The sequence below is a fragment of the Mesocricetus auratus genome, unplaced genomic scaffold (genome assembly GCF_017639785.1).
Source record: "Mesocricetus auratus isolate SY011 unplaced genomic scaffold, BCM_Maur_2.0 Super-Scaffold_100014, whole genome shotgun sequence".
NCBI lineage: Eukaryota > Metazoa > Chordata > Mammalia > Rodentia > Cricetidae > Mesocricetus > Mesocricetus auratus.
Window position 1 is genome coordinate 25,644,184 of NW_024429197.1, and position 281,517 is coordinate 25,925,700.

A 281,517-nucleotide genomic window follows, 5' to 3' on the forward strand; every position below is an offset into this window, starting at 1 on the left:
GCCGCAGGCAGACACACAGAGAGGCAAGAGAAGATCAAGAGGATTAAGAGAGGAGTAAGGGGCAAGAGAGACAAGAGATAGAGGGGAAAGAAGAGACAGAGAGGAAAAGGAGGCAAGAGACGAGCTGTGCCAGGCGGGCACTTTTAGGGGGTGCTCATGTGGCACAGCTGATGGCAGAGGCACTGTCGCCAGGTGATGATGTAACTGCTTTGGCACGGAGGCAGGTTGCTGCTCTGGCACAATCTAGCACTCCCTAGTTCTGGGATTAAAGGCATGTGCCATTGCCATCTGGATTTTTAAAATTAAAAACAATTATTTTATATTTATGTTTTGTGTACCACATATTATGTCTGGTGCCAACAAGGCCAAAAGGAGGTATTGGATCCCTCGGAACTGGAGTTATAGATGCTTGTGAGCCACCATGTGGTGCTGAGAATTCAACATGGTTCCTTAGAAAACCCTGCTAGCTGGAATTTTTGATTCTTAGCTGGTAAGAAGATCCAACCAGATTCCAGGGTGTGGGGCTCATTTCCGTTCCCACGTTTCCATAATTTTTCTGTCTTTCTATTCTGCCTTTTCCATAGCTCTGGGCATGATGTAAAAATCTGTGATTCTAACATACAGAAGGCTGAAGCAGGAGGATCTCAATGAGTTCTACGTCAGACTAGGTTACACAGTGAGATGTCTACATATCTCAAAACAAAAACAAAACCCAACCCAAACCAAAATGACAACAAACAAATCCCAAACCTCCAAAATGTCCCTGTGAAAGAGCTGTTACCCACACATTGTTGGGCCCTTTCCTGGGAGTGATCCCACATCAGAGGGTTATCTTCTCTTGAAGTAAAAGACTGAACAGGTTGAATACAAACAGCACAAGTTAATCCAATTGCTAAAAAATGGAGAGACCAGAGTCTAGCTTGCTAATCAACTTCTTTACCCTTTAGGGGTGGAGAAGTCATGGATATGGTGTTAAAAACTAGGGACGTTGAACCCAGTGGCTCATGGATGTAATCTCAGCACTTGAGAGATGGTAGCAGAAGGATCAGAAGTTTGAGGCTAGCCTTAGATACACAAGGCCTGTCTCAAAAGAGGCAAAACAAACCAACAACAAAAGAAATGAGGGAGATAGGATAATAAAAGAGAATATATATTCTCTAGGACCAGGTAGAGTTCTTTCCTCTAAAAATAGGTTTTCTAGCCAGGTGATGGCACAGACCTTTAATTCCAGCACTTGGGAGACAGAGGCAGGTGAATTTCTATGAATTCAAGGTTAGCCTGGTGGTATACAGAACAAGTTCCAGGACAGCCAAGGACTACACAGAGAAACCCTGGGATTAATGGCCTGAGCGACCACTGCCTGGTCCCTTCTCCAGCTTTGAGACAGGTTTCTCTGTGTATTCCAAGCAACAAATGTTAGCAGTGAAAGGAACTGAGTCTATGGCCTCACACTTGCTAAGCTAATGCTCTATCACTAGCCCCACCCCCAAACAAACAAACCAAGCCGCACAACAAAACAAAATGGGTACAGTTAGCCTACTTTATAGCTGAGGCCATTAAATGGGTTATAGCTAAGAAGATTCTTTCAAGTAGACAGTGGTAAATGTCATTGTCATGGGTATGCTTTCAAGATTAGTGATGAATGGGACTGTGATAAGTACTTTGTTCACTTTTTTTCCACCCTTTGAGACAGGGTCTCTTACAGAGCTCTCGCTGTCCTGGAACTCACTCTGTAGACCAGGCTAGCCTCATAGAGATCTGCCTACCTCTGATTCGTAAGTGCTAGGATTAAAAGCGTGCTCCCCACCAGGCTCCACTACTTTGCACACTTTAATTCGCATCTGAGAATAAACCCGCAGGGGAGGTACTATAATACTTCTTAGATAAAGGGAAACTGGTTTTGAGAGAATGGGTGACTATGTCTAATTTGAAAATTACAACTCCACCCCAGGAAAAGGTGGCTTATTTCAAGAGATCTCAGACCACTTGGCAGCCCACCCAGCACCAACGCCTCTGTTCCTCTTTCGATTGGCAACTGGTCTACCTCCAGCTCCGATTTCTGCTCCAAGTCTAGCACAGGAAAGATGCTCATGGCTCTAAGATCCCGAACCAAATCCCCAGAAATGTGCCGCCTTTCCTAATCTAGTTTAGGTAGCGACTCCTCTCCACGCTAGTTCATCCATTTGCTTCACCTGCTTGAGTCAAACTCAGCAGCCAGGAAGGCGGACAATCCTGCAAGCACGAATCCGGCCACCTGCTAGTCGTAGCCACCGGGCTAAGCCACGCCTCTTAAAGGTCGGTTGAACTTCTAAGCGGAAATCCAAGACCCTTAGCTGCCCGCCCCTTCCTTCAGGCGGGAACGTCGAACGCCAAGATCACGGAGCGCAGCCAATAGGGGAATGTGGCGGCCGAGTGGCGGGAGGTTCGATTGACACTGCCTGGAGGCTGTTAACGCGCGCTTCGGGAAGAGGAAGGTTAAGGGCCGGATGCCGGAGACGCTCTTTGCCTCTCTTCAGCATCTTCTGAGATTCTCCTCCTCCTAACCTGGACCTTCTACTGGCCCTTCCCAGGTTACTGTGAACGTCCCTGAACTCTTTCCTGGGTCCCTACCTGACCTTCCTCAGATTGAGGTTTGGCATCAGTCCAGCGCTGGTAAATTCCCACCCCTCTCCTAAGGATTCTGGAACCTCGCTTTCGTACTTAAGCCTCTCCCTTTTTTTGTGGCTAGTGATAACCCTCAGGGAAGCAGCCCAGCTAGAGACGTTATTCAAACTCCAATGTCATCTGCCTCCCCTCCCATCCTAGATTTACACCCGGCTCCGCCTAGATTTGCACTTAGGATTTCTTGAGCCTTGCGTTAACTGGCGACTGACATTCCCGGTTTGAACCCACGCTCCAGCCCGATTGCGTCTCTTCCACCCATGACGACTCTTTCGATTTTCTTTTCAACGATATAGCAGCTCCCCTCTATAGCATGCCCTGCTCCTGCATTCTCTGTTGCTGAGGGCTTTTAACTTAGCTGATGGGTACTTGACACCTGACGTGCCTGGGCCCAGGATGGTAAGTGTGACCTTAAGCATACTTAGAGGGCCTTTGCTGCAGGGTCTCTGCAGGTACTCACTTTCTGTTCCCCACAGAGGAGGAGCTTAGCTCCCAGCCAGTTGGCCAGGAGGAAACCAGAAGACAGATCATCTGATGATGAAGACTGGCAGCCTGGGGCAGTAGTAAGTGTTCAAAGGAATAGGGGAAATGTGGATACAGGGCTGTTTGGACAGGAAAAGAGTCTACATCTGGTAACTTATGAAAAGTTACAATGTACCAGACATGGGGTAAGATTAATAAAACTGCTGTTCTTCAGGTAGGTTCACTAGAAACTAACTGCCTCTGTTTTTTTCATGGGAGGAGTATAGTATAAACAAGGAATAGGTTATGTTGGGTCCCAGTACTGCAGAAAGTGGGTGTGGTGGTACACATCTGTATTCTGTGAGCCTCCCTGGACTATATAGTGTATTCAGGCGAGCCTGGGATATGTGAAACTCTTCATTAAAAAAAAAAAAAAAGCAGGGCATTGGTGGCGCATGCCTTTAATCCCAGCACTCTGGAGGCAGAGGCAGGCGGATCTCTGTGAGTTCGAGGCCAGCCTGGTCTACAGAGTGGAATTCCAGGACAGCCTCCAAAACAATACAGAGAAATACTGTCTTGAAAATAAAACAAAACACAAAATTTTTTTTTCCACATGAGAGCATGTAAGGAAAGGATCCCTTAAGGAAGGACTAGAAAACACTTTCTTTTCAAGACAGGATTTCTCTGGAAGCCCTGGCAGCCCTCTGTCTGGCTTTTTTTTTTTTTTTTTTTCTTTTTGAGACAGGAGTTCTCTATTGCGTAGCTTTCTGGCTGACCTTGAACTCATATGTAGACTAGGCTGGCCTTGGATTTAGAGATGCACCCGCTGTTGCCTACTGAGTTCTGGGATTAATGGCATGGGCCACCATACCTGTCCTAGAAGGCACTTCTTGTTAGAAGAGAAGAGTGTTAGCCGGGCGTTGGTGGCAAAACCAAAAAAAAAAAAAAAAAGAAGAGAAGAGTGTTTGGTGACCGTTTCAGATGTGCCTTATAGAGTTATCATTGATTCAGATAGCTTGATGAGCTGATACAAGTGTGCTCTTGCCTGATGGCTTGGGGTTAACTTCTTTATTTGAAGTTGCTATGGGGAGAGTGTATATGCTATGCCATTTAAGCAGAGAGTCAGTTATCTCCTTCCTCTTTGTGGGTTTGGGGTTTGAACTCAGGTCATCAGGCTTGGTGGCAAGTATCCATACTGCTCAGCTGTTTTGAGACAATCCCTCTCCTCTACCTTTTGAGACAGGGTCTCTCATATAGCTCAGCCTGGCCTCAAACTCATGACGTGCCTGGCCTGGGGCTCATTAGCATTGTTGCTCTGCTACCTGTGAGAGAGGAACAACAGCTCCCTCTCACCATTTACAAAAATCTCAGCACTAAACTTGGGGCAGCATTCTCTGCAGGCAAGTAATGAATGGAGCTGTATGTGTATGTGAGTTACTCCTAAAAGCACTGGTTGTTTTTGTTTGTTTGTTTTTTGGGACAGGGTCAAACTTCCTAGTCCAGCCTGGTCTCAGACTCACTAGAGATCCGCCTGCCTCTTCCTCCTGTGTGCTGGGATTAAAGGCGTGTGCCACCAAGTTTCAGTTTTCAGACTTGGTAGATGAGACTAGTAAACATAGTAACCTAGGGTTGCTGTGATAGTCATATATGATAATATATATTAAAAGTTTAGTGTGGGGGCTGGAGAGATGGCTCAGTGGTTAAGAGCACCGACTGCTCCTTCAGAGGACCTGGGTTCAATTCCCAGCACCCACGTGGCAGCTCAAGACTGTCTGTAACTCCAGTTTCAGAGGATCCAATAACCTTACACAGATACACACACGTGCAAAACACCAATGCATGCAAAATAAAAATAAATTAAAAATAAAAAGGAATTTCATTAAAAAAAAAGAGTTTAGTGTGGTGCCTGACAATAAGTACTTTTGTTTTTGTTTTGGGTCTCCTGTAGCCTCAGAGTTGTTATGTAGCCCTAGAACAGACTTGAACTCTCAATCTTCCTTCCTCCATTGTCCAAATTATAGGTGTGTGCCACCATATCTTGCTGGCGCTTTTTTTGCCATGCCCCCTAGTACTGGCTTTTATATTTACTAGATAAAAACTGAACAACTGAGCTGTATTGCTAGCTTGCCTCAACCTACATGTGCTCAGCACCACTCCTGGCTCTAAAAAGTACTCAAGGGCTGATTGCCAGTAGGGTGGTCTCTGGGGTTGTCCAGGTGTTGCAATGTAGCTTTCCCATTTCTCTCCTAGACTCCTAAGAAACAAAAATCCAGTAACGAGACCCAGTGTTTCCTGTCTCCTTTTCGGAAACCTTTGACTCAGTTAATCAACCGACCACCCTGTCTGGATAGCACTCAACATGTAAGTTATAAGTACAACTGGCCTGGTTTTGTGTGTGTGTCTGTGCCTAGTTCCTTTGGTTTTACAGTGGAGTGAACAGCTTGTCCCTAGCTTCTGTGTGATCTGCTGGGAGGTCTGCTTGAGTCTTCTTTTGTTTATAACTGGGTATCAGTTCTAAAGTGACTGAGATTCCTAAATAAATGAGTCAAGGAGGAAGGTTGTAGCGTTGATCAGATACTGTATATGACTTTTTGTTTTGTTTTCTTTTTTTGAGATAGTTGTTTCATGTAGGTCCAGGGTGGTCTTGAACTCTTTCAAAACCTTTATTTACTTATATATGTATGGGTATTTTGCCGGCATGTATGTTTGTGCATCATGTGTGTACCTGGTGACTGCAGAGGCCAGAAGAGGATGTCAGATCCCCTGGAACAGGAGTGACAGACTTTTGTGACCTGCCTAACATGTGGGTGCTGGGAAATGAACCCTAGTCCTCTGGAAAAACAGCCTGTGGTCTAGCCCCAGTCATAAACTTTTTTTTTTTCTTTTTTTTCAAGACAGGGTTTCTCTGTGGCTTTGGAGGCTGTCCTGGAACTATCTCTTGTAGACCAGGCTGGCCTCGAACTCAAAGAGATCTGCCTGCCTCTGCCTCCCGAGTGCTGGGATTAAAGGTGTGTGTGTGTGTGTGTGTGTGTGTGTGTGTGTGTGTGTGTGTGCGCGCGTGCGCGCGCTCCACACACACACACCCCACTGCCCAGCAGAAAATGTTTAATTTCAAGGTGTGCCATAGTTTTGGGATTATCATGAAGTTCCCTCACCTTCCATTGGAGGATGTGCTTTATCAAGGGTCTTTTGTAATCCTTTCGCTCCTGGGTGTTTCCTACTGGTAGTAGATGCAGGTATTTTGTTTTGTAGCAGTCCCTCTAACATAATGCCCTTTAGCAGTGGCTGCCTTCAATTCCATTGATTGACCAAGGCAGACTCTCATTGTGTAGCCCAGGCTGACTTTTTATTTATTTTATTTATTTTTTATTTTTTGGTTTTTCAAGACAGGGTTTCTCTGTATTGTTTTGGAGGCTGTCCTGGAACTCACTCGGTAGACCAGGCTGGCCTCGAACTCACAGAGATCCGCCTGCCTCTGCCTCCAGAGTGCTGGGATTAAAGGCATGTGCCACCAACGCCCGGCCAGGCTGACTTTTTAATTCCTTGTAAAACAAGAAAGAAAAAAATTATATAGTTACATGTACAGCCCATATTACATTTGTCTGGTTACCAGTGAAGGCATGGATATTTTTCTTGGTTTTTCTGTTTCAGACCTGTCCTGGTCTTCTTTAATTAACTTGTCTCTATTCCTAACACACCTAAAACTCACACATGTATATAATTTTCTTTTTTTTTTTAATGGAAAAAGAGTCTCAAAAGGTAAAACTTGGCCGGGCGTTGGTGGCACACGCCTTTAATCCCAGCACTCGGGAGGCAGAGGCAGGCGGATCTCTGTGAGTTCGAGACCAGCCTGGACTACCAAGCGAGTTCCAGGACAGCCTCCAAAGCCACAGAGAAACCCTGTCTCGAAAAACAAAAACAAAAAACAAAAAACAAAACAACAAAACAATAACAACAACAAAAAAAGGTAAAACTTGTCTCGCTCTCACAAAAGCTTTAATGTGGCCCTAGAGATAAAGACTTTAACTTTGGGCATGATGGATTTAAAGAGCCTGCACGCATTTACTTTTACAGGCTGTTGCAAATGTGTATGTGTGTGTAGCCTAGGAGTGTGGGATGGATTAGGGGGGCTTGAGAAATGGCTCAATGGTAAGAGCACTGGCTGCTTTTCCAGAGGTCTGGGTTCAATTCCTAGCACCCAGATGGAAGCTCAAGACTGTCTGTAGCTCTAGTTCACAGACATACATGCAGGTAAAACACCAATGCATATAAAATAAAATTCAAAAAAAGGAATAGATTTGGTGGTCTTTGTCAAAGAGACATTTGATATCTCAAAGTGTGTTGGATTATCAGGGAGAATCTGCAGTTGAAAGGGATTTAAGATTAAGTCCTGAGCCCCGAGGAACGCTGACTTTTTAGGGCATTTAGGCATTTGAGGCAGAGGTGGAAACCCCCACTGGGCTGAGCATGAGATTCCAGAAAAGTGCAGGAGTGGGAGCATATCTGAGAGGAAAGAATGGTTAGCTTTGTTAAGACCAGGATGGAAACTTGTCCATTGGAATTAGAAGCATGCAGACCATGACCCTGTGCAGACTCCTTAGGAGGAGTGGAGGTCAGACTGGAGTGGGAGATCAGAAGGGGAGACATTAAATTCTTTCCAGAAATTTGCCGGTGGAAGGGAGAGGTTAAAGATGGAAGGTGTTTTTGTTGTCCGGGTAGCAGAGGGCTAATCAGGCTGGTGAAAAAGAACTAGCAGGGATGCAACAGCTGAGGTGGAGTTGGGTGTAACTGCTGAAACAGGAAACTGGTGGTTGTGGAGAGTGTGCCGTCCTCCTCCCATCAGAAGGAAAGGACACTAGAGCACTATCCTCCAAGCAAAATAGCCACCATCTTTATTAGATAAGTGGGCATTCTCTCTAAGAAGGAGGGAGATGGGGAGGGTCACTGGACCCTCATCTGGGATTCCAGCCATTTGTATGCGACTCTTCTCTAATTGTGTGTGGTCTGAGGGACCCTAGAGTATCTAGGCTGGGAAAGAGTGAATGAAGAACGTCTCCTTCTATAGCTCCTGGGAAGCCGTCATCCATACTGGGTGAGGACTTTCCAGTGTTGTTGCTCTGGTGTCACTTTTACTCCTGCCAGCAACCTGTCCTCTGTACCCTGTAAGTAACCCAGATAAACTCATTGGTTTCCTAGGGTGAACTTTAGTGGAAATGGTTGGTTGTTAGGGGAGGAAGTAGACATTGTTTCTTGGGGAAGGAATTCTCAATATCTGGTATAAATTATCAGCAACTAGTGGAACGAGCGAATGAGGGCACACTTGTGCCACAGTTTGGTGTTGCTAGACCAGATCCTCGGGTCTAGTCATGCCCAGTCCTGCTACCGCTTCCTGGCTGATGCTTTTGGCTAGGAGTCTTAATAAATATGAACACCCTAGACAGTAACACAGCATGCTAAGCACTGTAGATCCTATGGCTTCTGAGTTCTAGTGTAAATCTTTTTAAAATTTGGAATATGAATTTTTGTTTTCTTAGAACCTAAATGTAGCCTCTTATTCTGATTTATGTATGTATTTAAGTTTCTTTCTTTATTTTTTTTTTCCCCCTGAGATAGGGTTTCTCTGTGGCCTTGGAGGCTGCCCTGGAACTTGCTCTTGTAAACCAGGCTGGCCTTGAATTCAGAGATCTGCCTGCCTCTGCCTCCTGAGTGCTGGGATTAAAGGCATATGCTACCACCACCTGGCTTTAGTGTCAACAATCTTGAAAGTAATTTTTTTAGTTTTAGAATTTAGAAAGTAAATTTTTAGTTTTAGATTAGGTATGAGTACTCTGTCTGCATGGCCCTGCAGGCCAGAAGAGGGCATCAGATCCCATTTTAGATGGTTGTGAACCACCATGTGGTTTCTGGGAATTGAACTCAGGATCTCTGGAAGAGCAGCCAGTGCTCTTCTTTTTTTTTTTTTTTTTTTTTTTTTTTTGGTTTTTTGAGACAGGGTTTCTCTGTATTGTCTTGGAGGCTGTCCTGGAACTCGCTTTGTAGACCAGGCTGGCCTCGAACTCACAGAGATCCGCCTGCCTCTGCCTCCCGAGTGCTGGGATTAAAAGCGTGCACCACCAACGCCCGGCCTAAAGGTAGTTTTTGTTAGCACCTCTTTTTATTGTCTCTGTAAGAGCTGGGGTTATAGGTTAAAGGTATGAGCTACTGCTCCGGACTTGTTAATAATAAGAGCAGATAGAAACTGGTCAGGTAGGGAAGGGACCCCAAAGTAGCAGTTCCATTCCCTGCTGGAGGCCAGAAATGGCACAGAAATCCTGGCTCCTGTTTTCTGAACTCTCCTGCACATCTGCCTAGAGCTGTAGATGACTGTGACTCACAGAGATCTGCCTGCTTCTGTGTCCTCAGTGCTGGGATTTGCACTGCCATGATCAACTTGAGCTTACCCTCTCCTTATGTCCTTTTCATGTTGTTCCCTGTTTTGGACCTTTCCATGGCAGGAAGCACTCCCTGGCTTTGGGCCAATATTCATGGCCATAAATAAAAGGTTAAGTTAAGAGGTCACATGTAGAGGCTGTAGAATCAGAAATGTTCTCCATATGTCATAGCGTGTATGTATTGTGAGAATGGAGGTGTGCATGTGTGTAGACGGAAGTTTCTGTCCTACCTGGTCCCTGTCCCACAGCTGTTTAGTACCAAATAAACACACAGAGGCTTATATAAATTTTAAACTGTTTGGTCGATGGCTCAGGCTTCTATTGGCTAACTCTCTCAATTATTAACCCATTTCTGTTAAACTGTATTACCATGAAGCTGTGGCTTACCCATAATGCTCCAGCATGTTGCTCCTTCAGCAGCTACATGGCGTGGTGTGTGTGTGTGTGTGTGTGTGTGTGTGTGTGTCCGTGTCCGTCCGTCCTCATTGCAACTCACTCTCTGTTCCTCTTCTCTGAAGTCTCCTAGTCTGGTAGCCCTGCCTACACTTCCTGCCTGTCTACTGACCAATCAACATTTACTCATCAACCAATAAGAGAAACATATATTGACAGCATATGGAAGGACATCTTATCAAATGTGCTGTGGTACTCACAGAAGTCAGGACAGCTTCTGGGAATTTGTTCTCACTGTGGATCCTGGGAGCCAACTTAGTTTGTTGTGCACGACAACAAGCACTCCTTCCTTCCTTCCTTCCTTCCTTCCTTCCTTCCTTCCTTCCTTCCTTTCTTCCTTCCTTCCTTGTGAGAGAGAGAGACAGATAGACACAGAGAGAGAATGTGTGAATATGAATGTATGCCGTGTGTATGGGGGTGTTGGATCCCATGAAGCTGGAGTTACAGATAGTTGTAAACCTTCCCAAACTGAACTTGAGTCCTGAAAAAACAGGAAGTACTCTTAACTGTTGAGCTGTTTCTCCAGGCACCTTCTCCCTTTTTGAAACAGCGTCTCATTTAGCCCAGGCTGGTCTCAAAACCTACTGTGTAGCTAAGGATAATCTTGAGCTCCAGATCCTCCTGCCTCTACCTCTCAAATTCTGGATAACAGGTATGAAATACCACACCAGGCTTAATTTTCTTCTTGGGACAAGGTTTTACCTGGGCTGGCTTCAGTCTCAGCATTCTCCTTGATTGTCTCTAAATACTAGGACTATAGGTTTGTATCTCTGTGCTTGCTTGGAATAGCAGCAGCTTGCAGACCTCATAGGGCTCCTAGTGAGAACTAAATCATGATAGGAGGAAACTAGAAGTGGTACATGCCTATAATCTCAATACTCAGGAAGGCGAGGCCAGAGAATTCAAAGTTTGAGGCCAGCTTGGTTGGGGTACATAGACTGTCTTAGCCGTGCCTTCCAGTTATGACATAATGAAAGAGACTTAACTCTTTTAGCCATAATTGTCATTTTTCTGTTTATATTTTACTGATGGCTACTGTTTATATTACTTCTACTCTTTGGGCTATTTAATTTTCAAGGATGATGATATGAATTTATGAAAATAAAATAGTTGGCAGAACTGATACAACAATAAATTTATATGTGGCTGAGGGGTTAACTTGGTGATAGTGACAAAACACGCATACATGTAAAATGAATGAATGAATTAAAAAAAAACCCTGAAGTGGAACATGTTAGACTATTTATTGGTCTGTAATATCTTCAACAGTCCTGAATTTCTGTTTTTCTTTTTAGGAAGCATTTATTCGAAGCATTTTGTCAAAGCCTTTCAAGGTCCCCATTCCAAATTATCAAGGTAAAATGGAGACTTTATTGATTTTCTTTCTTTTTTTTTTTTAAGTTTATTTTGTGATTTGGTTGAGATTGGGTCTCACTGCGTAATCCTGGGTGACCTGGAACTTGCTTTGTAGAGTAAGCTAACTAACTTTGAACTTACAGAGGTCTGCCTGCCTCTGCCTCCTAAGTGTGTATGGTGCTATGCCTGGTAATTTCTGTGTTAGTATATGCTCTGTGTGTGTGTGTGTGTGTGTGTGTGTGTGTGTGTGTGTGTGTGTGTGTGTGTGTGTGGTCAGAGGCATTGGATCCCTGCATGTGTGGCTTGCCTGACATGAGTATTGAGAATCACCCCTAGATTCTTTTTTTTTTAAACAAATGAAACATTCTCTTTTTATTTATTTTTTATTTTTAAGATTTATTACATATACAGTGTTCTGCCTACATACCAGAAGAGGGCACCAGATTGAATTGTAGATGGTTGTGAGCCACCATGTGGTTGCTGGGAATTGAACTCAGGACCTCTGGAAGAGCAGTCTGTGCTCTTAGCCTCTGAGCCATCTCTCCAGCCCCACTCCCAGATTCTTTAGAATAGCCATGCCTGTTCTTGATTGCTTAGACATCTCCAGCATCTGCTTGTTTTGCTGTAGGCTTTTGTTATATAATCCAGACTGGCTCCAGAGTCACAGCAATTCTGTCTCAGGATCCTAATTGATGGGATTACAAGTGTGCATCACCATGCCTAACACATCTTTTCCATTTTTTTATATCAGTTGTGTCAATGTTCCTGAATAAACTAAAAACTTACATGCTAACCTGGGAATCAAAGATGTGAGTCCATGGGTGAATGTGGTTTTTCGAGACAGGGTTTCTCTGTGGCTTTGGAGGCTGTCCTGGAACTAGCTCTTGTGGAAACTCACAGAGATCTGCCTGTCTCTTGCCTCCCAAGTGCTGGGATTAAAGGCGTGCGCCACCAACGCCCGGCTGGGTAGATGTGTTTTGATCCTTCTGAGGCCTATGTGAAGGCTCTGATGCATTTGTGAGAGGCTGCCAAGATTAATTGTCCTTCATCTTCTTGGTGGTGCATGTCAGGGCTCAAAAGCTTTTGGTGGGCCTGGTAGTGAATGAATGATTCTGGCCTTCATTCAGTTCAAGCATGCCCAGTGTTAGTTCCTTTATATGGTTGATTGTGGAGGTCTAGTTTCCTTTGTCTTCTTTAGGAATTGCATTGTGCCTGAACTGGAACTGAACTTTCACATATGAAAGGCTTCTGTTGAGTTTTATACCTTGCTAAAATTTACTTGAGATGAACCTGATGAAGCCCTCCAGAAGTTTGTAGTTGAATGGGAGAAATATAATAGGAAAAAATGCTTGAGGGCTGAAGAGATAATGGTCAAATAGATGCACAAATGGTTTGAAGGAGTTCTGGGAAAGAAGGTCATGGGTATTCCCAAAGGTTACATGAAGGATGGGCATTTAAGTTGAGCATGCTGGAGTACCTGATTATAGACGGTAAGCTCACAGGTTGACTGCTGATTCCCAGGTCCTCTGGGCTCTCGAGCATTGGGCTTGAAAAAGGCTGGTGTTCGTCGTGCCCTCCATGACCCTCTGGAAGAAGGTGCCTTGGTTCTGTATGAGCCTCCCCCACTAAGCGCCCATGACCAACTGAAGCTTGACAAGTATGCACATTGGTATATTTTGAGTAGTTCTACCCCATGATAAGGATTGGATGGTGTTTGGTGTGATCCCCTCCCCCCTTTTGCATTGTCATAGGTTGTCAGAGCTGTTATGACAACTGCACTGTGTCCAGAGCAAGTGGCTTGGAGAGGGTGTGGCTATGCTCAGGTTGTGGGCTCCTCACTACCTTTGCCATGCTCGTTTGCAGCGGCAAGTGGTGAGGGGGGACAGGAGTGTCACCCTTTCTTAATCTTCTGACTCCTAAAGCACTACCTCACTGGTTTATTAATTCCCCGGGGAGAAGGTGTAATCAACCTCCTGGGTCCGCAGGATACTGCTTCCTGATGGTTGACCTTGCCTATGTCTTCTCAGGGAGAAACTCCCTGTGCACGTGGTTGTTGATCCTATTCTCAGTAAGGTGCTGCGGCCTCATCAGAGAGAGGTAAATGAGGGTCAGAGGAAGGGAGTGTGGCTAGGGGCTACGTAGGTGTTCAAGTGGACTAAATGTTATTATTCATCAGGGAGTGAAGTTCCTGTGGGAGTGTGTCACCAGTCGTCGAATCCCTGGAAGCTATGGCTGTATCATGGCTGATGAGATGGGCCTGGGAAAGACACTACAGTGCATCACATTGATGTGGACACTTTTACGCCAGAGCCCAGAGTGCAAGCCAGAAATTGAGAAAGCAGTGGTAGTGTCACCTTCCAGCTTGGTGAAGAACTGGTACAATGAGGTTGGGAAGTGGCTTGGAGGGAGGATCCAACCCCTGGCCATCGACGGAGGCTCTAAGGACGAGATAGACCGAAAACTGGGTATGGAGCGTTAACTAACATGGCGATACTCTTCCACCCAGGCTTTTTACTTGTGTGTTCACTTGTGGCCAGTGTTGATGGTAGTGTGGGACCAAGTGGGAAAAGTGCCATTGAAAAACAGCACAATTCTTTGTAGGCTATGTTAAACAACTATGAGACTGTTTTTCTTTAAGAGCTTCTGATTAGTTCTCTGACACCTTTCTGTTGTAGAAGGATTCATGAACCAGCGTGGAGCAAGAGTGCCTTCTCCTATTCTCATCATTTCCTATGAGACTTTCCGCCTTCACGTTGGAGTCCTTAAAAAAGGAAATGTTGGACTGGTCATATGTGATGAGGTACTTAACTCTTTGTAGTCTGGGTGGTAGAAGATCAGGATGTCAAAGTCTACACTAAGCTAGCCTGGTCTACAGAGTGAGTTCCAGAACAATCTCCAAAGCTACACAGAGAAATCCTGTCTTGAAAAACCAGAAAGAAAAAAAAATTTGAGAGCTGAGCATGGTGGTAAACAGTTTAATTCCAGCAATCAAGATGGATCTTTGAATTTATGGCTTGGTCTGTAGTGAGTTAGTTCTAGGTCAAGACTACATAGTAAGACCCTACCTCAAACAAACAAAACTCTGAGGAGAGTTTAGGTACTGTCGGCCAATTGGTATTTCCCCCCCTCTAAATAGTAATCTTAGACCAAAGAAGGACTCTGGAGATTGGAATGGATTTAGATGTGTAGTGAGACATGGCTCAGTGTTTAAAGGAACTGGTTTTAGAATTATGGAGACCTTTATTCAAATCCTGGCTCTGCCACTTAGTAGTAGTGTGACCTTATACTTGTTACTTAACCATGTCATCTTCTGTTTCTGCAACTGGAAAATACAATGATCATACCTGCCTCTTAGGATTATTATGGGAACTCAGTAAATTGATTGGGGAAGCTCTTATCCCAGTTTTTGGTGTCTCCTAAGCCTTGGTAAAGATAGTTTTTATTCTAGGTTAGGAATATTTGAATGATTAGAAGCACAGAGATAAGAAAGTCTGGTGTGTTATATAGGTATGGTGGAACAAGCCTATAATTCTCGAAACTCAAAAGGTTGAAAAGGAGGGTCAGGCCTAGAAAGATGGCTCATGAACTGTGACTGCTTACTCATCAGCTTGGTATAAGAGTGGCCCTATAGGTGCATGTATTTGAATGGTTTAGTCACCAGGGAATGAACTATTCGAAAGGATTTAGAAGGATTAGAAAGTATGATCTTGTTGAGGAAGTGTGTCACTAGGAGTGGCCTTTGAAGTTTCTAAAGCCTGGGTACATGTATGTATACCATGTGTGCAGGAGGGTTCCCTTGAACTGTTGTGAGCTGCTATGTAGGTGCTGGGTAAAGCACTTGAGTCCGAAAGAGCAGTATGCATGCTTAGCTGCTGAGCCATCTCTCCAGTTCTGTGACAGTTCTCTCCAGACAGACAGAGAGATTGGGGGTGGGAGAAGAGTGTGGGTTTAGGGAGGAGACAGATAAAATTTTACTTTTGTAAGCTATTTCCCAATTGGCCTTTTATCTTTGTGAAAAGTCTCTTATTGATTATCTGGTGAGTTTCCTGATACCCTGATGGGCAGTCCCTCCTAATACAGGTGAAGTACATAGCAGGCTAAGATAGAGTATTTGTGACTATCCTGTGCTCAGGGCTGCCTGGTATCTTTTTGTTGTTGTTTTTATTTTGTGTTTTGTGTTTTCAAGACAGGGCTTTTCTGTGTAGCTTTGGAGCCTGTCCTGGCACTTGCGCTGTAGAGCAGGCTGGTCTTGAACTCATAGAGATCCATCTGCCTATGCCTTCTCAGTGCTGGGATTAAAGGTATGTACCATCAACACTTGGCTAACCTAGTATATATTTTATCACCGTCTAGGGTGACTGTTAGGAGCCTGGTCTAAGTCAAGGAGTTGTATTAGAGAAAGCAAGGTGAAGCTTTTGTTCTCTGGGAACATTTAGATTTATTTATTGTTCCATAGATAGGGTCTCACTCTAGTCCAGGCTGGCATAGAACTTCTGTAGCCCAGGCTAGACTCATATTTGGCAGTCTTGTTGCCTCAGCATCTGAATTCTGGGGTTATAAGCATAGTCTACCATACCTAGTTCAGAAGTTGTTGCTTTCATTTTAATCTGATGATAATGATAGGACTTGTCTGGAGCTTCAGTGACTACTCCAGTAGGAACTGGAGTAGGCTAGCCCATCTAGAGACTCACAGTGCTCATTTATTAGATTTCATCCAAGTGTGTATTATGTACCAGGCCCATGGAATTGTATGAGGTCTTTTTTTCAGCGAGCTTCAGTTTAAAGGAACCCAATTATTGATGTTCATTAAAAGTTAAAATTTTATGTTTAATTCTTCCATAGATGAACCTTAATTTATTTTACATCCAAATAACTCTGAGCAGTATTTTGTGCATGACTGTATTCTGTGCATTGAAAGTATTTTAGAAAGTAAATATGTGGATCTGCTTTAAGAAGTTCATGTCTCGTTGAGATAAAGCCCAATGACTTTAAACTTGACAGTCCTGGGTTTCAGTTACAGCTCTGCTAACTTGTGTAGTGTGATTTTTTTGGGGGGGGGGATGACTGTTTACTTCTCTGAACTAAAATTTCTTCATTTCTAAAATGAAGATAATATTCATTTGTTATATGGATTATGAGGGACTCAGGGAAGAGTCTTCGTTTAATGCCATCATCCAAGGCAGACTGAACAGAACAGTTCTAATTTGTTCATTCTTTTACTGTGGGTGACTATTTATTTTTTATTTTTGGTGGCTTTCCCAGCATGGAAATGAGGAAGTTGTGTTTAGAAAGGCCATTTGCAAACAAGGTGGTGGCGGCACATGCCTATAATCCCAGTACTCGGGAGCCAGAGAGAGGCAGGCAGATCTCTGAGTTTCAGGCCAGCCTGGTTTACAAAGTGTGTTCCAGGACAGCCAGAGCAGTTAATACAGAGAAACTCTGTCTCAAAAAACAAAAAAATAACAGCAAAAAAAAAGAAAGGCCACTTGCCTGGTCTTAGCTGCTTGGTTCTTAGAAAAAGAGTCCTTTTCTATCTTCTTGAAAATAAATGGCTTGAAGAGATGTTGGAGATGGCTGCAGGGAGGACAGGTTAGGGCAAACTGTGAAGGGAAGGAAGCTCTTTGGATAGATTAGCTGTATGGACTGCCTGAAGGTAGAGCACAGCATCATGGCTCACACAAGATATTGAAGCACCTGGCCCTGAAAGCTCTGGGTTGTTTGGACTGGCAGGGAAGGGGAGACTCCTTGAAAACATGGTTCTGTATCATGGCCAAGTGGACTGTGGAAGACTAGTGAGTGATAAGGCTCTGGAAGTTTGGAAATAGATGAATGGGAGGGAACAGAGGGATCCTTGCTTTTGGGGTATAGCATTGGTTTACTTTGTAAGCCCAGTACTTTTCTTCAAGCCAGTATGCAAAGCAGTTTATGCTATGCTGCCTAGTTCCTGCAACCTTAGAATCTGTAACGCTTGTGACTCTTTTCTCTCTGCAGACTTTGTCATTTAATTTTATCATTTAAGAATATTAAATCATCCTAAGTGAGAATTAATTATCTTGCAGGGGCATAGGCTTAAAAACTCTGAGAATCAGACTTACCAGGCCCTGGACAGCTTGAATACCAGTCGTCGGGTGCTCATCTCCGGGACCCCCATCCAAAATGACTTGCTTGAATATTTCAGCTTGGTGCACTTCGTTAATTCAGGCATTTTGGGTAAGGAGCCTTGCCTGCTTTGTCCTTAGAATATAACTCCAGCTGTAGAGAGCAAGAAGATATTGCCAGTGTGGATGCATAGACACTCTTGTTGGAAGACTTCTTTTGTCAGGGAGTAGCCAAGCCCATGCTTGTAATCTCAGCACCTGGGAGATGGAGGCAGGAGGATCAGGAGTTCAAAACCATTTCCAGCTACATGGGGAGTTTGAAGTCAGTCTGGACTGTATTAGACCTTTCCTCAAAAGAGAAAAAGGAGTGGGGAGTCAAAACTGTAGGGTGGCTTTGATTGGGTAGCAACTCTGGAAAGCCCACTTGAGTCCTTTGTGTTCTGCAGAGGCAGTGTTAGCTATGTAGGCGATGGTACACCTTTCGGCTGGAGCTGAAAATATCCCTGTGTGTGCATTAAAATTCTGTGTGATGCCAATGTGGGTGTGTGCATGTGGGTGCCTGTGTATAGGTATCTTTGCTGTCTTCCTTAGTTTCAAATTTTTTCATTCTTTTTATAGTTTTGGTTGTGAGCTTAGCCTTTAACAGCTGAGCCATCTCTCCAGCCCTTTCATATTATTTTAAAATTTATTTTCCAAGTTTTTTTTTATGTGTATGACTGTTTTGCTTGCATTTATGTATGTACACCAACCACCATGTATGTGCTTGGTGCCCTCAGCATCAGATCTCTTGGAATTTGAGGTGTACAGATGGCTGCTAGTCACCATGAGGGTTCTGGGAACTGACCCAGGGTCCTTTGCAAAAGGAGCAAGTGCTTTTAACTGCTGAGGTATCTCTCTATCCCTTTATACTTAGCATTATAATACTACTATTATTATTACCTTTTTTTTTTTGGTTTTTCGAGACAGGGTTTCTTTGTGGCTTTGGAGGCTGTCCTGGAACTCGCTTGATAGTCCAGGCTGGTCTCGAACTTACAGAGATTCGCCTGCCTCTGCCTCCCGAGTGCTGGGATTAAATGCGTGCGCCACCAACGCCCGGCTATTATTACTTTTTAAAAAAATTTTTGAGAAAGGGTTTCTTTGTGTTTCCCTGGCTGTACTGGACCTCACTTTATAGACCAGGCTGGCCTCAAATTCATAGAAATCTGCCTGCTTCTGCCTCAAGAGTGTTGGGATTAAAGGTGTGTGTCACCACTGCTGGGCTCTATACTTAGTAATTTTAATTATAAATGTATGTGTGTGTCTGTGAGGGTTTGTGTACATTAGTTCAGTTGCTCATGGATTTTTTTTTTTTTTTGGTTTTTCGAGACAGGGTTTCTCTGTATTGTTTTGGAAGCTGTCCTGGAACTGGCTTTGTAGACCAGGCTGGCCTCGAACTTGCAGAGATCCGCCTGCCTCTGCCTCCTGAGTGCTGGAACTAAAGGCGTGCACCACCAACGCCCGGCTGCCCATGGATTTTTGAAGAGAGAGTTAGATTCCTTGGAGCTGGAGTTATAGTCAGTTGTGAGCTGCCCTACATGGGTGCTGGGAATGGAATTTGAGTCCTATAAGAATGGTCAGTATAAGTGGGGCGGTGGTGGCGCACACCTTTAATCCCAGCACTCGGGAGGCAGAGGCAGGTGGATCTCTGTGAGTTTGAGGCCAGGCTGGACTGACAGCTTCCAAAACAATAGAGAAATCCTGTCTCCTAAAACCAAAAAACCAAAAAAAAAAAAAAAAAAAAAAAGAATGGTCAGTATATGCTCTTAAACCCTGAGCCATCTCTCTAGCCCCACATTTTATTTAAGTATGGGTTGGGATAAGTATGTGTATGCTGCAGCAGTTTTCAGCCATGCTAGTCTTAGGAATTGAACTCAGGTTGTCAGGCTCTGTAGCAAGTGCCTTACTTGCTGAGCCATCCCTTTTGCTTGTCACCTTAGTTTTTTGAGACAAGGTCTCTCACTGAATCTCTGATTGGCTAGTGACCTCCAGGGATCTGCTGGTCCTCTAGCTTCCCTGTTGCTCTGGTGCTCAGAAAAACCTCTTAGACAGAATATACTGACTGGCCAGCAAAATTATTGCAATAGAGCATTTCTGGAACCATTAGTAGTTCAGCTACTATCATACCAAGCCATCCATCCCATTGGAATTACTGTCTTCTTTTATCCCAGACATCATAGATTAGTGGTGTGTTTGTAATCATGTTTGTGTGTTAATGGGTGCTTTCCAGAGATGGATTTCATGTATGTTTCTCAATTGCTTTCCATCTCCCCATCCCTAACCCCCTTTGGGGTGGGAGGGACAAGGTTTCTCTGTGTAATAGCCTGGCTGTCCTGGAACTCTCTCTGTAGACCAGGCTGACCTCAAACTAAGAGATCTGTTTGCCTCTGCCCTACCTCCTAATTTTCCTGATTTCTAGACTGATAGATATGACTAGTATCTTTAAAAAAACAAAACAAAACAAAAAACCCCAAAACTATATTTAGCCGGACAGTATTGGCTCATGTCTTTAATCCCAGCACTTGGGAGGCAGAGGCAGGCTGATCTCTGTGAGTTTGAGACCAACCTGGTCTACAGATCAAGTTCCAGGACAGCCAGGACTTTCACACAGAAACCCTATCTTGAAAAACAAAAAAACCAAACCAAAACAAACAAACAAACAAACCAAAAAATCAACAAAAAATGCCAACCAACCTAACAAAAAAAAACCCTATTTTTTACTTTGTTTATATGTGCTTTGCATTCGTGTATGTCTATGTATCACATGTGCGCCTGTTGTTTAAGGAACCAGAAGAGGGCATGAGATTCCTTGGGGTTGGAGTTACAGATGGTTGTAAGCCATCCTGTGAATGCTGAGAATTGACCCTGGGGTTCTCTGGAAGAGTGGTCATTGTGATTTGTTTGTTTTCACATTTTTATTGGGACAAGGAAAGGGTCCTCTTCTATAGCAGGAGTGGTCAAAGGTTCTTCAGACATTTAGGTCTTTAGTGGCCAGTGTCCTTAACTACTGAGCTATCTCTTTGTCCTCCATACCTCTAGCATCTTTTATATTTGTTTATTTTTTTGAGACAAGGTCTCATTATGTAGCCCTGGTTGGCCTGGAGTCTCCTATGTTGACTAGGATGGCTTCAAACTAAACAGATCTACCCGCCTCTGCTGGGGTTAAAACTGTGCACCATCATGCCCAACCTATTTTGTATGTGTGTATGAGAGAGAATGTGAATGAATGTATGCTACCGTGTCACACGTGTGGAGGATTTTGGGGGTTGAATCTTGCCTTCTACCCTGTTAAGACGGGATCTTTTTTGTTTCTGCTGCTGTGCTTTCAAGCATCCAGGAGATGCTCTGCCTTCCAGCTCCCCATAGCAGTGCTGGAATTACAGATGGGTGCCATTGCCTCTAGCTTTTTTATGGGTTCTGGGGATGGAATTTGGGTTGACAGTCTTGTGCTGCTAGTGCTTTTACCCACTGAGCCACATCCACAGTTATAATTACCTTATAGTTTATTTACAATTACTGTAAGGCTTTTTGTTTTGTTTTAAAAATTAGGGCAAAACCATCTAACTGTATTTAACCACTCAAATCTTCAGTTTTGCAGTCTGATTCATTAAATGAAAATTGCTTGTATTTTGTTCAGCTTTGTTCTCAGCAGGGAGGGTGATTGGTCACAAGGCAGCACGAAAAATCATTCCGCCTTTACATGCTTTAATATTCCATTCTCTCCTGAGTTTAGGAACTGCCCAGGAGTTCAAGAAGCATTTTGAGTTACCAATTTTGAGGAGTCGAGATGCAGCTGCCAGCGAGGCAGACAGACAGCTAGGGGAGGAACGTCTGCGGGAGCTCATCAGTATTGTGAATAGGTAGTAGCCTCCATTCTGGTCTCCAAATGATTTGTGATCTTCTAAGTTTTTTGGGAGATGCCCAGATCTGTGGGCTTGGTCTATCTGCAGCCTTTAAGGCCTGGTGTTTAAGGAAAGGAGTGGGATCTGTGCCATGAGTTGTCACTGAATAAATAACTAAGTCTTACAGAGTAGGTTCCACTCTGGGGAGTCCTGTGGCCTGGTTTTGTTCTTATCAACCTGCTGGTGCAGTTAGCCTTCAAGACATATCCTTGTTAGTACTTCAGAACCTTCTTGACAGTTGTGTTTAGCCTGAATGTACAGACTCTAATTCTGTGGAGAGCTGAAGAATCTTTGTGTGGCTCCCAGCCCAAGAGGGTCTGTTTCTTTCAGTGGGTTTCGTATGAACCAGGGCCAAGCACATTCTGGATTCCTGTCCTTGGTATGTGGCCTTGATAAATTACAGTATGAATTTCCTGCTCCTCCCAACTGCAAGGCTATGTCTTCCTACCAATTTTAGATGGCAGAGTTACTGTGTTCCATGAAGCTGCTGGTTTTCTGTTTGCCTGTTTGTTCTTTCCTTTCTTCGCTTTTTATGAGGTAGCATCTCACATATCCCAGGCCACCTCCCCGATGCTGGGATTCAGGCATGTGCTAGCATGTCTGACTCAGCAGATACTCAGAAGATGCCTCTATTCTTCCTGGTCTGCCTAGAAACTAAGAGCTTAATGACTCTGGGGGTTATATGACAGCTGGTACCTGGGCAAATGCAGATAGAAGCCTCCCAATAAAGACTTACAGTTTAGGGACTGGAGAGTTGGCTTAGTGGGTAAGAACACATTTTGTTCTTGCAGAGAATTTCTAACACCTACATGGTGGCATCCATAATTCCAGTTCCAGGGGATCTGGTGCCCTCTTCTGACCTTTGAGGGTACTAGTGTGAACATGGTGCATAGACATATATATAAGAATACTCATAAAAATTAGAAAAAAAAGTCCTGAAGTTTGTGACCCACTTTTCCTGACAGAGCTGCAGGGTGAATGCAAGATCATAGTTTTCTTTTGAAGATCAGCCAACAAGCTGAAAGTAAGGCAATTTTGAAGGTCTTTGTTCCCATGATTGAGACCCTAAAACAAGTAAACAAATCTCATTTATGGAATGATGAGTCTGTGCTATATGTCATAAAATGATAGGTTTGACATACTACAAAATAGAACAAGTCTTGGTCATTTAGTTAGGAGCTTTTATTCTAGTATATGGCACATTAGTTTCACTAGCTTCTTGCTTTTATTCATTTTCCCTAGGTGCCTGATACGGAGAACATCAGATATCCTCTCTAAATATCTGCCAGTGAAGATTGAGCAGGTGGTTTGTTGTAGGTACTGAAATTAACTGAAAGGCATGCAGTAAGTGGGTAAAAACTTAGCTTCTGAAGCATGGCTGAATCTCAAGATGTTCTTAGGGTGGTAGTATGTCTGGTCCAGCTTTTTCCGTTGAGCTCCTGCCTTTTTATTTTTCAGACTGACACCCCTTCAAACTGAGTTATATAAGAGATTTCTGAGACAGGCTAAGCCTGAAGAAGAATTGTGTGAAGGCAAGATGAGTGTGTCTTCACTGTCCTCTATCACCTCTCTAAAGAAGCTATGTAACCGTGAGTGTGCCCATGCCCAGTGTCTTGACTGTATGAGTGAGCAAGGGAGAGGAAATTCTTGTGGGTAGGCTGGTGACCTTTGTTAGGGACCTCACGGAGACCACAAGTGTACTAACTCTCCGTAAGACATGACCCCTTCCTTGTCGACTCTTCTCTGTGAACTATGTACCTTTACTTTGGAAACTACATTGTCTTCTGCCCAGTCCATCCTTGGTGCTTGAGATGTGCTGTATTGTGTATGTAAATGCTTGTATATATACATCCTCTTGTATTTTAGGCAGGAGGAAAACACAATACCTCTGGTGTTGATTCTTTTTTTTTGGGAGAATACAGAGTAGTGAGTTATACTGTCCATTCAGACTTCCAGATGGTACTGGCTACACCCTATGGGAACTTGGGAGGGTAGACCCCAAAAGTCTAGTTGTGAGGTGTCAGATTGGATCCAAAGGCTGAGTCCAGAAGTTGAAGCTTTAGAAAAGCAAAGTCCCTAGCATTTTGTTATGGTTTTGTTTGATTTGTTTTCAGATCCAGCTCTAATCTATGACAAGTGTGTGACAGGGGAGGATGGCTTTGAGGGTACTTTGGATATCTTCCCACCTGGTTATACCTCTAAAGCTGTAGAACCACAGCTGTCAGGTGAGCCCTCCCTCTCTGTGCTGAGCTATCCTGTCTGAAAGCAGTATATCAAGTGTAACAATCCTGGGTCATTGGGAAGACCAATTGTAATGACTGATAGTAGTCACTCTTCCCAGGTAAGATGCTTGTCCTTGATTACATTCTGGCCATGACTCGGAGCCGCAGCAGTGACAAAGTTGTGCTGGTGTCTAATTATACTCAAACGTTGGATCTCTTTGAAAAGCTGTGCCGAGCTCGAAGGTAGGAAAGAATCTAACCAGGCTAGCAAAGGGATGTGTCTCCCTCACTGGTACTCTAAGATGACGAGATTTTTCTGATTGTTGGATGTTTATCAAGATGGGGCTATATGAATGACTTTCCTGAGAAGTTCTCTTCCCTGATAGCTGTGATAGCATTAGCTCCATCTCTACAAAAGCTTATGTCTTGGTCCTTAAAGTACTCTCACAGATCTTAATTCCTGCCCTTATTTCTCTGTATTTCTCATTGGGAGGCCTCAGACTATGTGTGCATGAGCAGCCTTAATAAGTCTTAATCTAGCCTTATAGGTAGCCATAGCTTCAAGGAATTCATGCTTCTTGGGTCTTGACCTTTGGATATCCCTTCAGGTACTTGTATGTTCGCCTGGATGGCACAATGTCCATTAAGAAGCGAGCCAAGGTTGTGGAGCGCTTCAATAGTTCATCGGTAAGTACACCAATACATAGGGATTAAGTTGATAGAAGCTATAAAGAGCTGTGTGTCATTGTTTTACTTTTGTTTTTGTGTTCTGGTGGGGGTCATAAGAACAAACTGATCAGTGATGACTTAGAATCTGACTTTATGGGTTGGGAAACTGAATGCTAGGCATACCAACTTGTCCTCAGCAAGTATAGAAGAGTGGGAGACATGTTGGCTGAGCTGAGAATGATCCTAGATTAAGTTTCAAGTGTGTGTACCCCATACCCTCTCCTTTGTTTCTTTCCCAGAGTCCTGATTTTGTCTTCATGCTGAGCAGCAAAGCTGGGGGTTGTGGTCTTAATCTCATTGGTGCTAATCGGCTGGTCATGTTTGATCCTGACTGGAACCCAGCCAATGATGAACAAGCTATGGCCCGAGTCTGGCGTGATGGTCAAAAGAAGACCTGCTATATTTACCGACTGCTGTCTGTAAGGATGATGGTGGATCAGTAGGGGTGGGTCATGAAACAGGACCATCTTAAGTATTTCTTAGTGTCTCTTTTTAGCCCTTCTGCCTCTGGCCACAGTGTGTACTTAACTGAGTCCTTTATTCTGTTCTCCCTCATCCCTCCTCTTTGCTTTCCACCTACTTCCTCCAGATGCTTCTTGTTGTCCCCTTCAGATGCTTGCTCAATTCATAGGGCACTATTTTCTAAATCTTCTAGTGTTCCATGTCCCAAAGGGCCAAGAAGTGGTAAATAACTACAAATCATGCAGACTATTCTAGCTTATTGATGACTTTGGACACAAGCTGCCTTCATTTTTTTCCCTCAATCTAGTAGCTATCCAGTGAGTACCATGCAGCTTTCATGCTTGACTTTATTGCTAATGGTCTCAGTTCTTCATCTAATTCTTCCTTTTTTAAAAAAAAGATTTTATTATGTTATGTATATGAGTGCTCTATTTGCATGTACTCCTTATGTATTCCTTTATCCACTGTAGATAGTTGTGAGCCACCATGTGGGTACTGGGAATTGAGCTCAGGACCTCTGGAAGAGCAGCCAGTGCTTTTAACCACTGAGCCATCCCACTATCCTCATCTAATTATTCTTAAGGCTGTAGTATGTTAAGAGATCCTTTCTTTTTAGGTTTTTTTTTTTTTAAGGTTTATTTATTATGTGTACAGTGTTCTATTTACATGCCTACACTGCAGGCCAGAAAGAAGGCACTAAATCTCATTACAGATGCTTATGAGCCACCATGTGGTTGCTGGGACTTGAACTCAGGACCTCTGGAAGAGCAGCCACTGCTTTTACCCACTGAGCCATCTCTCCAGCCATTGTGTGTGTGGTGGGGGGAGTGGGGTTTCTACTGTGCTAGAACTTGCTCTGTAGACCAGGTTGGCCTGGAACTCAAGAGATCCACTTGCTTCTGCCTCTCAAATGCTGGGATTAAAGACGTGTACCACCACCATCCAGTTTTTTTTTTTTAATACTCTCATATGTTACCGTTCCTAGAATCAGAACCTTTCTAAGAAATCTTCCTGCCTCAGCCTTCTGAACAACTGAACCTGTGTTTTTCTAACCCCTTTATTCCCAGCTTTCATGTCACTCTTGGCTTGTAAACCATTTTTTTTTTTTGAGTTAGCTAAAAAAAATCTACTTTCAATATTTTCTGAACTACTGGGACCCTGAGTATCATGCACAGACTTCTGTCATTGTACAAATTTGTTTGTAAGGGCGTTGGTGGCACACGCCTTTAATCCCAGCACTCTGGAGGCAGAGGCAGACACATCTCTGTGAGTTCGAGGCTAGCCTGGTCTACAAATCGAGTTCCAGGACAGCCTCCAAAACAATACAGAGAAACCCTGTCCCGGAAAAACCAAAAAAACAAACAAAAAAAAACCCATAATGTCAGTAAACAAATTTGTTTGTATGTCTGTCTTTTGAAGTGTTCAGTGATTTAAAGGATAGGAATAATATTTCATTCCTCCTTGCATCCTATTGCTAGTATATAACCTGAAAAATGAGTCAGATGATATTGAATAAATGAGAGTTGGGCCTGGTGTGGAGGGAACTTTGCTACAGATAACCTGTTTTTACCCTAAATGGATTTAGCCCCATCCCTGACACCCTCCACTAGTGCAGAAAATAGCCTGGATGGGCAAAGCAGCAGAATTTCTTGACTCTAGAAGAACTACAAAAATGAATCTCAGCCAAGACAGATATTAGCTCAGGGCTTATACTTTACACTGATTACCCTTTTTCAAGATGGCTTTAACCCCTGGGTTTTTCTACTCCCTCAATATCTACAGGGATAGACTAAATAAGCCTTATATCTCATCCCGTTTCTAGACTGGAACCATAGAGGAGAAGATCTTTCAGCGGCAGAGCCATAAGAAGGCACTGAGCAGCTGTGTGGTTGATGAGGAGCAGGATGTGGAGAGACACTTCTCTCTTGGTGAGCTCAAAGAGCTGTTTACCCTGGACGAAGGCAGCCTCAGTGACACACATGACAGGTAGGTAGAGTGCCTGTTATTATCCTGAGCTACCTGAGCAGCACAGAAATAAGATCTGTAGTGACCCTAACTCTGTCCTCTGACCTCAGGCTGCATTGCCGCCGTTGTGTAAACAGACGCCAGGTCTGGCCACCCCCTGACGGTTCTGACTGCACTTCAGATTTGGCTCAGTGGAACCACAGCACAGATAAACGGGGACTCCAAGATGAGGTACTCCAGGCTGCCTGGGATGCTTCATCTACAGCCATCACCTTCGTCTTCCATCATCGTTCTCATGAGGAGCAGCGGGGTCTCCACTGATAACCAGCTGGTCTGGATGCGGTGGTTAGAGGAGAAGGATACAGGGAAAGTGGGTTCTCTGCCTCATGAAGCTCTGCTCAGTTTTGTTCTCTAGGAGAAAATCATCAAGAAGGGCTGCATGATGTTTGCCCAAAATTTATTTTATAAGAAAAACTTTTTTGGTTTAAAAAAAAAAGAAGAAAGGAATAAAGGCATGAAAGGGACTGAGGCCTGGGAACAGATTGGTAAGCCCAGGAGGGAAGAGGCCTGGTGCTGGACATTCTTATGCTTCTCAAAGCCTGGGTGCCTGCTTGAAGGAGGAGGCAGGTAACCCCAGGGCAGGGGCAGGAGGCTTTCCGCAGTGAAGACAATGATCTATAACCTCCTAGCCTGGGGCTCCCAGGGTACTGAGTAAGTGGCCCAAAGGCTCTAAACTCAGCTGTGGGAATGCCCTTGCTGGGCCTCCAGGACCTCAGTGCAAGGGAAGATGGGGGGGTGGGGAAAGAAACCAAAAAAAAAAAAAAAAACAAAAAACAAAACAAACAAAACCCCAGACAAAGTGGCAGAAGGAGAATGACAGAATCAGTGGTTGGGGATTCTGGGCAGCCCATGCCTCAGCCCCTGCAGGCTGATGGTGCTGAGGATGGGACTGTGAGGTATGGGCCCCATCACATGGTGCTGACATAATCTGCAAAGGCCTGGGATGAGTCCCATGAATCGCTAACCACATGGCAGGTAGCCCGGAGCCGCCGGATTGCTTCCCTTGCTGTGACTGCATCCTGGTCCAGCCAGTTCTGGAAGAGGCGTAGGTGACCAAAGGCTCCACGGCCCCAGCGCTCCAGTCGCTTGGCAAATTCCAGAAGCCCATCTGGCTTGATGCAGTTGGAGCTGGTAGGAATGAGATGTATTAGCTATCTGGGAAGCAATTAGGCTTTGTCTATATCCCTTTCTCCCATCCCTTCTCTCCCCAGTCCCTAGCATACCTGATATCCAGCTGACAGAGGGAAGAGGAAGAATCCTCTGAGAAAACATCTGCCAGGGCCAACAGGCCAGCGTTCCCTGGAGAGAGGGACAGGGAGGGATACTCATTACCTAGACCCAAGAGCAGGGAAACAAGGGTATCTATCCTATCTTAGCTCCATCTTGAGAAAACCCTAGTTCTAGCAGTTCTGAAGACCTAGTACTCAAATACCTGTATTGCAATTACAGCCTTCTTAGTGGAGTAGTCAATACTGTTACCCCAAAAGTTTATAGGTCAAAGACCTGGTTCCTTCCTCCCTCTCTGGGGTCTGGTCCCTACCCAGACGGTTCCCTGGTAGTCGAAGGCCCTTCAGTGTAGAGTTGCCCTTCATGGCAGCAACCATCTCAGGAAGAAATTGGGCTGGGCGCTTCTCAAACAGACGGCAGAAGGAAAAGGTAATCTCTGTCAAGAGAAAGTTTGGGTAAGAAGTAAGGCTGGTACTGTCCCTCTTGCCCCAGGTGGTCGTAGCAAGGTGTGTGAACATTTTATACGGTCCTGAAAAGAATAATCTGCAAAGTCCCAAGCTATGTTGGAACTCAATTCAAGTAAGATACTGAACCTAAATGTTTGCTGCATGGACTTTTTTTAAAATTCAGTTCCTCCTTTCTGTAGCCACTGATCCCTTTGCAGTGGTGGTGATTAGTTAGAAGTGAATACCTGAAGGGGACATGCCACAGTATCACATTTCTCCCCACTATATTTTTGTTGTTGTTTTGTTGAGACAGAGTTTCTCTGTGTAACAGCTCTGGCTGTCCTGGAACTCACTTTGTAGATCAGGCTGACTTCAAACCTACAAGAGATCCTGCCCCTGCCTCCCGAGTACTGGGATTAAAGGCGTTCACAAGCACTGACTCACCCTTTCCCCATTATCTCACTTTTTTTTTTTTTAATTTGAACCCACTCAGGGTGCTACCACCATTTCTGCTGGCTCTTTACAAAACAAAACACAGTAACATACTAAAAATTGGGTAAATGTGCGCATTTGAAGAGGAATTGAATTTGGGACATTAGAAGGAATGTCCTAAGGTGCCATATCCTTGTAGTCAAGGGAGACATAAGACTAGGGAAAGAATAGTAGTTTGCACATTGAGATAGTGTCAGAGTTAGGACACAGGAATGCTCAGGCTCTAGATTAGGATCTTACCTTGAAGGGTCAGATTCTGTAGCAAAAAGAGCACCTCACTCTGGCAATCTGCAAGATTCATGTCGTGGAAGCTCAGCCTTTTCAGAGATTGGTTATATTCTGGGTGGGAGGAAGAAGCCATGGACAATAGGGTTTAGTTTTCCCAGGGAATAATGGTAGGTTCCCTACTTACCCTCCTTTACCATTCCTACCTTTGAGTGTTTGCAACACAAGCCCAAAATCCTGGGGAGAGGCAAAAGTGGCACTGTCCAGCGACAGCTGCTGTAGAGAACCTGAGGCCTTCAAAACAGAGCAGAGCAGTGGGGCTGGCTGAGCTCCTCGTGGAAATCCCATTTCCAGTTGCTCTAGGCAGTTTTCTGCATATGATAGGAAGAGGAAATTCCAATTAGCTGTCTGTATTTAAGAATACATATGTAGGTGGGTGGTAGTGGTGACACATGCCTTTATTCCAGTACTTGGGAGGCAGAGGCAGGAGGATCTCTGAGTTCAAGGCCAGGTCTATAAAGCAAATTTCAGGACAACCAGGGCTACACAAAGAAACTATCTCAAACAAAACAAAAATAACATATGTGTTTTATTTGTGTACTACTACTTGGGGGTCAGAAAAAAAACCGTGGCAGGAGTTAATTCTACGACGAGGGTTTCAGGTCTGATGGCAAGTGCTTTTCCATGTTGAGTCATCTCACTGACCCACTATTTTTTTTTTTTTTTTTTTTTTTTGGTTTTTCGAGGCAAGGTTTCTCTGTATTGTTTTGGAGGCTGTCCTGGAATTCGCTCTGTAGACCAGGCTGGCCTCGAACTCAGAGATGTGTCTGCCTCTGCCTCCTGAGTGCTGGGATTAAAGGCGTGTGCCACCAATGCCTGGCCTGGCCCACTATTTACATGTAGCAGACTCATTAGGGAAATGGTTTATTATCTACACGTCCTGCTTCTACTGTGTGTTAGGCTTTATGATAAGTTCTAGAAATGAACCATTAAATATGAAATCCTGTCTTTGCACTCAAGCAAATAAAAGTATAATGGCTCAGGGGCTAAGTGTTTTCTGTGTAAGTGTGAAAACCTGAGTTTGGATCCACAGAAACTATATAAATGGCAGGTCTGGCAGGGCAGTGGTAGCGTACACCTTTAATCCCAGCACTCAGGGCAGGGGCAAGCAGATTTCTTGAGTTTGAGGCCAGCCTGGTCTACAAAGGTACACAGAGAAACCTGTCTTGGTGAGGAAGCAAGGAAAAACAGGACAATAACAGCAGGGTTAAGTGAACAGGCTATAGTTGGAAGTTCCCTTCCTCTCCCCAGCCAAACACAACTGTACATATCACTGTGTGTGTGCATGCACACCACTTTACCTGGTATTTCCTCATCCCCAATTATGTGGCTAGGGGGCCCAGCATTCTCTGGTACAGCAGGGTTATCCCTCTGGCTTGGGTGGTCAACACGAATAGACAGGACCCGCAGCAGGGGGAGGGCTCGAACAATGGCACGAGTCAACTCCAGGATGGGCAGTGGTGAGAACAGGTCACTGAGATGCAGGGCACGAAGGCGGCATCCAGCCTGGCCTGACAGGGCCCGCAGGCTGTCCAGTAGGCGGAAGATATTAGAGCCCAGGCCTATGGCAAAAGAGATTAAATTACAGGTGAGGTAAATTTAAGCAGAAGTAATATTCAGTGAATGCTCTATTTCTATCGATTACTACCAAGTCTTGAGCTTTGGATCTGATTATCAGATTTTGTTTTATGATAAGGCTTTAGACCTTACATTTCCTATTTCTCCAGGACTGGGGCCATGGGTGTGTACCACCATGCCTGGCTGTGGATCATATATTTTTGACATTTGTATCAATTACTTATCCATTTTCTCCTTTTCCTTGGGTAGCTAGCAAATTGTGACCTGCGGTAGGGGCTTTGTACTCTAGTCATCAGGAAATCTCAAAATAAGATAGGTGTGGTTGTGCTAGTAGTTGGGCACTGATTTTAAGTAATTTCCCAAAGATAAATGGCCTTGAAGAGGGAATTTTGGATAATTGGGTCCTATCTCAGATATCAACTCATGAGTAGGAAGGGTCTCAGGACCCAACTTATGTACTGGGGCCAGCATTGTGGGAAGTCTTGAAAGCTAAACTGTGGAGAGCTTGATGTCATAGGTCATGGATGCACTTGTGAAACAAGTAATGATGGTCCAAACAAGTATATTGTAGGTGGGAATGGAAAAAAAAAGTAGAATGGATGCATATTAGGTCAGCAGGAGAGCATGTGCCTAATGTGCATGAATCCTTGGGTTTGACATACTAGAAAAAACAAAAACAAAACAGCAAACCATTTCCCACAGGATTAATGGGAAGAGTCTAAAAAACCATGGCAGCTTAATAATTTTAGATAACTCCTGAGATACAAGTTCTTTTCCTTGTATTTTAAACTGCTGTTAATTTATTCATCCAACTATTTTTTTTTTTTTTTGGTTTTTCGAGACAGGGTTTCTCTGTGGCTTTTGGAGGCTGTCCTGGAACTCGCTTGGTAGTCCAGGCTGGTCTCGAACTCACAGAGATCCTCCTGCCTCTGCCTCCCAAGTGCTGGGATTAAAGGCATGTGCCACCAACGCCCGACCATCCAACTATTTTTTAACCCTGAGACAGGGTTTCTTTGTGTAACCCTGGCTATCCTGGAACTAGCTATGTAACCCAAGCTGGCCTCAAACTCAGAGATGTACTTGCCTCTGCCTCCCCAAGTGCTGGGATTAAAGGCATGCTCTACCACCATCAGGCTCATCTAACTAAATTTAAACTAGCACTTTTTCTCTCCCCTACACACAAGGAGCACATAGCGTTCTTGCCCATATATTCCTGATAAAAATTTAACAGGAATCAAGGAAGCAAGAGTACAATTAGATACATAAAAGGATGCATACTGAACCTTCTGGCTTCCCAATTCAGATTTTGTTTTTCAAGACAGGGTTTCTGTGTAGCCCTGGCTGTCCACTTAGAGATCTGCATGCCTCTGCCTCCTGGGTGTTGGGATTAAAACTGTGTACCACCATGGCCTGGCTCCCCATTCAGTTTTAAAGAATATAAAGGAAATAGGGAGAAGAAAATGTGAAAATAAATATTCAGTGGCCTGAAGACTGAGTAACAGGATCTAAACTGAAATACATGGTGTATAAAGCATGAAGGGGCAAGCAGGAGTAAACATGAATAAAATTCTATAAAATTAGAATTAGGAGGTATTGTGGTACATGCCTGTAATCCCATATGGGAGACTGAGGCAGGAGGATTGTGAGTTTAAGGACAGTCTAGGCTATGTAGGAAGGCTGTGTGTGTCTCATGTTTTTACAAACTAAGTATGTTGACAATGCTGCCTTTAAACTCCAGATCTTCTTGCCTCCACTTTCTGAGTACCACCATGCTTAACCTGTAGAAGGCTTTGAAGGAACAAAAGGGTCAAACTACATGTTTAAAATCGAGGACTACATCTTGAGAAGAGAAGAAAGTGGAATGGTGATGGAAGCCTGACTTAATGTTTGGGATTTAGAAGAATTTGAAGTTATCTGGCTTGAATACTGGCTCTACAGCTTGCTAAGCAAGGTTATGCTGGGGAAGTCAATTGTTATAGGTTGATGTTAGAAATTAGATTAGGTAGCATTTTGAGAATATTTAATGTCAGATATAGCCCAAGTATATGAATACTAAAATATCTGAGAAACAAGCCTCCATAAAAAAGGAAGTAAGGATTTAGAGTATTGGGAATTAATTAGCTTCTGATAAGGCTGCACCTTTCATTGAGGTGAAAAAAAAGGATGAACTCAGAAGTAGGCTACTTGAAGGAATTCATGTATGACATATTTTCTTTGTGAGGTCATTTACTAAGTAAGGGAGAGTTTGGAAATTGCAGACTAGAATGGGAGTTGATTTTGCAGATATAATGAAGGGTATTAGAAGGCTGATGGTACATCTGTGTGTTTTCTTAGTAGTGCTTAGCAATTTAGGTAGTTTTGGTCAGATTGTACATTTTGCTGACAGTGAAAGTGGACAAGGACAGAAGACTATCTTGTAGGTTGCTGTTCTGTCTTCCGGCCCTTAAAACCTGGGTAGTTGCTTTGATGTGACTGGTATGATACAAATCCAGTACCCTGGCTAGGTCTGGATTGCCCCCTGTATCTAGCTAATGTATCAACTCCCCTAGAAGCCTTTGTTCTAATAGTAAATCCGTATTATGAGGCTTTACTTTTCTCTCCTAACATCAACAGTATGCCAATGTGTTTTGTGTTTGCCTCTTGCCTCTGTAAACACAAAAGACTACATCTCCACCTCCCTGAACATACTTCCCACCCCGGATTAGGCACAGTGCTGTTGAGAGATCCAAAGGCAGACCTGTTCCTTCAGGTGCTCACCATTGTATGAAAGTGTAAGGCTCTCCAATGATACCCAGGAGCTCAGCAGGTGGCACAGTGTCACAGCTGCCTCTGTGGAGAGGGGAACTGTGAACAGCTCCAAGGTGGAAATGCTGCGGAATCGCTGGGATGCCTCCAGTGCTGGGAGCCCCAAACAGCTGGGATCTGATCCATCCAGAGCTCCACAAGCTACTTCCCCAATCTCCATTTCTTCACCATCCTCTTTCTCACCAGCCACAATAAAAACAAAGTCATACAGGTCTTCAGACTCTGCACCAGACCCCTGACGGGTGCGGGCACCCTTCTTCCCTGCTGCTCGCTTGAAACGCTTTAAGGGCTTAGGCTGTGAGGCTGAGCTAGCTGGAGCCCGTTTGGATGATGTGGAAGAGGAGGCAGAGGTGGTGGCAGCTGGAGCAGAGGATGGCTGCTTGGTGCCAGAAGCCTCATAAGAGGTGGCTGGAGGGTACAGCTCCCTCTTAGAGTCTGTCCCACTTACTGCCAGGCTTTCTTGTGTGCTGCGGCGTGTTACACGGGTGGTTGGTACAGCCCTGGGCATCTGCTTGACTTCACTCTTCCTCCGGGTGGCCATTAGTGCTGCAGCACATCGCTCTGCTGCATCCCGCCGAGGCCGGCGTGAGCCTAGCAATAAGGACCCTTCATCTCTGGATGGGGCCCGACCTCGGGAGGCTTCACCACAAAGGCGGCAAGGCAAGCTACCAGAGCCTGGCTGCCAAAAACCAGCACTCATAGTGAGGATAAGAATGAAAAGGGCTGACTCAGGCACAGGCCAGGAGTACAGCGACACTTGGCTAACAGCTCCATGGTGAATGAGCTGATGCAACAGCTGTCGCAGTGACTGCTGAGCAGCCACATCAGAGAACAGCAGATGGCGGAACTTGAGGGTATGCAGAGAACTTGCCAGGGTCTCTAGGACCCTGCGGTTTGGCTCAGCCACTAGCTCAGTTGCTCCTTGCAGCATATTGCAGATGGTGAGCTGTCGAACATGACGGGAGCTGTGCAGGAGAGGTGAGAAGCGTTGATCACAAAGACGCTTATCAGAAGACACATCAATGGTTCCACGTAGAACATGGGAAAAAAAGGCCTCCATAAACTTGGCTCGCCAACAAGTCACACTCTAAAAGCAAAGAAAACACCAGACATTTGTCAAGTGCCCTCTTAGTTTCCTTCTAGTAGCAAACATTTCTGAGTACAGCATCAATCTAGTTAATTACACAAATTCATACTGGTAGCCCCATTATACAAGGGGGCTAGAGACACAAAACAGATAAGGAACATATTGTAGTGTCCCTTGTCTGACAAATGGTAACTTTTGTGCATGTCTGTATATACAGGTACAGAGAGGCCAGAAGTTGTACTTCAGCATTGCTGCTCTTATTGGGTTGAAACTTGACAAGTAGGTTAGACTGCCAAGGCATCAAACTCAAGGGTTCTGTTTCTTCCCCAGCACTGGGATTAAAAGTGTGCACACACCAATGGAGCTGGTGTGGTGGTGAATGCCTTTAATTCCAGCATATAAGAGGTAGAAGCAGGTCTATATAACTACATGATATGTGGAGAAACTGCTCAAAAAAAAAAAAAGTTATGGCTGGGCAGTGGTGGCGTATGCCTTTAATCCAAGCACTCCGGAGGCAGCTGGATCTCTGAGTTCAAGGCCAACCTGGTCTTGATGTGGTTGCTGGGAACTGAACTCAGGACCTCTGGAAGACCATGCAGTGCTCTTGACCTCTGAGCCATCTCTCCAGCCTTTGTTTTGTTTTTTTGAGACAGGGTTTCTCTGTAGCTTTGGAGACTGTCCTGGAACTCACTCTTGTAGACCAGGCTATCCTCGAACTCACAGAGATCCATCCACCTGTCTCTGCTTCCCAGTGCTGGGATTAAAGGTGTAAGCCACCCACACCTGGCTCCCACCCAAGCCTTTCTTAACATGTCCTTTGAAACATCTATCAGGAATGTTCTCCACTGGTAACTCGATTTTCCAAAAGATCTACTCACATCCCCTGAGGCTGCAGCTTGGTAGGGATGCACCAACTATCAAGCCTTAAGATGCTGGCATACCCCATGATGTTTAGTTTCTGCCTGTTCGCTTGTCAACAAGATCAGAAATCTCTGGGTATAGGAATCCCTTCTTAGGTTTATTTTCTCCAAGGCAGGTTATTTGATGCAAGTGGAACTTCATCAGGCTATTTTGATATACTAAAAATTGAAGGGAACAGATTTTCAGTATTTGGTGTATATCAGAATTTCTTATAGAGTTGTTTTCTTCCCCCACTATCCCAAAATGCATGTCAGCTTCCCAGATGTCTACATGTGACATCTGAGATAAGGTTCAGACCTTTTATTTTAAAAACTGTTCCCCCTAATATGGTATGTACTCACTCCTTGAGATGGCCGAGTTGGGGGAGGGATACAGAGGGGGAGCAATGAAAGAGATCTTGATGGAGGGAGCCATTATGGAGTTAGGGAGAAATCAGATACTAAGGAAATTCCCAGAAATCCACAAGGATGACCCCAGTTAAGACACCAAGCAATAGTAGAGAGGGTGCCTGAATTAGCCTTTCCCTTTAATCAGATTAGTGACTACCCTAATTGTCATCATAGAACCTACATTCAGTAACTGATGGAAGCAGATGCAGTGATCCACAGCCAAGCACTGGGCTGAGCTCCTGGAGTTCAGCTGAAGAGAACGAGGATATGAATAAGCGGAGGGGGGGGAGATCAAGACCATGATGGGGAAACCCACAGGGACAGTTGATCCAAGCAAGTGGGAGCTCATGAACTATGGGCTGAATGCTGGGGAACCTGCATGGGACTGAACTAGACCTTCTGAATGTGGGTGACAGTTATGTGTCTGTTGGGTGGTGGTGGTCCTGGCAGTGGGACCAGGACTTATCGTGGCTACATAAATGGGCTTTTGTGGAGCACATTCCCTATGGTGGGATACCTTGTTCAGCTTTGATACAGGGGGGAGGGGCTTGGTCCTTCCTTAACTCGGTATACCAGACTTTGTTGAGTCCCCTCAGAGGAGCGGATGGGGGGCAGGGTAGGATGGGGATGTAAGGAGCCCAGAGAAGGAGATGGAGGGGAACTGGGGCTAGTATATAAAATGAAAAAAAATTTAAATGTTTTAACATAAAAAAAAAAACTGTTCCCCAAATGATTCTAATGTTCACCAGAGGTAGGGAAGGGCTATGTTACTCTGAAAGACACCAACCCTCAGAGTTTGCTTGTTTCTTTTTAATTAGAAGTTTTAGAGTTGGGAAGGGGAGGATCGTGTGCTATGTGTGTAGGTAGGTCAGAGGACAACTTTAGTGGAATCACTTTCAACTTTATGTAGGTTCTGGAGCTCTGCAAGCCCTGGAAAGCTTCTGTTTTGTAGATAGGATCTCATGACCTTGTACTGTCTCTGTCTCCCATGTCTGGAATTCTAGGTATGTGCCACCACGCCTAGCTCAAGGCCTTACAATCCTTTCATAAGGTGTATTAATTAGTCTCCTGGATTCAGTGCAGGGGCTAATTCTCATTGGTACACCTGTTTTTTTGGTGAAGATGTTACATGAATCAAATAAGATGAAGTAAAGATACTTTAAAAGACAAAGCGTTACTGCCACAGCAGCTGATTATTAGTCAGGATGGATACTATAACAAAATGCTTCTCTCTGATCCTTAACAAACCCATCCCAATCTTCCCTACCAGAGAAACAATCAAATCAGGAGGTAGGTCCCTAGTATCCTCAGGTGAAAGTCTGGTCTTTTTGTCCTAGTTTTTGCCTGTAATGGTAGTATTCAGGAATGATTTCATGCTTGAGTCAACCTACATGCCTTGCTCATCTGCAGGACACTGGGGAAGCAGGAAAACTTAGCTGGTAACCAAACCTTTCTTCCCCTTCTTTGGAATGCTAAGCATTGGACCCAAGGCCTTGTGCATATTAGACAACACTATTTTGTTTTGTTTGTTTTTTCAAGACAGGCCTCAAACTCACAGAGATCCACCTGCCTCTGCCTCCCAAGTGCTGGGTTTAAAGTCTGCATCACCACCACCACTCAGCTTAGAGGACATATTTCTAACTTATATGTGTATGGGTATTTTGCTTGTGTGTATATCTGTAACCTTGCACTTACCTGTTTTTAAGAGTCAGGAAGAGCCACCATATGGATGCTAGGAGTTGAATTTTGTCCTCTGAAATATCAGCAAGTGCCCTTGGACAACACTTTAACATTGACCATTCCTCGACCCTATGCTTAGTTTTGAATGGTAGCAAAGGATGTTCTTGAGTCCTTCAGGGTCTCACTAGCACTTTCCCTACACATTAGTTGGCCTACACGCAGCCTTTTGTTTTCAGGACAAGATCTTGCTATATATGTATAGCTCAAGCTTACCTCAATTCTGCCTCAGCATCCTGGGATTATCGGCATGTACCAAGAGATAGATTAACATGCACAATCCTGGAAACTGTTTGTGAAGCTGGGCATGGAGGAATATGGCTTTCATCCCAGACAAGGGAGGCAGAGACAGGCAAATCTCTTGGGTTTCAGGCTAGCCAGAGCTATATAATGAGACCTTGTCTCAAAAGAATAATTTGCAAGTAACTTCAATATGCCTTCAACTTTACAGGTAAATTATAAGGCTATGAAAAATCTATGCAAGATTGAGACATAAGCTATTGTGGCAGTTTCTGCATGAGAGGGCTAAGAAACGTGTAGGTATGATAACTAAAGGCTGGACTTTTTCTGACTTGTTAATGAAAGTTAATACCTCAAGTGGGATGATTATATTAGCAGCATAAGACAACTAGTAGAAGCAGTACTTCACAGTCAAATTGCTTCAAGCTAGGTCTATCATTTACTAACTATAACTTTTGGAAAGGTCTCATTCTACTTATTTCATCATCTATAAGAGCTATACCGAGTCATTATGAAGGTTAAATATATAAAGTTATAATGGTTATCTCAGTAATTTCTCATGAGTTCTTACACAAGGAAAATTTATTTTATTCCATTGCTACCCTTTAGAATATGTGCAAGAAAATCAATGCTGAAAAATACTTGAGGAATCTAGTCCAAGTAACTCCTTTTCTAGACTACAGCACAACAATATAAACGGAATGAAACACCTTTTTTTGTTGTTGTTTGAGACAGAGTTTCTCTATAGCTTTGGATCCTGTACTAGAACTCCCTTTGTATACCAAACTGGCCTCAAACTCAAGAGATCTAACTCCCTCCCTCCTGAGTGCTGGTATTAACAGGCATGCACCACTATTGCCTGGTAAACACCCTCTTGCATGATAGTGGAAATGACACACTGATAATAAGATTACATGGTGGCGCACACCTTTAATCCCAGCACTGGGGAGGCAGAGGCAGGAGGATCTCTGTGAGTTTGAGACCAGCCTGGTCTACAAAGCTAGCTCCAGAACAGCCTCCAAAGTCATAGAGAAACCCTGCCTCTGCCTCCCAAATGCTGGGATTAAAGGTGTATGCCACCACCACTTGGCTCACTGAAGTTTTTTGAAGTCAGGATCTCAGTCTCACAGGGAAGGTTGGCCTTGAAACATACATAGCTAAGTATAATCTTGAATTCCTTTGATAGTTCTACTGCTGGAATTACAGTTCTATTCACGACCACGTATGGCTTTATACAGTGCTGTAGACTGAACCCAGGACTCTGAATATGCTAGACAAGTACTCTAGCAACTAAACTGTATTTCCATTCCCTACTGGTACTTGCTTTATTTCTGTAATGTGTTCAACTCTGTGCTCATTTTATTAGGATGTTTATAATTTTTTTATTCTCTGTATCTTAAATTTTTATTTGTGTGTGTCTGCCCATCCATGGAGGCCAGAAGAGGGCATCAGATCATCTAGAACTTAAGTTACAGGTAAACAACCAGGCATGACAGCTTAATGCTGAACCATCTTTCCAGCTCTTTATTTTTTTGTTTTGCAAATAGTGTTTCAAATGTTGCCTTTCAGTTGATTATTTAAAATTCATTTATGGAGGCTGCAAAGATAATAACTAAAAACAAAAATCTTGGGGCTAGAGAGATGGCTCAGTGGGGTAAGAACACTGGCTGCTCGTCCAGAGGACCTGGGTTCAATTCCCTGCATTCATGGCATCTCACCACTGTCTGCAACTCTAATTCTAAGAGATGGGAATCCGAAGTCCTCTTCTGGCTTCTACAGGTACTGGCACACACATACAGGCACATACTCAGATAAAAATAAATCTTAAAAAACAACAGCTTTAAAATATGTTTATGGTACTGCCATTTTATGTGATTAAGCAAATCTCTCTCCCTATCTGCATTATAGAGTCTTAAACTTGATAGACAAATATTCACTGATCTATACACCCATGCCCCTATTTCCTGTTTTGGTTTTACCGATTTAATAAATGACATTCTATTCTGAGACCACACATCAAACTACTTACTTGTTATTAGGTGTTTTGTCCTTTTGCTCTTTAAAAATTTCATCTTTAATTTACACAGATATTATCTAAACATAATGTAATGGAAACATGCCCTAATTTTTCCAGATGACTAAGCAGCTGATCCTTCATTTCCCTACTACTTTGTTTTCAAAATATCTACTGCATCATACAGATCTCTATATACAACAACACTACATAGTTTTAAGTACTCCTGTTTCATGAGCAGTGTCCTCTGGAACTATCATAGTGCCTAGTACCAAGCAGGAGTCAAGAAATGTTTTCTTTAGTGGTGGTGGGTTTATATTTGTTTGTTTTGTAGTTTTTTGGCAGTGGTGGAGATTAAAACTGGATCTTATTCAGGCTAGGCAAATACTCTTACCACTGAGATACACTTCCAAATTCTCACCAGATATTTTTATAGGTAAGATTAAGACTATTTTTGTGCTAAAGAATGAGTCATAAAAAAAATCTGGATTAGGTATGTAATGAATCAGAACTTCTGTCTAAGTAATTTAGATCATCCGGTCTAAGCTTCCCTATCTTCTGAAATGATTAGGGCCAATAAAACAAATGAAACAATAAGTCTTTAAAAGCTTGAGATGTTGGATAGTTTATACCACTTGCTGGTCAGCCATACTGCAAATGAAATACTGAAAGTATTTCTATTTCTGTTGAAGAGATCCAGTGATTTCTGAGTCAGTGAATAGAATTTTAGGACACAAGGATTCTGTCCAACCCTTCTGAGTTCCCTGTATGCCCTTAACATCCTTATATCAAGTTGTTATGCAGACTATTTGAATACTTAGTAACAAAATGTTTATTACTTCTGAAATTAGCTTGCTTTATTACTAATAATCTTAAAGTTTCACTTTTAGATTAGCAAAAATGTACTTTCTTTTAGATTCAAGTCTATTAATCTGTAGCTCCTGTTTCTTAAATTGTCTCTTTTTCAGAAATAACATCCCATTTTCAAAGGCGACTCAAATAATGTGGCTTTGACTTTTTTCTCCATATCCCAGGGAGAAAGATAGCCTGACTACTGCAGAACCAGGCAAGGTATCTTCTCTCTTGTCCTATACACTCATAAAACAGGGCACACAATAAATACCTTCAATCATTGACTAGCCCTCAGTCCTTTTTATTTTGCCTACATGTATATCTATGTACCATGTGCATGCCTGGTGCTCAATGAGGCCAGAAGAGGGTGCTGGATCTCCTTGAACTGAAGTTACAGATAGTTGTGAGGTGCCAGGTAGGTGATGAGAACTGAACCTGGGTTTTTGCAAAAATGGTCAATGCTCTTGACTGTTGGGCCATCTCTCCATCTGCCCCCATTTAATACTTTTTATACAGCTTCTCCTAAGCCAGAACTTCTGTAGTTACCAAAGATGAGTTGGTTCCTTCTGTTATTATTCTTTTTTTTTTAATTTGCTAGTTTTGACCACTGCACCAACTCAGTCAAAAACTCAAGGACTCTTGGGTCTGCATTCCATTGTGATCATACTCTTTACTGTATACCCTGTAATCATGGTAAACACGTCAATGCTAAATGCCAAGTGACCCAAAATTGTGACAACTCACCTGTGCTCAACTCCCAAATCCAATCTCTGTATTTCAATAGCTCCCAGTTTGTGTCAGTATGCTATACTTTCTTTTACTATTCAAGATTAGTCTAGAGTTCATCCTGGCACCTTAACTTACCTCCAAACTGGAAGGCCTTGTTTTCATCAGCTCATCCCAGAGTCGGCGCCAGATGGCCTGAGTGGAGAGACCTATAGGAAGAACTGTATCAGTTGGCTGCCTGCTGCCCACCATGAATGAATACATCAGTCTTTCATATTGTCTGTCCTCTGGCTTCAGAGGAGCAATACAGCTAGATGAATAGTTAAGAAAACTGACTCTAAGGACAGATCACCTAGATTTGAATATTAATAAACTACTCTAAAGCTATGTGATCATGGGTAAGCTACTTAATTTTTTCCCCTCATCTGTAAAATGTAATTCATATCTATTTCATAGGACTGTTGAAAAGGGATTAAGTGAGTAGATGAATTTCTCTGGATAAAGTACCTAGGACTGCTTGGCCCATCAAGATTACACACTGGCTGGGTGTTGGTGGAGTACGCCTTTAATCCCAGCACTCGGATCTCTGTGAGTTCGAGGCCAGCTTGGTCTACAGAGCAAGTTCCAGGACAGCCTCCAAAACAATACAGAGAAAACCCTGTCTCGAAAAAAAACAAAAACCAAACAAACTAAAAGATTACAAAATATTAGATGTTAATTGACCCAATGAGGAACAGCAGTATGGTAAAATAGAAAAACTAATGTTCAAAAGTTCTAGTTATAGCTTGTTTGTGTCTTAGAGTAGCAGGGATGGTATACATGTGTTATAGGACACTTTAGGAAATAATAAGAAAATACAAGTGAAGGTACTTTTTTTTTGGTGTTTCAAGACAGGGTTTCTTTGTATTGTTTTGGAGGCTGTCCTAGAACTCACCCTGTAGACCAGGCTGGCCTTGTCTACACCTGCCTCTGCCTCCTGAGTGCTAACATTAAAGGCGTGAGTCACCAACGCCCAGCGTGAAGGTACTTTTAAGAAAGATGTATTCTTTGTTTTCATGTGGTGTGGTGTTTTGCCTGTGTGTACATTTTATACCACGTGTCTGACGCCCACAGAGGCCAGAAGAGGATGTGGGATCCCTGGAACTGGAGTTATAGATAGCTGTGTACTGCCATATGGGTGTTGAGACCCAAATTCAGGTTCTTTCCAAGAGTACCAAGTGCTCTTAAACCACTCAGCCTTCTCTCCAGCCATAGGATGGTGCTTTTTTGATTTTTGTTCTTTGAGACTGGGTTTCACTATGTAGCTTTAGCTATGTAGAACAGGCTGGCCTAGAACTCATAGAGATCTACCTGCCTCTGCCTCCTGAGTACTGGGATTAAAGGTATGCACTACCACACCCAGCTAAGGTACTTTTTTTGAGAAGCATGAAGTTCTTCTAGTCAGGTATCAGGTATAAAAGTTACTCGAAGAATATCATGGTGCCAATCCCAGCACTCGGGAGGCAGAGGCAGGCGGCTCTCTGTGAGTTCGAGGCCAGCCTGGTCTACAGAGTGAGTTCCAGGACAGCCTCCAAAACAATACAGAGAAACCCTGTCTCGAAAAACCAAAAAAAAAAAAAAGAATATCATGGTGCCTTGTTCACAACCACTGACTGAGAAAGAGAAAGAAAGACACTTACCTTTTTTGAGGGCAGTTTCCTCAATCCTCTCCAAATAATATATATTGAGCAGAGGTAAGATGCTTTGAAGTATTGGGCCTGGGAGAGCTACAAAAACCAAAAGACAAAGTTTACTATCTTAAGGCAGCTGGAATTCAGGGGAAAGGATGAGTTAAACAAATTGGTCTGCTCTCTGAGGTCAGTATACTTCTGTCCAAGAAGCATTGGGCCCTGAGTATACTCTGAGAAGTACTTTCCTATGAAAACTAAAGTTAACTTTTGTTCTCTAAACTCATTATACCTTAAAAACAAAACCAGTTTTTTCCTGTATTCCACAAGTGGAGGTGGGAGGATCAGGAATTCAAGGCAAGGCCTGACTATGAAAGCCTCCCTATTACAGGCTTTTGGATTACCTTTACTTATTCTTCCCCCTTGGCCTCATTGCAAAAGCAGTGCTAATCTTAAAAAAAAAAAAAGAAAGAAAAGGCTAAATAATTCGTCTAACACACAACTATGAGTCAGAATTTGTCCAACTCTAGATATAAAGTCCTTTAGTTTATTATACTCCCTCTTAGAACTATAGAAGTTGGGAAGAACTGATAATTGTTTTAAGTCAAAATCTTTTTTTTTTTTTTTTGGTTTTTTGAGAAAGGGTTTCTCTGTATTGTTTTGGAGGCTGTCCTGGAACTAGCTCTTATAGACTAGGCTGGTCTCAAACTCACAGAGATCTGTCTGCCTCTGCCTCTTGAGTGCTGGGATTAAAGGCTTGGGCCACCAACGCCCAGCTATCTTAGATATTGGCTATTATTATGTTTATTCTGTCAACAGCATCTCTGTTCTATTAAAAAATTGTCTTTAAGGGGCTGGAGATGGCTCAGAGGTTAAGAGCACTGGCTGCTCTTCCAGAAGTCCTGAGTTCAACTCCCACTAACCACATGGTGGCGCACAACCATCAGTAATGACATCTGTTGCCTTCTACTGGCATGCAGGCATACATCAGGCAGAACACGATATACATAATAAATAAATCTTTTAAAAATTGTCCTTAAATTATGTGTATATGTATGTGTTTATATGCAGATATGTACAAGTGAGTGCAGGCGCCTGCAAAGGCCAAAAGGTGTTGAATCCACACAGGTGCTAGGAACTAAACTCTTGTAGAAAAGGGGTACTTTGTCACCACTGCCACCACTCTCCTGCCCCCCCATTTTGAGACAGGGTTTCTCTGTGTAACAGTCCTGGCTGTCTTGGAACTCACTTTGTAGACCAGGCTGGCCTTGAACTCACACAGATCTACCTGCCTCTGTCTCTTGAGTGCTGGTATTAAAGATGTGCACCACCACTGCCTGGCCAGCACACCCCCTGCCCCCTTAAAGACTGGGTCTCATTCTTGGCTGGCTTGTAACAAGGCAATCCTCTGTCTCCACCTCCTGAGTGCTGGGATTACAGGTGTGAGCCAGCACACAGCTCTTCCTCAGTGTATTTTCTTTACCCGAGGAATAACTGAATCTTAAGATCTAAGAATCTAGTGTACTTTTTGAATCTATTAGGTATTCAATGATATTCATTGTACCTGTTGAATGAGAGAGCATTATTTCCCTGTGCTATTAGATGTGCCACAGCAGGTATGTGAGGTCAGAGGAAAATCTGCAGGAGCCTTTAACTTGTCAGGCTTGACAGCAAGTGTCTTACCTGCTGAATTATCTATCTCACTGGCCCATTCTGTTTGTTTTTAATTTTTTTGTTTTTCACTACACTCTTGTGTTACCTCTATTTACTCCCCCCCTCAGCAATGCTAGTCCACCACCTTCAAGAAGCTTTTCCTGGCTCTTTTGTAGGCTATCCTGCAACTTCCCTCCAAAATGGCACTGCTTGACATGCCTCTTCCTTGGCCCCTCTAGAAGTTCTCTCTGGAGTCAAGCTCTTGCCCGGTGGCTATTTACTTGATGTAGCCCACTAGAGGCTCTCCGGTCTCCTCTCAACCTGGCTGGGCTCAACTGGGAATAATGAAGTAGTGATGAGGACACAGGAAAGACATTCCTTCAGAGCTCCCCCTTTCCTCTCCATCCTGCTCCCCTCTGTTTAGTTATCCCCTCTCAGACACAGGCATCTCATCTCTCCTACCTATACACTCCACTGTTCCTTTCTCAATTTTTTGAGACAGGGTTTCTCTGTGTGGCTTTGGCTATCCTGAACTTACTCTGTAGTCCAGGCTGGCCTCAAATTCATAGAGATCCACCTGCCTCTGCCTCCGAGTGCTGGGATTAAAGGTGTGCGCTGCCACCTAGCTCTATTCTTAGAAATTCTTCTTAGCTTTCTTCTAGCTTATACTTTTTTTTCTTTAAATGCTTCCTCTCTGCAAGCTTTGACCTCCATACCACTAACCTCTTCTAGCCAAGATCAGTATCTCAGAATCTCCAGGCTGGTGTAGGCTTCCACATTTCCAGGACTTCGCTGAGCCTCTGCTCAGCCCCACCGAGGCCCTTCTCCCATTCACCATGGGGTCAACCTGACCTTTTCTGCTCAGCTTGGCACAGGGCCTCACAATCTCCTATACTCACACAGGGCCTGAGAACTTCTTACTCCTCTCTTCTCCCCCACCCCCACCCACAGGAAGGCACTTGGGCCTGCTCCGCAGTGGCAGCCTACTCCAAGCACAAAAGGACTTACCTGACTATAATGTAAGGCCTCAGAAAGTATCTGGAGCCTCAGTCCTTCAAACCAGCGCCTCATGGTTTATTAAAACCTCAACTTCAATTCTCAACTGACCAGGGCCTACCTTCTGGCAAAGATGTCACCAACACCCTGGGGCCTCCTGGTGTAACAACATGCCCTGTACATTCCAAGGCCAGGGGTTACCTCTCTCCTCCCCTACCTTCCATCTGGCCTGACCTGAGATTTCATCCAACTTCAGCCAGACCCTACTCCACCACCATTCTGTCAGGCCCATGGCCTCCCTCTCTTGAAGCCAGGCCTGCCTCAGAGGGCCTTAACTTTCTCTTCAACTCTCTATCACTTTTCACACCACAGACCCTTTCTCCTCCTAAGTTGCCAGGCCGCTGGCCCGCGGTGTACTCCTACAGCAGGGCCTTCTTGCGACCATCTGGTCCGGGCGCTCCAGGCCGCTGGCCTTAGCTGTTGAGTTTGGACCGCCTCGACAGGTCCCAGCCCTTTGGTACCGGCCGCTCGCAGGCCTGAAGCCTCGGTTCCCTCCCATTCGGACCAAGGCCTCTTCCCCATGATGTGTCTTCTCCCGTTTGGGCTTGTCTGTCCGGGATACTCTGGCCCTTGCCCCGCCTGAGGCCTCCTCGGCCCTTCCCGCCGACCGGTCGCTCGAGCCCGTCCCTGCTCGCCGATCCTCTCCCGGCTCCCTCCACTCACTTTCCAGCCTTCTGCATCGCCCCGGCCCCTCCAAGGGGTCTCCGGCGCTCCCTGCTCTGCAGGCGGAGCAGCCGCTCAGTTTAACAGTGTGGTCGAGGGCGTCGGTGCGCTCCCTTCAGCTCTTGGGCCGTCAAACAGGCCACGGCGCCCCCAGCCTTTCGGCCTCTCCCCCAACCCCATTCCCAGGCTCTCCACTCGGCTGTCGCACCCCGCCCATCCGCTGGGCTTCGGGAGTCTCGCTACGCGGGGTGTACCCCGCGGACAGCGGAGGCCCAGGGCCGTCAGTTTGGGTGGCTCCGGGCCTGGCCTCCTGGCCTCAGGCCTGGCCTGCCAATTTCGGCCCCTGCCCCGAGGCAGCCGGGCCATCCCTGCCCGTCGGTTCGATATCCGAGACTCCTCGGTCCAGTCCGCCTCAGCCCGGTGTCAGTTCCGAGCCTTCGGCTCCGGCCGCCAGTCCAGCCCCTGTCGCTAGGGCCCTGCCAGCTCTGCCCCACACCGGGCCTTCTGGCCTCGCCCCCCGCGCCCCCCGCGGCAAGCCGTGGTTCGGGTCCACTTGCTCGTTTGGTCTCAGTCTTCACTCTGTCCAGCCCCGTCAGTCAGGGAATTCATGCTCCGACTCAATAATCTGACTTCCAGTGCCCCGGGCTGGGCCTTGCCCCGGGCCTCTCGGCCTCGCCCCCCGCGCCCCCTAGCCGCTGGGCCGCCCCCGCTCGCTGCTGGAGGTAGCCCCTCACTCCGCGACTTACCCCACACCCCGCTCTCCAGAACCCCCATATGGGCGCTCACTGCCCGCCCGCACAGCTCGAACAGGGCGGGGGGAGCGCTGGGGCCCGAGGCCGAGCTCTTCGCTGGCGCCGCCTCCCGGGACGTGGCCTCCATGGTCGTTGCTGCCGCTACCTCACAGAACCAGCAACTCCGGGCGCGCCAGGCCTCGGGCGCCGCCATCTTGGGGAGGTGCGCGAGCCCGAGAATGGCACACGCAGGCCGCCATCTTGAAGAGGTCAGCTCTTAGGACCGCTCCATAAGTGATATGGGTAAGATCAGTCACTACGCTGTAACAGAACGCCAAGTAAGTTGGCACATACGGCAAGTGTCTTAGGAAATGCTACTTGAAAGTTACTGTAGATCAATATATTTGGGCCTGGAGTGACCAAAAGGAAGTTTCTTGGCAAATCCTTCGCGGGCATCTATGTCAGCTCCCCCTACCACCTGCAGCTAACGAGTAGTACAGGCCAATCTGTGCATGTGTTCGAGACTACGATGAGTATGCCGCACTTCCGGCCAGGTCGCCGGATATCCGTCAAGTGACCCTTACAAGTCCTTCTCGGTCCTGAAGTGGAGTAGGTGAGGTTGTTTCTCCTGGTGTTGAGTCCCGAACAGCTTCCTGACATGGGACTAGAGGACGAACGAAAGATGCTTACCGGATCCGGAGACCCCAAAGAGGTAAGGCTAGGACATCGGCTCTTACGCTCCCCAGCGCCCTGAGCCCCGGGACCTAGCGCATCAAAGCACTTTCCCTGGCCCTTTTAGTCCGTGCTTTCTTTCCTCCGAGGGTTCGCGGGGTTGAGACAGGCAGGCTCTTTCCGTTACTCATCTTCAGAATTCGTTGAGTGACCTCGGACAAATTAATGCATACTCTTTCTCAGGGCCTGGCTTCCCAACCCACGAATGTGAAGGTTTAACTGGAGTTATAATGCTGAACCGATTAAACTTGTGTTAAAAAAAAAAGAACGCTGTGTTTTCAGTCAGTGGGATGTTTCTAGGTTCTGATTTGACAGGTGTGCGAAAGAAATAGACCGGCGTTAGTCTCTAAGCTAGCTTAGGTCAGGAATCACTATTTGTGGAAGTCCCGGGGACCCAAGCCTTATACCACTTTCTGTGAAAAAGTGGCTCAGGAATTGGGGTGTAGCTTCGCGGTAAAACGTTTGCCTACCATCAAGAAGGCCTATGTTTGCTCCCCATCACCACAAACAAAAAGTGGTTTTGGAACAGTGTAAGGATGTGCGGTGCACCCTGGCAGTGGGCAAAGAGACACCGTATTGGTGGTGGTGGCCTTATATCAGTCAGGGGCAGAGCAGATAGTAGCCTTTCGTTCATCCTAGCTTGATGCCTGGCTTGGTGGCCAAAGCTGTTTCATGCCTAGGGCACATTAAAAGGGTGTAGCATTTGGAGGCAGAGACAGGCAGATCTTTGTGAGTTGGAGGCCAGCTTGGTCTACAGGGTGAGTTCTAGGACAGCCAAGAGCTACATAGTGAGAACCTGTTTCCAAGAAAACAAGGAAAAGACACAGTAAGCCATATGTCAGTATTTAACCTGAAAGTGGTGAGTACCAGACAGTGGTGTACACACCTTTAATCCTGGCACTCACTGAGGAGGCAGGGGCAGCAGATCTGAGCTTGAGGCCAGCATGGTCTATGAAGTGAGTCCCAGGACAGCCAAGGCTGCTACAAAGAGAAAGAAAAGAAAAGACTGTGCAGTGTAATTCTGTGGTGAAAGAGGGAGCTCTTTCCCCGGTTGAGTACCAGTATAATAAATATTGACTGCTTACTGTCCTGAGGGCTTTATTTGTACTGAAACTTGGAGTTTTCCCATGAGCTAAATATTTGTTACATTACTTTTTGTCGTTTTTATAGATGAGACAGCAAGCAAGGAAGTTCATTATCTTGTCTAAGGGAAAGACAGACAGACAGACAATGCACCTGGGAATAGAGTGCAAATGTCACAACTAGAGCCAGAGCTCTATCCACAGTACTTTGCAAAAGCGACTCACTTTGCTTCCCCTCCCTCCCTTCCTCCCTTCCTCCCTTCCTCCCTTCCTTCCTTCCTTCTTTCTTTCTGGTTTTTCGAGACAGGGTTTCTCTGTGCTGTTTTGGAGGCTGTCCTGGAATACTCACTTTGTAGACCAGGCTGGCCTCAAACTCACAGAGATCCGCCTGCCTCTGCCTCCCGAGTGCTGGGATTAAAGGCGTGCGCCACCAACGCCCGGCTCGAACTTTTTACTCTTATGCTGAACCTTGAATCCAGCGCCTTAAGTATTCTGAGAAAGTGCTTTACCACTGATCTTTGATGTCAGTTTTGTTTTTAATTTTTTTTGGGGGGGGTTGATTTTTCAATGTAACTTTTTAAAAATTTTTTATTTTTATGAATATGACTTTTGCTTGCAAGTATGTCTGTGCGCCACAAGTGTGCCTGGTCTTGAGGGAGGTCAGAAGAGGGTGTTGGATCCCCTGGCACTGAAATTAGACATGGTTGTAAGGAATCAAACGTGGTTCTTTTGCAGGAACAGTAAGTTCTCTAAGCCACTTGCCATCTCTCCAGCCCGTTAATAAATCATTTAAGGAACTTGATGAAAAACTTGAATTTATATCCTAAATAACAACTTCACACTTAGGAGAAGCCTTGCCAACTGAGAGAGTAAAGAGCTGAGGTTACAGTTGACCCTCCCTCCCTTCTAGGGTACTTCTGTCTTGTTGGGATTTGGGAATCATGATTGTTAGCTTGTCTTATTTCCCTATGTGCCTTTACTTTCTCTTCTCTCTGATGTGGATAGCTGCATATATAGGCAGGCAAATAACTGCCATGCAGCAGATTCAGGACCTATGCTGATGTTCCTATAGGTAATTTTTACAGTTAGGCAAAGAAAGGATACTAATTTGAAGGTACATGGTGGGATAATAAATAATGTAGGGCCTACTGTTTCTAAGGTCTTAGATGAAGTTGTATAGACTTTTATAATTATTTGACCTGCAAGCCAAAGGGCAGTGATTATAATTTTAGTTAAGTTGGCTAAAGAAAAGAATTTAGGTTTGGACATTTTCATTTTCCATATTCAAGTTAAAAGGCTAGAAAAAATGCTGGAGAGATGGTGCAGTAGATAAAACCCCATACTGCTCTTGCAGAGGATCTGAGTTCAGTGCCTAGTACTTTCATCAGGTGGCTTGCAATCAACTTTGATTCGAAGAGATCTGATGTGTCTGGCCTCCACAGACACCTGCATTCATACCAGCCCCTGACGCACATACCCATAGTTTAAAAAAAAATAGTGACAATCTTAAACAAACAAAAAAGTTGGTTTTCCTAAATTTAGTTGAAAATATAAAGACAAAGTTTAGCTATTTCTATCACTATTTACCAGATACTTTAGTTACTGTTTTGAGATAGGGTTTTATGTAGTCCAGGCTGGACTCAAATTTGAGCTCCTAATCCTCTGCCTTTTAAGTGCTGGAATTACAGGAGAGTACTCCTCACCTGTTTAAGACAAGGCAGAGTACTTTTGTTTTGCAGGTTGGTGCACTGCGTGGGTACTTATGCTCTTGAGTGTATGACACCTTGTTTCCCCTTTCAGTGTGGGAATTGGACCAAGGGCTTTGTGCAATGTTAGGAAAGCACTATCATTGAGTTACACCTTAAGACTACCAAAATACTTCTAAGTTTTTTAGGTCTCAGTGGATTATCTGATGGCTTGAGTCTATTATCAGGCAGTGTTTAATAATCACTGTTGCTTCTAAATTGGGGTTACTTTCTTAAGGGCTGATTAATTGTATCCTAATGTACTTCATTAGGCTATATGTACTTCATAAACTGTAGACTGTCCTGAACACTTAGATCTTACTGATGAAAGTGAAGTAGTGTCTGTCTTAAAATAATATGGTGAGGTGTTGTACATGGAGACAGCTATCTTTGAGAGTTTATGGATTGGGCATAGTGGTTTATACTTGTGATCCTAGCACTTGAGAGGCTGAGGCAGGACAATGAAGAGTTCAAGGCCAGCTAGGGCTACAAGCAGGACACTCTTAAAAATTAAAGGCCATTGTCGGGTGGTGGTGGCACATGCCTTTAGTCCCAGCACTCGGGAGGCAGAGGCAGGTGGATGTGAGTTCGAGACCAGTTTGGTCTATAGGAGATAGTTCCAGGACAGCCTCCAAAGCCACAGAGGAACCCTGTCTCAAAAACCAAAATGAATGAATGAATGAAATCAAATAAAGGCCATTGAGATAGTAAAAGTGCCTGTCTCCAAACCTGAGAACCCGTGTTCAATCTCTAGGACCTACACGGTGAAAGGAGAAAACTGATTTTCACAGGTTGTCCACTGCTGGGCATTGGTGGTGCACACCTTTAATCCCAGCACTCAGGAGGCAGAGGCAGGCGGATCTCTGAGTTCGAGGCCAGCCTGGTCTACAGAGTGAGTTCCAGGACAGCCTCCAAAACAATACAGAGAAACCCTGTCTCGAGGAAAAAAAAAAAAAAAAACAAGTTTTCCACTGACTTGTGTTTGCTGTAGCATGTGTGCAGCCACACACAATAAAAGTAATTAAAAAGTAAATTTACCCAGCACTTGGGAGGCAGAGGCAGGCGGATCTCTGTGAGTTCAAGGCCAGCCTGGTCTACAGAGCGAGTTCCAGGACAGCCTCCAAAACAATACAGAGAAACCTTGTCTCGAAAAACAAACAAAAACCAAAAACAAAAAAAAGTAAATTTAAAGAGCAGGAAGAAGAAAGAACGACAGGATAATTTATTGCTTATAGTTCTTGAAAGAAAAGGGCAGGACAATGTGTAGAAGTGGGCAAAAGGAACCAGAGGAGCTGGGCGTGTTGAGCACATGCCTGTGATCCAGGCATTCAGGCTGAAGCAGGAGGACTGCTGCAAGTTCAAGGCCAGGCTAGCTACATAGTGAGACTCTGTCTCAAAAAACAAAAACAAGTTAGGGCTGGAGAAATGGCTCAGTACTTAAGAGCACTTGCTGCCCAAGCATGAGAACTAGAGAATGGGTCCTAGCTCACAGGTAAAAGCTAGGCATTACTCTGGGCGTTGGTGGCGCATACTTTTAATCCCAGCACTCGGGAGGCAGAGGCAGGCGGATCTCTGTGAGTTCGAGGCCAGCCTGGTCTACAAAACGAGTTACAGGACAGCCTCCAAAACAATACAGAGAAACCCTGTCTCGGGAAAAAAAAAAAGCTAGGCATTACACAGTGAGGGGGCCCTTATTAGGGCATTCTGGCTGCTTCCCTAGTAACGTTCAAGAGAATACCCGATGCTCCCCAATGGCCTCCATGCACAGTGATGAATACACCTGCACACAAGTGCATATGCCCCTCCCCCCCCACGTGTATTTTTATAAAAGTTTGGAAGAGAACTGAGTATGGTGATTCACATTTGTAATTTCAATGCTTGGGAAGGTGAGGTAGGACTGATACAGGTATGAAGCCAGTCTGGGCTAGAGTGAGACCTTACCAAGTCAAACAGGGAGTCACAAGGAAGACAAGGCTGAGAGCCTGGTTTCTGTGGGAAGGAATGATGGAGGCAAAACTTGATCAAATGAAGGATTGGATAGTTTGAATAATTTCAGTGAGCTCTTAACTATGATGCTGAATCCCTTGTTGATCTTTTGCCCTGGAGTAGGGGCTATACAAAGTTTGTGTGTGAGACTTGCCTAAGGAAATGACTGGCTATATGGGTTTAGATTGACTGGCACATGATAGGTGTGTCCCAGGCAGACTGCATTTTATCTCTAAAAATTAGCTAGTTTCTGGGGAGAGGCAGGATTTAGCATTGTAATTAGCAAGGACCCTAGGGTGACAAAACATCGTAAAATATGATTAATACAGTCTTTTCTTCATAATTATAGTATCAGTATGATTGGGGAAATGTATGTTACAATTGCTGCTGACACTGATTTTCTTTCCCTTTTGTAGGAAGAAGAAGAGGAAGAATTAGTGGTAAGTGCTGCTTCCGGTTTTGAATTACCTTACTAGAAATAGGAGATTTGAGCTTTATGAAACGCTAGGGCATTTTAAGGAATCTGTGACAACTTGGAAAATGATGGAATAAACCTTTAATACCTCCTATGCCATGGAGTGTTTGGGAGTGGGAACCTAGAAAGCTATATATTTTCTAGGTTTGGAGCTTCTTTGGTCATACCAGGAATCAGACAGCACCTCAAAGGCCTGGACACTCATCTGCTCTTTGTGGTTTAATAAAGAACTCTGGAAGGAAATTTCTTAGTTCTCCATGTTTGCATTTTCTGACTGCAAGTAGGGGGCTAGGCCTAAGAGACGGGGGAAATCGAATCCTAAATGCTGTGTTAATAAGTGATGCCTCCAGTAGATCTACTTCCTGTTTGGCCAGGTGTCCTTGTTTCTCAGGACTGAGCATTTCAGTGCATACTGGCAACCTTAGAAAGCAGAAATTTGAAACTTCTTAGTACTTAACATCAAAAAATTAAGTAGGTGTCCCTGTTCTGCCATTTCTGGTAGCATATGGTTCTACCTGCTGGCCTGCATGTTCAGAGGTAGCACCTTGATTTTTGTGATTATACTGACAGATGTTTCCTGAAGCTTCCTTTTTTCCCTCATTTATTTGTCAGGACCCCCTAACAACAGTGAGAGAGCAATGTGAGCAGTTGGAGAAGTGTGCCAAGGCCCGGGAGCGGCTAGAGCTTTGTGATAAGCGTGTGTCTTCCCGATCACAGACAGAAGAGGATTGTACAGAGGAGCTCTTTGACTTCTTGCATGCACGTGACCACTGTGTAAGTCAGTCTGAAGACAGGAAGGGCAAAGCTAAACAGTGGTCTTCATGCTCCTAGCACTTAACCATTTGGAGTGCTGAGGCATGAGAATTGCTATGAGTTTGAGGCCAGCCTGGTCTATAGAATGAGATACTGCTGGGGGGGGGGGTAACTGATTGGCTAGCCACCTTACTGAGACTATATTCTGTGTTTAGGTAGTAGAGCACTACTTGTCTAGTGAGGCCTGGTTTTGATCACTAGGGTGGTGGAAGGTGTTAACATGATAGAGAAATGTGGGAAAAAGTGGAAATTTCACACTGCTGATAAAGATATTTAGTGACATAGCCAATGTGTAAAATAGTTTGGCAGTTCCTCAGAAGGGCAAGCATAGAGCCAGCTGTGGTAGCACACATCTGTAGTCCGAGCTACTCATGAGTCTAAGGCAGAAAGGTCACTGAGGCTCAGGTGCTTGAGGTGTAAACAGAGAGATCCTTTCTTTTTAGGGAAAGAGTTAAGCATGGATCTAGCATATGGCCACAGATAACACCGAGCAGCAGTTCCAATGCTACATGTATATCCAAGAGAAATAGAAAGGAATTTAAATTTGCAGTAGGGTGGTAGTACATTCCTGCCAAGGGAATTCCAAAAACAGATATGTGTGGTGATTATTTAGTAGAAGCTTACAGGCAATTACATGCAACTTCAAAAAGAAGATGGGGCTAGAGAGATGGCTCAGCGGTTAAGAGTAGCTGCTTTTCTGAAGGACCTGGATTCAATTCCCAGCAACCACATTGCATCTCACAGCTGTCTGTAACTCCAGTTCCAGTGTATATAACCCCCCTCACAGTGACATATGTGCAGGCAAAAACCACAATGCACATAAATGAAAAAGAAGTAGTAGATGAAAAAAATTCAGAGTTGCAGAGAAGAGTTAGGTAACTGAAGGGAGTTAGTAGGTCCAAGTATGGATAAGGATGCTTAAGAATGAGTGTCAAGAAAGAAGCTACTGTTCTAGGGTATGAAGACCTGTGATCGTGACATTAAATCCAAGTGATGTTATTTTCTTTTTCTTGTCTAGGTGGCCCACAAACTCTTTAACAGGTTGAAGTAGCTGCACAGATTCATTCACCTCAGCCTTGTCACAGGGCATCAGAAGTTCCTTGTGGTTTTGAGCCATTTGTTTCTAACGTATCATAAGTTCTGGAGAACCTCAATGATTATGGCAAGTACCTTCTCTTCCATGTACTTGGCAGCAATTCCATCTTAATAAACTGATCTACAGACCTGCTGTTTGTCTTTCCTCTATCACCCCTTACTTTATTTTAGTTTTTAATTTTTTCTGTTCCCTCCCCCAATAAAATTGAACCAACAGTCTTGTGCATGCTAGGCAAGTGCCTTACTACTGGGCTATATAAGTCTTTCTAAATTATATTTGTTGGCCCTCAAAGTTTTGGTTCTCCTGCCTCAGTCTCTTGAATATCAAGAGTATAGGCAGGGCCGGGCATTGGTGGCGCACATCTTTAATCCCAGCACTCGGGAGGCAGAGGCAGGCGATCTCTGTGAGTTCGAGGCCAGCCTGGTCTACCAAGTGAGTTCCAGGACAAGTCCCAAAAACAATACAGGAAACCCTGTCTCAACCAAAAAAAAAAAAAAAAAGAGTATAGGCAGGTGACACAAACTTCCTTTGAGGATCCCCCCCAGTGTTTCAGCATGCTAAGCAAGAACTCTACCACTATGCTGTTTCCTCAGTCCCTACATCAGAATGTTGTTTAATTTGAAATTTTGTACAAGATGTGGTCATACATGCCTATAATCTCAGCAATAGGATGGCTAGAGCAGAAGTTCAAAGCCAACCTAGGATACATGAAGGAACCCAACCCCACACCCCAGAAAAATGTCCTTTTTCAAACATGTATAAGGATAAAATGTAACTAACTTCTGTGACCTAGCAAGTAAATAATCTCTAGTGATAAAATTGTTACACATGTATAAAATTATCACCCATAAAGGTAAAAGTAATTGTTTAATTCCTAGTTTCTCACCTCAAAAGTGTTATGATATAACATGAGAGGGACCTTGGCTGGTTGTAACCAAGGGGCACCACGGTGGGCAAGAGGCAGACATGCCATGCAGAAAGCTCTCGTGAAGAATTTTTGGGTGGGGAGAGGGGGAAGAGAGACATGGGAATGCATAAGGACCTCGTGGGAAGAGGGAGAGAGACATGGGTGGGCAGGGGAGAGGAAGGAAGAAGAAAGAGAACAGACCGGGTTCTGCCATAGTTGTAGCGATGTAGCTGGAGACATTGTCAGGACCCTGAGCAGAGAACTGAGTGAGTACTGGCAAGCGCATGCACATAAGGGTGATGCAGGCTGCAAACTGAACAGTCCCACACTCACCAGGATTGGGGATATTGGAATTGTAACCAAGTCTCAGACACTAATTAGGACTGATTGCAAAGAGTTGTACTGTTGCTCATCCAGAGACATTATCTCGGGCCATGTTTAGTCTCCTAAGTGGTCATTCACTGCCCATTTATGTACCTGATCTACCACTCATGTGACTATGTAAAACCTTTTGGGAGGTCTTCACAGACCACTGTCTTTCACCAATCCAAAAGCTGAGAATGTTATCACATAGCATCTGAAACCCAAAGAGATTTCTCTGTGCTGTTCTAACCTGTCTACCTGTTCTCATCAATTCTTTAAAAGACTCAAATTGTCAAGATTGATCCAAGAAGCTAGACATGGTGGCTCATACTTGTTATCCCAGCCCTTGGAAGGTAATGGTAACAGAGATCAGAAGTTCAGGTCATGCGAAGTTATATAGTACATTTAAGGCTAGTCTGAACTACTCGAAATTCTGCTTTATGCATGTGATATGGTTCAGTGGGCAGCGACTCTTGAGCCCAGGCCTGATGACCTAAGTTCAATTCCCAGATCCCACAGGCATGGTAGAACCCACTCTGGAGAGTTTCCTGGAGCTGATGTCTTTTTTTTTTTTTTTTTTGCGGTTTTCGAGATAGGGTTTCTCTGTATTGTTTTGGAGGCTGTCCTGGAACTTGCTCTGTAGACCAGGCTGGCCTCGAACTCACAGAGATCCACCTGCCTCTGCCTCCCGAGTGCTGGGATTAAAAGCGTGCACCACCAACGCCTGGCTGAGTTTCCTGGATCTGAACACAATACATGTATTGTGGCATGTATGCACCTGTATTCACCTAAAAAATTAACTTTTTTTTTCTGTTTTTTCAAGACAGGGATTCTCTGTGTAGCTTTGTAGACCAGCTGGCCTCGAACTCACAGAGATCCATCCACCTGCCTCTGCCTCCACAGTGCTGGCATTAAAGGTGTGCGCAACCACTGCCCAGCCCTGAATTTTTAAAAAGCAAAACAAGACTGATGCAAGAGGAATCGACATTCAAGGAACTTATTTTTTCTTTTTAAGATCCATCCATACATTTTGAGGACTAGGCTGGCCTCAAACTCAGATCCACCTGGCTTCTGCCTTTGTCTCCCAAGTCCTAGGAGGTGTACACCACCATGCCAGACAAGATTTATTTTTAAACTGTTTTTTGTCTTTGTGTGTATCTTTGTGTGGTATGTGCACATGAATGCAGGTGCCCTCAGAGATGTGTATGTACATCACACATACAAAGGCATTGATGGAGTCTCTCTGGAGCTGAAATTATGCAAGGTTTTTGATCTGTCTGAAGTGGGTGCTGGGGAGTGAACTCCAGTTCTCTGTAGTGAGCAGTTTGCATTCTTAATTGCTAAAACATCTCTGGAGTCTACCCATATTATTTCTCTCTTGGTTTTTCGAGGCAGGGTTTCTCTGTGGTTTTGGAGCCTGTCCTGGCACTTGCTCTTTAGACCAGGCTGGCCTCAAACTCAGAGATCCACCTTCCTCTACCTTCTGAGTGTTGTTTTACTTTTTACTCTTTTGCCTTGTATGGGGGGGACATCACCCAGCCTTCAAATTCATTTGGAGGCTTCTTAATTATGAGTGCCTGGTCTTAGGTTGGCTTGTTTCTAACCACCTTTTCTTACCTTTAACCTGCCTATCTTCTTTTCCCTCTGGGCTTTTATCTTCTGTATAATTTTACTTCTTACTCTGTGACTGGCCCCTGCCACCCTCCTCTCTTTGTTTTCTTCCAGGATAGCCAGGGCTGTTACACAGAGAAACCCTGCCTTGTAAAACAAAAAATGAAAAGAAAAACCACAAATTATTTTAAGTGTGTGTATAGGGGTATGTGGGTCCAGCGCCCATAGAGGCCAGATGAGAGGGTGTCATTCCCTGGAGCTAGAGTTACAGGTAGTTGTAAGCCCCCTATGTGGGTGTTGGGGACTAATAGCACTCCTAACCAATGAGGCATTTCTCCAACCCTATTAGCAAAAGACTTGAAGTACTACTCTTAGCCGGGCAGTGGTGGCACAAACTTTTAATCCCAACACTCAGGAGAAAGAGGCAGGCAAATCTCTGTGAGTTTGAGACCAGCCTGGTCTACAAGAACAAGAGCTAGTTCCAGGACAGCCTCCAAAGCCACAGAGAAACCCTGTCTCGAAAAACAGAAAACAAAACAACAAAAAAACCTACTCTTTCTATTTTGTAATAGGTTTTCTTCGGACCACCAACTTAATACTAGTTAGGAATGCTCAGCTTTAGCTTATGCTTGTTCCACTGGCACTTATAACATGTTTCTCTTTATCTCCGATTTGCCTCTGGGCTTCTTAACCTTTATTTTTGTATGTCCTACTCCATGTTTGTCTTTTTCTCCCTCACTCTCCCCTCCATCCCTGCCCCAGCCTAGATTCCTTCTTTTACTTATCTCTCTGCCCTCCAGCCCCACCTATCCCTCTACTGCCTATCGGTCATTCAGCTTTTTATTGGACCAGTCAGGTGCCTTAGACAAGGTGAAACAGCAACACAGCTTTTCATAATTAAACAAATGCAGCATAAATAACACACCTTTACATACTTGTAATATTTCACAATATAAACAAATGTAATACATCTTTGCCTAGTTAAAATAACATTCCATAGCAATATTTCTTTTGAAAAATTGGGTGATTTTTCATAGATATATAATGTGCTATGGATTATCTTTATTTTATGTACAGATGTGCATGAGGCCAGAGGTTCATACTAGGTTTCTGCCTCAACTGCTCTCTGCTTTCCAGACAAGAGTCTCACTGAACATAGAGCATGCTGACTGGCTAGCCAGCAAGTCCCAAGGACTTCCTCCTCAGCTCTGGAATTTCAAGCACACTACTTTTTATGAGGTGTCGGGATCTGAACCCAGATCTCATGGTTGCATGGTAAGCACTTCACTAACTGAGCCATCTTCCCAGTCCCAAGTGAGACTGGGTCTTAATAAAATAACATAAAACAACAGCTGGGTAGTGCTGGCGCACGCCTTTAATCCCAGCACTTGGGCAGATGCAGGCAAATCTCTGAGTCTAAGGTCAGCTTGGTCTACAGAGTAAGTTTCAAGATGGACAAGGCCACACAATCCTGTCTTGAAAAACCAGATGAATGAATGAATAAATGATACAATAACCAAAATTTATCCGCTTCTAATCCATCACACTTTAACAGACAAGCTTTGGGAGGGTTTTCAATAATTCAGAATATGAAGGGGACTGAATATATAGCTCAGCAATAGAATACACGGCCTTAGATTGTATCCAAAGCACTGTAAAAACAAAAAGATCCTGAAAGTATAAGAGTGGTTGATACAGTTCAACCCTCCCATTTAATTTTTAAAATTTAAAAAATATATGGGGAGGTGGTTGCAGGGGTAGAGGGGTGCCCTGGCCTGCAGGGCACAACAGGTTCAAGCCCAAGGAAACCTGGAATGAATGAGACAAGAGACAAGGGGGAGATGGACAGCAAGACAACATGGCTGATCAAGCTGTTTAATCAAAGTTCTGTACAGGCTTTAATAGGGGAATGTGGCTTTGGCCATGGGGCTAAGGTTGTTAGACAGGAGACGCCGGAGGGGGGTGAGGGAGGAGTGAGGCAGGGGCCTGTTAGGAGCAGGAAGCGGGTGTTTGATAAGAGAGCAGGAGATCTCACCAGGGAATGTAGGTGTTAGCTTTGTTAGGAGGTTGGTTATCTCTGGCTGTGGGCCATCTGTGGGAAGGCACCTGAGTTTTGGAATGTGCCCTGAGGTAAGAAGTAGAGCCAGTGACCTGGTCCCCAACAGAGGGGTGTCAATGACACATGCCATGGTATTCCTGTGAAGGTCAGAGGACAGCTTGGGAGTTGGTTCTTTCCTACCATGTGGGTCCTGGGAATTACACTCAGATTGCTGGGTGTTTTTACACACGGAGCCATTTTACAAGGCCCAAATCCTCACTCTGAGCACTCAGGAGGCTGAGGCAGGAAGACAGAGGCAGGCCTGTCTACACATTGAGTTTTAAACCAGCTGGTTACATAGCTAAACCCTGTTGTAAAATAAATACACAATAATAACTCTCAACATTCTATTGAGGTAAGACATATCTAGAGAAATTGTCCAGAGTTTATAAATAAGCAGATGAAGAACTTGCTATGATTATGTTCATTGTATTGCCAGGGTATACCTCTGGTTTATTTTATATCGACTAGGCCATCTTACATCTTTTTGTTCTTTCAAAAGATGTCTGTGAACGAGTGTTTTCCTTGTATGTACATATATATATGGCATTTGAGTGCCTGGTACCCGAAGATGTCAGAAGGCATCAGATCTCCTAGAACTGGATTACAGATGATTGTGAGCCTGGGAATTAAACCCAGGTCTTCTGCAAGAGCAACAAGTGCTCTTAACCACTGAATCATGTCTCTCTCCAGCCTATATCTTATGTCTTTGTAGGAACTGAAGTGAAACTGTATGGAGCTGATGACAATGTAATTAGACTTATCCATGGTAATACTAATGAATTCTGCCCAGTAAAGATGGAATTGATTTCCACATGAAAAGGCCATTCCAAACATTATAGGTTTTTTGTTGTTGGCTTTGTCAGTATGAGGGATCAAACCTAGGGCCTCAATGCATGCATGCTAGGCAAACATCCCACTGAGCTATACATTACACTTTAATACTCAGGATGTTAAGATTTCTAACTGGGGCTGGAGAGATGGCTCAGAGGTTAAGAGCACTGGCTGCTCTTCTAGAGGACCCAGGTTCAATTCCCAGCACCCACATGGCAGCTCACAACTGTCTGTAACTCCAGTTTCAGGGGATGTGACACCCTCACACAGATATACATGCAGGCAAAACACCAACACCCATTAAAAAAAAAAAAGATTTCTGCAACTAGAAGCAAAATCATTTCAGAGTTTCAGATGCTGTTTCACTATATAGCTCTGCCTGGCCTTGAACTCTGTGCAGATCAGGCTGGTTTCTAACTCAAAGAAATCTACCTGCCTCAGACTCCAGAATGCTGAAATTAAAAACAGAAGTCATAATGCCTCATGTGGGTAGCTAAAATTTTGAAACTCAAATTCTCATTTAAACAAGTCTTTATTTTCAGTACCCTCATTACTTAAGGCATTGCCAGATACACATGTGGCATAGGATGATGAATACAATTTTTGGCATGTGTTTATTTTTATATGAGTTGTTTTGGGCACACATTTTAATCCTAGCACTTCGGAAACATAAGAAGACAGGTATGATTTCCAAGCCAACCTGGTCCACATAGAGAAGAGTTGTAGGCTAGCCAAGACTACATAGTGAGACCCCATCTCAAACAAAACAACAACAAAAACCCCAAAAGGAAGCTGGGCATAGTGACACGCCTTTAATCCCAGCACTTGGGAGGCAGAGGCATGGTGATCTACAAAGCGAGTTCTGGGACAACCAAAGCTACACAGAGAAACCCTGTCTCAAAAAACAACAAAACAGAAAAGAAAAAAATTGTAGGTTGGTGTATGTTCTCCACCTTGTATTTTTTTAAGACAGCCTCATTGAATTGGTGAACGGGAGCTCACTAATTCCATAAGGGTAACTGGCCCACAAGTTCCATATTCTGCTTGATATATTTTTAACATTTAAAAAATTATAACCACGCCGGGCGATGGTGGCGCACACCTTTAATCCCAGCACTTGGGAGGCAGAGGCAGGAGGATCTCTGTGAGATCGAGACCAGCCTGGTCTACAAGAGCTAGTTTCAGGACAGCCTCCAAAGCCACAGAGAAACCCTGTCTCGAAAAACGAATAAATAAATATAACTTAGCTGACTATAAGGTAATATGTACCAGATGGCAATACATTATAAGAATAAAAGTAAGGTTACAGGATAGTTAAAACTTAAGATATAATACATATTAGTCTTTGATTTTTCTGAGACTAAGTCTCCTGTGGCCCAGACTGGCCTACAACTCTTACCTCCACTTACAAACTGCTAGGATTACAGGTGTTTCCAATTATCCATTCCCAGCAGCATTTTATTTAAAAAAAAAAAGAGAGAAAACAAAACAATACTGTTGTCAGATGCCCGCCCCGCCCCTCCCTCCCTCCCAGGCGATCATTTCTAAAAATATGGATCACTCCTTCCTATCCCTTGGATCCTGAGTGGTGGGTGGAGTCAGGTGTGGTTGGGCTTAGTTAGTTTACAAAATCTGAGTCTCTCAGAAGGAATACAAAACTAGGTACCGAGTCTTGAAAAGGATCATGTGAAAGCCAGATCTTGAAACTGAAGCTTCTACGCATTTCCTGCAATTTCGCTTCTGCCTACAGATCCGGCCTAATTTTGCTCTACCTCGGGATCTTTATGCAATTTGAGCCCAGAGGCTTCCCCCGCACACACACCTCGTGAGCATCTTTAGATTTTCTAGCACAGCCACCGCTGCGGGGCTCCCAGCGGGTCTCTGGCGGGCGGTGTTTGCACTTGGCGTGCGGAGGCAGGCGGAACCCTGGGAGAGCCGCAAGCCTAACTCCCTCCCCCTTTTGCCGCTGCTAGTCTAAGCGGCTCTCAGTCCTCCCCGGAACCCGAGAGTACGCAGCTGCGGTTCCGGTCGGAGTTTCTTGGCGTTGCCCACTGAAATGGCTGCGCCCGTCGTAAGGGGCGTTCGGAAACTGCTGAAGCTCGTGGACTTCACGCCGGTCCCGCGGAGACACCGATATAAGAAGAAATGGGTAAGGTCTGGCGGGGGGACGTTAGAGGGACGCTTATCCAGTCCTTGTGTTTTCGGTCGCTCACAGTTGCACTCGGGACATCTATTCCAGGGACCTTAACCTTTTCGAAGCTGTTGTCACACTTCTGTGTGCCCTTTTATTAACCACGTCTCTTCATGTTGCATAAGCAGCCTCCTGACTCCGCCCCTCTATGTTAAGTCATCTACTCTGTCATTCTTTTGGTGACGTCACATCGCCTCATGTTCCTTTTTCTTGCTTACCTTTACCTTACCCTCTCCATCCCTTCTTTCCCCTTTTCTTTCCCCCCTTTTCCCCTTCCCCTCTTGTCCCATGACCACTTCTCCTTTCCTCCTTGAACTTTCAGCCCCCACAACCTCACCCCTAGCAAAAGATCATAACAACTGCCCCTTCCCTCCTGGGTCTCCATCGTCCTGCCGTAAGGAATTCAACCCTGTCCTCACTTTTGAGGTGCCTTTGGGGCCCAGGAAAGAGTTCAACGACCACCTAACCTGTACTACTGGCCTTTCTCCAAATGCAGGCAAAAGGTTCACCAACCCCCCTTTCTCTTGCCTCACTATTACATCTCCTTGCTTACCCCGACGGATTCCCTCCCCACCCCCTCAGCCCCCTTTATCTTCCTCCCCACCCCCACAGGGGGTGTGTTCGTTTGAACCCTTTTCTCCACTCCTGGGAAGGCTGTACAACCAAGAGTTAGCTGGTTCATCCCCTCCGAGCCCTTGTTTTGAACGATTCAGCCTTAAGGGGTCACCCTCTCCTCAACGTAACCTTTGTTGCAACTGGACCGGTTCCCCAAGATCTCAGCGTCCGTGTCCTCCAAGCCCGTGCTTTTGTTACTGTAGTCCGGTGACTTCCCCATCTCTTATTCATCAGCCACCCAGAACCAGCCCAGTAACCTCCCCTCAATTCACTCGCATATCCTTAGAGACTGGCCCTGTAATTTCAACTCCCTGTGTGCCTGGTTCCCAAGGAAATTACTCCATAATTTCACCCCTTCTTACCCATAAGCCCCTGAGAACTGGCCTTACAATTTCACCTCCTCTTGCTCACCGACCGGTGGTCCCCACATCCATTTCTCACTGGTCGTCCGGGAGAAGTTACAATGACCCTCCTCTTTCCTCAGCATCTACCCCACCGGCTGGCAGCCTTTACCATGACCACCCTAAGCCTCCAGACTCTTGTGAACCTAAACTGCAGCTTGATGGATCTCTTGGGAAAAACAGTGGTGGTCCTCCACTTTCTTCTCAGGCAGTCATGCCTTGCTCTCCCATCTTACCCCAAGAGGGCTCTTTTCAGTACTCCCATCTTTGCTCAGAGTCCCAGGTATCTGCCTCTAGGAGTCCTTACTGCATCATCAACCTACCATCTGAGAGTGCTGGTTCTCCTGGCTCATCCCAGCCTCAGTCTTCCCACAAGTCTTGCTTAGAATCCTTTCTATCTTGGCAGACTGGGGGGAACTCTTACCTCTTGCTAACCCCAGGTGATGTAGTTTCCGGTCCTCCCTGCCCCATAGAAGCACCTCTTCCTCAGTGTCCTTATCCTGCCCTGTATTTCCCATCTCCCCAGGGCAACCAGGTTGTAGCTCCACCTCAGTCTCCCGGAAGTTATAATGAACCCCCTCTTCCTACCCCAGCTCCCCCTCAAGTGAAGTCCCCCAAATTCTCAGATTCACAACGCGCTCCCTACAGGTGTCGTTCCCTGGTCAACACACTACACCACACTCCTCATGATCATCCTAAGTCCCATAAGACCAACACCTCTCCTCAGCCTCCCTCCCGGTCCTGTGGCCTCTCTAGTCCCCTTATGGAGCCGTCCATCACAACTACTTCAAATTTCTTACGAAAAGAACTTCCCCCAGAGACTACAGTGGACCCAGGAATCCATAAAACTGTTGCCCCTACTTCCTATCCCCAGTGCCTGCCTTGTAATCTTTTATCGTCCAATAGATGTCCTAAGAACAGTCCCCACGGACCATCTCCAGTATCCCCCTGCAATACCCATACGTATTCTGTGGTTTCATCCCCACTCTCTAGTCCCCTAAATTGCTCTACGCGTCTTTTTCAGTGTCAGCCTGTAGTTCCCTGTGGCACTTACACAGCTCCCAGGGGTTCACCACCACCCAATAGCAAACCTGTGGTACCTCCTTGTTCTACCCACATCTATTCTTTTATCCCTCTGAGGACACCCTTTGACCCCCGATGTTTACCTGTTGTCCCTCGAGCTCGACTTTGCCCCAATACTATTCCCTGTGGCCTTCATACCTATGCTGTGTCCTCTCCAGGCCCACTCACAGAATCCCCTCAGATTCCCTACAGCTCTTCTTTGCCGTCACCCAAGAGCTCCACTTGTAGCACTAATGCCAGCTGTAGTTCAACCATTATTATTAGTAAATGTCATAGTAGTGAGAACCAGAGTATCCTCCAAGAGAAAAGTCAGAGCCAGAACAAGAGTTCCCTTCGTAATCGAAGCAACAGTCCCCAAGACAGGGGTTTCTATCGGAGCAGAAGTTGGAACCGGAGCAGCAGTCCTACCCAAAGGGATACTCAGGAACACAGTGAGTGTATCCACTTGAGCATCAGTGAGGGACAGAGTGAAAAATTTCACCGTAGCAGATCACCAAAGCAGAACAAGAGTCCTCGAGGTGATAAAAGTAAGAACAGGAGCAAGAGTCCTCACCACAGGAAAAGTCATGGTCGGAGCAAGAGTCCCCCCAATAAGAAGAAATGATGACCATAACGGAAACCCAGGTTAGAGCAGAAGTTGCAGGAACAAAACTGTAAGCTATAGCATCTCAGTTGTTGCAACATCAGACCAACTTGTGGACTCCTCATCTGAAGTCTTCAGTTCCTTTTTAATCGGACTCGAGTCCTTCACTGCTAGCCCCATAACAGTCACCCTGGACGTTTCTGCTTTAATTCATATCTTAAGACTTTTGAACTGTCTTGATTCTGCCTTCCTGGGGTCTAGGAAATCTTCTAAAACAACTGAGCTCTATGATTCTGTGCATCATGTTGCCCCTTCACTGCACGGTCTTAGGTAAGTGACTCTCATTGCTCCAGGTGTGAAAGGTATTCATTATTATTGTTGTTTTTGTATCCTGTTGAGCATTACTGTCATAGAGCTCTCATACGCTAGTAGACATGAACAAGTTTCTGAAAACAGGGTTATAAAGAATAAAAGTGTCTGGATGGGCATGGTGACACACACTCTTAATCCCTGTACTGGGGAAGCAGAGGAAGTGGATCTCTGTGAGTTCTAGGCCAGCCTGGTCTATAGAGCCAGTTCTAGAACAGTCAGGGCTGTTACACAGAGAAACCCTGTCTTGAAAAAGCTTAAACCTCAACCCTTCCCAGGGCTTGAGGAAATAGTTTCTTGAAGAGTTTTCTCTTGAGTTACTTAGTCCCCTTTCTACTTTTCAGTGCTAGTTATCAAATCTAGGGGATCATATGTGCTAGGCGAGTACTGTCACACACTGAGCACACATTGAGGTGCATCCCAGCTCAGGCCCTCACCCACTGCCCCTTTTCATTTTTTGAGACTTACATGTTTCTCTCTCTCTCTCTCTCTCTCTCTCTCTCTCTCTCTCTCTCTCTCTCTCTCTCTCTCTCTCTCTCTCTCTCTCTCTGTGTGTGTGTGTGTGTGGGTGTGTGTTTGAGATAGTCTCTTGTATCCCAATTTGTCTTGAACTCTGTGTAGCCAAGAATGATCCTCCCTTCTATCCCCTGAGTTGTAGGATTACTTACAGGAAACTTTTTAAAATGACATCTATGTATTTATTGGTATGAGTATGGGTGTGTGCATGTGTGCACATATATGTTATGTTATACCTGGGGGAGTCAGACAACTTGTGGGAATCAGTTCTTTCCTTTTACCAAATGGTTCCCAAAGATCTAACTCACGTGGTAGTCACACCCATTCTGCCACCTTGCTAAGAGACTCCTGATGTGTAACTCAGTCTGGCCTCAAATTTGCTTTTGTAGCCCCAAGGCTCACTTTGAATTCTGGATCCTCATGCCTCAGCCTGCTGAGTGCTGGGATTACAAGTGTGCACCACTGTGCCTAGCATTGGCTGTCTTTCTTGAAGACCCCTACACAGTTACTATAAGAGGTATTGTGTCCCTTCACATTGCTGTGATATGAAGGCTAACTCTTCAGTCTCCCAATTCCCAATTTCTCCTTTGGTAGGCAGAGGTAGGATGCAAAGGCAGGAGAGAGCACTGAGTGGGTTTGAATTTGTCTCGGGGCTCAGACGTGTTGGTAGATATGTCAACTAGTTTTATATCACCTGACACAAGCTAGAGTCATGTGAAAGGAAGGAATTTCAATTGAGAATGCCTCCATTAGATTTGGCTGTGGGGCTTTTTTTTTTCTTTTTCTTTTTACATACCAACCCAGTTCCCTCTCCCTCCTCTCTCCCCTTTCCTCCCATCCCCACTCACTCCTCATAGGGGGTAAGGGTAAGGCCGTCTCTTAATCAGTCATTGATGGTGGAAGGCCCAGCCTGTTGTGGGTGGTAGTCCTGGGTGCTATAAGAAAGCAGGCTGAGCCGGGCGTTGGTGGCGCACGCCTTTAATCCCAGCACTCGGGAGGCAGAGGCAGGCGGATCTCTGTGAGTTCGAGGCCAGCCTGGTCTACAAAGTGAGTTCCAGAACAGCATCCAAAGCCACAGAGAAACCCTGTCTCGAAAAACCAAAAAAAAAAAAAAAAAAAAAAGAAAGCAGGCTGAGCAAGCCATGAGTAAGCAAGCCGATAAACAGCACCCCTCTGTGCTCTCTGCATTAGTTCCTGTGGTTCTTGCCTTGGCTTCCCTCAATGACGGACTGTCACCTGGAAGTGTAAGCTGAAATAAACCCTCCCCTCCTCAAGTTGCCTTGGTCATGATGTTTCATCACAGCAACAGAAACCCTAGGTAAAACAGTAAAGTCAGGTGATAAGAGAGAGTCAAAACTAGAAAGATTGATCTGCTTGCCTTTTTTGTTTGTTTGTTTTTGTTTTAGGCTACCACAGAACCAGAATTCCCTGCTAGTCGGCTTGCTCTGCAAAATTTTGACATGACCTACAGTGTACAATTTGGGGATCTTTGGCCATCAATTCGTGTTAGTCTTCTCTCAGAACAGAAGTATAGTGCATTGGTCAATAATTTTGATGCTTGGGATAATGTGAGCGCTAAGCTGGAGCACCTGGGTGCCAAGGACTTTGTGAAAGAAGCCATCTCTCCCCAGGAACTGGAGCCTGAGAGTGACCTCTCTCCACCTCCATCCCTGAACTACAGTCCAAACCTTCGATGCTTCACTTTTCCCAGGGGAGATATCAGCCGCTTCCCTCCTGCTAGGTAGGATCTGGAACCATGAGGGTCGTCCTGGCACTCTTTTTGTTCTGTTAACACTCTTATGGAAATACCTGCCCTCTTTTATATTTGAGGTGCAAAGAAGTTAAGGAGTTTATTCGATTTTGATCCTTCAGAGAGTAAGTGGTATAGTTGGTATTTAGACCTAGGTGGTCTGAGCCCCAGAACCAGCACTGGGAACCTGTTCTGACTTACTGTCTCCTATAGAAAACATCTGCCTTTCACAAGAGCAACCCATTGCATCCTTTCCAGTGAAAATGCATCTGCCTCACTGTGTACCCCTGCAGGCCCCTGTGAAAATGAGACAAGAGGAAGTGGGCTTTGGTAGGAAATAGGGGTTGCCTAGGAATGCAAGTGAGTGACAGATCTGAAGAAAGACAGAGCTTCCAGTGTCTTGAGGAGATGCTTATGTGTATGAAATGCAGTAAGAAAAGACTGCACAGTCAAGAACAGGAAGCTGGGCATGGTTGTACCAGCCTATAATACCAGCACTTGTTATCATAAAGCATGAGGCTAGATGGGCTACACAACAAGACTCAGTCTCAAAACAAAACAGAACTGTAGGGGAGGAGGTTCAGGAGTTTGAAGTTGTTACTATCCAAAATAACAAAAAAACTGAGAGTCCTGTCTATAATAGCAGATTCATTTTCTTTTGCTGAATATTGGAATCCAGAGCCTGTCATACTAGGCAAACACTCTACTATTGGGCTACTATAGGTACTCTTATTTCAGATGGAGAGGCCTAGGTACAGAGAAATAACTTACTGAAAGTCACCCAACTAATGAGAAGTGGGCTAGGTTTGAGACCCAGAAAGTCTGGCTGAGGAGTGCAGATTTAGCTGTCCTCTAGGATCGTGGCAAGGAGGAAGTGAAATTTGGCATACTGAAACATCTAACACAGAGCCTATGACAGCATTTGTCAATAACCTCTCACAGCCAGGTGCAGTGGTACACACCTGTGATCACAGCACTTGAGAGGTAGAGGCAAGAAGATCAGGAGTTTAAGATCAAGGCCAGAGCCGGGCGTTGGTGGCGAACGCCTTTAATCCCAGCACTTGGGAGGCAGAGGCAGGCGGATCTCTGTAAGTTCGAGACCAGCCTAGACTACCAAGGGAGTTCCAGGACAGCCTCCAAAGCCACAGAGAAACCCTGTCTCAAAAAACCAAAAAAAAAAAAAAGAAAGGAAGAAGAAGAAAGACTGTCAGTATTTTCGTCTGTTTCACTTAAGATCATTTAGTTACTGCATGTACTGAGATAGATTGGGTGAGCATTGGCAAGCAGTCCCGAGGCATTGGCTGCCCACGGAGTCAAGGAGTAAAAGCTGTGTGATCTAAGTTAAAGTATTGGCATCCTTTACAGGGCTTCTTAGAGAAGAGAGAAAGTGAGCAGTGTGGCAGATTCTGGAGATGGTTTGTCCTTTCACTGCCTCTTACCAACTCCTTCTCCCCTTGGGCTTCCTATGACCCCATCATCCCTTACCCCATTGGGCTTCCTATGAAATCACGTGGGTCTTTCTCTCAGCAGTCCAGGGAGGTTCTGTCAATTTATGAATAGCCTGATAATATCTGTGACATAGCATTGGACTTTTAGCAGATTCCCCAAACTGAACCAGTTTAAGGAGGGCGAGAAGGAAAAGACTTGATGAGGGTAGCTTTTATTAGCTGTTGCTTGTATGTTTGCAGTTCTGTGCCTTTCTCTTATTAATCTTTGTGAAACATGAGGTACAAACAACCCAAGTGTGGTTTGATTTTGAAACTATCCTATGGAAGCCTGAGCCTCTTCGTGAAGACTTGGGGGTGCTGTAACTTGGGGCCTAGGGATTATCATGGCTGGCAGTGGTACTGTGCCATGTCTCATTGCACCCTTCTAGGGTCATTGTCTTGTTAGGTTTCTGTATCTTTGAGTCTGTTCCAAGGCTACCCTTGCTGCCCTCCATCTTAGGAAGGGGAGTGGTTGCTCACCACCAACTAACAGTCCTCATGGTGACAGGTCTATGGGTCAGGAAGTCCTGTGACTTGATCATCCACCCTTTCTACCCACTCTGTCACTGCCTGCCCAGCTTTTTAAACCCCAAACTAGCTAACCAGGTGATTTCCCTAAAACCTTTTGATTACTTCCTGTAGGTTATAGTCCAAAATCCTTAATACGGGGTTTAAGGCTTTTTGTGTTTGTCTTGCTTTTCAACCCCCATCTTGGGCCTTTTTTCCCCTTCTTCCTGCCACTAAGGATTAAACCCAAGGCTTTATCTATTCTACACAGGCATTCTACCATTGAGAATGTAGGCATGTCCCCAGTATGCTTTTAAATATTTTATTTATCTTTTATTTTTATATGTGAGTGTATGTCCCCATTGTGTGCAGGCTCCTGCAGAGCAGAAGTGTGTGCCAGATCCCCTGGAATTGGAGAAGGTTGTGAGATGCCATGTGGGTGCTAGGAGTTGAACTTGGGTTCTCTGGAAGAGCAGCCAGTGCCATTGACTGCTGAGCCATCTCTCCAGCCTTTCCCACTAAGTCCCACTAAGAACTCAGGTTTTGGTTAAAATCTTGCATCAAAGTCGTAAAGTGCCATTACTGACAACTTCAAAGAGTTTGAAGGCATCTAATGAACAATGAGACACAAAGCATCATTACAAATAGGAGAAACTTGCTGGGTGGTGGTGGCGCACGCCTTTAATTCCAGCACTCGGGAGGCAGAGGCAGGCCGATCTCTGTGAGTTCAAGGCCGGGCTGGACCCTGTCTCATAAAAAAAAAAAAAAACAAATAGGAGAAACTCTAACAACATCCAACATTGACATCTTCATCCCTGTCATACTTCCTTGGACTGTCGACTAGTTGGCATGCTTAGTGAACTCGAGTGAAGCTACACTTTTTTTCCTCCTAAAGACGTTGCTAAGTTCTCTTTATCTGTTCAAAGACATAGCCCAAGTTTTCACAGTGTCTTCAGGTGTTTTTTTTTTTTTTTTTTGGTTTTTTCGAGACAGGGTTTCTCTGTGGCTTTGGAGGCTGTCCTGGAACTCGCTTGGTAGTCCAGGCTGGTCTCGAACTCACAGAGATCCGCCTGCCTCTGCCTCCCGAGTGCTGGGATTAAAGGCGTGCCCCACCAACGCCCAGCACAGCCAGTGCTCTTAACCTCTGAGTCATCTCTCCAGCCCTTCATTCTTTTCTCTTTTGCCTAGAATGTTCTTCCCCTTTTACCCAATGAAGGCCTGTGAGTCCTCATCCGGCCCAACTCAGGTAACCCCAGTACATACAATTGATGAGCCCTTCTTTCTGAACCAGTGAAGAACTTTGCGTCTTGATGTGTAGCCCAATAAAATTGAGTTTCTGCTATGTGCCAAGCACTGTGTTGTTTCAAGTCTTGGGAACAAACCAGGCAAAATCATTGTCCTCCCAGAGCTACATTCTAATATGGGAAAATAAACAGGCACACGCATACACAGTTGCACATTTAAAGTGAAGAGCAAGTGCTTTAAAGAAAAATAGTGCAGCTGGAGACAGAAAGTGATGGGAATGATGCTGTCTGTTATTTTAGGTAGACTAGCCAGGGACTGCAGTGGCTCTGAAGAGGTCACTTTGAGGCAATGCCTGATAGAAATGATGGAGCACATCAGGGACAATTAGAAGAAGAGTGTTATGGGCAGAAGGCATAGTGGTTGAAAGGCCTGAGATAGAAGCACGTGTGGCTAGTTTGAAGTCAATTGATCTGATTTCAGAAGGATCACTCAGGAATGGGGATGTAGCTTAGTTACAAGCATCCAGAGAACCCTGAGTTTTATCACATTGCATAAGCCAGGTGTGGTGGCTCAAACCTGTAATTCCACAGTTCATCAGTGGAGCAGGAGGATCTCAAGTTCAATGTCATTCTCAGCTTCATAGCAAGCTTGAGGCCAGCCTGGGATACATGAGACCTTTATCTTATTTCTTAAAAAAAATCACTGTGAATATTATATAGATCAATGAATGAGTAGTAGACACTATATAGATGAATGAATGTCTGAAAAATAATTTTGCTGAGTGGAGCTCACTGACCCTAAAGGGCATGGACTTGATCACCTTGATTCCCAGTAAGTGTGATGGCCTTCTCTCTTCCAGACTTGGCAGCCTAGGACTCATGGATTACTACCTGATGGATGCTGCCTCCTTGCTGCCTGTCCTGGCTCTTGGTCTGCAGCCTGGAGATACTGTGCTTGACCTGTGTGCAGCTCCTGGGGGGAAAACACTGGCATTACTTCAGACTGGCTGTTGCCGTAAGTCGTGGGATGGTATCTTAGGCAGGTTGGGGTCCATCACTTCACTCCAGTCAGGGCACACTGAATGTGATAAGCTTTCTGGTCCCAGGGTTAGAGGGGTAATAATAATTTGCTAAGATTATTGTCAGTTGACTGGCTGGGCAGTGGTGGTGCATGCCTTTAATTCCAGCGTTCGGGGGAGGCAGAGGCAGGTGGATCTCTGTGAGTTCAAGGCCAGGCTGGTCTATAGAGGGAGTTCCAGGACAGGCTCCAAAACCATACAGAAAAACCCTGTCTTGAAAAACAAAAACAGAGTTCCAAGACAGCCAGGACTGTAAAAATGGCTGATCAAGGCTTCTGCAGGCAGATTAAATCAGGGCTCTGATAAATGTATCACTTGACCCTCTCACCCTTTTGCATTTGCTGATTTGTCTCTAAGACAGTCTCATTTCTTTATACTCCTTCCAACACCCTGCTGCCTTTGTTCATGTAACATTTTCTAGGATTCCTCCACCCCACCCCAGCTGTGTCATCTAAATCCTTTCTGTGTCTAAGCCTCGGGTCAACTGTACTACCTCCAGGAAGTCTTCTCTCCTAGCTGCTGCTGGCTTGTCCATAATGGTTCCTTTTCCTGTGCACCCCATGCCATAGCATCACTCAATGGATATGTATCTTCTCCCTGCTCAAGATTATGAATTCCTTTAGTCCTAGCACTCAGGAGGGAGGCAGAGGCAGGTGGATCTATGTGAGTTTGAGGCAAGCCTGGCCTACAGAGCGATTTCCAGGACAGTCAAGGCTGTTACACAGAGAAACCCTGTCTCCAAAAATTAAATAAATAAGTTATGACTTCCTTGGGAACAGGCTGAAGCTTTCTGTGTCTCAGTATCACAGGTGACCGTGGCATTTATAAGTGTTCACTTTAGCCAACTACTGATTGACATCCTGCCTTAAAGTACAAGTCACCTTTTCCCTTAGGCTTGAGAGAGCCACAGGGGATGTGTTCACATCTGACCCAGAGCATAGCCAGGCCTCTCCCGCCTTGGGCCTTTCTGTTAGGTGTGAAACTTCTGTTATTGTGACTCCGAAGCTGGCTTGCACAGTTAGAGTTAGCCTCTAGCCTCTGATAGGCCCATGCATGATTTGCTTTCATCCTTCTGGAAGTTCAACTAGGAAGGTTGAAAAAGAAAAGATGTTGGCACAGGCTTAACAAGTGAGTCCAGAGCAAGAGCGCCATGCTGGGGGCTGTGCCGGTTTGAATGCTGTGAGACCCCATCAGAAGAGAGAGGAAAGAAACAAGCAAAGGAGAAATGCTTCCAAGGTGTTAGCTGCACCTCTTCTTCATCCCAGGTGTAAGGGTTCAGGCATTATGCTGGCCTGCCCCTGTCACCTGGCAGAATGCACTCAGGCAGTACCCTGGTCAGCCTAGGAGCAAAGGACCCCTTTAAAAGAAAGACCTCCACCCTCTTTCTGTCTCCGTGTTTTCCAGCTCTTTCTGCTCTCTCTTTCCCTCTCTCTTTCCACTGTTTCCCTGGGGCAGACAGGACTTCTCCTGGCTCCCTCTTCTGTTCTCTCTCTGTCTCTCTTTACCTCTTTTCTCTTTCCTTTCCCCTTTCCCTCTCCTTTCTGATAAAAGTTCTCACTTAAGCTCTGTCTGCCTGGTCAACCTTGCCTGCCGCAGAATCCGCCAAGGTCCCCCTCAAACTGTATCATAACACCAGGTACTCACCCAAGTCACTGACTTCTTGACCCCAGAACATAAATAGGGTCACAGTATCAGGACAAGCATGAAACTCAGATTTCCTTTGTCAGTCCTCTTGTTTATGCAGGGGAAACTGAGTTCTGGATGGACTGTGAATGTTAACTCTTAGAAGCATTGAACACAGAAGCAGAGCTGGAAACCATCTTTCCTTTCTCACTTTGTGTCCTCCTGAAAATTCCTTCAGAACAGAGTATCTGGTTTTTTTTTTTTTTAAATGTTAAGCAAAACCTCCTCCTAGTAGACACCTGCAGTTCTTCATTACAGATCCCACTTCTCATTTCTCTTTGTTCTGAGGCTGTCAGCTGTCTTTTATCATCAAGCCTTTTGGTTTTTTATTTAAACACAGAATCCCATTTTTAGCCCAGACTTCAAGCTCTTGATTTGATTTCTTCCCCCAGCCTCCAAGGTGCTGGCATTACAGGCAAGTGCCACAGGCCTGCCTTAGCATCAGTCTTACAGGAACATTCTTCATATAATAGTACTAAAAACAACCTGATATTTCTGGTTCTGTTTGTTTTGGGGTTTTGTTTTTTTGTTTGTTTGCTTGGTTGGTTGGTTTTTCGAGACAGGTTTTCTCTGTGTAGCTTTGGAGCCTATCCTGGCACTCTGTAGACCAGGCTAGCCTCTTGCCTCCTGAGTGCTACTGAGATTAAAGGTGTGTGCCAGTAATGCCTGTCTGTTTTTGTTTGTTTGTTTGTGTTCAAGACAGGGTTTCTCTGTATTGCTTTGGAGCCTGGCCTGAAACTCGCTCTGTAGACCAGGATGGCCTCAAACTCACAGAAATCTGCCTGCCTCTTCCTCCTGAGTGCTGGCATTTTTGACATGGGACACCAACTCCCAGCTGCAACCTGGTATTTCTTAAACTCATGTTTCTCAAAAAGGTGGTAGGGCGGGGAGGTAACTCAGCAGTTGTGAACTCTTGTTCCCAGTACCCACATCAGCAGTTCCAAACAGCCTGTAACTCTAGGGGATCTGATTTCCACTTCTGGCCTCCACAGGCATGCAGTGACACAGATTTATATATACGTGAGTAAAAATAAAGAAGAATGTAAGGTAGTAAATTATTACAATAGGAATGTGCCTTGCATACATGAGATGCTTGTCTAAAAAATTTCCAATGTCCAGAAGGTCTAGGGATCAGTGTGGAGTCTCCATAGTTGTCAAGGACTTAAGCTGGGGTGTTTTTGTTTTTTTAGATTTATTTATTTATTATACATGCTTCTGCCTGCATATATGCCTACAGGTCAGAAGAGGGCAACAGATCTCATTACAGAGGGTTGTGAGCCACCTCATGGTTGCTTGGAATTGAACAAAAAGTCTCTGAAAAAGCAGCCAGTGCTCTTGACTGTTGAGACATCTCTTCAGCCCCTAGCTGTTTTTATTTTTGCACCTTTAGTTTAGGTATCCTTTCTTATTTGTTTGTTGTTTTTCGAGACAGGGTTTCTCTCTGTATCCCTGGCTGTCCTAGAACTCTTGCTGTAGACCAGGCTAGCCTCAAACTCAGATCTGTTTGCCTCTGCCTCCCAAGTGCTGGGATTAAAGGCATGTGCCAATACTGCCTGGTTTATAGGTAACATTTTTAGGATTAGAATTATGGTACAAGATAGCTGCTAAAATGTCAGCCAGCCCATTTCAGTTTGAGGCAGAAGGAAATGGTTGTGTTAGCCTTTTATACACATCTTCCCAGAGGTCTCACATTATATTTATGTCTACAGTTCACTAACCAAACCTAGATTTAGTCATACTTAGTTGTAAAAGAAAATTACAAGATGTACTCTGTTGGTGCACATTGCTCTCTGTTGATAAAGTTGGGATTCTGTTATTAAGGGATAAGATGATAATAGTAAATCCTAGGTGAATAACCTATAGTGTCTACTGAAGTCCAAGAGAGAGATATTGTCCTGTTTTTTGTTTGTTTGTTTTTCACCTTGATACAAGCTAGTTATCTGAGAAGAGGAACTCAGCTCAGAAAAGGTCTCCATCAGATTAGCAGTTGTGAATTAATTGTTGATATGGAAGGGCCCAGCCCACTGTGGGTACTACTCCTGAGCAGACGGTCCTGGGTATAGAAGAAAGCAAACTGAGGAGTCAGATAAGCAGCCCCTACGTGGTCTCTGCTTCCATTTCTGCCCCCAGGTTAATGCCTTGACTCCTACCCTGTCTTTTCTCCATGATGGACTATCAACTGTAAGCCGAAATAAACCCTTTCCTCTCCAAGTTGCTTTTGGTCATGGTGTTTTTTATCACAGCAGTGGATACCTAAGACACAAATGTTTCAAAGAGATTGGGTGCTCTACACATATAGTCCCAGCTATTCAGGAAGCTGAAATAGATTTTCTTGAAAAGTTTGAGGACAGTTTGGCAGCATAGCAATAAGCTGTGTCAAAAGCAAACAATAAATTGGCATGGCTAGTGTATGCCTGTAAACCTAGCAGGGAGGCAGGGTGACCACAAGTTCACTGCCAGTCTAGGCTTTAGAATAAGAGGTGGTTAATGGAGAGACCATATTTCTGTTGTTTTTTTTCCTTTTCTTGCTTTTTCTTAATTTAAGTTAGAAACAAGCTTGCTTCACATGTCAATCCCAGCTCCCTCTCCCTCCCTTCCTCCCCCGCCCTCCCCACCAGGCCCCCCAGTCCCCCACCCAATCTCCACTCGGGGCCCCAGGAAGGATGAGGCCCTCCATGGGGGATCTCCAGAGTCTGTCATTTCATTCAGGGCAGGGCCTAGGCCCTCCCCCAAGAGTCCAGGCTGAGAGAGCATCCCTCATTGTGGGATGGGCAGCCGAAATCCTTTTGTATGCCAGGGATAAATACTACCTAAGGCCCCATAGATTACCTAGGCCTCCTCACTGACACCCACATTCAGGGGGTCTGGATCAGTCCCATGCTGTCTGTCTACCCACACATCAGTCTGGGGTCCAAGAGCTCCCCCTTGTTCAGGTCAACTGTTTCTGTGAAACCATATTTCTTTAGGAATACTTTTTATTGTTGTATTTTCAAGACAGGGTTTCTCTGTGTAGCTTTGGAACCTGTCCTGGCACTTGCTCTGTAAACTGGGCTGGCCTCAAACACACTGAGATCTGCCTGCCTCTGTCTCCCAACTGCTAGGATTAAAAGCGTGAGCCACCACTTCCCGGCAGAAATACTGTTTCTTGATCTGCTTTGTTTATTTACTTTTCCTTTTGGTAGATATTTGTCCTCACAACCTTCACTCCAGAGAGACCAATTTGGTGCCACATATATAATATCCCTGTCTCTGGGGTCTGGGTTGATTGTTTATACCTGAGAATTGGCTTCATTTTTCATCGACACCTTTTGTTTGTGTGATATGCCGTTGAGTTGTAGCTTCTGAAGACCCTTTTTATTTCCACACAGGCAATCTAGCTGCCAACGATCTCTCCACTTCCCGAACAGGCAGACTACAGAAGGTCCTTCACAGTTACGTGCCTCAAGATATCAGGGAAGGGAACCAAGTTCGAGTTACCTCATGGGATGGCAGGAGGTGGGGAGAGCTGGAGGGAGACACCTATGACCGAGTAAGTGATTTCTGACCTCCGTGTTCTGGCCTCAGGTCCTAGGGGTAGGATCCAACCCCCTGTGTTTTCAATGTGTGGGGCTGTTTTTGGACCTAGAAAGTTCTCCATGAGTGATTTGGAGAAAGAGCTATTTGCAGAGCTCTCAGTTCAGCTTAGATGACTCGCTACTATTTTCATTAGAGATAGTTGGCAGCAAAAAGAATTTGAACTTAACTGAGTGTGAAAAAAGTTATTAGGCACATTTTATTTCTGAAGTCACTTGGTTGCTTGGAAACCCTCACAAAGATGAGTATGAATGAGAACATTTTATTTATTTCTGAATATTAATATAGCACATAGTGTGAAATTCAGTAGGTATAAAAGGGTATCAGGTGGAAAATAAGCTTTCTTTTTAGACCTATACACAGCCATTTACTCCCTCTTCCTGCAGATAACTATTATTTTTATTTTTCTATAGCCTTTATATAATTTGTATATAAAAATATAAACTTGGGAGTTTTTTCAAAATAGAAATGACAGTGTGATGTTTTCATATTGACATCTATGACTTTTTAATGAATTAAAATATCCTCAGGTTCAGTCCTTTTCAATTCTATGCTTTGTGAAGTAAATTTGCTGTTAATGGTTTCTATTAGTTAAGATTTTGACAACGTTTGAGAAATTCTCTAGAGGTTCCTCCAGTCTTGCCTCCACCGGCAATGAGCATGTTTTCTGTATCCCATTGGTATTGCTACTGTCCAAATGCTGTTATCAGACTTACAGTGTCTCTCACATTCCTCCAGCTGTGTTATTGACTCTCCCCTTTTTATTTTTTGGTTTTTGAGACCAGGCTTTCTCTGTGTAGCTTTGTCTGTCCTGTAACTCGCTCTGTAGACCAAGCTGGCCTACAGAGATCCACCTGCCAAGTGCTGAGATTAAAGGTGTGCACCACCACTACCCCCCAGCTTTGAAACTCTTTTAATATTTTTAAGTTATTTCCTTTTTAAAAATTCTTTTATATCTATTTATTTTTGTGTGTATGAGTGTTTAGCTTTTTAAGTCTATTTTAAAAAATATAATTTATTTATTTTATGTGCATTGGTATGAGTGTGTCAGATTCCCTGGAACTAGAGTTATAGACAGTTTTAAACTGCCATGTGGGTGTTGGGATTTGAACCCAAGTCCTCTGGAAGAACAGTCAGTGTTCTTAACCACTGAGCTACCTCTCCAGCTCCAAGTGTTTAGCCCTCATGTATGTGTATGCCACATGTGTGTTTGTTGCCCTCACAGGTCAGAAGAGGGAGTCAGATTCCCTGGAACTTGAGTTACAGGCAGTTGTGAACCTTCATGTGGATGCTGGGAGTTGAACCTGGGTTCTCTACAAAAGCAACAAGTGCTCTTAACCACTGAGCCCCTAGTTATCTTCTTTTAATTAGCATGCTCTAAAATCACGTATTGAAAATGTGATTTATGGTCCCTATATATTGTATACATGTATAAAATGGACAGTGATGGTACATACCTTTAATCTCAGCATTCAGGAGGCAGAGGCAGGTGAATCTTTGAGTTTGAGGCCAGCCTGGTCTACAGAGTGAGTTCCAGTACAGCCAGGGCAACAAAGATAAAACTTGTCTTGAAAAACAGCAACAACAACACAGATCTGTAGGTTTCATGCCTTATGGGTAAGGGTTAGCACTCTGGATCAGGCTCTTGGTTTGAGGTCCTGGCTTCATGGCTTGCCAGCTGGAAACTTTGTGAGTTAAGCTTTCCTTTGTGCTTTAACTTCTTCAGTGTGGTTCATTGTACTGTCCGTCCCATAGGTGACTGACTAAGAATGCCTTTGCACAGACTATAGTAAGTGTTCAACATTATCTTCATTGTCACATTCCTCATCATTTTCTGTTCACTGACTCTAGTTATGTCTCGTGGAGCGACATAGAATGAATTCCCTCCCATTTTACTTGGCAGTGCTTTGAGCATTTGAAACAGCCTTGGCTGGACGATATCTCCATTAATTTGTTCGTTAACGAAATAGTAGTGTTCAGTTTGCTGTGTGCTAGGGAAGTGTTCGACACTTTAGATTCGAATAAGAATGCTACCTCAGGGCTCAACAGACTACACCATTCTTCCTTATTTTGCATCTGCACAGCAGTTGGGAGAGCGGTTAGTACTTTGCATGCTCCTAGCAGGGCAATCACCCTTCCCTTGCATTCACATGCTCTCTCCCCCCTCCCTCTCTCCTCTCTTCCTTCCTCCCTCCGAAAGTCAAAAAGTTTTTTTTTCAAGTAATTAAATGTCTATCTGAACATAAATCATAAACACACTGGAGGCCGAGATCCAGGTAGCAAACCGTCCTGGCATATGATGTAATCACACATTGGATGCTACCTAGTGTGGAGATGCCTGTGCCATGTCTGATGTTGACAAGCTTTGCCTTTTCCAAATGTTTGATATAACAGTACAGCTTCTATCCCTTATCGACTGGATAAGATCAACAGCTTTCACAGTTGACATTACTAAGCAATATCCAGGATATATTGGTACCAAAGTAAAAATATATTTGTCACTGATTTTCTAGTCTCGATGAAATCACATAGCTCTGTTGTTCATGTGCATGAGGACTCAGGACCCCCACATCCATGAGTGTCCTGTAGTCATTCTGCCGAGTCCAGCCAGCTTTTGGAGATAGCAAGAATTTCCACAACTTTCCTCCCTGTCCCCCCTACCCCACTTTCTTTTTAGATAGGGTTTCAGGAGGCCTAGGCTGACGTCAGACTAGCTGCTTATGTAGGAAAGGATGACCTTGAACTTCCTATCCTGCTGCCTCTACCTCCTATTGCTAAGATTACAAGTGAGTGTTACCACACCCTGTTCATTTTTCTTACTCTGTATGTACTTTATTAGTTCACCAAGGAATATATCAATATTGAAAACTGGGGAGGAGGGAGAGGGTGTTTTGTTTTTTTTTCAAGATACGGTTTTTCTGTGAAGCCATAGGTATCCTGGAACTCACTCTGTAGAGCTTGCTGGCCTAGAACTCAGAGATCCATCTGCCTCTGCCCCCGAGTGCTGGGATTAAAGGCCATGCACCACCAATGCCTGGTTGAAAACTGGGTTATTTGTAATTTACTTCATGTTTCTACTTTGTTAAAAAAAAATCTTTCCAAAGATGATTTTGTTGTTGTTGTTTTGTTTTGTTTTTTCGAGGCAGGGTTTCTCTATGTAGCTTTAGAGCCTGTCCTTGAACTCACTCTGTAGACCAGGCTGGCCTTGAACTCACAGAGATCCACCCGCCTCTGCCTCCCGAGTGCTGGGATTAAAGTGGTGTACCACCACCGCCACCACCACTGACACCACTGTCCAGTCCCCTTCTTCTTTTTCAAACAGTGCTGGGGATTGAGCCTAGGGACTTGTACATCTGACATTGTTTTAAGATAATTTTGAATTCTGATTCTGTTATATAATATCTGTAAATTAAGTACTGTATCATGTATAAATTGGATATTTTCAGTAAATAGCCAAGGAAAGAGCCTTGAAGCACTAAGATTTTTCCCTAGGTTCATATCAGTTATTAAATTACAATTATTTATACCCAGCTTTTGTTTTGAAACAGGGTCTCATGAAACCTAAGCTGGCCTCAGACTCACTGTGTAAACTGAGGCTGGTTGTGGCTCTTGATTCTCCTGCCTTTTTGAGATAATATCTTACTCTGTACCTTTGGCTGGCCTGGAAAACCAGGTTACCTTCAAACTTATAACAATCCTCTTACCTCTGTTTCTTTTTTTTTTTTTTTTTTTTTTTTTTTTGGTTTTTCGAGACAGGGTTTCTCTGTGGCTTTGGAGGCTGTCCTGGAACTCGTTCTGTAGACCAGGCTGGCCTCGAACTCACAGAGATCCGCCTGCCTCTGCCTCCCGAGTGCTGGGATTAAAGGCGTGCGCCACCAACACTTGGCCTTACCTCTGTTTCTTAAGGACTAGAATTACAGGCATGTACCATCATGCCTGGCTTGGTTTGGCTTTTTAACTATGAGTGTTTCTTTCTTTCTTTCTTTTTTCTTTTTTTGGTTTTTTTCAAGACAGGGTTTCTCTGTGTTGTTTTGGAGCCTGTCTGGAACTTGCTCGGTAGACCAGGCTGGACTCGAACTCACAGAGATCCTCCTGCCTCTGCCTCTAGTGCTGGGATTAAAGGTGTGCACCACCAATGCCCGGCTACTATGAGTGTTTCTAAATATGCTATTTTTCTACTTATTATTTCACAGTTCTCTGTCAGGTTAAAATGAGAACCCTTGTCAGGTACTCTGCAATGAAGGAATGGTTAGAGCTAGCATTTCCATTGAACTTGGTTGGCTTGGGGCCTAAATTGCTTTGACTTAAGTCAGAAGAGCCTAGAAGGACCTTTAATGCTTTGTCTTTCAACACTCTGGGTAGGTGTTGGTAGATGTGCCATGTACCACAGACCGCCACTCCCTTCATGAAGAAGAGAACAACATCTTTCAGCGGTCAAGGAAGAAGGAGCGACAGATGTTGCCTATGCTGCAGGTGCAGCTTCTCGCGTGAGTGATATAGATTCTCAGACATTAGAGCCTAGTCTCCTGAGACCATCACAGGGAAGAATCTTTTGCCTGGAAGTGATAGCCTTTATGAGATTGTCCTTTCTAAAATACTAACTACGGGCTGGAGAGATGACTCAGCTATTAAAGGCTAGGTTCACAACCAAAAATAGAGAATAATAACTGCACTCTCTCCATTTACCATCAGTGCCAGTGACTTGCATGTTTTTGAGAAGCAGATGCTGTCAGGTATGGTGGTATATATCTATATCAGCCTGGGCAATATAGTGAGACCCTGTCTCAGAAAAAGAAAGCAGCTGGAGAGATGACTCAGCAGTTTAGAGTACTGTCTGCTCTTGCAAAGCTACACAGTTGGGAAAAAAATTGTGTGTGTGTGTGTGTGTGTGTGTGTGTGTGTGTGTGTGTGTGTGTGCGTAATAGGGAGAGGAGAAAGAGGAAAGTGGGAGGGGCAAGGGTCTGTATGACTGAGGAGAGAATTCAACTGATAGCCAGCATATCGGGGTTTAGTTCACAACCAGACTAGGCTTCAAAGGATCATTCTTTCTATTTATTTGATTTTGTTTGAGACAGAATTTCTTTGTATAACAGTCCTGGCTGTCCTGGAACTCACTCTGTAGACCAGGCTGGCCTCAAACTTACAAGAGATCCACCTGCCTCTGCCTCCGAATGCTGGGATTAAAGATGTGTTCCACCAATGCAGAGTTAGGATCATTTTTTTAGGCTAATTTTTTTTTAATTTTTATTTTATTTATTTAGTGTATAGTCTCTGCCTGCATGCCAGCAGAAGGCACCAGATTTCATTCAAGGTAGCTATGAGGCACCATGTGGTTGCTGGGAATTGAACTCAGGACCTCTGGAAGAACAGTCAGTGTTCTTTTTTTTTTTTTTTTGGTTTTTTTTTTTTTTTCGAGACAGGGTTTCTCTGTGGCTTTGGAGGCTGTCCTGGAACTAGCTCTTGTAGACCAGGCTGGCCTCGAACTCACAGAGATCCGCCTGCCTCTGCCTCCCAAGTGCTGGGATTAAAGGCGTGCGCCACCAACGCCCGGCACAGTCAGTGTTCTTAACCTCTGAGCCATCTCTCCAACCCCTAGGCTAATTTTTTTTTTTTTTTGCTTTTTTTTTGTTTTGTTTTGTTTTTGTTTTTTTAAGACAGGGTTTCTCTGTGGCTTTGGAGGCTGTCCTGGAACTAACTCAGTAGACCAGGCTGGTCTTGAACTCCAGAGGTCCGCCTGCCTCTGCCTCCCGAGTGCTGGGATTAAAGGCATGTGCCACCACCGCCCAGCTAATTTTTAGTATTTTAAATTATGTATATGCATGTGTCTTCATGAAGCTGCTGTCCACATAAGTATAGGTGCCCATGCAGGTCAAGGATCCCCCTGCCCTGGTTTTGGAGTTACAGAAAATTGAGACATGGATGCTGGGTACTGAACTTGGGTGCTCCACAAGAACAGTATGTGCTCTTAACTGCTGAACCTCCAGTCCCATCAAAGGATTCTTCCATGGAGGCTTCCTAGAGCTGGGTGTGGTCTACTCCATCGGGTAGTAGACTGCCCTCTCCCTATGTTCCTAGCCCTCTGCTGCTCACATTCTTCCAAGAAGTATACTAGTTATTGCTTTGTTTTCTTGGTTTCAGGGCCGGACTCCTTGCCACCAAGCCGGGAGGTCACGTTGTCTACTCCACTTGCTCACTGTCACACTTACAGAATGAGTATGTGGTGCAAGGTGCCATTGAGCTTCTGGCCAATCAGTATAGCGTCAAGGTTCAAGTGGAAGACCTGTCTCACTTCCGAAAGCTTTTCATGGACACGTTCTCTTTCTTCCCCTCCTGCCAAGTTGGGGAGCTGGTAATTCCAAACCTCATGGCTAATTTTGGGCCTATGTACTTCTGCAAAATGCATAGGCTGCCATAGTGTCACCATGTCCTGAAGTAGGAAGACAGTGACTCTGTCAGAGGCGTTGAAGCAGACCAGTGGCAGAGATGCATTCCAAGGCCTGTCTCCATCCTGTGTATTTTCTAAAGATGTTGTAAACAGTAAAAAGTAGGACTACTGCCCAGTTGTGGATTATCAGCACGTTTCTAACTCAGACTCTCACTTATATCCTTTAGCCTAAACTAAGGTCCCTGCTAAATTAGGGGTTTAGATAGAATTGGTGAATAAGCCCATAGTTTACGCTGTAAACTTGGGAAAAAACATTTAGTCAATAAAGTTGTTGAAGTGCTATAGAGTTGGGCCTATAGTTGGTGACTTTATGTCAGTCTAAATTCCATTATGGTTCTCTGGGTCAGCTGAAGCTGCCTAGCACACTCTCCCAAGTACCCAACCCAGGCATGCAGCCCTCTCTCACTGGTGAGTTCCATTTAATCAGCTCACAGGCCCACCAGTCTTCCCAGTGTCTCCATATGGCACATGATCTAATTTAAGGAATAAGTAGCTAAAACTGTTGAGCTCGTGGCTGGTAATCCTCTTACACTGAGAGAGGTTTCCTAAGCTGAATGCTTCTGGCCTTCCTTTAGATGTGACTGCAAAAGCTGTTTCTGGTACCACTGTTTTGGTATGTTCTTTTAAATCTTTACATCATAGCAAGTATTCTATGAGTTCCTGTATGACAGCTATGGCACTGTTAGGGATATGGTTGGGACTGTGGGAATGACTGGGTTTCATCATCTTCAAAGTAGCAACTTCCTCCTTCCTTTTACTTTCCAAGTACCTAGCAATCTCCTCATATTTTATTTCAAGTCTCTTGTTTTTATTTCTAGTGTGTGCCAGCTTTGGCCCATCTCCAAATCCTTCAAGAGTTCTTCTAGCATAGCAGGGTTTACTTCACTCAGAGTGTTTTTGGGTGACATTATATAACATGTTGACTTGCATACTAGTGATTTTGTAACATTTTTGAAAGAAGGCAGCCTCTAGTGTCAAGGGATAGTAAACCTTGCTTATGGGCATATGTGCGTGCGCACGCGCACCTGCACACACATACACATACACACGTGTATCTTGTGAATAACTTAAATATTTCTTGGCTCTTCCCACTTTCTTTTTTTAAGATTTATTTATTTATTATGTATACAGTGTCCTGTCTTCATGCCAGAAGAGAGCATCAGATCTCATTACTGATGGTTGTGAGCCACCATGTGGTTGCTGGGAATTGAACTCAGGACCTCGGGAAGAGCAGTCAGTGCTCTTAACCTCTGAGCCATCTTTCCAGTGGACCCCCCCCACACACACACCTTTTTTTTTTTTTTTTTTTTTTTTTTTGGAGACAGGGTTTCTCTGTGTAGCCTTGGCTGTCCTGGAACTTGCTCTGTAGACCAGACTGGCCTGGGACTTAAAAGATCCACCTGCCTCTGCCTCCCCAGTGCTGTGATTAAAGTCATGTGCCACCACCAGCCAGCTTGGGGTTTTTTGTTTTTATTTGTTTGGTTTTTTGAAACTCTTTAATATTTTAATGTTATTTCCTTAAGTTCGCTGGGTGGTGGTGGCACATGACTTTAATCACAGCACTGGGGAGGCAGAGGCAGGCAATCTCTGTATGTTTGAGATCAGCCTGGTCTACAGAGCTAGTTCCAGGACAGCCTCTAAAGCCACAGAGAAACCCTGTCTTGAAAAACCAAAAAAAAAGTTCTTTTAGATTTATTAGCTATCTTTCCACTTTCTTCATCCCTCCTTTATTACCATTCTTTTTGCTTTCTCTGCTAATCCTTATTTGGGTAGTAGAAGTATCTGTTGGGAAGGACATTAGCAAAGGTTAAGGCATCTCCTTTCTTGAGATTTATATTAAGACTGAGGCCCCTGGAAGACCTTCCAGACTTTAAATCAAGTGAAGCTGGTAAGGGGGAACTCCAAAGAACTTGGCCGACGCCCTGAATAGGACCCTTACAGCCTCTGTTCATGGCATATAATCCCTGCCTGCTGTTTACTCTATACCTACATTACTGAAGCTGAGAGACTTCTGCCTGGCTTTCTGCCCATAGGCTCTTGGATATCTGCCTGGTGCTAAGCAGTAAGTATTGAGGAGGAGAGGGTCTACTGACCCTTGAGGACAGACAGATTAGGTAAGAAAACCAGAACTACTATATTAGGTAGGGTTTTCTAAACAAACAGAACCAATAGCATGTATATCTAGATGCACATATATATGCACATATATGTATATGTCATAAAAGGGATTTATTGGGTTGGGTAGAGACTGGGTAGAGTTCACCTATAGCCATTTGCCCACTGAAGAGGCAGAGAACTAGGTTCCCAAGGGTGCCTGAGCAGTCTCAATCCAAGCTGAAGCTTCCTGGAAATTTACTGCTGTTGTCAGTGTTGAGTGGCTGAAGAATCAGTCTGATGTCAGTGGGCAGCAGTAGCAGTAGGTGGTATCACTTGGAGCAGAAAGACTTGCTGGCTGGAGGGTTGCCTTCTCCATACTCACCTTCATCATCCAGGCAGTTTGCCCTTTTGAGGGTCCCACTCATAGTCAGGGTGGATCTTTTCCTTCCTGGCCACTGTCCCCTGGGCCAGTCCTCTCTGGAAACATTCCTGTAGACATACAAGTATATTTCCCCAGTCCAAGGCATCTCTTAACCTGGTCACATTGACATCTCAGACCAACTATCACAACTGCTTTGGAAAACAGTTTGTCTCCTATAATTGAACGTCTACCATCCTCTACCTCAGTTACTACAGATCTAAGGATCAATTCAAGAGAAACTTATCACAAATGCTGGTGTACCTGAAGCCTGGACACAGTCCACGTGTCTCTGAGCAAGAAAGGGGATGAATATTCACACAATGGAACATATGGTGTATAATCTTACTTTGTATTACCTTGCAATCTGTCAGTGTGATATTTAATATATTTAATAATATAGCCACAATCACCAAGAGATATTTGAAAATAATTCTATCCTTAAAAGTTACCATCTGGGCCGGGCGTTGGTGGTGCACACCTTTAATCCCAGCACTTGGGAGGCAGAGGCAGGCGGATCTCTGTGAGTTCGAGACCAGCCTGGTCTACAAGAGCTAGTTCCAGGACAGCCTCCAAAGCCACAGAGAAACCCTGTCTCGAAAAACCAAAAAAAAAAAAAAAAAGTTACCATCTGGCTGAGCGGTGGTGGCACACACCTTTAGTCTCAGCACTCAGGAGGCAGAGGCAGGCAGATCTCTTGAGTTCAAGGCCAGCCTACTCTACAGAGCAAGCTCATCTTTATCTTTGGGGATCACTCGATTTTTGGTATGTCACTTTTGAACAAGTTAAGGGCATTAGGATTATTTAAAGTCTAAAGATCCCCTAGTGACCCTAGGATCTTTACTGTGGGTTTGCAACTGGTCTAACTGGTTAGGTGCTTTTGGCTTAATTTCATGATCAGGATATCCTAAAGCCCTCCTGGGAACTTCTGATTTGAACTTTCCCAAAGCTAGTATTCAACCACAGCAAAACCCTTGATGATGTGTGGTACATGCCTGTAATCCTAGAACTTGATAGGTACAGGCAGAACTATGAGGAGTTCAGGGTCATCCTTAACTCAGTAGATTCTAGTCCTGCCTGGGCTGCATGAGATCCTGTCTCAAAGAACTAAAAACCAACCAAAATAACAGGACTAGAGCTCAGCAGTAGTAGTGCGTGCCTTTAATCCCAGTACTTGGGAGGCGCAGGCAGAGGCAGGTGGATCTCTGTGAGTTTGAGGCTAGCCTGGTCTACAGAGTGAGTTCCAGGACAGCCAGGGCTACACAGAGAAACCTTGTCTCAAAACAAACAAACAAAAAACCCAAAAAAACAAAAACAAAATTATCCAATTAATAAATGGGCAAATCAAAATAAGCAATATAAATGATTAAGAAATACATTTTTAAATGAGCCATCAGGGAATGCAAATTAAAACCATACTAAGTGATATATATATATATAATTTAAAAAATAAAGGAAAAACAGCCGCACATTGGTGGTGCATGCCTTTAATCCCAGCACTCGGGAAGTAGAGGCAGGCGGAAGTTCAAGGCCTGCCTGATCTACATAGTAAGACCCTGTTTTACTACTACCACCAAAACAAAACAAAACAAAACAAAAAGCTATCACTTCCCCTGGAACTAGAGTTACAGACAGTTGTGAGCTGCTGCCACTCGTAAGTGTGAGAATAGAACCCAGGTCCTGTGGAAAAGCTGTCAGTACTATTAACCACTGAACTATTGTTCCAGCCTAGGCTGCCTTTGGATTAGCTATGTGGGATGATCTTTATCCTTTACCTCTCTGGTGCTGAGGGTACAGGTATGCATACCAAGCCTGATTCTCCATGTCTGGATCTTCATGTTTACCCTAACACTTTAAGTTCCTATATCAAGGTCTTTGATCCATTATGGATCAATTTGTGTATAGAATGAGAGAGGGATCTAGTTTCATTCTATGTATGGATATCCATTTTTCCAGCACCATTTTTTGAGGATGCTATCTTTTATGCAATGTATGTTTTTGTAACGCCTTTCTTTAGACTGCCAGCTCTCTAATAAATTAACCCATTTATAGTAATCTACGTTTGCCATGTGGCTCATTACCTCTGCTCAGTACCATATGTCCAACTTGCTCCAAGTCTGACTGGTGAATCTCCTGAGCCTCTGATTCTTTCCTAGCGTTCCTACCTCTTTCCAAAAGCCTCACCTATTCTCTCCTGCCTAGCTATTGGCCATTCAGCTCTTTATTAAACCAATCAGAAGGTGCCTTAGGAAGGTGAGGTTAAACAGGGACATATCTTTACACAGTGTCCAAAAGATTATCCCAACATATTTTTCAAAATCTTTATTCAAAGATTAGGTAGTTGTATCCGGCTTGGTGGCTCACGCCTTTAATCCCAGCATTCAGTGGGCAGAGACAGGTGGATCTTTGTGAGTTTGCATACAGCCCAACCTACATAGCAAGTTTTAGGACAGCCAGGACTGCACAGTGAGCCTCTGTCTCAGAATCAAAATAAGTAAATAATCAGTGACTTTGGCTGCCTGGGTTTATTTCTGGGTCCTAACTCTATGGAAGCAGTGTTTCTGCCTGGCTTAGATGAGAAATCATGAAGCACCACGGGTTGGCAGCTGTCTTGAGATGGCTGAAGGTCGCTGACACATGTGGAAAAAGGCAAAAAACATGCAGATGACTGAGCATCTGCCAGTACCCTGATTGGATGCTATAGCTGATGCTGGGCTTCCTCACTTCAGGTAATTCAGGCTGCCTTTTTTTTTTTTTTTTTTTTTTTTTTTTGGTTTTTTGAGACATGGTTTCTCTGAGTAGCTTTGACTGTCCTAGAACTCACTCTGTACACTAGGCACATACAAACATACAGGCAAAACTTTCATACACATAAAATAAATGTAAATCTTTTGTTTTAATTTACCAATTTCATGGTGCAAGCAAGCACCAGTAATTTCTCATAGACACATTAAAGGCCAGAAGTCACCAATTTAATATACACCCTGTTATGGTTTGAATAGGAAATGTCCCCCACCAAAAGGCTCATATGGTAATGGTTGGGTCCCTAGCTGGTAGCATTATTGAGAATGAGTTCCAGCTTCATCAATGTATTAGTCTATTGATGAGTACATAGCTAATTAGGGTATCGTATGGGCCTAGTTGGAGGAATCCAGGCAAGCATAGATTGAAGTCTCTAAAACTGTCAACCAAAAATAAACAAGAAACTACTGGGATGCAGTCATTTGGACACTGGGGTTCCAACTGTGCATTTACAGTTCTCATTTAATTTGGATTTCTATTTTAACTGGTATTGATAGTTATTGTTATAACTTCCAATAAATAACCTGTTTAAAGATTTTGTCTGTTGTTATTGTTAGTGCTCTTTTTTTTTTTTTTTTTTTTTTTTTGAGACCTGTCTCTTCTATGTAGCCCTATCTGTTCTGGAACTCAGTGTAGACCAGAGTTTGAGGTTGGCCTCAAACTCACAGGGGCCCTCTTGCCTCTGCCTCCTAAGTGCTGAGATTAAAGGTGTGTGCCACCATGCCTACTTTTAATTTTTTTAAAGAGACAGGAATAAACTGTTTGCTTATTATGCATACAGTGTTTACAGTGTTCTGGCGTGCAGGCCAGAAGAGGGTATGAGATCTCATTATAGATGGCTGTGAGCCACCTTGTGGTTGCTGGGAATTGAACTCAGGACCTCTGGAAGAACAGCCAGTGCTCTTAACCTCTGAGCCATCTCTCCAGCCCCTACTTTTAATTTTTATTATTCATTGACTTGCTTAGCCCATGTTAGCTTTGAACTTAGTATGTAGCTAAGGAGGACCTTGCATTTCTAATCTCCTGCCTCAGCCTCCCGGGTACTTCCAAGCACAAACAAGGCCAGCCATATTCAGCTTTGTGTTATGTTTATTGATTTGCATTGTAACATATATTTTATAAAAACACATTTGGCAGATAAAGATGTTTGCTGCTAAACCTCACTTGGTAGGTAGACGCAAGTGGACCTCTAAGAATTGAGGCCAGGCTGCTCTAAATGAGTTGCTTATGGGTGAAGGGGGATGAGACTGGGGAATAATGATGAAAGGATGAATAGATATGAGGACAGGCTCGAGTGGGCCAGTCACTGGTGTACTGGAGACTGGGGAGTGTTACGTATGCTCTCAGTTTTGCACCTGAGAGGGCAAGTAAGGGATGAAAGCAAAACCGTTGCAAGCAATGTACAAGGTGCTGTGCATTCCCTCCTGGCCTGGGTGGTCTCCCAGGAGGCCTTTCTTCTAATTCAAGGCCTGATTGTTCAGGTGAAGAAATACAGGTAGGCAGGGACTCCTACAACTTTCACAAAGTCACTGTCCCTGCAAGCCCCACCCTGCTCTGCCCTCCCTCCTTTTTGGTCTCATTCAGTCATCTCTGTACTGATGCATCAGACTAGGGCACTGCAGTTTTGCTGGACTGGGGAACCTGGGACTGTTTATTAGAGGGCAGGGAAGACCCCACAGTTACATCATTCCCAGCCGTTCTCTTCACAGCCCCGTGGCTGTCCTTGCCGCTCGTTCTTGCTTGGGGCTTCTCGCTGCACCTTAGGAATCACCTTGGTTCCTTCTGGTGTCTTATACTGATTTTCTTTTCCTGTTTGTCCTTTTAGTTTGATAGTGCCTTCTGTCTTCTTGTAATTAAATGTTTTGGGTTTACCAATAACTTTCTGTCTTAAAAAATTGTTTTAGCAAGCTGGGCGTTGGTGGCGCATGCCTTTAATCCCAGTACTCGGGAGGCAGAGGCAGGCCGATCTCTGTGAGTTCGAGGTCAGCCTGGTCTACAGAGCGAGTTCCAGGACAGGCTCTAAAACAATACAGAGAAACCCTGTCTCGAAAAACAAACAAACAAACAAACAAAAAAATGTTTTAGCTGGGGAGAGGTGACACATACCTTTATACCCAGCACTTGGGAAGCAAGAGGCAGGTGATCTCTGAGTTTGAGGCCAGACTGGTCTACAGCATGAGTTCCAGGACAACCAGGGCTACCCAGAGAAATCCTGTCTCAAAAAATAACAACAACAAGCCGGGGGTTGGTGGCGCACGCCTTTAATCTCAGCACTCGGGAGGCCGAGGCAGGCGGATCTCTGTAAGTTCGAGACCAGCCTGGACTACCAAGCAAGTTCCACGACAGCCTCCAAAGCCACAGAGTAACCCTGTCTCGAAAAACCAAAAAAAAAAAAAAAAAAACAACAACAACAAAAGCTTTTGCTTTTTTAATGGAGACAGTAAGTGAACATGTTGCCATCTGGATCCAGGGGCCTTTAAACTAGGCTTTTGTATACTTTACTCCATTTGCTTTTCAGAAAAGGTCTCACCTAGTGGTCAAGGCTGGCCTCCCTGATATCCCCAGTGCTGCCGGTATAGATTGCAGACTGAGGCTACCGTACCTGGGTGAACTGGGTCCTGAAGGAAGAGTGGATTTGTCAGGCAGTATGTATTGTAGAGTGGGGTTTTTGGTTAGAGGGAAAAAAATCAGAAGTGTCAGGAAATAGAGGCTAAGGGGGCAGCCTGCTCAAAAGCAGAGTGTAACAGTAGAACCTAAAGTATTGGCAGAAGTCAAGCTGAGAATTGTGTGAGCTCCTCCCCTCATCTCAGTGTTCGCTCAGCCTGTCAGAACCATCAGATACAGAGACATGCGTGGCATCAGCTCTTAGAACCAGATATGAGCATCTTCTGGAGCACGTGACTTGTCTCTCTTAGATGCCTGTTGTGATAGACATTCCCAATACTTACAGCAGCTGTGGCAGGACCCAGACAGCCCGAAGACATGGCAGCTGAGTTACTGATCAGTGGTGTGATAACAGCACAGTCACTGGGCATGCTCCTCCAAACCCTCTGTTTCGAAAGGAAAGGGCAGGTCCCAGGCCTAGGAAGCCAAGGCAAGGAGCTTCCTGGGACACTGAATCACACTGCAGTTAAGTAGCAGCCAGTCCTGGAACCTGTGGGAGAGCAGGGGGAGAGTCTTGAGTAAGAGATTTATGGTAATTGGATGAACCAGTGCGTGTCTAGACAGCATTTTGAATGTCTCTCTCTCTCTCTTTTTTTTCTTTTTTGGTTTTTTTTTTTTTTTTTTTTTTTGGTTTCATGAGACAGGGTTTCTCTGTATTGTTTTGGAGGCTGTCCTGGAACTAGCTCTTGTAGACCAGGCTGGCCTTGAACTCACAGAGATCCGCCTGCCTCTGCCTCCCGAGTGCTGGGATTAAAGGTGTGTGCCAGCACCGCCCTGCTTCAATGTCTCTTAAGGACTACTCACCTCCCTCCCTCTCTCCTTCCCTGCCTTCCTTCTTTTCTTCCTTCCGTCCTTCCTCCCTTTCTTTCTTTTTAAAGTTTTACCTTGAAAGTAAAATGAAAGGACATGCTTTTTTAAATTTAAACTCAATTTATACCTTTATACATCAATTTATTCATCCTAGGTCAAACTTTAAATTGAAGGAGTTTTCTTCTCCCAATTGTTGGAACTTGTGAGGGTTGTAACTACTTGATGAAAGCTAACAAAGATACAAGATTCCAAACAGTAGATGTGCCCATGGTGCCGCACTTGGAAAACCAAGATTGATTCTGAAATCCCACTCGCCAATTTCAAAAGAAAAGGTTTTCCTGAAGTTCATCTTTCCCAGCATCTGTTTTTCTTAAAAACTTATCAAAGGGGGCTGGTGATACGGATCACTAGGTAATGGTATTTGCGGCCAAACTGGATGATATGAATTTGTTGCTTGGAGAGGAGAGAACAAAGTTGTCCTTTAACCTCCAGATGCATATGGTGGGCCCTGACAGACAAAGTAAACAAATATATGTAAAAACAAAACAACCTCCAAAACAGCGAGGAAATTGAGTTTACATTATACACTCACTCACACACTCACACACACACTTGGGTTTTGTTTTGTTTTTTGTGACAGGGTTTCTTTGTGTAGCACTGGCTGTCCTGAAACTCGCTCTGTAGACCAAGCTGGCCTTGAACTCATAGATCCACCTGCCTCTGCCTCCCAGGTGTTGGGATTAAAGGCATGCACCACCATTGCCCCTCTAGTTTTTTTTTGTTTTTGTTTTTGTTTTGTTTTTTCGAGACAGGGTTTCTCTGTATTGTCTTGGAAGCTGTCCTGGAACTCGCTTTGTAGACCAGGCTGGCCTCGAACTCACAGAGATCCACCTGCCTCTGCCTCCCGAGTACTGGGATTAAAGGCGTGCGCCACCAACGCCCGGCCGAGTTTTTATATTTTTAACAAAAGAATTTAAATTTCTTTTACTAGTATGTTGTCACTTTTCTATTGCTGTGATAAAATACTATGACCAAGATATTTCATTGGGCTTACAGAAAGTTAGAGTCTATGATGGCAGAGCAAAGCAATAGCTAACAGCAGCTAGAAAGGCAGCTGGAAGTACACATCTTGATCCACAGGGCAGAGTGAGCTAACTAGGAGTGGTGAGAGTCTTTTGAAATCTCAGAGCCTGCTCCCAGTGACACACCTCCTCCAGCAAGGCCAGGCCTCCTAACCCTTCCTAAACAGTTCCACCAACTGCAGACCAAGCATTCAAATATATGAGCCCATGGGTGCCGTTCTCATTCAAACCGCACACATGTATTAATTCTCTCTGTCTCTGTCCCTCCCTGCCTTCCAGTCCCTCTTCCCTGTTTCAGCTGAGTGCTAGGATTCAGGCACCATGCCTGTCTCAGTCTAAAGAATATTTCCCCATGGGGCTGGAGAGATGGCTCAGTGACTAAAAAGCATTGGCTGCTCTTCCAAAGGAGTTGGGTTCAATTCCCAGCACCTACATGGCAGCTCATAACTCTCTGTAATCCTAGTTCCAAGGAATCTGGCACCCTCACACAGACATACATGCAAACAAAACACCAACGTACATAGAAATAAATATAAAAAGAAGAGTATTTCCCCCAGATGAGTTCTTCATATAACATTGATTTACATACAACCTACCACAAATGTGAAATACAACGTAAATGTGTACTAATATTCCATTAGGGCTTCTCAAGAATGAAGACATGTGCTTTTTTGCGTATCTGGGTTTCAAAAGCTGGTTTTCCACCCACAAGATATTTCCCACTCCATCTTGGTTAGAAGAGCTGATGGGAAGGCATGTGAGCTGGCTCAACACACTGATGTGTCTAGAACACAGTGAAAATCGTGACGCTTACGATAGAAGTGTTTCTCTAATCCACTGCTGTGTCTCATTTTCACACTATTTTGTGCTATTTAATTGTATGTACCAGGTGGGGTTCTAAGGACTGTAGACATTAACTTATTTAGTTCTAATGGCAAAATGGTTCACTTTTACAGTTGAAACCAGGTATCAAATGGTTAAAAGACTGACTTCACAATTTCAATTAAGTTACAGGAAAGAACAAACATAACTTTTTTTTTTTTACTTGTTTGAGACAGGGTCTTTCCTGGAGCTCTTGGTGTAGACTAAGCCAATCTACTCTACCTCCTGAGTGTTGAGATTACTCTGTCCTGGAGCTCTTGGTGTAGACTAAGCCAATCTACTCTACCTCCTGAGTGTTGAGATTACTCTGTCCTGGAGCTCTTGGTGTAGACTAAGCCAATCTACTCTACCTCCTGAGTGTTGAGATTACTCTGTCCTGGAGCTCTTGGTGTAGACTAAGCCAATCTACTCTACCTCCTGAGTACTGAGATTACTCTGTCCTTAGATATAACGTTTATATAAGCTGGGCATGGTGGCTCACCCTAATTCAACAATTTGGGAGGCTGAGGCTGAAGCAACTTTTTTTTTTTTTTTTTTTGGTTTTTCGAGACAGGGGTTCTCTGTATTGTTTTGGAGGCTGTCCTGGAACTCTCTCTGTAGACCAGGCTGGCCTCAAACTCACAAAGATCTACCTGCCTCTGCCTCCTGAGTGCTGAGATTAAAGGCATGCACCACCAACGCCGGCGAAACCCTTTCTTAAAATTGACAATAAATGCAGGGTATACTTCCCATGCTCATGGATAGGAGCTTTTAATAAGAGTTGTAAAGTCTTGTCTGTATCTGTGGTAGACACAGAGACAGGAGGATTGAGTTTAGAAGAACTATATTTGGGGAAGTTTTAAGTTGTAAGTCACTGGTTAGCTGTGCTCCTCAATTACTCATCTGAGCAATGGGGTTTAGTAGTGTGCTCCCCTTCCTTCCTTGACTGAGTCTCATGTGTAGCTCAGCCTGGTCTTAAACTTCCTATGTAGCCCAGGCTGTTCTAGAACTCGTGGTCCTCTACTCTCAGCCTGGAGAGCATCTTCGGGAGTACAGGTGTGGATTGCCATGTCCAGATAAGCTAGGGTTTTATAGCAAACTTGTTATTGTCTGTGTCTGTGGGTTAGCTGGTGGTTCTGCTATCTCATTTGGGTTTGGTAAGACTCACCAGTGTGTCTGTGGTTCCGCTTGTCTGGTTTGTCCGTGTGAGAGCCTGAGCAGGTATAACTGGACTCTGAGTAGGCTCTGCTGAGCCTTCTCACTCACTGTCAGACTAGATTGGGCTTGCTCTTATGACAGTGCCAGGGTACTCCTACCACTTGGGAGGCATAGGCAGGGGGATCACTAGTTTACATAATGTAGCCTGCCACTGTGTAGTTCAGGGTGATTTTGCACTCTTGCCCCCACCTTCCAGGTGCTGGGATTACAGCCACCACTCCCAGCTTTATTGAAGTCGTTTGCACAGTCACTATAGCACAGGAGTCAAACTCCAAACTCAGAATGGTGGTAGGAGGCCCCAGACAACTGAGTTTAAAGACCTGGCAGTGCCTTATGGATTGTAAGCAACCCACAGATGAAGGAGTTTCTGCAAGTGTGCCTGCTTTACATGTAGGTCTGGAAGTTCCAGGATTAGGGTTTGTGCTACTCTAACAAAATGCCCAAGGTTGGGTTGTTTACAAAGAAAAAGCTCATTCTTACAGTTCTGGAAGTCTAGATCAAGGCATCACTAGATTTGGCGTTCAGGAGGTATTTGTTTTGTTCTGTAGGAGGCATTTTGTTGCTGCCTCAAATGGCGGAGGCGGCAAATGCTGTTTTCCAGGGAAGCAGAGCGCAAGGGCAAAAGTGGTAGCTTCCCTCCTCAGTGTGCCGGAGGCTTCCAGAGTCACGGCACACCTCTTTGTTTATTAGCTCATTCTTTTTGTCCTAGCATTTTTGTATAAAGTTGCTAGTGCAGATGGGGCTGGACAGATGGTTCAGCAGTTAGAGTGCATACTGAGGCCGGGCGGTGGTGGCGCACGCCTTTAATTCCTGCACCCGGGAGGCAGAGGCAGGTGGATTTCTGTGAGTTCCAGGCCAGCCTGGTCTACAAGACTAGTTCCAGGATAACCTCCAAAGCCACAGAGAAACCTTGTCTCAAAAACAAAACAAAACAAAACAAACGAAAGAACTAAAGGCAACTAAAGAATGTTGTCAACAAGAGAAATAGTCTTCCCCTGGGAACTGCACATCAAATGGTTAGTCCTGAAAACATAGATAAGACATAACATTTTGTAGCTAAGCAGGTTGTATTTATGTATTTAGGAATATATATATATATATACACATATATGCATGTAACAACAAAGGAAAAAAGAAGCTATGAATTTGAAAGAGAGCAAGGGGGGATATATGGGAGGGTTTGGAGGAAAGAAAGGAAAGAGAGATTTTATTATTTTTTGTTTGTTTTTTGAGACAGGGTTTCTCTGTATTGTTTTGGAGCCTGTCCTGGAACTCACTCTGTAGCCCCTGGAAAAGCTCACAGAAATGAGACAAGAGCAATTAACTCCCCCAACTCCCAGAACAAAGACAGATTTCAAAACCCTCTGGAATATGTACAGCTGACCTCCCTTTAGGAACTCTCCAATCCCTGGGCAGATGTGCCCCTTCCCACCTCCAAGGGAGTCTAGGAAGGTGTTACCTGACCCTCAGTTAATTAGGGAAGGACTCTGATCTGTTCAGAGAAGCCACCAGGACCCATTGTGTGAAGGTCACCTCTTCCTGGAAGGAATTGAGGGGGTGCAGGACATGCTGTTCTGACTCCCACAGTGGCGTGCTATTGCCTGACCACCTCACAGCTACATCCTGATAACAAGGAAGAGCTCTGGAACCCTCTCCCCGATGAGCTTCACATTAACCTCCCCCAGGCTTCATCCTGCAGCTTGCATGGAGCAATCCTCCTCCACACTGCCTTCTCCCAAACACCCATTGCATCACAATCCTGCTTAAAGGAAAGAGATAGCATTTTATCAGATCCTTAGCACTGGTAAAATGCTGCTGCAATCTCCTTCCTTAACTTGTCTAATGTCATAAAACTCTAATTATGTAGTAATCCCTATTTCACAGTCAAGGGAAAAGAGGCACAAGAGGTTAATGTGATTGGAGTTGTGGTGAGCCGTGGAATTGGGGTTTGAGTCCAGGCAGGCAGTCCTGGGCTTGAGCCTCTCAGACCAGAAAAGCCCTCTCTGCAGGTCTTCATGATGGCTGGCATGCATGATTGGCTGCATGCCAGACTATTCTGGCTCTGCCACATCCACTGGTTTCTTACACAAGTTCTGGAGTGTTCAGAGGTATTGTTATCTTCATTTACAATTAAGGAAAGTAAGGCTCAGAAATATTACATAAGGAGGGATAACTAGGCAGTTTAATTCCAGCGCTCTGTGCCGAATTCCTGACTTTCTAGCTGAAGGCCCAGAATCTAGGACTCTTTGGATTTATATTACATGATCTCTTTTTTTTTTTTTTTTTTTTTTTTTTTTTTTTGGTTTTTTGAGACAGGGTTTCTCTGTGGCTTTGGAGGCTGTCCTGGAACTTGCTTGGTAGTCCAGGCTGGTCTCAAACTCACAGAGATCCGCCTGCCTCTGCCTCCCGAGTGCTGGGATTAAAGGCGTTCGCCACCAACGCCCGGCTATATTACATGATCTCTTAATTGGGTGGGGTTAGTTTGCTTTGGTTTGGGGGTTTTGAAGACAGGGTCCTGCTGTATATCTCAGGCTGAATTCGAGTTTGAAACCCTCTAACCTGCTAAATTCTGGGGAAACAAGGCTGCACCACCATGTCCTGCTTTTCAAGGCTGTTTATCAGGTTTGTTATTTGCTTTGGTTTCCCGGTCTCACAGCAACAACTGTCATTTATTAGCAGGGGGTCAGTGGAAGACTGAATCACAGAATCTGAGAAAGTGAACACTGGGTGAATCAGGAGGGGACCTCTCTGACAGGCCACCCACCAGATCCTCTACCAGGGACTCAATCAACCCAAAGCTTGCTGTTTAGGCCTCCAAATCTACTCTTGGTCCACCCCCATCCTTTTGTAAAGCAAATCCAATTTAATATGTCCCCAGGGAGTTTACTGCTTAGAAAGGGCATCATTATAGCAAACACAAAGGAATACTTTGTAAATGGAGTCCCCAAGGCAGCAGGACAACAAACTTGGCCACAAGGCCTCAGGAGTGACCAGTCTCCTAAACTATATTCTTGTTGGATTTGCAGGCGTGCAACACCATACTCAGTTAAATTACTCTGAAAATAAGAGTAATAATTTAGTTTCTCCTTAAGAAGAAACAGGGACTAGAGAGATAGCTTAGTGCTGCTCTTCCAAAGGACCCAGGTTCAATTCCCAGCACTCACATGGGAGCCCACAGCTGCCTGAAACTCAAGTTCCAGGACACTCCCACCCAGACATACATGAAAGCAAAATGAGGCAGAGACAGGTTTATCTCTTTGAGTTTGAAGCCAGCTTGGTCTACATAAGTGAGTTTAAAAAAGAAAAGAGGCTTAGCCTGTGCCGGGGACAGGGATTTTAATGAGAGAACCCCACAGGCTCCTAACTGTCCACTAATATGGTGGTTAATTATCACCCCTATCAGATTCAGGGGTAAAACTACAAAGGGACTCAGAGTTTCCGTTCAGTTCTAAGGTAACCCTACTCCACAGTACCAGAGGCTGCAGTGCTGCATGAGTAAGACTGGAGTCTGAATCTTAGTCACCAGTGCGACTCAAAAAAGTTGTTTAACCCCTTTTGTCCTCAAGTTACCTCACTAGTAAAGTGAAAATAAAAATGCCTTTGTCACAGGATTTCTAGGGGGACAAATGAGATGCATCACATAATACTGAGAGCTATCTAGCCAGAGTTAGGGTGTATATGCCTCTAATTTATGCCCCCCAGCGATGGGCACTAGGTCCCCAGAGAGGGCCCTGGTTCAGACGAAGTTACTGTTGTTCCCTGGGTGTGAAATCCCGATGGGCCTTGTCTGGGAGAGGATAACCTATGGGGATCATCTGTGCGTAGTGGATGAGGTAAAAGACTCAAGGTTTGACTGAGGGTTAGAAAATGAGAAGCCTTCAGGTAGGCGCCTTAGAACTTCCCGCGCCCAGCAGATGAACCCAGGTGAGATGGACGTCCAGCTATGCACAACCCCAATGACGCTTGGCTTCCCGGGAAAGAAGCTGCTGAGATGTTAGGGAGGTTATTAAAGTCTGCTGCACAGGGTCTGCTCAGGCGGGCCTGTTCTGGGGACTCTGGCTTGATCGCCAGAGTTGAGTTGCGGGGATGCTCAGGGCGGAGACGGGGTAGGGCCCTGGTCCAGGAAACTCAGCAGCCCTGGTGCTTCCGAGGGCGCCCACGTGGAACTCCGCTGCTCCGCCTGCCTTAAAACGCCAGGAAGCCGGGAACGAGCCCAGCAGGCGGCCAGGCTTGACCTTGACCGTTGGCGCTGCCAGCTTTGCTCTTGCTGCCCGGCAACGGCGCGCTCCCCGCGGGCCCGCTGCTGCGCCCGCCCCTCCCTCAGGCGGAATCGCGGGTGATCCAGGCCGGGTTTTGCAGCGGAGCTGCTGGGTCGCGCGTGCTAATTCCTCTCCGGTAGCAGCCGACTGCTGGAGATCATGGTGCTGCACCAAGTGTGGACCGCGCTGTCCGGAGTCTCCGGGGTTGCCCTAGCCTGCTGCTTGTTGGCGGCGGCGGCGGTCTTGCGATGGACCGGACGCCGAGCGGCCGGGAGAGCGGCGGCCAGGGCGCGGCAGAGGCAGCGAGCCGGCCTGGAGACCATGGATAAGGCGGTGCAGCGTTTCCGGCTGCAGGTGACGGCGGGCGCCGGGGCTGGGGTGGGCTAACATGGTGAGCACGGCATGGGCAAGGCAGCACTTACAGCCGCCTGGACGCCAGAAGGCCGACTGGCGGGCAGCTCAGATGTGAGCCTGGGAACAGAACCCCTCCTCGAGCTAACGCATTCGGTACTCTTTCCGCGCCAGGTGCAGCGCGAGGAGAAACGGTAAAGAAAGGGACAGGACAGGTCTTGGAATCTGGGCTCTGTTTTGGTGTAAAGAGGAGCGTTACCTCTCGCCAGAAAAATCCCGATTACCGACTACTAGCATGCTATAAACGCCAGTGAAATTCAGTAGGGTAAACTAGGGTTTAGGACTTTGGAATCATGGAGCGACGACCCAAGACATCGATGGCCTATGTCACCCAGATAGCTTAAAGTTCATGTTTGTTAATTTGTGCATGGGGATCTTACGAGAGGGTGAAAATAGACTGACACCTGCACAGGGAGTTAAGTAGCGAAGCCCCCTAGGATGTAAGTCCTTCATGGTTTCTGACTCTCAGTCTTTCATAGTCAACACCCCACAAACCCGTCTACGAGCATCCTTCTAGTGGCTTCTCCTGCCTTGGACATTTCAGTGTGTCCGTTTGGGAGGTGTGATAAAAGAGTTTGGGGGTAAGGTTAGAAAAGGTTTCTGCAAGAGGGTGCCTTTTTCTCCTGTTGTATGAAACATTGACATCACTTAGAAGCACAAATGTTAAACTCTAGATGTGTCTATGTGCTGAAGGGTGGGGGAGAGTTGCTGTGGGTATTTGTGTGATCTGACAGGTTGAAGAGATCCCAGGTGATGGGGACAATAGGAATCAGGAAGGTGTTTCTGGATCAGTACCAGTGAAAATTGCATTTTGCAGGTGTTCAGTTGCAGCAAGTTATTTTTTTTTATTTTTATTTGTTTCTGGTTTTGAGACAGGGTTTCTCTGTGTAGATTTATAGACCAGGCTGGCCTTGAACTCAGAGATCCACCTGCCTCTGCCTCCTGAGTGCTGGGGTTAAAGGCATGAGTCACCATTGTCTGGCTGCAGCAAATGATTTTTAAGCATGAACTTCAACGCAGTGCTTTGTGGAACTCTAGCTCACAGCAGGGTGGGGACTGGTTTTTGGATGCACAGATGCAGTCTGAATGTGGGCAAAACTTTGCCTGGCTGTAATAGTTTGAATTTACCCCTACCATCACCAAACCTGGAGTATATCTTATGTATTTACTGAAATAAAAGTGTTTCTGGTTCTAGCCTCCACTCCTCAAGCTGTCTGAAAAGCCTACCATCAGTCAGTGTTTGCCCTGTCTCCTCCCAGGCTGGAAGAGACTGAGCCCACACTGGCCACCCGTCTACCTGAGCGCAGTCTTTGCCAGCTCCCACTTTGTTCTCTGGTGGTGCCCTCTCACTGTGCTGGCCGTGATCCTGGACTAGGCCTGGGGAGCCGTTCTGCAGCTTTCAGCACAGCCTGCGGAGCAGGCACAGGGTTCTGCCCACAGTTCTGCCTACAGGAAGGACTGCTCTTAGCCATAAGGAATCCATTTGTCTGGGAGGGCTGGGGGCTGGGTCTCTCTGCATCTCACCTCCCTCATTCCTGATAAAGTAGTTGTCCTTCAGTCTCTTAAGGAACTGAAGAACCTCTTTTCCCCAAAGAATGTTTTAGGGCAGAGGTTTTGACTGTAAAATACAAAATGCTATTTGCATATCTTTTTGGAGCCAAGACTTAGCTTTTTTTCGGGAAGGAAAACTGGCTTTGGAGTTTCAGGGGCTGGAAGCAACAACAATAGACTGTTGAGCCTGGAAGAGATGCTTGCTTTCTTCTTTGTGTTTTAGACAGGGTCTCATGCTCCCCAGACCGGCTTTGAACTCCTGGTTCTCCTGCTTGAGCCTCCCAAGTGCTGGCAAGCACAGGGTGAGCCATTGCACTCACATTCCCAGGTGCTTTTTTTTTTTTTTTTTTTTTTTTGGTTTTACGAGACAGGGTTTCTCTGTATTGCTTTTGGAAGCTGTTGGTCCAGCCCGGCCACGAACTCACAGAGATCCGCCTGCCTCTGCCTCCCGAGTGCTGGGATTAAAGGCGTGCGCCACCAACGCCTGGTCCCAGGTGCTTTTTAGCAAACAGAAAAGACATATCTATATCATGTTCACTGCCCCCCCCATCTTTCTGTCTTGCTGTCCTGGCTGAGTTAGGGACCAGCTCAAGAGACCCATTTCAGCCTTTAGACTATCTGGGACTTCAAGTGTGGGCCACCATACTTACCTAAGAGTTCTTGATGACCATAGCTTTGTAGACCTCATGGGGTGGTTAGGAGGTGGAGTCTGATGTAAAATTAGCTCAGTCTTGGGATCAGGCCCTTTTCTTCTTCACCCCACAGAACCCTTCTACTGGGCACTGGCTTCCTTTGAGAAATGAGAGGTGGCACCGAGGCTGCTTCCAGAGTCCCTTCTAGGGCTTTCTCAGCCCATCCTTGAATAGCAAGGGGCACCTGGGAAGGTAGGATGATGTGTGCCGGGAGGGCCGAAGCAGTTTAGCTCCTCTGGTAGACACTATACAAAGTTAACTCTGTGCCAAGATAGACACAAGCTAGACGGCAAGGAGGACATGAGGACCTCTGAGTCACCGAGGTTCACGCAATGGTTCGCTTTTCCAGACTGGAGCAACCCTAGGGAGAGGTATGTTTCTGGTTACTGTTGATCAATGGAAACTTACCAGCAACCATCTTTCCCTATTTCCCCAGCTGCCCCTGAGTGAGTTCTTAAAAACTGCATGTGTGTTTGTGCCCTGTGTGCATACCTGGTGCCTATAGAGACCAGAGAGGGCATCAGACCCCCTGAAAATGTACTCATAGATGGTTGTGAGACTGAACTCAGGTCCTCTGGAAGAGCAGACAGTACCATTAACTTTTGAGCCATCTGTCCAACCCTTCTCTCCCATTGTTTCTTCACTGCAGACAAGAACCAACAGCAATAGACTGTTGAGACTGGAAGAGATGTCACGGAACTTGATTCCTGCCTAAGGGCCTTTGCGTACGTGTTTTGTTGTGCTGTCTCATGTACTCTCTTGGTAAAAGCTCACTGATCTTACAGTTGACTCCTCCCTTCAACTGGATCCACTGTGCCTTTGTCTCCTGGCCTTTTCCAAGCCTCCCTCGCACTTTTCTTTGAAATGATTCCATTGATAAGTTGAAAGCATGGTTACACTTTTGAGCATATCATCCCCATCTTGGTGAACAAATGAAGGAGACAGCTTAAAATAGAAAAGAGAGATTTAAAAAAATGAGAGAAAAGCAGACAACCCAGGAGTCTGGAATTAGGACAATAGATGATTTAGTGGAGAAACAGTTGGAAGAGGGGCAGTGCTTAAAAGAGGTACGGTAGCTCCCTCTTGAAAAATGTCTCCATACTTGGTGGCCATACAGTTATCCTGCGATTATCAATTCCTGGCCCTTTGTTTCCCATGCAAAACCAAGCTTCCTAATATACACAGACTGACCTCTCTGGGTGCAGACTTTGGTGACTGGGGGAGGGAGGATGTCTCAACTGCCTGGTGCTAGCTGCAGACTTAAAAATAGTTGTTAGCAACTGTGTCATCAACTGCCAACAGGGAAGACATTGCAAAGAATTAAAATGTGTGTGAGAATGGGGCTTGTTTTAGGCTTTCTATTGTTTTGTTTGTTTGTTTTTGTTTTTTGGTTTTACGAGACAGGGTTTCTCTGTATTGTTTTGGAGGCTGTCTGTCCAGACCGGCCTCGAACTCACAGAGATCCGCCTGCCTCGGCCTTTCTATTGTTGTAAGTGTAAAGAGACACTATGGCAACAGAAACTCTTCTGTTTTTGTTTTGAGAGACAGGGTTTCTCTGCATAGCCTTGACTGTCCTGGAACTCATGCTGTAGACCAGGCTGTCCTCGAACTCACAGAGATCCACCAGCCTTTGCCTCCCAAGTGCTGGGATTAAAGGTGTGAGCCACTACCTCCTGGCTTCTCCATGCTATTTTTTGAGACGGAGTCTCTCCTTGGACCTAGAGATCACCAATTCAGCAAGACTGGCTGGCTAGTGAAGTCCAGGGATCTTTCTGTCTCCACCTCCCTTTTTTATTATTTAAATTATGTGTCCGTAGGGGTATATGTAAATGGGTACAGTACCACAGAGGCCAGAGGATCTGGAGTTACAGTCTATGGATGCTGGCAATCAAACTCGGGTCCTCTGCAAGAGCAGTGTATGTTCTTAACATCTGAGCCATCTCTCCAGCCCCCTAGATATGTACGTACATACATACACACATACATACATTTGTATATATTAGAATTGTCTGGTGTATTGGAAAGTGATCATGTATTCAAGTTAATGTTGTATCCTTTAACTAATTTGGGGATGTACTCCTGGCATTAAGAATGTAAGGTTCCCAGATTGGGGGGCAGGGCTGTGTTCTGGGAGTTATGAGGGAGTGATGGTTCAAAGGTCACCTAATAAGATCATGACTGGAAGTTCCATGCTGTGTAGACATTTTAAGGAGAAAGGTTGGGCTTTGCCCTTGTATAGATCTAGCAGGAAGGACCGGTCACAGGGGCAAGGGTAGTAGTTCGGAGAGGGAAGGATGGCGCTGGATGAGGGTCCTGATAGAAGGGAGGAACAGAGCCGGTTTCCAGAGCGATTTAAAGCGCTTGCTGACTGATTGGATGCAGTGGAGAGGAAGAGAAAGGAGTTTACTGGTTACCTGAACATGGGTGGACACTTGCCTGGCTGAGGGTCCTGGGGCACTGCGAGGGGGAAACATACTGAAAGTGTAGGAGATGGTGGTTGCAGAAGGAAGGATAGGACTCTCCCCAGCTGTGGAGCTTGGTGGAGGATCAGGAGGACTGGGAGGGGCAGAACAGATGGGAGCACAGGGAGTGGAGGCCAGGAGGGCAATTACCTGAGGAGGTGGAGGAGGCTGTCTCTCCCCTCGGCACCCCTCGGATCATGGCTAAAATGTCACCTCACCGGGTAGACCTGCCCATCCATCTACAACATCCTCATTCCCACCAAGACCATTTATCTGCCATTCCACCTGGCCACAAGCTGTCTAGCAGTGTCTTGTTTGCTTGCTTAGGTGTTGATTTTCTGAATGCAGGGGCCTGGCCTTCTTGTTTACTTCCGAATGCATGGCCTCTCACAGAGTCCTTTGCACATGTTTGCTGACTGAATGAATGAACAGCAGAGGGAGCAGCAGAGAGATGGTAGCCCGGGGACCCTAGGGTGTAGTATTTCTGCAAGAGAAACTGAAGAGAGTGGCGTGGGGTCTGTACCCCTGAAGACCTCAGTGAGGCACGGAGGAAGGTACAGTTAAGTATCTGGTGGCCTCAGCAGGAACAGGAGCAAAGGATGTGTTGAACAGTGGCCTGGTGACCCAGTGTTCACTAGGTCTAGTACTCCCGAGGAGGACTCAGGAGGGGGGTCTGCAGGTAGAGCTGACCCCAGGGACTGGAACCTTGCTGGCAGGTGGGTGTGTCTTGGAGCCCTCCCTCCTCAGAGAGTGATTCTGTCCCACCCTGCCCGGGTGCCACTCTCCACCACACCCTGTTTTATTCTTTCAATCCCTCACTATCTGCAATTCATATCTGATTATGACTTAGCTTGCTTTCTGTTGCTGTGATAAGCACTACGACCAAAAGTAAGTTGGAGGGTTTATTCCAACTTCCAGGTTATAGTCCATCATTGAGGGAAGCCACGGCAGGAATTCCAGGCAAGAGCTGAAGCAGAGACCACGGGGAGCACTGTGTACTAGTTTGCTTCTCATGGTTTTTTCAGCTGGTTTTCTGAGGATCACTGTCCAAGGGTGGCACTACCTACAGTCATTAATTAAGAAAATATTTCACAGACACATCTCTTCTTTTTAAATTTACTTATTATGTATACAGTGCTCTGCCTGCATGTGTGCCTGCATGCCAGAAGAGGGCACCAGATCTCATTATAGATGCCCTTGGGTTGCTGGGAATTGAACTCAGGACCTCTGGAAGAGTAGCCAGTGATCTTAAGCTCTGAGCCATCTCTCCAGCCTATAATCCAGCCAGTTGTGGCATACATCCCCAGCACTCAGGAGGCAGAGGCAGGTAGACCTCTGCATTCTAGGCTAACCTGGCCTACAAAACAAGTTCCAGGACAGCCAGGGCTACACAGAGAAACCATGTTTTGAAAACCAAAAAAGTAAAATAAAGCCTGTGATCCCATTTCCTTGGGGGTTGAGGTAGGGGAGGAAGATCTTGAAAGTTCAAGGCTAGTTTGGTCAAAAATAACTGAGACCTTTCAAAAAACAAACACAACCAGGTGTGGTGGTCCACATCTTTAATCCTAGCACTTGGGAGAGGCAGGCAGATCTCTGTGTGTTTGAGGCTGTCTTGGTCTACATAGTGAGAAGCTGTCTCAAAACAAAATAAACCCAAAGGATGGGGGTGGGACACTGTGAAATGCTGTCTTCTGGATATGTATGATATGGCTGTTGAACACATACAACAACAACAACACAATAACAACAAACCAAACAAAAATCAAGCAAAAACACCATGAAGAAAGTAGGAACAGGGCTAGTTAGGAATGAGGTGTACAGGTATGCGGAGGAATAAGAGAATGTGCTGGGGATGGGGATGTGCTCACAATGCAGTCTATAATAGTAAGACACTGTCAGAAATAGAAGAAAAGAAAATGAAAAAGTCGGGCGGTGGTGGTGCACACCGTTAGTTCCAGCACTTGGGAGGCAGAGGCAGGTGGATCTCTGTGAGTTTGAGGCCAGCCTGGTCTACAGAGCGAGTTCCAGGACAGACTCCAAAGCTACAGAGAAACACTGTCTAGAAAAACCAAAAAAGAAAATGAAAACTAACCATATAAGTGGGGGTGGGGACCCAAAAAAACACAGTCAGCACTGCATGGCAGGCAATAGGCAGGTGTGTTGGCTACTAGTCTTAATGCTGCAGTAATCAGTCCAGACAACACCTTGTCCCTCATCATTTCCTGTCCAGCAGACTTCCAGAGGCTACATTTGCACTGGCCTGGGATGCCCAGAGCCCACCAAGGTTGGGTATGGTTTCTGGTGTCAGGGCTACAGGTGGTACCTTCTATAGGGATATTAGCAAGTGACAGTGAGCATCAGCTTGATTACTGTGAGGACTGGGCGGCGAAGGTCACATGTGCAAGACTGATGGAGTATGTTACCCACAGAACCCTGACCTGGATTCAGAGGCGCTGCTGGCCCTGCCCCTGCCTCAACTGGTGCAGAAGTTAGGCAGTGGGGAGCTGTCCCCTGAGGCTGTGCTCTTCACATACCTGGGAAAGGTAAGCCCTGGTGAAGCCCTTTCCTTCTCTGCACAGGCTGTGGGGAAAACCTGGCCTGGAGCCGTCCTGCTCTGGGTCATGGTTGATCCTCAGTACCAGGGACTACCAGGGAGGGAAGGAGCCAGAGGGGGTGTGTGGGTTGACACTGAGCATGTTGTCTTAGCTAGAAACCTGGCTCTCAGCCCAGATTTCCCTCTCTCCTGCCTCCACCTCATTGGTCTCCAAGTCTGTTCTGTTCCCTTCAGTCTTTCTGCGCTCTCTCCCGTGTTCTCCATCCGAACTTTAGCCTCAGATCCTCACTCCAGCCGCACAGGCCCTGGGAGGCTGGAGACAGTGAACTCAGGGTCTGCCTTGCTTTGTGGTGGTGCCCTTGCCTTGGATTCTGCTCTCCTGTTTGCCCCTCCCAGGCCATTGGTTCAGTGCTGACCAGCAAGACCTCCCCTGTCCCTGCCCTGCTGGTGCTCCCTCCCCCTGTCTACTCACAGGCCGGCCTCAACTCTTTCCCTCCCCAGACTCTCCATGGGTCCTGTGGACAGGGATTGCTCTTTAAGTTATAAATTATGCGTATTAGTGTGTGTGAGGGGGTATGTGCATGTGGGTGGATGCTTTTGGAGGCCATAAGAGGGCATCAGATCCCATGGAACTTGAGTTACAGGTGAGCTTCCTGACATGGTTGCTGGAACCCAAAACAGGGTCCTCTGGAAGGACACAGCAAGTACTCTTAGCACGAAGCCATCTCCCAAATGTGCCAAATACATTATCTCTCAGTTAAGATGTGCTCAGGGAACATACATAAGAAAAACAGAGTAAGACAAACTGTGCGTTCTGATGAATTCTGAGTGTGATTGTGTCCGTGAGCGTGACCCTCAGTAGGTGAGTATCAGTGTCGGGTTAGGTGTGTGGGCAGGAGAAAGTAGGCCAGTGTCACTGACAGAGACACAGGGACTCAGCCAAGGCCGTCACTCTTCCTTACCAAGGCCTTGAAAGACCCCTGCACGTCCAGTGCACAGCTGAGGCCCCTCCCTTCCTGCCTTGGGTGGCCTGGTGACTGATGTCTGCAGTTTTGAGTGTGGCCGTACAACTTACTCTTTTCTGTAGTTGTCTCCCAGGAGCAGGGAAGATCACTAGGCTCAGTCTAGGGTGTCCCCTTCTGTACCTCTGGAGACCCTAGGCCTGTGGCTTGAGCTTCTAGGTGTCTACTGTCCGTCTATCATTATATTTCAGTCATCTGTGACTTAAGAGTCCCAAGGGAAGAGGAGGCTCTGTTTGGTCTACCTTGAGCCTGGCACGGGGCAGGGGAGGGAGGGCCAGGGTCTGATCGAGTCCAGCTGACTCCCAGCACGACTGACATGGAGGTCTGCTCCATCTGCCTCCTGCCTGTCTCCCTGGGCAGAAATATAGGAGCAGCGGCCAGTGGTCGGCCAGCTCACCCTCTGCTGAGTGCCTCTGAGGACAGCATCCTGCTCCCTGGCCTGGCCTGGCCCCAGTCTCGTTCTCTAAGAGAGCCTGGGTGAAGCTGGGCCACATGGCCCTGGCAGGGTGGGTGCTGGGCTGGAGGCCATCCTCTGAGCTGCTGCCTGTGAGCCACGTTTCTGGTCACCCTTTCCCTTCGTGAAGCACAGGAGGGGGGGCATTTTGCAAAGAGAGGAGCTGGCTTTCCTTGGCCTTATGTGCATTTCCCTTTCCCTAGGCCTGGGAAGTGAACAAAGGGACCAACTGTGTGACCTCCTATCTGACTGACTGTGAGACTCAGCTGGCCCAGGCCCCACGGCAGGGCCTGCTTTATGGCATCCCTGTGAGCCTCAAGGAATGCTTCAGCTACAAGGTATACCCTGCCTGGTGTCAACCCTCCATACGGCCTCTCTCTCTGTATCCAGCCAGCTCTGGGGGCCTTAAAGAATATCTCAGCTCCAGAGACCTGGAGACTTGGACAATGTGCTGGTGGTAGGAATGTCCCTGATGGTGTCTTTTTTTGTTTGTTTTTGTTTTTGTTTCGAGACAGGGTTTCTCTGTATTGTTTTGGAGGCTGTCAGTCCAGCCTGGCCTCAAACACACAGAGATCTGCCTGCCTCTGCCTCCCGAGGGCCGGGATTAAAGGTGTACGCCACCACCGCCCGGCCGATGGTGTCTTCTTTATACCCATCTCTCCCCTAAGGGCCAAGACTCCACGCTGGGCTTGAGTTTGAACGAGGGGGCGCCGTCGGAGTGTGACAGTGTGGTGGTGCAAGTTCTGAAGCTGCAGGGAGCTGTGCCCTTTGTGCACACCAACGTCCCCCAGTCCATGCTAAGGTCGGTCCTCAGGAGGTGGGGGTAGACACAGGACAGGTGTTGACGTGACCTGGCCTGACTTTTTCCTGCTTCCTCCAGTTTTGACTGCAGTAACCCCCTCTTTGGCCAGACTCTGAACCCATGGAAGTCCTCCAAGAGCCCAGGTGGTTCCTCGGGGGGCGAAGGGGCTCTCATTGGATCTGGGGGCTCCCCTCTGGGCTTAGGCACTGATATTGGAGGCAGCATCCGTTTTCCTTCCGCCTTCTGTGGCATCTGTGGCCTCAAGCCTACCGGGAGCCGCCTCAGGTATGGTGGGCACGGGGGCCTTTTGGACTCTCTGACGTATGATCTTGGCTCAGCTTTTATGCTCTCAGGGACCCAAGAGGGACTCACTAGCCCCTATTTGTGAGGATGCGGGAGGCGGGGTGAATGTCACCAGCTATGCTGGGGGAGTAGAGCTGGAGCAAGGGCTTGGGGTGAGTGTAGAGCGGCCACCATTAGATTCCAACGTCTTGTGTTTCTGACCAGCAAGAGTGGCCTGAAGGGCTGTGTCTACGGACAGACGGCAGGTGAGTGAGGTCTGGGGTCTGTGATGCTCGCGGTGCCCTGGAGGGTGTGTGCATGGGGTCATCTTGATCTGCCTCTGCCCCTGTATTGCCTCTGGGGAATCTAATTGCCAGGCCACTGTAGGTCTGAATTCCTACTGCCCTTCCTTGCTCTCACTCTGGAGCCGTAGACCAGTCCTTATTCAGACCCAGAGCTTGTTGGGGGCCAAGTGACACCTCTTCCTTCCACTCCCTTCCCTTCCCTACAGTGCAGCTTTCTGTTGGCCCCATGGCCCGGGATGTGGAGAGCTTGGCATTATGCCTAAGAGCCCTACTGTGTGAGGACCTGTTCCGCTTGGATCCCACTATTCCCCCTTTGCCCTTCAGAGAGGAGGTGAGAGGGGTGGGATGGGGGAGGGGGCGGGAATGGGAGCCGGCAAGGGGAGTGAACTCTAGAACCCAGGAGGTGTGAGCAGGATTGGCTGGAAGCCCTTCTGGAAAACTACTCCCTTGTGGCAGGATAGGCCTGGGGCTGCTGTTACTCCACACGTGGCCACCAGGTGGCGCCCTGCCTGCGTTTGGAACCACTCCAGTTTTAACCTGTGTTGCTAAGGACCGTTAGTTAGGATCAGTAACTCCTGAAAAGGAAACTGTGAATCTGGGTTGAATTTGCTCTTAGGAAAGAGCGGCGTTTCTTACAGTATTCCTGCCCATCTCCTCAGCAAATAGGCTACATGGCAAGTAGCCTGAATGAACTGAGAGCAGTGTGAAGTGTCAGTTTTCCAAATATGACCAAAATAGGCCACTGATCCAACAGGACTGAAAAGCTTTACTACCCGAGGCTAAATGCCTAAGAGGGAAAGGCAGGATGGAGCCCACCTAGGGGGATCTTTCAACCTGGAGTTGGGCTAGGATTGGGTCAGGACCATGATGTAATATTGAGGGGGGGCTTCAGAGTCTTCACGGTGAACTGGTGGAGAAGCGCAGAGGTTCTCTGGGTTTATGTCCAGAGTAGTCCCGGTGGATGGATGCAGACAGAAGAGCAGTGCGTCATGTCAACTATGGGATGCAAACTCCACTTCCCAGCAGTCCAGCATTTCTTCCTCCCATGCAGGCCTCTTAAGGGGCTGAGGGTCCCAGGCAGTAGTAGTTAGGGCGGGTTGGAAGGACTGTGTGAAGTGGGCTTTTCCTCCTTAGCAGACAGGTTCAGACAGCTGTAGCCTGAGCCCCTTCTGAGGGGACGGAGGGGGGCTAGAAGCAGGTGACAGAACTTCAGCTCCGAAGACGGTGTGCATGGTTGGGCTGAGGCTTTGGACGGCCCTCGTCCTCTCTTATTACTACTGGGAGTGCTCACTCCTGCTCTGAGCCGCCATGAAGGCATTTTGTGAAAGGGTCAGAGGTGAAGGGGTTTGGCCTTACTGATGCCCAGTTGCTGATGGTTCAGGGGAAATGTGTTAGAAGGATTCAGCTTGTAACCTTGCGGCTATGGTGGGCTGAGGGGGTCTCTGTCTCTAAGCATTCTGCATGAGTCAGTCTCTTCTGCCTCGCCTCACTTCTAATGTTTACTTCTAGGTCTATACAAGCTCTAGACCCCTGCGGGTGGGATACTACGAAACTGACCATTATACCATGCCTACCCCAGCCATGAGAAGAGCCCTGCTGGAGACCAAGCGGAGTCTTGAGGCTGCTGGACACACGGTATGGTATGGCATCACGTATCCTCTAGGGAAGTCTTCCTGATACCCGTGGCCCTCACAGGCCCCTCCAGTCCCTGCTATTTGGTCATTTAGGGTGAGAATTTTAGCTCTGTGAGACCATATAACGATGGCTAAGGTGGGAATATGGGGACAAGCAGTGGATGGAGGACTTAGCCTGCCTGGGAGGCTTGAGTCCGTGCTTCACAGGCACGAGCAATTCTATACAGCTCTCCCAGGGACTCGAGACTCGAGACTTGCCTGTTATTCTGAGACAGCTTCATGTGTGGCTCCAGACTTCTCACGAGGTCATGGCTCGATAAGGCTGACTCTGTGGCTTTGTGATCTCAAAGTGGCAAGGATCACCCTCAGGGCCACTGAAGTAGCATATGAGTTGTGGGAACTGAAGGCTGTGGTGTCTATGGGCCTTATACCCTTCAATCCCTGCAGCTGGTTCCCTTCTTGCCAAACAACATACCCTACGCTCTGGAGGTCCTGACCACAGGTGGGCTGTTCAGTGACGGTGGCCACACTTTCCTCCAGAACTTGTGAGTGCTGTTGGGCTTCAGGGTGCAGGGTGGAGTCAGAGACATGTGCAGAGGGGCCGGGCTCAGGTTGAGAGCACCGGCTGATCTTCCAGATGATCCAGATTCAATTCCCAGCAACCACATGGCAGCTCACTGCTTGCTGTCTGTAACTCCAGGGGATCTGATGGCCTTTCCTTGCCTCCCCAGGCACCAGGCACATACATAGTGCACAGATACACATGTAGGCAAACACTAACACACATAAAATAATGAAATGAATTAAGAACATGTGTAGCCCCAGGGAGAGCAGCTGGATCCTGTGACCGTCCCCAGGACAGGCCTTCACTGCACATGGGAGATCTGGGCTTCCTGGACAGGAACCTTGCTGTCCTTCTAGCTATGCAAGTTGAACCTGGAGATAATTTACTAGAGCGACTATGGAACGATAATAGTGCAACAGGAGGCTGGGTGATGATTCCATTGCTCGCTCTGAGCCAAGTGTCCTTCGGGATGCAGGTGGGCAGGGATTTCCTTGTTGTTTGTTAAGGAAAGGGGTTGGGTATGGACACAAGCCTTTCCTGAGCCAACTCTTTCTTTTCAGCCCTCAATTTTCCCTTTTCTGAGGTGGGCGTGTGGAGCAGACTCACTTAAGAGGCTTGCCAGAGGGCCGTTCCTCCCAGCTGTTTGCAGAGGCTTGAGAAGTTGCCTCCTGGAGATACAGCTGGGCTGGCCAAGGCAATAAACCCTCTCCTTGGGCTCACTGTAGCTCAGCTTGGTCCCTGCAGCCTCAGACGAGGGGTGGGGCAGGGTCCAGGTACCCCAGTGAGCAGCAGAAACAGAGTGTGCATTGGAAAGAGGCCAAGCAAGGGGCAAGATACCAGGGCCACTAGGGTTGGGTGAGGAAGGAGGTGGACAGGACAACTGAGTCAATGGGATTTGCTGTCATCGGGGAGGAAAATGGGGGAGGGGATGGGAGCACCTTAACTAGGCCTTTTGTCTTCCAGCAAAGGTGACTTTGTGGATCCCTGCTTGGGGGACCTGATCTTGATTCTGAAGCTACCCAGGTGGTTTAAAAGACTGCTGAGCTTCCTGCTGAAGCCTCTGGTGAGAGCTGCAGGCATGCAAGGACACAGCCTCTGGGGCCCCCGTACTGTGATGACTTACGGTCTCTGGCTCTGCCTTCCTCCCCTGGCCTCTGGGTTTGGACAGGGGTGACCTCCTCATCTCTTCTTCCCTGACTGTTCTCTTCCCTGTTCCCTCAGTCTGTAGCAAACCTGTTCATCAAAATGGGTGTGGCCTGGACCCGGGAGGTGGGAGGACATGGAAGAGGTGGCGTAGGGAACCAATCATTGACCTGTGTCTGTTCTGGCGCAGTATCCTCGGCTGGCAGCCTTTCTCGGCAGCATGCAGCCTCGGTGAGAACTTTTCCTATACCCCCATGCCTGCCCCTGTGTTTCCACAACTGGTTTGCTCTGAACCGGGTGGTTTTGAGAGGAAATCTCTGGGGGAAATAGCTCCTAAGGTTGAGGTAGTCCAGGCAGGGGGGTTGACTTAGGGCCATCAGGGGGCCCTGAAGCTGTCCCAGGCAGATCCTGGATCCTCTAGAGGACAAGGGCCTGAGTGCAGAAAAGAGCAGGATGGATAGAAGGAAGCATAGGGAGAAAGACCAGAAAGGAGTTAGCCTGAGCCGGGGTGGTCTGCAGATTGTGGGTACCAGGGAAGCAGGTAAAAGGCTTTTAGGAATCTGAACTGAACTGGCCTGGATCTGGTCCTGCTAGTGGCTGGGTCTTCAAAAGCAGGACGTGAGCCACCCTGTTTCCAGCATGACATCTATGGGCTTACACATCTCACTCTAGGTATTGAAGATCTTTGACAGCCTTACTACCCTCTCTTGTTGTGAGTAATCAGATCTGGTCTAGTGCTGGCTTGGCTATGAGGTCTTTAAACCATCCAGCCGGAGTCCCTTGAGAGCCTGGATTTTTCTGTCTGGACAGCAGGGTCTTGATTTCCCCTCTCAGAGATCCCTGGGGTTGAGTGAGATCTAGAAATGGTGAGAGTAGGGTGTGTGGTGTCTGCTATGGCTGTGGTGGCTGGTGACCTCCCTCTGTCTGCCCAGGTCGGCTGGAGAGCTGTGGGAACTGCAGCATGAGATTGAGGTAAGGTCTGAGCCCTGGGGAGCAGGGGCGGCAGCTGGGGCCCTGTGTCACCTGCCACTCCTTCCTCTCTAGGGATGGTGGCTTGGGCCCTTCTGTGATGCTCATTTACCCAGTGCCTGTCCTGGAGTCTGGGTCAGCATAGGACCCCTGTCCTGAGCCCCTCTTTGTTCCTCTAGAGCTATCCATGTTAGTAAGTGGCTCCACTTGGAAAGAAAGTATTTGGTCCATGGTGGAAACAATTCCATCCAGAGGCAGCACTTCTGGTCTCATGGTGGCTCAGCTCAGATCCATGTGTTAAACTAGAGCCTCCTCAGTGTCCATTGGCCATCCTGGGGTGCCTCGAATTTATCTGAGTGCCTCTTGTCTCTCTCTGTCTCTCTCTGTCTCTCTCTCTCTCTCTCTCTCTCTCTCTCTCTCTCTCTCTCTCTCTCTCTGTGTGTGTGTGTGTGTGTGTGTGTGTGTGTGTGTGTATGTCCCTCCCTTCAGGTCTACCGCAACTCAGTGATTGACCAATGGAAAGCTATGAACTTGGATGTGCTCCTGACTCCCATGCTGGGCCCTGCTCTGGATCTGAATGCACCAGGCAGAGCCACAGGTGAGTTCTACTGCCCCTCCCCCAATGCTCTTATTCCCTGTCCCCTTTCTGAGTTGAGGCCTTGGCACTGTGGTGCAATGGGATAGAAGAGGAAGAGATGTGGGGGACATCCTGTCCACGGAGGAGCATCCTGCTCCTCACTGGGCCTTGCTATCTTGTTGACTAAAGAGATGGAAGGCGTGTGGAGTTCTGGGAGGGGTTGAGTTGTCATTTCTGAACAGTGTTCATGTAGGAGGCCTCCTTGCAGAGCCTGGGGTTTGGGGAGGTGGTGTTTGAATCTAGGTGGTTTTTAGATAAGCCCAGAAAATGGGAACAGTGTTTCAGGTCAGGGAAACTACGTGGAAGAGCAGAGAAAGCTCAGTGAGTCTGTGGCCCCCGTGCTTTTGCCACAGACCTCGGGCCTGTGAGAGGGATTTCTCCTAGCTGCAGAAGCAGAGTGCCTTTTTTTTTATGTGTGGCATGAGGGCTACTTAGGCCCAGAGGGGACAGTTGGCACTGCAGGCGGCAGGGTTGCCGTAGCCACTGTGTTTTGTCCTAGGGGCCATCAGCTACACTGTACTCTACAACTGCCTAGACTTCCCGGCGGGGGTGGTGCCTGTCACCACCGTGACCGCTGAGGACGATGCCCAGATGGAGCACTACAGAGGCTACTTTGGAGATATCTGGGACATTATCCTGAAGAAGGTAACGCCTGCCCACCCCCTAGCTCTCTGCTGCCTAGACCCAGGCGCTGTAGAGGACAGAGGCCTAGCGCGTGCAGGCTTTGCCAGCCTTCCTTAGACTGCTTGTTTCCTGGGCCTGGGGTACGGTCCCGTTTCTCCCATCCTGATGTCTGCATCCCCTGTAGGCCATGAAGAAGAGTGTAGGCCTGCCTGTGGCCGTGCAGTGTGTGGCTCTGCCCTGGCAGGAAGAGATGTGTCTGCGGTTCATGCGGGAAGTGGAACGGCTGATGACCCCCGAAAAGCGGCCGTCCTGAGGTCTCTTACCTGTCCAGTCTGGAGAGACCCAAGGCCTTTGAGCTCTACAGCCCCGTATGTTCAGGATGCCATCAGCTGTGAGGAAATGCCGGGCACAGGGAAGAGGTGTCCGCCTGCCCTCCCTGTACCTCAGCAGAAGCCCTGGACGGACACACACACACACACACAACCACGTCTGGACCTTGCTCCCTTCTCTGGCCCTACTCCCATCCGATCCCCTACTTCATGTGGCAGCCAGCAGGAATGGCCTGTGCCAAGGCTCACTAACAGTGAAGGAACAATGTGTCATGTATTTTCTGGGTGTTTCTGTTAGGGTGCTGGGAACCAGAGCCTGGTGAGAGGGCTAGCCTGAACCTCTAGATCCGGCTGTAATCATGTCACTCTCCTGCTCCAAGACCTCCCTGGTGCCATCACCCACAAGATGGCACATGTTCAGGGGTATGTTCAGATACTTATTACTAATTATGAATGCTCGGTCTTAGCTTCGGCTTGTCTCAGTAGCTCTTTTAATTTAACTTGCTTCTATTCATCTATGTTTTGCCCCTGGGCTTTTACCTTTCTTTCATTCTGATTGTCCTACTTTTCCTGCTTCCTCCATGATGGGCTGACTGCCCCGTCCCCACCGCAGCGTCTCCTTGGTGTCTCTTCTTTCTTCTCCTATCCCTAAATTCCTCCTCCTACTTACTTTTCCCCGCCTAGAAGTCCCACCTATACCTCCTCCCTCACTACTGGCCATTCAGCTTTTTATTAGACCAACCAGGTGCCTTAGGTAGGCAAGGTTAAAAAAAAAAAGCAACACATCTTTACATAGTTAAACAAATATTCCACAACAAATGGGACATCTTCTAGGGTCATCTGTGACAACCTTTCCCATCTGCAAACCATCTACTACTTGTGTGTCCACAAATCTTCGCCCAGTATCGAGGAAGGGGTGTGCCACTCTGGGTACCTGCCAGGGAACTCCTTTAGAGATAGCCATGTAATCAAGTCGTGAGCCTCCCGGCCAAATCTGTCTCCAGTCTGTTTGGTTCGCTTGCCTGTCTTGGCCAGGCTTCCAAACTCGCCTACACATAGGTTGGAATGGTGACCTAGGATACCTTAATTGAGCGAGACCACTCTTGGTCAGGGCTTTGTAAGGGGTTTGTCTACCCTTGTATGCCCAGCACCCACCATGGTGCCTGCGCCTGGTGGATGATCAGTGAAGGCTTGTTGGAGGAATAGCACACTTGTTACAAGGGAATCCATTTTGGCACCTTGTAATTACTTCCTTCTCTGATCCATAACAGGGAATTTTCTATTGGTCCCTGACCTTCTACCCTTATCTAATGCACTTCCTTAACTTTGATTCACAACCACAAGAACAAATATCTCCTAGAGCGGCCTCCAGGTCTAGGGAGCTGCGTGTATCAACTTCCACCAACCCTCAGCCCCTCCACTCCTCTTTCCATTCACCCCGTAAACACATTGAATTCCTCCCACAGTGTCCTCAGGGGAGTCAAACAGAAACAGCCCCGGCTGGAATGGTCTTCCATTCGCCGGGCAGTGGTGGCGCATGCCTTTAATCCCAGCACTGGGGGGGGGGGGCAGAGGCAGGCGGATCTCTGTGAGTTCGAGGCCAGGCTGGACCGATAGCCTCCAAAACAATACAGAGAAACCCTGTCTCGTAAAAACCAAAAAAAAAAAAAAAAAAAAAAAAAAAAAAGAATGGTCTTCCATTCTACCAGCAACTGTGAATTACACAATGTGTCCGAAATGCTATACAGTCCTGGGTATGATGATATCAAGCAAGCACTAGCTACCTGGGCTGTAACGCGTATGTGAGCAGAGAGTTTTTCCTGTGTGAAGTGGCATCCAAGCTGAAAACTGCATTGTCATAGGCGCCAAGGAACCAGTGTTTCAAGAACGGCAGAGCTAACTTAGATGCTACAGATGTAACGGGATGAGGACAGGGGAAGACAGGGATGGAGAACTCCACCTGCCATCACTGAATGATCGCTGAGTGCCTACTGTGTGCCTGGTACTTTGCAAAAGGCTGATGAAGTCCTGACACTTAAGGAACTGTTTCTCTAGGGAGAGAGCATGCAAATAAGTGCATAAATAAAACAATTTCTGCTGATGATAAGTGTGAATAAATAAAAAGAGGTTGGCATGGTAATGGAGGCTTACAGCCCCAGGAAAGATGAAGTAACCAGGTCCGGGTGCCCTGGGGTATTGTGTGTCTTCACATGGCCCTGCAGAGGGACCCAAGGGCACCAGTAGACGCATTTAAAGTGGAGCAGGCTTAGGATAAAAAAAGGCTGGAGCAGGGCAAGCTCTGGGGTTCCTGGAAGATGGTTTGGCATCTGTATCTGAGTAACTTGAGGGCTCAGAGCCAGTGGTGTCACCCACAGGCTTGACTCCTGCTTCTGACTTCTGGTGTTGAGGATTGTCACCACTCCCCTGGTCATAGTGACCAGTAGCCACACTGACTAGCCTATTGGTGGCTATGCCTCTCCCCAAAACAGTCTATACTGAAGCATCAAGAACAGTAGGGTTCCTAAGGCAAGTCCCCTCCATCCTGCTGGCTCTCATAGCTTCCTTCTCTTCCCATCCTCGCCCACAGACCCTTTCTCTACTAGGAGACCCAGAAAATAGGGAGACTGGGTCCCCAGGATCCTAGTTGTCTGCCTCAATGCTTATTTTCTTGTGTCCTCTCCTTTGGGGAATTGTGGGATAGACTTGAGGAGATTGTCCCGTCTCCTAGGTGACCTTGTCCTCCATCTCCACTGAGACAAAAACCTAGTGAGCACATCTGCCTGTGTCCACCCCACTCTGTCCTGAAAAATATTTGCTGAGCACACAATAGAAACCTCAGCGCAGCTGGGCATTGGTGGAGCACGCCTTTAATCCCAGCACTCGGGAGGCAGAGGCAGGTGGATCTCTGTGAGTTCAAGGTCAGCCTGGTCTACAGAGTGAGTTCCAGGATGGCCTCCAAAGCAATACAGAGAAACCCTGTCTCGAAAAACAAAATACAAAAAAACAAAAAAAAAAGAAAGAAACCTCAGCGTATTCCGACAGCGGTTGCAGCTGACTGGTTGGAATGGGCAGATGAAGTACTTGGGCCCTGAGTGTATCACAAACCCTCCTAGGGTGGTCTAGAGAAGTGTAGGGAAAGGAGCATGGAGACAGTCTTGGATCTGCTGTGTGGCTTGGAGCATGTGACAACCCCTCTCAGGGCTTTGGGTTCCCCAGTTTGGAGTCCCTGATTTTGGTAGCACACTCCCTCTGGAAGCCTGCAGCATAGAGGTTGGGGATAGTGTCAGAGGTGTGGAGGTCCTGTGTGCTGAAGATCCGGATGTCCTCTGCTGTCCCCTGCTTGGTGATTGATGGCCCCAGTGGGCAGCTTCTCTGCCTGAGCTGCCGCAGTCTCCGAGACTGTGTATTAATATTAATTGGGACTAATTAGTTGGATAAATCAATCCACCCCAGAGAGCAGCAGTCCCTCCCCGACTGATGAGAAGGAAGTCTGGGCTAATGGGGTTGCCGTGGCGAATCTGCATGATGGAGAGGATTCCTGAGCTGCTGAGGCCCCCATCTGCCGGCAGTGGTGGCCTAGGAACCTTTTCCACCAATGCTGCCTGTGCCGCCAGCTGGACTTCACTGTGATGTGGTTGAGTGTGCGTATGGCTGCATGCTGCCTGCGTGTACCTAGCCACGTGTGAGTGTACTGGACAGCGGTTTTCTCTGACTGAAGGGAAATAAGGGGCTCCTTGGGAGGTGAACAGACTCATGAGGGCCCCTTTGCAGAGTTACAGAAGCAGTAAATGATTGTTCGGGAGGAGACTGAGCAGAGTCCTCTCACACCAAGCAAGCTTTTATGAGTCGTCACATGTGATGGGGTGGGCTCCCCAGTGATGCAGCTGCTTCTGAGTCATCCCTACCCCTGTAAGTGACCCTTCTTCTACAGCCCTGTAGTAACTCCAATAAAAGCTCACTGGTTCACAAAGCTGGACTTCAATGAAATTGTTACTTTAGTTTGCTGTAGGTTGTCTTGTGGGGTGAGCAGATGTGTATGAGTTGTGTGTAGCCAGGAAAAGTCTCTTACACAACGGTGTGTTCTGTGTTATTGCCTGGAGTGTGTACATATATGGCTGAGGTTGGTCTGAACGTTTGCTAAACATGTAAAATGTTGCTAATTGGGAACAGCTGATTCCATGTGGGGTCTGACACCTGGTTGTTGTGCATGCAGGCACTGGGGTAAGCAGCTACCAGCTGGGCGCCCACTGGAGATGTGTGTCTGGTTGGCTGGAGGAGAGGAGGGATTTGGAAGAGGCCATCTATCTCTAGGCTCATGGCTACCAAGTTTCTTGGCTCTTAGCACCTCGTTCTTGCCACAGCAAAGCCATATAGGCCTGCCCCGGAGGGCTTCCTGTCTGGTCATCCTCTAACAGGAATGCCCTGAAGATCTCTGGTATGTATGCAGCTTTATGCCCCAGGAGAGGAGGAAGGTCAAAACCCCAAACAAACTCAATTCAGCTTACCATTGCAAAACTTTACAAGACTCTGGTCCATCTCTGCAGGAGACTTTTCTGGGTCTTTCTTTGTTCTGAACCCCATACTCATTATAAAGACAGAGGGTAAAACACCTGCCATGCAAGTGTAAGAACCTGAGATTGAATCCCCATGTAAAGCTGAGCACAATAACACGTTCTGTAATCCCAGTGCTCCTATGGTAAAATGGGAGATGGAGATACAGGAGAATCCCAGAATCATCTAGGCCAGCTAGCCTGCCTTGTGCAGTGGCAAACCTTTTCTCTCCACCAGGCTGGTCTCAGACTCTTTGGTCTTGGTTCAAGGAATCCTTTTGTCTTCTCAAGTCGCTAGCTGGGACTGCAGGGACATACCACCATGCCTAACTTGAGTCTTTCTCCTTGACATTAGTGATCTTTCCCTGGGGATGAATCCTCTCTGCTTTTGCTGACCCAATAGCTATTATACACAGGTTTCTAGCTCTTTCTGTACAATTAGCACTTGACAGTCAGGTATCCCTGTTGCCAGCTAAGTCTGAACAGTTGTGGTAGCAAGTTATAATAAATGGTGTTCTATAAAGTGACAGTGTAGCCTCTGTGACTTTCTCTGCACTGAAATCCTGATTTAGACACTAGTATTTTAAAGCATTCCTCCGTGCTTTTATTTGCTCATCTCTATGTGGGGGTGAGGTGTTCATCACAGCGTTTTGAAATGTATTTAGTGTGTGAGCGTTTTGCTTGCAAGTATGTCTGTGCGCCACGTGTGTGCTGGTGCCTGCAGAGGTCAGAGGAGGACATCAGCTCTCCTGGAACTGGACAGTTGTGAACCACCATCCTGGTTCTGGGGACCAAACTGGGTCCTCTGCAAGAGCAACAAGTGCTCTTAACCCCTGGTGCCCCTTATTACAGATGTTAACAGTGTACACAACTCCTGCAGAGTGATATTCTCATTTTAAACAGGAAGCTAATGTCCATGACCAGTGGATTTTAGTGGTGAGGGATTTTGCTATGGTTGTTTTGTTTTGTTTGGAAAGAGTCTCATGTAGCCCAGGCTGTACTACTCAGTAAGTAGGTAAAGACAACCTGAACTCCAAATCCTCCTCCACATCCCAACTGCTAAGACCATAGTAGACATATGGCCCCACACCTAGCTCTGGGCCGAGCTTCTTGAGTTTGTTCAGGAGACTTGTTGACAAAGCTTTGCTGACCTCCCATTTACTGGAGTATCTGCCCTGCTAGCTGAAGGACAGTGTCACCAGGCTGCTGTATCAACCCCATGAGCACTCCCTTGCTCTCTCTCCCCACCTTACCATTGCTCCTTCTGGGGTCTTTGATGGAGTTAAAGACTAACTACAATTATACTTTTCCTTGGTTATGGCAGAAAATAAATTACGTATAAAACTTTGGAATCATTAGGATAAAGTGTATAATTGAGTATTTTCTCTGAATTTGCTAAACTGAATATTATAAATATAATTTTTAATCAATAACTATGTTGAAGTTAAAACCTTCCATTTTTATTTAGACAAAAGGAGGAAATTTGTAGAATATTAGCTTAAGATGTGTTACATTTGTTTATACTGTGGAATATTTATTTAATGATGCAAGGATGTGTTGCATTCTTTTATGCTGCATTTGCTTAACTCTGTAAAGCTGTGTTACTTTGCCTGCCTAAAACAAGTGATTGATTTAATAAAGAGTTGAACGGCCAATAGCTAGGCAGGGGAGGGACAGGTGGGGCTTCCAGGCAGAGAGAATAAATAGAAGGAGAAATCTAGGCTTGAGAGAAGTGTGAAGAGCCAGAAAAGGAGGAGAGGATACCAGGGGCCAGCTACTCAGCCACCCAGCCAGTCACGGAGTAAGAAGGAAAGAAAGATATATAGAATAAAGAAATTTAAAGAGTCCAGAGGCAAAATGTAGTTAAAGACAAACAGGATAATTTAAGTTAGAAAAGCTGACTAGAAACAAACCAAGCTAAGGCTTGGTGGTGGACCCCCAAAGAGTAAACAAACAAACAAAAAACAAAAAAACTAACCAAACAAACAAACACAAACAAAACCAACTACAATTAAACAGCTCTGGAGGGAAAGGTATCCTGACCATCAGAAGCCAGGCAGTACCCATAAATGTTACAGCTCTGAAGAGAAAGGTATCCTGGCCATTGGAAGCCAGGCAATAACTGTAAATGTTAAGGTTCTGCTCTGCTGAGGGAGTTTCCTAGCAGAGATGTAGCAATTCTATTCCGCCTTGGCAAGAGTCATTATAGCTCTGCTCTGACAAAAGTTACTTCCCTGCCTGGCTCCACTCCAGCAAAGAAGGTCTTCACCTAAACCTCGGTCAAGAGATTTATTGGGCAGAAGAAATCCAAGAGAGTGGCTGCCTCTGCCAGGGTGGGAAAGGCAGCTTCAAACTGAATAGATACAGGGCTTATATAGGGTTCCTTAGGGGCAGAGTTTTCCAGGGTGAAATTTTCAGAGATTTCTGAACAAGCTCAGAGATTGGCTGGAGTTTGTGCTCATGGATTGGTTGGTTTTGTGCTCAGGGATTGGTTGGTTTTCATGCTGAGCTGGACAAGGGCAGAGTGTGTTTCTTTAGCTCTAATTTCAGGGCCAGGGTGTGTTTCTTTCACTAGCCCTTTTTAACCTTTTGACACTGGTTTCAGGGCCAGTGAATTGTCTCTGGTCTCAGGGTCAGGGTACGTTTCTTTAGCTGCCTCTCTTACCTACACCGCCCCCCAAATTAATTAGAAATGAAACAAACAAAAAACCCCACCTTACTCCCCAGTCTTTCCCGCCTCTCCAACACTTCATTCATCCTGGTGTCATTGGAAGCTGTAATGTGTCATGTAGTATCCCCTTTTGTTCAATCAGCTCCACCCACAAATGTTCATGGCAGTGAATCATTGGTTTAGTCAAGGCCTCTGGTACACCATCATCACTGGAACTCCTCTTGGCTATCCTGCTGTTGCCCTGAGTGGTAGAATCACTTCATGAGCTCCCAGCAAGTCATAGATTGGGTAGATGGGCCAACGCAAGGTCCAGGATATGGGCCTGGGTGGTAGGTGAGTTGGTCAATCCGGGCTGCTGGGACCACCTCCGTCAGGTGAGGGGCAGAGCCAGTGTCCAGGGAGGGTCAGGGCCAGCTATCCCAGGGCCAGTGAAGGGTGGGGCTGGCTCAGCACAGCCCTCAGATTTCAACACGCATGGTTACAATGGTCACCTGTGAGAACATGGGCCATGGACATCAACCCAGACCCTAACAGCAGCAGGATCATAGACCCAGATGTGGCCCTCAGCAGCAGCTTGGGCCCGAATGTCACCATGATCAGTATAGCCCAGGTGGCAGCATGGCCCTTTAACATCAATATAGTCTCAGGTGGCTGACCAGACCTCAGGTACACAACCTCTCACAGCCCTCTGCACAGCCCTCACTAGTAGCAGGAGCCACAGACATCAACTTAGACCTTGGCTGCTGTAGGGTCTGGGACCCAGACATGGCCCTAGGCAGTGACTTGGATCTGGGCATCACCATGGCCCCAGGTGACAGTACAGGCCACTCAGATCAGCATGGCCCTGAGAGCAGCATAGCTCTCAGACACCAATATGGACCTAGGTGGCTGACCAGACCCCAGCATCTGCACGACCTTCAGTGGTTACTGAAGCCGTGGATATCAACACAGACCCTGGCTACTGTACAGCCGCAGACCCAGACATGGTCCTTGGCAGCAGTTCAGGACCACATGTCATCCTGGTCCCAGGTGGCAGCGCAGGTCACTCAGATCAGCATGGCCTCAGCAGCAGCATGGCGCTTGGACACCAACATGGCCACAGGTGGTGGCCCAGACCTCAGGCATCCTTGTGGCTTTTGGTGGCAACATGAGTCATGGATGTCAACACAGATCCTGGCTGCAGTAGGACCATGGGCTTGGACGTGGCCCTTGGGAGCAGCCTGGGCCTGGATGTCACCCAGGCAAGCAGGACCCTCATATCATCCCATTCCTCAACACCCTCGCTTATTCCTTTCTGCCTCTCTCCACAGCACGTGGACCACTCTGCTTCTCCTCCTCTCCCGTTTCTCCACCACAGATTTGCTCATCGCACTGGCATCTACCGACCCAGCGCGACAAGGCCTGTGGATGTCTTCAGCCAGCCTCGGACTGTGAGGACCCAAACTGTCCTGTGGCTCTCTTTCACTTGTCTGGGCTGAGTGGCTGCAATAAACATTTTTGTCATGAGACCGAATTCAAAAGTAATGGACTAATTTGTCTGGTGTGGAAAATGTTAAGACAGCATAGCATCCAGGTTATGGTATGTTTTTTATTCACTGTCTTTACAGGTTTACAGAGAAAATAAAGAGGGGCAAATGTGCCATATGGCAAGTAAGGAATATACACATAGTTAAAGTTGTCGGCAGGAAGGTAAGCTGAGTTTTGACAAAATAGCTTTAATTGTTAAAGAAATTAGTACAATTAAGGAGGAAAAAAAAAAGGAAAAGGAAAAAGCCGGGTGGTGGCGGCGCACGCTTTTAATCCCAGCACTCAGGAGGCAGAGGCAGATAGATCTCTGTGAGTTCAAAACCAGCCTGGTCTACAAGAGCGAGTTCCAGGACAGCCTCCAAAGCGACAGAGAAACCTTGTCTCAAAAACCAAAAAAAAAAAAAAAAAAAAAAAAAGAAAAAGTTTGGACTTTGGACTTTTGAGCAATGTTGGAACTGTGTGGTTGTATTAGGACTTTGGAAGTTAGATAACTTCCTTTGGAGGTCATGTGAGGAATATTAAATTGCTTCTTTCAGGTTTCTTGTGTTTTTTTCCAGGCAGGGTTTCTCTACGTAGCTCTGTCTATCCTGCAACTCACTCTGTAAAACAGGCTGGCCTCAAAACTCACAGAGATCCATCTACCTCTGCTGACCAAGTGCCTGACTTAAAGACATGTGCTACCATACCTGACTTGAGATAATAATGTATAAATAATAAAGTTCACCATTTGAAAGTAACTTGAGTAATTGTGGCTTGATTACTGTTTCCATAATAAAAATATAAGATAAATTCTTAGAGTTTATAGGACATGTGTTTCCATCACGTATTAGTGATTTTTCTTCTTGTTGTGGCAAAACTCCTGACCAAAGCAACTTCAGGAAGGGAGGGTTCTCTTGGCTTGCAGTTTCAAAGGCACACACTCTATCATGGGGGAGGGGGTGGCAGCAGGAGACAGGCAGTCTACATGTGTCATTAGCAGTCTAGAGTACTGCTGCATTGAGACCCAGCCTTCAGCAGTTCAGGGATTGAGGGGATCCACAAAGTCCTCAAACTGAAATCACTCAACTTAACTTTTCTACCTAAGGGGGTAAAACTTGACTCTCTGGGGCTGGCACAAAGGGAAAAATATACACACTTTTAGGGCCTATCATTTTCTTCTTTATTTCTTTTTCTTACCTCTATTCAGATGTATCCCTTCTGTCTCTCTTGATGTCTTCCTTCTAACTACTTCTTGATGTCTTCCTTCTCCATCTTTCCTGGTCTTTTCCTTTTACAGTGTCATTATTTTTTTTCCTTATAGCTTATATACCCCAGCAGAATCTTTCAAGCAATATAAAATTTATGTGGTTACATTCTATTTTAAGTGAATTATTATAATGAATATAAGTAAAAAACTAACATGTTTTTCATATCCCTTACATGATTAAACATTTTATGTATTACAGGTGAAAAACAAATTATCTCCATGAACCCACATATATTCACATCCAAGCAGCTTGTTACAGATTACCAGAGTATAAGCAAGCAAGGTATTTTTCTCAGTTAATTCTTTTACAGGAAGACTGCAATTTTTGGTTGCAAAGAAAGGATCAATAACTTTAGTATTTATCTCAAAAGGTAATCTTAAAAAAACTTTGAAGAATCACAAATCTAACATTCTATATATAAAAACAACCAGTCAGCTATATTATATTTTAATCCTCAGGATGCATACCTACTCATTAACAGATTCTTTTGTTTTGTTTTTTGTTTTTCAAGATAGGATTTTTCTGTGTAGCTTTGGAGGCTGTCCTGGAACTCACTCTGTAGACCAGCCTGGCCTCGAACCCACAGAGATCCGCCTGCCTCTGCCTGCCGAGTGCTGGGATTAAAGATGTGCGCCACCAATGCCCAGCTCAGTAGATTCTTATATCAGGAAGCTGAAGGCAGAAATGGGTGTAAGAAGTTAATCACACTTTTGGTCACCAGCCCATCCTAGCAAGAAAGGCAGTCAGCTTACAGTAACAAGAAAGGCAGTCAGCTTACAGTAACAAGAAAGGCAGTCAGCTTACAATAACAAGAAAGGCAGTCAGCTTTACAATAACTGGGCCATCTTTGCTCTCGTTTCCAGACCTCAGCAAGTCTCTCACTCAACTATGTGTCTTTCTAAACTTTAAATTGTTCCCCAAGATTTTTCTTTACCTCAAAACCATTAACAAAAAAGCTTTGTTTTAGTTACAATGCACACTGAAACCTGTGAACACATCTCCCAACATTAAAAGAACTTGAGCTAGCCTAGTTTCTGGGACACAATTGTTTTCCTTAATCATTAACCTAAGTCACAGTCTATATGGCTCCTCAAGAGAAACTCATAAATCCTAGCTATGTGACACTTCCTTGCTTCTATTTTCTATCCTCTGCAGCCCCTGCTTTATCAGGGGCAGGGGCAACACCATATCCTGTCTTTACCTATATTAATTTTGCCACTAAACTAACCTCTATCACAATCCCTTACTATAATTATTAAAAACCCTCAACCATCAAAATTCTATTTAAGCCATAAAAACCATTGCTTCAGTTAAACAGTACATCTTAGGAGGAAATTATCATGATAGTAATCCACAGGTAAAAGTGCCCAATAGAACAGGATGTTTCCATGAGATAATCACACTACATTAAAGGCAGTGGGGCTCTCCCCAAGCCCATTCACATCATGCCAGATACTAGAGAAAAATAGCGGTGACAAACATGTAAAGGCACATCAGTAACAAGAGACATTTTGGGGCCGAAGCCCTCAGGGCCTTGCCTGTTCGAGATTCCCCCATCAGAGCTTTGCTTCCTGGTGGGCTAACCCCAAACTTCAACTGCCATCTGCTGCTCCTCTGACATGGCCACGGAAAGGGTAGTAGGGTAAACCTCAAGGCCAGGCATTTGGGGGGTGGCACACACCTTTAATCCCAGCACTCAGGAGGCAGAAGCAGGCAAATCTCTTGAGTTTGAGGCCAGCCTGGTGTGCAAACACCAGAGTTTATAGAGGACAGTTCATATCCAAGCCACAACATGCCATCTCCTAGTTTCCAACATGTCTCTTCGTAGTTCACTCTGCGTCCAGTCTTAGTAGCCACTTATCCTGCCACTGTGGACAGAAATGTATAGTTTCATATAATTGGAATAGAAAGTGTGAGGATTTTGTGTTTGGCTTTTTTTCATTTAGCATATTATTTACGATTACAAGCTCTCTGCTTTCCCCTACCTCAAAAGGTGTCTTTTGCATAGACAACTTGAAACACGGGTCTGGTTAGGGCACTGCCTGGGGCATTCGTGAGTCCGTCCGTTCCCCCCCTCAGCTCTAGGTGCTGATGTCAAAGACACTGCACTTTGCAGGATGAAGCCCAACTCTAACCCCAGGATGAACTTCTCTCCTGACCCGAAGAACGTGTCCTTTTAGTTCTCCCCGTCGTCTCCGGTCCATTCATACCTGGCCCTCCCTTCACAGGAGTGACTACTACAAAGGAACTTTTCAAGGTAGGATTGCACAGCAACATCCTCCCTCAACACGCCTGGATTCTAGTACACAGAAGGACGTGCACTCTCTGCTAGCACTAGGTGTAACTTTGGGAAAGACACCCGTTTCTTCATTTGAACCCAAAGGATAGCAATCCCCACCACACATGAATGGAGAGAAGTCAGAGACTCAGCAATGGAAAGGGACCAGCCGAGTTACGGGTGCTGAGTAAGGCTCCTATCATGCTATTTCCCGTGCTTCCCTGCACTCTGGAAAGCACAGGTTAGGCATGTCTGGACAGCTGGGGTCATTCAGCTTTTCCAAGGCCAGAAACCTGTAGTTCCGAAAAGTACCTGCAGGGGGCACTCATTCACAGCCTTACCTGAGTCGTCTCAGTTCTGATTTCCTGAGTGTTCCCGTGTCTTTCTGCAGACAGTTCTTGTACCCGAGCAGGATTGAACTTCCCCGTGGATAAAGATGAGGAGCAATTGTCCTTCTACGACGGCTATTACCGGGACGATACTGTCAAAAGTTTCCAGATGGTCAGTTTCCTCCACACCTCTCCATGGCTGCTTCAGTCCTGGCTAGAGCCAGCAGGGAGCAGTGGACCATTCCCACTGCTTCCTCTTTATCTCTGCTGGTAAAGATTTACTCCATCCCTGAAGACACACCATTTGATCTGTGTGTCAGCCCTGTCCTTGTCAGGAGGAAACCACAAGACCAGGTCTGGCGAGATGGTTAAACTGGTGAAGAGGCTGGCTGCTAACCCTGATGGTCTGTTTGATCCCTGGAACCCACATGTCGAAAGGAGTAAGTTGTCCTCTGACTCCTACACATGCAGACACACACACACACACACACACACACACACACACACACACAAACTAATTAATTAAAAACGGAGAGAAAACAGCAAAACAATGATCCTCTTGGTACTTGGAGAGTAAATAGATCCTAGAGGCAGGAGGGTAGAGCAGGGTGAATGTTGCAGTCCAGGAGTTTACCAAGTACCTGAACCAGACTCTGCTATCTGTGGACGCATCTGTGGATCTCAGTTTCTTCACCAGGAAAATGAGCTCAACATATGTGTCTTGAAGGGTTTTACTGAAAGTTAAACAGAAAAGGATGAAGCAGTAGCAGGGGCCTTTGAGTAGGAAATGATCAATGAATTCTGGGACTAATCCAGAACTGTTCACAAAAGGAAATACCATCAGCCGATTTAACTACAGCATCTAAAATAACCTAGAGAAAGAAAAGGGGAAAGAGAGGTGGGGGAAGAAGAGGGTGTATAATGTCTGTGTCAGAAGTAAATTTTTCTAGAAATTAATTTTAGCACAAGTTAACAACAGTAACAACAATTTTACACCAGTAAAACTACTGGCTTGAATTCTTAGGAGCTGCTCAAACTCTCTCTCTCTCTCTCTCTCTCTCTCTCTCTCTCTCTCTCTCTCTCTCTCTCTCTGTGTGTGTGTGTGTGTGTGTGTGTGTGTGTGTCTGTGTCTGTGTCTGTGTGATTGTGTGTGTGTGGTTTTACAAGCAAGGAAACTGAGGCACACACAGTAGGCCTCCATCGGGAGACTGGACCAAAGTGATAACCCAGTTTAAGTGGAGGACAGGGTCTGGACAATGACTTGGCTCTGCAGACAGTTGCTCATCATAAATGTTTGAATACTACATGTTTGAATACTACATGAATGTATGGGATTCATGGCAGAGAGACACAGTCCTTGTGTTCCTGGATCTATATTTGGGATCAAGACAAGACTTTCTCTGTGGAAATGGACTCAGGATCTAGACCAGAAATTTGCCATTCACCTGGTTTCCCTTGCTGTTGGGGGATTCTCATGTTTATATGTCATCATTATGGTCAGTGTTTTGCACAGAGACTATGTCTTTACATGATAACCCTGGAAATTATAGATGTCTTTTCAGGTTTTGCTGAGATCTGAGGAAACTAAAACTCGGAGACTGGGTATCTCACCTTACTGGGGACAAGATATTTAGACAAAGGCCAAACAGGTCCAGGGAGACAGAATCACATGGGGAGTAATGACAGCCTAACCAGGGGACTGTGAGCATGAAGCAGGATCTGTGTTCCAGAATCTTTCCTCCGAAGGTCAGGAACATTCTGTGGGACTTCTGGTGCATTGCATCTCTTTGCTGTAGGAGATGAGCTGTGTCTCTGGATCGTGAAGGAGGAGGAGACCGAGCTTGGGGCGGGGCGGGGTGGGGTAGGAATGAAGCTTAGTGGTAGAGCTTTTGTGTAACAGCCTGCCCCCTGGAGACATGCTACATTCCCCACGCAGTCTGCCCTGGGCCCCTTTCATCTCATGAGTACCGTAGTGGCCTCAACTTCACCAGCTTGCTCTTTTCTGGTCCACTCTGTGAGTGCTCAGGTCATAGACTCCCTATCTTGATCCAAGATGAGCAGGATGAGGGGCTCAGTAGATTTTTTTTTCTGCCAGCTGACCTTGTCCTGAGTGGGGCTGTAGCAACTCCAGTTCCAGAGGATCCAATGCCCTCTTCTGACCTTTGAGGTCTCCAGGGATACACATGGTGCCCATACATACATGCAGGCAAAAGCACCCATGCACAAAAACAAATAAGCAATTAAGAATTTGGCTGAGACGAAGACTCCAGTATTACACCAGCTCTGAAGGAACCATATTGCTGACCTCGTTAAGACATTCCCAACTCTCCAGCTCTACTTGAGCCCAAGATCTCTGATGAAGAAATATGTTGTGGAATATTACCTTAACTGAGTTACATTTGTTTATGCTGCAGAGCATTATTTTAACTGTGTAAATGTGTGCTTATTCTGTATTTGTTTAATGATGCAAGGATGTGTGTTTAATTATGAAAAGATGTGTTGCATTTGTTTCACCTTGCTTGTCTAAGGCACCTGACTGTTCTAATAAAAAGTTGAATTTTAAAAAAAGTCTGAGTGGCCAATAGCCAGGCAGGAGAGGGATAGGCAGGGCTGGCATGCAGAGAGAATAAATAGGAGGAGACATCCAGGTTCAAGAGGAATGAGAAGCGGAAGAACAAGAGAAGGAGGAAAGAATGAGGGACATGCCTAGGGCAAGAAGTCAGGCAGACACCAGCCAACCAGACATAGAGAAGCAGTGAAAGTAAGAAAGGTAATAAGCCCCGAGGCAAAGGGCAGATAAAGAGAAACTGCTTAATTTAAGTTAAAAGAGCTAGCCAGAAACGTGCCTAAGCTAGGCCAAGCATTCAAAACTAATAATAAGTCTCTGTGTCATGCTTTGGGAGCTGGTTGGCGGATTAAAAGAAAAAAGACTGATACAGACAGGCTTAGTAAGAAGGTTGAGTCAAGTGTCTACTGCGTATGGTCGTGCCTTCCAAGGCCGGTTACAGAGTATGGACAGCAGGGGGCAGCATTGACCTTCACACCGCCGAGAAGGAGCCTTCTGGTCCTTGACCCCCTGGAAACTGAACGTCCCTCTCTGATCCTCCAGCTCCATTGCACAGATGGGGGAAAATCAGCCCTTGGCAGGACAGCGAGGGAGACGACGCAGGAATGAGTTAGGCGATTTGACATTGTTTTAACATCCCCGGATTTTAAGGCAGAGGAAGTTGAGCTCTCCTTGGGGTGGAATTAGCTACAGCAAAGTGAGTGGGAAATAACAGATCCAGGGGCCGAGTAAACAGAAGTCCCGTCCTGGGACAGACCATCTTAAGGACTGGCTTTCTCCAGTCTTTTGAGCTAATGCCTCTTGCTGCTTATTCCCGGTCCAGCTTCATCCCCGACTTTAACCTCGTTTATCTGAATCACCCCTGACCCGTGTGACTGTGGGCAGGTCCTTGCAGTTTTCCTCAGCCCCTCTGTGGGGGCCTCCCTGAAGTCAGTGTGGGGTGCACATGGGACCCTCTGGAACAAATTCTACTCCCTTCCCACTCCGTTTCTGGCACCGATAGAGGAGGGCCTGATCTGGGCACAGGTTTTGCTCTGTTACTGTGTGACATTGGGCGGGTGGCCGCCTCTTCCAAACATCTTTAAGAGGGCATTAGAGATCACAGGTGCCACGGAATCAGGAGGCTGCAGACCCATAGAAGGCGAGGGCCAGGTGGGAGGGACGTGGGCTCCCCGGGCTCAGAGACTGTGAGATGAGAGGTCACCCGTCTACGCGTTGGATTCCAGAATTCTTAGAGACCAGCTGGTGGGAGTCTGCGAGAGAGCAACAGGGTGGTGGGCCATCACCGCAGAAGAATTTAATTGGGAAACAAGGAAAGGTCCTGGGGTGAGGGCATCTCTACAGCCGTTGGGCCGGAGGCCTCCCACCCACACCTTTGAGAAGCGCGGGAGCTGGAGCTCAGGTGTTGTGCTCGGTGGAATGCTAGTAAGAGCTGTTGCCCTAGTGCCAGCCTCAGTTCCCCCTTCGACTGCGTGGGGAAGAGGTGCCCGTGTGCTCCGTCCTTGCATCCTCGCGGAAGGCTGCGCCAGTGCAGTCCCGCCTCACCCCTACAACCCTCCTCGCCACCCAGTGCCCTGCTCCGCAGACAGGCAGGTAGAGAGGGCGTCCGCGCCTCCGGGGGACCTGGACCCGAGGGTCGGGTGGTGAGGACGCATCCAGGCCGGACGGATCGCTCCCGCCGCGCTGCAGCTCGCTCGGCGCACGGCCACCCCGCCTGCCGCGCCTCCCCGGGCGCCCGCATTAAAGCGCATATGCAAGCCATGAATTATCAACTGAAAGGAGTCAATTACCGGCTCTAAAAACGAGTGTCTGCGCCCAGAGCGCCCCGGGCCATCCGCCTATTTACGGAGCGATTTTCCCCCGCCCGGCTAGGGAGGAAGCCTGGGGAGGGGGCAGGGGGAGTCGAAGACACCGAGCCAGAGACTGAGGGGGAGCAGAACGGAGAGAGAGCGGGGAGAGAGGTCCAGAGACAGGAGTGGGAGAGACAGCCACTAGGTTGAGGGGGGGAGAGAAAGAGGGGGGAGGGAGGGAAAGGTAGCCTCGACCCTTTTCAGTGGATTTTAAGTGGTGTCCTAGGTACTTCCAGGCCCAGGATGTCTGTTTAAGGACCCTGCCCTGGGAAGGGTGGTCCCTAGACTAGGGTCTTGGAGACAGTTCTGGCGTTCAGGCCTGCATAGAGTAGGAGGAGAGGCCACCTCATTCTTGCAGTTAAGTGGGGGAGCAGGCTGCAGCGTTGTCCAGTGAGGAGTGACCACCGGGGAGGAACAGGGACCCGATGCTGTTGGAGTCTGAAGTGGAGGTGTCTGCACTTCAGACTGCAAATAGCCCAACCAAGCAGGAAGTTCTTTGACCTCCACACTCACTCCAGGTACCCTCTCCCGGAAATGCTTTTTTGGCCTGCCTGTTGCTGGTTCTCCTATACTTGTCCCAGCTGTAGCACACAGGCCTTCCTGTTTCTTAATCCCCATCCGACTTCTCCTGTAGGCAGTGGGCACCATCGGGGCTGAACTTTGTCTATCTTGTTCAATATTGTGTTTGCCAAGGGAGCTCCGCAAAACTTGCCGCAGGAAGAAGGAAGGGGTGAAGGTAGCCAGAGGAGACTTTGGCCTAGCTGTGACGGGGATAGCGGAATGCATAGACCCCAAATAGGTCTGTGCTGTCGATGGCTTCAGGCCCTGACGGTGCAGGGGTGAGGAAAGACTAGCCCTTTTTATACAGCAGGGGAGTGGGAGAGGGGGCAGGGATGAGGGGACAGGTATCGGGGACCCGAGGCCTCAAGCATTAGCACCAGCAATCACTGCACGGCCTTGGCTTTGCCTTGAGGGCTTCAGGGCCCCTAAAATCCTAGACTCCTCTGCAAGCACGAACAGGAAACCCTCAGAGACTTCCCATAGACTTACGCTGGGGCAGGAGAAAGAATCCTGGACTTAGAATCAAACAGCCTTTCTTCTCTGCCTGTGATTGTAGCCGGGCCTCTAACTTCTGAGTCTTAGGTTTCTTATTGAGCACGTGTGCAGGATGCTACCTAGTTTTCACACTTCCTAAGCAGAGCAACCCTGCCCAACAGTAAGAATAGTTGCCACTCACTGAAGCTTTCAAGGTACCAAGCACCCAGCAAAGGGTTACTGCCCTTCTTACAGTAACCGGGAACATCTAAGTCGATTTGCAGATGATGATATTCCAAGAGAGGCTGAGATTGGAAAGGGACAACATCAAGTCTTGAACCCAGCTGACACCAGAGCCTCCTGGCCTTGGTCCATATACCTTCAACCCACTAAGTCTTTCTAGTAGGCTGAGTCCAGATCCCCCATGGTGAGGGGTGTGGTGGGGGGTGGTGTCTTAGGAAAGCTGGGTAGTTCTAGCAGAGATAGCCCCTGGAGTCCTGTTCCTGCTGTTGCGTGGGCCAGACGTCCAGGCTGACGAGTCTGCAGCCCCGCCATGCCATTACCAGGCAGCCAGAGGGGGTGTCTGCGAGCACCAACGCCGGGGTTCCTGAGGCCGCTTGCCTATTAGTTGCTGGTGGCTTCATGGTGATTTATTGGGGCTTCTTCATTTCCCCTTGGTCCGCTATAAACATATTTATACCACCAGAGTGACCGATAAATTTCCCTTATGAATCCCGTTATCTCCCCTATTAACCATCCGTCACCTTTTATGCGGCCACAATGGGCCAGGCCAGGGCACTGGGGCTGGGTGGGAGGCCTGGGGCCCATAGCCCATGAGTCTGGTGAACTCTTCACCTCCCCCACTGCTCCCCGGGCAGGGCAGTTGCTGCTATTTCTGAGTTGCCTCCAGGATGGAGGCAGACTGGACCAGGTTTGGGGAGAGATGGGGGTGACTTTGAAATGTGGCTTTCTCTAGTTTTTCAGAATGGGAAGTCTCTTTTAGGCTTGAGTGTCTGCTCCTGCAGTTCTGGTTTTAACCTGTTTTTACCTGCTCAGCATCCTCCCAAGCTGTGCTGTTTGCTGTCTTTCCTCACCCACAGCCGTCAACCTCATGCCTCTAAATGGAGCCGTAAGCCAAGGCGAAGCCGCATGTGTGTGTGCTCAGAGGAGCCCGATGACAGCTCATTTGCTGGGCGTCTCCTCTGTGCCAGTCTGTTTTGTATACAGGATGCTCTGTGACCCTCACCACAGCTCCCATTTTCTAGAACAGAGCCTCCAATCACCTAGCAGGGCCATGCTTTGGGGGAAGCTCTCTGGCCCTAAATCTTGTGTGTCCAGTCTGTAGACAGCTTCTTCTCATGCCTGGGGATGGGAAATATTCATCCAAGGAAGATCTGGCAAGACTGCTAAAGAATAGGAGAGGGAGGGGAGGGGGAAGATGGGCCTCAGTGGAGGGCCAGTAAAAAAGGAGAGGGCTTACTGTGGAATCGGGAGTTGCCTCATTTTCTTTGTAGTTGGGTACCTGTTAAGTAACTCTTGGTTTAAAGCCTGTGGCTGGGAAGACACTCAATAGTTTGTGAGCCAGAGTGGCAGAGCCGAGAACAGGGTGTACAGTCCTCTGGGCCTGGATCGCCCCCTAGTGGAGATGGAGGCTAAGCTCTCTGAAGGATGTCTAATCATTTCTATGCCTAGTAACAGTGTCTTGTGTGGTCCTCAGATGGCTGGGGTAGAGGGATGGGGTTAGGGGGCTTAGTATCCCAAAGAATCAATTCTCCCCTGACAAGAGGATGTAAGGAAGTCATCTGGCTACACCTTCACCTTTCACGATCCATTTATACTTTGTTTCCCCACGCTGACAGCTAAGGGAGAAAGGAGTGCTAGGTTCAGTCCCAGCGTTGTCACTGACCTGCTGTGATGTCCGTCTGACCATGTCTCAGCCACTCCTTAGAAAACCTTAGCTCAGACTCCAGGCTCCATATTGCCCTATGCCATGGGGACTGTCCCTCCTCAGACCAGAACTCCTGAGGTGGCGGACAGGCAGGAACCAGCAGGTGGCTTTGGGTGCCTCTGGTTGGCTCTCCTGTGGTTGTTAACTGTGCTTTCAGTGGCTGTCACCTCTCTTCTCTCTCTTTCCCACTCTGTGCCGTCCGTCTGTCTGTCTGTCTGTCTGTCCGTCTGTCTGTGGTCCATGGCCTGACATTGCTCCCCACCCCAGCAAGGCTGTTCTTCCTTGGAGGAAGTGAGGCCTTGAGTGTGTGTGAGATAGCAGTGTGAACACTCCCTCCCTCCCCCTCTCCACCCCACCTCCTCTTTCTCCCACACTCACACACATACACTCTCCCTCAGTCATTTTCAATGTCATAAATTTCCACGTCTCTCTCCTCCACTCGGCTATTACCTGCGCCTCCGTCACCGGGCAGCGCTCTCGCTCCCAGATGGGCTAGGCCATCTCCGCTCTGCAAATGACTAAGGGAGAGAGAGGCAGGGAAGGGGGGAGAGAAAGGAACAGAGAGATTGAGAAAGAATGAGAGAATGTGGGTGAGCAAAGTCAGGCTGAGCAGAAAGGGAGGGAAGTGGCCTTAGGGAGGGACGGTTAGTTCCTAAGTCCCTCACCCTCCTCCTAATACTGAGGTCACTGCCAACTGGGAGCTAGCCTGGGCTCCAGGCTAGGGCAGAGTGGGTGGGTTATGGAGTGAGGTTATCACTTTGTCCTCCGGGGGAGCGGGCTTGTAGCAGTTCTTCCCCTTCGTGCCCATTTCTCTCAGGTGCTGGCTTGCAGGGGTGGGGTAGGGAGAGGGGTAGGAGAAGGGGTGCTGCTGCTTTGGAGGCCAGTTGGGTAGGAAGGGAAGAAATGCTCTCAGAGCGAGACTTTTTCTCAGCAACCCAGTGAGAGGCAGAGAGAAGGCAAGGGAGGGCCCAGGGAGAGCCAGGACCCCAGGTACTTCTGGGAAAGACCTAGGGAAATGTGCTCTACTGCTGCTGTTGCCAGTGATGACCATGTGTGAGATACTGGGGTGTGCAGACCTTGGGCCTAGAGAGCTGAGCCCAAAACCTCCTGAAAGACATCACAGCCACTGCTCCCCATACTTCCCATTGAGTCTCTACTCCAGACTGACCAAGGGGAAATGTACATATGACTACCTGTGCTCTCTCTCTCTCTCTCTCTCTCTCTCTCTCTCTCTCTCCTTTTGAGATGGGGGTCTAATTTTGGAACTCACCTTGTAGCCTAGGTAGCCTCAAATTCATGGCAATTCTCCTGCCTCCAAGTGCTAGGATTACAAACTTGAACCACCATACCTGGCTTGTCTCTTTCTTAACCTTCCAATAGTGGATTGGGAGATGGCTCAGAGAATAAAAGCACTTGCCTTGCAAACATAAGGGCTGGCTTTGGATCCCTGTCAGTTACATAAAAGCCAGGCTGTGTGGCACACGCGCCCCCCCCACACCAAAACAAACAAACAAACAGACAGACAGACAAAAATCCCAACAGCTCCATACCTACCCAGAGCAAAACCAAAGTCATATCTGGTCCTGTTCTTTCTTCTGGCCCTCCTCTGGCTCCACCTCCTAGCAGGCTTAGACTGTGTCCAAGGGCTTGTCACTCCCTGCTGTCCTTTCTCCACTGACCATCTCAGCCAGTGATATGTCACCCCATTAATCTTTGTCATGGCCATCCAAATACTTGGCATTATTTGTTTACTTAGCCCTTTATTTATTTAGCAACTGTCTCTTTCCACGGATTGTATGTCTATGACATATGGGGCCCCATCTGTCCCTTCATCAGAAAGTGCCTGCCACATCAGGAGCCTCTAGGCAGCTTTTGTAAGCCAGGAGTGATGGTACTTGCCTGTAATACCTTTGAGGGGTGGAAGCAGGGGCATGTAGAATTTGAGCCAGACTAGACTACTTAGCAAGATCTTGTCTCAAAAACAAACAAAAAGCTAGTATCATTTGGGTTAATTGGTGTATTATTCTATCCTTGGTTTAAATGGAGCCTGAGGGATATTGAGCTATGGTGATGGTCTTAAGCTTGATGTCCCTTTGAAAAATCTGTTCAAATCTCAGCATGATAGATCCCTCTCCTACAGGAAAATTGTCTTGCGCTGCTGCTGAGAATTTGGCTTGTGATGGGTGCCTATGATCACAGAAAAGTTTGGCCTTGCCAGGACTTCCCTCAGCTCTGGGTAAATATTTGCATATTCTTACAGACACACTTTCACACAGAGTCACATGGGCACAAAGTGATCTAAGGTAAGCCACAACCAAGGACAAAATCACTTGTACATGCACATAAACACCAAGGCACACAGAATGATCCATTCAATTACTCTTGTTTCTGCATAGGACAGACACAACCCATAGGTGTGTTTGTGATTACACACACGCACACACACACACACACACTTCCAGATATATTCTTTGTATACAGACATTCATCAAAACTAACATAAACACTTAGACATGAGTGGAGGAGACACCTGTTCCTTTCCTTACTAGCCTAGCCCACAGGTTAACAGCCTGGGTTGCAAGCTTCTCCCTGGCAGTGGAATTCACTACACTAAGTGTACCATCATGCTCAGGCCTCTACCCTGTACACACACACACACACACACACACACACACACACACACACACACACACACTCCTCCATCACTGCAGCTCTTATGATCTTGTGAGACTCTCAAGCTTCCAGAGTTACTCTGGCTGACATGGTTGGAATTGAGATCAGAGCTTTGTCTGTGGACAAGGTCAAGGTTCACTAAGTAGATGGGGGTGAGTATCTTCCGGGTTAAAAGTCAATCAAGGGCTGATTTTCTTGATCCTCTGTCTCTCTGCTCACAGGTCAACCAACCCCTACTTGTACCATCTCAAGCAGTTGCAGGTAGGACCAAAACTCAGGGTCCGCATCATGAGCCTCTGCAGCTGGTGGAAGGTGGGGGCGGGCAGGTGGGGGCAGAGCCTGGGCAGATAGCTGTGAGGTACGTTTCCATCTCTGCGGGTCGGGCAGGCGAAGCCATTTCCAATCTGCTCTCTATCATTTTCAATATCATTAATCCCAGACACTCTATTTTCCATGCCTGCGCAGCCAGGCCCCCGAGTGCGCGCCGTGTAAAGTGACACATATTCATCACCGGCTCGTGGCGCCAGCGCCGACGCTGATACAATATTAGTGTTGCCCCCCCGCGTGGGGCCCGCTCCGCCCGGCTCCCCGATGGCACGAATCCATCACCTGGAGCCCGTGTCACTTTCCCCAGCAGCCACATTTGTTTGGGCACTTAGGAGGTAATTGTGGCACATTAGCCAGGGTGGGGAAGGGCAGGGCTCTGGGCTTCTGCAAAGTGCAGGAGAAGGAGGCATCTTCATGTACAGTCCCAATGCATCCTGGCCTGGCCCAGCACCTGGCTTTGGCTAGGCTCCCAGAAACCTGGGTTCTTGCCCAGTTCTATGTGGAAGGCATGGAAATGGACCCAGTGTTGAGGAGGTCAAGTCTGGGCCTCTCAGGAAGGCTTAGAGGTGATGGCTTCCAAGCCTTCTCTTGCAGAGATGACCCTGTCCCAAAGCTGAAACAGGTATGGCAGCCTTAACATCACTGACTCCACATGGAGCTGAGGGAAACTTTGTCCCTGGCCTCAAAGCCTGGTTCCAAGAGGGGATGCTCTTATTTTGAGAAATGACACAGTTCAGTCCTTAGGGCCCTAACTGAGTCCGTGCAGGTAGAAGGGATGTCACCCAACCTAATTATTAGATGTGGGTCAGATCAGGGTTCTTCTGGGAGACTGCCTGGAGGTGGTGAGCTATACATAGGGGTAGCTTCTGGGGTCAGGGAGAGTGAGCACACCGTAGAGCAGCACCAGGGTCATTGATCTGAGCAGGGGCCAGACCATGAAAGGGCACGGGTTCTCCCTCCCTAGTCCACAGGGATAACACCCATTAACCTCGTCAGCAGACAAATTGCCCGTCTTGTCAAATTCCCATTTAAAATGCAAACTCGATTTGACAGTGTAAACTGAGTGGAGGTGGGAGCAGATAATCCAGTGGAGGCTCATTATGGAGGCCCAATGAGAGAGGTCTACTGGGATGGCCTAACGAACCTGCCATGATGAACCTCCCAGCCTGTTAATATCCCATCATCTACTCGATACTCTGGCCTGCCCTACTGCCCACCCTTGCAAGAAGTCTGGGGATCCTAGCTACCTACCACTACCTCTGGGATGGTACATCTAAAGACTTTGGAATTATGGCTGAGAATCCATCCCTACCTCTCTGCCTGGTCACTCAGCAGTTTGATTTTTTTTCACAACACAACAGTAGCCAGTCCTTCTCAGCCCTCACTGGGACCCTTACATGTATTATCCTACTGGATACAGACTGTAGCTGTCCTATGAGTTGGAATTATCAACTCATTTCCAACTGAGAAACCCAAGATGCACTCAGGAGACTGTCTTGCCAGAAGCAACAGGCAGAGTGGCTTCTGGGAAATCCATCAGACTCCACCAGTCAGGCTAGGGACTGTTGTATCACACTCTGCTTTGGTTGTGAATGGATGTCCTTCTCTAGGCTTCCCTGGTTCCAATGCTGTCACTTGCTATGTGAGGTTAGGAAAAGTCACATCCTTTTGAGCCTCATTTGTGTCACCTGTTAAAAAAAGTGAACAGCAGTAGAATTTTAGCTAAGTTTTTGGATTAGCGAATACTAGTAACCATTCTGGCAATGCTTGCAGGTGGTTTAACCTAGGGTGGTGGCCAGGGAAGGGAGGGTGTCATGGGAAGAGGACAGAGGCTGCTTTCTGAGGAAGCAGCTACTGAATAGGCCCCTGTTGATGTCCAGGGGACCCCAGGTTCACACATCCTTCTGTTTTCTCAGCTCCATGTGCAAGCTGCCACATTAAGAAAGAAGCCCGTGGTCATTCTTGGGGACTGGGCTGGGTCTGACAGGTCTTCCAGGGAGCATCCTGGGACATGGGAAGGTTCTGCCCACTCAGCACTTGTCCCTGCCCTGTGCTAGAGCTGGTCTATTGTCACCCATTCCTGAATGAAATAGTGGATGGGCAGGAGGCCCAGTAGGGCAGCTATGGGTAGTTTCACCTCACCTCTCAGACAAGTGCATACAGAGCCTCCAGCCAGGCTACACTTGTCCCTGTGGCCTGAACAAGTTTGGAGCTGGCCCTGAGTGGCCTTGCCTTCCCTGCCAGTCCTTCCCAGGCCAGTACCAACACCATGGCTCTCCACTGTCTTGCCTACTTCCTCCAGGGTGGAGTTCAAATCTCTCAGCTAGCATTCAAGGCCCTTCACAACCCGGCCTCAGTTTATCTTTAGTCTCCCTCGGGACAGTTTTCTGAACTTCCCTGTCTCATTTGTCAGCGTTGAGTTGCCCTCAGACCTTCATCTGGTACTCCCTCTATACCCAGTAGCCCAGAAGAGCACTGCCTTTGACCCTCTCTGCCCGTCCTTACCTATCAGCGATCTGGAAGGGATTCTAGATCCTGTTTTGGGGAGGGGGAGTTACAGAGGAACAGCGAGGGTTATATGGAATCCCCAGACTCCCTCCAGTTGTCTGCCCAGCCATCCTCTGAGGCTGGCCTAATTCCCTTCAGAGCCCAGCTCCCATCTTCAGGGTGGTGCTTAGGGAGCTGAGAGCCCAACGCTAATGCCTAAGAAAGTCGTGGATGGATTAGAAAGCCAGGGGATTAGGGCCAGAGCTGGTGGCTGATGCAGTAGCTGAGCCCCCTCCTCCTGAGGAAGAGGAGGCTAATCCTGCTTAGCGACTGAGGAGAAGGAGCTGCTGCGCTGGGGGAGACTTCTTCATCGACCGAAGCTGCTGGGCCCAGCAGGCATGGAAGAAATGGAAGAAGAGAGATCACCAGCCCTCTCTGTCTGGCACCTTTCTTTGCCCTGAAAACTTTTCAACCTGCCGTACTCCATCCACTCACTCTACCCTGTCCAGCCACCCCCTCTCACACACACACCCCTCCCCCCACATATGTGAATGCAGATGCCTGTGGAGTCCAGAAGAGGGCGTTAGCTCCCCTGCAGCTGGAGTCCCAGGCAGTTGTGAACCTCTGGACATGACTGGAGTCAAATTCACATCTTCCATAAGCAGTAAGTGCTTTTAACCACCAGGCCTTCTCTCTAGCCCCACCCCCTAACTTCCACAATGACCTATATCTCCATGCACTCACTGCTCCTAGGTCCCATCCATCTGTCCATGCTGCCCAGAAAGTCTGTTGTGGACGTCCTTGGGGGCTGTTAGATTTATTCATGCCTGCGGCTCCTGGGAGTGTTTGCTGCCGACCACTCACATTTGGGTTCCTCCTCTGGAACTGTCCTCAGCTGCTCTCCCAAGGCCTTGCCCTCCTCAGATACAGTCCATAGATGATGGGATAATGTAAGAGCAGGAAAACAGCCGGACGGTGGTGGTGCACATCTTTAATCCCAGCACTCAGGAGGCAGAGGCAGGTGGAGCTCTGTGAGTTTGAGGCCAGCCTGGTCTACAGAGCGAGTTCCAGGACAGCCAGGGCTGTTACACCGAGAAACCCTGTGTAGCAGCAACAAAGATTAGGAAAGCACTCTTGCCTCCATCTCAGTCTGCAGCGACCCTGAAAGGCCATCCCAGCGCTAGACTGGGCTGTGGAGTTGACTCAGTCCCTGGCATCATCACCTCAAGGCTGGGCCTCCTCCTCCAATACGGTTGCCCCTGCCATTACTCCCCAGTGTGTGTTCCATAAGCTTCCTACACACACCCGATATTTCAAGGCCTCACCCTTACTTTCTTCTTTAATCTAACTTTGGAGGATGGGAGTAGAGAAGGTTGGATTATAAAAGGCCTGGTTTCAGAAGTTCCTGACCCGGATGCTAGGTGGGTAGGTGTGGGTCGACAGCCCTGGGCACTAATCCTCTGGCTCCTTTGGTTTCAGTGGGCTAGTGTAGGGAGAGCCATATATACTAAAGCTGGGGCTGAGGTTCGGCCATGGAGATCCACTCTGAGATCCTGGTCTGAGGGAGGCCTGGGGGAACTGATTGTAGAACAAGAAAGAAAGTCCTCATCTAAATAAGGGTTTAATCTGGGCTGCCAAGAGCTCACTTCCTGGGAGTCTGGTCTGAATGGAAAGGAAATCAGTGCTGAGCAGGAGAAAGGATGCTTCATAGAGCTGGCTCCAAGAGGCAGCCCTTCCCCAGACCAGAAGTTGCAGGTTAACTCAGCCTGCTGACTGGGCCCTGCCACTGTCTGCCTCCCCAAGTCGGCTGCTGGCCTTGCCTTGTTTCCCAAGGGGTCTCTTTGTAAATGTGGTACCTGGCTGTAGGAAGGTGGGCCTTGTGAGTTGGTGGTGGGAGTGAGTGAGGAGGGTAGGAAACATACCTGCTAGCCTACTCTTATCTCCACTCGCTTGATGCCCTGTGGGAAGAGAGAACATCCTGGACCCAGAATAACTGGAGACCAGGGAGAGGAACTGCAGGGATTGACCTTTGAGAGTCAGTTAGGGGTGTGGGGGTCAGTGGAGGGGGCCACTCACACTCTGCTCCCTACATTTGATGGACAAATGCTAATGATATTACCAACAATTGACCAGAAACAAATAAATAATTCAGTCTGGTCTGAAAATGGGAGAAAAGTACTTAAATGCTATTGACAAGCAGTCCCTGGCCTCATTACCCATGCAGACTCAGGCCTCTACATCGACCATGCCCCCAGACTCCTTCCAACCCCACTGTGGGCAGCCTTAGGCTCCCTCCTACCCACCTGGCTCAGGTTGGTCATGTGAAGAGTGACCCAAGGCAACCAGGTAGAGAGCTGAGACTCAGGCCAATGGCGCCCCTGCAGAAAGGAAGGGAGTTACCCAGACTCCTTCCCTTCTCCCCAGATCCACAGCTGTCTCTGTTCATAGAAAAGTTACTCTGGTTCCAGCCCTGCCCAGGTACACATCTAGGAGGGGCACACAGACATGTGTTCGCACGTGCATATGCTGAGCCTGCCCACAGCTGCTGTGTCCCCTTCCCAGACACAGGAAGAGTAGTCACCCCCTGGGGCAGCTGTCAGTCACCACACTGTCAGGGGAATACAAACTCATTAAATGTTTCCTTCCCTGTCACACGGGTCCTTAGTCCCCAAGTCAGGCCCGAGGAGGAGGGAAAACAATGTGCAGCTGATCCTTTGAAAGCACACCCAGTGTTTCTGACTCTGTAAAGAGAGAGGAGACTATGAAGGCTGTGGACTTCTGGGGAGCTGGCATTTTTGCCTCCCTGGCACATATACCTTAGAGCTCCTCCAGCAGCGGCTCTGCAGAAGAAAACCTCTTCCTTCCCATCGTTGTCTTCCAGGGCTCGCCTCCCTTCCAAGGCATCATTTGACCTCTTTAGGGGAACTGGAGAGGCCACTTGTCTTGTGGCCCCATCGAACATATTTATATTAGAGTCAGAAGCCAACAGTATCCACGGGTCAGAGACTGGGAGCCTCAGGGGCTCCCTCGCCCAATGCCGGGGTCTCAAGCAAGGGCTCAGAAGAAGTGAATCTGGAAGGAAGGTCTGTGACCTGGGCCTGGGAAGTAGATGATGTTCCTGTACAGCCCAGGCCAGGAAATGATTCTAAAAAACATCTGTTCTTTTGTGTACCATATATTTCCTCCCCCTGGGGGAGGGCAGAGGTCTGGTAGCCCTCAGTACACACCTATCTCTGGTGCCATGCTTAGCTCCTTACTCCCCATGAGACCAGAATAGCAGCCCTGCAGTGGGCTGGATTCTGGTGTGTGTTAGGGCGTGTCTCGAGCCCATACTTCCCCTTTGGTCTCCTCCCTGAAGAGGAATCCCACTTCACCAGGCCTCCTAAACTAGCCATTTCTTACCACTTGTGCTACCCCATAGAGTTCCCGAGTCATCTCAGTGCCCTTCACCCTGGCCTCTGGTCTGGAGTGAAGAACTCCTCCCTGCTGCTCACCATTCATAACGCTCTTTCTCCTCATGCTTCTTCCACCAATGTGTCCAATGTGTCCCACGGGGAGTCATTTATCCGGATCGACCGGCTCTCCTCTGTGCAAACATTCGTAGAGCATTAACAAGCCTAAAACCCAATTAGCCTTCAATTACTCAGCCTTAGCCAGATTTTCAGTGGTAGGGACAAGGCTAAGGAATGTGTTTGGCATTGCTTGGGTAAAAGCCTTCTATTCCGTTGAGCCAACCTGCTCCCCTTTGGCTGCCAGTCCTGGCCTAGCCACATTGTCACCTCCCCACTCTGCTTCCTGCTCAAGGCAAGCATTCTATCTCTAGCCTCTCTTTTCTCTTTAAAAATTTATTTCATAAATGTACATAACCAATACATAGTTTGAAAAGACTCAGTAAAACAATGCAAAATAATACAAAATGAAAAGCTAATCCAATGTTACTTCCTATTCCCTGAATCCTAATGTCAGTAATTTAGGGGTTCTCATTTCCTTTCCATGTTTGAGTTTAATTTTTTTTACATTTTATTTAGGCGTGAGTGTGTGTATGTGTGTGTGTATGTGTTCATGCGTGTGTGTGCACTCATATGCTATGGCCAGAGTGTGTAAGTCAGAAGACAACTTTCAGGATTTGGTTCTCTCTTTCCATCATATAGGCTCCAGAGATTGAACTCAGGTCACCAGACTTTGTACTCAGTGCCTTTACCTGCTGAGCTATCTTTCTGCTCCCCCACCACATATGTGGTTGTATTTTAACATTTATTTTGGTGGATTTTGTTTGGTTGGTTTTGGTTTTTGTAGCCGTGGATGGCTTGGAAGTTGCTACATAGACCAGATTAAAGGTGTGTACCCTTATACCTGGCTTATTTTAACATATTAAAATTAGGACCATACTATTAATATTAATACTATTAATATTAATATTGCTTAATGGTCACTCCAGCCTCTGTCCAATGGTGTCTTCTTTCTTTCATCCCTCTCCACCATTCCTTCTCTTCCCCGCCTCCTCCTCTCCTGAGTGATATCACTTTCTCCTTGCTTCCTCTTCAGCTACTCTCTCCTACCTGCCTTCTCATCCACACCCTCCTCCTCCATATCTTCTCATTCTTCCCTTTCCACAATGCTTTTCCCTCCTCCCTGGGTACTGTAGCCTTGGGGGAGGGGCATAGTTAAAGCAGCTATTAGCTCTGCACCCCCTAATACTCTGAGTCTCACTGCCTCTTAACACCTCCCAGAGCCTGGGCCTCTAAGCCCCATCTCCCTCTAGTCTTCCTCTAATCACTAAGGCTTATTTCTGATTTTCTGAAGTGACAAGGAGCTGGGTTTGGGGGAGGAGGGCTGTCAGCAAGCATCTTCCAGGATTGAGGAGGATGCAGGGAGGGAGATATGCAGAGAGGGAGGGGTGGCTGATGGGATAGCAGCAGCAGAAACAAGCTAGGTCCACCTTACCGAGCAGGTGGCCTTGATGTTCTAGTCCCTCTGCTTTTGCTTACAGCGTGCTTTTGGCTGTGGTTCTCAACCTTCCTAATGCTGGGACCCTTTAACCAGTTCCTCATGTTGTGGTGACCCCAACCATATTATTTTGTTGCTACTTTGTAACTGTAATTTTGCTACTGTGATGGTATAACGTCTGTGTTTTCCAATAGTCTTAGGCAACCTCATGAAAGGGTCATTTGACCACAGGGGTCTGGACCCACAGGTTGAAAACCACTGCTTTAGAGTCTATGTTCTCTGCCTTCCCCTGTAAAAAGGAAAGTGACCACCTCATTTCATCGAGTTCCTGTGGCCAGAACCTGTCTTTATACACTAAACCCTTCTCCCATCCTCACCGGCACTCTGCAAAATATATGGGTTCATCTATTAGTGTCCCCAACTCCCATGCCCCTCCCCTTTGATTCTAGACACAGGAGAAACTTCCTCTAAAAATCTCAGTCTCCCCGCCCCAGTGTCTCAAATGCATTCCTGCCCAAACGCAGAGAACTAGCATAGATTTAAGGACAGCAGCAAATCTCTCTCAGCTTTAGAGATATCTAAGGTTTAAAATACATGCTTAGAATAGAGGTCTCCAGAGAGGTAGGATGAGGGGGTGGCACACTGGAGTCCCAGTTCTAGCCCTGTTGAGTGACCTTAGATGCTCCCTTAGGTGTCTCTGAGCCTTGGTTTCCTTCTCAGTTCCCTGAAGTTCTAAGTGGCCCAGCAGGAGTACCTGGATGTTCACCCTGTGCTAATTTAATTACACGGCCTGACTGGGCCCAGGCTGGGGGAGTGGTTTAATGGCAGCTGCAGAGACAGTGAGTAATCAAGAATTAATTAAGTGTTTCTGGGGATTCTCAAGTCTGGGGAGGGATTCCTGGGAGCCTGGCTACGGCTACATAAAGAAGAGGTGGGGGGCTTCCTTGGCTCCACTTCTGCCTCCTTAGGAGTGGGGGGAAAGGAGGCTGTAGGTCCAGGAGGCTCTGAGTTTAGGGCCACCCAGTAAGGCAGTCTCTGGTCAGTGGGGTGAGGAACACAGGAGACAGCAGGTGGTGGTTGTGTGAAGTTGGACAGGAGCCTTTTGCAGGGGCTCGGCCATTTATTTCTATTAAGGGCTGAGCTTGTGTGGACTTTGAGGCTGGTCTAGACCGCTAAGTGGAAAGGTTTGTAGTCAAGCAGCCCTGCGTTTCAGTCTCAGTTTAACTCTTGGGTCAGGATCTTCCCATCCACCTTGTCTTTGCCCCAGGTTAGTCCCTTAGGCCATCTAAGCATTGGCTTCTTGCAGCCGTCATGATTCAGCTAAGGCATCTCTTTAAGGATCACTTTTTCCTCACCACTCCGGCTGCTACCAGGTCACTTGGGGACGTTACTTTTCTGCTCGATTATTTCACATTTCTTATGTGTACCCTTGCCTCTACCAGAATCAAGTTCCACAGAGACAGAAACAGCTGGCTCACAGTTGGGTCTTCAGAACTTGTAGTACTGAGCGGTAAGGTCTTCAGGGAATAAGGAAACCCTTCTGGATCCCTTTGCTTGTCTCGGAAATGGGGAGACTACTCTACGGGTTCGAAGGTGTTGTGTCTTAGGGAGGCGAGGGATCTAGTGCACACACATGAACGGACCAGCACGGCTCCTGGCCAAACTTGCCCGCTTCACTGCGGCCACAGGACCTGCTTGCGAGGGACGATCACCAGCGCATCTTGGGCTCAACCTCCGGGCGCGGTGACAACTCCAAGCCCCGAGCCCCGCCCGCCGCGGGCCAGGCTCCTTCCCAGGCGCCCCCGCGCCGCCGGCGCTTTGAAGTCCCAATCCGGCAAATAGAGTCAATCAATTATGAAGGGAACAATCTGGCGGCCCCTCGGGGAGCGGCGGCCGAGCGATCCCGGGGGATTAGGCCGCAAATCGCGCTGAGCCTCCCTAAGTGACAGCGAGAGAATCGCGCGCGGCGGCGGCGGCGGTGGCGGGAGCGGGAGGGAGCGCGGCCGCTAACCCGATTATGCAGATCCGCAGGGGGCGCGGATTAGGCCTCGGGGGCGGCTCGCCCTAAGCGGCTCCCGGATTTGGGAAAAGTTTACTCGGGCGGAGGGGGCGGAGACGAGCCGGCGGGCTGGGTGAGCGCTAGCCCGCAAGCCTAGAGAGAAGCGAGTCCCGACGCAGCCGCGCTCTTCCCGGCACACGCGAGCACACGCACAACCCTCGGGCGAGCGGTATTCACGCGCACACAAGCCCGCAGATGTGCGCTCCGGCTCAGCCGCCAGTCCAGCCACGGAAACACCGTGAGCACACACCCGGCCTTGACACCTCACACAGCCAAGCCCACCCACCATGGTTCCCACTCACTCTGTGCTATCTCATGGTCAGGCGAGCATTCACAATCACAGACGCGATTCAGATGTTGAGCTTCCGAGTAGCCTCAGCAGAAACCCACCAGTGACACGAGAAAGCACATACATGGCCCTACACTTGCCATTTCGTTTTCCTTAGATTTTTCCCGGCTCCTCTACTCCGAAGGACCCCTCCACCCCCCAGGACAAGTGTGATAGTGTTTGTGAGTCTGTGCGCTTTCTAATGTGACTTTCATCGTCTCTAACATCTGGGCCCGGTCTTGGGTGGTTTCAGTGACCTAGGACTACTGGATATGTGTGTGAGAGGTGGACTGTGGTCCAGCGGGCTTGGAAATGAGCACATTCCTTGGTGATTCTGGCTAGGAGGTCCTCTTCATAGGACTAGCAAATCCAAGATCTTCTTCCCCAAGCATCTCTGGGCCTGTTGCTTCCTGGAGCAGTTGTCAAGTAGAAGGCTGGTGTGTGTGTGTGTGTGTGTGTGTGTGTGTGTGTGTGTGTGTGTGTGTGTGTGTTCCCTTTACCCAACTGGGAAAAGGACAGAGAAGCCAGCTTCACATGAAATAAAGGCAGGCTGTCACAAAAGTTTTTCATCTGTAAAACTGTCAGTGTGATTTATACATGTACTGGCATTCGGTATATGTCCACATGTGTCTATGGTGCAATGTTTTGGATAGTGTGAGTTTGTGGGCAGTGATATGTGTATCTGTAGCTCCACAGCTCCACAAACACCACAGCCACACACAAAGTCAATGGACACACACTGATCACACACACACAGGCACTCATCCTAGACTCTTCATACACCAAACTCATGAGAAAGTCATCATAGACAGACAGTGGTTACAGAATTGCTGCCCATGTGGCAGAGAGCAACTACTGTGACACGGAGGTCACCCCATTCCATGCCCCAGGCAGCAATGAAATGTCTTTTGGCTGGCCAGATCGATATGGATGGAGGGGTCGGGGTCAATGAGTCTTTAGCAAGCAGAGCTCTGGCCTCTGTCGCAGTTTCCCATGCTGTGTGTGTACTCATGCATGTGACTGTGTGTACATCATAGCCACCTTTGTTGTCACTGGGAAGTGTGTGTGTGTGTGTGTGTGTGTGTGTGTGTGTGTGTGTGTGTGTGTGTACCCCCAGCATCTGGAATCCAGAGTGAGGTGATCTGGCTCACCATTGGATCTGGCCAGTAGGGAAAAGTGGTACTCTCTGGCAGGGTGAAATGTGTGTTTTGAGTATTTCTGGGACTTTCCTTCTCTAGTGTAACCACAGCTAAAACCTGACTCTGTCAGACTCTGCAGGCCCCCCTTTTCCCCTCGAGCTTTCTGGAAGAGAAGTTAGAACATTCAGACTGTATAGAGGGAACATGACACAGACTCCTCTTTTCCCAGCATCTTCATCCACTAGACAGAAGCAACCAGAAAGTCCTGTCCATATGCCTGTCAAGATTCTTAGCTCCACTCTGCATGGTGGGGCACAACTTTAACCCCAATACTTGGGAGGCAGAGGCAGGCAGATCTGTGAGTTTAATGTCAGCCTGGTCTATAGAATGAGTACCAGAATAGGCAGGGCTGCACAGAGAAACCCAGTCTTGAATAAAACAATACAGAAAGATTTTTGTTTCCTATGGGATAATCAAGCTGGAACAATACTCAGGAGGGATTCCTCTGGTCACTCATGGGACACATCTGGTATGATAGCTTTAGACAGTGATTGGTCACGATTAGTGACCAGTTCGTGAGAAGGAGCCCACTCAAGTAGAAGCCTCACCTCAGAGATGCCCAGAGGGTGGGCTTCTAGCTTGTATGGCTGGAAGAAAGAGAATAGGATAAAGCACCCTGTTAATGCCTAGTCTCTGAGACCTCGGCACTGTCTTCACAGTTCTTGTCTGAGCTGTGGATCTCCTTCTCAGAGCCTGGCCCTGGTCAGAATCCTGCTCTGTCACCTAATGAATGTATAATCTCAGGAAATGTCCTTAGCTTCTTTATACCTCTGGTATCATGTTTAAACTTGGGATACAATAATGCCTTCCTCCTAAGATCTGTAGAAATGAACCATAAGGCATGTGAAAGATGGGTACTTAAGTTGTAGGACTTTTATGTTTATTTTGTTTCTATTTTTTGATACAGGTCCTGCTTGTCCTGGAATTCTCTATGTATACCAGGTTGGCCTTGAACTCACAGAGATCTTGCTTCTGCCTCCCAGATGCTGGAATTAAAGGCGTGCACCACCATTCTTGGAGTGAGACTTCCTACTATGGTTGCTATTACTTGTGGCTCAGAATAGGCATGTTGCAGAAGGAATCCTATAATCAATCAGGTCTTGATATTCCTTTTTACAAAGAAAGGTGGCTACAGAGAAGAGACACTTGGATCTGCTACAATATTCTATTCTCTTCCCCATTCAGACTTTTCATGGAAGGAATGGAGAACTAGACTGAGCTCTCTGCCCTGTCTGCCATGGTGCAAGCAGGTGGATGGGGAGGAGAGGTTGGATTTGAATTGGCTCAGTTGGTTCCCAGCAGAAGCCATTACCTTCCTGGAGAGATAAACACATGGTCCATCTGAGGCTGGGGGCAAGGGTAAGGGAGTCCAGATTGGAGTGGGACTCCAGGTCTGCCCCCCGGGCCTCATTGCCTTACCCTTTCCCCTTCTGTGCCTAGGTGAGGAAGCAAGGTCTCTGTCTCCAGTTTGGGCGAATGCTCCCTGTTGGGTCTAGGGGTGGGGCAGGTGGTCCAGCAAAGAGAGAGGGATTCCTGCTCACAGCGCCAACTAATTGATTGTGCCTACTATGTGTTGGACCCCAAGCTTCCTCTGTTTACGCTGTACCCTAGACCCAGCTGGAAGCCATCAGGGGCCTTTTCAAAAAAGTCATCCACTTATCTAGCCTGGAGGCTTAACTTGGCAATGGAAATGAGAAGAGTTCCACTTGAGGAGGGGGAAGGGAGGCAGATTGGAGGGAAGGGCTTGAGACCCTGTGAGAGGGCTTTGTAGAGCAAGCTTGCTGTTTTATGATGATTCCCTGCCCATTTGGGGCAAGAGGATTGCTGGTGATTGAGAGGAAGGTTAAAGACCACTCCCCCTCCCCCAACTCTCAAGTATTCTTTGATACCACCTCTGGATTTAAATCTAGGCAAAGCACTTGGCTATCAGATCTCAGGCCTAGAACCTAATTAAACTCCAGATTCCCCCTCCTCTTTTTTTGGGGGGGTGGGTTGAGACAGGGTTTCTCTTTGGAGGCTGTCCTGCAACTCACTCTGTAGAGCAGGCTGACCTCCAACTCACAGAGATCCGCCTGCCTCTGCCTCCCAGGTGCTGGGATTAAAGTTGTGCGCCACTATCTCTTCTTTTTTTAAGACAGTCTCACTAAGCAGCTCTGGCTGGCCTGGAACTCACCATGTAGAGCAGGCTGGCATTGAATTCACAGACATCAGCCTGTCTTTGCTGCCCAAGTGCTGGGATTAAAGATGTGGGCCACTCCATGCTGCTCTGCGTGTGTGTGTGTGTGTGTGTGTGTGTGTGTTCGTGTTCATCTTTACACTCACCTCCTTTCTTTTTTCTTTTTTCCTTTAACTTGTTAAAACAGGGTCTTACTCTGTAGCCCAAGATGACCTGTGATTCACTATGGAGCTCAGGCTAGCCTCTAATTCATGGCAATCCTCCAGCATTGTCTTCTGAATGCTGGGATTACAGACACCGAGTCACTACATACAGTGCCCCCCACCCCCCTGTGTGTGTGTGTGTGTGTGTGTGTGTGTGTGTGTGTCTGTCTGTCTGTTGTTATGTAACCCAGATAGCCTAGAACTCTCAATTTTTTCTACCTTAGCCTTTTGAGTGCTGGGATTATAGGTGTTCACAACCATCCATGTCTGGCCAGGATTAAGATTGTGTCTAGAAGTTTCTTTCACAGTCTATATCCAGAACATCCTGAGAAGATCTTTCTTGGCCTTTGTCAGGCGCTGTGGCTGCTCCTGTGGTAGACTGACTGGGCCTCTTTCCCATGTGTGCCACTGGGTCTGTGTCCTGCCCTCCTGGCTCCTGTCCCCTTGGCCTTTGCCGCTCTTGGTTTCTCTTCATGCCTATTTCACCCGTGAATGGGCCTTCTGTGTCCTACTGAATTTCTGTACATCCTTCTCAGGCTCTATGGCTCTGTCCCTGGCTCGTTGCCATCTCTTTCGGCCTCTGAGCTTTGGTGTCTTGCAGGCTATATCTCTCTGGCTATCATGAAGCCTGTTACTGTTGGCAACCCTCTGTGTGGCTCATCTTTACGCTCAGGTTCTAAGGCTGCTGTAGCTAAGAGCAGAACAGAGGGGGCAGCTGGCCTTGCTAGACTCTTGCACATTTAGAGACCCTGTGGGGTTTTACATTCCAGAGTCTCCATTTGGACCCAGGTCTGACCAGCACTAATGGGAGACATGAACTTCTCTGAAGCCAACAAGCTTTAGGTCCCCACTTTAGATTGGATTTCAAGGTTCATGTTTCCTAGGCAGGTAGCCCATTTTTCTGTCTCCCCCCCCCATTTTTATCCATCAAGAAGCAGCAGAAATGGTGTTTGAAGGCAAACAACAACAACAACAACAACAACAACAACAACAACAAAACCAAAAAATAATAATAAAAAAAGCCAAGTCCGAGTTCTGGCTTTTCTGTTTACAGGCTCTACAAAGACTGTTATTTGATCTCTCCCAGCTACACACAGGCTTTTACTCTTTAAAATGGGCATAAGAACAGTCCTTATCTCTCCAGATTGAGATGAAGAGAAAATAAGATAACAACTGTAAAGCACATTTCACAGAGCTTAGCTCAAGAATTAGAAGCTATTTTTTAAAAATTTCATTTCTCCATTTATACAGCTCAACACAAGCATAGCCCCCACAGGAGTCTTATTGAATGCACACAAATTTCTCTTGTCCATTTCCCTCTTTCCCATCTGACTCTCTTTCCTTTCATCTTTCTCCATTCCTGAGTGCTGGAGGTGGACTATTGGCAGAAGCTCCCAAGCCAGGTGATGGTGTATGCCTTTAATCCCAGCACTGTGGAGCAGAGGCGGATAGTGAATCTGATGCCATCCTGATTTACATAGTGCATTCCAGGCCAGCCAGGGTTACATAGGGAGACCCTGTCTTAGAAATTAATAACAAATACCCAGGACTCAGAAAAGGCCAGCTTCCTCTCTCCATTCAGCTCTTGGGCGCTGTATGCACCCAACATAGAGCCTGGCTCTGCACAGGGTGACCGGCTCTACAGATAGTAACGAGACCTAAATGTGGGGCTTGGCTCTGAAAATAAGAACGGCCTTAGTAACATCTTGGACTCTAACAGCCTTAGTAACAACTTGGACTCTGGAAATGGTAACAGACTCTGCAAATTATCACAGAGTCTGCAACAGGCTCAGGAATCAGTGATGAGCTGTGCTCTGTGGATGGCAATTGGCTCTGCAAGCACTTATAAGCTTTGCATATGATTTCAGGCTCTGCAAACAATGGCAGGCTCTGTAAGCAATGATGGGCCTTCGAAATAAGAGCAGATTGTGAATGGCAATGGGCTTTGCAAACTGTGATGGTAAGTTGTGCTGGGCTCTGGGGGGGGTCTTACCTGTTGAGGACAAGAAGAACCTGTGGGCCCCTAAAGATATAAGCTGTATCTTAGTGCGTTGGCCAGTAAGATCCCCCTCCCTTCCTTTCCAGGTCCAGCTAGAGGCCCTTGGTCAATTTACCTTCTGGTGTTGGGGACTGGGTAGAGTATGCAAATAGAGTGGGGCAAGAAGGCATATGGGGCTGTAACCACTCCCAAGACTTTGAGAAGATGAAACTCCTAAGTAGTCAAATAGGGGTTTGTGTCTGTGGTGACAAATTTGTTCTCAGTCCAGCTTGTTGCAAGGTGGAAAGTGTCTTTCTACTCCTGAAGCTCTCAGAATGCTAAAAGGGTGTTTAAACTTTGGTAGGCCTCCTAGGGGAGCTGCCAAGTCAGCTTTACAAAGTGCATCTTATAGGCTCTAGCCAACCTCAAATTCCAGCTGGCACCTGAATACCTTGGTAGCAATTTAAACTCCTGTCTGTACTTCCTAGGTCTAGCCAGCATCAATGGGGAGCTCATATACCTCTCAGAGCACATGATCTTGCCAGGGGGGTGGGAAGTAGAAGCAAGACTCTGTTCCTGGTGGGCTGTGAGTGACAGTTCTGAGAAGCTGTTGCTACCGGAAGCTGGGAGGAAGGTGATGATGCATAATCAATCGCAGAGGTGGAGATAGCCAAGGAGGAGGAGGTGACACTGATGACAGGGGCGCTAGGGAAGTGATGGCAACAGTCAAGAGGTGATGATGCTCCCATGCTAAGGTGGCAAGAGATAGCTCGGTGGAGGAGCCAAGAGCACATCCTGGGCTCAACTTTCGGATATGACATTTGTTAGCTGTGTGACACTAGGTGACTTATTTCAGTTTTCTGTGCCTTGGTCTCCTCATCTATAATATAGGGGTAAGAATGATGCCTCTTATACAGAACTGCTGTGAGGATTAAATCAGCTTCTGTAAATCCTTAAAATAGCTCTTGACATGCTATGTGACAGCTGCTGTGACTATTAAGGAAGGTAGAGGAGGTGATGAAAAGAGTATGTGGTAGGGGTGACAATGATAGTGGAAATAGCGATAAATAAGAATGATGAAGGTGATGGTGATGATGATGACGATGCCAGGTGTGCTGGCGTAGGCCTTTAATACTAGCACTGAGAGGAAGAGGCAGGCAGATCTCTGAGTTCAAGACTAGCCTGGTCTACATAGTGAGTTCCAGGACACTCAGGGCTGTGTGGTAAGACCCTATCTCAACCCTTCTCCCCACCGAAAAAGGTTTAATAGCTAAGCCTGGTTCACACTGGAATAATTCAAACTACTTAGGAGGCTGAAGATAGAGGTTAACAAGTTCAAGGCCTGCCTGTGGCCTGGATACATAGTATATTAAAACCCAGCATGAGTAACTTAGTAAGACATTGTTTCAAAATAAAAAAGGATGGGGGGTCTGATGGCTCAGTAGACAAATTGCTTGCAGCGTAAGTATAAGAACTTGAGTTCATATCCCCAGCATTAATGTTAATTAAAAAAGTCAGCCCTGGTAGCTGGGTTTGTAATCTCAGTGCTAGAGGTAGATGTAGGAGTCTTCTGGGGTTTGGTTAGCTGGTCTAGTCAATTGGTCAGTTTCAAGTTCAGTGAGAGACCCTCAAACCAGAAGTGGAGAGTGATCAAAGAAGACAGTAGGTGTCCTTCTACCTCTGACCTCCATACAAGCATAGAAGCGCACAACACACACACACACACACACACACGTGCACACACACGTGCACACACACATGCACACACACTTATGTAATTTTTAAGTCTTAAAAAACTCTTCTAAGGGGCTGGTAGTCTAGGTAAGTTACAAGATCTCAGGTGGATCCCAAACACTACAAAAGTGGGGGAGGGACAGAACCGAAAGGAAAACTTGATTATGTGTGCATTGCACGGCTCTAAGCCTTTCTCAGGTGGTGACTTGTTTAATTACCAAGCCCCTTAAAGCAGCCAATACCATCTGCACGTTAAAGGCAATGGCAATACAGGCTCAGAAGATAGCACAGGCAGGCACTGGAGGAACTCTCAGGTCTGTGTTCTTTGCCACATGTCAGATGGTGATGATGATGGAACTGGGTTCAGCATGGTAAGCCTGTGTGTAAGTGAAAACAGGGTTGAGTTGCCGGTGGCAGGGATGCCCATGAGGGTGGCTTGGGTGGTGGCTGGTGACAGTAACAGAAGAGGTGAAGGTAAGGGTAGGTATGCAGGGATTTAGGAACAGCATTCATTATCACCTATAAACCCAGCAGCTAGGAGCTTGAGCCCCGAGTATTTTGAGTTTGAGGCCAGGTTGGGTTACCTAATGAGACTGGGGTGGGGTGGGGGTGGGGGAATGAAAGAAGAGAAAAACCAGAAAAGCACTCAGTGGCTGAGCTCAGCTTTATGGCTGAAGGGATAAGGCTTCCAGTATTTTTTAGGGCATCAGGGAGGACTCCTGGCCTTTAGTAAGACTCTGAAATCAAGAAGCGAGCAAAATATATTGTGTTCATCAACTAGGAACCTGAGATCCCAGGTAGTGAAAAGGAGGAAGACAGCGTCGCAGGGGCACAGGCTGGGGCTTGCCATTTTTCTTCCTGTTTCTGGCGTTTGACACTCCCTGACCCCCGGCAACAACACAGTCTATCTGCTCCTATCAGTGGTCCCCACTAACAGTGCAGACAATGCATAGGTAAGCCACCCATCCCATTATGGAACTCTGCTTGCCTTGCCTGCCTTGTGCAGGCCTGCCTGCCTCTTGCTGGCTGCTGCACTGAGCAGAAAAGTCTTAATAGAGAATCCGCCTCCGTGCTGCAGCTCCCCACCCGCCAGCCCATCCCTATTATCAGCACCATCAACGGCAGCAAATGACACTCTCGGAATCTTGACTCCAATCTGATGCGTGGTCCCCGGGGCCGCAGAGAGGCGCAGGCCGGCCAGGCTGGGGGGGCTGGGGAGGGGATGTGCAGTAATAGGATGTGGCCGAGGATAGTCTATTAGCATCGCTGGAAATGTTGATGAGCCCCTTTCCTGGCCCCTTATCGTGCCCATCCTCACTCAGCCAGACACTGAGGAGGCCTTGGTGGGGGTAGGGGGCTAGCTTGTGGGTCTGGGCCTGGGGCTGGGGCTGGAGCTGGGGCTGGGGCTGGGGCTGGGGTAGGCTCTCTTTAAGTCCAGATACCAGGCTCCCTTGGGGGTCATGGACCCGAGAGGAAGGTCAAAAAAGGAGGCGATTCAGCCTTTCAGCTTTCTGACCGCTAGTCTGGGAGGGAGAGGGCGCAGGGTCCTTTTTGGGAGGCGGTGTGAGATTTCCCGTTTCTAACACAGTGGGTCTTGGGACTGCAGGTCTGGAAGGAGCCTCCAGGAGAGTTCTTTCACTCAGTCTCCCCTTTCCTGCCTCGTGAACATCATCAGCTCAGTTCCTGCCTGGACACTTTCGTCATAGCAAAGTGCTTCCTTTTTTCGAAGTTCTGATTGGCCTCCTGAGACCCCTAGCCGTCACTTACCTACAAGATGGCTTCCATGGTCTCAAACCTGCTCTGCGGGACTGTCGAGGTTCCTCATGACCACACATCTTTTAGCCTGTGTGTGATCGTGTGTATGGAAAGACAGTAAAGGGCTGGCCCCAACCACAAGGTACAGAAGAGGTAGGGGAGATAATAGAATCCTGGATGGATGAACGCAGAATATTGGAATTCTAATCCTGTCCCATTGCTTTGTGACTCTAGGAGAGCTACACACTGCCTCTCCTCGTCCTGCCCTCTCCCCAAATGTCCTTGTTAGAGTGATGAGCTCGGAGTGGTGGCACACACTGATATTCCCAGTGTTGCAGAGGCAGGACCACCAGGAGTTCAAGGTCATTATCAGCTACATTGGGAGTTCAAGGCTAGCCTGGGCTACAGGAGACCTTGCTAAACAAACAAACTAGACACAAAACGTGAAGATATGATGAAACCCCTCAGGAGACCAAGCAGTTGAGTGCTCTGGGAAGCCATGCATTTGGGGGCTCAGTAACCTATAATATAGTTTAGTTACCCCCCCCCCCATGAAAACATAGAACCAAGGGCATGGAAGAAAATGAGGCAAGCGTAGACTATAAGGTTGGGTCTGACTGTGTGTGACAGCAAGTGGGTGAAAGGTTAGAAGTCAGGGCTCTGTCCCACCCTGAAGGACGACTGACAAGTTGGGAGCCAGAGCACGTGGGGCAGCGACACTGAGCTTCTTTCCAGGCTTCACCAAAGGAAGGAGAGGTTGGGACTAGCTGATCCAGGAAGGGGAGGGAAGAGCCACAGCCAGCTCACCCCCTCCCCCAAGTCTGGGCTTCTGACCATCACACTGAACTCAATCTGTTCTGCCCACTGCCTCCACCATGCCCCGTAGTCCAGAGGCCACAGACGTTCAAGCTGTTTGCCTCTGTTGAGTGGCTGCCCTCGGTGCCCCCAGCAGGGGCCTGGCCATCAGTCACAGGGCTGGCAGTGCTCAGGGCTGGACACAGAGCCCTATGGGCAGGGGCAGATGTAGCTGTGGACGGCAGGCAGCAGGGGGACTAGCTTCTGCTCATGGCCCCCTTGGTGGCCCGTGTCCCCTCTGCAGCTCCCCGACCCGCTTCGTTCTTCCGTCTTTCCTTCCCGACCTCCGTCACCTGTCATTGTCACCTGCCTTGCCAGTGTGCTGCTTTCTCTGGGACCCTCTGGCCTGCTCCTTCCTCCTTCTTTCATTAGGCCCTCTCCTCTATTCCACAGTCTGTGGGTCACATGGACCCAGGATTTGTTTTCCTTTTTCTCTTTTTTCTTAAGACACGGTCTCTCTATGGAGTCCTGGCTGTACTGGAGCTTGCTATGTAGACCAGACTTCCTGTGAATTCACAGAGATCCCTCTGTCTCTACTTTCCGTGTGTTGGGATTAAAGTCACGCACCACCATGCCTTGCTTTTAGTTTATAATAGACTTACTTTTAGTTTATAATGAGGCCTCTATTCAGCTGGTCATCTCCTCTTCCATTTAACTGAAGAAGGTTATGACCCCAAGATAAGATACATTTTTTTGTTGATCCTACCTAGAACTTCCAGAGGCCAAAGGAAGAAGACTATACCATGGAAGGAAGACACAGAGAAAGCCTCACCAAGGCTCTACAGGGAGAATGCATTTCTGAAAGTCTGACAGCAGGGGGCGCTGAATCCCTGGTACTTCTGATTTGTCTCTAGTTTCACAAGCTATAGACAGTATTTACCCAAAGGAACAAAGTGTTCAGTATGTTGTAGGTGGAAACCTAGAGGGTCCTCAGAAGGGTGAGTTTGTCCTCTGATGCTGGCCTCAGGTTGTTAGACTTTTAAAGAAACTTTTACCTACTCCCCAAGAATCTCCCCACCCCCTGGACAGGGTTCTTGTAGCCCAGGCTGGTCTTGAACTCCTGATCCTCCTGACTCCGTTTCCTGAGTTCTAGATTACAGACATGTTGTAGTATTCCAGCGCATAAAACTTGTTTATTTGGGATCTTGAAAAACATAAATAAACTGGGGACTTTGGACTCCCCCAGGGGAGAGTCCTAAGGGAGGCTAGCCATTTGGGGGTGGGTGGGAGATAGGTAGTATAGATTTTACCACAGACCCCTAAGAATCCTTCCTGTGGTGCACAGGCAATATCCAGAAGCCACAGACCTCTCATACTCACATCAGCTTAAGAAAGGAGCAAGTGGTAAACCATGTCCAAAATGTGCCTACAGAGGAGATGTCAGGTGTACAGAGGAGATGTCAGGTGTACAGAAGTCAGGTGCACAGAGAGATGTCAGGTGCACAGAGGAGATGTCAGGTGTACAGATGTCAGGTGTACAGATGTCAGGTGTACAGAGGAGATGTCAGGTGTACAGATGTCAGGTGCACAGAGGAGATGTCAGGTGTACAGAGGAGATGTCAGGTGTACAGAGGAGATGTCAGGTGTACAGATGTCAGGTGTACAGAGGAGATGTCAGGTGTACAGAGGAGATGTCAGGTGCACAGAGATGTCAGGTGTACAGATGTCAGGTGTACAGAGGAGATGTCAGGTGTACAGATGTCAGGTGCACAGAGGGGATGTCAGGTGTACAGAGGGGATGTCAGGTGTACAGAGGAGATGTCAGGTGTACAGAGGAGATGTCAGGTGTACAGATGTCAGGTGCACAGAGGAGATGTCAGGTGCACAGAGGAGATGTCAGGTGTACAGATGTCAGGTTCACAGAGGAGATGTCAGGTGCACAGAGGAGATGTCAGGTGTACAGAGGGGAAGGACAAGACTGGGAGGGAGGGACTTCTCTCAGTGACAGCTCAACACTGTGTGTATTCATAAATTATATGAGCATTGTGTGCCTATGGGTGAGTGACAGCTCAACACTGTGTGTATTAATAAATTGTATGAGCATTGTGTGCCTATGGGTGAGTGAGGAGAGAGGGGAGAGAGAGAGACAGACAGACAGAGAGAGACAGAGAGAGAGACAGAGACAGAGAGAGAGAGGGAGGGAGGGAGAGAGAGAGACAGAGACAGACAGAGACAGAGAGAGAGAGGAAGGGAGGGAGGGAGAGGGGAGAATAGGAGAGAGAGAGACTTCCTGAAGAAGTTAGACTGATAGAAAAGGAGCTTCACATAGCTCTGTGACCTGAGGCAGGCAAGAGAGATGACCTGCAGCAGTCATTTCAGGGCATGACACCTTTCCAGGCCTCCCAGGATGCTGGGAACTGGAATCGAGGCCCCCACCGTTCACCCTAAGCAGGCCATGAGAAGTTGGTAAATATTGTAATCAGATTAGTGTGTAGAGAAGGCAGAGGCAATGGTGGGAAAACGCTCCCACTGGACTAGCCCCCAGTTCTCTCCTGGGAATTCAACCCTTTTGACTTGCCCAACTAACCCTTCCCATATGGCCCTAAGGCCACACTGGCTCCTTGGCACCCTCTACAGGCCTGGGTAATTCCCTGGTACCTGGCCTTCTCTGAGCCTGGTGGAGAGTTCTATATCCTGGTTCTCCCAACCTAGGGAAGAGATGGGAGTCTAAAAGCCCAGCTCTGGTGACACAGTGACACTCGTTCCTCAGGGTGCTAGACTTCTGGGAGGCCCTCCCCTTCCTCAGGCCACTGTGCTGCTTGCCTGTGAGGCTCCAGGATGGTCATGTATAGTGGGAGAGTTGGCTGGATGGAAACTTAGATTTCCTCAGAAGAAAACCTTTTTGGCTTTCTCCATGGCTAAGCTGAGTTCAGGACAGAGGTACAGGGAAGCCTGAGTAGATGGGATGGGGTGAACCAGATCCATCCAGTGAAAAGACTGGGCCAGGCCAGGAGGGAAAGGGCCAGGAGAACAGGCCTTGGTTTCTAGGAAGCTGGATTTGGGGTAATGAAAGCTGGAAGCACTGAGATAGAATCAGGACTGAGCATTAGGAGAGGTAGAGATGGGGTAACTGAGGGCTTGGGACCTGAGGGTGGGGGTAAGAAAAGAGAAACAGAAGAGTTGGAGGCCAAAGGGGCTGGTCTAGAGCATTGAGGAGTGAGATAATATTGGGAGGTGTAGGATTCAGGGTATCAGGGAATTTTAGAGCTGGCTGTAAAGACCTGATGTGTTGGGGGTTGGATATCAAGTCTTAACACGAAAAGGTTGAGGTGTTTTGGGGGACTAGGGGTGGGTAGAGGAACTGAACCTGGAGAGAAGTGGTAAAGACACAGATTCTTCTGGGCAGAGGGCTGTCTGTCCAGAGAGCATGAGAGTTCAGGGCAGTCCCAGGCCAGGCCTCCCTCAGCCCCTGTGCCTGTCTGGGGCCATTGGGGGCAGGCAGCGGTTTCTCCTTGGGCTGTCAGAGCGGGTTAGGCTTGGGGGGATTGGTTCTCTGGATCATCTCCTGGGGGCCAGCCCCTCCTGGCAGCTTTGTTTGGCAAAAGCTCAGGGATTAGCAGGGCTGCCCCCACAGCACCTCCCAGCCCGCCAGCTCCTGGTGCTTTCATCCCTGAAGGTCTCTAAAGCCGAAGTGCTTTGAGATTAGGCCCCCACAAAGGGGCCCCTTGTGCTCCAGCCAAGCCTTGGGGGCAGGAAGAGGAGGGGGTCCCAAGAACTCTGTGCAGGCCAAGCTCTGAAGACAAATCCTCCCCTTTCCTGAAACGTCCAAAGTGGTCCTCAAGTCAAAGGAAGAGGACCTCTCCTCTCCCTGCCTGTAGCACCAAGACTACTTCCAACAGAGCCCTTTGAAGGAGCATCCCAAGGGCAGCCTGCCTCCCACAACATTCAGCATCCATGTGTTGTCACCTCCAGGAGCAGCTGGGAGGTGGAGTAGGGCAGAGGGGGAGCGAGCCCTAGGGGTGCCAAGCAGAGGCTGCAGCAGACTCAGGTCATGGATGGAGAAGGGACGTCGGTCTAGCCAGTACAATGAGCAGTCAGGGAGACGATCCTGGAAAGAGGGGATTGTCCTGGGTGTGACAGGCAAGAATGTGGGGGGTTTCACTGTTCACCAGGTGTCTGAGCCCAAGGTCAGCAAGAGCCTGGACAAAAAAGAGTAACTCTGCAGAAGAGTAGCTTCTGCATTTCCTAGGCCAATCTAACTGTTTTAAATGTGGCTTCCAGTGTAAAGGTACCAGTTATTATTTTTGCCATATAAAAGCATAAAGGGAAAACTACCAACTGCTATCGGTACCATTTCATAAAGGAAAGGATGTTTTGGCATAAAAATAGGAAGGACAGAATCCCAGAATAGGGACACTTCAATTAATGTACCTTTATGAAAACTTTCCTATCAAGTCCTCTCTTATAGTTTATTGGCATTTGGGTGAGGTGTCTTGGGACTCTCAGAGCTGGTGACTTTGAAGGAGGTACCTGCTGCAAGGGCTTGAGGCCCCACCCCTCTCTGCAGCAGGAAGTGGGTAGCTGCAGCGGTTGTCTGAGGCACAGCGCTGGGAACCTGGGAAAAGCTGCTGCTGGTTGCATCTCTGCTCTGTGGCACTCTTAGCTTTGGCTTTCCCATTGCCAAGGAGACTTAGGAGGGGGAGGGAGCAGGTCTGGCTGCGGTCGGTCGATAGAGGGAAATTTCTTCTTGTCTTCTTGCTCATAAAATGTTTGTGGTCGACATATTGCACAACATTCCCAGAGAGGCCACAAAAGGGAGTGCTGGGCTGGCAGGGTCAAATGGAGCACATGGAGTCTGGTCTGCCTAACTGCTTGCTCCACAGCTGGATCACCCGTGCGCGCACACATGGGGCTAGAGACAAGGAGGGGTTCAGAGACAAGGTGGGGCTTGGGCTAGTTGAGGCGGTGGTGGATATATGAGATCAGTAGGAGGAACATCAAAGGTGCCCAAAAAGTCCCTTGTGAGAAAGGGACCCTTTTTTTGGGGGGGGGTGCTGACAGTGAGAGGTAAAAGCTGTCAGAATTAGCCAATTCTTATGCAGCATTTATCAAATATCAGGCATTGTGGTGAATTTCAACCTGGTTAATCCTTATGACAACCCTGATGAGTAAGCATGATCATTTGATTATTTTTCCCATTTTATAAGTAAGAAAAGATAAGCACAGCGGTTAAGTGACTTGTCCGAGGTCATAAGGCTATTAAGTAGTAGATCCTAGATTTGCACCTGGGTGGGCTGGCTCTGGTGCCCACACACTATTTTCCAAACAAGCCTTACTAAGAGCCTAAGCAAAGCTTCCTTTAGAATTGCCCTTGTTCCCTGGCCATGTCCTTCTACTGCAGGACAGTTTCACTGTTTTCCTGGGGTTTAGAATCATCAAGAGGTACTTACCATCTTGTAAGCACTAGGCAGAATGGAAGTGTACACTTGCCTCAAAGTGGAATTTTAAAAAAATCATGTCTGCTGGGTGGTGGTGTGCACCTTTAATTCCAGCACTTGGGAGGCAGAGACAGGAGGATCTCTGTGAGTTCAAGGACAACCTGGTCTACAAAGCAAGTTCCAGGACAGCCAGAGCTATACAGAGAAACCCTATTTTGAAAAAAAAACAAAAAACAAAACCAAAATCATGCTCATAAATCCTTTTTTAAAAATCTGCTAATTGCCAGGCGGTGGTGGTGTACGCCTTTAATCCCAGCATTCCGGAGGCAGAGGCAGGTGGATCTCTTTGAGTTCAAGACCAAGCCTGGTCTACCGATCAAGTTCCAGGACAGCCTCCAAAACCACAGAGAAACCCTGTCTCAAAAACAACAACAAAAAAATCTGCTAATTGAGAATTTAATATGTGAGCACAATGTATTTGCATAATTCCCACCCATCTCTCTCCCACTTACAAGTCTTCTATTCTTAACGCACACACACACACACACACACACATGCATATACACACATGTGCACATATGTTTGGGGCAGACCACTTGGGATTGGATAACTTTATCAGGGGATTAGTGTCTGGAGAAAACGGATTCTCCTTCCCTTAGTGGACATTGACTATACCTGCAGTTTTTCATCTGGGGTGGGGGCTTGTAGACTTTCTCCCAGTCCTAGTGGCGCCTCCCATGCCCATGAATTTGTAATGCAACTTCCTTTGAGAGGTAGAGCTTAATTTTCTTTCCTCTGTGTATAAACTAGACTCAGTTGCTTATAATGAACATAATTGGGCAGAAGAAATGGGATGTCACTTAAATTTTTTTTAAAAATTACATTACATTGTGTGTGTGTTGTGTGCCTGTACACATACATGCCATAGTGTGCATGGAGGTCAGAGGACAACTTACAGGAGTTGGTTCTCTCCTTTCACCATGTGGGTCCCAGGGATCAAAGTCAGGTAGTCATACCACTGAGCTATCTCACTGGCCCAATATATCACATTAAATTCACATTCTCTTTCTCTCTCTCTCTCATATATATATATGTACATATATATATATATATTCATTCCTTGGAAGACAGACTGAGTCATCACAGCTGACAGTCTTAGCTGACAGCCAGCAGCAGCCACTAGCCATAGCCATATTGAGGAGCCTTCCTCAATGGAGACTCGGGAGGACATAACCCAGGTTATGTTAACAGGTTAACAGGTTAACAGCCTCACAAGACCCTGAGCCAGAACCACCCAGCTAAGCGTCTCCTGGATTCCTGATGCCCAGAAACTGATTTAATAAATATTTGTTGTAGGTTTCTATGCAATCTCATTTTTGCTTTCTTGAGGTTAAATGGTATTATATAGTTTAGATTGACCTGGAGCTCGAGAAGAGCCTCCTGCCTCAGCACCTCTTAACTGCTGAATTACAAACTTGAATCACCATGTTTAGTCATAATTGTCCTGGGGTAAGGTAGTGAAGAGAGTTGAGTTCTTCCAGAGGGTTGAGTAAGGTCCAGGCTTCATGGATCCCACTGTGAGCCCCTTCTGTTCCTGGGACATTTCTTTTCCCTGCTCTGTAATGCCCACAGCTGCCTTTTGTGGGATCCCTTAACATCATTCAGCCTCCTTTAGAGTCCCCACCCAAAAGTTCACACTTGACTGTGTCTCATGATGTGTGTGTGTGTGTGTGTGTGTGTGTGTGTGTGTGTAGCAGGAGAGATGTGTGCAGTGTGTATTAGTGGTCTTCAGGTAGCATGGGTTTGATTTGTGATTTTTTTTTTCCTTTGGTTTTGGTTCTGTATTGTTTTGGAGGCTGTCCTGGAACTTGTTTTGTAGACCAGGCTGGCCTCAAACTTACAGAGATCCGCCTGCCTCTGCCTCCCGAGTGCTGGATTTGTGAGTTTTAACTGTGTTCAGTGCTGGGTGGTGGTGGCTCACACCTTTAATCCCAGCACTCGGAGGCAGAGGCAGGCAGATCTCTGTGAGTTCGAGATCAGCCTGGTCTACAAGACCTAGTTGCAGGACAACCTCCAAAGCCACGAGAAACTCTGTCTCAAAAAACCAAATAAATAAATAGATAAATAAACAAAAAATAAAGTTGTTCAGCTGTATTTCTGTATCATTTGGGAAAGAACGTGGCTGTCTTCAGGATAGCTGTATCAGAAGCCCCAGGGTGGGAACATGTGTACTTTAATTTATGTGTCTGTGTTTGCTAATTCTGGGAAGTATGTCTGGATTTTCATGGGCAAGTGTTTGGAGAACCTGAGCTGTGGTCCTCAAAGGGTTAAGGGAAACAGGCGCCACCATAACTCTTAATCATAGCTTTGCAAGCTTAGCCAGTGCCCCTGTTGAAAAATGTTTCAAAAAGCAAAATAAATGATCTTTTAGTTACAGAAGTATTGATTTTGCCCACATCTAGTAATAAAGAGCAAGTCACCTGTAGCTAAAACTCTTGTAAAATATATTTTATACTCTAATAGTCTGCAGATAGAGTCACCCGCTGAGCACAGATGACAAATCTCCCCAGTGCGGCCTGCGCCCCCCATATTTCACGTCAGGGACACAGTGGTGGCGCAGGCAGTAGCAGAGCTGGGCTTCCCCTCGGGTGAAGACATGGCCTGGTTGGCTGCAAGAGAGAAAAGGCTGGGTTCTTAGCACACATAGCCTCTGCCGTCCCTCTGTCCCTGCCCTGGGCCCTCAGTACCAGCTTGGGCCATGATGCAGGCTTAAGGCAGACAGGTCACTTCTCTTACATCTAGATGTCACAAAGAGAGCTCCCCCATTTTCTCCAAACGAGGAGATGTTTCTCTCCGCCACTCAGCTTCAGAAGCTGATAGTTTGGGGATGTGGAGGCTGTGTTTATGAGAATAAATGGTGTGTGTGTTTGTGTTAAAGAATATTATTGTAGGTTTGCTCAGTCATGTTGTTCACACATTTGGTCTTTTCCAAGCCTCCGTGTTTGCATAAGGGGATATACTTGGCCCCCAATCCACATGTGTACAGGATAACCTCTGTGCGCATTCAGAGGGACATACTTGACACTTTCCATTAGACATGTACACGGCACATGCGCCACACTTGGCTTTGTGTGTTCACCCAGACACATTGGACTCATCCAGTCCCGTCCTGTAGATCTGCCACTCATCCAAGCTGATTCCACACTCACCCCGAATTCCTTGGAGACACAGACCTCTGTCTGAAGCGATCAAATGGTTACTTTCGTTTGGGGTCTGGAATGTGCACCACACTCTTTAGGCGTGAAGAGCAGCCAAACATACCTGACACACGTCCATCTCTCCCAGCCCTCCTTATCAGTGAAGGGAAATTGTTCAGTGGGCAATCTGGTGGCCTCTTTGTCTTCTTTGCTTCCCAGAGGGGATGCAGCCAGAGATGCAGCCTAGACTGGGAGGCCACACACTTGGCATTGCTTTCTTTTTGCCCCAGCCTGATGTGTACACAGAGCAGGTCTCAGCATTTCTGTAAGCCCTGTTCTCAGAAAGTCCACCATCTTCTCCTGGATAGCATCTCCCCTCAGATAAGGCTCATCTGTTTTATCTTCTGGATGAGGGCAGCCTTACAGAAGTCAGGGATGTCCTCACCTTCTTGCCTCTGTGGTTTCTTATGTGTTTTCTGCCTGGAACACTCAGAAGTCTACTCCATAGGCCCCACTTGTCATTAGATGGATGGGGTTAGATTTCACCCCACCATCCCCACAGCAAGGTTATGTGGGGGCAAAGTAGGCAGAAGAAACTTGGTACGCAAAAGCACAATAGGGTACCCCAACATGGGGATATATAGGGATTCCTAACGCCTACTGGTGGAGGCTGAAGGATGAAGACAGAATTAGGGAGACTGTTGGGTAAAGGAGCTCCAGAGGAAGGGAGATGTTAGGAGGCCAGGTTGGGAAGCACGGGTGTAGGAGCTCCGGTGGATTTAGAGAACTGATGAAACAGGTATCAGTTTGAGCTAGGAAGGAAGGCACTAACAACTAACTGGGTATTTTGAAGGGGTGCTATTGGGTGGAAAAGCCGGCAGGACATAGGAGAATCTTTAGCACCAGGGGCAGTAAGCAGTCGGAGGGGACAGAGCAGGTAGCTGCCCGGTACTGGGATTGGGAGGGGTGATGTGAAGGGGTGGGGAGGGCTGTTTAAGCGGCGGCCGCGCTAATAACCTGTCCAGGAGATGGCTCGTGGCAAATTGCTTTGTTAGTCTTGTCAGCGCGGCCAGGGCCGCCGTCAGCGCGCGCCATGGATCAAGATGATGAATCGCCGTGGATGGCGCAGATGCGGGCGGCCGGCGGCCGGGCCCGGGGGTAGGGGTGGGCTGTGGAGGGGGCCGCAGGGGGCCGGGCCACCGCCATTAACTCCCGAATTAGCTCTAAGCCGCCCACCACCCAGCCACTGCCCCGGGGAGAGCCGGCTGCAGAGGCGGGAGCGAGCCCAGGATTCCGAGAGGCCTCTTGCTGGCACACCCTGAACCTGGACCCTGGCCTATAGAATTCCGGCTTCTCTGGGTGTCCGGGGATTTCCCTGAGAGGGACAGAACCTCAAGTCGGCCGGGCAAATCTGCCTCCATTGCAATCCTGTGCTTGGCTTTCTTACGATATGCTTTGCTAACCAGCTCCAGCCCAGTCCCATGCACTACTTTGTATGTCCCAAAACCCAACGGTGAGGAGATGAGGGATGGGGGAGGTGTGAGCCGGAGTTCTCGTTCATTGTGTGTGTGTGTGTGTGTGTGTGTGTGTGTGTGTGTGTGTGTGTTTTGGGATGGCCTGGGGTGGTGAGGGTTTTGAGTTTGGCGTTGCTACTCTACACCCAGCAGCCCAGAGACAGCCCAGATGGCAGAGTTTAGGGGGACTTAGGCCCCTCACTTTGCAATATGTCAGCAAAAATTTCTGGGACCCATACAGTCCCTGGAAACCTGTGGGTACTCACTTCTCCCACGTTCCTAAATGGGCTAATTCCTTGATCTTGGTTAAAATTAGAAATATCTCCTATTGCATACATGCTTACCAAAGCAGAGTCTATATGTGTATATATTCATAACACATAACAGGTTAATAAATTGAGCAAACATACAGGCACATCTAGAATGCAACACTCACCTGTCTCCACCCCACCCCCACCCCTGTAGGCAGGGCAGTTTATTGGGGGTGGGTCCCAGTACTTAAGCTCTTTGAAGGTATCAGCCGCAGCCTGGGGGAGGTGGGTGAGGAGGTTGTAGGCGCAGTCTTGGGAGGAAGGTCCTGAACCATTTTTATTTCTTAGCTTCTGTCTAGACAGTGGCGTTTTCAAAGTGGTTTTGTTAAAGCAGTAGGACCCCCCACATTGTGACATGCCAATCCTGCCACTGCAGGTCCCCCCAAAAGGTACAGTCCCCTTTCCCTGCCCTATGCAAGCAATTGAGCTCATCAGGAATTTTGTGCCTCTCCTCTCCGATCCATAGTAAACTTAGGAACCAGTTCCTGGGCTGCAATGTCTGTGGAAACCAGGGTGGAGGGTGACAGAGTGGCAGCAGCTCCCTCTGTCCTGGTGACTCCTTATGTGAAAGCACTTTGGAGGCAAGTCTAGCCTGGCAGTGTAGGCTTCTCCAGGTAGTTGGAATTGTGAGTTGTGTGAGGCCTGGCTTGTTTAATGAGAGTGGAGCGTATGGCCACTTAGCCACCATCTCCAGACCTAGGACAGCGGAGTGGATGGTGGGCTTGGCAGCCTGGGATAAGAGGAATAGAGGGGCTCTCAGAGTGTGTGGCAGACAGACCCTTCCAAGAGCAGGTGCCTGGTTGTGCCCGGGCTCCCTCATCACCTGCAGCCCCCAGCATGGAGTCTGTGATAGCTTTAGCCGTTCTGGCCTCTTCAGCCCAGAAGTCATTGCCCTTCAGTTCATTGGTCCCCTGTCCTGTCCAAGGTGGGGAACTAGGGTACAGTTGGGTCACTGAATAAAGCAAGAGGATACTTGCCTCGTAGGAACAAGATGTCTCATTGAAGGGGGGAGGGGAAGCTCCATTCCTGTCGTTGTCAAGCAAGGTTTGCTAGAAGGGAGGACTCCACAACCGTATCACCTTGGACGGTCTTGCACGTCTCTCTACATATGCCCTGGTGTCCAGAGTTGTATGACAGAACAACTGTGCGTTTGTGTGAGAATATCTACGGATTTCTCCAGGATGACCTGTGTGCATGCTTGTGTGTGAAGGTATAATGTGGAGCTCCGGTGGCAGTCTTGATTATCTAAGCCAAAGAGACAGCCTTCACTCCCCTCCCTCTTCTCCTTTCCCCTTCTGCACTGGACCGAGATCCCTGAAGAGAAATTAAAAGGTTATTTAAAGCCCCGCCTCCGCTGTTTTTGTCCTTTTAAATCGAGCCTAAACGGTTTTGCTTTGGCAGAAGAAACCTTTTCTGGAGCACTGGGGTGGGGGTGGGGGTCCTGGTGGGAGAGAAGAGCCTAAGCAGCCTAATCCTCTTATCCCCCTCCCCTCCCCTTTCTTTGGAGCCTCCCCCTCCTCCCCTCGGGGCATCCTGCCTCTAACTCTGGGCTGAAGACCGATCCAACCCTTAAATCTGCCACTCCTGTTCCACCGAGGCCAAAATTTCTGACCCTCTCAACTCAGCCTAGGCTTCTAAAATCTACTGTTAGTAAGGCCATTTGCATCCCCCACCCCATGCCTTAGCCCCCTAGAAAACAGCCCAGTTCCTCAGGGCTAGAGAACAGAGAGCTTTGCTTATAGACCGGAGCAATGCCAGGACCCAGATCCAGCTGCCTGCTTCCAAGGGTTAGACTTGGTGCCGATTCTGCCCAGCCACCTGGATGACAGTGCACTTCATCTGAAATTACACAAGGCTTCTTTACTAACACACAAGAAACCTCATAGTTACACATGGACGGGGTTACATGAGCACCAGTCACCAGCCACTGAGACCAAAGGTACATTGTACAGAGTACTAGCCACACAAGGATATAGCACACATCCTTCCACTGACTTGATCAAGGATCTCTCCAGCTACCACCACCATTCAAACCATTCAACCACGTAGACACAGCCTCCCAGAGCTTCCATAGAGCCAATAGCCGCAACAGCCAGTTTCATACTCAAGATGCCCACTGCTACGGTGGACACTAACCTGACCCCTTGGCACACATTTCGGACACACAAGGCCTTGCCTGGTTCCTGCTCCAGAATGTCCTCTTCCTATGAGTCAGTTGCACCTGGAAGGAGAAGGATGCTGGCAAGAACCTCAAACCCTGTGCAGAAGTCTCCCCACCCCTGCGCTCCCTGGCTCCCTGTGAATCATTGTGTGCATGTCCGATCTTCCTACCCCACACAAGTGCAAGATGTGAGTCTCGAGTACTCAGCCTCCCAGCCTCTCTCTCAAGGTGCATCGTGCTTTCGGAAGCTCCGCGGTGTTTGGGTTGAGCTTGGGTGGTGAGTACTGAGTGTGGGTGCTGTGCAGGTGTAGTGGTGCCAGAGGTGTGTGCGTGCCTGTGTGTGTGTGTGTGTCTGTGTCTGTGTGCGCGCACACGCGCTTGCCCAGCTCAACCTTGATGTGACAGTAAGGGTGAGAGACAGTCAGAGCGTCTCTTAGTCATCGCAGAGCACCCACGGGGTCAACCTCCAGGGAGAACAAGTAGACCTAGGTGAAGGATTCACAGGGTCCCTCAAGTCCACAGGAATTGACTTGAGGCTTCCCCCGCCCAAGATCCTGAGACTAGGAGCCAGCAATGACGGACCGACGTTCTGGGGGAAATGATGAACGCGGGCAGGAGCCCCCAGATCCTCTAAATGTTTGACCCAGGCTGCGTAGGCCCAAAGCTGCGCAGCAGCTCCAGAGGGGCTGGGCGGGGCCTGGGCGAGAGTGGCGTGTGATTGGCAGCCACGGGGGCCAGTAGGGAGCGCGCGGTCCCGCGCTTTGCGCCCGGGAAACGCTGTTTAAAACTCCAGCTCCTGCCACGACGGGCGTAGATGGCAGCGGCGGCGGCGGCGCGGGCCGGGGAGACCAGGTGCGAACGGGCGGGGCTGGCGGGATGCAGCCGGGAGGGGCCCGGGGCCCGGTGGGGCGGGGAGGGCGCGGGCGGTCAGCTCCGGGGACCTCCTCTCCTTTTGCGGTCCTTCAGTTCGGGACCCGGTGGGAGGATCGGAAAGTTTGCAGAGGGCGAGAGACTTGGAAGGCGACAGACTCTCTAGCGGAAGGGGACACAAGCTCCGAGGGAGGCGGAGGGAGCCGCAGAGGGAGGAAGAGGGGGCGACCCCTAAGGCCGACACGAAGCTAGAGCTAACAGCCTAGGGAGACAGAAGGAAAAAACTAGAAATTCCTAGGCTGAGGGAAGGGCGAGTCGTGGGTAGAAAAGCGCTGAGACAGAGACGGAAGCCTCGGCGGTCGAGACGCAGGCACCCGCAGAGAACGCTTCGGATCCGTCACGGTTTTGCCTCATTTGGAAGATATTACTTCGCCCCTGAAAAAAAAATAAATACAAAAAAGGTTTGGATATTAAGCGGAGACAAATCCTTTTCAGTTTGGAAGGGGGGGCGGCGGCGGGGGGATGGCCGGGGTAATGCAGAGCAGATGCGCCCCGAGGCGTCGCGCAGCCCGCGGCCCCGGCTGGGGAGGGGGCGCAGTCATCCGCCTAGACCCCCCCCCCCCCCCGGCGCCCTGGCCACCTACAGCTCCCAGCTTCCCCGTTTCCGCGTGCCCTCCCATACTGGTATCTAGCTCATATCTCATCCTCCGTGGCTACCGAGGGCTCCTTTCCTCCTGGGATTGCGACTTTACACGAATTCTTCAGCTGGGGGTGGTTCGGCGCTCAGCTAGCCTCTGTCCTTCTGGACGCGACCTCAGGTTAGGGTCTTTCAGGTGGGTTTTTGATCCGCAATGGCTTTGGTTTTCTGGAATTCGTTTGGCCTCCCACGGCCTGTTTTGGCGTGAGTCGGGCGAACTCCAGTAGGGAATGCGGGCTGGAGCGGCGCTTGGGGGGCGGGGATCCAAAAATAAAAAATAAAAAAATGAGGGACTCTGCCGAGGTCTCTCATCTCTGGGCCTCTCATTCCGGTGGCCATAACCCGATCTTGGATGGCGACACGCTAGGGACTCTAATGAACCGTTCTGGATTTTGGCTGAACTTTCCTAAGTTCCCAGACATTGCTCAGGGGCCGCTAAGACCTGGGTGGTGCATTTAGAACACTTGAAAAACAAGCATCTTCTTTCTCAAAATTCCTATCTGGGGACCCAAATCCAGGTAGGGACTGAGGGCTCTCAGTGTGGCGACTTCGAAGAAAGGAATGCTAGACCGGGAAGGATTACATCCAGAGGCCGGGCCTTTCACCCTTTCCGATTTGGAAGCATTCCAAATCTGGGAACCAGCGGGGCCTCCAGCGTAGCCTCAGCACGGGTTCTGCCTGCGGCGGTAGAAGGACTTTTTCGTTTTAGCAAAGCGGGCGCGGGCGGAGGCCAGGTGTTCGCTGGGTTAGTTTCTGATAGCAACTCCAGTTTAGGAACGTTGCGGAGAGCGGAGGGCTTTAGGTTTTGGATAGGCCTTGGGGCAAACAGTCTGTTCGCACTACTGAGGTTTCAGGCCTAGCTGAGGAAATTGAAGGCGCTCCAGATCCGCGGTCGCGAAGGTGGGAGTAGGAGAAATGTCTTTCCCTTCTCCAGCGCCAGGAATCCGGTGCGTTGCAGGCGGGTTGGCTCTGTGAACGTCGTCTAAGGAAATTCTGTGGCCTATCAGTTTTAGGTGGGTTGCAGTGGGCGCTGTTTTCAGTTTTGCCAGGGATCCCCACTTCACTTACCTGCATCTCCAGGTCTTAGAAGGGGAAGGGCACTCTTGTCTAAAGATAAGTTCCTACCACCCCCTCTCTGCTAACCAGCTGTGCTTATGTATGTGTGTAGGCGGTCAGGGAAAAAAAGTGAAATTTGCTGCCTAGTGAGAGCAAATTATCCAGATAATTGGCTCCAATTTCTCTCCTCTGTGTCCGGGTCTTTGGATGAGAAGCAAAAGCATCGCAGCTCAGGACGGGACCTTACCTCATCCCTTCAGACCCCAGGTGCACCGACTCCTGCGGGACGCAGGAACTTGGTTGCGCAGTCCAAAGTGGATCTGAAGGGCAAAGGTGCAAAGAGTTGGAAACCCGCCCTAGGCGAAGGCCACAGGAAAGTGAGCTCGCTGGTCTGGGTTTTAGGGCGGACTCTATTGGTTCAAGGATCAGTTTTTTGGGCAACCTGTGAATGCTTGTGGGACCCCCTCCACCATCCTCAAATTATGATGATTCCAAGTGATGGTGAAATTCGGAGGCGTTTTTTTTTTTCTGGTTAAAATAAACAACACGAGTTAGGCTTGTGGTCTGAACACACAGACACTGAGCTAAGACAGGGTTTCCACCCAACCCCTGACTAGGATGGGCGCTAGGTCTGAAATAGAGAATGGACCCTGGCTTTTGCTGGGGGCGTGGGGCGGGGGTTGTTCTGGTGGCTGGGATGCAGGGGAGCAATGGATCCCCGATAAGATCAATGGAGTTCTCTCCTGGAGTAGCCGGTGAGCCTTGAGAGCAAGAGCACTAGATCCAGTTGCTGCAGCACACCCTCCCATGAAAATAACATAGAGCTTGCCTCCGCTTCACCGCATTGGAAAGGGGTTGGTCCGCGTTGACTGCCACACCGAGTGGGACTTCTGACTTACCGTCATCTGAGCTATGGATAACATATTGATACACTCAAGTCACACAAGAAGAAAGATCTTTTGGACACAAATTCTCAGATCCCTCTGATAGACACAGTTACATACTCCCAGGTTAAATTTTCACGGACACTCACTAGAAGGTAACCCTTAGGGCGATCGGGCACAGGAGGCAGCCGGGACTAGTGACCTCGCCCTGACAGTCCAAGGACAACCTGCTTACCCTTCCGTCCAACCTCCCTCTCCCCTATTTCTTTCTCTCTTTGGAGCCTAGCAGAAACACTCTACCCTTCGCTCTACCCAGCGGTAGTTCTGGAGGAGGCGCTCTCCGCCTTCCCTGCGTTCCCATTCCACACCCCTCCTCCCTGGTTCATCCCCTTCCCCACGTCCCGCTCGGCCGCCCCGCGGTGCCCATGTAAATGACAGCAATAAATATCTAATCAAGGCCGCGGGCGACGCTGCGGCCCGCCAAAGCCCATTACGTGCAGGCAGGCTGGCGAAGTGGGAGGGGTACTGGGGTGATGCTGAGCCTTGGGCGGGACTGAATTCTGGCCTACACATCCATCCGGCAGTGAGTACCCCTTATCTCTGACCTTGAGCGAATCTCAGTTTCCCCTTCTGTGCAAGGGCACCGTGCTGGCCTCTCCTGGTTTGCTCTTCCTGCGGTCCTACCCGTTTTCTTTCGGTTTGGTTATAGGTCTGTTTTTCTGACACCTCGTTTGCTTAGACTGGTGGTCAGTATCCCAGCCCTCAGAGCCTTGATCCCAGCTTTAGTCGAGTTTCTGTAAGCAAATGGAGAGTCGCTGGATCCCGGGTCAGCACACTTGGTGGCCTTTGCCAGTCGCGGCCGCTCATGCCTCCATTTAACACGTCTATGCGCTCTGCAACCGTGTGCCCTTTGGTCATGGGAGCCCACCCGGTCTCGTAGCCCCATCTAAGCGCCATCGCTCTATCAGGGTGCTGGCGACCGACCAGTCCATTCGAACTTCAATCTGGGTGCCGTGCGCAAAATGCGAAATGTGCGCTTGATGCCAGTCCCACTGGCCCCACTAGCTTTCTGGAGATACCTTCTCCACGGGGGACTTTACAGTCAGGAGAACCTTCTCCACAGGGGCCTCTGCAGTGACTGCTCCAGGTCTGCAGCTAGAGTCTGCCCAATCGCAGAGTGGCCCAACTCATGCCCGCTGGACTCCGGGTCAGGACAAAACCGCCGAACCCAGAGCCTTGTCTGCCCAGGAACACCGGGATGTCTGACCGGGTTTCCACCCAACCTCAAGAGCGGACACTTGACCAGAATTGAGAAACAACAAAACGACAGTCTCTTCCCTTTTTCCTCCAGCGGTCTCATTTCGCTGTTTTATTTTATTTTATTTTATTTTTATTTCAGCTGCCTGAATTCTTAGCACCCCTAACATTAAGGACCCCGGAAAATCGAGGACTGTAAGCAAAAGGGCCGCCCTCAGTCTCGGCCCATTAGCCTGTGGGGGGCTAATTACCCCAATTAGTGGCTGATTTATAATTAATGGCTCGGACCGAGGAGTAATTGGATGTTAATGGATAACAGTGTGTGTAGGGGACTTTAAGCGTTTGAGCTTCTCATGGGGGCAGCAGGCTAGGTCATCCTGAGACATCCTCGAGAGCCCCCCCCCCAGCCCTCTTCTGCTTCCACTCCTGAGCAGAGAGGGATGGCCAGAGTCTTGTGGGAGTAGTTTGCCGTGCTGGGTGCCTGTTGGGGAGTCCTGCACCTCTCCAGCCCTGACCTCGTAAAGCCACACCCCAGGGTCACCTGTCTGCTTTTTTGGCTCCTACTCCAGGACCACTCAGGAGGCTGACCAGCAGTGAGGGTGACTGGAATGCCACTACCTCAGCAGCAATGGCCAGAGGGTGACTTGATGTCTGTCTGGTGGGGACAGAGAGTTTCTCCTGCTGGGAAGAGACAGGAAAAGTAGAGTGTGGAGGAGTCAGGCCACCAGTTCTGGGCTTCCGGCTCTTCTCACATCTCTACTGTTTTTCTTACACCCAGAGCATCTGTCCATTTGTAATTCCTGTATAATCTGAATCCTCACACTGGAGCTCATTACACTGACGTGCACTGTAGGCCAAACAGTGGCTCCATGTTTATTTGTGGAATCAATGCCAGATACTCCATGTGTTGCATTCTGGGTGCTGAGTACCAGCTGGGAATTCAGACCTTTGTGTAGAGGGAACCTCAGACTGGCCAGGACTTAGAACATTGGTGAAGATTGAGTTCATACTTTGGAGTCAAATTTCCTGGATTCCACACTGCTTAAGCTGCTTAGTTATGTGGCTTTGGGCAGGTGATTTTACCTCCCCGTATCTTGGCATCTTTATCAGTTAAGTGGGAATTACAATGTTGTAGCGGGGATTTGAAGTGGGTGTTTGAGAACTTTGAGCTTCTGAGCTCCTCCAGGGGGTGGCAGGTCAGGTTGTCCTAGGACCTACCCTGCCTACCCTGCAACTCTCCCTACTTGTCAGGTATCTACAGGTGCCACCAGTAAAAATTGTTGTATCTGTGGTAGAGGACAGGCAAATAGGTCAATATATGGTTTAGTGAAGTAAGGTTGTGACCGAAATTTAGAGAAGGCATCGACTCTACCTAGAAGATTGAGAGAGGCTTCCTGGAGAAGAGGGGCGGCTAAGCCTAGTATGAAGAATCGTGAGTTCTCCAAATGATGCTGGTGAGGGGACAGTATTCTCAGAGGAGGAGGCAGCAGCATAGTGGCTTTAGGGAACAATACCTCCTTGGCTGATAGTAGGGTGAGGGTGCAGTGGGTTAGCAAGGAACAAAGGAGGTGAATGCCTTTCCAGAAAATTTGCCTTTGATGGGCACCAGAGACGACTGAGAGATGGGCAATAGAACATGATTAAATGTACCCTGAAGATTTAGTGGAGCAAAGACTGGTGTCACGGGAGTGAGGGTCTGAGGGAAGTGACTGTGCCCCAGACTCCACAGTTCTTAGACAAGAGAAACTAATGATGTCATGTTTCTAGCCATTAGCTCTTATCTCTTTTTAGAATGTCTCATTGGCCACTTGCTGTGGTCATAGCCACATTGGAGCATGAATTGTCTCATGTCTCAGTGGGAAACATGACAGTACAGAATCAGGTGCCTGGCAAGGAGGGGATGAGGCCCCAGGATTTTCATCACCTTTGAATACCTGATTTAGATTAAAAATCTGGGGAGCTGGGAAGGTTTGCAATGACAGATCTGGGGATCACTGAACTCCTATAAAGCAAACAACATCTGAGAAGGAGTGACTGGAATGTTTCTATGCCAAGCCTATAGCCAGATGTTGTGCCTGAGGGTCTTTGGGTTGGGTAGGCAGGGGGCTCTACATCCCGCATATCATATGCTCATTGCTGCTTCCTCACAACTGAGAACTAAGGACAGATGTGGGAATGGGGCACTTACTGGGGTCAGATCCAGCTCTCCCAGCTTCTAGGCTATGAATTCCTTCCTTAGCCACAGTTGTTGATCTGCAGAATGGCAGGGACGAAAGTACATACCTAGTTGAACAGGGAAAGAAATTAATGAGGTTCCTGAAGTCGAGTATCTGGCAGGTGTTAGGCACAAAATTCTGAAAATCTTGGGCCAAGTATTTCCAAGATGGAAGATGTATAGGTTATCTTGTGTAGTTACTCCACAATGCACTTGTACTTAGTCTCTCTTCTTTGGCCTCCCTCATAGATGGCTGGCCAGACCGAGTTAAAATACTTTAATCTCAGTCTTCCGTCCTCAGTCTCCCAAGTGCTGGCGTTACAGGCATGCGCCCCCATGCCTGGCTTGATCACACTTTTCATGATAAATGTCTCTCTCTGCTGGGGTAGCCCAATGAGTCAATGTCATATCAGAACAAGTAACAGGAACCAAGGTTACACAGCAGGCCACAGTGTGTGTGTGTGTGTGTGTGTGTGTGTGTGTGTGTGTGTGTGTATGTGTGTGTAGCTCAGGCCTCAGGTTGTGTATTCATGAATTGATATTTTTCTACCTCCTGGTGCAAAAGTCCTTTTGGGAATTCAAACTGCTGGGTAGAAAGGGTAACTGCAGAGGTGTATTCCCTGTGGAGTTCTCCTAGAACCTCCAGGGCTAACAGGACACAGCAGCATTTCTCAGAGGAAGAATTCCCTGGCAATAGGCTCCACTCAGTTTCTCCATCATTGATGCCCAGGGCTAGCTTTCACTGGGGCCTCCCTGATTCTTGTTCCCACGCTAGAAATTAATGCTAGATAGCTCCTTAGAGACTCAGGCTCCTATCCTGCCACTCCCTTGCTTGCTGTGAGATCCTGGGCAGTGGATATTTATCTCCCCTAGTCTCCTAAATTCTCGCCGATGTAATGGGGACAGTCATACCTACCGAACAGGGCTTGTGTAAGAACAGGATGTGGCCCAGAGTGAAGCCCAGTGAAAGATAACCATCACTGTTAATGAGGTGGCATGCCTCAGGATGCCTGGGACAGTGGAGGAGACAGGATGCTTAAAGTGTTGGCTTCACACATCTTGCCTTCTTTCCTAGAAACAAAGTTGTTCTGCCCTGTTCTCAACCATGAGTGGGGATAAGAAGAAACTGAGGGAGAATTAAATGTGCTTAGAAAGAGAAGCGAAGAGTGATGGAGCCAGCCTGTAGGGTGTCTGAACAGGGTGTGACTGAAGGAAGGGTCCACTTTCCTTTTAATCAAGGACGCTTCACATGTGGTTTCCTGGGACTGCTGCTGTTAATTTATAAAAAATGCCCCCTAATAAAATTCTGCTTGATTCTTCGATTGGCTGGGCATTAGGCCGCAGCCAGCAGCGACGCGGGGACATAACGGATGCATTTGCAGATTTGGAAAATTAAAGCCATCTATATGGCGCCTGTGGCGGGAGATCCGCCGATCTGCTTGCTTAATGAAATATAAAGATTCTTTTAACCAATGTAAGCACAATTCGACAGCTTGTGAAACGCGGCCGCACCATGATGGATGGCTCTCCTGGCTCGCCAGGAATTGCAGGGCGGCACCTTTTAAATATATAATTGATTCTGTTTGGAGTGTGCAGTGGGCTGAGCCCATGCAAGGCCCAGCCTGGGGCTGAGAGTGCAGGCCCTTGTTTAGAGACTCCACCAGGCCCTGCAGAGCTTCCCCTTAGGTGGCTCCCAGCCCCAGTTGTGGAACGGATTCTAGCTGCTGGGCATGACTGAAGAGCCCAGGCAGGTCCAGGCTGTCTGTGTTGCAGGGAAGGGGCCCACTTAGCATGAACCTTTATCCATCAACCATGTTCATGAAAACAGAAAAGGTAGTAGGGCTGGGATTCTGAATCATCACTCCCTTCCTGTGACCCATAGTGTGCTAAGGTGGTTTTGTTTCCCGCATTATATCTTGATCTAAAACTGTCATCTAGCTGGGCTGTGGCTCATGCTTTTGATCCCAGCACTTGGCAGGCAGAGTCAGGAGGATCTCTTTGAGCTCAGTCCAGCCTGGTCTACAGAGCTAGTTTCAGGACAGGCTTCAGTGCTACAGGGAAACCCTGTTTGGAAACAAAACAAACAAACACCTCTTATCCATTTAGTATTTAATATTTGCTAAGCACAAGATGCATATCAGGCTCTGTATTAGGTATTGCAGAAAAGAAAAAAAGAAAAAGGATATTTTCTCTATTTTGAACTTTCTACCACCTAGATTTCCTTTTCTTTTCTTTTCCTTTCCCTCCTGATCTCTCTCATTACTTGTTCAAGACAGTAAGAGCTGTGATACATTGGCATAGCAGCAGGAGATGGGGCCCACATGACTTTCTAGAGTGACATTTTGACACACACACACACACACACACACACACGCTTTGTGTACAGAGGCTCACAGATATACTTAGCTGTAGAGGCATGTAAAAGAACAACAGATACATAAACATAAACAGATGCCCATGCAGTTCTGTGGACAGATGCCCATGCAGTTCTGTGGACAGATGCCCATGCAGTTCTGTGGACAGATGCCCATGCAGTTCTGTGGACAGATGCACATGCAGTTCTGTGGACAGATGCCCATGCAGTTCTGTGGACAGATGCACATGCAGTTCTGTGGACAGATGCACATGCAGTTCTGTGGACAGATGCCCATGCAGTTCTGTGGACAGATGCCCATGCAGTTCTGTGGACAGATGCCCATGCAGTTCTGTGGACAGATGCCCATGCAGTTCTGTGGACAGATGCACATGCAGTTCTGTGGACAGATGCACATGCAGTTCTGTGGACAGATGCACATGCAGTTCTGTGGACAGATGCCCATGCAGTTCTGTGGACAGATGCCCATGCAGTTCTGTGGACAGATGCACATGCAGTTCTGTGGACAGATGCACATGCAGTTCTGTGGACAGATGCCCATGCAGTTCTGTGGACAGATGCACATGCAGTTCACTTCTGTGGACAGATGCCCATGCAGTTCTGTGGTGAATTCCTATGTGTGAACACACATAGATACTAACATAAGCTGCAGGTATGTATGCAGATTGGGTGGGAATTAGCATCCCTAGAAAAGGATCCCTTCTGGGGTCTGAGAGGAGGCTGAAGCCCTGATATGCAGTTGGAGTGAGGAAAACAATATGAACTAGGGACTGGAGAGATGGTGGAAGTGATTAAGAGCATTTATTGCTCTTGCAGAGGACCTAGGCTTAGTTCCCAGGACCTTACATAGTGGTTCCCAGCCATCCATAACTCCAGTTCCAGGGGACCCAAACCCTCTTTTCACCCCCAAAGACACTGCATGAACATGATATACACACACACATATATATATATATATATGCAGGTACACATATACATAAATAAATCTAAAAAATATGGAAAGACAGGAACTCAGATGAGAAGACCTGGCTTACACATAGCCTCATATCAGAGTGTACAGGTACATACTATGCACACACACAAACACACACACATATGCGATGGCGGGAATGAGCATTTTCTTTACTGTCTTCCTGTTGCCTTGGAACCAACCAGACATGATAGAAGTTGGAGAGTGGCATATGCTGGGGTGAAATCCTGCATACCTGGGGATGGGAGAGCCTGGCTGGTGAGAGGAACTTCACTTGTGGAAACATGCCGTTATTTTCTGGGTGCTTGGACTTCAGCAAATTATCCGATTTCTTATCTCCCATTTCCATATATATAAGATAGGGATAATAGCAGTTTCTACCTCATATGGCATTGGAAGGATTGATGGTGGTGTCTGTGTTTCAGAGCTACTTAATAAATAGTTGTCATTAATTCATTCATCAAATCTTAATCTCCCGAGTCCTGCTTTTGTGTGAGACCTGGTAATCTGGGCTGGAGTTGGGGTGTCCAGAAATAAACGAGGGATAGTCTGTGCTACAAAGGAGATGTCTAGTGGGAGAGCTAGAGGTATCGTTATCATACTCTGACGTAGGTGATAGAATTCAGAAAAGCTGTGTAAGTCTAGGTGTGTGGCTTAGTGGTACAGCACTGCCCGGAATGAGCAAGGTCTAAGGTTACACCCCCAGCAGAGAAAAAAGAAATCCACGGGAGGTGCACAGTACTGTATTTGGTACAGCAAGTGTGTTATGTAAATGGGGGCGGTTGTCATTGTCATTGTCATTAGTTTTGTGCCTCAATTGTGCTTGTCTGGAGCCTGGAGAAGGAAGAGATGCCTTCTCATAGGCTGCAGGGACACCCTTCTCCAGGGTGGAGTCCTTGAGGCAGGACTCCTGAAGAAGTGGGAGTTTGTCAGTTGAAGGGGAGGAAAGGTCTGTGCTTCTGGTAGAGGCCTATAGGGGAAAGTGACCAGGAGTGGCGGGTAGTGAGGCATTGTGTGCTGGGTGCCGAGGAAGAGGCAGAGCATCAAGCTGGACAGAGAGGTGGAGGGGAAGCCAGACTGGGAGAGTCTTGGGGACCAAAGGCTGCTGTGTTGAGGCTTTTATGGGGCTGAGTCATGCATCTCTTGGTTCACTTGCTAAAGATGCTTTGTGCTGGGATGGGCGTGCACACCTTCAATCTCAGCACTTGGGAAGCAGAGCAGGTGGATATCTGAGTTTGCGGTCAGTTTGGGCTACATGGGGGAGTTTCAGGCCAGCCGGGAATATACAGAAAAACTCCAGCTCAAAAAACAAAACAGCAACCCCCCCACTCCGTGTGTCAAAAACTGTGAGATCAGCAATCATTAAGTGAATTAAAATGCCACTGCATGCAATTGTATGCTTTTAAGCAGTAAAAGCCCTGAGTTTGGTGGTGGTGGGGTGACATTGCAGTCACAGGGCTGGGGAAGAGGATAGATGAGATTTTTTTCCCCATTTGTTCCCCTGCCTCATCTGGAGCTTGTGACACCCTTTGAAGCCTAGCTCCATCTCTGCATCCATTGGAACATATACTAACCCTCCACCCACTCACACTCCACCCCAAGAAGAAGAAGATTATAAATATGATAAATATATAAATGTGGAAATTTCCTGTAATCCCATCTACTGTCTCTTAGCTATAACCTCTGCCAACATTTCAGGGCATAACCTTCTAGACTTTTTCCTATGCATATTTATTCATACATTACAAAAATGAGATCACATCAGGCATCCTGTTTGTTACCTATTTCTTCCACCCAGCCATATATTGCGAGCATCAGCACATATAGACACATATCATTGTTTTAAGCTATGTGCTGTATTTCATTGTGGGCCGTGACCATACCCTCATTTGCTGAACTAATCCTTTCTCGATGGACAGTTAGTTTTCCAATTGTTTGCCATCATAAGCAGTGATGTGATAAATTCCTGTATACATATCTCTGCATACTTGAGGGATAAATTTCTAGAAATGGGATTGTTAAATGAAAGATGATACACTTTCCGAAGGCCTTTGATGCAAGGAATAAAGAGCTTTTTCATCAGTGAGGTAGGAGAAGGACCATTTACCACTCCCCTATGTAGTAATAATTGTTCTCTGTGTTTGATAACCTAATTGGTGAAAAATAATTTATTGTTCTTTTTTCTTTCTGTGGTTATAGCTAGGGTTTTGTCATATGTTAGTTGGCTCCTCATGTTGTTTCCTTAATGAGTTATTTCTTCATTTCCTTGACTTGTTTTTTCTTAAACGTCTTACATCAATACTAAGCTCCACACATTAGGGCTGGAGATACAACTCAGTTGACAGAGTGCTTGCCCAGCATGCTCAGGGCTCTCCGTTCGAGCTCAGCTGCACTGGGCAGGTGGAGACAAGAAACCTTCAGTTAAGGGCTACAGAGTGAGTTTGAGGCTAACTTGTCTCAAACAAAACAATAGTTTGGGAATAATATTCTTAATTTTTCTATTTGCTATGCTACTGATATGTTTAGTATTTTTCTAAGTTTGTTGAGCTTTGTGGCTTATCCTGCCATATTTACTTTTTTGTTTGTTTTCTGAGACAGGGTCTCTCTGTGTAACCCTGGCTGTCCTAGAACTCTCTCTGTAGATCAGGTTGACCTCAAATCCAGAGACCTTCTTGCCTCTGCCTCCCCAGTGCTAGTATTAAAGGTGTGTGCCACCATCCTGACCACCACCTGCAGTACTGATGTTTAAACACATCACCATGCTTTTCCTTCTCTTCTCTTAGATTTCTGCTCATGTTTGTGGTGCATAAAGTGGTCTTCTGGAACTATTGGAAGACGTCAGCCACCAACCCCAGGCTTCCGCACCCAGCTGCCAGTTCATTCTTGCTTGGAAGTTAAACTCACGTTTCACATTTGCCATGGCTTTTCCTGATCTTGATTCCTTCCTCAGTGTACCCCCCCCCCGCCTCCACTGCTGTGGTTTCCTTTCCTCACATCTTGTAACTAACCTATCAGCAATCATGTTATCTACTTTCAAACTGTATCTAGAAGCTCACCTCCTCTACCTCCCTCCCACTCAGATAACTCGGATAACACTTGGGACTCTGTAGCAATTGTCTGGCTTTTCTTCTTGTCCCTTCAGTCTGTTCTGCATACAGTAACACACTGAGGTAGAGGGATTTTCGTTTGCTTGGTTTTGAGACAGGGTCTCACTATTTAGCCCTGGCTGGCTTGGGACTCACAGAGCTCTGCTTGTCTCTGCTTCCTGAGTGTTGGTATTAAAGGCATATGCTACTATGCCTTAGCCTACAATGAACTTTAAATAAATAAGTTAAACAAACAAACAAAACCAAAAAGCAACCTCCTAGGGCTGGTGGGATGGCTCACTGGGTAAAGGTGCTTGCCACCAAGTCTGGCAGTCTGAGTTTGATCTCAGATCTCAGATGGTAGAAGGAAAGATTGACTCACATATTGTTCTCGCTCTCTCTCTCTCTCTCTCTCTCTCTCTCTCTCTCTCTCTCTCTCTCTCTCTCTCTCACACACACACACACACACACACACCTAAAAGTGAACACAGAGTAAATAAATAAAAATATAATAAACTTTAAGAAATTATGGCGCCAGGCAGTGGTAGCACACACCTTTAGTCCTGACAGTTGGGAGGCAGAGGTAGATTTCTGTAAGTTTGAGGTCAGCCTGGTTTACAAAGCAAGTTCCAGGACAGCCAGGACTGTTACACAGAAAAATCCTGCCTTGAACCTTCCTGACCCTCCAAACAAAGAAAGAAATCATGGAGACTGGGATAACGCCTCCATAAAGAACTTGTTATGCAAACATGGATCCCTGGGCTTGCTGGCCACTCAGCCTTGCAGAGTTGGCGATATGCAGTCCATCACTGTCTCAAAAAAAGTGATGTTTCTTGAGGGATAACACCTGAGATTTATTTCTAGCTTTTATATGCATGTTCACATTTGTACATACATGTGTACACACACACACTCCTAATCCAAATCCCCATGCACAAATGTGCATATACACGCACACACATACACACACAGAGACAGAGACAGAGAGAGAGAGAGAGAGAGAGAGGAGAGAGAGAGAGAGAGATTGAGTTTTTTACCGCCACACTGGGGACTGAATTGAAGGCATTAGGAACTCATGTTGAGCATGTGCTCTACCAATGAACTGTATGTCCAGTCCTTTTTATATTTTTATTTCAAGACAAGGTTTCACTAAGTTCCCCGGGCTGACCTTGGACTCATGAGCTCAGGCCTGAGTGTCTAGATAGCTGAGATATCAGGCCCGTGATGTTAGACCTAGTGCTTTTACAGATATTTTTATTTTATCTTTGTTTTCCTGAAATGTGAATTCCATGAATCTTGGGGCTTTGGTTCTTGGTAGGTGGGCATTTAACAAGTAGTTGTTAAATACATGTACAATGCTTGTGGTATAATGTCTGTGTATGGATGAATGTGCTGTGTGAATAGACACCTATGTAAATGTTTGTGTGTGGGACTTGGAATGGTGACATTGAATTCTGTGTAGGTTAGATGGCTTCTGTGAATGCTTTGCCAAGAATGTCTTTGTATTAATGCCTGTGTGGTCTGTCTGTGACTGTATGTGTATGCCTGTTGTGGATGTTTGGTTGTGTATACATATGTCTGGTTTAGTAAGAATGGGGACCTGAGATGGCTGGACCTGTTCCCCTAGGAAAAGAACCTGCATTGCCTTCCCTTCCTACCTCCTGTATCCAGGCAATAAATACACCTTTGTGTCTTTGAGTGGCTACAAACATGGAGTCACTTTCCAAAACTAACATTTCAAGCTGATGCAGGGTGGGTGCTGTCAGATAAAGACTGCACAGTCCAGGTGACCTCAGTAACGTGTAACAGGGCAGGCCTTGGATTGGCTGTATGCCTTAGCATGGCATTCCTCTTTTCCTAAGCCTGCAAATGGGGTTTGTGGTTCTTGGCTGACTTGCTTTTTGGAGATTTGTGAGAATAAAAGAGGTAATGGCAGTGAATGTGTAACAGTAAGAGCAATAGTTTTACGTCTGTGAAGCATATTAGAGTTTTAAATTATTCTCTAACCAGAGCAAATGCCTCAATGGGGAATCCAGCTCTGGACTTTGCTCCAGGGAAATGCAGTGGTGTTGGTTTCATAGATGCATGTGCGAGTGAGTCAGTGGATGTGCACAGGAATAAGTGTCTGGGGAATTCAACGAATAGAGGGTTATATAATGCAGCAAATGGATTGGGCAGTTGCAAAGACTAGCTTGTTTGTTTTATTTTGAGTCAGGATCTCATGTAGTCTGGGCTAGCCTAGAACTAGCTCTGGATAGCTGAGGATAACCTTGAACTCCTGATCTCCCAGTCTCCATACCCAAGTTGTGTTATTTTAAAAACGGGCCCCATGCTTAGTTAGTAATAACACTTTTGAGCACATAGTGTCCCAGGCCATATTGTAAATGCTTCTTAGTCCTTAGGAACCCCAGGAGGTTAGTCCTGCTGTTTGTGCCCTTCTCTGGATACAGAAACTGAGAGTCAGAGAAATTAGGTGAATTGTCCAAAGTTTCAATGCTCTGAAGGGCCAAAGTTGTGATTCTAGTCCAAGCCATCTAACTGTGCATCCCAGGTCCTGCAGAGTCCTGGATGGGTGGGTGAATGGAGGAGGAGTCCCAGGGGCACTCTGTGGGCAAGGCAAGGTCACCTGATCTGGTGTAGAAGTTCTCAGGATGAAGTGAGCATTGAGGTTCTGGGCTGGGATCGATGTCTCTCCCAGGATAGAATTCAACAGCTGCTCCTCATGATCCTTCTTTCTCTTTCTATCTGCAGGCGGATGCCGCCATGCAGCACTACGGGGTGAATGGCTACTCCCTACATGCTATGAATTCACTCAGCGCCATGTACAACCTGCACCAGCAGGCAGCCCAGCAGGCTCAGCATGCCCCGGACTACCGGCCATCAGTGCATGCGCTTACACTGGCTGAGCGCCTCGCTGGTAAGGGCCCTGGGGACCTGGTCATGGGGACAAGATGCTGGGAAATGAAAAAGGAGGCTATCGAAGGCAAAGAGGGGAGGGGGGTGTGAGCAGCTTACTGTAGGTATCTTAGAAAGCCTTAGGCCACTTAGTAACATAGATGACAAGTCAAAATCTGTGCTGTGCTGGCTTTGGCAGCACATTTATACAACATCTGTCCAGGTACCTGTGGAATACTGCTCCCTTGCTAGCACTGTGCAGGGTCCTGGCGCTGCCTCAGCCTTCAGTTCTCTATAACAAACCTGCACAGAAAGATGTTCATTTGCCCTGTCTCGTAGATGCAGAGATTGAGGCAGCAGGTACAGGACCAGCTTAGGGAACTCTCACTGGGCAGTAGCTGGAAGAGGGCTGGAATGCCTCAGGAGGAGACTGAACATGGAGAGATACAAGAGATGACAGCTCTCATGACTTGAATACTGGTTAAATGCCAGTCCACTGTGTGGGTCTTGCCTCCCCCTCCTCCTCCTTTTCTCTTGCTCTGTCTTCAAGTCCCACGAAGAAGGCTACTACTTCATTTTATAGGCAAAACAAAACAAAAATTGAAGTTCAGAGAGAATATGTATTGGAGAGATTGGGGTCAGAACATGACAGATTGGCTAAAACTGTGGGGTCAGACTTGTGGTTAGTTGTCTATCCATTCTCCTCTCTTCTCTGAACTCAAGTTTCATCTAGGATAGTGGGGTCAGACTTGTGGTTAGTTGTCTGTCCATTCTCCTCTCTCCTCTGAACCAAAGTTTCATCTAGATGATGGTAGTGCCAGGAAAGCTGGCAGACTGTGTGAGGTGAGTCAGCAAAGCCTGGCTGTGTTTACAGTCAATAGAACTCAATGCCCAAAGCAAGTCCCAAGCATCCAAGAGAGAGCCGTAGCCCAGTCCTCTGACTTCTGGTTGTTTTCCTGATTATCTCTCCGCTGGTTTCAGTGCCAGTGTTCCCGTGGCTGCGATGAAATATCAGAGAGAAACAATTTAAAAGGAGGACAGCCTTGTTTTGGGATCTTACAAGTCTTGGGCCATGGTTGACTGGCTCCATTTGCTGTGGGATCGTATCAAGGCATCATGCCCGAGAGCGCATGATACCATGTTCACCTCGTGGAAGACAGAAAGCAGAGAGGGGAGAATAGGGGTCAAGGATAAGATAAACCCTTCAAAGACATGCCCCCAGAGGCCCACTTCCTGTACCTTAGCCTCATCTCTTAGCAGTCCATTCAGCCATGAATTCATCAATGGATCAACCCATTGATAAGGTTAGCAGTTTCATGATCAAATCACCTTTTACTAATGCCAACAGCTGAGGACAAAGTGTTTAAAATGTGAGTCTTCAGGCCATTTTGTATTCAAATAATAGCATGGGTATGAGAAGGGAGTTATAACACAGATGGCAGGCTAGATTTCCTGGGACATGATGTCACCTAGTCCATGATGTTCCAGTCCAAGCCCATCCTGTTGCATATGGGCCTGTATGCATGCCAGATAGTTATAAAGGACTTCACAGAACTCTTTGGGAGACCGAGTGCCCACAGATCATGAGAGGGCAAGGTGACCAGAGCCAGTGGTGGACAGCTCAGGGCAGATGATGGGCTGGTGAAGAAAGGAAAGCTTGCAGCAGGCCGGGAGGCAGATGCCTTTTAAAGGCATCTGCAGAGGGGAAAGCGTTGGCAGAAGACAAGGCATGGGAATGGGAGAGGGTCTGAGAACTGTGCCTGACTTGGGGTACCAGCCCGGCAGGGAGGTTTTGGCAGCCGGTTCTTCTCCTTTACACCTTGCCAGGCCTCTGAGAAACTGAGTCCCTGGTCACTCAGTGTGGACATTAGTGTCCAGTGTGGTAGTGGTCAGTGCAGACCTGCCCCAGCTATGGCTACTTCCCTAGTTTGGAATGAATTCTCCTTGCCCAATGTGATAGTGACATCTACCTCAAGGACTATAGCACAGAGAGGATTCAGGACAGGGGCTCATGCCCAATGACAGGAACAGAGGAACTGGGTGTTTAGCCCACTTTCAAATTGCCAAAATGAAGGAGGCAATGAGCCCTATGAGGACATTGCTATGGAAATCTTACCTCCCATGGCAGGTGCTGCGCCAGGGAGCTGGTCTCCCCTTGGCTACCACACTCCCTGTATCCTTTGGAGCTAGCAGTAGGATGCTGAGCTGCTGTCTCTCCACCAGAATGAATGGATGTGACTAAGTGGTCCCTACCCCTTCTCCTGTCTAAGGGTAACACCCATAACCTCAGGTCTGTCTGAGTTAGGGTTGGGACAAGTTATAAAACACCCTTCCTTTAGTTGAGGGAATATCCAAAGTCTAAGGTTTGCTATACATTTCCCATTAGGGTTTTGTAGAAAACTTTCCAACCCCGGGGTACAAGGGGATGGGTCTGAGGTACTGTTCAGAGGCAAAACCAACTTGAGTTTCCTCCAGCATCGACAAGGTCCATTTTTGTGTGATTGGAATTTACAGCCCAGGTACCAGTTAGGCAGAAGGGGAAAAGACTAGACACTAGCCTGAGAGAGAGAGACCATCCTGGCTCATTCTCATGTTACCAAACACAAAGGCAAGCCTGTTGAATCAATGAACCATTATCTTTGCCATTCTCCTCCAAGCTTGCAGTGTGGGGATTGGCTCTCTTTCCTTGAAGAAGTAACCAGAGAGGGTCAAGGCTGGGTGTAAGAAGCCTTTCCCATGTGGTGAGGGTCCTGCCAGGGCTAAGCTTTCTGCTTAGAAAATAAGACCAGGAACCTCATGTATTTCCACCAGAGACATATAGACCGAGGGAGAGAATGAGAGTTAATGTGAAAGGGAGGATCAGTATGCCCAGTGAGAATTCCCCTAAGCAATCCTGAAGATCAGCACCAGCTGGCAAGCTGGTGTCTCATTGCTAAGGGCCAGTATTCTGGTGCTAGGAAATCTTAATAGAATCTAAGGCCTATGTCATTGAGACATGGTGTCTTATATCATTAGCATCATGTCATCTCAGAATATTATAGCATCTTGGGACTTTTCTCTTTTTGAGATATGGTTCTACTATATAGCCCAGGCTAGTCTTGAACCTGCAAGCCTCCTTGTCTCAGCCTCCTGAGTGCTAGGATTGCAAGTATGTGTTTTTATTCTTGGCCTAGTATGTTATGACTTTAAGATCTTGGGGGTACTACCCATCTACACACTCTTAACTCCAGTCAGAGCAGGAGGACACCTCCCACAGCAATCATGTGCCTGACAGCCATGCTTGGAGCTGAGTTAGTCCTCTGCAGTTCTGAGAATGGAGGAAAGACTATCAATACCTGCCGGTGGAAAGAGGATGGGTGATTTCCAAAGTCCAGGGGCCAGCTCTGATGCCTGTTTGAGTGTCCAAAGTGGGTTAGAGCATGATCAGATTCAAAACTTATTTCCCATAATTAAATGGGCCCCCTCTGCTTGCCCTCCAACGGCTGTACATTTCAAGACATCATCTTGGAGGCCCGCTATGGCTCCCAGCACCGCAAACAACGTCGTAGTCGCACGGCATTCACAGCCCAGCAGCTTGAGGCCCTGGAGAAGACCTTCCAGAAGACTCATTACCCAGACGTGGTGATGCGCGAGAGGCTGGCCATGTGTACCAATCTGCCCGAGGCCCGTGTGCAGGTAGGGTCCCTCTCTCCCAGCTGTACCTTGCAGATGAGTGCTAGCCATCTGTCTTTGTCCGGTTGTCTGGGAGCTAGCCTTTGCTTGGGTGGTGCAGAGATACACACCTACTTCCTTCATGCCTATTTGGAAAGGATAGATGGGGTTGGGTGGAGGATTATCACCTACATTTTCTGGACTACCCAGAGTACAGTCTTTCCTCCCGACTGTTCCTCTCTGGCCCCCCCAGGTCTGGTTCAAGAACCGCAGGGCCAAGTTCCGGAAGAAGCAGCGCAGCCTGCAGAAGGAACAGCTCCAGAAGCAGAAGGAGGCCGAGGGCTCCCACGGGGACGGCAAGATGGAGGTCCCAGCCTCAGACACACAGCTGGAGTCAGAACAACCTCCCAGTCTGCCCAGTGGCGACCCTCCTGCTGAGCTCCAGCTGAGCCTGTCGGAGCAATCGGCCAGTGAGTCAGCCCCTGAAGACCAGCCGGACCGTGAGGAGGACTCCCGGGCTGGGGCCGAGGAGCCCAAAGCTGAAAAGAGCCCGGGATCTGAGAGCAAGGTGCTGGGCTGCAAGAGGGGCAGCCCCAAGGCAGGTGAGGCGTGGGTGGGAGGACACCCAGGGTCACCCACAGGTCAGGGAGAACAGCCAAGTCCCCACGATGGGCCTGAGTTTGTGATGTGGAGCAGAGCAGGCTAGTCAGCCTCTGGCACTCAGGGGCATGACCAGTCAGACATGATTGGCTGTAGCAGACCTGTGACCCGTGTCCACCCTTTAGTCGCCGAGTCATTGAAAGGTCTAAATAGATGGTTCCAAGAGAAGGCAGCAGGGAGGCTGAGGAGAGGGCAGGTGAGGGGATGACGAGATCCCCTTCACCATTTAGTGATAATTTCAGCTATTCCAGTATTTTAACAGCTGGTTCAGATGTACCAGTTGTGCTGGGTGAATACCGTACTGGTGCCTGAGATTCTCGAGTACAGCAGAATTCACCTTGATTCAAGCTTCTCTTAGGACTGGCCCACGCTCTCTCACCTCAGGGGTCTAGTTCATTGGGAGCTCTTGTGAAAGGGGCATCTGCTGAGAGGTCTGAAGCAGAGGTTCTCAACCTGTGGGTCACAACCCATTGACAGGTGGTCGGATGACCCTTTCCTAAGGGCCGCTTAAGACCATCAGAAAACACAGGTATTTACAATAGGATTCATAACAGTAGCAAAATTACAGTAATGAAGTAGCAACAAAATTAATTTAAGGTTGGTGGTCACCACAACATGAGGAACTGTATTAAAGGGTCACAGCTTTAGGAAGGTTGACAACCTCTAGTCTAGAGGATGCTCTTTTTTTCCTTTTTTTTTTTTTTTTTTTTTTGGATAGGGTCTTGCTATGTAGCTCCAGCTGACCTGGAACTTCCTATGTAGACCAGGCTGGCCTTGAACTCATAGACATCTACATGCCTCTGCCTCCCGTGTGCTGGGATTAAAGTTGTACACCACCACTCTTGGCTGGGGATGGTTTGTTTTAGGGCTAGGCATATTCATTGCTTTTCCACAAAGCTACTCTGGGTTGGAGCCTCCGCCTAGCCATGATTAAGAAGGAGCAAGGCTCTGGCAGGAGGTGTATTCAGACACAAACCTAAGCTAGGCAAGGAGGTCCAGGGACTGTGAGCTGAGGGACAGCGGGAGGAGACGACACTCCTGGGTATTCCTTGAATAGATTAAGGGACTCCCCAGGAACTCAGGCATGGGTGGCCAGGCAGGAACCCCAGAGCTTCACTAAGTCCACTTAATTCTAAGGGTCACTATGGGGGACGCTCTGGCTGATATGGGTGCCATGATGGTGTCAGCCAGAGTCTATCTATGTTCACTGCAGGACCACGGGGATGGGAAGCCGAGGGACCCTCTCTTCCAAGGTCAGTCCTCTTGTTCTGAGTACTTGGCTCTTGTTCTCTGCTTGCAGATTCCCCAGGCAGCCTGCCCATAACTCCTGCAGCGCCAGCGGGAGGCCTCCTCGGCCCCACCCATTCCTACTCCTCGTCCCCGCTCAGCCTCTTCCGTCTACAGGAGCAGTTTCGCCAGCACATGGCCGCCACCAACAACCTGGTGCACTACTCGTCTTTTGAAGTGGGAGGCCCGGCGCCTGCTGCGGCTGCAGCTGCGGCGGCTGCTGCAGTGCCCTACCTGGGTGTCAACATGGCCCCACTGAGCTCGCTGCACTGCCAGTCCTACTACCAATCCCTGTCAGCGGCTGCTGCTGCCCACCAGGGTGTGTGGGGGTCCCCATTGCTGCCGGCGCCCCCTACAGGCCTGGCCCCTGCCTCAGCTGCCCTGAACAGTAAAACCACGAGCATCGAAAACCTTCGCCTCCGGGCCAAGCAGCACGCAGCCTCCCTGGGACTAGATACACTTCCCAACTGACTGTCTGGCTTCCAACCCAACCATGGTCTTGTGTGTTCCCCTGTCTCAGTCCCATGGTTGTTCCCAAAAGGCTCTCCAAGAATAATCTTGAGAGCTCAGGGATGCTGGGGCCTGGGGTCCTCTCACCCGGTGTCCCTTCTTCAGAGTCCTAACCCCAGGTGAAACCTACACACCCTGTGCATGTCCCTGCTTGGACCCGTGGAGGTCAAATAGGGAGGAGGTGAGCAAGTGGCTAGATCCCCCTCCTCCGTATCGCCTCCTCCCTCCTGGCCCTCCCCACTAGTAAGTTGATATGTGGAATGTGAGATATAAATATAAATATATAAAACTATATTTTCAGGCATTGCCTGCCCCAGGCCCCTTTCCCTGTGCCCATCACATTACCACTGCTACCCTTGCCTCTGAAATTCACTCCAGAGTGCTCTCCCTCTCTCTCCCCCCCCTCCCCACTCTCCCTCGATCTTTCTTCTCTTGCCCCCGCCTACCTGGATCTACCCGCTATGCCTTCCCTCCGCCTCTGGTTTCTTCCTTTGGTGCTGGCTGTGTTAGTGTCCTGTACTCTCAAATAGTGTTTTGTTTGGGGTTGTGGTTTTTTGGTTCTAGTAATTTTGTTTCTTTCTGTTTCTCTTCTGCCCTGCCTGCCTATCCCCCGCCCCCACATTAACCTGAACCCTCTGTTCTACTCTATGCCCGGAGTTTCAACGAAGTCCTACTCTGAGACCCTGGAGCAACAGGCAGGAGGTAGCCTTAGCCCTACAGCATTTCCCAGATATTAGGAAGGGCTCAGGTTACCTTTTCTTCTCTTACTTCTTACCTTGGAAGTACCAGCTCCCCAGACTGCAGAGGGGCATGTGTGAGCATTGGCCAGGCTGGCAGCAGAACAGCTGGCATCATTGCAGGGCTCTGGAATTCCTTATCAGTGAGTGAAACCCTATGGCTACACATGGTCTCAAGATTTGTTGGCTTCCTGTCCTAGCCTGGCTGTGGGAGAAGCAGCATGGTAGGGGTATCACTGGCACAGTTAGGGGTGTTCTTGCATGTCTAGAAAACCTTGCTCTGCAGAGACCCTTTCAGGGTGGTGTGACCTTGGGCAAGCCCAGTGCCTTCTGGGACGCTTTTGTCTGGATAAGATGACTTACAAGATTCTGTCCATTTCCAAGCAACTCAGCATTCTGTGCACACAGCCTTGGAGGGCAGGGTCTTTTTATTTAATTTTAACAACATGACCCAACACAGACACTTAGAGAAGCCTGGTGTGTAATTTAGAACATTTCTGTTGTTTTCCTGAGGAACAATAGATCCTGCATACATGAAGCTCTCTGTGGATACTGCCTCAGTTTCCCTGTAAGCGTAATGGCTCCTTTCTAGGTTAGATAATCCGGATTTGATCCTATTTTCCTTGGATTCCAGGGCTATCCTTGGGGGCTATTCCTTTTCCATGCCCGTGGTGGGGTGGGCAAGATGACTTACATAGATTTGACTCATCACTGAGCCCTCAGTCCCACATTTAGAGAGAGGGTGGCCTGGCTGGCATGACTGGCCTACAGAGTCAGCAGCGCCCACCTTAAGGTCAGTCTAGACTGGGGAAGGCTTCGGCCAGTAGGAAGTGGGAAGGTCGGTAACCTGAGCTGGGAAAGGCATGAGAGCAAATAGGAGAGGTGAGTATGTGGGGCCCGCTGAGCAGGAGGGGCCTGGCCTCATGACAGGTGGGGTGGAAAGGCCAAGGACCCAGCCTGATATCCACCTCCACGCAGCAAGCACCAAAGGCAGGCAGTAGAGGGTTTCTGAACAAGGGGTATCTCCCTGGCATCTGGAGTCTTGCAGTCCAAAGGCGTAGGACCATCAGAGAAGGAGAGACTTGGCTAAGGAGACGGAAGGAGTTCTGGGCTGAGGAGGGTTCAGTGGTTCATGGCTGATGGATTGTGGTTAGCTTCAGGACGTCATGTTTCTGAACCATCTCATCTGGGGCCAGGCACAGGGCTGAAACTAGTTTGTCTATTCCTGGAAGCAAGTGACTGTCACTGGGACTTTTCTAGGCATTACAAATTCCCCCAGAAGGAACGAGGCCACCTGGAGTTGTACCCTGTCATGGCAGAGTCGGGGCTACCTAGGCTTTCCAGATCTCTCTTGGGTTTTTGTCAGCAGTTCTCCCACTCCGCTGACACAAACCATCCCAGGCCTGCTGGTCCCTCAGGGCAGAGAGCCTGAGTATCAAACCCTCGACAAGCCCTTCTACAGAAGTCTTGTACCTCTCTGCTCCTTGAGGTCTCCCTTGTCCTGTTTCCTCACTCCCCTAGAGCATGGTCCCAGGGGTTTGGGTCCCCACCTCTATGCAGAGGCTGATGAGCAATATAGACTGCTTTCCAAACAAGCTTTTGTGACCATTTGTGCTTAGAGGTTGTACCAGCCCGTGGCAAAAACACCGTGTATTGTATTTATTTATTCTGTTAGTTGAAGAAACAAAACTCAAACCACTCTCTTTCCCTTTTCCTGCCCCTGCGTAGCACAGCATGATGCTCTGTCCTGTGTATCTGTCTGTCTTTTGGTCTTACTTCCTGTGACTTTGTGACCTGTTCTTTGTCCTAATTGGCTAATAAAAGAGAACCTGGCAGCACAGCCCTTGACCCATATTCATTCCCAGAGATACCTACAGTGGGCAGAGTGGCGTTTCAGAATCTCCCTGTGACTGGAGAGACACAATGCATGGCTGCCCCGTGACAGGTGGTTTTTCTGCTGGTTTTGCAACAATCTCTGTCATCCTTATTTGTTTGTAGCTCGTGTGTCACTTTGGAGAAGCCATTGGGAGCAGGGAGTATGGTACAGCTCTCCCTTCTCTGACCTTTTTGGGGGCTCACCCAAGGAAAGGTGGCAGGGCAGTCTGGGGCAGGGGACATCTGCTGACATTTGAAGTAGCGTTGGGGGTGGTTCTGCAGGGTAGAGAGACCAGGACAATATGTGAAGTCTCCAGCAAAGCCAGAGCCAAAGCTGAATACCAGGAAAGCACATTTGAATTTTTAGGTGTGGTGGTACACACCTGTAATCCCAGCACTTGATAGATGGAGGCAGGAGGATTCTGAGTTCAAGGCCAGCTATACAGCTATACTTGAAACCTGGTCTAAAAAAAATAGACTTTGGGTCTGGTTAATTTTGGTGTGTGATGTTTTTATTTATTTGCAAAAGTTTTTGTTTTAATAATAAAGTTAATAAAATAAAAAAAGCCAGAGCTGTTCTCCAGTGGGCCTTGGAGTGGAGTGAGTTCTTTATCATCAAAGGTAAGCAAGAGGCATGCAGGGCATGCAAAAGATGGAGAGAGTGTTGCTGCAGTGCTAAGGTCACACACACAGGCACACATTTGGAAGTCCATGTAGAAGGATGAGGATCTGTGTGCCTCAAGCTCAAGGCACCGCTGTGCTTCAAAATGAGAAGGAAATAGTGACAGCCAGGGGAAAGGATATATAAGTAATAATTGCAGAAAAAGTACACAATTTAGAAGTTTGTGTTGTGAAATCTTGCTTTCTCCTACTTCAAGAAAAAGAAAACCAGGTTATGGTGGTGGGACATGCCTTTAATCCAAGCACTCTAGAGGCAGAAGAAGCAGACCTCTATTTGTTTGAGGCCAGCCTGGTCTATTGAGTGAGCACCAAGACAGCCAGGACCACAGAGAGACCCTGTCTCAAAAACAGTAACAAAAGAGAATTAGAGATATCTGCCCTTTGGCCATACTAGCCCTACCTTCCTTTTCTGAGTTCCAGAGTGTCTGTCCAGGACTGTTTACCAAGAGTTGGGCTGCATGGAGCTTGGGACTGGGCACTGAGAGCTCCCTCTGTCAGGCCTTGGTAGGAGAAACTCAGCAGGCCTGAAGAGTATGCAACAGGGCTATCTACTGGATTTTCCAGGATGAGTCCTGACCTCCCTACTTCCCAGGTCACTGTGACCCCAGGATCTGCATTCCTCTCCCAAGTGGGGCTGAGGATTAGGGTGGGGAGCATCCCCCCTTCACCTCCTTGACAGATCAAATGTCCCACAGCTCCCACAGCTCCCACCTGGGCCTTGAGCCACTCAGTGCTGCCTACAAATCTCAGCGCTGAGACACACACCTTCCCTGGCCCAGAGGCTGTCTGGTAGCACTGCAGTTCAAATCCCTCACTCATTCTGTCAGCACTGACTGACTGCCTGCTGTATGCCTAGCCCCATGCTGGATGCTGAGTAAAGAGAAACAAGTTTGAAAAAACAACGTGCCCTGGCAGTCACAGCCTGGGGTGACTCAGAGCTCAAAAAACAAGGGGGTGCAAACAGAAAAGAGAGTCCTTACTTCTGCATGGGGAGGTTGGAAAGATGCTTTAGGAGAGTCATAACCTGAGTCTCATATGTCAGGTGCTTCTTAGGAGTTTAAGAAGGAAGGGTCCGCCGGGCGTTGGTGGAGCATGCCTTTAATCCCAGCACTCGGGAAGCAGAGGCAGATGGATCTCTGTGAGTTCGAGACCAGCCTGGACTACAAGAGCGAGTTCCAGGACAGCCTCCAAAGCCACAGAGAAACCCTGTCTCGTAAAAAAAAAAAAAAAAAAAAAAAAAAAAAAGAAGAAGAAGAAGAAGAAGGAAGGGTCCTGGGAGAGGCACAGTCCATCCAAGATTCAGGACTGGGCCTTGGGCTCAGGAAAAACCATAGTGGCACTGGAGGACAGTGGGGCTGTGTCAATAGATGACGCTAGAAAGGAAAACTGAAAAGCTCCTGGGTATTCTGTGCACTCCTGGGTATGGTGTGCACTCCTGGGTATGGTGTGCACTCCTGGATATGGTGTGCACTCCTGGGTATTCTGTGCACTCCTGGATATGGTGTGCACTCCTGGGTATTCTGTGCACTCCTGGGTATGCTGTGCACTCCTGGGTATTCTGTGCACTCCTGGGTATGGTGTGCACTCTTGGGTATGGTGTGCACTCCTGGGTATGGTGTGCACTCCTGGGTATTCTGTGCACTCCTGGGTATGCTGTGCACTCCTGGGTATTCTGTGCACTCCTGGGTATGCTGTGCACTCCTGGGTATTCTGTGCACTCCTGGGTATGGTGTGCACTCCTGGGTATGGTGTGCACTCCTGGGTATGGTGTGCACTCCTGGGTATTCTGTGCACTCCTGGGTATTCTGTGCACTCCTGGGTATTCTGTGCACTCCTGGGTATTCTGTGCACTCCTGGGTATGGTGTGCCATGCACTCAGAACATGGGAGGATGAGGCCAAAGAGGATCTGAAGTTGTAGGTTGGCCTATGCTACATAGTAGGTTCCAGGCCAGCCTGGGCTACAGTGAGACCCTGTCTCAAAAAAATCGAGAAGGTAGACAACAAAAGGAAACTGAATTTAGAGTCTAGCCCAGGCTAGAGCCTGGGTTTGGAAACTGGGTAAGTGATCAGACTTGTATTTTAGCAATTGCATGTTCCCCACCCTTTGTGCATCGTAGGTCATAACAAGGAGCTAAATGGCACAGGACCAAAGAGGAGGCCACTGCTAGGTCCTGATGAGAGACAGTAGCATCAGTCTGGTGTACAAGAGCCAGGAGGAGAAGGGGTGACTAGTGAGAGATTGAGGTAAAATCACCGTGGTGACAGCAGGATGGGAAGGCCCAAGGGTGCTCCTAGGTCTTTGGCACAGGTACAGGTAAGATGGGTGCCCTTCTCTACGGGAGATGGGATGAATGTTGGCTCTTGAGCTTAGTCTTGTTGACATGTAGGAGGAGCCTTCCACATATTTAAGGGAAGATGGTACTGTGGGATCTGCTGTTGGTACCAACTTGATTCGACGTGTTCTTCATGCAGCCATTTAATCCTGGCACAACACTTTGAGGTAGATTTTATTATTATCCCCATTTGACACATGGAGAAACTGAGGTACAGCGTGACTACGTAGCTTGTCCAGGATCACCAAGCAGCAATGCCCACCTGACGTCAGGGCCCAGCTACCCTTGATATTCATACTCTTAACCTTTGTGATTGTCAACATGGAGATGGCCATGGGAGCCATTTGATTGAGTGAAACGATACAGAGAAGTTTGAGGTCAGGTCCTCCAGGATAGAGTCAGGGCAAGTTCACTTGCTGTTTACTGTGGGCCCTTCTCCAGCCCTCAGCCTTCCTCATCTGTCGAATGGGAACCATTAACCGTGTCTAGCTGGCTTCATAGGAGATGAGGTAAAGAGTAAGAAGGCCTTGGAGGAGACAGAAGCTGTGCAGTGGAGGGCCCTGCCGTAGCATTAATGAGGAGACAGAAGCTGTGCAGTGGAGGGCCCTGCTGTAGCATTAATGAGGAGTGGGCAAGAGGATTTTCCTCCAAGTGTCATCTGCACTTTCCCTTTTTCTTAGGGCTTGGCCCAGGTTCTTTCAGATTAGGAGTCTGGTTCCTCAGCCCAGGTGGAAGGAACACCTGCCAAAGGGGCCTGGAATGGAGTCCTTTAGGGCTGGGGAACCCTTCCCCACCTCTTTCCCACAGGACAGCCCTGGGCGAGAGCCCCCCACCCTAATCTTTCATTCTCCTTTCGCTTCTGGGAAAGCCGATTAGGAGGCGGCCTCCTGCCCGCCCCCCTGACAAGTTTGTCTGAACTTCCAACAAAGGCTCTTAGAGGGCTGAAGAGGGAGGGCTGGGGCACCGGGAACCTGACACCACTGGCCTGGGATCACCCCAGCGGCCTAGCAGGTTGCACTATGGCTCTGCCCACCCTGTGGTGAGCAAGAATGTTGTGGCCCCAGGAAGGCCTGGGGGCTGCAGTGGGGGTGGAGCTCTTCACCTGAGAACTCCTCATAACTAGGGGGCAGTCAGTGCCTAGGCAAGCAGTCAGGGAATGCATTCATTCTCATGCACACTTCCAATCACCACATGCATCCTAAGCTCCCCGCTATGCTGTCTTCCAAGTTGAACCACAACTCTCTGGGTATCTCTCTGTGTCTCACACTCATATATGCATACACTCTCTACAAACATCAGATGCAGCCATCTAGACACTCCGCCCGCACACCTGCTCCACCCCCAGAGATGCCTTCTTCCTGGTTTACTCACATCCAGACAGCCCACTGATTGCTCAGAGGTAGTCGTAAGCCCCCTCTCTAGACAGGCCTATTGAGAAAGAGGCCAGCCGGGGCCCAGTAGTTCCTTCGTGATTGTTGTCCTGTACTTGTGAAGATGGTGTCCCCGAGCCCAACCAGCCCTGTTGCCATTTGTACAGCCACTCCCACACCCATCCAGGGGCTTCTCCTCTTTCGCCTGTTTTATGTTTTGTTTTGTTTTTTGTTGTTTTGTTTCCGCTGCTGTGCTACATATGCGAGCTTCTGGCTGATTCCCTTGTCTTTGTTTTGCCAGAGGAGTGCTGAGATTACAGACCAGAGCCACCGTATCCAGGGATTGAACTCAGGCCTTCGAGCTTGCATGACTTAGCCCCTGAGGTATCTCCTGTCCCCTCCCCTTGTTTTAGACAAGGTCTCACTGCATAGCGGTGGCTGGCCTGGAAATCACCTTGTAGACCATCTAGCCTTGAATTTATGGAGCCCCTCCTGCCTCTGCCTCCCAAGTGCTGGGACTAAGGGTGTGAGACAGCACCCCTGCATCTTCATTTTATAATGACCCCACAGGTTATGTAGTTGCTTCCTCCTCCTGTCTGTCTCAGCTGACTCACTAGGATTTTAGGAGCTCTTGGCTTCTCTCTGTTACCCAGCTCCTCCATTCTCCCTCCTACATTCCCACACCTTACCATACAGGCGAGCGTGATGAGACAGGAACCACTAAGGGCCTGCTATACTCAGAGTCGCTAGGGCTCAGGGTCCTTATCTGTAAAATGGGGTTAATAATAATGGCAACACCAGGGGTTTTGCCAAGGTTATTTCATTTCTAGGAGATAGTCTATGGACCATTTAAGAAGCTTCACAGGGGAGATGCCTCAGCAGTTAAGAGGACCTGGTTTTGACTCCCAGCACCAGCACGATGGCTCACAACTGCCTTTAACTCTGTTTCTGGGGGTGCGTACCCACTTCTGGTTTCTGCAGGCACCAGACACACATGTGGTGCCCAAACATACATGCAGACAAAACCCCCACCAATAAGATGAACATCAATTAAAAAGAAGCTACTGAGTTTCTGTGAATTTGTTTCGCCTGTAAAACGGGGCCTTCTCTCCTGACCCCCTGGCTTGTGAGAACCCAGAGAGCTGATCATGGAAATGAAGGATTAAGCTGCCCGCTGGCCAGCCGCAGTCTCTAATGACTCTAAGCCTCACTCTGGGTTTCCTCCCCCTTCCAGGGAAGTTGTGAAGCTCTCTACCCTGCCTCCAGCTGCGGGGAAACTGCCACCTCGGCCTGGGATCCTTTCCAAGACAAGTCTGGAGCAACAAAGGCCACAGGAGCCGCATTTCCTCCTGAGAGCTGACCGCCCAGTGGCTCCTTTATCTTGGCAGGGGAGCTGAAGAGCTGTTCATGGAAAGAGCTCGTGTGGGGCGTGTGTGTGGGTGCCTGTGAGCCTGAGCGTGTGCGCACAAAGCTGCTCATTGTCGCTGTCCCTACCTGAATGGGCCTATAGACCTGCAAGTGTGGGTCCTTCGCAGGTCATCCTGGTCACCTCAGGGATTCCTCACAGCATGTGCTGGGCAGCCAGGAGGGAGAGGAGGCGCTCTTTCTTACCTAAGATTCTCCAGAAGAGAGCTGGAAACTGGAGCCACAGAGCTTCAGAAAGAATTCAGGCTAGCCGAGGTGGGTGAAGGACAATAGGGAGCGATGAGAGAGGAGTTTCATTCTTTAGGAGGGGAGGGCACACAACCCTGGGCCTCTTCCCAGCATACAGGGACCTCTGGAGGCCGGGCCTATTAGGACTGAACGGCTCGACACGTTTAGCCTTACCTTCAGCCCAGCCTTGGTGAGTCCTGTAGAGAAACCATGCGGCTGAGAGTCTAGCCTGCCTCCAGGACTGCAGGCTATTGAGAAAAGCCTTCTATGACTTCCCATCTATTATGAGTCTGAACTGCGTTGGCTGGAAACTACAGATGTGCTGGCAGGACTCGGGGAGTGGCCTGAACTGTCCATACAGTGGCTCGACTTGCCTCTCTCTCATCTTCCTTTCCCTCACGTCAGCCGTCTGAAGATGGACAGGTGGGGCTGAGGTTGCCTGCTAGAGGGTCAGGTAGTCTGCAGAATGCAAAGATCCTCAGAACAGACATCTTTAAGGCTCTCTTCAGCCCTGATCCGGGGCAAGAGTCACCAATACCTTCACCACAAAGCTAGAGGATGGAGACCACCTTCCACCTTCCTGGACAGCCTGATTCAGGAAATTCCCTTACACTGAGCTGAAACCTATCCACCCAGAAGTCTCCTTATTGGGCTTGACCTGGTCTGGATGTAGAACATGCCTATGCACACTGTTTTTGGACATGCCACAGACTGTACCAGGCAGTGTCTCACATTGTCACTGTAGCCTTTCCCATGTGTCTTTGACTCTGCTGATTTCTCCTCCGGGGGAAAACACAGTCACTCTTCAGATTACCCACTCCAGCATAAACCCATGGGCCCACGGGTGGGTTATGCTGCCCCCTCCTTCTCCCACCCTTTTTGACTGCTTGTGTGCAATTCTTGTTCATTATCCAGCTGAAACTCCATGAGCAGGGCTTGGCCTGGCACAGGTCCTGGAATTGCTATCGGGCCCATACCAAACTCGTTGAACTAAATTGTAGTAATCATGTGGCAGACAACCCTGCCAGGCCCCTGGTGAGCCTGGTGCCTGTCCTGGCTTTGCAATATGGCCTTCGGCAGGTCTTGACTTTTTCTAGGCCTCTGGTTTTTGGATAGAGGTTGGACAGAGAGAGTGACCTCCACCTGCCTCAGACAGACTTAGTTTCCGAGTATCATGCTGCTCTTCTTTCCTTCTGCAAGGTAATCACCTCCAATCTCCTTCAGTGTTCTATCAAGGATTTCGGCCTGGCTAGGTACTCCCAGGTGTGTATATAAAAGGGACTTAGGGGTACATACATGGCAAAGGCTCAGTAGTGGCTTGATAAAGCAGGTCAAAGGAGTCTCAAATGATGGCACTGAGGACAAGTGAGTCTGTCTGTCCCTTTTCTGGCCTGCCTCAGTAATAGCATTCTTCTTCTTCTTCTTCTTCTTCTTCTTCTTCTTCTTCTTCTTCTTCTTCTTCTTCTTCTTCTTCTTCTTCTTCTCCTTCTCCTTCTCCTTCTCCTTCTCCTTCTCCTTCTCCTTCTCCTTCTCCTTCTCCTTCTCCTTCTCCTTCTCCTCCTTCTCCTTCTCCTTCTCCTTCTTCTCCTTCTCCTTCTTCTTCTTCTTCTTCTAGACAGGGTTTCTCTGTATTGTTTTGGAGGCTGTCCTGAAACTCTCTCTGTAGACCAGGCTGGTCTGGAACTCACAGAGATCTGCCTGCCTCTGCCTCCCGAGTGCTGGGATTAAAGGCGTGGGCCACCAACGCCCGATTTAGTAATAGCATTCTTAAGTGATGCCTAAGGCAGAGATCATATCATAGTCCCCATCTCTTTGTGAGGACATGGCCTTATCCTAGTTTACGCTTTAGCTTTCTCCTTTCAGTCCTAAACACCAGTGTCTAGTGTTCATGGATCACACATGAGTCTGAGAGGTAAATGGGAGTGGGCTCAGTGAAGTAATAGTTATGGAGCATCATTCATTCACTGACCAGATGCATTCCATGCACTAGTAAGTCAGCACTGAACAGGATGGAGTCCCTGTTACTAATATGCTTTTGTCTTAAAGAGGATCCAGACAGCAAATAGATGAGCAATGAAATATATCATTTGGGGTGCTGATTGAAGGTTACAAGGGCTTGAGAGATGGAGGCATGAGGATTGAGTTTGAAATTGTCTAGGCTGCATAGTGAGACCTTGTTTCAAAGTGAAAACACAAGAGTATAAACATATTAAAACAGGATGTGAGGTGAACCCTTAGCCCAAGAGACAGGCAGAATGATTAGAGATGAACAGATAGATCAACATCCAGGTAAACCGTGGGGAAAGAGGCTGGCCCAGGCCTGCAGTAGGATGGAGGCTTCAGGGGCAGAAAAAATGGAGAAGGGAGGCAGGATCTATTAAGCTGATGACTCCAGGCCCTAATCCTGTGCCAGGCCCACGAGGACAGTGTGTGGAGGGGGAGGGGAGAACCCCTACTGGGGTGTAATTTCACGCTGAAGGGCCTGATGGGGCATCCCATGGACTGATCCTTTCTGGATCAGAAAACCCACTTCCCTTTGTCACATGCAGGGCGATTAGCGCCTTAACCCTTTGTAGGCTGGCTCACGGCCAATTCTGCCCCACCTGGCCTCCTGGGGACTTAGCCCAGAGTCCTTCTTTGCTTCTAGCTTAGGCAATTCCTAGATCTGTGTAGGAAGGATGAAGCTTCTAGAATAAGCAGGGGCTGAATTAGTCCAGGGGGCAGATTCTAAAACAGTTCTGCCCATGTCCCTGTTCTCGGCCTGCTGTTACCTTAGATGGGCAAGCTGGCCACCCCTCTGCAGGGCCCTCCTTTCATTACATTGCATTTCAGTTGAGTGTGTATGTGTGTGAGGGTGTGGCTGTACATGCATACCACAGTGCACATGTGGAGGCCAAAGCACAGTTAGTCTTTCCATCATGTGGACTTCGGGGATCAAACTCAGGTGAGGCTTCATGGCAAAACCTTTACCCACTAAGCCATCTCATTGGCCCTGTAGGTGCCTCTCATGGTTCAGTCCAGTCACACTCTTCCGGGAAGTCTGGAGTCCAGTTTCCTCCTCTGCCTTACTCAAAGACTGAAACCCCAAGTCTACGGCCTTCCCACACACCTTGCCCTGGAGAACTCACTACCTCCCAGGCAATAAAACCAGGATCTTCTACTCCCAATGAGTCCCATTGACCCTTGAAGTCAAACCCTCTGAACACTCCCAGGCCATGTGTTAGTAATATCATCCCAGAGTTACCCCTGGCCAATTTTCCCAACAGTGACATTCCAGGACTAAGTAGACCATCACAGTCAGCCCCCAGCCCCTTCTTGCTGATGACCTCCTCTTTGTGTCTCTGTTCAAAGATCCACCAGGAAGTGGTCTCGCCATTGGCTCATGTGTCCTTCCCAGGCTAACTTCAACACATCCAGGGGCTGTTCCCTCAACTTGGGGGAGAATGGCAGGGGCCAGACTTGGCATCCTTTAAGCTCCCTTGGTCTCTAAAACCTCAGTCCCATTAAAAGAAAGCCCCTAAATGTTATTTACACTTCGGAGTCTTAAAAACCATTAACAAAAGCCACTTAATTCAATTATCTTCCCGGCTGGCTCGGTTCTCAGCACTGAGCACTGGCCTCCCCTTGCCACCCCTCCCCACCCCCCCACTGTCATTGTGTCGGGCTAATGAGGTAAACTGAAGCGAGCCCTGTCCCCCCTGACAGGTTTATGAGAATTTAATAAAGCGTGGCCGGGACCAAATGAGTTGCCTCAGCCTTGGAGAGCTCATTGTCTTCAGCGTCAGCGTTTTTTGACTCAAGCTGCTCCCCCCCCCCTCCGCCCCAGCTCCTGCCTGGCTCAGCCCTCACCCTTACCCTTAGTACCTCTCTAGGTGAACCCAAAGCGCTGTGTGTCTGGCAGAGCCTGGTGTGGCCCTGCAGGGGCAGGAACACCCATGCCAGTCTCCGGGAAGACCCTTTGTGGGCCTCCCTAGCACACATCAGACTCCAGAAACAAACGGAGACCTTGGGGGACTTGCTCATGTGTTATAGCCCCTGCCAACCCTAATTTGTGCAAGCCTTACTTTTTTCTTGCCTGCTTGGGGTGACCAGCCAAAGGGAGCTTCCAGAATGAGGGGATTTCTCTTCCTGCAAGGGGGGGTTCTGGGATCTCCATTATGGCCTGGATTTCCTCTTTACATGGAATGTCACTTCACGTTTTCTGTAACAGGTAGAAAAGGGTGGAGCCCAGGAAGCAGCAGAGACATGTCAGAGGTTCCAATACAGTCAAGGGTGCAGATGGAAGCGGCTCCCATGCTGGCTTCCCAGCTAGCCCCACCCTGGAGCACTTAGGATACCTTGAGAATCCTCGCTGCCCGTCTTCTTTGTATCCCAGATGTCCTAGAACCAGCTTTCTCTGCTTGTCCCTCCAGACCCAAGGACCTGAAGGTCCGGGGCAAACCAGAGAACCAGAATTCTTTTTGTCCTTACGGAAGTGCTCTAGGCAGTACTTCCTTTGAGGGAGGAAGCTTGACCTGATAAAACTGTTAGCATGTCTTCCTGTCAGTGAAGTGTCAGGAGAGCAAGGCATAGTGATCAAGACTGAGTGTGACCATGATAAAAATTCAATCTTTGGCAAGTGTCAGAGGCCTACGACCAGAGTCAGGATTGGGATTTTGTCAGTAAGGGCTCAGTATATGGACCAGGGTCAGGGCTGTTTGTTCCCAGGGACAGAACTCAGTCTACAACCAAAATAAAAGCTGATGTGTGTCCATGATCAAAACCCAGTTCGTGTCTAGGTCCCAGTTCAATATATAATAAAGGTCAGGGTAGCCAGGGTATATAACAAAGGCCTATGGAACAAGATCAGAGAAATTGGTAATAAAGACCAGGTTCAGTACACTGACAAAGCAGGGATCAGGCCTTGGAGTGTGACCAGGGCCAAGTTCACTCTATAATCAAGGACCAACTCTCAGTATGGACTAAGGTGAGGATTCAAGATCAACATTAAGATTCAGTCTATGAATCAGGACTTACTTGTGACCTTGACGAATTCTATTTCTAGGTCAAGGCTTCCTCAGTTTCGTCTAGTTGTAGAAATGGGTGATTTACTGAGTACATTTAGGTGACTAACCCCTACCCCCAGCTCCCTCAATTTTCCAGTTCCTCAGGGTCTTTGGCCTTCAGAAGAGAAAAAGTCAAAATTGTTCAGGAAGCTGAAATTCCCTGCCATGTACTCAGGGTGCCCTCTGGTGGCAGTCTCTAATAGTGTTGGTTTTCTCAGGCTTAGCCCTCTTTAGCTTTCGGGAAGCCTGCTCCTCCGGAATAGCCTCGGGAGCCCATCTGGCCATCTTACATGCTCTTGCATCTCTGCACACAACCTCGACAGAGCAGTAGATGCAGGGGGGTCTGCAAGTGGGCATTGGACCCCCTCCCCCCGACACAAACTGTTCTACCTTCCTGTTCAGTCAGCATCTAAAATTCCTGTTATCAGGTGCATGATAAGACTCACATCTTTTTTTCACTGGTTTGACAGGTATTATCGTTCGCCTACCTGTGTCAGATATAGGAGCGAGCATGATGGCGATCTCCACTTCCTGGTTCTCATTCCTCTTCTTAATCCCTAACTCCTGGACACAGTCCTCATGGAAACTCACTGACATCAGCTGAAGTTTGACAGAGGTTCAGAACATCCTAAGGGTCCTTCTCCATCAAATTTACAAGTTAGACTAAACTAGGCTTGAAGCCTCTACCTCTCTTCACACACCACCACTCCTAGGCCAGAGGCTCCTAGGTCTACATACCAGGGCCCTTTTCTCCAGAACCCAGGCCTGTGGGCCTGCTCCTTCAGGACTGGTCTCCTGGGCTGACAGTTCCTAAGTTTCTCCCAGAATATGGTTCTCCAACCCAAGGCTCCAACCAAAATTTAGTATTTCCTCCTAGAGCATTTTCATTCTCTCCCCCAGGAAATTAGGTGACTGTCCAACTCACCTCAGAGACGGGTGTAGTTGCTCCCGGTGACCACTCAGCCCCAGCTGCCACTCAACTTTGCAGTCACCTCATAACCTGCCCCTTGTTTACTGTCTCTCCTCTTAACACTGTTTCCCACACAGCAGGCAGGGCGACCTTCACAGTCATAAATCTGCTCATGCCACTTCCTGCTTAAAACCCTCCAGTGGCTCCCATCTCACCGAGAATAAAATCCAAACTTCTCACCCCAGCCTTACAAAGCTCGCCATGGGCTGAGCAATAACCCCCTCCACACCGCTCCAATTTCACCCCCTGCTATCTCTATAACCCGTCTCTCTGTTGTGAGACAAAGAGGCCAAGTTCTTACTTATTTCCGGGCTTCTTCAATGGCCATTTTCTGAACTTGAAATGTTCTTGCTCTAGACCTTAGCATGGCTGACTCTTGTCATTCCATTTGGAATTTAGCTTCTCTCGGAGAAGACCTCCCTAAATACCCAGGTCCCTAAGATCCTATTGTGATTTCCAGCATAGGACTCTTTACTGGTTGGTGTCTTTTGGTCTTGTGTGTGTATGAATGTGACATATGTGTGGACATGGGTGCCCATGCATGTGTGCCCAAGTGCGGTGGCCAGAAGGGAACATTAGATGTCCTCTGTCATTCTCTGCACATTCTCTCAAGACAGGGCGTCTGAAGCTCGGCTGGTGGCTAGCTGGCCTCAGTAATACCCCACCTCCCCTAGCAATTCACTGTGTTATAGGCTCAGAAGCACGGCCAGACCAGCCTTTTCCGTGGGTGAGGAATCTGGCCTCGGGTCCTTGTGCTTCCGTAGCAAGCACTGTTCCCTACGGAGCCACCTCGCCAGTCCTGTTTACTATCTGCTTCCCCACGTAGGAAGTATCCTCCCAGTACTGGGCACATGGCAAAGTTCAGGAATTATCTGTTGGCTTCATTGGTAAAAACTAGCTCTCAGTGGCACCCTCGTTTCTCCTACTGAGACTAGAGGAAGGAATCCATTTCTTACTCCATATGGGTTCCCTAGTCCAAGCAAGCAGCAGCTTCCTCTGAGAGGCAGGGCTTCCTAGATCACCCCAAAGATCATCTACGGCAAATCCTGGGGAGCACTATCCTTTCAGAAGGAGCAGCTCTGCGTCCTCACTGCAGCCCAGGCCCTCTGGGGGACCGAGAAGTCACGTTAGAGGGCTTGGTCCTCTGCAGTGTCCCTTGCAAACATTACCAGACCCTCACGGACTCCTCACAGTCAGGGAGCTTGCTTTCAGAACCTCATCCTCACCGTGGCAGAAACAGCCTCCTAGTGGCCTGCCTGGGAGAGGCCTGCAGAGCTGCGAGGGCAGAGTTCATCTTTGGCTCTACTGTGTATAGAGAGTGAGGCTGCTCCAGGATCTCACTACCCTGAAAGATCTGTCCCTTAGCTCTCACTGGGGAAACCATATGAAGGGAAGAGACCCTGGGGTGGCAGGTCTTGAGACCTTGGGTGCTTTGCTGGGATTGGGAAGTGGGCCCCAGGGCACTTGTGCGACTGAGGACATGGAGGGAGAAAAATGGAGCTGAGATCATCTTAAGCTGAGGGTGGCAGGAGGGGACTCTAGGGAGTCGATATGTCCACTCCACTTTCCTCACACCAGTGATTTATTAATCATTGTTATCATTATCATTATTGTTGGAGACAGGGGTTCTCTGTGTAGTCCTGGCTGTCCTGGATCTCTCTCTACAGACCAGGCTGGCTTTGAACTCACAGAAATCCATCTGCCTCTGCCTCCCAAGTGTTGGGATTAAAGGCATGTGCCTCCACTGCCTGGCACACTGATAATTTTTGGATCTGTTGATTCACTGACCAGAATTCTTACCTGAAGCCCGTTCTCCTCTCCAATAGCTAGTTACAGAACAATATCAGGAAGTCTTCTCGTGGGGGTGGGGTAGGGAGAGAAGAGCCATGAGGGTGTAATTTGGGGCATCTGTCAGCTGGGAGGGTTTTGGACCGGGCCTAGCGTTGCTGAGTGTATATGGGGTGTCTCCTTATAAGGGTTAGGAGAAGGGAGGCCCAGATCACACCTAAGGCAGCATCGGTGGATTTCTCTCTTTGGCTACTTTCAAGGAAGTGGAAGCAGGTGATGTTTGGGACTGCAGAGCACTGATCCATAAGAGTATGGGCCCTGGGATGACCAGACACACACTCACGCATACACACGCACACATGCATGCCAACGGATACCCGACAGAGATGACAAGATGCTATAGGAAGAGGCCGTGTGTTTCAGGTGCTGAGTTCTTTAAAGGTTAGGGACTGTTGACCCATGTGAACCAACGGGGATGACTTACTCAACACCTGTTGGTAAATTTGCTTTCCTTTGTGTGCCTGGAGTAGGGAGAGAGCAGGAGAGGAAGGCGAGATAAGGCAGCAGATGAAGGAAGAAAGGGCCCCAGAGCTTGGGAAGTACCTGGTCCATGGCAGAAGAGCAGCAGAGTCCACCATGGAAAGAGAAAGGCTTATGAAGCCCAGAGTAGACGGGCAAGGAGTTACCACTGTCGAGAGATGGAGGGCCAGCATTGGGTCCCTTAAATCAGAGGAGTGGCTGGCTCACAGTCACAGGATCTTCCCCCAGTCTTCTGTTCCCTGGGCCTTCTTGTCCAGGGAACATCAGAAGTCCTATCTACTTGGCCAGATCACTGGTATCCCTGCAGGTCTGGGCTTTGCATGGCCCTTGGAGCTCTTCTCTCTTCCCTGTAGGTGCTGGTGGCCATACTCTCAACTGCTACCCTTCACACTCTCCTACACACATAGGCTGTCGTAGCCATTTGAACACTGCTATTCATCTCTTACAGGAGCCAAGCAAATGCACTCACAGTCACTTCTGCCCTCACGCAGCCACACATCTGACACAGCTTCTTCCACGGACATTTCCAGGCACACGGAGTCTCAGACGCCATCGTGTTCAATCACACACTCCTCCCCCGAGATCCCCTTTTAGCTCGTCAAGGAGGGCTGGTGCCAGGAAGCTGAAGTGTTTAGCTATAGGCTGCCACCACCCCCACTGAGACCCAGGTGCTCCTCAGAGGCCCCCAGTCAGCTCCTCCCTCCACCTGCACACCACAGAGCACTGACTCAGAAAGTACTTTATTGAGGAGCGAGGCACAGCTGGAATGCACAGTGTGGCAGTTATGGTGGTGGGTGTTGCTGGCAGTGAGAATCACAAGGGACCTTCAGGATTAGAAAGCCTCCTCACCACTGAGGACCCCAGCCTCAGCTCTCCTGACCTGTGTCAGGAGAGGGTTGTGTGCTCTGTCCAGATTATCCCAGGGAACATCCTGGAGTCAGAGACTTTGTTCCCCAATTAAACCTCAAGGGCAGAAGGGCTAGATGCCTGTCACAATGCACAGAGTCTGGTACAGCTAACTCGATCTTCATCCCTCCTCCCACCTCGAGGGCCTGACTAGATGCCCTCAGTTGTATGAGGCTTCCTACATAGTGCTCAAACACCATGGGGAAGGACAGGTTTCCCAGATCCACGGTCCAGTTTCATCAATTCAGAGAGGAGGAGGGAGGATGAAGTAGAGCATAGAGACCCCAGGTCAAAGGTCTGCTCCCTTTTTCCGGGTGTGAGAGCCAATGCCATCACTACACTCACCCTTTTGGAAGTTCTAGAGATGGGACAGATGAGGCCACCTGTGCTCAGTCCTTGGAGTTACCCCTCCTCTCTTCTCCTGGCCCACTAGGAGGCAGCCAGATCCCTAGGGAAGTTGTGCTGAGTCCCTTCGGTGCGTGGCAAGTAGCCGACCGAGGTTGCTGGCGAAGGAGGGTCCAGGGCGAAGAGACCGGGCCCGGGGCTGGAGTGGCCAGAGGATGCAGCCGAAGCGGCAGGACTGAGCTGCACTGCGGTAGTGTCCTGAGCCGTGCGCTCGCTGCTCTCCATCTCTAGTGCCACGGTCCTTGTGCACCTGCCGCCCTGGCCCTCCGTGGCTGAGGAGCGCGCGCGGGACACGGGTGCCCGGCGGCTGCACACGCAGCAAGCAGCGAAGAAGCCGAGAGCCAGCACTAGCAGCGCCGGCCCCACCACCAGTGGTGCATTGTGCCCGGACAGGGAGGCAGCGAAAGCTCCTACCAGGGTCACGTTCAGGCCGGCCAGCAGCACACACAAGCCACAGGCGCAGCACAGCGCCGGTGACGGTAGGCCCCTTAGTCGGCCTTGGACACGGCCTGGGGGCGCTGGGGCCAAGGACGCTGTGCTTTTCTTTGTTGCTTGCGGCATCAGCCCGCCCACGCCCTGCACGCCTCAAGCTCTGTCTGGCTGCCTGTCCACAATAGCACACCTGTCAGGGTAAGCTCGTGGTGGTCCTGCGGACATACAGCAAGAGGGAGAGTCAGAGGGGATCAGGGTTATCAACCTCCAACCTGGCCTCAGTTCAGTGACTGTCTGCACTGTCTGCTAGTTGCCCAGGTCATCGTGGACAGCCCTGGGAAACAACCCATCCAATGTGAAGAATCTGCAGATTGTTTTCCCACCCAGTCAGTCACCGCAAATCATGTTTCCTTCAGGAAGCCTTCAGGCTCTAATTAAGAGGCTGCAAAATGCTTGGCAGGTTGCTGATTAAATGAACTATTCTTTCTTTCTGACCGGTTCGTAGTCCTAACCAGAGGGCAGCTTTGGGGTTTTAAACAGTCTTCCTACTCCCCGCATCCCCACCCCCAAGTGGTGGAGACCTGGGGATAATCTGGTTTAGTTTCTCCTTGCTCAGGTGAAGAAAAGGAAGCATGGAGATGCCTAGCCGTTTATTGAAGACCCAGACCCAGAGCCTACTTGATCATGTGACTTACATTATGCTCTCACAGGCATAGCAATGACACCAACTTTCATGGTCATTGGATGAGGCTCTGGTATGAGTGGTCCATGAGAGTGATGAAGCTTTTGATGTTCAGCTGTCCACCGAGGAGGCAGTTTCCCCATGATCTGGACCCCTGAGCCCTTTCTTGACTGCATTCTAGTAAATTCCAGGGTTCTGCATTTCACCACCCAGGATTCTGCAGTTGGACTTAACTTCAAAAGCCTCATCTATGGGACAATGACTCAGAAAGTAAAAGTGCTTGCTGCCCAAGCCTGGCAACCCGAGTCTGTTTCCTGGAACACAAGTGAAATGACCCTGAAACAAGTAAAAAGCCAGATGTGGTGGGCCAGCATCTGTAATCCCACACCCTGATTGCAAGGTGGGAGGTGGAGCAGGAGAATGGGCTGGAAGGTCACAGCACAGAAGCAGAAATAGGAGAGACTTCATCTTTAAGCAAGGGGGAAGAAAGAGCCAACTGAAAAGTTGTCCTCTGACATTCACGTACATGCTGTAGCATGCATGCACCCACAGTTACACACATGCTAGATGAGTTTTGTTCCTGGAACTATCACTGGACTGGTAAAAGTCTAGAAATCTGTGCAGAAGTAAGAGCAATATAGTCGCTATCTCAGAATGTGTGACTTCTCAAACAAAACAAGAGTGGGACATGCCATTAAATCCAGCACTTAAGAGGCAGAGGCAGGTGTATCTTTGTCAGTTATAGGCTAGCCAGGCCTACATAGTGAGACTATCTCAAATCAACAAAAACAAAAACAAAACCCCAAACCAAACGCTAGCATTTATGGGAATTCTGACTTATAGTATGAGCTCCCAGGCCCCATGACTTGAGAAAGCATAGTTTGTGAGCTGTGTTGAAATTGTGGTACAATGTCAGAAAAAGGTCCTAGGTAGAGAGAGGAGTGGTCAGTTCCACAGAAGGGAATAGGGAGGGTAAGCTGGAAAAGGTAGCCTAACACCGCTCATCTGTGTGGGGCTGATAGAACCAACCTCATAGGGCATCATGAAGTTCCATTAGGGCCAATAGATACCTCGTAGGATACAATGATAGTTGAGTGCTTTAAGCTAAGTAAAATGCCTAAAACATTGGCAATGATCATGAAGCATGGTGAAGATGGTAGAAATCTCAGCCCTGGGAGGCAAATCATGTCAGATTACAACAGTTTCTTTGCCCAAACTCCTGACAAACAAAGATTGTTGAGGGCATCTAAGCTGCCTCTAGGAAGCTTCCCATGTGTGGCCCAACCAGCTTCCAGGCAGCCACTAAAAGCATGCAGCTGTTGAATTTGTAAGGCCGTTCCCACCCATTATCATCCCTGAACTCCTACAGCCGCTTGACACTTAATAACCACATTTTACAGCCAAGGAAGCTGAGGCTCAGATTGGGAGTGGATGGGAGCTTTGTGGACTAAATGAAAGAATCACCTGCCAGCCGAGAACACAACGCGGTGGAGCCGAGAACAGACAACACCATGCACGCTGCACACAGCCTCGCTACAGTTTTAACCCCAGGAGGTCCCTGGGATTGGCAGTCTTCCTCTCTCACACCCCTGCCTGTTGCTTCCCTTCCTGCAGTTACCAACATCTGATTTTCTATGGCAAGGCAAGGTCTTTTTTCTTGCAGTGAAGGTTCAGTTGGAAGCTGAGTGATGGTGCCTCAGGCAGAACTGATGGATTCTGGCCCCAGCTTTGAAAGCTGACATTGGATAAGGGAGCCTTGGATGGCCCAAAGGCCCGAGGATCTCATTTCTTTGTTTATATAGGGTCTGAGGACCCCAGATGCCCCTGGTTCTGTTTTGTTGTGAGGACTCTGGTTAGCAATGCCGTGGGGGTGTTCAAGCTGTTCACTAGATATTTCAGATCTTACTGATTTGTTTCCTTTTGTTTTTCTTTTGGTAGTAGTGGAGGTCAAATTTAGGCTTAGGCTTCAATTCCTAGGTGAGCCCTTACGACTGAGCTATTTATCACTGCTCCCCAACACCCAGTCACTTTTTGAGACCCAGGCTCACTGAGTTACCCAGGCTGACCTTGAACTTTGGATCCTCTCTAGTAGCTTGAATCACAGGCCTGTCCTACCAGGTCTAGCTGAGCTTCCCCTCTGAGCACGTGTCAAAACAGCATCTTCCGGACAAGGAACTGTGACGAGTCATCCCTAAACTGCACTACTGAATTCGGAAGCTGGACCCTCTGGACTTCATTCTGTTGCTACGGCTGCAAATTCTCCAGTCCCTTTGGTTTCATTCCAGTTAAGGCCCACAAGCCCAGCGCTTGAGCACAGGAAAGATCACTGCTCTGAATAGTCAGTTGCTCAGACTAAAAGAACTCTGCTTTAGTGAGTCTGTGGAGATCACCTAAGTCATGCCCTGATCGGGGGAGTAAACCCAGGGTCTCATACATGGAAGCCAAGAGCTCTACCACTGAGCCACATCCTTAGACTTTTTTTTTTTTGGAAACAGGGTCTTGCTAAATTGCTAAGCTGCCCAGGATGGTCTTGAATCCGAACTTGTGATCCTTCTGCCCTCCACTCCCGAGGAAGTGAAATTACAGGTATGTACTACCACACTCCACAACCAAGTCCTCTATAGATGAGGCTTGGAATGAGAAGGTCATGGAGGGAGACTGTGCTCAGCCGGAACACAGCTTTTTCCCCCCAGCACAGACAGGGCTCTAACCACTGATGTTTGCTGCCCATGATTCTGGCAAAGCTGTTCTCCCTCTGGTCAGCAAGGTCTTGTGATCTCTATTTGGATGTCTAGCATAGAAGCAGTTTGGGGCAGAGGCAGGACTTGGGAGAGGGTCTCAGAGGTGACCATAAACTTTGATTTCAGCTGATAGGCAACTTGGAATAGCTGCATTCTCTTCCCGGCATCTTAGTTATCTGAATATAAAGGGAGGGGTATAATAGGGATGGTTATCTCTGAACTGAGGTCTCTTGTCAACCTGATGCTCCTTGCTTAACTACCTGAGATTTGTGAAGGTAGAAATAGGGGCCTGTTTAGAATTCCCTATCAAAACATCACAAGGTATCATAAAAGGATCACACTAATCAGTAATATGATTTTACTTGTTCGTTTTCCCAAATTCTTTGCTTTTGGCTGAATTAGGCTATTTCCCAAAGAAATCACGGCTGTACCTGGGTTCTGACTCTCTCTCTCTCTCTCTCTCTCTCTCTCTCTCTCTCTCTCTGTGTTTGTATAGATCAGAGGAAACCTTAAATTCTTCATATGCTACACATATACACACACTTTTTTAAAAAAGACTGTCACTGTTGATTATAATTACCCAGGTAACCATCAACAAGCTTGAGGTAGTCATCAGTAAGTAGAGCTTAGAGCTCCTTGGGGGGAAGTTTCTGCCTGGTGCCCCTGTGTTAGACTGTCTTAGACCATGATTCTAAGACTTCTGAATAAAAGCAACTGGCTGCTGGCTGGCAGCAGCTGCTAGGTATCCCAGGCCTGGCTCCAGCTTCAAGAGCCTCTGGATAAGAGCCCAGGGCCATTGCTGAAGATATTAGCCAAGGACCCTGGCCTCATCCTCCATGTGTGTTCCTGACTTTTTGCTCAGTCAAAGCCCTTTATTGTCCTTTGACTGGGAACTCTTCCTTTTCTTTTTAGTCCCTAAAGTTTGGACAAGGCCTGTCCTCTGGGACCCCAGACTAATACTCACTCTATTCTCAACTCTACTCCATCCTCAGAGAGCCTCCTACATCACTGTTGCTCATTGCCTGCCAGGGTTTATTCATTACGCTGCAAATTCTCAGCTCTTGCCAAATGGATTCTGCCTCCCCAGGGCCCAGAGAGACACCATCATCCCTCTCCAGTTAATGGCCAGAACCTTTCCCACCCTCTGACATATGCAGACACACACACACACACACACACACACACACACACACACACACACACCAACCTAGAAACACTATTTAAGGAGGAAACTTGGAAAGCCTGACTTTCTAGTCTGTGTGTGACTTCTGGGCTTGCTCATCTGGTCTCCCAGGGTGTGATACCCACCACCCCCTCACTCACTACATGCACACCCAGGAGCCAAACATACCCAGAACGCCGATTGCACACAGAACAGCAGGCATAGGCTGACGCATTCCTCTCTGGTAGAGATGAGCTCCTGCAGTTGTGTCTCTAGATACACCCTGTGTCATGGTGGTGGTGGAGGGCGCCTGGGAGCAGTGGCCTCAGGAGTGGTGATGGGGTAGCACGCTCTGCCTCACACACTCCTACAGTGCCCTCCTGTTTACTGTGGGTCTCCATGCCTCTAGGCAGCAAGTAGGCCCAGAGCTCCTCATGGGCTACTCCACTGTCACACTCCTAGCTGTGAGGTAGGAGTCCCATTTGGAAGGTCTCCACAGGCTTTTCAAGCTCTTATTTTAGCACAGTAGATGGCCCAAGTGACAAAGGACTCTGCATCGGTCACAGCCCTGTGTCCATTGGACCAAACCTCGCACCCATCCAGACAACAGTGACTCTGCTGTCCTTGGTGTTTTGCTGCCTTCCATTTCTTCCTGATGCTCTCAGACACGTTCCTAGTCCCTAGCCAGGGGACATGTAAGGGCAGACAGTCTAGGCCTCTGCCTCTACAACAGTAACTGAGCTACCTGGAGCAACAGGAGGGTGGTCATTGGGGACTGTACACTGCCTGAGTGGAGCTGTCCTTCCCCCACCCCCTTCCAAGGCGTAGTGACCAGCTCCGCCTCCCCGTCTCCCTGCCCTGTCTGTCCAAGGCTCTTGCTCCATTGACTTCTTACCCCACTGTCTAGTTCCTTCACCTCATTTCAGCTACCCTGCCCCACACCTTGTGTCCACTAGGATTTTATCATCCTTGGCATCACCCTGAGTCAGCCCACCTTGGAGGAGCCTGGCACCCTGTTCTCCACTGTACCCCACTTCCATCACTGCACAAATTCTTCGATAGCACCTACTGTGTGCCCAACACTATACCCCCACTTCCATCACTACACAAACTCTTCGATAGCACCTACTGTGTGTCCAACACTATATCCCCACTTCTATCACTACACTAACTCTTTGATAGCACCCAATGTGTGCCCAACAATGTCCCAAGTTGTTATGGCTTGTCCCTCCCAAACTCATGAAGAAATCAGGCTGCTTAGTGGTGGGGCTGGGATGTAAGGCCCATCCCTTTAAAAAGTGGGTAGGAGTTGTGCATGGTGGAACATGCCTTTAATCCCAGTAATCAGGAGACAGGAGCTAGCCCGATATATACAGTGAGACCCTGACTCAAAAAAAAATGTGATTAGGTACCCTAGGCCAGCACCCTTCTTTTGGACTTCCCAGACTCCAGAATAGTGTAAGTTACTGTAAGATGGTCCATCTTAGGTATTCTATTATAGTAATGGAAAATGGACAATGATATAAGCCCTTTATACATATTAATTCATTTAATCCCATGACAGTCCTAAGAAGAAAACATATTACCATCCTTTTTGACAAATAAGAAAGTATAGATTCAGGTTAAATCAATTATCTAAGGACACAAACCTGATGGTAATGCATGGCAGAGCCAGGTCTATGATCTAGGCTCTGTCTTCTAAGTCAGAGCAGTTCCAGGAATGCATGCTGTCCCTAGCTGTTCTTTGATGGCATGCCATCCCCAGAGCCCTAACTCTTTGCCATGGTCCTTGTGTCTCTGATTCTTTCTGTGACCACCTGCGACTCACACTGACTTTACTTGAGTTCCTCTTGTGATTTTGTCTCATTTTGTTGTTCTGATAATGTCAGTCAGCAAAGCTCAGCCCTGTCTCAGTCCAGCTTCCTGCCTTCTGTCTTCACCCAAACTCTTAAGCCCGGGAGATGAGAAGCAACCCCACCAGGCCACACCAGCCTGCTGTGGACCTGCAACTGCATCTCCACAACTCCTCACCAACCCCCTCAGTGGATCCTACCTCCTCCTGGGAACTGCTGCCTGTCCCCTCTTCAATCCAACCCAGTCATGATCTTGAGCTGAGCTAGCTGCCTCTCTGCTTTCTGAATACATGGCCTATACTCCGCAATTCTCTCCCTTCCCAAGGGCATCTACTCTGGTCTGATTCCTCTCCCATCATCTTCCTGCCTCTTTATTCACAATGTTGTCAGTGACCCCTTGTCACTGAGCTTAGTGAACGTGGTTCAGCTCTTGGTCTCTGCTTTCGAAGCCTTCTTAACCCTACTTCCTGGGAATGCTGCCTCTGTGTATAGATTCCGTCAATGTTGCCTTTTCCCCAAAGGCCACAGCCCCAGGAGGAACGCCCAGGCTTGGCCCTGGGCCCTCCTTCACCCTCAGGCTCCCCATCTTGGGGCCCTTTAGATTCTCCTGCCAAGGACCTTTCCAGTCCTCATTTCCTCTCTTGTCCTACGACCTGACCGTGCTCATTCCCCATTCCTCCCCAAACTGCTGCTCTATCAGGCCACATTCCTCCAGCTAGCCCTCCTGAGTCTGCTGTGGTGGGGGCTGAGCTGGTCTCCACGTCGGCTTTGTCCTCAGCTAGCTCCCCCAGCTCTGCCTTCCTGTGCAGATGACATGGCACTCAGTTCAGGCTCCCCTAGTCATGGACCCCTGCGTCCAGGACTGCAGTACCCGCCTTTTCCCAGTGAACTTTAGTGAAACAAATGGGAAGGGAGCACTGGTCGCAGAAGTCACGGAAGTCTTGTCTTCTGGGCTTCACTTGTCTCTGAGATTTGGAGTTGCTATCTGCCAGTTTCTCTCAGCTTTCTCCTGACTCTGGGCATTGGAGGAAGTGCAGGAGGTCGAGGGAGGTCCTAGGGTAGAGTGTTAACAGCAGCAGGGACCAGGGTAGGGCAGGAGAGCCAAGGCAGTCAGCCAGTCTGGGGTGTGTCTGCTGTCCTCTAATCCCCCTTTCTCTTTTTCACTTTTGTTTTCTCAAGACCAGAGATCCCTTGTGTGGTACCCTACTTTTTCAGAGCAGGATAAGCATCTTCCCCTTCCCCTCAGCAGTCCCTCCAGAGTCCCTGCCCACTCACTAACACCCCCAAATTTCTGTGCGGCACTTGCCTGAGAGAGCACGCGTGGACACTCCCTGCTGTGACCAGGCTGACCCCTGAGAGAAGAGAGTTCCGAGCTCCAGGGGTTGGTTAGGCTCAGGGCACGGACTGATGCCCCGCCTAGCAGAGCTGGATCTGCAGACGACACAGGCAGGGGCTCTGGGAGGGTGGGCACACCAGGCTGAGATTCGCTGTCCGTGGTGTCTTCTGGGTCGCAGCACCGGGCGGTGGGCTGGAGACAGCGATGCAGCCTGGGACAGCAGCGCCTGGCTGCGGATTACAGCAGCCTCTTGCTGGCCGGAGCCCCTTCCCTGCGTGGGCGGCCAACCTCTCCCCGCTCCCACCGGCTGCCTCCAGCCTACAAGCTCGGCGCGTCCTTCTCGCCTTCGTTCCTTTGGGTTCCTGGTTTGTGAGCACCCCAGCAACTAATTCCCTGCCGCCCACACTGTCTAGGCTGCAGTTTTTCTCACCCTGTGTGGAAACAGTGCCGCTCCATTCAGGACACCCCTGCCTGCAATCTTTAGCATTTGTGCCGCCCTGGAGTGCCTGGTGCTGGGGAGGGGTTTGGGAGAGTTGTCCCAGGGGTGGGGTTTCTTTTCAGTCCCCCTTCCCTAATTAGAGTTCAGCACTCTAGAAAGGGGTGTGGCTGCATGTCCCTATAGGCATGGGATGAAGGTCCAGGAGGATGCGCTGGGCAGAGGCTGCTTGAGGTTGAACTTCATTGCAGAGAGGCCTGGATAGACATGGAAGAGTGTGGCTGGAGGACACCTCTGCCCACTGTCCCTTCATATATCTATGAATTCATTCACAAATCCACCTGATCTGTCCACATACCAGGCAGGCATCCTTCCTTCACAGCCTGGGCCAATGAGGACCTGTCAAAGCCAATCTTCCATTTGCAGATGAGTCAGGCCCAAGGCTTCCAGGTTCTTGCTCTGGCCCCTGGAGGCCTGAACCAAGACGGGAGTCTCAATTCAACTCTCCTACCTGCAGCAGTTTTCCTCCAGATAGGTCCAGTAAGGAGGTGACTTCAGCGGGCTGCCGAGATCGAGCTTTGCTTTACTGCTACGTACTCAGCACTTGGTCCAACACTGAGCTGCCTCAGACATGGCCCAGGGCCCAGGTATTCGGGCTTCTGGAAAGAACCAGTTTCTTTTCGGAGTCCTGGAAGAGCTGGGTCTCTGTCCACTCCGGAACCCATGCTGACCCACTGGAACGTTCTGTTGCAGCTCAGAAGTACTGCCTCAGAACTCCCTAGCACACGATTGCTAGCTACTACGTGGCCCCACCTCTTCTCCAAGTAGGACCAGGAAAGAAGGTGTGCTTCCCGGGGGCCGCTGGGGAGAGTGGGTGCTCCTGGAGAGGTCGCATCTGAACATCCACCCGTGATGGAGAATGGAGGTTTCAGAAAGCTCACGGCAGGGCAGAGAGGGCAACGGAAGGACCAGGCCCCCAGAGCTTCCACTCACCATTCCACTCTGCCAGCTTCTCTGATGGATGTAGCACTTGTTTTCTCATGTGATTTTTTTTGAGTTTATTCCACAAAGGTCACAAGGACTTCTCTGTGCTGGGCTCCTCAGGCACCAGGCTTACCATCCTATTTCAGGGAGATCCTGCCTGGGACGGTCAAATGGAGGGGAGCTACCTTCTCCTCAGCTCAGGACTTATATCTCCCGTTTCCATTCTCCACCTTTGGGCATCTCTTTGGAGCACAGAGGTAAGTCTGAAGGAGGAAAGGGTTTCTCATCCGCTGAGGAAGCTTGAGTGGCGATGATGCTGAGGAAGAGGAGGAGAAGTGGCAAGGAGCAGGCAAAAGGGTGGTGAGAAGGCGCACCTCTCTCAGTGGAGGAAGCAGTCTACAGCTGGCCAGCGTTTGTGAAACCCACCCCGTGTGGAGGTCGGCTACTGTTGGCAGGGAGCTGAGCGCTATGGCTATGCAAAGAAGAGGAGACTTGCTTGCAAAGCTTGACTGGGCGACTTCTCCTGGGGCACACAATGAGTCCTTTATCCTGAGATGTCTCAGCTTTCTCATCTGTCTGAGATGGGCTCTCCCACGTGGCCTGTTTCCCAACATCCCTGTGTCTTCTGTGCACCTGACCCCTTGCTCTCATGCTCGACATGGAGACACAGACCAATGCTATTCAAGGGACCAGCTGTCCTTGGCACTACTGGGGCAGTGTCAGAGAGGGCTTCTGACAGGACTCGTTTGCATGGGTCCTGCAAGAATAAGAGTGTTCCCAGCTTGTCTCTCCTCAAAGCAGGACAAGGAGCAGGTGTCTGTGGAGACCAAACACTATTGCTGTTCCAGGAGGTGCAGATGTGGAGGGTGACGCTGCCTTCTGCCTGTGCATGTGCGCCTGGGCCTCCCTATCTCAAACCTTATGGTGGACATGCCATAATGTAGCTTCCCAGGAAAGCCTAGTGGGTAGGTTTTTTCTTCACTGATTTTAAGCCACTAGCATTTGCTGAGCACCTACTGTGTGTCATGCCTGGTGTTAAGGCCGAGGGGAAAAAAGCACCATTCATAATATTTAGGTGGGCTTGAGAATTGTTTTTGCAAGGTCTAGGGATATAGCTGAGTGATGGATGTTTGCCTGGCATGTACAAAACCTGGGTTCAGTACTTGGAGTAGAAAACAAATAGAACTGCTAACTTTAGCTAAGCATGACTGAACACATAAGATCGGCCTAGGCTATGAGATCCTGTCTTAAAACAAACAAACAAATGCAATTGTTTTTGAGAAAAAGAATTCAAGCTTTCCTGGACGTTCTAAGACAGGGATAGGACAAGGGGGTGTAACTATGGGATTCTGAGCTGGTCTTTAGAGGGAGCATGGAGTCTTCTCCTTGCAAAGAGAAGTGGGGAGAACAGGAACTTCTGGGGGCCTGTCTGGAGCCAGGTGCTGGAGAGTCCTGGGTGGAGAAGTACGATAGGATGGTGTCAGCACTGAGCTTATCTGGAAAGCCACCTCACCTCGCTCATGGTCGCTTGTGCTCCTGACATAGACATGACAGTCGCAGCTGGGGGCCTCATCTGTGGTCAGATACTATGGCCAGGATGAAACAACCATGTCTGGCTGCAGTCAGGACCCTGGACCAAATCCCAGGAAGAGATCAACAAGGGAATAAAGTTGAGATGTTGTCCAGGGGATGAGCCCAGGGGAGAGACTGAGGCCATTGGGGCCCTGTGGGTCTTGCAACAATGCCAGGAGTGAGGGGATCTGCTATGAAGAACCTCATTGGAAGAGAAGGTAGGTCCAGTATCCCCAGGGACCATCTCTGGATCTTCTGTCTTGAAGGAGGGCCCTGGGATATGAGTATCAGGAGAGGGGAGGGAGGGACAGGAGGCAGTGCCTTAGCTCTCCTCAGTTCCCCGGCCTCCAGGCTTCAGCTTCTCCAGGGTTCTGGTCACAGTGGACAGGCTGCTACGGGCTCCTGGAGGAGACAGCAGGATGGAGATGCTTGAGTACAGACCCCTATTAATTGTCAGGTCAGAGAACCCAAAGAGTGGGGGTCAGAATGCTCCAGGATGCAGGGCAGAGCTGGGACAGGTGGGGAGGTGGGGAGTCCTAGGGATCAAGTACAGTGTAAGGAGCGCAGGACTCAGGAGCTGATGCTTGGCTCCAGTGCTGGTCCCACTGCCTCCTAGCTGTGATCTTGGATGTGTTATGTAACCTCTCTGCCTCAGTTGCTCCATGAAAAACAAACAGTGAAGTTCACTGTGGCACCTCCCTGCATGTGGTTGTGAGAACCAAGCTGCTATGTATGTAAAGTGGTTGGGGCAGCATCTGGAATGGGTCCTTCTGCTGAGTAAGCACTGGGGGAAGCACATGTCAACATTTGGGGCTGGCTTGCCTTGGAGAATTCCTCCCTGGGGTTTCCCAGTGTGGAGGACAGGGTCAGGAGGGGAGAAGATGCCCAGTTTCAGGTATCATTGCCAAGAGCCAGACTCCAGCACTGGAAGAAGAGTGAAGAGTAACCAGGGTTTGAGGCCCAAGGGGTAGGAGAAGGGAAAGTAGGGGGCCCTGTGTCTCAGTGTCTATTCTGGGCAAGGTAGGGAAGCCCTAAAGACAAATTGCTCACATGGAAGCTGACCCAACATCACTACTTCCCTGGGCTGGGGACTTCTCCATGCCTATGACCCCCAAGGTTCCTCCCAGGACCTATAAGGCTGTCCAGTCAGAGAGCAGAGACAAAAGACAGACTCCAGACCTTCAGGCGCTTACCTTCCTTATTGCTGCTGTTGTGAGACCTTCCCTCCCCATGGTCTGGTGCTGAGTTTGGATGGATTCTTAGGTTTCCTGCAGGATGAGACCACCCCAAATTCCCATTTACTGGGTCATTCCCAAATCCAGCCTGGTTTGAGAAAGGAAGTTCTTGTTGTCTAATCTCCATCCAGGGCTGTCTCCATTCTACTGTATTCCCTCAGGTCTCCCATATTATCTATCTGGGGTGGGGAGGGGCAGGAGAAATGAATCCTTGAAGGAGGTGGCAGTGGTACTATATCTGTCTACCTACCTACCTACCTACCTAACATGTATGTATGTATGTATGTATGTATCTATCTATCTATCTACCATCTATCTAATTATTGAGAAAGGGGTTTCTCTGTGTAGCCCTGTCTGTCCTGGAACTCAATGTAGACAACACTGGCCTTGAACTCACAGAGATCTGCCTGTCTCTGCCTCCATAGTGCTGGGATTAAAGGCGTGCGCCACCACTGCTCAACCACAGGCGACAGGGTTTTAAGGAGGGAACTAGGGATATGTGAAGCTGCACAGGACTGAGTGTTGGGAGTCTGGATGTAGGTTGTGGAAGTAAGACGGGAACTATTAAGAGGTCATGGGACCCAAGGGGAGGTAGAGGGTCTTTATGGGGCTTGGGGATGAGAGTGTCATCTGGAGATCGTGGAGACTTTGTGGGAGTGAAAAGTGAAAAGACTCTTAAGGTAGACAGATTCCAGAGGTTTAGCTATGTCTGTTCAGGCAGCTGACTGGATTCTGCTACTCTGTTGCCATGGTGACACTGGCACACAGCACACACACACACACACACACACACTCCATTATGCAGCCCGGAGCAGTCTCACACATGGGCATGGTCAGTGACAGTCACAGGTTTGCACACAAAAGGGACTGCACTGTACTTGTCAGAGGGTCTGTGGGGGAGGAACTACTCACCTAGTGCAGGTAGGATGTGGTCCAGGTTGAACCGAGCCTTCAGGAAGGGGTAGGCGAAGATGAGGAGCCCTGAGGAAGGACACAGAGAGTGCTGGGAGTGGGTGGTTTGTGAGGTGATGGAGGAGGGTGGAGGTGCAGAGGATCAGGACTGTGGGTGTATAAATAGGAGGGGTGTGCGTGCCTGTGTGTGTGTGTGTGTGTGTGCGTGCGCGCGCGCGCACACGAGCGCATGTATGTAGATTCCAGCACTCAGACTCAGCCCTGGCTGGAGATTCAGTCCCTATCTGGGGAAGGGGCCACAGGTTTGCAGGTTCCTGGCTGACTGTTTAGGTGAAGAGCAGGTTGGTTACTTTCCTTCTGGATCAGCTGACACCAGTATCACTGCCCTTCCCCTCCAGCTCTCTCCTCTCTCAAGACCTTTAGAGTGGCCTTCTAGGCTCCATTGTTGCTCCTTCCCACCCAGACTGTCCCTGCAGACCAAGTGTTTCTGGAACTCAGTGCTTGAAGCTATGCCTGGAGGGCCCAGCCTGGAGTTCTAGGTTCTTCTGGGATAGTGGGGTGAGAGATGGCATTCTACATCAATGGGCCTGGCCAGACAGACAGACAGAACTGCTGCTGACACCATGGAGAAGAGGAGGGTCTTTTGTCTGAGCTGTGACTCCTCCCATAAACACGTGATCCCACCAGGTAGCACGGAAGGTGTGAACACCCAGTCTATCCTTCCTTGTCACTTGCAAAGTTGCTCCAGGCTGGCTCTCCTTCCTGAATGCTGAGGTTGTAGTACTTACAACTTTCTCCCCAACCAATTTCCACTGATCAGTCCTGCCCCCCCATCTCTCATTTACCTCCCCAGACCCCTGCTTCCCAGGGAAATCTCCCCCCCCCCACCTCAGCCCAGCACCTGCTCACCAAGTCCAGCGGCACCAAGAAAGATACCACCCACAGCAGCAGCAGCCTTGGACACGGAGACACCAATGATGATGCTGCCGGCCACCAGGCCGAGGGCCACACAGGCCAGCTGCAGGCAGCGGAAGTCTCTGGTGCTGATGGGGATGTCCATGCAGGACTACCAGGGCTCTGCTTGCAGGCCTCCCGGGAATCTTGGTCTTCTTGGATGGATGCCTCCTTGTTGGAGTGCCACATCCAGGGTGGAAACTTCTGGGCTGTATATCTCTGGGCTGCTAACTCTGGGATGTATCTGCAACCTTATCCCACAGCTCTCCTAGGGGCCCCCAGTCCTAGCTTGACCTCCTCACCCAGTTTACTCTACCACCTGTGAAGGGCTGTGATGCTGGAGGCCACTCTCGGGGTTCCTGCCTGGCCACATTTCTATTTGGCCAGGGTTGTAGGGAGATGGGTCTGCTCCATGAGGCCCGCCTCTATCAGCTACCACCCGGGACTCGAGGGAGCTGGGCCTAAGTTCTGCTGAAGACTTTTGTCTCAGCTCCGTGACCCTGCTCAGTTGCCTTGGAGCTTGGGCCTATTAAAGTTTAAAGAAATGCAAGGTGGGGTTGGGGGGGGCGGGCCTAAGAGCATAGGTTTCTCAGAGGTGCAGGCAGCAAGGTGATGAGTTATTTACGAGACTGTAATGTGAGCTTCTGTTTGGGTCTCTGAGGTCCAATGGGCAGATAGCCAAGGTTCCACTGTTGGTTCCTGAGCAGGAAGCCTAGGCTTATGGCTTCCTATGGTGCTCAGGGGGTAGGGATGTGAGGACACTCCCCAGTCCCGTGCTCAAGGATGACCACTGGCCTCTGCCCCTTGGCTCAGTGGTACACCTGAAGCCCTGTTTGGAGACACGGAAAGAGGGGGAATCCTCCAAGTCCACTCTCTGCCCTGTCCCTGCCATGCTTCTCTTATCATCCTGTCAGCTGCTGGCCCAAGAGAGGTCTCAGTCCAAGCCTTGATCTTAAAAAGCCCCATTTACCTTAGGCGGGCACTGGTAGCACCAGTTTCAGCTGCCAGTAGGATGAAAGGCTAAACCCTGGTAATTCCCGGCTAGGAAAGCAGAGGTAGTAAGTAGTGAGTTAGGGTAGGGTTGGATGGAGGAAGTGGGTGAGAAGTGACATGAAGCTGAGTTATGATGGGGACCTTTCAGCGTGAGTACCTCTACCCAACCTAGCTGAACAGGTCAGTCTGTTTGGAGGATCCACCAAACAGTAGGAACCCAGTCAAGCCTTGTCCCGATTCCTGTCCCTGTCCCAGAGCCTAACTCTAACCCTTGTCATTAATTGCATTCCTGGACCTATATGGATCAGGGTTTTCCCAGTCTTAGAGCATGTTCCCTGCTCCAACCTGGGGACACTTCCCAAGGCCACGTTACTCTGCACAGAATCCCTTTTCATTGCCCATCTCTCACCACTATGCCTGCAGTCCGCACAGCCTCAAAGTCCCCTGCCTGCACTGCATCTCCCTCCAAGCTCTTTCTCTCCTTTGGAGCTGAGCATACATCTGGTTCTTTCTGTCCAGTAAATCAAGCTCTCCTTGTCCCTCAAGGCCTACATGGACAGTCCTTCCTGAGCATGCCTGGGCTGCCCTGCCACCCCACCTTCAGGACTCCCTCCTCTTCTTTGTTCTGTCTCTTCTGGAGACTGAACCTTGCAGAATGTCATGGTCACAGAGACCTTGGATACAGGAGAGAGCTCTGGGCTTGGCCCTGCACTAACCCCTTGAGTCATAAGGGAAAAGGACACCAAGCAAGCTCTGTAGGGAAAAGGGACCAGCCAAAGAAACACACTTTGGCCCTGCAACCAAAACCAAAGAAATGTACCCTGACCCTGAAACCAGTGCCAAAGGAACACACTTTGTCCCTGGAATCAGAGTCAGTGAAAGAAATGTACCCTGGCCCTAAAATTGGAGCCAAAAGGCTAAAAAGGACCAGAGAAAGAAACACACCTTGGCCCTGAAAACCAGAGCCAAATCTGACCCTAATCCTGTGCAGAAAACTAACCAATCCTTGAGCAGGAGCTCTAGTCAGTCTGAGCTCAGCATTGAAATGGACCAATCCCTACCCTGGAAAAACTTCCCCCACCCCCAAGAATCCCTATAATAAACCCTGGGTCTGTTCAGCTTTTGGCTGTTTGCCGGCTGTCCTCTGCCACTTTCCTGGATTCTTCCCTCCCAATAAACCCCTTGGATGAGCTTTAGGTGAAGACTTCTTTTGCATCGGAGCAGAGACTGCCTTGGGCAGAGCAGAGCAGGCAGGGCTGTAACACTTTGGCTGGGGAAAGTTTCCCCTGGCACTCGGCTCTCCACAAGCAGAGCTGAACTGTAGCAACTTCGCCCAGGAAACCTTCTCCTGCCGGAGCAAAACTGCTACACCAGGCAAACATCCCCAGCTGGAAGACCCTTTCCTGCTGGAAAAGAGCCGATACACTGGGGAAGCCTTTCCCTGAGGCAGGGCTATAAGCTGCTATGCTTACTGCGGCCTGTGGTAGTCCTTGGCTCCCGAGCTCCAGGATACCTTTCCATCTGAGCTGTGTAACACTCAGTATTCTGTGACTCCTGAGTGCCAGAATACCCATCCCACCTGATCCGCCTGAAATGCCTATGAGCTACATTTCTACCAAGTCTTCTCTTGCTGTAGAGTGGGAGAAGGGCTAAGGTCCCAGGGCCATCTGAGGAGAGACTCAGCTGGAGGACCGTAAGCAGAGATTGGCCCTCAGGCCCTATAAGGATGGTGCCCCTGAAGGCAAGTTTTCCCACCACCATCTCCATGTTCCCAGAATAAGGACGGAATTGTCCTCTAATTTGGCATCAGTTTATACCCCATGTCCTTGTCATTTGTAGAGCATCTCCGAGAGCTAGCTTTAGAAAGAGCTGTCAAAGTCAATGGCCATGAATGCATGTTCCCTCAGGAGTCTCAGCACCATTCACAATGCCTTGCCTTCCACTCACCCTTAAGTGTTGCCATCACTAGGGTTAGTAGGGTCAGCACTGGCTCCTCTCAAAGCCAAGGCTGAGGGTGGCTCTCCCATACTGTCAGCAAGACTGACCTCCTGGGCTAGGCTGGGCTTTCACTGCTTGCTTGTCTTACATCAGACACTTGTACCAGTTACTGTACCTCAGGCCAGGGGCAGGGGTAGCCAGCCTTGTGAATTCCAGATTCAAGAACACCCTGCTCTTTAAAATCCAGAGACCGAATTCAAATTTAGACATTTTGTTTGGCAATGTAGACGTGCTGGGGAGATGACTCCATCAGTAAAGTGCTTGTTGTGTAAGCGTGGAGACTTGAGTTTGATTCCCAGGACAAGCATTAAAAGCTGGGTGGTGACATACACTTATAATCCCATTGCTGTGGAAGGCATAGAAAGTTAGGTCCCTGAAGTTCACTGGCCAGTCGATCTAGCTGAATCAGTATGTTTCAGGTCCCCACAAGAAACTTCATTTAAAAAAGAAAACACAAAACAAAATTCCAGGATGGATGGCCCCTGAGTAGTAACACCTGAGGTTGATCTCTGGCCTCTCCATACATGCACACACATGTGCAATGCACACACATGTGCGCATGCATATGTGCACACACACATAACTACACATGCAAATATGGAGAGAGAGGCTCTCCTAGACTTTCTCCAGTGTATGCTGTGACAGTCCCTTAAGAAAATACATGCTGGTCCCTCAGTGATTTGCTTGAAGTTATAGATGAGTTCAAGGGAGATGTCCGAGGAAGGCAGTGAGTTGCAGCAGCCCAAGTTCCACGAGTTCCCAGCCCTTCCAAGTACCAGAGTCCTTCTCATGGGCGCATGAGTTATCCTGGAGCCACAGGACTCAGAGCACAACTAAGCATGGCACACACTAGGTCCCACCATAGCATCTCTCCAGTCTCCCAGCAAGGCAAAGGCTGAGAGGGTGTGTGCTTAGGGGTGTCTGCCTATGGCGGCTGTCTGCTATGGAGGTGTCTATCCATGCCCTTTCTTTCTCAGAAGCACCAGGTCCAAGTGTGGGTTGAGTATGCGAGGGAGAGTGGTTGAACAAGCTCCAGCTTGGTTTGGTTCTATTTATTTTCCATGGAGGGTGAGAACCCTGGAACAGAGTGTGATTAATTTACTGGTCCCTTGGGGGACAGCACTTTTCTTGGATGGTTCAGAAGCTGAAGTCAGGGAAGCAGCTTCCAAGGCAACTGCTACCATGGAAACAAGAATGTCAGCTTTGTAGGGACCTTGCTCCTAGGGTCCCTCCAGACCTGAAGCGGCTGGAGTAGTTGGCATGAGACCAATGTAAGCTGTCTGTGGAGCTGGGTCTGGTGAGGGGCAGTGGACCAGGAGGGAGAAGAGCCCCAGAGGTCAAGCAGGTGGAAGCCCCAAGACTTGATTATCCCATGGCCAGAGCTCGCAGGGTTCAATTGAACTAGTACTGGGGCTAGACCAATGTCCTCTAGCTAGATGTGAGAGACGGGGCCTGATGTCTGAGACACTCTAGGTGGCCGGGACCAGCTCTCTCTTCCCAAGATGGAAGGCCTACCAGAGCAAGCTGATAGTGCAGAGACACAGATGTTGACAGCCTCTGTCAGCCCCTCAAAGCTGGCTCCCTGAAGACTACTGCCCAGTGGGATCCCTAGAGCTGCAAATCTGGCTTTTATCATGCCAAGCGTCAACATCTGGGCAAGGCTCTACCATTCAGAGTTCCCTCAAAACACTCACCACACCTGTCTCTATCCAGCAGAACCAGGACATCCAAGGCACCCCAGTGAGTGGAGGTACAAAGCAGACTAGAACCCAGGACTTCTAGCCTCAATAGTAGACTGTTCCCTGGCACCTCAGTTGCCTCCACCCCAGGACAGGGACCCAGCACAGAGCGGTAGGCAGAGCAGCCTCTCAAAATAAGGATGTCAGGGGCCAGAGACCTGACTCATCTCAAAGTCAGATCAATTTGCATAGCGGCTCTCAGAGGGCTCCATGGGCAAGACGAGGACAGCTTCTTTCTAACCTTGGTGTTGTAGCTTTATTAATCCCCCTCATGAGACAGGGTAAGTAGAACCAAGACAACCAAAGAGGAGGGACCACCCACTGGCTGCATCTGGAACACATGACTCTTCACTTTCACTACTTTGTAACAGCTTGGTGAGGTAAACACCACCATCCCCACTCATTTAGAGCTAAAAAACAGACTCGTAAGTAATTTGTTCAAGAAAACAAAGCCATGAGTGGCTGAGCTGGACTTGCACCAAAGCAGCAAGGCTCTGGGTTCTAAGCCTCTCTGGAAGGAATTCAAGTCCCACTATTCATTCCTAGCTATACAGTTCTGGGTCATCTACTCTTACTTTGTCTGCCTGTTTTTCATGTCCAGTGGGATAAAATAATACTATGTACCCATAGGGCAGTTGTGTAAATGAAATGCCTGTAAACTCCTGGGAATGGACCTACTACTTAAATGTACAATTGCTAGCACAGCTGAAGCTGACAAGCCAATGGTAAAACACACCTTTAATCCCAGCACTCAGGAGGCAGAGGCAGGCAGATCTCTGTGAGTGCAGCCTGGTCTACAGAGCGGGTTCTAGTACAGGCTCCAAAGCTACACAGAGAAACCCTATCTCAAAAAAACAACCAACCAACCAACCAACCACAAAAAAACCCCTGAAGCTGGCATAGTATCATTTAAACAGCTGACCAAGGGAGAGGGACTCACTATGTGGACCAGTGTGAGGAGGTTGGTGGGAGGGCACAGCTTGAACGAAGGCCAGAGGGATGAGAGCCTAGGGTCTTGGGCTGCAGCAAGACTGGGGATGGTAATGGAATGTATATGATCTGGGAAGGGCCTGAAGACATCTTCCTACTGGGGTCATTCTGGAGGACTGACTAGGCCAGAACTTAAGTCCGCAGACAGAATTCATTTCCTAGTTCTGGATGTCCAGGGGTTTGGAGCCTTTGGGCCATTCTGTAAATCTGCCTTTCTAGCTAGCCTCACTTCAAGTGGATGAAGGGTTGCAAAGGGAAGACGTTCAACCATGCCTTCACAATGTGCATTCATACTATGGGATAGGTGGTAGCCCATGACCTGGCCCTAAGCCCATCCAGATCCTTCTTGACACCTCCTTGGTCTTTAGTCTGGCTGTGGGTGGGAGGCACCATTTCTCTTTGTCATCAACTCTTGTAGGACAAGTGCAGTCCTGGGCACACAGCAGGCCCTCAATAAAGGCACAGTAATGCTTTAGACAGAGAAATATGGTCTTTTGTGGGTGGGTACAGGGTCATCTATCATAGCTCCTTTCAAAGTCTGCTTGTGTGATGATTGTTGACCAAACTGCAACCTCTTTCTTGACATACAACTGTTAGAAAGCAGAGCCATTCATTGTAGAAGTGGCGTTTGATGAATTTCATCTCATCTACAAACAGAAAAGCAAGGGTCTCCATCTCACCTTGTGGATCAAATGTGCTATTATATTTGGGAATTCTTCCCATAATCTCACTAGGCTTAGCCCCCATCCTGGAGGCCTGCCTCCTCTTCAAGTCTGTAGTTGAATAAAGGACCACCAAGGCTGCCACAGATGGAATTTTAATTTATTAAAACAAACACAAGTTAAGAGAGAATTTTGGTGATTGTGGTTGACTAATGTGTGTGTCACATATGCAAATCTGTTTTCTTTATGTGACTCCACAGCATATCTGACAATGGCTGCACCTCCATGTCTGGGGCAGAGGGCACAGCATTCCTCAGAGCAGGGCAGCAGGGCGGCCTATGGCCTAGCTTCATCTCAGGCACAGCAGTCTAACTGCCCTGGGGTTGTGCCTGTTTCCACAAAAGACCTGGGAGAAAGCAGCAGCAGACGAAGACACCATCTCTAGAGTATTCGTCATTGTAACAGCTTAAAATCAGTTGGGTCTGTGGGGAAGAGGGGATTAAAACCCAAGCACATGGAAACCCTGCTTGGGGAGGTCCATGGGCTTGCAGCGGGAGTTTGAAGTTCTATGCTTGTTGGAAGACATGGTTAAAAGAGCAAACATATTTTTAAAAAGAGAAATAATACTGAGTCTAGCAGCAATCCTAAACACAGAAGATGATAAATGAGGAACACATTTCGGTCACGGCAAAGAAAGATTATGTGCTTCTCTGTGCTACAGACTGGAAGACTGATCTGGCTCCCTGCCCTTCCTGAATTGAGGGGATGGCTTTGCTCAGCCAGGGAGAGGACAGGCAGGGAGGACATCTGTAGGACAGAGGAAGGTGGGAGGATCGCCAGAAGGTGACAGTGCCGGGAGAGAAGAGGCATGTGTGTCGCAGCCTCTGTCAGCTCCTGGAAGCTGGTTCCCTGAAGGCTGCAGCCCCAGCAGCCCCCACTGCCGGCTGGATCCGGGACCTGCACACAGGGAGCACGTGGAGCCCAGCGAGGAGATGTTCTGCTGCAGGCGATTATGCAAAGTGACAAGCGATTGCTTTCCTTTTCAAAGGCAACCCCACTGGAAAAAGCTTTTCCTCTAAGGACCCAAGGGAAATGGGGGATGGGTGGGAACCCATGGAGCCTTTGTGGATGGAAAGGCCCACCTGGAGCTGCAGGGCCGGTCCCTCTGCCTGCTTCATACTTTGACCTCACAGGTTTCAGGGGGCTTCGCCCGGACTGGCCTACAAGATGTGCCTGCAGTGGTTCAGAGCCCCATGGGTGTTGAACATGGGTTTGCATCTCTGCTTCGTCCAGCCTGGGCCAGGGCTCGCCTTCTTGCCAGGCGAGATTTGGAAGGAGGGGACAGCTTCATGGAGCAAAGGCCCGCAGTAAGGGCCTCAGGTTCCTCAGCCAGTTCGCTCTCCTCATGCTGAGACAGCTGGCGGTTAAGGGCAATTGCCTCGGCTGCGAAGAGAGTCAGGTCCATGGTGCTGCTGTTTCTGTAGGGGCCAGGAAAGGCATAGAGAAGAGGGCAGCAGGCTTGAGATCAAGCAGGCAGGCTGGCAGACGCACCCACTCACAGCTGGGTCCTACAGTCCAGCAGGTTTTCCTGGGTCAGATGCTCTCTCCAAAGCCACTTTGCCTGGGTTTGAAACCTTGCTTGACTAAGATGAGAATGGTCTTTGAGCCTCATGGGCTGGATAGTCCGAGCACCCACCTCCAGGTTCTTCCCAAGCCAAGATGCTGTACTTGTCTCTGTTTTCCTGTGGGGGAGGGGCTCTGGTACAGGGCCCAAGCTATTTATCTCTGTGTTCCTAGAACCCAGCCCAGGGCCAGCATCTGCCAGACACTTTGGGTCTGTTGGATAATCATCTAAGAGGGACCCAGGGTTTGGCACTTGGAGGCATCTGCAATAGCTCAGTCAGGTGGGAAGCCAGCTGTGTGAAGGCAGCCTGGGGTGAACAAAGGGAGACTATTCTGGGTAGCTCCTCCTAAGAGCTGCAGTGGTCCAGAGCCCCATGGATGCTGAACATGGGTTTGCACAAGGTTGGGTCCTTAAGGGGGTTCCTGTTCAGCTTAGCTCCAGTTCTGTGGGCAGAGCTTGGTAGGAATCTATCTACAGCTGCTATGGGTCCTAGCACAAGTTAACTTGAGCCCAATGATTCTTCCCTTTTCCATCTCTAAAATGGGGACTGGAAAACTTAAGTTTGTTGTAAAGACGATGGCTACAGCACAGTCACGGACTGCAGGGCATTTCAGTTGCTGACACACGCACATGACTGTATCACTCTGATGTTTGTACACTATGAAACTGTATTTCTCTCACTCCTGTTTTAAGTGCTGGGGACTGAAGTCAGGGCCTTGTTGATGCTAAGCCCATGTGCTACCTACCCCCTGGACTATGCCATCAGCTTTAAGGAACTGCATTTCTCTCATTACATCTCTCAGGACGGACCCTGGTCTTTGAGCAGCAAATGATCCACAGATAAGGACCATCTTTGTGGGGTAAATGATGATTCATAATCATATTCAAGTGGGGTTTGCTGCAAAGAGAGGCTGAGATGAAGCTAAGAGAAGGATCCATGTGGAGACTGTCGAGAGAACTGAGAAGTGGTCAGAGAACTCTCTGGAGAGGCATCAGAGCCTGAAGATGGGCCCATTTCCCACATGGCTGAGGACTGGAGGGAAGGGCAAGGCTACCATGAGAGGGCAGCGGGTAAGACGGAAGCACTTACCTCTGGAGGACTTGCGGTGTGGGGAGTCCCCTTTCTGGAGCTTGCTAGAACGGGAAGGACAGATTGTGGGTAATGCTGCTCCCAGCTTCCAAGAGCTGCCCCCACCCAGGTCAGCAGAAGGGGCAGGATACTACAGGCGCTTGGCCCAGCACAAGGATTTGGCTATGCTTGCTGAAGGGAGAGGGAGAGAGAGAGAGAGAGAGAGAGAGAGAGAGAGAGAGAGAGAGAGAGAGGTACACTCTGCTGCCTCTGCAGACAGCCACCCCTTCCTGTTAAAGTCTTAATTGCCCTCTAAGACCCAGTTCAAAGGTCTCTTTCCCTGCCCCTCCCCATTCCAGCAGAGGCCTTGCTGCTTTGTGCCCCTAGTTATTTCTACAGCATCCACCACACTGTTCTACAAGGTCTACCTCTCTCCACTGGAGGGTGAGGCAGGCCTGGGTCTTACCCACCTCTACTGCTTGGCTCTGTCATGCAGTGGATGAGAATTAGGTACTGAGCTACCCTGACATCACTCTGGGCTGGCAATGCTTGCCTCCTTCCAGTGGCAAGATTAGATAGAGGGCTGGTTAGGGTCTGGTACATCAAGGACACAAAAACTTCTTGGAGGGGAAAAGCTCAGGTATTGTGACTGACTATGAAGGATTTAGTTTTATAGTGAGGACTTGGTTCCTGATTCATAGGCCACTAACCCCCAGTAACAAGGAGAATCATATGACCCTAGTGCAGCCACATAAGCTGCAAGACCTTGCTGGCCTCAGGGTACTCTTAGCTAATAGAAAGTTTATACCACTGACCCAAGATGGTAGCTCCAGACTGCTTCCTGGGATGGACATCTCTGGTAACAGAGGGACCCATGTGTCAAATCCTCAGAGGGATTTAGGGGTTTGGTCTGTGCCCAATAGAGGCAAATCTTTGGCACACCAAGGAGCTGAGCCAGGTGTCAGCTCCTTCTACCAAACAATGGCTGAAGCTGCTGTCTCACCTATCCCCAGGCTGGGGCAGCCACACTCTCTGGGGTGAGAGCTTCCTTGTGACACCTCTAGTTGGCCAGTAGAGATCGCATGCCACTCATCCTATAGTCACTCACCCCTTGTACCCATGGGTGCTGCAGAACTTGGGCAGCGCTGAGTCTTTGCTTTGCATCTCGAACCAGGAGCTTAGAGATGAGGTCTTTGGCCTCAGTGGAGATATGAGACCAGTCCTTGTCGGGAAACTCGTATTTGCCTTCCTGGATGCTCTCAAATAGCTTGTTCTAGGCATAGAGAGTTCCTTCTGAGGTCACACTGGCCGGGGATGGGCAGGATATGCTGCTGCTAATCTGGTCACCCTGGCTCTAACTCTGCTAGAAGTGCTGCTCATGGTTTGAGAATGCCATGGACAGAGCCTCCTCCCTAAATCTCCCCAGTTCCCCCAGTAATGCCCAATGACCTTGGAAGGCTAGAATGGCCATGCTAGGAGAGGTGATGTGTAAATATCATCCAGAGACCATCATTCCTGGCAGCCTCCTCCCCCCACCAGCATGCTACTCCTCCCCTCCCCACAGCTTACATGCAGTAGTTTCATGCCTCCATGTCTTGGTCTGTGCTTTTTCTAACTACAGTTCTTATTTCTTCCCCAAGCCAGACATACTAAAGTCTGTTTAGGTCTGCTCTTCTCAACAATCCTCCCCTAGAGTGTTATCTGCCTGAATGTCTCTTTCTATTTTACCTCTAGCTTCCCTACCAGAAGAGGGAACCAAACCCCTCCCAGATGGGACAGTCTCCTATCCTAGACCTGTCCTGTGCTCCTCCATCACGCTGACCCCCATCTATGCCCAGTGAGGCCCAAGCAGCACTTACCTGGCACACCCTGCATACTTCTCCCCGGTCCCAGCCACAGTCAGCCCCACAGTGACCTACAAAGGGGGGGTAGCCACTCAGCATGATGTAGAGGACCACACCCAGGCTCCACAGGTCACAGCGCTTGTCATAGAAAGTGGCCTCATCCCTAAAGACCTCCACCACCTCAGGTGCCATATATTCTGCAGAGCCGCACTGTAGGGTAGGGCATGGGAAGGGAGATGGTAAAGAGAGAGGGTGAGTTCATGGTAAGCAGATGGCAAAGTGCAGAATGTAATTCAAGCAAGAGGATGGAGGGATAGCGTTACAGACTCCCCAGTACCCCAAGGACACAAAGAGAGGCATCACCCCCTATGGGTCACATGTCTTGTGTCCTTGGGTCTTCCTCCAGTGGCCCCAGGTAAGGAGCCCCAGGAGGACCTCCCTACTTCATCTCTCTATAAAGCAGACCCTGTATGTATACACTTAAATGCCAAGAATGGCATGGATGGGGGGGGGGTCTGTGGAGATTTCCCTGATCCTGCAGGGAGTTTTTCAAAGTGATTCTTGCCAGCTCTTCACTAGCTTAGAGGAAGGAAACCTCAGAGTTTAAAATTCAGAGGCCATTGAATCTTGAAGCGTTCTGATGAAATGTTCAGTCTCCCTGTCCTTCAGAAAGGTAAGGCTCAGGATGGACAGCGGCATGGATCCCTCCCAGGCCTTGCACAGAAGACTGCTGAGACGAATTAAACACATGCATCTTGCTTCCCCCTCATTATTTCAGGCTCACCTACTCCTACTCATTTTTTCTCTATCACTCCTATCTAATTTGATTAGAATATGGTGAGTGCGTTCAAGAACAGATAATATTTTCTGTTACTGGCAATTAGAGTTAATGAATTCCAGAACAAGGGAGCACTATATGTTGGATGCCAACGTGGAAACATTCCTAATAACGTTGCTTAGAATAAGATACAACATAAGCATATTTAAAGGCAAGTCTTTAAAAAAAGGCTATTAGGAAAATTCACTGATGAAGCATGCAAATCTCAAAAGAATCATCCTAATTACCGCATATTAAGGATGTGGGAGAGCTGTCTTCCGGAGAAGCAGCTCCCAATGCTACCATTTGAAATGTGAAATGTGACGGGGGAGGAACAACAGGACAAGTGATCCTCTGTTTGTGTGGCCTGGGACCTCACAGTTTTCCCACGGAGTGTATTACATACTTTCCTGGGTGGGATGATTACTCCTTGCCTCTACCACAAGGGGGATGATGCATTGACTTCAGCAGGGATAAGGGATTTACAGGCTCTCTACAGCTTCTATGCAATAGGGCAGGCTGTGCAGCGTCTGTTTTCATCTGGGACAAGAGATAGCATGCAGTCTGTATTTGCGGAGACAACGGGTTCTTTTTTGGCAGGGGGGACTCACTCCAAATGAAAGCTCCAATGGCAGTTTCATTAGCAACTGGGTACTGATTGGCTTGAGAGTCAGGGGGCCACTTAAGAAGTGTTACCTGGAATTTCCTTCCCTATCTCTCTGTTCATGGTGTCACAGATTCGGATGCCCCACAGCACAGGGCACAGGGTACATACTGGAGTGGTCAGCTCTGGAGTGGTTATGGGTGTGCAGGAGTTGTTCAGTTTCACCCCACTGCCCAAGTCAAAGTCACAGATTTTCACTGGAGACACCTACAAAGGAAAACAGAATCCAGGGGCTGTCACAAGAAGCTGGAGGTCGTGGGGACAGCAGCATGACAGAGGCTTGGCTGTCAACAGCAGCTGCTCTATCTGCCAGGCCATATTTACTGTCCTTGGGTTAGCTAGGCACCTGAGGACTGACTCCGAGCTCTCCTCTTATTTCCTAAGGGAGAAGGAGCTGAAATAGATGGTGTTAAGATTGCTGTGACCTTATTATGATTCTCTCCCCCTCTCTTTTTTCATCTAGCCTCCCTCCCTTCCTCTTTTCCTACACCAACTCCCTAAACAGGGTCTCTCCACATAGCCTGGCTGTCTTGGAACTCACTATGTAGACCAGGCTGACCTCAAACTCACAGAGAGATTCACCTGCATCTTTTTTCTGAGTGCTGGGATTAAAGACGCGCATCACACCTCCCTGTTTTAGCAATTCTTAAATTTACAACCTTGTGGCATCAATTATATACACCATTATCACCATCAGTTTCCAAAATTGGTGACTAGACTCTAGCATTTACTGCCCATTTTTGACCCCCAGCTCAGGCAACTCTAGCCTACTTCTGTCTTGATTAGTTGACCTGTTTTAGATATTTCACCTAATTGGAACATACATATTTGTAAATGTACTCCTCTCACTTAGCATAAATGTTTTCACTGTTGTTGTTTTGGGCAATACTGGGAATGAACACCCAGGCTTTGTGCATGCTAGGTTAGTACTCTCCCACTACCGTATCTCCCGTCCTGACATAAATGCTTTCAAGATTGATGATTATAGCAGGTATCAGAACTTCATTCTCTTTTAGGGCTGAGTAATTACCCTTTGTATGTAGAGATCATGTTTCGTTTATCCATTCTATTGATGGACACAGGGTTGTTTCCATGGTGGCTACTCTGAATAAATGTTGTTATATAGATTAGCACACGAATATCTGCTCCAGTTTTTCTTTTCAATTTTGAGCACGTACCAGGATAACTCTTGAGTCATGCAGTGTTTCTTAGCCTTTGGAGGACCTGCCAAACCATTTCCCATGCTTCAAAGCACCAGCAATGTGTGAAGATTCCAACTTATCCACATCCTCACCATCACTAATAATTTTCTATTAAAAAATAGAGTCAGGCTGGAGAGATAGCTCAGCCATTAAAGGCCAGGCTCACAACCAAAATATAAAAGATGCATGATGTGAAATCCACAAAATATCAATAAAAAGCTAATTTGAAAAAGAAAAGAAATTACCAGGCCAACAAGCTACAGCAACACCTTGTACCAAATAGTGGTGTCTGTCACTTTGATCTGCAGTTCACTAACAACTAAGGGTGTAGAACATCTTTTCATGTGCTTGCTATCTATCTGTACAAAGTCTACTTCCTCAAACCCTTTGACCATTCCAGAATTGAGCTGCGGTTCAGCTGTCTAGTTTTAGGTGGCCTTTATATATTTTGGATATTAAACCTTTATCAGATAAATGACTTCCAAATATTTTTTCACATTAGTCAAGTTATCTTTTATGTTTCTTGATAATGCCTTTTGACATTTAGCCTCTCTTAAAATTTAGTTTTTTTCAACCATAAAAAGGGACAATAAGCATGTGTGGTGATATATTATTTATGACTGGTTAAAGCTTGCCTGAGGATTCAGAAAGCAAAGTCAGGCACAAGCCATAGAAGCCAGGCACACACTTTTAATCCCAGCAGCCAGAAGCTAGGAGGTGGTGGTACACACCTTTAATCCTCGGACACAGGATTAAGAGGTAGACAGACCTCTGTGAGTCCAAGGCTACACATGGTGAATCAGTCTAAAAGAGAATTATAGCTCACACCTTTCATCCCAGGCTTCATAAGAGGTATATAAGTCAGTATCTGGATTCAGTATGAGGCATTTGTTCTTCAGCCACACTGAGGAGAGGCAGCAGTTTGAGACTTGGTGAAGAGCTCGTGTGTGGATCAGCCCTTTCAGCCTGAGCTAGAGGTGAGAGCTAGTGACCAGCTGCTTTGCTTCCCTGATCTTTAGCTTGAACCCATATCTGTCTCTGGGTCATTTATTGATTCATGTTACAAGCATGTACCATGGAGAAGAAATGAAACAAAGGGCGGAAAACATCTTGTAAGTCAGAGGCAGTAATGGTAAGCTCTGAGTACCCTTGGGACTCAGGGCCAGCATACCTTAGTGTTTGTTCAGGGTTTTCCATTTGCCAGGGAATGATTTTGTGAATTTTTTTTTAAAAACTTCTCTGAGAGTCAGTTTCTTCATCCATAAAATGAAGATAAAAGTAATATCTACCTTAAGATGTTTTCTAAATACTAAATAAGCATAGAAGCCTGGCACAATGTGAATATTTGAAATGTTAACAGTAATTATTATTAATGATCATAATATACATTATGAAGGTGTATGCCAGAACCACTGACAGGAAGTCACAGTCACAAAATCTTTTTTTTTTTTGAGACAGAGTCTATGTAGCCCTGATTGTCCTGGAATTCACTATGTAGATAAAGCTGACCTTGAACTCACAGGGATCTGCCTGCCTCTGCCTCCCAAGTGCTGATATTAAAGGTGTGCATTACCACAACCAGAAGAAGTCACAAAAGTTTACTTGAGCTAAAACTTTAGCATCCTCACAAAGAACTGTGTGTAGTGGACAGACTCACACACTCACTTCCAGCTATCCCTTAGCCGTGGACTAAAGCTTCTGCATTCAGACAAACTACTCTTGCGTAAACATGCATGCACACACATGAAGCTGTGAATGTGGACTACTGGTACTATCAACCTCTTCTAACACAGAATTTGTTAAATTCATATACTCTTATGGAAATGCAAACACTTCCATTTACTAGTAGATGGATGGGCTAAGGTAATGTTTGCATAGGATGTACTGTTCAACATAAGCAGGATCAAGCACTGATGTTTTACTATTAATGAGCACCTTTGGAGACAGAAATAGAAACAAACTTTTATCAAGAAGAGTTCCTAATTATTACTTCTAATAGTGGACACCATCTGGCATAATACCACACCATAATTAGCATTTGTGGGCAGAGAGACAGCCATATAAAAGAACATTTTTCAGTTGTCTCTGATTCATACAACTACTCTTGAGGCACTGGGATAGAGAATATTAATGCTGTACAAGGCTCACATATTTTACGAGCTTGCAGGCAGAAGCCAACTATACAGATGATAAGATCAAAAAGGCACAAGGACTAACTACCTGGAATTTTTTTGGGGGGTTAGGGAGAGGTGTTGTTTCAAACAGGGTCTCACTCTGTAGCTGAAGCTGGCTCTGAACTTATGGTGACCCTCCTGTTTTAGCCTCATGAATCCTGGGACTACAGGTGTAAGCTGCCACATCTGGCTGGAATATGGGAACATTACATATTAGGTACAAAATTCTCATGTGTTCACAATAATAAGCTGAACTTGGTACTTGGCTAGGGGACTTTCTAACTCCCTGTTTTGAGGCAGAGAGTTATTCCTGATCAACATGAACTCTAGCATGCCAAACCAGGCCCCAAGTAAGTACCTTTTCTGGAGATTCACATAGTATATTTTCTGGCTTCAGATCACGGTGAGCAATGCCTGGAGTGACAGATAGCAAAGAAGGGGTTAATACATGTACATAATTATCAAACATTCCACACACAATTAATTTTTTCCAAATGCTGTTGTTCGCAGATTAATTCCCAATTATGGTACATTAAAAAACCAACGAGCTGCAGGAGGCAGCAGTAACCAGAGACACAAACATGAAGTGCCGTTGATTCTGCAAGTTCTTTTGAAGCAGAGGTTTTAGAAGTCTGGCAGGGATAAGAAGTGCTAACTGAATTCCAGCCAGCCTACTTTCAGCACTGCAGAGACAACCTCAGGTTCTCACTGTGCTACCCGACATGAAGTAGAGCAGATAGCCCTGCAGGTGGCAAGGCCTGGGTCAGCGATGTAGACATAATTAGTGCCTTGTTTGAGAGAGTCTTGGGGGCCTGGATGGTTCTACCTCATTTCTTCTTGTGCAATGGATTTTAGAAAAATATTCCTCCAGTGTGACTCCTGGAATGCTCAGGGGACCAAGTGTTAGCCTGCACTTCTCCCAAGGCTTCTGGAAGTTCCTTCTTCCCTGCACGCTATGGCGTGTCTGTGGCTGCCCTGTCTACAGTAAAGCTTTGACAGAGTATGCTGCTCTTCAGAGACAGACACCCCAGTGTTTGGACCAGACCCCTGCAGAGTGGCTGACCCATGATGATGGGCTTAAATTTTGCTGAAATGGCCAAGAAGGCACCTCTGGAGGAAAACCATCTTCTAACCATAGAAAGGGACAGAACCAACCAACGAGGCCATGGTATTTCTGACAGAGAACACAGAATTTCCCTACCCTTCCCTCCATAGCACACACAACACATACAGCACTAGACACAAGGCCTGGAAGACTGAACAAGACTCAGACAACTGCTGCTTCCGAGGACTGGGAAGCCGCTGAAGACACAGAGTGAGGGGAAAGCGAGCCTGCCATACTCAAACCCCCTGGATGACCAGCTTCTCTCACAGGCCAAGCCCAGGCTTCTGAAGTCACTTCATGAGAGAAGAAACGGCTGAGCTCCAGCAAGCTAAGTAACGTCATCAGTCACCTAATTGAATGAGAACCCAGAGCAACTCAGCAAGCCTGCACAAATTGAGTCAGGCAACTGCTCGCCGCACTAAAAGTGAAGGATATTTTCCGTTATGGCAAGCGCTCCCACAGAAGACCATAAGCTGCACACGGAGCCTTACTCTCCAAATAGGTGCCCGTGGTCCACCTGTGCCTCTGCCTGGACTCAGGGAGCCGGGCTGTAATAATGGGCCTGCCTGAGTGAACACACCAGCCATCCAGCTGCTCTGGTTCATTTCCCAGAGGTTAAGCTGCAGTATGTCCAGTATTTAAAAGTAGGGAACTTGTTTCGGGGCTGACCCATTCTTGCCCAATTCATCTTTTCGGCATGAAGTTATTTAGAAAACAGCCAAGTTCAGCTGAAAATCGTTTTTCATCCCCTCCAACTTCTAGTCACATGGGCAGCAGGCCAGCTCGATGGTAAAAAGCACTTCGGAACTCCTAAGACACCACTGGCCTCTGTTCCCTTTAGTGCATTCTTGTAAATAAATAAATAAAAAATAAAACTGCCCTTACCCCTCCTCCAAGGTATGTGCCTGTGAAAAGTGTGACCCAGTTTTGCAGTCTACAGAGGCAGCTTGGGGAGCAGTTGTAAATCTTTGTCATGCAGGTGTTACCTGCATGCATCCCAGCTTTCAGAAACAGAACCCCTTCCATTCATCATGCTGCACAAAGTACAGACATCCCCTTCTAGGAATTTTCAGCCCTGGTGCAAAGTCTGGGCCCCAGCATGGACACTAGCAGTTTGCAGATCACTTTCGGCCTCTGAGGAACCTGAACCTCTGCTCACCTGCCATACCTGGGTATGACACATATCTGGCACAGACTGGAAAGCATGTATGGCAGGCTTATAGCTGGGTCTGAGCACTCATAGCCACATTTGTGCAGGGAGCAGCGTTAACTCACAAACTATCTGCTCCAACTCCATTCCCCCTGCCCAAACCAGGCGGAACACTTTATTTCAAGGAAAGTCATTTTAGAATAAAAACTCTTTATGTCTAGTGGGACAGGGTAGAAAAAGTAACATTTAACAAAGGACTACTCTGTGCCAGAGGCTGGCCACACACACACACACACACACACACACACACACACACACACACACACACACCACACACACACACCACTGTTATAAGTCTTTATTACACATTTGTGTAAGAAGCTGTGTGCATCTTCTGTATGTACTGTGTGTATATGCATATACATGACAAGAACTGTGCATAATGACCCCATTGCTACATGTGTGCACACATATGCCCACAAGACCCATAGAAGATACATACAACTACATAAATGAGTTCATCTAATACTTAATAAGTAATGTGTTAACTACCAGGGAGGACACTGTTATCTCTCCTAGTCTTTACCATAACACCACAGGGTGGGTGCTACCACTGAAGGAACACATGAGGGCTACAAGAGGGTAACTCAGTTTTCTATAGCATTAACAAAATGCATGTAATAGTCTAAGAGACTTATGGACATGCGTAAATATTTAATTCATTGCAGAAGTTCTTAATTATCAGATACATAAGACTACCTATACCTTTCCAGGCCAATGTGAAAGAGAAATACAGGTGATATGCTTTAAAAGATGAAAAGGAATGATGCTAAAATGCTCACATGGGAACGGACCATTCATTTATGAGCTTTATATTATTTGTAAAGAAAAGGAGGGGTTGGAGAGATGACTCCATGGTAAAGACTATAAATCATTTTTACAGAGGACCCAACCCAAGTGTGGCTCCCAGACTCCACATCAGGCAGTTCATAACCTCCTGCAAGTCCAGCTCAGGGGATCTGATGCCGTTGGCCTCCTTGGGCACTAGTGCTCACTTGTGTATACCATCACACAGACACACGTACACATGCATAATTAAAAAAGGAAATGTGCCTCCAAAACAATACAGAGAAACCCTGTCTCGTAAAACCAAAAAAATAAAAATAAAAAAATAAAAAAAGGAAATGTTTTTTTTTGTTTGTTTGTTTGTTTTTTTTTTTTTTTGAGACAGGGTTTATCTGTGGCTTTGGAGCCTGTCCTGGAACTCGCTCTGTAGACCAGGCTGGTCCCAAACTCACAGAGATCCGCCTGCCTCTGCCTCCCGAGTGCTGGGACTAAAGGTGTACACCACCACTGCCCAGCAAATGAAATGAATTTTAAAAGAGAAAAGAAGCATTACCCACGTAGAGCAACAGTACACAAACCCACACACGCTTTGGGCAGTGTGAACTCCAGTCTTCTCCCTTCTTTCTCCTGGACCTCCATCTTGCCACCCTACTATCCCCCACCATCCACAGCAAAGCCTAGGAGTCATGTTGCTTCCCCTTCCTAAGTGTGCAAGTTTGAATCTTGAGGTGCCAGCAGGGCTACCTCAGACAGTCCCTCCCAGGACTGTCCTTGCTACCTAGAGGCTGGTCAGCCCAACCTGCCCGCCCAAGGCAAAGGCTTGGATCACCTTTAGTATGCAGGAAGTCAAGGGCAGTGGCAACATCCCGCACCACTCTGCTGGCTTCCAGCTCATTGAAGTGCTTCTGCTTCTGGATGTGCGCTAGGATGGAGCCTGGGGACAGACGGACAAGAAAGAACAGCTTGGAAGACTCTGGCAAGCACAAGTTTGCAGTGGGGACTCGGGGCTTACTCGTTGCTTAATGTCTAGCACCAACTGCGGTGCTGGGCACAGCAGGACCAGCATATTTCTGCTGAACCAGACCTCCACCTTCTATGCCTGTCTGTGAGGAGTTCAGGTGCAGAAAAAGAATTATATACAAGGTAAAAAGATACTAATGCTACTGGGGCTGATCTGGCTTCTGAAACCAAAAGGAACTCAAACAGGACACACACAGGGCTGTGGGGGCTTAGAGACATTTCCTCCTCTTCATTTGGTTCGGATCCAGAGAAGAACACAGGCCTTCCCATGGGAATTCCCACCCTCCTTGGGTAAGTAAAACCCTGGGGGTAGGGGATATGAGAAGACAGGATTACTTTCCTCCTAAAATTCTCCTTTACATGACCTTATTAATTTTGTTGGCATTGATTAACATTTATTGAGAATTTTCTATGTAAAGAGTTGTTCAATCCTTTTTAAACACATTATCTCAACACAAATGCACAAAAGAGATAGAACAGCAATTCCCATTTTACAAATGGGCAATGTCATGTCAGAAATGGTCAAACAATTTGCTGAAGCGCACACACTAGCAAGTGGTGGAGCTATGACTTTTGCCTAGTGCACTCAGCCTCAGAGCTTTGTGTACACTTCCTTTCAGTAGGACTGTGGTCCAACTGGGGGACAGGCAGTCTTGAGCTTACCCACAATCCTTCTAACCCCATAGTCTGGCTTCACCAGAGCTACACCTTAAGCGACATGGCTAAAGAGAACCCCAGTTGCACCCAGTAGTCAGCCTGCTTTTCTTCCCTCCCTCCCTCCCTCCCTCCCTCCCTCCCTCCCTCCCTCCCTCCCTCCTTCCCTCCCTTCCTTTCTTCCTTCCTTTTCTTTCTTTCATGTGTAGCCCAGGCTGGCTTCAAACTTGTGATCCTTCTGCCTCCACCTCCTTCAGCAAATCCTACTGGTGTGCACCACCACAATGAGCATACCCAGTATTCTTAACATGTAATTCATACTCATTACTGGATGCAAGTATTTCTGGGCTGAAGGTGTCATTCTTAGGTCCTAAAAATGGCCCATGCTTATTTATTATGATTTTTGCCCTACTGAATAAATCTCTTGCTTCTAAATTTATTTAAAAAGCAAGGCAGAGTGGCTTAGAGGTTAAGAGCACTGTGGGTTCTTCCAGAGGTTCGGAGTTCAATTCCCAGCAACCACATGGTGGCTCCCAACCATCTATAGTGAGATCTGATGCCTTCTCCTGGCATGCAAGTATGTATGCAGATAAAAAACTGTATAAATAATAAAATAAAATATAAAAAAGACTAAAAAAAAAGCAAGGCAGAGAATACTATTCTACATACTTCTCAGTTATCCCTAAGCACAGTCGGTTGTTTTACTAATACCAATAGCCAGCACTTATTGAACCCTTTGTGCCTACAGCACAGTGCTAGGTACTTCACAAGTACTATCCCATTCAGTCTTCACAGTGGCCCTATGAGGTAGGTGCTACCAGTAGCTCTGTTGTACAGATGAGAATGCCATTTGGAAAAGTATGACTTAAGTTTAGCTTTGTTAGTTTCTAAAAGCCCCTCAGCTCTGCACAGTGGGTAAGCAGAAGGGAGGGAATGTGTCATTTTTGTTTTCACTACGCCAGAGGACCAACTTAAATGTACATTCCAGTGACACAGTGCAGTGGCAGAAAGGTATCTTTCTTCTACTTGAAGGGTGGCATGTTCTTGTCCCCCTTTGTATCCTGTCTGTGTTCCAAACAATGGGGCCCGCTTCTCCTCTGTTTAGCCTTTCTAGACTTCACAATGTAAGCCAAAGCATCCATTTCATAATTAATTTAGTTAAATGGTGAATGTGTCAAAACAGGGGATTGATAAATTGATCACTAACAGTATCTATATACGACTCCTATGGTAATGAAAAGGCATTTATAGACTGCCCACACAGGTGACATTCTAAGCTCTGCAAAATGCTAATTATCACCCTTCCCTCCGGCCTCTCTTCTCCCAAACCAAGGGCAGTTTTTAAGTCCTTCATCCTTTTTATTAGCGTGACTCATTTTAGAAGTCTCTGGGATTCATGATGGATGATCACCACCCTGGGTCTTAATCCAAAGTCCAAACACATACTCAACGAGGTATACCTCCTTGCAATTTCTCAAAGACCAAGTAAAACCGTGTGTCATCTTCAAAGAATTCAATCAGCTCCAAAATGTTCCTTAAATAGAGAAAAGGGGGGAAGAATTATATGCTAAAGTCCACTAATAAATATCCAATACAGAGGCTGTAGTGGGCAGAAATCAACTTGAAATCAGAATGCTTATTAACGACTCATGTCTGAGAAGCAACCAATGGTGTTAGCAAGATTCAGGTCACCTTATCTTTCCATAATGTTTAGTCTCTGGTGCTTTCGCCAAGTCTGTGCTGTCAAACCCCAACCCTAAAATCCACTAGGTAGAGTTATAAAAAGTCCTGGTCACATTAAACTGAATAAAATCTGCAGCCGACTGGAAGCAATTGCGGCTAATAACACTGAATAGTAGGTGAGTGTCCTGGAGGCAAGCAGCAAATAATTACTTGCCCTCCCTCTTGCCCATAAATCATGGGGCAGTATTTACATTGCCTGGAGAAAATGGAAACATCTGTCAAATAGACTTGGGGCCTAACGTGGGCACCGCCAGACCCTAACTGCTAAGCGCTGCTTAATGAAACCGCCGCGTTCCTGGCCACCATAGCACTTGTGGTCTTCCCCGGTGAGCACTCTCTGTCTACCCGAGTATTGCAGTGCTCTGCCAACAAGGTCGTCTTGTAGCTCAGCAGGGAAGCCACTGGCCTGGATATTGGAGGTGTTGGGGGCTTTTTTCTTTGGAAGAACGAAATAAACCTAGTCGAGTCTCTAATGCTGAGCTAAGAAGCTGCAGGGCTGGAAATAAAAATCTGTCCCTCGTAAAAAAATGCTGACCACTTGGGGAGATACCAGGCTTTTACTAGTGTGAAGGCGTCCAAATAAGATGGCCAAAATGGCCTAATGTGAAAGACGATTGTAGAGGCAGTGCCTGGAGTTAAATCAACAGCGGCCCCCATCCTCCAAGCTTAATGACAAAGCCATCAATACCAGGCCACTGGCTCCCTGCTGACCCTGCCAAGGAAGGGAGGGGGTGCAAATCTTGGAGGTGACCCTGATTTAAAGCCACAGTGGGAGGACCACTCATTTGGAGCTGTGTAACACAGGGCTAAAGGTTACTGTGGCCCAGTTATCAAGCAAAGAGTGCTGGTCCGGCCTTCAGCACTGTAATGGCATCTTACACTGGGTACAGAAAACAGCAGTGAACAGTCTTCAGCATTATGTGTGTGTTAAAGTAGCCCTAAAGACTGCTACCAGGCACCACTCTGCTGGCCCATCTTCCATAGGCACTAGAAAAAAAAGGAAGCCCTATTTCTTCCTCAAATAGACACTGATTGGAGGGGCTCATTTTCCTACCTATGGACTACCGTCATTTACAGTATTTCCATCAAGAAAGATAATTTATTCGAGTTACCCCTATCCCTTCTCCCCTCTTGAAAGATGGAAGGAGCTACATGCAATTGTGGAGAAGCAGTGACCGTGACATGCTGGAGTTGGGGACGGTAAGAAGTAATCCCTTCTGTGGCCAAGCGTTCCCCAGAAAATCAGCCACCCACATAACACACTCACTTGTTTCCTTGACACTGATATAGTGTCTCCACTTCACGGAATACTCGACTCCGACTGTGCCCTGCTTGCTTTTCAATGATCTGTTGGAAGAACAAAACCTGTCATGTACACTATTTGACCTCAAGACAGATCCCCAGCCAGAGCCCCTGGGAGGGGACAAGGTTAGACACAATCCAAATCTACTCTCCAGCAGGAGTCTAGAGTGGGCTTCAGTGACATGAGGACAGGACAGCAGCTAGGGCTTCCATGTAGTTGTCTCTGGCTATGTACAAAGCTGCTGCTTTGGGCCTGGAGAGATGGCTCAGTGGTTAAGGGCACTGGCTGTTCTTCCAGAGGACCTGAGTTCAATTCTCAGTACCCACATGGCAGCTCATAATTGTCTGTAATCCTAGTTCCAGGGCATCTGACACCCTCAAACAGACAAATGAGCACACAAAATAAAATATGAAGCTGGTGGCTCCTGGCTGCACATGGAGTGCTGGAGCAACCAGTGAGATAGTGGTTTCTACTGGCTCTCAATCCCAAGGGGCAGGAACCACTGTGCTGAGATCCCGAAGGGCAGGTATCACTGTACTGAGATCCCAAAGGGCAGGTACCACTGTGCTGAGATCCCGAAGGGCAGGTACCACTGTGCTGAGATCCCGAAGGGCAGGTATCACTGTACTGAGATCCCAAAGGGCAGGTACCACTGTGCTGAGATCCCAAAGGGCAGGTACCACTGTGCTGAGATCCCAAAGGGCAGGTACCACTGTGCTGAGATCCCGAAGGGCAGGTATCACTGTACTGAGATCCCAAAGGGCAGGTACCACTGTGCTGAGATCCCAAAGGGCAGGTACCACTGTGCTGAGATCCCGAAGGGCAGGTACCACTGTGCTGAGATCCCGAAGGGCAGGTACCACTGTGCTGAGATCCCGAAGGGCAGGTATCACTGTACTGAGATCCCAAAGGGCAGGTACCACTGTGCTGAGATCCCAAAGGGCAGGAACCACTGTGCTGAGATCCCAAAGGGCAGGTACCACTGTGCTGAGATCCCGAAGGGCAGGTATCACTGTACTGAGATCCCAAAGGGCAGGTACCACTGTGCTGAGATCCCAAAGGGCAGGTACCACTGTGCTGAGATCCCGAAGGGCAGGTACCACTGTGCTGAGATCCCGAAGGGCAGGTATCACTGTACTGAGATCCCGAAGGGCAGGTACCACTGTACTGAGATCCCAAAGGGCAAGTACCACTGTGCTGAGATCCCAAAGGGCAGGTACCACTGTGCTGAGATCCCGAAGGGCAGGTACCACTGTGCTGAGATCCCAAAGGGCAAGTATCACTGTGCTGAGATCCCGAAGGGCAGGTACCACTGTGCTGAGATAGAGGAAGGGCAAGGATGCGGGAGGATGGGCAGGGTGGAGAGGAAGCAAAGGCTTTCTACACAGAAGCCACTATGCAACTCCTACAGATACAAGAAAAATACTTCCTCTTCTGCTAACTTTACTCTCTGGCAGGCTCTGGGTAGGTAATTGAGGCATTCTGTGTTGGTCAACCCTGACAACCATGCAAAAAGGATAAGGAAGGTATATGTCTTCTGTCTACTCCCAGTCTTCTCTCTAGCCCACACCTGCGCCCAGCCTAGACAGTATCCTTCAGCACCAAGAGGCCTCACTGCTCCCATACTGTGGGCAGTTCCTGCTACAAGGCTACATCTCCACTTGGAGCTGCTCGGCAAGTGCTGACTGCAGAAATACATGAGGCCACTCAGTTGTGGTGTGTGTGAGGTCAAGCTGACTCTGAAAAGGCCCCTGTAGCCATCCAGAGCTCTGGAGCATAGTAAACAGAGCCTGCAGGCAGAACTAGTCACAGTGCAGAAGGGAACATCCTGCCTCTTCCTTCTAGCTGCTTGGCACACTTCAAAAGGATTTACTATGATGTAATACAAACATGTGTATCCAGCTGTAACATGGAGGTTAGTCACACCTGTTAGGAACTCACTCTGGACCCATCTTTAACTATCAGCAAGGTGCAGTGCTGGGGAACAGGAACTATATTCCTCTGAGTTATTCAGTGGCACTCATCAAGCAAGGATGGTCAAAGTTAAGAGATAACTCTCCAGCCAGCAGGCTTTCCAGCAACAGCTGACTTCTCTCTAAGGAGATAACCAATGGGTTCCGACCACTAGCCTGGGAGCCGAACATGGATAACTACTTTGAATTAGAGGCAGTGTGCATCAGATTATTGGGATATTCCATCCCAGCTCTGCAGTCACTGGGTGGATGCTTAGAGGGAAAGCAGTAGCAAGCCTGGTCTTGGGGAGTCATGCTGGGAGATCTAGCTTGTCTTAGGTTGCCTAAAGCTTCTAGAGGGACATGGATCAGAGTGCCATGTTTTCCTCCTGTGACTCACCCTGGAAGAAACAGATCTGCTGTCCATTCACCCACCCACCCATCCATCCATCCATCCACTTTTTGAGATAGAGTTTCTCCCTATAGCTCTGGCTTACCTGGAGTTCACTATTAGACCAGGATGTCTGGAACTCATAGAGGTTTACCTGTTTTAGCCTCCCAAGTGCTGGGATTAAAGGTGTGTAACACCACACTGGGCTCCACTCAATTTAACATTTACATATGTATATTCATGCTTTAATTACTTTTAGGCATATTAAAAGTTCTCTTTAATTTATAGTAACTTGTTTACAAAGAGGAATAGAAGTAGCCCTTTTGTTATATGTGGAAAGATACCCCAGCCAGAGGTTCAGCAGAGATCTTCTTCATAATCATAATCCACAGCTGGGACTGAGAGTTGGTTGGAAGAGGTATTTCTTTGAATCCAGTTCAGCAGGGTTGCCCTGAAGGAGGCAATGCTTAGACCTGATGGCTCAGCTAGCTGATCTGAAATAAGTTTAACTGACATCACCCCCCCCCACACACACACACACACGCCAGCTTCAGTAAGCTTCTCCATAGAGTTCAGTGGTTCTCAAACAGTGGGTCTCAGAATCACTGGGGCACTTTTGCTCCAGGCTTTCTTCTGCACTGAGAAGCCTGGCTCTCTCAGCTGTTAGCTCACTGGCTGATTCCTGCCCACTGCAGTTTAAATCTGCCCTCCATCAGGGTTTTCAGACCGTCCTGAGGGTCACACTCACCTGGATGGTGACAAGCACAGCTCTGGGCCAGGCTGAATTTCTAATGCATTAGGGCGAGATCATGTGCATTTCTCACACTCTTCAGGGGATACTGGTGCTGTGGCCCAGGGACCCTACTTTGAGAACTGCAGCTCTGTCTCTCTCCTCTCAGTAGCCAAATGGTTTGAAAATGAGACACGCCAGAGTCATGCAGCTAATTAAAGTCAGCACCAAGGCTAAGTCCACATCTCCTGCCCCAAAGCTGAGTGCTTGGTCAGTTTAGATCTTAGTCCTCACCACCCTGATTCTGGTCATCGCTTGTGCTTTGTGGTTTGTCAAGGGTGTCTTCCAGTTCATTTTCACCTTCATAATCACTTCACCAGACTTTGAGGGCAGGAGCCGTCACTTTCATTTAGATAGAGAAACCAGGGCTTAAGGAGCTTCAGTGAGTTGCCCAAAGTCAAGTAAGTTTGTTAAAAAATGATTCATGCAGAGCTTCTACTTCAGAGCTTACGTAGCCTACATGGAAACAGCCTACATGGATGTAAGTACATTATACCTATTAATTTATTCAATCCCCATAATCTTATATAAGTTCTATTATTTATACCCATTTTGCAGAAAAGAAAACTGAAGGACAGAAGGTTGAGTAACTTGTTCGAGTTTATAAAACAATTACGTAGAAAAGTCCAGATTTGAGTCTAGCGAGTGCAGGTATGCTCCCCGCCCCCCCCCCATTCTGTCCTTTCTGAGCTACCATGTTGCATAATACACAACTTATTTGGTTTGAGTCAAGCTAGGAATGTCAATTTGCGGAGTAGAGGTGGGGACCCAGTGGGACACTCACTTTGACAGCATATTCTTTGCCAGTCTGCAGGCTCACAGCACCCTGGACTTTGGCATAGGCTCCCTCTCCCAGCAACTCAGAGGTCAGCTTGTACACATCTAGAGGGGAAACAGGCGAGAAGAATACCAGGTAAGCCACCCTACTGCAAGGCATGATAGGAAGACCTACTGTCACTTGGCTTCTCTGGTCTGCTCACCAGGCAGAAGAGGCCTCAGTGACAAGGACCTCCTAGCTTTCTCAGACACCTCTCAACAAGGCTCAGCAGACACCTGCTCCTCATTTTAGAGACAAGGTCAGGGGAGGGCTTTCAATTCAGAACCTACTTTCTGGACACCTACTGTGTCAGTAACATTAATAGGGACAGAGTAAGGAACAGAATCCAGTGCCCCCTCCTCTCTCTCTCTCTCTCTCTCTCTCTCTCTCTCTCTCTCTCTCTCTCTCTCTCTCTCTCTCTCTCTCTCTCTCTCTCTCGTTTTTGAGACAGGGTTTCTCTGTATTGTTTTCGGAGGCTGTCCTGGAACTCGCTCTGTAGACCAGGCTGGCCTTGAACTCACTGAGATCCCCCTGCTTCTGCCTCCTGAGTGCTGGGATTAAAGGTGTGTGCCACCAATGCCCGGCCAGTCCCTCCTCTCTAAGGGTTGAATCCAGTAGGTAAGACAAACATACGCAGCATCCCAGAGTAACCCAGGCCCTGGTGAGTACCACAGAGGGACAGAGGGACAGCACAGCAAGGAGGAGGAGCAAGCCTGGGAAGTGAATGGGGAAACCCACGGGCAATCTAGGGATCTTTGAAGAAGGGTATTATTTGAATGAACAGCATTCACTCATTTACTCATTTGCTGAACACCAACTACGTGCCAAGCTCTGTGCCAGTCATGGGGGATGAGAAGGGAATAACAACTACTATTTTATACATGTAAAAGTGGAGGTCACCAGAGGAGCCTCTGAGATTTCTGAAAGTCACCACAGGAAATTAAGAGACAGAGCAGGATGAAAACAATGCCTTGAGGTTTCAGGTCAAAGTGGTCATAGCAGAGCAGTAACAGATTCAGGCTGGAGGAGTGTTCAGAATACCTTCCCAAGCTCACAAACAATAAAGTTCTCTGAGCTTCTTCCAAAGGAAGCTGTAGCTCTACCACAACCCTTGTCGAACCCACTTTATCCTCCTGTTCCCTTCCTCAGCTGTTCTCTTGAGGCAACCCAGTCTTTAAACCCACAGCCTGAGCAGAAGACTTAATCAACTTCAGGAGATTTTATCACTCTTAGTCATGAGAGGCCTGTGCTTGCAGCAACTAACCCTGAGTGACAGGAAACCCTTCTGTGTTCAATACACAAACAAAAGACCTGCTGATTTGTGACTCTTCTAAAATCTCAGGGACTTCTCTGTCCCCCACTGCCCAACACACACACACACACACACACCAGATGTGGTGGCACACACCTTTAATCCCAGTACTTGGGAGGCAAAGGCAGATAGAGCTCCATGAGTTCAAGGTCAGCCTGGTAATACCTAGTGACTTTCAGGATAGTCAGAGCTATATAGTCAGACCCTGTCTCAGAAAAAAAAACATAAAAAATATCCATAAATCTCTATATTAAGTACTTTCTTGGTTCCATTACAGTCTGGTCTTGCAGCTGTCTATATGAGTGGATGGTATACTGTTGATTACTACTTGTAGGTGATTTAAATGGCATGGTTCCCTCTTAGAGCATCCTTCAGTACTGGCCTGTTACGCACACCACAATGTTAGGTGATTGGAGTAAAGTATTCCTGATTTAACTATCAATTTGCTGGTATGTGTGCGAGGCTAGGAAGAGGGCCCATGAGGAGAAGCTACTTTCTCACAGTGAAAAACCACATAAAGGGGATATGCTAGCCCTAACAGTGGCTACTGATCCTCTGACCACTTAGGAGAAACACTCAGCGATTCACATCTTCTTATCCAATGCTCAGAGATAGTCCTGGCAGCCCCCAGCCTAGTGCCTTGAGCCTGGTCATCCATAATGTCTGATGATGCAACATCAAGTCCCCAACGAATTCTCACAAGGAGTCAAGCACATGCAGCTCGAGTTGCTGCAGCCTCCGAAGGCTGGTTCCCCACTTAGAGAAGACTGCAGTGTCACTGCAGCTGTGGCCTCAGTGTTTTCGCTTCATCTTTTCTGGTTCTTCTGCTTCCCAAGCCTTCCAGGAACCACAAGAAAGCAGCTCACATCTGCTTCTGCAGGCTGGTTATTTTTGCCACCGAGGTGATCTCACAGCACTCAGAGGAGGTCAGTGCCTCGCCTGAGAGATGTGTCCATTCTTTCTCCCTCTTGATTGCTTCTCGCTCATTCGCCTTACTAATCACAAGGATGACCTGGCTCTAAGGTGAGGTGTCCTGGAATCTGTCCCCCCACCCCCACCCCGAGCGCACGCGTGTGCGCGGCGTGTGCGTGCCTGCAGCACTCAGGCCCGGACCAACCTTCAAACTTCCCTGGCAGGGAGTCAGCGGCCCGGGGCTTGCGCTTCTTCTTCCGCCGCTTGTCGCTATCCACGATGGGAAGGGGCTCACTGCTGCCCATGTCTGGGAGACAAGAGGGAACACGAGGGAAACTGCACTGTACCAATCAAGAGTGAGTTTACCCAGAAGGAGAAAAGAGAGAGACCCAGGAGCTTTATACTGATGGTTTTAAATATCTGTGAGGGATATTGATTTGTTTTGACCCAGGAGGCAAAACCAAAGGCAAAACCATTATAGAACGTCATTAACTGTGGGAAGGGACTCAGACAGGCAGCTAGATTAGGAGAGGCAACCAGAAGCCTGCATTTGCCAAGCTCATTAGCACATGGATTTAGATCTGCCACCAGCTAAACCAAAGTCCCCAAACAACAAGCAGGGCCCACCTGTGATCATCAGAAAGGGAGGGTCCCTGGGGCTAGGAGCTAGATAAGAAAGGGTCAAGGAATAGAACCTGATGGTAAAATCAGAAGCTGAGCAATATTTCCATGGCTGTTTCCATGGCTATGCAGTGGGGGCTGCGAAAGGTCTGTATATCCTCAAAGATAACAAGGGTAGGGGCTGGGGTGAGACTATTCCCCAATTCATTCACTCCAGGAGCACAGATCCATCCTCTCCTCTCCTGGACCTTCACTGAAAAAGTACAGGGAGGCCTGCAGCTGACAAGTCTAAGACAGCCTGCTGGATGAGGTCACTTATTGCAAAAAACATCATTATCTCTCCCTGGCAGGCACCTGGCTCCCATGCTGGCAGACACAGACAGGGGGCAGACTGGGCAGGAAGGGTCAGGACAGACTGAGGCAGTAGGAGACTGAGATGGGAAAGAGAAAGGGAGGAAAAATGAGAGCCAATTGCAGTTTTGTTTCTAGGCCACTCTAGTAGGGGCCTTCCCCTGCTAAAGATAAATTACTTATAGAACATGTCATGCCCCTGATCCAGAGTGGAGCCTTAATACTCTTTGCCTGCAGTTAGAAATAATAAGATTTCTCTGAAGTCTCTGGGTCTAAATCCCCACCAGGGTGATTAAACCTCTACATCCTTCTAAAATAGAGGCACCCGAGAGCTGATGGGCAGAGGATGTGAGAGACTTTTACACCAAACTTCAATAAACATAGGCTCTGAGGGTTGTTTTCCTGAGAAGTTCAAAATGGAATCTGGCTCTTTGCTCACTGAGGGTAAGACCCACTCCCTCCTCCAAGGATCTGATGGAAGATTGCTTAGTGCCACTGCCCAAACACGTGTTGCTCACAGAGGCCGGCACTTGGCTGTTAGCAGGAAGCATGCAGAATGGCATTTTCAACACTGCAATCCAGAAAGCACAGCCAAGCAGCCGAGCATCTGACAGCTCTTCTTAGACGCATCCCTCCTTCCATTTTTGGGAACTGATAACAGCAGGTTTTCAATTATACTCCAAAACAGAGAAGAAAAACATCATCATCAACAACAACAACAAAAAAACCCACAAATAAAAAGAATTCAGAGTGTCTAGAAATGCTACTCCTGCCAACAGCTTCAAGCACAAGCTCTAGCTGGGGACAATGCCCTATGACTCTCAAAGGATTAAATACTGCTACTGAAGCAGTCACACTCATAAGGTAAATTACAAGGAAAAATGCCATCCAGATGCATTTACAGGACATTGTAAGAAATCCTTTAGAAATAAAGCATTGGAGGAGGGGGATAGGATGGGATGGGTCGGGGCGGGACATGATTGGACAATCATCCCTTTGGTGTGTCAACCCTTGTCCCCAACTATTTTTCTCACCAGTGCTGCAAACTCAGAATTGAGTGAACAGACGGTGGTTTCAGTTCCTTCACCCTCCCCTGGCCACACTCCGATTAGTGGCCTGTGGACAAACCAAACAGCCAACGGGCAGGCAGTGTGGAGAGCAGCAGGAGAGCTGGCGGCATTGTGACTCACAGGGGACTCTCAGAAATACTTACAGCTCTAGATAGAAAACCCTGTTAGCAGCAATTTATATGTGCTCTTTACCACAGCAGGACCGTGGAGCCTCCGGTGGAAGCAGCATACCCCTGGGCAGAGCCGCACATTCAATATTAGATTTTATGGCTTCACACACAAAGACAGAATACCTGGTCTATTCTGCATGGATCTCAATGGAAGACGGTATGCCAGAAAGGACAAATGGTTAACGTTTTCCTTGCAAACAGAACTTGTTCAGGGAGAGTTGTTTTTTGAAACTAGGAAAGAAACGTAGGGAAACAGTGAAATGGAAGAACTTACCCATTTTCACAGCAAGAGGTATGGGGTGGGAAAGGTTGCTGGGAATGAGGTGAGTCACACTCTAGTTTTACCACTGAGACCTTAACTCAGCGTGTCCCAGACACTGGACAAATGCACCCGCAGGGAAGCCCCGCAATCACACTGCACCTTGACCTCCTCCATTCCCCTGGTGTAGGAATTCTTCCTGGCCATCCACACCAGCTTCCCCAATAACTCCACGGGAGTTACGGTGTGTGCAATCAATCACTCTGGAAGTCAGGTATGAGGCAAATGGGATAGTACTGTGTAAAACTAGTGTCTGGTATTCCAGCCTCTGTTCCCAAGTCTCCAAGAGAAGCTCCCCTAAGACACCGGTTTTCCTGGTCATTCACTGTGTTCCCACTGACCCTATGCACCTCTGCCTTTTCTGAGTCACGGTGCAGCATCAGATGAATGCCGCCCATAACAAACTGCCCTGAAAGGGAAATAGTATATGGCACACGATGCATGGCACGCAGGCCCCTCAGGCGCCCACTGCACACTCTGAAAGAAATGTGGGTGTGCATGCGCCTTGGAAATGATGCAGGGAAAGGGTGGCCTGGGCTACGAACCCCATCCACTCTACCACACTCCCTCTCCAAAAGGTCTCAGACACAAAAGGCCCTTAACTTGTTTTCTAGAAGCCTGGTCCTCTTTTAGATGAGGGGATGCGAGGAGGAAGTAAGCAGGCAGTTCTTTTCAGTTTCCAGACAGACTGCTGTGGTCTGGAGGCTCCCAACACTTCTACTGCCTCCAGCCCTCACTGTCACATCAGCAGTGCTTGAGGACCCTATCTGTGTGTTCTGGCGGAGGCACATGTGGAATGAGGGGAGGCGAAGCTTTCAAGGCCTTATATTTGATCTTCAACACTGAGGAAGGAAAAATAAATCTTTTATTGAAGACACTTTGAAGTTTAGAGGCTGATTACAGTTTTTCAAATTATGTTTATATTTCTTGGTATTAAAATCCAATGTTTAGGCCTGGAGAGATGGCTCAGCAGTTAAGAGCACTGACTGTTCTTCCAGAGGTCCTGAGTTCAATTCCCAGCAACCACATGGTGGCTCACAACCACCTTAAATGAAATCTGGTGCCCTCCGCTGGCATACAGGCAGAAGACTGTATACACAATAAATAAATAAATAAAATATTAAAAAACAAAAAATAAAATCCAATGTTTAGCTGGGTGTGTAGGCAAAGGCCTTTAATCCCAGCACTCAGAAGGCAGAGGTAGGCAGATCTGTGTGTATAAATTCAAGGTCAGTCTGGTCTACAAATCAAGAGTCAAGGCAGGGCTACACAATGAGTCCCTGTCTAAACAATGGAGAGCAACTGAAAAAGATATTCAGTGTCAATCTCCTGCTTCCATACCTCTGTGCACAAATGTATATTTGTGCTTACATACACACATGTATACACCCACATGAACAGACTGCACTAGAAGTGGATCAGTATAGGTTTTAAGGATACAGATCGGATACTCAGCCTGGCACCTTCACTCATGGAGCAGCTGGAAAAGGCCAAGGAATCCTGGGGGTGGGGCACAACCCATAGCAATAACAGGTACTGGCCACTGCTCTCCCCAGCAGATACCTCAAGGTCTACTCTCCAATTTAACTGCCATTTCTTGATAGAGTCTGATGAGTCAGCCCCACTGTCCCTCAGGTTACCAGACCCACACTCATTCTTTGATAGTCTATACAAAGACCGCCAGTTGTCATATCTCATGCATGACGCTAGAGGGTCATCTGGTTCACTCAGCTCTGAAAACAGTTCTGACTCCCTCCCGGCTCCAACTCCGGAGCTCTTTGAGGATCCCAATCTGCCTGAGTTCTTCCTTCATTCTGAAGGGCTTTCTGGAAAGGGAGAATGGTGGACAGCAAGTTGAAGGGCATAATCAGACAAACTCAGCTGCATCCTCAGGGTCAGCTGAGGAGAATGGACAATGGGAGGAAACTGGGGGACTGGGAGTAGCTTAAGAAGAGTGTTTGTCTACCACGCACAGGACCCCGGGTCCCATCCTCAACAGCAACCGTAACAAACCACAGACAAAAAAAGAAATGGAGGAACTGAAGGCAGTTTGACACACACTTAAGGAAAGGGTGGAGTAAGGCGTGTAAGACAAGGAAAGAGGGGACATGGGAGTCTGAGGTCATCTGTGCCTCTGTAGCAACAGAAGTCGTGGTGCACACTACTATAATATCTACGGTGCACACTACTATAATATCTACGGTGCACACTACTATAATATCTACGGTGCACACTACCCTCTCATGATGTACTCATGTGCCAGGCAGTGTCTGAAGCCCTTTATGGTTACTACACTTTACAGACCCACTGATGCAGTCTGTACAACTCTGAGGCAAACATAATGCTAGCCTACATTTTACAAATGGAGAAACTGACACAAATGGGTAAAAGTGGGATGTCGTGATCAAAGTGATACGCCATGATCATCTAGTGAGTAAGCAGCAGTGCTAGAATTTAAGCCTAGCCGCTGGCTCAAGAATTCTAACCCCCGAATGACGCTGGAAGGCAAAGGTGGTAGCTGATGACAGCCAGGCACCAATGCTATTGTTTATAAACCTTGGTACAGTGGTTCTTTACTGATGCACTGTGCTGGCTAATTTTAGGCCAACTTGATACAAACTGGAGTCATCTGAAAGAAGGCAACCTCAATTGAGAAAATGCCTCCATAAGATCTGGCTGTAGGGCATTTTTGTGATTCGTATTTAATGGGGGAGGTCCCAGCCTATTATAGTTGGGGCTATCCTCAGGCTGGTGGTTCTGGGTTCTATAAAAAAGCAGGCTGAGCAAGCCACGGGGAGCAAGCCAGTAAACAGCACCCCTGCACGGTCTCTGTGTCAGTTCCTGTCTCCATGTTTCTGCCCTGACTTCCTTCAATGATGGACTGCTACCTGGAAGTTCCCTCCCCAACTTGATTTTGCTTATGGTATTTCATCATAGCAACAGAAACTCTAACAAGACAAGTACTATGAGACTCTGATCTCTCAGCAGGCCTCCAATCCCTTAGTTCACTCTTTATACATGTTTCTTGCATGTGCTCCAATGTCAAAAAGGTCGATCAGCTATCTTCTAGCTTACCTAAGCACAAAGGCCTAATAGTCACATCCTTACTACTATACTAATTAACTTTAACTTTACAGAAGTCTCTTCTTGCCCTTAGATACCTTAGTATTTTGTGTTTTGTCATCTTATAGAAGATAAACTACAAACCAATGTCTAAGTGCATCATGTATGGCAGCCTAGAATGAAGTACAATGTGACATCTTCTCCCATCTAAATTGGGAGTTGGTATATGTGGTTTCTGATGACATCACTAGGTATAAAAGGGAAAAGGAGAAGGCATGTTCGAGAAGAAGCTAGTTGAATTTAACAAACAATAATGTCAGGAGCCATGTATGAAATTAGCTCCACCTAATCTCAGTCTGTGAGATTATACAGAGTGGAGAGATTTTTTATTTCAGGACTTGTGATGGTTTGAAAGAAAATGGCCCCCAAAGGGAGTGGCACTATTAGGAGGTGTGACCTTGTTGGAATATGTGTGGCCTTACTGGAGGAAGTGTGACACTGTGGGAGTGGACTTTGAGGTCTCCTATGCTCAAGCTACATCCAGTATTACAGTTTACTTCCTGTTACCTGCAGATCAAGATGTAGAATTCTCAGCTCCTTCTCCATCACCTGCACACTGCCATGTCCTCCCATGATGACAATGGATTGAGCCTCTGAAACTGTAGGCCATTCCAACCAAATGTTTTCCTTTATAAGAGCTGCCATGGCCATGGTATCTTTTCACAGTGATAGAAACCCTAACTAAGACAACCTCCACGTGTAGAAAGGCTGGGCCATGTAGTTCAACACAGCTGCAGTGAGAGCAGCATCAGGGAGATGCTTTGCAGGCTGTGATACTCAGATGCCTAGAGCAAACACTCAGACTCATCTTCTCCCTCTGCTCTGATCTTGGGATCACAAGAAGCCTTCACAGCCACATAGCAATTCCTGGAGGAATGAGTGACATCAGAACAATATGGAAGCAGAAACAGAAAGTGTGTGTTTCCAGAATACAGAACAAAGTGTAGCGAGGGCAAGGCACAATATAAAGGAAGCACAATATAAAGGCTGAGAAAAGCCCGTAAGCTAGGCATCTAAGCTCATTAACAGTTCACAAGGCTCCCCAACACAGGTCCCTGTCTTCTTTCCACCCTTAGTAACCATTACTCATTCTTCCACAGAAAAATGACAACAGCTGCTTTTTGCTCAGCTTAAAATTCAAACAGTGCTTACAAGCGCCATTCCTTGGTATGTTATCATTGTGCTTTGCTATACAAAAGAAGTGCCCTGTAAGTGTATCTTCTGTACATCATTCAGAATATTAGAAGATGGTCCTCAGGTGAGATTCAGTAAAATCAGCATCTCCTGCTGCTTCATCAAGGACCTTTTCCTCCTCTTCCTCCTTCTTCTTTTTTTTCAAGACAGGGTTTCTCTGTGGCTTTGGAGGTTGTACTGGAACTTGCTCTGTAGACCAGGCTGGCCTTGAACTCACAGAGATCTATGCCACCACTGCCCAGCTCATCAAGGACATTCTTAAGTGAAAATGGCTGTTAAGTAGATAGCAGGGAGGAACAACATGGCTGTGAGCACAGCTCCATGCCACTGCCTTGACTGTACTAAGGTATCAGCAGCTTCCTTCCTGTCACTGTGCAACAACAAATAGCACCTGGTTACTACTGTGAAAACTTTTGATCTTGCGGATCCCCTGGAAGGGTTTCTGTGTGGCACACTTGTGAACTCTGTTCTAGGCAATGAGGAGGGAGTCAGGAGCACTGTGGCCTTCAAGCTGGCTGGGATATACAGTGCAAACAGCAGCTGCTGAGAGTCAGGATAGACTGAGGCTACTGCAACAGGCCAGGGAGAGGTAAGGAAGGCCTACACTAGAGGTGAGGGCAGTGGGGATAGGGAGGAAGGGCATGTTATAGAGCAAGGGAGGAAGCCACAGAGGTAGAAATGGTCCTTCAAATGGCTGGATACAGTGGACACTGTCCTTGACAGTTAGGCCATTCTTGAAGGAGAGGACGTTTGAGTCTTCTCTAACCCCATGGCTTAGCATGGTCCAGCCATAGAGTGGGGTTTCAACGTAGGTGAATGAATATGTGCTGTTCAACCAAAATCAACCATAAGAACAGCAGTGTCATCAGAGAAGGGGAGAACTTGGGGGAGGGGCAGGGTACAATGGCAGTGCCACCAGGAAGCTTCAGGTGAAGACAGGTGACACACAGCAGTTGAGTATTACAAAAAGCACAGGCCAGGCTAAAACAACCTTACTTAACCCTCATGTGTTCCAAATCAGTCACTGAGGCTTGACTGATAACCTGCCAGACATGATGAGGCCTCCAGCTAGAGCAAAACACAACATGTCACAGATTCAGCATCTGTACCATGTGTGAGATATAAAAAATAACAAACAGAATTTTCTACACTTCCTCCGGAAGAACAAGACTCCACGGGGACAAGAATTTCACTTTTCACATTTCTGCTGTTCATCTTGTTATGATGCAGTAGAGGAAATAAACATGCTTTACTTACTGTTCTACTTTCCTTCTGTCCCACTGTCATTTTGTTCCAGAAGAACTGTAGCTGTCACAGGAAGTTATCTGGACCTGAGATGGCTAAGCCAAGCTGCCCAAGCAAATTCTGAAAACCATTAACTGCTTACATGACCTTGAACTCACTCCTTTCTCTGGAAATAGAGAAGCTCAATTCAAAGTAATGTTAAAAAAATAAAAAGGTAAGTGAGGGATGGCATGATGGCTAAAGGGACATGTCTCCAAGCCTAATGACTTGAGTATGATCTCTGGGATCCACATGGCAGAAGAGAACGGACATTTGGAAGGTGCTCTGTTACCTCCACACACAGCCCAACACAACCATCCCCAATGGACACAAAATAAATAATAAAAGATATGTTTTTTTAAAAAACTGAGGAGGTAAACGGTTCACCCAATCTTACCCACAACGTTCTTCCACTCAGCAGTGAGGCTCGTGAAGTCCCATAGAAATTCCAAGGCTGGTGTCTTCCAGACACAGGGAGCTATCCTCTGGCGTCTTCCCATCCAATGCCCTTCAGTTTGCCATCTGCCTCTGCTTCATCCCATCCAGCATGGAAATCTTCAAGAAGCAGAGGAGAGGGTGTGAGACTGATGGCCTCTTCAAGAGGACCAAAGGAGACGCTGATCAACACAAGGGCCCCCACTCTGTGAGTTACACACAGAAGTCACAGATGTTCCCAGGCTTTAAAATCAATGCGTAACTGAAAATACTTATGCCGAGAACTAGAAGATCTACCATGGGTCTAAATAAAGATTTTTCAGATTTACTCTCATTGTGGATTTCAGACACTAAAAGTTGTAACCTGCCAGGGTGACAGAGATGGACCCTTCTTGTGGCTCCTAGAGTCTCCCACAGAGGGTTCAAGCTGACACTCCCCAGCTGCTTGCTTGTGAGAGATGCTTAAGTGCTGGCTCTGTCTCCGACAGTCAGGCCCAAGTCTCCTAGGCAAGAGGTAACAGTGCCAGCAAGATAAAGCAGACCCTGAGAGCAGCAGGTGGTGAGAGTGGAGACAGTTTTGTGCCAAAAACAATCATTTCTGATTTCTAATGTGGATTTTCTGTAGACCCAGTGCTATTTTTAACCCCCTGGCTTTAGTTATCAAGTGTCAAAGCTGCTCAGCTTTTTCTCAGTGAAACACACTTGCACTTCCCCTTTTCCCTGGGGAAAAAGCACTGAAAATGTGCTTAAGTCTGCATTCTAGGCTTCTATGCCAAAATTTCTAAGGTTTCTAACTGGAAACTGGATGCATTTCAACATTACCTCAAATCACATTTCCAAGTTGGACTTGTCCCCAGCCCCCACCACAGCTTCCTTCCTCCTGATTTCCCTTCTTCTCTGTAGATTACATCATCCTGCCAGTCATCTAGCCAAGAACCAGTAAACCATTTCTCCCCCATCTATGTTAAGTTCCAAATGCTCATGTTCCAAGCCTTACCCTCAGCCTTGCCTATAGTTCCTTGCAAAGGAACTCCTATTTGTCTTTCAAGGCCCATAGCAAATGACCGAGAGGATCCTATCAACTTTAGAAGCAGTCTGGACTTCCTTCATTACAACACAAAACATGCACGGTAATTCTGCCACTGGGCTACAAGCTCCTCACAGGCAAGATGTAGATATTTCCAGTTAGATATTCCTAGCATTTAATATAGCATCTTACACAAAAGGGCTCAAATGAATCTGAATGAATTACTTCATCCACAAAGTATCGTGTTCATTGCTTGTTAGAGACTTCAGCACATTGGACAGCCCTATCTATTGTGTTTTTATTTTTATTCCCAAAGGAATCTTGCAGGCTCAATGAAACTATTTCTAGAGCCCAAGGAAGTTTGGCTGCTATGCCTTCCTGTTCCCACCATTGCCCTTCCAGGGTCAGCCTTGAACATCTATGAGTTTTAACTTGTTTTCTTTAGTGTTACTAGAGGTTGGCAACTGTTTTTCTGTAAGGGGCCAAATAGTAACTATTTCACACTTTGTGTGCCACACGGTTGCTGCTTCAGCTGTTCAGCCTTTGTAAAGAAGAGTGCAGCCACAGATTGTATGTAAATGAATAATTATGACACATGTAAACTTTAATTATGGAAACCACAGTTTGAATTTCACATTCTTTTTATGTCTTACAAAATGTTCATCCCCTCGTAATTCTCCATCTCCAAACACTTCAAACTGCAAGAAAGTACTCTTAGCTTGCAGTCTTTACAAAAACAGGTGACAAACCATAGTTTGCTAACAACTAGTCTACTGTAAAAACAAAAAAACAAAAGCAAGATGCAGAATTCCATTACAGACTTTGTATTGCCCAGACATTTGGAGTCACTTTAAGGCTGAGGAAGTAGAAAGCATATGGACTTTCAAACATTAGATTATATTAGATTATAAATTCAGCTTCTGGCCCTGACATCTACTGGCAAGGCAGCATTGGGCATAAGCCTTAGGACTTCTTCACTGTCATCGTCTACAAAACAGGAGCAATAACATATGTTGTGAGAATTAAAGTAGAGTGTATATATCAAACTTGTGACAGCATTGCCTGGTATATAAGAGGTATTCCATAACTCCCATTATTATACCTGTGAGATAGCTTCCCCATGTCAACCATAGCTCTGGAAAGACATTGTGAAAACTACATCTGGAGAGCAAAAAAGAACACGGTGTCAACAACGGCCAAAAGCAGAGATGGGGTTTTAGACATACACACGGGAACCTAAAGGCCCAGTTAGCCTGATTGTTCTGTCACCACTCCTATTCCTTTGGGCCACTTTCCCTTTTCACCAAACCTTGAGACTCTCAGAAAGCAAGGGACCTATCACTTGACTTTCAAGACAGAGAGCATTGGAGGACACAGAAAAGGCTAAGGTTTATGGCATTTCCACTCTTAATCCCCAAAGCCAGACCTGAGATTGCCATGTCTTTGCTAGATGTCTAATAGGGGCCACTGCCTCTGCTGGGGTGACTCGGGCCTCCCTTGCACTGCTCAGATCGGCTTTCTTACTCTATGCTTCTGTTCTTTTCCTGAAGTCTTTACCTGCAGTCCAGCCACAGGGCCAAAGGGCTGCTTCTACCTGACTGCTCTAAATTACTTCCAGCTTCCCACAAGTATGCATAACTCACCCAGAATACCTGTGATGAGTTATCACGGTCTCCCCTTAGGCTGAACCAGGGACAGAGTAGACTAACCCGAGTTAGCTCTGGGTCCCTCTACCTAGCACAGGGCTGTTGCTTAATGAATCAACGAGACTTCTGAAGCATTCTCCCCTTAAGCTGTTTTAGCTGGACTCTTATTTGAAGGCTGAGCACAGTCTGGGGCACCGCCAGGAAGAGGGAAAACCTCAGAGAAAGAAAAGAAGCATAACCAATGTGATCCAAGTGACGGAAAATAGGTTTTGCGGATGAGGTGAAAGCAGCCAGGCGGTGCTGCCCGGCAAAGCAAAGATGAGGCCTAACTGGATTCTGGCTTTAAGTACAGAAGAGGTTCTCATGAGAAAATCTTGATCTCATCCCCCTTTATAATAAGTAGGAACTTTTCCATATTCATGGAAAACAGAACAATAAGAACTCGCTTAAGTTAAGGCTGGAGGGGCTTAAGACGGGAGGAGCTAAATTAGACACCACTTTCTGGAGATACCATACTGTTGTTCTTTTTGGCAAGTGAACTGAAGAGGCCTTGCTCTGTGCTTTTGGTGAAGGCTGTGCAAAAGGAAATAAACACCTGCTCTGGTCCTGTTTACTGTGGAGAGAGGTATGGAAAACATGAGTCAGGTGAGATTTTCTATCAAGCCACTGGCTTTTTTATTGACTGCTTCCCACAAAGTACTTTAAGTGGTGTCATGCTTTGGAACCCTGTGATAGAATCACCAGCATTTCTAAGTGTTTTGATGTGGCAATGAAAAGAGAAAAGAGCAACGTCAGAGTAGGGAGAATGGCCCTAATAAATACACTTCCTATGAAATTTGTTCCAAATGGGATATTAATGCAATTACTAATATTGTTACTGATACAACTATTGTTCACTAAGCATCTACTAACCTGCTGGTCACTGAGCTGCTTAATGTGATTTTAGTTATTATAGCAGCCCCACAAGGTAGGGAATATCTGTACCCCATTTTCCAGATGAAGAAATCTGAAACTAGGCAGAGTTAAATAACTTGTCCAAGTCATACAGCTAGCCAGTGACAGAGGCAGAATTCAAACCCAGGCAGTCTTTTATTTAGTTTGTATCTGATCTTCAGCTTCCCCACAGGGAGGAGAGGCTGGAGTTTAAACCCTTTTTTCTGAGTCCAGGTTCATCCTCTCTATCTTTAGACAATCTCAGGCAAGGAGAACATTAGCAAAAGCGAAGACCTGTCAAGTGAGCCCAAACCCTTTATCCTGGGGAAGGAGGCTGAGAAACACGATGGGGGATGAGTAATACCTGAACCGAAGACCAGACTCCTGGCTCCAGTTCTGTCTATTACATTCTTGTTTAACTTGATGGTGAAAAAATGAAGCATTATGATACTGTTCATTTTACCTCAGGATCTGTGCCTGAAATCCAAGGGTGCCCACAGCCTCTATAAATCCGTCTAAGAGCACAGGCACTAAGGACAGAGATGCACTGATTGACAGCATTGTGACAGCAGCCGTAGGTTCACACAGCCTGCACAAGCAGACTCAGATCAGGTATCTCAAGTACTTTACAGCTTAAGTGTCTTCATTCATGTCCATATTCCAGACACTTCTTTGTTCCAGAGAGCCTCTGTCCCACAGCCACAATCAACACAGCCTAGCCATGGCATCTAGTGTCCTACAGCATAATGGAAACAGGAGCCTCCGAACTCAGCCCTCCTAGGTGGTTCTGAACCATGCTGTTAGCTTACTAGCTTTATCCGACCTTAGTGAAGCTACTTTAATCTTTGTGAGGTCTGGTTTTCTAGTCTTTAAATTGGGGATAAATATCCCTTTATTACAGAGGTTGTGAGGATTAAGTAAATTATAGTGTGCAAACTACGTGGCTCATGGCGAGCCACAAAGTAGACACTTGATGAATGGTAGCTTCCTTCTCTTCCCATGTCAGCAGGACCCCTTCTCTTCCTCAGCGTGCCTGTGCCCTCGTGTGTGTGTGTGTGTGTGTGTGTGTGTGTGTGTGTGTGTGTGTGTCCTTCCATACACTTCTCCCTCCAGACACAGTTCCAGCTGCCCTTTCTCCACCTTCAGGAATCTGGTCATGTAGGGATTGATTTCTCCTCCTCCCAGACTCCCTCTTGGTTTACATTCCTTACTTCATTTACCCAAGTCAGTCTGATTTCAGTATTTATGTACTGATCCATCTCCCTAACTATATGTGAGGGAGAAAGCTTTGAGGAGACAATTACTTATAGGAGAGCAAAAAACATGCATGTTGTCATCCTTGATGTGTGTATTTCTCAATACTAGAGGCTTATTCATAGCAGAAGCTTCGTATGTGTTGCTGAATTGAATTTTTTCCATGTCACACTGGGAATCTTTATTGAAAGATCCAGGACTGAGTCTCCCCTAAAACTATGAATTTTACTACTTGATAACAAACAGACAATTTTTGTGGTGTTGGACATCAAAGCTGGAGCCTTGTGAATGCCAGGCCAGGGATCTACCACTGAGCTACAGTACCAGTCCAATAGGGAGCTCTGTAAGTATATTCCTATTCTCAAACTAAGTACTCATGTGGACTTCCTTCATCCCTCTGTCCATCCTTCTGGCACATCATGGATTTCTCTGGGACATCCCAGGCCAGTCAGAGACACATGGTGAGAAGCTGTCTCAAATTAATTAATTAATTCACTGGAGTAGAATTGGGAAAAAACAAGTGTCTGAACATTTCACTTCTAGAATTCTCTGTGTTTGACTGAGTCTTTGTGTAATCTAGGTCCAGTTAGTTTTTCCCTATCCCTAAGATGAAGGTAGTAGAACCAGATGGTTCCTATGCTGCTTCTGCCTTCAAGAATACACACACACACACACACACACACACACACACACACACACACACACACACACACACGATCAACAAAGAACATCATGTTCCATATGCTGGTGTTGTTGGCAAGGAAAAATGTGAATTTGTAGCTGTTGGTCCCACATGGAAGGGACTACTGTTTATTTACCAAGGCCAAGGGCAGAACAATTGATTAGTCAGCCACCTGTGAGCTTTCCTTACATGAACTATAGCACAGACTATACAGGTCCCTGGATACATCACAACTTCGTTCATAACTAAACTCAACAATAGTGAGACCAGGGCCTGAGATCAATAACAGCAATGAAGAATCTTGGTTCATGAAGAATTCCTGCACCTTTGTGCCTCTGATGCCTGTAAGTAGGGCATCATCCATCTAAACCAGGGCCCTCCTTAGTCATGAAGGAAAACACAAAGTCTCCTTCTAAACCTGACAGCTTATAAAACAAGGACCAAAGCAAGTAAATAAAAAAAAAGCCACTGACTCATTTAACCACAAGCATTACAGAGACCTACTATGTGCCAGTCCTGTGCCATGAAGAGGAGGTATGACACAGACATGGCTCCTTGACATCAACTGTAGTCAGTGTACACATGAGTAATGTACCCAAGAGCTCGTTGCTAAGAACTCCATTGGAAGTTGGTCTCTGCTATGGGAGACTGCAATGGGAGTGTCTAATCCAGCAGGAGGATGAGAGGCTTCACCACAGAGTCATCAGATGTGGTGTGAAGAAGCTACACAAGGTGCCGTATTACTGAATTACTACAGGCCACATGATAGGAGACCATGCTCTTCCTAGCTAGGCAGGTGCTGCAATTTGCCGGCTTGTTCTCAGAACTTTTCTCTCTTGGTTTGGCTGACTGCTGCCAGGGCCTCTGACTGCCAAATCTGCTAAATCGCTAGAGCAATGACACCCCTACACAATCCAAACCCTCGATTACAAAAAGAGACACTTTGAGGAGGGAGCAGATGCAGAGAAGGGACTCCAAAGTTCTCAGCTAGCGCACAACTATACAGAATCCTGACCCTGTGTCTATTCTTCATATCACGAAGGCTCTTTAGAAGGCTTAAAGCTAAGGACAGAGGGCTGAAGCTCTTTGACTTGACAGCTGGGATCAAGGGAGACACTATATATATGTCAACTACTCAGCTGGTGCTTGGCACATGGCCTGTGGTCAACAGGGCTTAGTTCCCTACTCATACCACAAGGTCTATTCTGTGTATAAATCCCACAGAGGCTCCAAGGCTCAGGTTACATCAGCTTTTCCCCAGGGCCTCCCTAAAATATGCCACACCAAAATACTCTCTTTCCTAGAAATCATAAGTTATTTATCAGTACCCATTGCATGTAGGCAATTTACATATAATCATACTTAACCCCCACAGTGACACTATTATATCCCTTTTAATAGATAAAAGGCTCTGAGAGAAAAATGAGTTGTCCTAGGATATGCAGCTGGAGACGAGAAAGCATGGCTGACCCAAAAGTCAAGCACTCCCGCGCTCATTCCCAGGTTCTTACCGTCCACAGTCCTACAGCTGTAGAAGAGAGCCTGCATCCTACCCACAGTCCTACGACTCTCTGCGGGACAAATGTGGCAGGAGCTTTTAAACACTGTATTGCCAAATAACTGGAAATAGTTAATTTACCACAGCGAGTATGCACATTTTATAACGTCCTCATGCTTTGAGCAGATCCTTGTTTGGTCTGAGTCTCAAACCCCATACAAGCTGAGCTCCGACCGTCGGTACCCACGAGGGTCCCGACCTGTCACAACCCAAGCCCATCTCCAGGAACAGGCTGAGAGTCCCGAAAGGGATTTTACACACTGCAGTCTGGGCAGGAGAGCAGCTCAGAGGACAGTCCTAAAAGAATGTCCCCTTCGGCTGTCCCTCCGCAGAGGAAGCGGGTCGTGACCTCGAACTGCTCAGAAGGCCCTGACTGCCCCTCCCGGGCGCACCGCCGCACTCCAGACCCCGGTCCCGTTCCGCCCGGAGGGACTCCTGGCTGTCTCACTTTTACCTTAGCTGACCACCGCAGGAGCGGCCGCGCGCACCCCCACCTGCAGGTCTCTGCCTAGAACGCGGAAGAGACAGAGCTAGACTCGGAGGGGAGGGCCCGGGCAGAAAGGGGCGGGAGGGGGCGGGGTCACGCCTGCGCCCCGAGGGCCACATGTGGCCAGAGACAGGAGCCTAATACACTGCGCAGGCGCGGCGTATGGACGCGGTGGTAGTTTGCTGGCGAGTGTTACTCCGTTCCTGGCAGGTGCTAATAGTTACTTCTGCAAGCCGGGAAGGAGGCTTTTCTAAACCGGAGGGCAGCTCTGTAAAAATTTCCTCCATTTAAAATTTAACTTTGAGACAGGGCGTTCCTATATACCCCAGGCCTAGAACTCGTTTTTTTTTCCCTCTTGACACAGTCTCCAGGATTCTGTGGTTACAGAGGCACACACCACCAGTCACAACTATAAAATTTCTGTAAATGTCTGTGTATGCAGAACTTCACGAGAGTATGAGTAAAAATTATGCTCAGTAATTAAACTTTTTTTTGTTGTTTTCGAAACGGTCTCGCTATGTAGACTTGGCTGTCCTAAAACTCACTGGTGTAGACCTTACTGGCCTCGAACTCACAGATCACCTGCCTCTGCCTCCTGAGTGCAGGGATTAAAGGCGTGCACCACTACCCCAGCTACAACAAACTTCCTTATTCTACTGTGTATGTGTACACTAATTAGATTATACCTCAACCAGCTGTGTGTGTGTGTGTACACTAATTATATTAATACTTCAGCCAGCTGTGTGTGTACACTAATTAGATTAATCCCTCAGCCAGATGTGTGTGTGTGTACACTAATTATATTAATACTTCAGCCAGCTGTGTGTGTGTGTACACTAATTAGATTAATCCCTCAGCCAGCCTCGCCGCCTCACTTCCACAGGCTGCAGGTGCCTGAGAGGGGAAGAGAGCTGCTTGGCTTCAGTTCAGGTTCTGACGCAGAGTTTCTTTGTGTGGCCGAAGTAAACATCCCTACCCCATTCATTATTGTTGTGAGCATCTGGTGAGCAAGGAGCTTAAAGAGCTTCTCGGCTTTCCCATCAGTCACCTCAGAAACATCTGTTCTCTCTAGTCTTTCTGGTCTGTGTGTTCAATCGTATGAGGGAAGGAAGTGTGAGTATTTAAGACTATGCTAGATTTCCAATCTAGATAAAGATGGGAAAGGACAGTCTTTTCCCCTAAGCTTTTGTAGTTTGTCCCTTCCAGAATTGGAGTCCTACCCAAAGGCTGTATATCCCAATGTCGTCTAACCACCATGCTTCATGACTTTACAGGACTTTTTAGCCCATTCCTCAACTCTCAATTGCCAAACGAACCCTGAGTCACTCAGGCATAGATCGTGATCCAGCGTCTCAAAGTTACTACTCTCCCACACACATGGCAACCACAGGTAATTAACATTGGATAAAGGCTCTGGGGGGATCCCAGGAAGGAGGGCAAACCATGTAGAACCCAGACTTTCTTATGCTACTACATTCCCCAGCTCTGTACAGTGGCAGCAGGAACATTAAAGGGACTGAGATGTTCATGAAAGCCACAGGTTATGGCACTGTTTACTCAGTGGGGGATGTTCTACCCCAGGGTGGAGAGAATAGCTTATTCCCTGTTCCCTACCACAAAGATCGGCACAGGTCCTGAGCAATGGGACCGCAAAGCCCAGCCTGTCCCTCCAGGTAAGCTGCTTCTGCTAGCTTTTGCCTGTTTGGGTGAGAAAGGCTCTTTTCTGTAGTTACTGAGGTCAGTGTTTTCCTCTTCCTCCTCTAACCATCCTTGCCTCTTAAAGCAAGTGTGTGTGTGTGGTGTGTGTGCTTGCGCACACATGTTTTCTCATGTATTTCCAGACATCTCAATTTTGAGATAAAGCCAGCTCTTACTTCCATAATGTACACAGACTTGCTAACAGTTGGACTGTCCAGTGATTGAAGAGAGTGGTTTGTCATCTGTTTGGAAACATCACTCTTAGAATGCTGGGCTTTGGGCATTAGGAGCAGCAAAATGGAGAATCCTCTAAATTCCACAGCAGTAAAAAGAGGGCAGAGGTACTGGGGGGGCTGGAAGGCCAGACAGCTGGCTAAAGAGAGACTTGTTTATAGTCAAGCACCTGAGGCTGAACCGGAGATGTAGTATTAGCTAAGTTACTGTCATGTAGTCCATGGGCTGAGAATGAAGGAGCTTAGAGATCAAGTGTGGTGTGCATACCCTAATCAAAGCACCCAGCAGATAAAGGTGGACCCCTGTGAGTTTGTGGCCAGCCTAGGCTACAGAGTGAGTTCCAGGATAGCCAGCACTCCATAATGAGACCTTGTCTCAAAACAACAAAAAAAATTCCTACTGCGTGTGTGATGTATGTATGGGGTATGCATGCCAGAGTTATCTCTCTCACCTTTTACAGGGGTTCTGAGAATTGAACTCAAGTCATTAAGCTTGTGTTGTTGGGCATCCACTGAGCCATTTTGCTGCCTAACCACTTCTGACCATAAGATAGGTAAGTGGCTTTATAGAGGAAAGTACTTGCCATGAGACTTTGGGGGCTGGCTGGGCTACAGCTCAGGCCTCCACCTCCCAGACAGAGTCCCTATTGCTCCTTTGCAGGTGTAGGAGGAGCTCTAGGTGGGCCTTTGTTGGTTCCTCACAACCAGGCTGCTTTTAACTCTTGTCTGAGTGGCTTGTGGTGTGGGAGCAGTGTGTTCTAGCTCTAGCAGTCTCCTGGGGAATAAGCTCTGGAGTGAAACCTGCCCCACCTCCTCCTACGTTGAGCCCTGAGAAGCTTAGGCTTCCTCTCTTGTGATTGGGATTATGGCTGATTTTCCCACTGCACTTTTAGCCATTGGTTTCTCCAAACCTCCCAGATATGAATGGGGATAGCCAGTCCCAAGTGCCTTAATGAGGAGGGTCCCCCATCAGATCAAGTTCCTTAAAGGCAAGGGCTTGCCTTGTCCTCTCCTCCCCTCCTCAAGGCTCCTAATTTAGCTTGTCTAGAATTCAGAGCCCTGAGAGAATTTGGGTGTCCTCATATTGGAGAGCTATGTCAGTCCTGACTATGCCCATATGGTCAGGCGCTGAGGACAGAATGTCTTGAGTCCCATTCTGCTGTTCTCTCCTACAATCTGCCAAGACCACAACTTCCCACCAGTGATTGCTGTAGTTTGTGTCTTTTATTTTACCAAAAATAGCAAAATCTTCCCTCTTTCACAAAAATATATTTCCCTCCCCCATCATCCCTTTTCACAGCCTAGATTCCAGAGTATATTCTGCAAACCCACTGTGGGGAATTTCCTACCTTCCTCAGTTCTGAACCACTGCCAAAGCTACATGGTGGCATGCCCCCCTTGTCTTTTCTGGAGCCAGCAGAGACAGAAGTTCCAGGTCCTGCTAGTCTAGAGCTCCCCAGCTGTTTCTCTGGAGGGCAGGCAGTTCCTAGGTCATAAAAACAGATCTGGTTTTGGACGATTGTCTCAGCAGTCAACTCGAGCCAACCCAGGGGTGGTGGGCTCTCTGGCATCAGGCTAGAAATCACTGCTCAAAGCAGGAGTAGTTGTGTCCTGGAGAGTGGCTGACAAACCCCATTTTCACATGCATCTCAGTGTCACAATCAGCAGGCCCTAGAGGAGAAGTCAAGAGCCTTGGCTTTTACACAGCTTCACAAAAGCCTCCAGTTTCAGTTTCCTCCTCTCCATACCGAGAAACACATGGGATTCTTAATGTGACTTCTTGTTCTCCGTCCTGGCTTCTCAGGATAAAAGCTCTGGGAGGGCAGAAGCCTGTTTCTGCCATGGTTTCCCTACCTGTGAGTCTGTGCACAGGGCTCAGCATGGAATAACTGAGTAATGGCTACTGAAAGAGCATCCCAGCCTCTCTGGATACTGTGCTCAGAGATCCAAGTAGGTGGGATGTCTCTGGGTGGTTGGATGGAGGCAGGTATTTTTAGGATGGGAAGGTCTCCACCAGCTACATGATCCTCAGTGTCCTGAGATAGGGAAAAAGACTCCAGATTCCCCAATTCAAGTTCCAGTTGCTCTCTTTGTCAAGAGGGCTATTTTGTGCCAGCCTTCAGTCAGGTCAGTGGGTTCAGGGTGTGAGACTGAAGTATCTTGAGTTCCAGTTCAAGATAGAAAATGGTAGTCTAGAAGATTCAAAGGTACAATTCCATATACCTGCACATTCTGTACACTTGTACCTATGGTCAGAGTTGAGTTGGAGCAATAAGCTGTCATTACTCCTATAGGGGTCATGGACTTACAGTCAGCCCGCCTATCTATCCACCATCCATCCATCCATCCATCCATCCATCCATCCATCCAACATGTGCCAGGAAGGACCTGGATCTCTCAGACAAATCCCACAATCAACAACCCCCCCAACATACATACACACACACACACACACACACACACACACACACACACACACACACACACCTACCTGCTTGCTCAGATACAGGCACTCACTCTCTTATAATTTTCTTGCCATCACTTCAGCCACATCCACATTCCCCAAATGGATTTGGACCCACCATGGTAAGGTGGTATCAGAGCAGAGACCTGGTAGCTTACCCTACTCTTGGACTTCATGTGAGGGGCTAAACTCCTCCTTTCCTCCTGTTGCCCACTTGAAGCCCCCCCCTTCTCCACACAATCTGGGATACACAGGCAGACTTCTGAGAAGTCCAGAGGTGTTGGGTATATAGAGGGGTCCTACAGGCCTTCAGATTGCTTTACCAACAGGCTCCTAAGGATTCCCTCTCCATGCTACACTGTGATGGTCCAGTTGATAGGCAACAACATCCAGACCTGGACTCAGTGACAGATCCGTTCTGTCATCTCCCTCTGTGGAGACACAAAGCAAAGAAGGGTTAGTTTGAGCTCAGCCTGCCGGGCAACTCCTTTCCAAATCGGGGTTTATTGAGCCTGACTCTTCCCCCACTACAGCTGCAAACCATGGCAGCAGATCTAGGTTTGTAAACTGACACCTCCATGAATTCTCTATGAGAGTTCAGAATCCACCGTTAAATGAGTTGTCACCCCTCATTCATCCACCTGGGTATGGGAGTGTCATACAGATCCTCTGGATTTGAACGTTCAGGGAAGAGCCTTAGCAGTGATGGGTAAGAGAGACTTGGCCTTACCAGTGGCTCGAGTTCCCTCTGGTCCACCAGGCTGAACTCTTGGATGAAGTAGTAAAAGTGCTTATAGCAGGTGTTGACATGTGCCTCCGCCCCCATGCTGAGGATGCTATCAAAGTGGTGGATGTAGACATGCACAAAGACTCGGAAGAGTCGGGTCAGGATCTTGGTGCAGACCTGCTGGAAGTTCTTGGGGAAGGGAACTCCTGGGGGTGGAGGGGGTAGAAGAAGGGTCACAATCCTAGGGCTAAAACTCCACGCCTCCCCCCAGGCGCTCTTCTTCCTCATAGAGGAAGGCAGAGCAAGGCCTTGGTTTTCTCCTATGCTTTTCTTTTGTGGGTGGTAGGTAGTGCTGGAAATTGAACCCAGGAATTCATTCGCATCATTGAGCTCCAGCCACAGCCCCCATCTTTCCTTTTTAATGAAGCACAAATCTGAAAGTGCCTTTCCATGCTGTAGCACAGATGGTCTTCCACATTTCTCACTGCTTGAAGCAGGGCTTCTCAAGTTTGTCACTGGCCAGTCTGCGGCAGACCACACTAAAAATTATGGCCTAACCTCTCCCCAGAAACCTGTGCACCCAATGTGGAGGTTGTGGGCCTTCAGGTTGAAGTCTTAGTATCTTGACATGGCATGGAGCAAAGCCTCTATGAGACAATCCTGATTGTCGTCTCCAGCCACACCACCAGTTCCTCTGCTTACTGTTCACACAGCTAGCTCATACCCCACCCATATGCTAACACTTCAAGAACTACTTCCGGTATCACTCATGCCTTCAGTGATATTCAATAACATAAAGAACTTTCCCTCTGTGAGCCCAGCCCCGAGCTGGGCTCTCTGTACCTCTGTCCTCTGCTCTTTGCAATTGTGCTGATGGGTCTGATAGTCATTCTAGATATGATAAAATGCAGGTGATGTGTAAAGGTGAAGCCACTTGCCTGAGGACACATAATTATTAATTAGTATAGGCTGGAGGCAGGGCACAAGCCGTCTTTGCACAGCAGTCCCTCTCAGAGATAAATGACACAGATCCTGACTGACCAGAAAAGGTCAGGAGAACCATGGGAAAGGCAGTGTGTGCACAGACCCAGTCCAGGGCAGAGATCCTCTTACACCCTCTTTTCTGCTATGACAAAATCATCCAGTCATCCAGTTAAAAGTTTACCCAGGGCTCACACACTCAGGGATGTAGGCTAGAGGAGAACGAAAGGCAGGAACAGGTTTAGCCCTAGTCCATACACCTCCACCGACCCCACTCCTTCTCACTGCTCTTTGGAGTGAGCTTGCGCTCTGCCTCTCTGAGAGCCCACCCTGGTCCCCACAACTCCTATCCAACCCATCTAGACCTGGGCCCCACAACACCCGAGTTCCGGTTCTGAACCCTTTTCTGTTCAGCGTGCTTTCCCGCTGTTGGCCTCAGTTTCCTTCTGTGTAAAATGAAGGGACCTGTTGTACACAGCAGTGCAGGAAATGGGAGCAACAGTTGGGGAGAAGCCATGGGCTTCAGCTGTGACTCAGTGCCCAGCTTTCTTTAGCATTCAGACTTCTTCCCTCTGGGCTTGACCATCTGCCCCACCCATTTGAATCCCTACAGTCAGATGGGTGCTGGGACCCAGGCTGCAGGTGGGGCTGCTAGGTGGGGAACCTGGGCCAGGGTGACATCATTCCTCTCTCCTCCCCACCCTCCCCGCCCAGGCCCAGCTGATATAAGAAAAGGCCCCGTGGCCTGGACCTGACTATGGAGTACCAGCCTGAGGAAAAGGTACTTTGGGGCTGATCTAGCTTCCAATCCTTCCCTTTCTGGGACCAGGATTCAGAGGGGACTCTCAGGAGGCTGGAAACCAGATTAACCCAAGTACAACAGTGTATTACTTGTTCTGGAAAGTGGAGAAACGGTGCTTGTGGTTTTGTTGGGAGAGTCCCCAGTGGGGTCTTTTCACACACTGCCTTGGTTCTCCTGACCTTTCCTGGCCAGCCAGAATCTGTCTCATTTATCTCTGAGAGGTACTGCTGTGCAAAGAGGGTTTGAGTCCTGCCTCCATGAGAAGGGCATGAAGAGGAGATCTAAATGGAAGTCAGCTTGTCCTTGGTAAATGTTTGATTGTAACCAAGATCCTCAACCAGTTTCCTCTTCTGCAGTATGGGAAAGACCCTCCCTGGCTATGCTAACTCTCCAGCTAGCCAGTGCTCACCAACACGTGTAGGAAAGACATCCTCATCATTGATGAGACCCTCAATCCAGTCCATGAGTAATGCCATATAGCGGGGTGCTGAGAGCTTGGCAGGCCTTCGGTACTGGCGCTCATCCTGCCAGCGGTACTCATAGCGAGGCCCACCAGCCATGACCGGACAGCTGGCCTCACTGCAGTGCTCAGCCATGGTGCCATAGATGAGGTTGATGCGGTTGAAGAAGTCCACCACATGCACAGCGATCCAGTCATCGATGCTCTCACCAGGTGGCAGCCTCACCACACTTCGAAGGTCCAGGCCAGACTTGAGTGAGGCTTGAGCCTTCTTATACAGCTCAAAGCGCTGTGTGCCAGGCTCAAAGCGCTTCCGGGGCCGGAAAGTCTTGTCCTTAGCAAACACCTGCTTCAGACACAGTGCCATGGCCAGGCCTAGTAGAGGAGGATGTCTAGGTCCAGGGACCTGAAGATGCCCTGCCAGGGACAAAGGCAGGGGAAACAGGTGATCAGGACCCATAAAATGGTTCTGACTTTCCAACACATCATTTTCCTATTAGCTGTCAGCCTTGAGGTAATTCTTTACCTCATAGAAACACTCATCCCCTAACTGTCTACTTTTTTTTTTTCCCGAGACGGGGTTTCTCTGTGACTTTGGAGGCTGTCCT

General features: G+C 47.7%; 10 protein-coding genes and 1 non-coding gene across 29 annotated transcripts in view; 6 read left to right on the forward strand and 5 right to left on the reverse strand.

Annotated features, from left to right (window-relative positions):
* The first annotated feature begins 1,306 nt into the window (after positions 1-1,306).
* Rad54l (RAD54 like) lies at positions 1,307-30,271 on the forward strand. 4 transcript variants are annotated; one of them, XM_013114982.3, is made up of 19 exons: positions 1,307-2,652; positions 2,806-3,060; positions 3,138-3,224; positions 5,374-5,484; positions 11,303-11,363; positions 12,885-13,020; positions 13,391-13,460; positions 13,540-13,828; positions 14,039-14,163; positions 17,423-17,573; positions 21,231-21,357; positions 22,642-22,716; positions 22,858-22,988; positions 23,514-23,624; positions 23,741-23,864; positions 24,230-24,308; positions 24,590-24,769; positions 26,635-26,798; positions 26,888-30,271. In XM_013114982.3, exons 2-19 carry the CDS (start codon positions 3,058-3,060, stop codon positions 27,096-27,098), a joined length of 2,235 nt encoding a protein of 744 aa, XP_012970436.1. In that variant the 5' UTR covers positions 1,307-2,652; positions 2,806-3,057; the 3' UTR covers positions 27,099-30,271. The 4 variants fall into 4 exon arrangements, with proteins under 4 accessions (XP_012970436.1, XP_021084028.1, XP_040612863.1 ...); XM_021228369.2 differs by having other exon boundaries at positions 1,307-2,570; XM_040756929.1 differs by lacking the exon at positions 26,888-30,271 and having other exon boundaries at positions 1,310-2,652; positions 26,635-26,802.
* Positions 26,192-47,640, reverse strand: Lrrc41 (leucine rich repeat containing 41). 3 transcript variants are annotated; one of them, XM_040756927.1, is made up of 11 exons: positions 47,422-47,640; positions 43,316-43,402; positions 41,775-41,845; positions 33,623-34,757; positions 30,589-30,849; positions 29,434-29,598; positions 29,243-29,341; positions 28,378-28,500; positions 28,061-28,136; positions 27,803-27,965; positions 26,192-27,188 (listed from the first exon to the last, which is right to left on the reverse strand). In XM_040756927.1, exons 1-11 carry the CDS (start codon positions 47,618-47,620, stop codon positions 27,162-27,164), a joined length of 2,406 nt encoding a protein of 801 aa, XP_040612861.1. In that variant the 5' UTR covers positions 47,621-47,640; the 3' UTR covers positions 26,192-27,161. The 3 variants fall into 3 exon arrangements, with proteins under 3 accessions (XP_040612861.1, XP_005072129.1, XP_021084027.1); XM_005072072.4 differs by lacking the exon at positions 26,192-27,188 and having other exon boundaries at positions 27,218-27,965; positions 47,422-47,639; XM_021228368.2 differs by lacking the exons at positions 26,192-27,188; positions 47,422-47,640 and adding an exon at positions 46,676-46,833 and having other exon boundaries at positions 27,218-27,965.
* A 320-nt stretch (positions 47,641-47,960) lies between these two features.
* On the forward strand, positions 47,961-55,462 carry LOC101841714 (cytochrome b-c1 complex subunit 6, mitochondrial). The gene is made up of 4 exons (XM_013114829.3): positions 47,961-48,118; positions 53,368-53,391; positions 54,039-54,200; positions 55,258-55,462. The coding sequence occupies exons 1-4, from the start codon at positions 48,065-48,067 to the stop codon at positions 55,288-55,290; spliced, it is 273 nt and encodes a 90-aa protein (XP_012970283.1). The 5' UTR covers positions 47,961-48,064; the 3' UTR covers positions 55,291-55,462.
* On the forward strand, positions 48,683-48,827 carry LOC121144197. Its single transcript, XR_005881521.1, has one exon. It is a non-coding gene; the product is annotated as a small nucleolar RNA SNORA48 (small nucleolar RNA).
* Positions 55,463-63,138: 7,676 nt separating the features above from the next.
* Nsun4 (NOP2/Sun RNA methyltransferase 4) lies at positions 63,139-84,960 on the forward strand. Of its 2 annotated transcripts, none has more exons than XM_040756931.1 (6): positions 63,139-63,297; positions 68,313-68,647; positions 72,755-72,909; positions 78,025-78,185; positions 82,592-82,716; positions 84,368-84,960. In XM_040756931.1, exons 1-6 carry the CDS (start codon positions 63,205-63,207, stop codon positions 84,642-84,644), a joined length of 1,146 nt encoding a protein of 381 aa, XP_040612865.1. In that variant the 5' UTR covers positions 63,139-63,204; the 3' UTR covers positions 84,645-84,960. The 2 variants fall into 2 exon arrangements, with proteins under 2 accessions (XP_040612865.1, XP_040612866.1); XM_040756932.1 differs by lacking the exon at positions 63,139-63,297 and adding an exon at positions 64,708-66,351.
* Positions 84,961-100,848: 15,888 nt separating this feature from the next.
* Faah (fatty acid amide hydrolase) lies at positions 100,849-117,787 on the forward strand. 2 transcript variants are annotated; one of them, XM_005072074.4, is made up of 15 exons: positions 100,870-101,239; positions 108,431-108,544; positions 110,235-110,369; positions 110,700-110,833; positions 110,912-111,118; positions 111,341-111,381; positions 111,627-111,751; positions 112,930-113,055; positions 113,502-113,599; positions 114,583-114,682; positions 114,953-114,993; positions 115,695-115,734; positions 116,221-116,329; positions 116,868-117,013; positions 117,177-117,787. In XM_005072074.4, exons 1-15 carry the CDS (start codon positions 101,045-101,047, stop codon positions 117,303-117,305), a joined length of 1,740 nt encoding a protein of 579 aa, XP_005072131.1. In that variant the 5' UTR covers positions 100,870-101,044; the 3' UTR covers positions 117,306-117,787. The 2 variants fall into 2 exon arrangements, 1 of the variants encoding a protein (XP_005072131.1); XR_005881308.1 differs by lacking the exon at positions 117,177-117,787 and having other exon boundaries at positions 100,849-101,239; positions 114,841-114,993; positions 116,868-116,901.
* Positions 117,788-188,767: 70,980 nt separating this feature from the next.
* Positions 188,768-198,194, forward strand: Dmbx1 (diencephalon/mesencephalon homeobox 1). 2 transcript variants are annotated; one of them, XM_013114889.2, is made up of 4 exons: positions 188,768-188,930; positions 192,405-192,583; positions 192,813-193,161; positions 194,520-198,194. In XM_013114889.2, the coding sequence occupies exons 1-4, from the start codon at positions 188,777-188,779 to the stop codon at positions 194,975-194,977; spliced, it is 1,140 nt and encodes a 379-aa protein (XP_012970343.1). In that variant the 5' UTR covers positions 188,768-188,776; the 3' UTR covers positions 194,978-198,194. The 2 variants fall into 2 exon arrangements, with proteins under 2 accessions (XP_012970343.1, XP_005072133.1); XM_005072076.2 differs by having other exon boundaries at positions 188,777-188,928; positions 192,388-192,583.
* A 14,539-nt stretch (positions 198,195-212,733) lies between these two features.
* Tmem275 (transmembrane protein 275) lies at positions 212,734-214,308 on the reverse strand. The gene has a single exon (XM_040757431.1). The coding sequence runs from the start codon at positions 213,879-213,881 to the stop codon at positions 213,345-213,347; it is 537 nt and encodes a 178-aa protein (XP_040613365.1). The 5' UTR covers positions 213,882-214,308; the 3' UTR covers positions 212,734-213,344.
* Positions 214,309-224,244: 9,936 nt separating this feature from the next.
* On the reverse strand, positions 224,245-227,725 carry Kncn (kinocilin). Of its 3 annotated transcripts, none has more exons than XM_005072221.4 (4): positions 227,575-227,725; positions 226,666-226,734; positions 225,712-225,786; positions 224,245-224,920 (listed from the first exon to the last, which is right to left on the reverse strand). In XM_005072221.4, exons 1-4 carry the CDS (start codon positions 227,723-227,725, stop codon positions 224,841-224,843), a joined length of 375 nt encoding a protein of 124 aa, XP_005072278.1. In that variant the 3' UTR covers positions 224,245-224,840. The 3 variants fall into 3 exon arrangements, with proteins under 3 accessions (XP_005072278.1, XP_021083981.1, XP_021083982.1); XM_021228322.2 differs by having other exon boundaries at positions 225,712-225,819; XM_021228323.2 differs by lacking the exon at positions 226,666-226,734.
* Positions 227,726-234,140: 6,415 nt separating this feature from the next.
* Mknk1 (MAPK interacting serine/threonine kinase 1) lies at positions 234,141-273,635 on the reverse strand. Of its 8 annotated transcripts, XM_021228374.2 has the most exons (15): positions 265,920-266,062; positions 265,496-265,649; positions 260,525-260,763; positions 259,726-259,833; positions 257,596-257,697; positions 255,134-255,231; positions 251,181-251,260; positions 249,631-249,704; positions 247,326-247,430; positions 243,754-243,809; positions 240,131-240,226; positions 238,554-238,748; positions 237,803-237,967; positions 236,716-236,759; positions 234,141-235,479 (listed from the first exon to the last, which is right to left on the reverse strand). In XM_021228374.2, exons 4-15 carry the CDS (start codon positions 259,739-259,741, stop codon positions 235,245-235,247), a joined length of 1,266 nt encoding a protein of 421 aa, XP_021084033.1. In that variant the 5' UTR covers positions 259,742-259,833; positions 260,525-260,763; positions 265,496-265,649; positions 265,920-266,062; the 3' UTR covers positions 234,141-235,244. The 8 variants fall into 8 exon arrangements, with proteins under 8 accessions (XP_021084033.1, XP_021084030.1, XP_012970394.1 ...); XM_021228371.2 differs by lacking the exons at positions 259,726-259,833; positions 260,525-260,763; positions 265,496-265,649 and adding exons at positions 268,087-268,145; positions 273,512-273,599 and having other exon boundaries at positions 265,920-266,077; XM_013114940.3 differs by lacking the exon at positions 260,525-260,763.
* Positions 273,636-276,680: 3,045 nt separating this feature from the next.
* The window catches only part of Mob3c (MOB kinase activator 3C), an 8,350-nt gene continuing 3,513 nt past the window's right edge, over positions 276,681-281,517 (reverse strand). The window contains exons 2-4 of one of the 2 annotated variants that reach the window (XM_005072078.4): positions 280,859-281,326; positions 278,670-278,872; positions 276,681-278,370 (exon numbers count right to left, since the gene is read on the reverse strand). In XM_005072078.4, the coding sequence (XP_005072135.1) occupies positions 278,341-278,370; positions 278,670-278,872; positions 280,859-281,276 (651 nt within the window). In that variant the 5' untranslated portion in view covers positions 281,277-281,326 and the 3' untranslated portion in view covers positions 276,681-278,340. Of the gene's footprint in view, positions 278,371-278,669; positions 278,873-280,858 lie in introns of both variants that reach the window. The other variant, XM_021228376.2, reaches the window with a different exon arrangement.

Bases quoted from the DNA above. Each gene is read 5' to 3' on its own strand.
- Lrrc41 (XM_005072072.4), bottom strand. From the start codon at position 47,620: ATGGCGGCGCCCGAGGCCTGGCGCGCCCGGAGTTGCTGGTTCTGTGAG. The intron at 41,846-43,315 runs GTAAGTGTCTTT...TTCTTCCTATAG, and splicing joins GGAAACTGCCCTCAAAAAAG to GTCTCTCCACTCAGGCCATC. The intron at 27,966-28,060 runs GTATGCTAGGGA...CATTCCTACCAG, and splicing joins CTCTGTCAGCTGGATATCAG to CTCCAACTGCATCAAGCCAG.
- Faah (XM_005072074.4), top strand. From the start codon at position 101,045: ATGGTGCTGCACCAAGTGTGGACCGCGCTGTCCGGAGTCTCCGGGGTT. The intron at 110,370-110,699 runs GTATACCCTGCC...CTCTCCCCTAAG, and splicing joins AGGAATGCTTCAGCTACAAG to GGCCAAGACTCCACGCTGGG. The intron at 111,752-112,929 runs GTGAGAGGGGTG...GTTTACTTCTAG, and splicing joins CTTTGCCCTTCAGAGAGGAG to GTCTATACAAGCTCTAGACC.
- LOC101841714 (XM_013114829.3), top strand. From the start codon at position 48,065: ATGGGACTAGAGGACGAACGAAAGATGCTTACCGGATCCGGAGACCCC. The intron at 48,119-53,367 runs GTAAGGCTAGGA...TCCCTTTTGTAG, and splicing joins GATCCGGAGACCCCAAAGAG to GAAGAAGAAGAGGAAGAATT. The intron at 53,392-54,038 runs GTAAGTGCTGCT...TTTATTTGTCAG, and splicing joins AAGAAGAGGAAGAATTAGTG to GACCCCCTAACAACAGTGAG.
- Kncn (XM_021228322.2), bottom strand. From the start codon at position 227,725: ATGGACATCCCCATCAGCACCAGAGACTTCCGCTGCCTGCAGCTGGCC. The intron at 226,735-227,574 runs GTGAGCAGGTGC...GTCCTTCCTCAG, and splicing joins TCTTGGTGCCGCTGGACTTG to GGCTCCTCATCTTCGCCTAC. The intron at 224,921-225,711 runs GTAAGCGCCTGA...TGTCTCCTCCAG, and splicing joins CAACAGCAGCAATAAGGAAG to GAGCCCGTAGCAGCCTGTCC.
- Mknk1 (XM_013114936.3), bottom strand. From the start codon at position 266,022: ATGGGAAGACGCCAGAGGATAGCTCCCTGTGTCTGGAAGACACCAGCC. The intron at 247,431-249,630 runs GTATACCTCGTT...GTCTGTCCCCAG, and splicing joins CTTTGAGAAATTGCAAGGAG to GCTCCATCCTAGCGCACATC. The intron at 238,749-240,130 runs GTATGTACCCTG...CCTACCCTACAG, and splicing joins CTCCAGAGCTGACCACTCCA to TGCGGCTCTGCAGAATATAT.
- Tmem275 (XM_040757431.1), bottom strand. From the start codon at position 213,881: ATGCCGCAAGCAACAAAGAAAAGCACAGCGTCCTTGGCCCCAGCGCCC.
- Rad54l (XM_013114982.3), top strand. The intron at 23,625-23,740 runs GTGAGCCCTCCC...CACTCTTCCCAG, and splicing joins TGTAGAACCACAGCTGTCAG to GTAAGATGCTTGTCCTTGAT. The intron at 26,799-26,887 runs GTAGGTAGAGTG...CTCTGACCTCAG, and splicing joins CTCAGTGACACACATGACAG to GCTGCATTGCCGCCGTTGTG.
- Nsun4 (XM_040756931.1), top strand. From the start codon at position 63,205: ATGGCTGCGCCCGTCGTAAGGGGCGTTCGGAAACTGCTGAAGCTCGTG. The intron at 63,298-68,312 runs GTAAGGTCTGGC...TTTTTGTTTTAG, and splicing joins ACCGATATAAGAAGAAATGG to GCTACCACAGAACCAGAATT. The intron at 78,186-82,591 runs GTAAGTGATTTC...CACTCTGGGTAG, and splicing joins AGGGAGACACCTATGACCGA to GTGTTGGTAGATGTGCCATG.
- Dmbx1 (XM_005072076.2), top strand. From the start codon at position 188,777: ATGCAGCACTACGGGGTGAATGGCTACTCCCTACATGCTATGAATTCA. The intron at 192,584-192,812 runs GTAGGGTCCCTC...TGGCCCCCCCAG, and splicing joins TGCCCGAGGCCCGTGTGCAG to GTCTGGTTCAAGAACCGCAG. The intron at 193,162-194,519 runs GTGAGGCGTGGG...CTCTGCTTGCAG, and splicing joins GAGGGGCAGCCCCAAGGCAG to ATTCCCCAGGCAGCCTGCCC.